Source organism: Lagenorhynchus albirostris, chromosome 3, assembly GCF_949774975.1.
Source record: "Lagenorhynchus albirostris chromosome 3, mLagAlb1.1, whole genome shotgun sequence".
NCBI lineage: Eukaryota > Metazoa > Chordata > Mammalia > Artiodactyla > Delphinidae > Lagenorhynchus > Lagenorhynchus albirostris.
In genome coordinates, this window is record NC_083097.1 from 164,226,593 (window position 1) to 164,499,110 (window position 272,518).

Consider the following 272,518-nt stretch of genomic DNA (forward strand, 5'->3'; position numbering starts at 1 on the left):
TGTGGCGCACGGGCTTAGTTGCTCCGTGGCATGTGGGATCTTCCCGGACCAGGACTCAAACCTGTGTCCCCTGCATTGGTAGGCGGCTTCTTAACCACTACACCACCAGGGAAGTCCAAGTATGAGAATTTCTGTATGCATTAAACACTTAAGTCTCCACTCATAAAATATCTGTAATTTTGTTCCTGGCTTATTTCACTTAATATAGTGTTTTCAAGTTTCATCCATGGTGTAGCATGTGCCAGAATTTCCTTCTTTTTTTTCTTTATGGCTGAATAATATTCCATTGTAGAATACACCACATTTTGTTTACCCACTCATCCATCGTTGGACACTTGGGTTGCTTCCCATCTCTTGGCTATTGTGAATAATGATGCTATGAACACAGATGTACAAATATCTCTCTGAGTCTGTGCTTTCTTTGTGTATACACTCAGAAATGCAATTGCTGGATCGTATGGTAATTCTTTTTTTTTTTTTTTTTTTTTTTTTTGGTGGTATGTGGGCCTCTCACTGTTGTGGCCTCTCCCGTTGCGGAGCACAGGCTCCGGACACGCAGGCTCAGTGGCCACGGCTCACCGGGCCCAGCTGCTCCGCGGCATGTGGGATCTTCCCGGACTGGGGCACGAACCCGCATCCCCTGCGTCAGCAGGTGGACTCTCAACCACTGCGCCACCAGGGAAGCCCCTGGTAATTCTTTTTGAGGAACCATTAAACCATAGCATGTTTTGAATTCAGTAATGAGATGGGTGTCAGGGGGCTGGAAGCAGAGTGGGGACTTGTCCTCAAAGCCATTTTGTGCCTTTTCGATTTGGAACTATGTGAATGAATTACTTATTTTTAAAAAAAATCCAAAAAACAATTAAAAAGAAAAAAAGGGTGGGAAAATTTTGTTTCCTGGAGACATTGAGACCACAAAATTGGATTTCACATAACTGTCCATTCACGGGGGAAGGGACAAATAAATTATAGCCTATTAATGTGTACAGTGCTGCATGACAGAGCAGTGAAATCAGGGAGAGAAACTCACATCAATATGGATGAAATTCATGAACAAAAATGCGGTGAACAACAGGAGAAGCCACCGCAATGAGAAGCCCATGCACTGCAATGAAGAGTAGCCCCCTGCTTGCCGCAACTAGAGAAAGCCCACGTGCAGCAACAGACACGACGCAGCCAAAAATAAATAAATAAATATTTTAAAATTAATTAATTGTTAAAAGAAATAATGAGGGACTTCCCTGGTGGTACAGTGGTTAAGAGTCCACCTGCCAATGCAGGGAACATGGGTTCAATCCCTGCTTGGGGAAGATCCCACATGCCACGGTGCAACTAAGTCCATGCTCCCCAACTACAGAGCCTGTGCTCTAGAGCCTGCGAGCCACAACTACTGAGCCCACCTGCTGCAACTACCGAAGCCTGCATGCCTAGAGTCCATGCTCTGCAACAAGAGAAGCCACCGCAATGAGAAGCCTGCACGCTGCAGCAAAGAGTAGCCCCTGCTCCCCACAACTAGAGAAAAGCCCGTGCACAGCAACGAAGACACAACACAGCCAAGAATAAATAAATAAAATTTAAAAAGAAATAATGAAATGAGAAGAAGAAGAAAAAAGAAATGCGGTGAAGCAAGTTACGGGGCCCAGCAGATAGATAGGAATTACATCAAGTTCAAGGACAGCCTTCTCCTCCAGACCTTTGCCTCAGCTGTTCCCCCTGCCTGGTACACCCTGCCCCTGACATCCTTGTGTCTCCACCTCAGCTCCTGCAGATCAGAAAGATGGTCCCAGGCCACCCGATCTCCAGTGACGTCATCTCCCTCCTTTGCTTTTTCTATATCGTATCACTATCTGTCACACTATATATTTTTACTTGTTTATCCTTGTTCTCGGCTGTCGTCCCATCTAGAATGTCACGCCACAAGTGCAGGGAATTTTATCTGTTCTCTTCCCTGCTGTGTTGCCAGGACCTAGAACAAGGCCGAGCGTAAAGTAGGTGCTCAAGAGATATGTATTGACTAAATGAAAAGTGGCCCTTACTCATTGCTTAGGGGGAGGAAGGGACAGCAACTACTTCCCTCCAGGGATGGAAGTGGAGAGTGGAACTCTGAGATCCTCCACGGTATTTATGCTGGTTTTGTTTTGTTTTGTTTTTTACCTCAGTGGAGGGCACACAGACAATTCTTTCAGATTTTTAGAAAATTGAGAGGGAATTCCCTGACAGTCCAGTGGTTAGGACTCTGTGCTTTCACTGATGAGGGCGCGGGTTCAATTCCTGGTCAGGGAAGATCCCGCAAGCCCTGCGGCGCAGCCCCCCCCCAAAAAAAGAGAATTGAGGTATAATTGACATATAATATTATGTTAGTTTCAGGAAAAACATAATGATTTGATGTTTGTATACACTGTGAAACCATCACCACTGTAAGTCCAATTCACATCCATCACCATACATAGTTACAAAAACTTTTTTCTTGTGATGAGAACTTTTAAGATCTACCATCTTAGCAGCTTTCAGTTATACAATACTGTATTATTAGTCACCATGCTCTACGTTACATCCCCAGGACTTATTTATTTTATAACTGGAAATTTGTACATTTTGACCACCTTTGTCCATTTCACTAACCTCACTTCCCCCTGATTTTTTAAACATTGTGGTTAAAATACACATAACATAAAATTTCACGTTTAAATCATTTTTAAGTTTCTAGTTCAGGGGCACTAAGTACATTCACATTGTTGCGCAACCCTCACCACCGTCCATCTCCAGAACTTTCTCATCTCCCCAGACTGAAACTCTGTTCCTGTTAAACACTGACTCTCCCTCCTGCTCCTGAAACCCCTGGCCCCCACCATTCTACTTTCTGTCTCCTCTAGGGACCGCCTATAAAGTGGAAACATACAATATTTGTCTTCTTGTATCTGGCTTCTTGCACTTAATATGTTTTCTTTTTTTTAAATATTTATTTATTTATTTGGCTGCGCCAGGTCTTAGCTGCGGCCCACAGGATCTTCATTAGAGGCATGCGGGATCTTCAGTTGCGCATGCGGGATCTAGTTCCCTGACCAGGGATCGAACTCGGGCCCTGGGCACTGGGAGTGCAGAGTCTTTTTTTTTTTTTTTTTTGGCGGTACGCGGGCCTCTCACTGTTGTGGCCTCTTCCGTTGTGGAGCACAGGCTCTGGACGCGCAGGCTCAGCGGCCATGGCTCACGGGCCCAGCCACTCCGCGGCATGTGGGATCTTCCCGGACCGGGCCACGAACCCGTGTCCCCTGCATCGGCAGGCGGACTCTCAACCACTGCGCCACCAGGGAAGCCCGAGACAGAGTCTTAACCACTGAACCACCAGGGAAGTCCCAGCACTTGACAGGTTTTCAAGTTTCATGCCCACTGTAGCATGTGTCAGAACTTCATTCCAGGACCCCCCCATGGATACCGAACTCTGCAGATGCTCAAGTCCCTTATATAAAATGGCATAGTATTTGCATATAACCTATGCACATCCTCCTGTACACTTTAAATCATCTCTAGATTACTTACAACACCTAATACAATGTAAATGCTATGTAAATAATTGTCAGTGTATGGCAAATTCAAGTCTTTGCTTTTTTGTGGAATTTCCTTTTTTTTTTGATTATTCTCCATCCATGGTTGGTTAAATCCGGGATTCAGAACCCGTGGATACAAAGGGTCAAATGTATTCCATTGTACGGTTATATTACATTTTGTTTGTTCATTCCTCTGTTGATGGACACTGGATTTGTTTCCGTCTGGTGCCTAGGTGATGTTTTTATTTATCTCGACACCTTTTTGGATGCCTGAAATATTTCATATTAAAACAATTCCGGGACAACATTGTAAAGCAACCATACTCCAATAAAAATTAATTAAAAACAAAACACAACAGTTCTGGGGAATTCCCTGGCGGTCCAGTGGTTAGGACTCCAAGCTTTCACTGCCGAAGGACGGGTTCAATCCTTGGTCAGGGAACTAAGATCCCACAAGCCGCGAGGCACAGCAAAAAAAAAAAAAAAAAAAAAATCCACCAAATAGATCTATACACAGTGGAAAAGAAAGATATCTAAGAAATATTGTGAAATAAAAAAGATAATACCAGTTGCTCTGTGCCTGGCTCTTTATGTATATTAATTCATTTGATGATCCTGACACACACCTCTGAGTTTGGGGCTCCAATTAGCCCCATTTTGTAGAAGAAAAAACTGAGGTATGGTGAGGTTGAGAGATGGCTTGGGATCACACTGGCCTTCTGGCTCCAGCCTTCATGTGTGTAACTCCTCTGTTTCCTCTGGAGTTCAGCACAGAATGTGCTTGTCTGTGGCTACTTATGAGAATGTTCTAGAGGCCATGTGTCCACACACATACAAAGGAAGGATTCCCAACCGACCTCATAACTGTTTTGGGGAGGGGGCTGACTGTTTCCTGAACCCTCCCATTCAAAAGGACACAAAGAGATTTTTGTTTTAATTTAGCAGCCCCTGACTTTTCTCTGGTTTGGCAGGAGCTCTAGGGAGGCCCCAGCAGGCCTCTCAGAGTCTGGGGAATTCCCCAATTCTAGCTTCCTCCTAAAAAAAAAAAAAAACCACTGGAGCAGGGTGACCAGTAGTCTCAGTGTGCCCAGGACTGTCCCAATTTTAACCTGGAAAGTCCCTTGCCTGGGAACCCCCCTCGGTCCTAGGCAAACCCCCATGGTTGGTGGGGTAACCCGGAGCCTCCCTGCTGGGGCTGGACCCCAGCTGAGACGTAGGAGTTCAGGAAAGAAGACTCAGGCCTGGGGGGCAGCACATGAGCCTTCCCGGTGGCCTCCATGTCCTATTTTTTCTCCAGCTGTCAAGTGGGGTACTCGTTCCACTTTAAAAGAACCTGAGAGGGCTCAGAGAATTCTCAACAGAGGAATGAGTTGAATTCTCAACTCAAGAGAATTCTCTCTCAAGAATGCCTGGGCCCAGACGGCATCCAGCCTAGAAAAATGTGAACTATTATTAGAGTTTATTATTATGACTGGGTTTATTACCCTTATTGTTATTATTAATCACTCTGACACTTCCTGTCGGTCCCTCCTCGGGTGGTAGACAGCAGGTCCCAGGCCCAGCCCGCCCTCTGTAGTCTGGCCTCCAGGCCCAGCGAGGCCAACCGACCTCATCCAGGCTGGCTGTGGAAGAATCTGGTACACTTGGTTTCCTGCTGCTGCGGTCCTAGTGGCAAAGAGGAAGCTGAGGCCGGAAGGCCATGGCCAGCCCTTCCGCAGCAGAGCAGGACAGTAGCCCCGGCCTAGACATCTCCGTAGATCATTCACTCCACCAGCTTCTTGGAACCTACTGGGTGCCAGACACAATTCCAGGCACTGAGGACACAGTGGAGAACCCTTGTGGAGCTGACATTCTAGAATGGAAGCCAGGCATTAAAACCAGTGCTCAAAGAGACTTCCAGTGGAACGTCAGACTGTCATAAAGGTTGCTAAGAAAAATATAGCAGGTGAAGGGGACAGGAAGATGGACTTGCTGATTCAGAATCAGGAGCTTCTGGGGAGTGGTGAGGGTTTATTTCTTGGCCTGGGTATTTGGTTTGTTCTGTTATTGTGGTTTCTTTAAAACTGGGCACGGGTGAAGCTCATGAAAGTTTTTTTTTTTCTTTTTATATTTTAAAATATTTATTTATTTATTTGGCTGCGCCGGGTCTTGGTTGCCACATTCGGGATCTTCGTTGAGGCATGCAGGATCTTTAGTTGCAGCATGTGAACTCTTAGTTGCAGCATGTGGGATCTAGTTCCCTGACCAGGGATTGAACCCGGGCCCCCTGCGTTGGGAGTGGGGAGTCTTAGCCACTGGACCACCAGGGAAGTCTCTTAAATTTTTATTTTATATTGGAGTCTAGTTGATTAACAGTGTTGTGTTAGTTTCAGGTGTCTAGCAAAGTGATTCAGTTATACATATAAGTGTATCTATTCTTTTCCAAATTCTCTTCCCATTTAGGTTATTACAGAATATTGAGCAGAGCTCCCTATGCTACACAGTAGGTCCTTGTTGGTTATCTACTTTAAATATAACAGTGTGTACACGTCATTCCCAAACTCCCAGTCTATCCCTCCCCACAACCCTCCCCCCCCATAACCATAAGTTCGTTCTCTAAGTCTGTGAGTCTGTTTCTGTTCTGTAAATAAGTTTATTTGTATCATTTTTTTTAGATTCCTCCTATAAGTGATATCATACGGTATTTGTCTTTTTCTATCTGGCTTACTTCACTTAGTTTGACAATCTCCAGGGCCATCCATGAGTCACCTCCTTAGCATAAACTCGGGTATGGCTGCTCAGGCTTAGACTGAAAAACAAAACATGTTTTTCTCATCTCTCACCTCTGTCACTCAGGAAATTCCAAGGGTTTTAGGAGCTCTGAGCCAGGAACCAGGAACTAAACCCAAATACTATAACAAAACATGATGCTATCAGCTCTTTCACTCAACAAGTTTCAAGAGTTTTCGAAGTTCTGTGCCAGGAATCAGGGATGAAGACCAAATATATATTTCTTGTTATATCACAATATCACACGTAGAAGGGCCAACTCCTTCAGACAAGTGTATTGATGGGGTCAAAGTTCTCAGGGTCATCTGTGTCTGCCCAATATTTCCATTCCAAACCTCTCCAGTCAGTGCCCTTACCTTAGCATAAGAGACCCTGAGCATTTAAATGGTTTCACAATTCTGTAACCCACACAATCAGGCTCTGGGCCCGATCACCCATATCTATAAAGGATAGGAGATTGTGCTCAGATGCTCACAGATGCCCTGTGGGTGATGCAGGGAGGATAGACAAGGAGGTGGGGGTGGGCAGGGGCAAGGGGAGGAGCCTCAGACCAGGATAGAAGCAACTGCATTGGTCCAGGCAGATGATGATGGGGGCTGGACCAGCAGGGGTGAGATTTTGCTGATGAACCAAAGGTTGGTGTGAGACAAATGTGAGATTTTTTTTTTCCTGAGATTCTCTGAAATTTTTTTCCTTGAGCTAATCAATATTTCTATATTTCTCTTGAGTCTTCCCATAGGCGGGCTGAGCAGGCACAGGGAAATATAACACATTCTCTTTATTCTATATATTTCATTCTGTTATGAAATATACAGACACTCTGAAGATGTCTCCATATCAGTACAGAGCTCCTCTTTTTTTTTTTTCCCCAGTTGCAAATTATTCCCTTGTCAGGATGCATCACTGTTGAGTCCCCAGTTCCCGAGTTCCTAGCACTCACTACCCTCCAGGTGCTAGGCTAAGTCTCTGTCTACAACTTCACATTGAATCTCCATAGCTGTCCTGTGAAGAAGAGTCTCTTTTTCCCCACATTTTCTCAGACTAAGATGAGTAGCCACATGCCCTTGGCCACAGCAGTTATGGCTCCACCTTCAGAAATAAACCTGGTTCTGCTCTTTTGTGCTGGGCAAATAACCAACCTCGGAAAGTTACTCAGCCTCTGTTAAAGAAAAAAATGACTCTGACACTTGTTAAGAACTGTCGACTGAAAAAAAACAAAAGCATGACCTAAAAGTTGAGAGTTATATTTTATTCAGCAGACAAAACTGAGAATTAAGTCTGGGACACAGCATCTCAGATAACTCTGAGAGATTGCTCTGAAGAGGCAAGTGGGGATCCAGGATATACAGGAGTTTTTGCATCAAAGACCAGGTAGTCGGAACATCAAAAGATTATTGTTAATTAAAGAAAACCAGCTATCTCAAGTTAAGGAATTTAGTACTTTTCTATGTATGGGAAGATGCAAGAGTCTGGGCTCACTGAAGTCATTCCTTTGATAGGCACCTCAGCTATCTAGGGCCAGTATCCTGGGCTTTCTCATCCGGAGTCTCCTCAGGGTGCATCATTGCGGGGGTTGGGGGGTGTGGTGTGCTGTGGCTGATGGCTTGATGCTGGGCATCCTCTTTCTATCCTGAGTTCCCTCCAGGGTCACCATCTGGGGGGCTGTAATGTGACGGCTTGATGGCTACAACATCCTTTGTTTATTGATATGGCAGGCAATATTTTTCATTCACAGAACGGTAAGGAAGACTTTATTCAGGACTATTGCGATAGGCGGATTGCAAAAGGGGAGAGCATTGGGCTCAACTCTGAATGCAGCAAAGACAGCTGGGGACTGACAGCCAGAGCAGAGTGGTGAGGTCCATGGAGACATTGAGGGTAGGGGGATTCTTGCTAAAGAGAGGCCAAGGATGTATACATCAATGGTGGGGAATGAGAAACTTGATCAGATATCAAGGGTTGGGGGATGACTTAGAAGGATTCTTTGCTTAGACTGTACTGTGCAGGCCAAAGACAGGACTGTTGCCAAGGTTGAGGAGTAGTTGAGAAGAAGGTTCAGAAGACTACAGTTTGGTCAAGGAGAGAGTCTGTCACCTCTCTGGACCTCAGTTTCTTTCTCTGAGAAATGGGGATAACAGTCCCCAGAGGAACTCCTGCTAGCATCAAATGAGATAACGCGTGGAAAAGGCTCAGCGCATAGCCTTTTCTGTAAAATGACAGCGACCTACTGTGTAGGCATCAGAACTCGGATCAGGTGGGACGTCCAAGCTGCTACCTTGAGAGCAAGGGGCCCTCGGAGGACAGGGCTACAGGTGATCAGAAAAGGGATGTGAGCTGGTGGGCCGGAAATGCCTCCCTTAGAGGAAGGGGGTCTCAGGCCGCCAAGCAGGGCTGGCCAGGCAGACAGGGACGAAAGGCAGGACAGATGTAGGGCCATATGGCAGGGGAGTTGGAGGACTGAAAGACTGCCGAGCTGAGGACCTGGGCTTGCACCAAGTTCAGGTACGGAAGCCTGACTTAGGCCCACCGCCCGCGTGGGTAATGGAAGCAGCCTTGCCCCGGCAAGACCTCACACTCCCGCCCGCTGCTGAGCAAAGCATGAAACCCGCACCAATGGGAGCGCCGCCGTAGCAGCGAGGGGGCGGAGCAGAGCGGCCGCCAATGAGTGTGCCCGTTTCAGGCAGCCAATGGGAGGCGGTGTCCCAGCGGCGATCAAGCGGCGGCTGACCCTGGCTGCTGGGCGGGGCGGGGTCCTAGGTTCGAGCCGGAGTTCCCCGGAAAGGGTGAGTCTGGAGGGGGGCCGGGAGGGGGCGCGCCCGGGAGGTCATCAAGAAGGATGCGGCCGGCGGGACTGCCCTTTGCAGGAGGTGGGTAGAAGCCCCCACACTGCCTTGGGACTGATTGATGCCCGGTGGGTACACGTCGCGGTTCCCGCCCCTGCCGGAAGGGTTTGGAGATTTCTGTTGGGGGGCGGGGGCTGCGGACCTCACCCAGACCTCATCTTCAAAGCTGGGTCTGGGCCCAATGGGGACGAGGAGGGAGGAGATGGGCACCTGCAAAACCCCATCCCCAAGATCTTATCTCGAATGTTAATAAGATAATAATAGCGAACATTTATCAAGCACTTATTGCACGCCAGGCCCGGTGCGGAGCCCTTTCCCTGTCTCACCTCACTGAATCCTCCCATCAACCCTTTGAGAGAGAGACTGTTTTATGCCCATTTTCTAAATGAGGAAACAGGTTCAGAGAGGAGTTGATTCTCGACGCCTCCGACATTGTGCTATTACACAACCTTCTCTTTTCCCCCATCACTGTCTTAAACCAGTAACATCGGTCGAATCGCTGACAGCCCCTCCCTGCAAATACTGGAGGCCTCAGGAGGCCCGAGCCCTGGGCCTGGCTCTCGAAAAGTTCCAGATTGTTGGGGAAAGAGCTGAACACAGCCCCTTCTCCGCTCAGGGAGCCAGCAGGGACTGGGGTCGCTGGTGGGGGTAGATGTGGTATGCAGGAATCTCAGCTTGAAAGAGAAAAAGGATTATGATGATAAAACCAATAATGACTTCATTCTTGTTTTTATCATATTTGTTATTTTTTCATGCCTGTATCAAGGTACTGAACATGTGACATGCAGAACTGTGTTGAAACATCACAACCTAATTGATCTACAACTCTAGTTTTTTTAAAAAAAAGGATGTAGAAAAAATAACCGTAATATAATAATCTGTTTTAGTTACACAATATAAAAAACATGTAAAGTGTAGCAGCAGTAATCAAAATATGAGGTGGAGGAGAATGAAAAGTATAATGTTTACCAGTCCTATTGAAGTGAAACTGTTATTAGCTTAAAATAGGGTGTTACAAGTGTGAGGTATGTTATGTAAGGCTCATAAAATGTCTTAAACTTGTAACATTAAACTTAGGGTAACCACAAAGGAAAAATCTTATAGTAATTACATCCAAACACAAAGAAAGACAGCAGGATAAGAAACAAGGAACAATGGATGTACAAAACAACGAGAAAACAACAAAATGGCAATAGTAAGTCCTTACCTATCTGTAATATGGTGACAGTGGTGCGTAATTCACTTACAACTCTAGTTTAAAAGTTAAAAAAAAAAAGAATGTAGAAACTTCACAACCATCTCTTCATGGCAACACTCTCAGCATCTCCATTTTCCAGATGGGGAAACCGAGGCCCAGCATGGCTAAGTGACTCATCTGAGTCGACACAGGATTCACCCCCAGGTCTGTCTGGCCACCCCTGTCTTCCTGGTTATTTTGGAAAGGTGGGTTCAGAGCAGATTTAAAAAAAAAAAAATTATTGGACAGAGCAGATTTTTATATTGGTGAATTTGTCCAATAAAGGGGTTTGGTGGTGTTATTGTTCATGACTGATCTGGTAGGTGGGGACACATACCCCAACTCCATCAAACGGTTGTGGAAACTGGGGCTCAGGAAGGGGAATTGGGTGTCTAAGTTTGCACAGCGAGCAGGGGTCCAGAATCTTCCCCCCAAGCCTCAGTCTGGATGGTTGGAAGGTTGAGGTGCTCAAAGGGGCCTCCAGGCTGAGGCCTGGGGCTGACAGGATGTTGTTCCTTCCCAGGCAAGCCAGCTGTCAAGAGCATGCCTCTGTGCCAATGGGGGGCCACCACCAGGGGCAGAAAGCCCGATGGGGATGGAGCTCAGCCCATGGCCACCAGAGGAGGCCTGAAGGTGCTTCTGCACTGGGCCGGCCCCAGTGGCGGGGAGCCCTGGGTCACCTTCAGCGAGGCCACACTGACTGCGGAGGAGGTCTGCCTCCACATTGCACACAAAGTCGGTGAGTCCCGGGCATCAGCCCCATGGCGGGGTGGAGGTGCTGGCAGCCGCCGGGCCTCATCCATCCAATCGTCTGCCCATTCATTCAGAGGACATTGAGTGAGCACCTAGTGTGTGCCAGGCCCCAGTTACTACATTTGTAGAGCTGATATTCTAACAGGGATCAACAAGAAACACAATAAATAAGAAAACTGTATAGGAGACCAGAGATCATGGTAAAAGATTTAAAACTTGGGGAGATAAGGGACTGAGCCACGGGTATATCTTGGGGAAGATGGCGTCAGGCAGTGGGAACAGCAAGTGCAAAGGCCCTGAGGTGGGAACTTGCCAGCAACAGTGAGGAGGCCGGTGTGGCTGTAGCCGAGTGAGTGAAGGGGAGACAGGAGTAGGTGAGGGCAAGCAGGTGATGGCACAGGTTGTACAGGGCCTCTTGGGCCTCAGGGAGGACTTTGGATTTTACTCCAAGTGAGGTGGGAGCCACAGAGGACTGTGAGTGAAGAAGGAATGTAATTGGACGCAAGTGTCACAGATGATCTCTGGCTGCTGTAGGGGGAGCAGACTGTGGCGGGCGAGGGCGGGAGTAAAGTAGGAGGTTGTGGGGCAGAAGTCAGCCAGGTTCAGATCTTACAGTGTTTTAAACCCCAGAGGGAGGAGTTTAGGGCTTAAAGCTTTCCCCAGGAACAGTAGTGAAGCATGGAATGGTTGAGAGAGCCTGCAGCACACGTGCTTGAAAGTTAGTTTCTCCTGCCAGAGGGGGAGAAGGTCTCTCCAAGGGGACTTTGCTTACATGCCCTTTCCTCCAGGACGTCCTCTCAAACCCCCTGTCCCACAACTGGATGGGGGCCTTCTGGTAGATTTCTATAACACCTTGTACTTTCCCATCAATGGCATATTCTTAAAGAAGTACTGGTTTTCTGGGTGGTGTGAAACATGCCTGGCCAAGGGCCCAGAGAACCTGATCTTTTTGAGGAAGCAAAAGATCTTAAGAATAACTGGAGCATAGTTTTCAAGAATTTGGAAGGGGAAGTAGGAATTGAAAGCAGAGCATAATTGTCTGGGTCCAGGTCATGGTTATTCAGTGCTGAGGAGGTTGGGCTTTCTCAGGGGGCAAAGGGGAGCGGTGGAAGTTTTAAGCCAGAGAGTGAAACAGATTGGTTCTTTAGGAAGTTGTCTCATAGGGAGGCATGCTCTTTTTTTGGGGGGCAGTACACTTGGATGCAATGATTCTTTTCTTTTTTTTTTTTTTTTTGGCCGTGCCATGTGGCTTGTGGAATCTTAGTTCCCTGACTAGGGATTGAATCCAGCCCTCGGCAGTGAAAGCACCAAGTACTAACCACTGGACCACCAGGGAATTCCTGGATGCAATGAGTTTGGAGAGCAATTTGGCATCGTCTAACATGGTTGAAATGTACATCCCCTGAGGGCACACAGTCCCACTCCTAGATGTGCACTCTACAGACACTCAGCTCATGTGTTCCAGGAGATGTACATGGGAAAGTTCAGAGTGGCTTCATTTATCTTAGTGAAAATAGGAGACCATCTCAAAGTCTGTGTATAGGAGAATGCACAAATCAGTTTCAGTATGGTTGAACACTGAAATACTATACAGCCAGGAAAAAGGAATTTAACCAAAGTTACATATATCACATGTGAAGCTTAAAACCTTTCGTAGCATGAGAAAGCAAATTGCAGGACGCCTATGGTATAATACCGCATTTGAATTTATAACATTCAAAGATGATAGAGAATATAAAAATGATAAACTCTAGTTCAGGAGTATAGTTACCTCTTTGTGGGAGGGGAGAGGAGGTGGATGTAGGTGGGGGCTTCAGTTGTACTTGCCAGGTTTTATTCTTTTTCTCATGGCTGGTACTTAGGTGATTATAAATTATTCTGACGGACTTCCCTGGTGGTCCAGTGAGTAAGACCCTGTGCTCCCAATGCAGGGGGCCTGGGTTTGATCCCTGGTCGGGGAACTAGATCCTGCATGCATGCTGCAACTAAGGAGTCTGCATGCCACAACTAAAGATCCCTCATGCTGCAACTAAGACCCGGTGCAGCCAAAACAAAGAAAAAAAAATTTTAATTAAAAATAAATAAATAATTCTGAACTATTTTAGATACAATTTTTAAGTGATGTGTATAAAAAATAGATGCTTGGGCAGCCAGTGTGGGGAATGACAGTAAGTTTGGAGGCTGAACTAGGGCTGAGTTTTGGATTTGAAGGAAGTGGGTAGATCCCAGAGAGATGGAGGATGCCGAAAGTACAGGACTTGTGACCAATCTGATGTGGAGGGGGTGGGACGAGTTGAGGACAAGGATGAAGTCCGGCAGAGAGGGGGCAGGTTTGGGGACCTCAGATGAGATCTATTTGGAACAAGGCACATCTCAGGGGGCCCGAGATGTCTAGAGGAAGACAGCCAAGGGGTAGTTGGATATTTCTCTGGGTCTGGAGTTCAGAGAGAGACCAGGCAAAGTGCCAGCAGTCTGTAGAGCTGTGTTAGTCAGTCTATGATAGGTTTTGCTGTAGTAACAAGCAGCGCCCCCAATTCTACTGGGTTAAGACAATGAAAATTTACATAAAATCTAATGCAGGTCAGATGGTTCCCCTCTATCTTATAGCTTCACCACTAGGCATAAGGGGTTTCCAACATCCCTGGGGCAGCGAAGATGGCAGGAAAGTTTATTTCTAGGCCTGGAAAAATGTACTCCCTTATGCCCACATCCCACTGGCCAAAAACCAGCCCAATGTCTCCATCCTAGCTGCAAGGGAGGCTGGGAAATGTAGTTTTCCTGTGAGGCCATAGGATGGTTTACATATTGCATTGTCCTCTGTTGGCAAGGCAGGAGGCCCAGGGAGGGATTGTGAAAGGAGACAGTGGGTCTGGGGGTCCACAGGGCTAACGGCAGCAGGCATTGACTCCTGACTCATTTCTCCCCTGTCCAGGCATCACTCCACCCTGCTTCAATCTTTTTGCCCTCTTCGATGTCCAGGCCCAGGTCTGGCTGCCTCCAAACCACGTCCTGGATATGTCCAGAGACTCGAGCCTGATGCTGTACTTCCGCATGAGGTGGGTGAAGTCCCCTTGGAAGGCTTTCGTTCTGTCCCCTCCCTCCCCTGTCCCCACCTTCCTGGACTTGGTCTGAATCTGTGCTAAACCCCAGCTGCGCCCCCTCCCTTCCCGCAGGTTTTATTTCCGGAACTGGCATGGCATGCATCCCCAGGAGCCGGCTGTGTACCGCTGCGGTCCCCCAGGGTCCGAGCCTTCCTCAGAACAGGCCGAGCAGGGGGTGCAACTCCTGGACCCCGCCTCCTTTGAGTACCTCTTTGAGCAGGTGTGAGCAGGGCTGGGGAGGTGAGACTGTTTGTGAGGGAGGTTGCAAATGAGGAGTCCTCACTTCCCTCCCAATTTGCTGTAGCTAGTAGGTTTCAACTCATGCCATCTGGGATCCTTTGGCTGCCTGAACCAAAGGGTTTTGAGACTCTTAGGGTTGTAGGGGTAAGTGCTGTGATTGATTAGTGATGTCTGCCACAGGCATAGGGTTGGGCAGAGGAGGCATACATGTGGGGTCCTTCCCTTCCCCAAAGTGACCAGAAGCTGGGGAGTGAACAGGTTCTCATGCCTCCCTTTCTGCCTGATTCCCCATCCCCAGGGCAAGCATGAGTTCATAAATGACGTGGCATCACTCTGGGAGCTGTCAAGCGAGGAGGAGATCCACCACTTTCAGAACGAGAGCCTGGGCATGGCCTTTTTGCACCTCTGCCACCTCGCTCTCTGCCGTGGTGTCCCCCTTGAGAAGGTGGCCAAGAAGATCAGGTATTGAGAATGAGGCGGGAACACTGCATAGGTGGGTGGACATGCCCAGGCATCTGGTGGCCAGGGTAGACCTTGCATACTGTCATGCCTTCATTCATTCAACAAACATTTATTGAGTGCCTACTGTATGCTTGTACTAGTTTTTTTTTCTTCCAGCCGTGCTGAGCGTCTTGTAGGATCTTAGTTCCCTGACCACGGATTGAACCCAGGGCCCTGGCAGTGAAAGCACTGAGTCCTAACTGCTGGACCGCCAGGGAAGTCCCTGGTACTAGTTTTGGGTGTTCTGGACACAACAGTCAATAGGACAGACAAAAATCCCTGCCCTCCTGGAGGTCCCATCTGATGAAGGAGACAGGCAATAAACACAAAATACAAAAATAAAATGTATAGCGTTTTAGACAATGATAAGTGCAATGGGGAAAAATTAAGCAGTAACAGAGGAAGAAGGGGTGTGTCAGGGAATGGGGGGCATACAATTTAAAACTGGGTCATCATAAGAACCTGCTGTATAAAAAATAAGTAAATTAAAAAAAAACCTGGGTCATCAGGGAATTCCTCACTGAGAAGGTGACATTCAAATTCAAAAATCTGAAGGAAATGAAGGAGGGAGCCAGGTGGGTATTTGGGAGAAGAGAATTCTCCACAGAGGGATCAGCCAGTGCAAAGGCCCTAAGATTGTACCATGCTTGATATGTGGTGGAGGAAGTGTGGCTGGAGCAGGGTGAGCTTGGAGGACTCCCTAGAATTCAAGGGAAAAAAGGAGGCAGGAGTCTGGAGAGCTGCTAGCCTCCACTGCAGTGAGGGCTGGGGCAATCAGGGCACACTGCCTGGCAGCAAGAGAAATGGGTCTTTCAGGACCTGCAGTTCTTTTTTGGCCGCGCCACACAGCTTATGGGATCTTAGTTCCCCAACCAGGGATTGAACCCACGCCGAGTCGTAACCACTGGACCTCCAGGAAATTTCCCAGGGCTTGCAGTTCTTAAAGCACATATTTTTCAATCCCTGTCGTGTTATCACTGGAGGACTAGGGCTGTGACAGTGAAGCTCAGGACGCTGGGAAGCCCAGAAGAGGGACCCTATCCAGCCTGGAGATCAGAGGATGCTCCTGGGGGGAGGTGATTTCTGCTAAGACCTGAAGGTTGCGTTGGCTTTATCCAGATGTGGATTGCTTTGGCCAAGCATTCGAGGGAGAGGGAACAGCATATACAAAGGCCCAGAGGCAGGAGGTGGTAAAGACCTAGTTTCCAGGGGAACTGAACTCGGAATGTGATTGCCCAAATGCAGGAGACGGCCAGGCACTAGTCAGGGAACCTTTTTCCCTGAGAGCTCTAGGGAGCCCTGGAAAGCTTGGAAGTGGGGGCAGAAGGCAGCTAGAACCTTGACCTTTAGGATCTTTGTATTCAAAGGTTGGAAGAGGTGACTTGGGACATGGAGGATGAGGCTTCAAATCTCATCTAAGTGGGCTATGCTGGTGCGCAAGTGCAGGGCAGGAGAAGGGGTGAAGGGTATGGCTTTGTGAAGAGCAGAGGGCCTTCCCAGAGCTGTGCCTTTTATTGATAATCATATTAATGATCAAAACAATAGCGACTTCTCCAATAATAATAATAGCCAACACTCACATAGTCCTTATTTTATGCCAATCAATAGTCCTGATTCTCTCATCAGCCCTAGAAGTGGGCACTGTTTGATCCCATTTTACAGATGAAAAGACAGAGCCCTTTAGAGCTTAAGGAAGTTGCCCAAGAGCTGGGATTTCCGACCTATAGTCTCCTCCAAAGTCCTGGGCCCTGGGTCCAGACACCACCTGGCCTCCCTGTGCTGGCCCTTTATAGCATTCTCTGTCCACCTTCATGACAGCCTGCCTGTTTTTTTTTATTGTTTTTGGGGTTTTTTCAGTTTTAATATTTTTTATTTTTATGTTTTAAATTTTTGGCCGCACTGGGTCTTCGTTGCTGCGTGCGGGCTTTCTCTAGTTGTGGCGAGCGGGGGCTACTCTTTGGTGAGGTGTGCGGGCTTCTCATTGTGGTGGCTTCTCTTGTTGCAGAGCACGGGCTCTAGGCGCATGCGCTTCAGTACTTGTGGCGCATGGGCTCAGTAGTTGTGGCTTGCGGGCTCTAGAGCACAGGCTCAGTAGTTGTGGCGCAAAGGCTTAGTTGCTCCGAGGCATGTGGGATCTTCCCGGACCAGGGCTCGAACCCGTGTCCCCTGCATTGGCAGGTGGATTCTTAACCACTGCGATACCAGGGAAGCCCCCCCTAATACTTTTTAAATTGAAATATAGCTGATTTACAATGTTGTGTTAATTTCTGCTATACAGCAAAGTGATTCAGTTATACATATATATACATTCTTGTTTTTTCATCCTCTTTTCCATTATGGTTTATCATAGGATATTGAATATAGTTCTCTGTGCTATACAGTAGCACCTTGTTGTTTATCCATTCTATGCATAAAAGCTTACATCTGCTAACCCCAGCTTCCCACTCCATCTGTCCCCCAACCTCCTCCCCCTTGGCAACTAGAGTCTATTTTCTATGTCTGTGATTCTGTTTCTGTTTTGTAGATAGGTTCATTGTATCATATTTTAGATTCCACATATAAGTGATATCATATGATATTTGTCTTTCTCCTCCTGACTTACTTCACTCAGTATGACAATCTCTAGTTGCATCCATGTTGCTGCAGATGGCATTGTTTCATTCTTTTTAATGGTTGAGTAGTATTCCATTGTATATAAGTACCACATCTTTATCCATTCATCTGTTGATGGCCATGTAGGTTGCAGCCTGTCTGTTTTCTAGACGAGGCAGCTGAGGTTCAGAGAGATGAAGCCACTTGCCCCACGTCACCCAGCTAGGCCTGCAATCCCGGCCCCTGACTGGCCCCTCCTGGTCGTCCCCACAGCTTCAAGGACTGCATCCCACGCTCCTTCCGGCGGCAGATCCGGCAGCACAATGCTCTGACGCGGCTGCGCCTGCGGAGCATCTTCCGCAAGTTCCTGCGGGCCTTCCAGCCGGGCTGCCTCTCCCAGCAGGTTGTCATGGTGAAGTACCTGGCCACACTCGAGCGGCTGGCGCCCCGCTTCGGCACAGAGCGCGTGCCCGTGTGCCACTTGGAGCTACTGACCCAGGCTGAGGGGGAGCCCTGCTACATCCGGGATGGCAGACAGGCCCCTCCCGACCCCGGGCCTGAGTCTGCCGCAGGACCCCCCACCCACGAGGTGCTGGTGTCGGGCACCGACGGCATCCAGTGGCGGCTGGTACAGGCAGAGGTGAGTGGGGCGCCTCTTCCATCTAGCAGTCCAGGGCAGCTGGGGGTGGCGCGCCCTTGCTCAGCCTTGGCCTTGGCCTCCGAAGGTGGTTTTCCCCCACGTGCCTCTGGGGTGTGTCAGTCTGTGCCTGGGAGTCTGTTCCTTTTGTTTTGTTTTGTTTTGGTTTTTTGTTTTGTTTTTTTTGGTCACGCGGCATGGCATGTGGGATCTTAGTTCCCCGAGCAGGGATCGAACCCGTGCCCCTTGCATTGGAAGAGTGGAGTCTTAACCACTGGACCGCCAGAGAAGTCCCTGGGGGTCTGTTTCTTGGGGAGTGTCCTCTGTCTGCCTGCCCCCCTGGGGACCTGCTTTCTGGGGTCTGGCATCTGGGGCCGAGAGGGTGAGGAACCTCCATTCTACTCTCCCCGAAGTTCCAGTTTCTGGCATGTGTATCTCTCTGGGTGGGTCTCCTGTCCAGCCTGTGACACTGGGGTTGATGGGGGGTTGCCTGGTCCCTCCAGCTCCCGCCTCTCCCCCGGGGAAAAGTGCAGTGGGACTAAACAGGCACTGCCCTGCTCCATTCACCTGCCCCACGTGTTGGTTTCCAGACTCCCAGTGATGGTGGTGGTGGTGGCGGCAGAAGGATGCCCCATGCTGGCCCATCTGGGAAGAAAGCCAAGGCCCAGGAGGTGGGCAACCAGCCAGTGCACAGACCTCAGGAGGCCCCATGGGCCTACTTCTGCGACTTCCAGGACATCACCCACGTGGTGCTGAAAGAACGCCGCGTCAGCATTCACTGTCAGGACAACAAGTGCCTGGTGGGGCCCGGGACGGGGGGCCGGGCTGGCCGTGGGGGGAGGGTTGGGGGACGGTGGGAGCCTCTGGCCCGTGACATCTGCCTGATGTTGTCCTCCCCACCACCGCCCCCTCGCCTGCAGGAGTTGAGCCTGCCTTCCCGGGCTGCGGCCCTGTCCTTGGTGTCACTGGTGGATGGCTACTTCCGCCTGACGGCCGACTCGAGCCACTACCTCTGCCATGAGGTGGCGCCTCCGCGGCTGGTGATGAGTATCCAGGACGGTATTCACGGACCCCTGCTGTGAGTGCCCGGGGGGGGGGGGGGGGGGGGGGGAGGGCGGGCGGGCTGCGTGGTGGTGACTGAACTGGGCATGAGCTCTAGGGACTGTGGGGTTTGAATGAGGTGTGTGCATGTCGGTGTCTTAGTGTGTGCATGTGTGTCTTAGGGTGTGAAGGCCTGTGTGTTCACCCATGTATATGAGTGAACATGTGTGTGCAAGCATCCATGTCTCAGTGTGTGTGTGCCTGTGTGTGCACGTGAGTGTGCATGCACGTGTGCGGGAGCATCCGTGTCTAGTGTGCACACGTGTGTCTGTGTGTGCGTGCGTGTACACGTGCAAGGATTTGCTCATACAGCATTGTGCATGCGTTCACGTCGGTGGGTGCTCACGTGGGTGCATGTGTGCACCCAGGGCTTATGGGGGAGAACAGGCACCTGTCACGGCATGGACGGTGTGTCACGCTGAGAGTGCCTGGGTTGGGGACTGTCACCACACATGTCTGAATGTTTAACAGCCCACTTGGCACGCAGCTGTGTCACTACTCTGGGGAGTGCGTCTTGTTTGGTTTTGTTGTTGGTTTGGCCGCGCCACGGGGCACGTGGGATCTTAGCTCCCCAGCCAGGGATGGAACCCATGCCCCCTGCAGTGGAATCGCGGAGTCTTAACCACTGGACCACCAGGGAAGTCCTCCAACTGCGTTTTAAATTGTCAGTGTGTGTTTTTGCACGTGACAGGACGGGTGAGTTTTGCTGGGCTATGCGTTGTCCAAACGCTGGTGGCTGTTCAGATATACGTGTGGGTGTTTACACCCCTGCAGGCATGTGTCTGTCCTGGTACTTGTGGATCACTGTCTGAGCACTCCTGCTTGGACGTGTGGGGCTGAGAATGTGAAGTGTCAGGGCTTACGTGGTCATCAGGTGTGTGTGGCCATCCTGTATGCTGCCGGGTTGGGGTTTGTGACCATCAGCTCATCTGCTCATTGGCCCTGTGCCTGGGTATCTCCTGTCCTATCTGTGACACTTGGACTGGCCCCTGGGTCAGTCTAAGAGGTCTCACCCTTCCAAGCCTAGTCTCTACACCAGAGGAGGGTGAAGTGGTCGGTTCACCTCTCAAGGGCTGTGGCTGTACGGGCCACATGGGCCATGTGGCCTATGGGCCATGTCAGCGTGTGTCTTAGTCCATTCGCGCTGCTCTAACAGAATGCCAATGACTGGGTGGCTTAGAAACCACAGACACTTATTTCTCACAGTTCTGCAGGCTAGAAGTCCAAATTCAAGGTGCTGGCAGATCCAGTGTCTGGTGAGAGCCCCACCTCCTGTTACATAACCAAAGTTCAGTCTTCTGGCTGTGTCCTCATATGGTGGAAGGGGTGAGCGAGATCTCTGGGGTCCATTTTATTTTTGTATTTATTTATTTAAATTAATATATTTACTTAATTTATTTTTTGGCTGTGTTGGGTCTTCATTGCGGTGCCCTGGCTTTTCACTGTGGTGGCTTCTCTTGTTGCGGAGCGTGGGCTCTAGGCACATGGGCTTCAGTAGTTGTGGCACTCAGGCTTTAGTAGTTGTGGCTCACAGGCTGTAGAGCGCAGGCTCAGTAGTTGTGCCACACGGGCTTCGTTGTTCCGCGGCATGTGGGATCTTCCTGGATCAGGGCTCGAACCCGTGTCCGCTGCATTGGCAGGCGGATTCTTTTTTTTTTTTTTTTGGCAGACGGATTCTTAACCACTGCGCCACCAGGGGAGTCCCTGGGGTCCATTTTATAAGTCACTAATCCTATTCGTGACGGCTCCACCCTCATGACTTAATCACCTCCCCAAGACCTACCTCCTAAGGCCATCGCCTTGGTCGGGGGTTAGGGCTTCAACATAGGAATTTTGGGGGGACACAGACATTCAGTCTATGGTACCACATATGTAACTGTCAGAGTCTGTGTGGCTGTGTCACCTTGTAGTACCTGTTTGTGCTTATGACAGTTGTCCCCTCTGGGTCTGGGATGCCAGTGCCCCTGTGCTGTTATGTTACACAGCTGCTGTGTCTGCGATCTTTCATACTTTTTTTTTCTTTTTTTTTTCGGCCGCACTGTGCGGCATGCGGGATCTTAGTTCCCCAACCAGGGATTGAACCTGCGCCCCCTGCAGTGGAAGCGTGGTCTTAACCACTGAACTGCCAGGGAAGTCCTTTGTCTGTGATCTTTTCCTTTCGGTGTGTGACAGACTGCATTGTGCGTCACCCTGGGAGTGGCAGTGTCTATGGCTGGGTGTGTGCCGTGTGTGTGTGTGTGTGTGTGTGTGTGTGTGATCCTGTCGGCCACGGTGTCCACAGTTGTTACGCACGAGCATGTGCCTGTTCCGGTACCTGTGTCTGTGTGTGAGTTTTCATGCATGGGACAGGGTTACCTGCGTGTGTGTGTTCAGACACAGTGTCACCACATAAGCTGTGTCTGACATTTATCCCAGCTGGAGTGTGCCCTGCTGGGCAGGTTTTGTGTGTCCTTGTTGCCAGGTGTGGGTCCAGCAGTGCTCCCAGGTGCCCTGATGGTGCCCCTTTGTGCCCCCACCCGCCCAGGGAGCCATTTGTGCTGGCCAGGCTGCAGCCCGAGGACGGCCTTTACCTCATCCACTGGAGCACCAGCCACCTCCACCGCCTTATCCTCACGGTGGCCCAGCGTGACCAGGTGGGCCTGGGGCGGGGGTCCTGGGCTGGGGCTGGGCGTGCTCCCTGCCTGGACCCCTGCTCACCGCCCTCACCCCTCCTGCCACCTGCTCCAGGCACCCGGCGTGAAGGGCTTGCACCTACGGAAGTTCCCCATCGAGTTGCAGGCTGGGACTGTCGCGCTGGAGGGCTGGGACCGGTCCTTCCCCAGCGTGCGCGAGCTGCGGGTTGCCCTGCAGGGCTGCTCCCTGCGGGCCGGCGACGACTGCTTTTCCCTGCGCCACTGCTGCCTGCCACGGCCAGGAGGTACCAAGATGGGGGTGCCACGGGGCTCGGGTTGGGGGGGGGCCTCTTCCCTCCGTGCCAACTTTCAGGGACTGCTTCCATCCCCAGAGATCTCCAACCTCATCGTCACGCGGGGACCTCGGGCCAGCAGCAGGCCACTCAACCTCAGCCATCTCAGCTTCCACCAGATCCGCCAGGAAGACATCACCCAGGTGCGTGGCGCGGGGGTGGCTCCTACGGGCGCGGGGCACCAGGGAGGCAGCCTGGAGCCGTTGTCATGGAGATCTTCCACACCATGTCCCCCCAGCTGTCCCACTTGGGCCAGGGCACGAGGACCAATGTGTATGAGGGCCTCTTGCGAGTGGGGGGCGGAGGCCCTGAAGAGGACAAGGTGGATGGCGGGGACCCCCCCGTGCCCGGGGCGGGCTGTGAACAGGAGCTGCGAGTGGTACTCAAGGTGCTGGATCCCAGTCACCATGACGTCGCCCTGGTGAGTGAGCGTGGCCAGGGGATGGGGGGCAGGGTGAAGAGGGTCAGGTCAGGGCCTGCAGCCCCCTAACCTGCCCCGTCCCCACAGGCCTTCTACGAGACAGCCAGCCTCATGAGCCAGGTCTCCCACGTGCACCTGGTCTTCGTGCACGGCATCTACGTGCACGGCTCCGAGAGTGAGTGGGCCCTGCCCCACCCCCGACATACACACACACCCCACCCCACTCTGCCCCATTTACAGCCCGACCCCACTTACACTCTTGACCTGCATCCTTATCCCTGACTGCACACTGACCTTTGACCTCCACCGCACCCCTGAACGTACCCCAGCCTGTGCCCATCGACTCTCATCTCCAGCCTAAACCCTGTCCGCACCATGACCCTTAGCAGCTCCCTGATCCCTGGCTACGCCCCAACCGTCTACCTGCACCCCGACTCCAGACTGCATCCCTAGCTCCATCTACCACCCAAACACCTCTACAATCCAGCCTCTGTGTATCCTCTGACCCCCTCGATACTGTGACAGCATGCAGACCCCAGCCTTGTTGGCCACCCCGATCCTCCCAGACCTCAGCCCCTGCTTCTCCCCCCGCTCTCCCGCTACTCTGTGCGCACCTCCTTGTACAGGGTGCCCATGGCCGCCCCCAGACCCGCCGACCTCAGCACCACGTGTCCGTCTCTCCTGCTTTCCCCGCAACGCTGGCCTACGTGCCGAGCCTGTGCACCTCTCACTGCATAGGCACCCCCAGCCCTGTGGGATCCCAACCTCCAGCTCCACTTCCTCCACTGCTCTGCACCCTCCCCCCGGTTCCCCAGTCCCGTCCTGACCTTTGTCACTCACTCGCAGCCTCCTCTCTACCCCAGCCCCACCCTGGACCCAAATGCCAGCATTCAGCTCGGCCTCACCCTGCACCCACCTCCGCTGGCCCTCAGTACTGCATTCCTCCTCTCCCCGGAGTCGCTCCCGAGCCTCCCCCCACACCCTTGCCCGACACCTTCCCCACCTACAATCCCAGCGCCGCCCCCCCCCACCGTCCTGCCCCCTGGCGCCCTGGAGGGTAAGCTGGTGGGCAGCACCTGCAGTGGCTGGGCCTTTGCAGATATCATGGTGACGGAGTACGTGGAGCACGGGCCCCTGGACGTGTGGCTGCGGCGGGAGAGGGGCCGCGTGCCCCTGGCCTGGAAGCTCACAGTGGCCCAGCAGCTGGCCAGTGCCCTCAGCTACCTGGTGCGTGGTCTGCGGGCGGGGCCTGCGCGGGTGGGGAGGGCCAGGGCAGCTCCCACGTTGCGTATGGAGGCCTGAACGCACCCATCCATGCACTGGATCTTCCCATGAACCTCCTCTGCTCACGCACCCCTGTGGCTCCCATCTCTCCCCACCTCCTCCACTTGGTGTCCAAGGCCCTGTGGCAGTCGCCTCTGTCCCTCTTGCCATTTGTTCCCCAGCCCTTCCCGGTCCAGTCACCCCAGTTTCCAGAACACCCCCTGTGTGCCGGGCTCTGTCCTAGGCCCTGGGGACCCAACAGAGAACAAAACAGACAGAAGTTTCTGTCCTTGGGGAGCTGGCATTTTAGTTGGGAGGGACAAGCGAGAAATAATAATTCGTACATTACATTACATAGTACGCCAGAAAGTAGCAAGAACTGTGGGCAGAAAAGCAGAGGTAGAGAGGAGGATTTGATACAGTTTGGGGAAGGGGTGATGTCTTAAACAGGTGGGTTGGAGAAGGCCTCACTAAGGTGACCTGGAGGTGACATGGGGTGAGGGGAGAGGTGGGTAGTTGTGAGTGTATCTGGGAGAAGTGCATTCCAGGCAGAGGGGACAGCCAGTGCAAAGGCCCTGGGGAAGGAGCATGCCTGCCATGGGTTTGAGGACCACAGTAGGGTCCTCTGGCCTTTTGTCCCTGGCTGAGAGGCTTGGCCACCAGCACTGGGAAAACAGGAAGGACCCACTGGAGACCCAGTGCTGCCTTGTCACTATGACAATGGACTGGCATCTCCATAATGACCATGATTGTCTTTTTCACTTGGGCTGTCCCTGGGGGGACCATGTGGGATGGGGTAGGGGTGGGGTCTACAGCCCCCAGTGGCCACGCCCCCTTTCCCCCCTACCCCAGGAAGACAAGAGCCTGGTTCACAGCAACGTGTGTGGCCGGAACATCCTCCTGGCACGGCTGGGGCTGGCGGAGGGCACCAGCCCCTTCATCAAGCTGAGTGACCCCGGTGTGGGCCTGAGCGTCCTCTCCAGGGAGGGTGAGGACGCAGGCAGGGCTGGGCACAGGGGCGGGCTTCCCCCACTCCTTTTACCTTGCTGACCTCTGACTCTGGCCCCCAGAACGGGTGGAGCGGATCCCCTGGACAGCCCCTGAGTGCCTGTCCGGTGGAGCCAACAGCCTAAGCACTGCAGCCGACAAGTGGGGCTTTGGTGCCACCCTCCTGGAGATCTGCTTCGATGGGGAGGCCCCCCTGCAGGGCCGCAGCCCCTCCGAGGTATGTCCAGGGGACCCCTGGGCCCTTCGCACAAAGAGGGCTGGCACCGCCAAGGGGTCCAGAGGGTACATTCAGGGTCCAGAGCTGCCTCCCCTCTGGCTGTGCAGCCTCATCTCTCTGGGGCTCCATCAGGTCATCTGTCAGTTGCAGTGAACTGCAGTCCCAACCTCATAAGGTCGTTATGGCACAAAGCAAATAGATCACATGCTTTAGGCAGAGTGACCAGGGCATCAAGGGGGAGGCACAGGCTGTCGGGAGGAAGGGGACCCAGAGGATGCCCCTGACCCAGCTGAGGGATGGGGCAGGGCTTCCCAGAGGAGGTTTTAATCTAAGTGCAGAAATATCAGTGTCCCAGGCTAGGAAGAGCAGCCTAGGTGGTGGACACAGCCTTTGCAAAGGCCGGGAGGCTTTGGGACATTCAGGGAGCTGCAGTATGCAAAAGCGTTCTGGGAGCAGAGGTGGGTGGAAGGCAGGGCAGGAAGGGCCAAGTGTGAGATGCTCCAGCACAGCACAGCCTGCTCTACTTGGGTTCCAATCCTGACTCTGCGGTGGTGGGCAAGTCTGCATCCCGTTGCCGAGGCTCAGGGGCCTCATCTGTAAAATGGGAATGACAAGAACAAGGACCTGGCTGGTCTAGCCCTGCTCTGGGGACTTGACTCTGCCTCTTGGGGAAGGGGACTGAGGGTGTACACTGACTCCTTCCGGTCCCCTCTCCAACAGAAAGAGCGCTTCTACCAGAAGCAGCAGAAGCTGCCTGAGCCCTCGTGCCCAGAGCTGGCCATACTCACCAGCCAGTGCCTGACCTATGAGCCAGCCCAGCGGCCATCCTTCCGCACCATCCTGCGTGACCTCACTCAGCTGCAGCCCCAAAGTGAGCATCACTCCAGGGCGGGGACCCTGGAGGGGGGGAGGGGCTGGGATCCCTGCTGACTCAGGCATGGTGCACCCAAGTCTCTGTACAGTGGCTTAGGGTGTGTGCCGGTTTCTAATTCACTTAAGTAAGGGGGAGGGGAAGCCCCAAGCTCTCCTTTCTGTTTTGCTTGGGGAGAGCCACGGCTTCTTTGGATGAATTAGACCCTGGCAAATTTTTTGGTTATTAATGAAAAGTTTGTGCCCTTTACCCAATCTCAGAACATCCCAGGCGTTGGTTATGGTGCAGCCAGCTCTGTGTTTTGGACAATAAGAGGAATTTTCCAGCCCTTGCAAAAAAAAAAAAAAAAACAGTTTGCTTATCTCTGGGATCGGATGCTGGGGATAGCAGTAGCTGGCTTTCTGTGTCCCCAAGTGTGGACCCTTTTGGAGAAAGGGCTGTGTTCCAGACTCACCCACTGTAGCTCTTCCAGATCTCGTTGATGTCTTGTCTGTGAACCCGGACTCACCGGCGTCAGATCCTACGGTTTTCCACAAGCGCTATTTGAAAAAGATCAGGGATCTGGGTGAGGTAAGGGCGAGGCCTGGAGGACCGGCGGCGGGGCATGGGCTGCTCCAAGGCCCTGGCCTTAGAGACTCTCAGCTTCAAGGGACGCCCCGGGGAATTGAAACGGAGGCCTCAGCCCCAAGGGGACCCATCCACATGGAGTAGGTGGGGCCTTGGATTTTCCAAACAAACCTGCCTGGAGGTGGGGCCTGGGGAGCTGGGGGTGGGGCTGACGCTCCTGCACGCTCCGGCCAGGGTCACTTCGGAAAGGTCAGCCTGTACTGCTACGATCCAACCAATGACGGCACTGGTGAGATGGTGGCCGTGAAGGCCCTCAAGGCAGGCTGCGGTCCCCAGCTCCGTACAGGCTGGAGGCGAGAGATCGAAATCTTGCGCACACTCTACCACCAGCACATTGTCAAGTACAAGGGCTGCTGCGAGGACCAAGGTGGGCGGGGCCTAGAGATGTAACAGGGTGGGGCTATGGCTTGGGTGTGGCTTGGTGGGCGGGGCCAGCAGGACCTGGCCAATTAGAGCCTCTCGGCCCCAGGCTGGAAGATGCAGTTTGCAGACACCAAGGTGGGCGAGGCCCGGCTGCCTCCTTTCCATCCTTAGGTGCTCTGCTGGGGCCAGGATGGGTGGGAGCCACCGTCAGCTCCCTTGCCTGTGGACGGGTTCAGGATGGGTCCGCCCCACCTGAGGACTGGTCCTAGTGTGGATGGATCTTGGTTTTCCCTCCCCACCTTGGGATAGGGGGTGCAGGGTGGGCAGCCTGTGGTCCAGGTCTCTACCACCCTTACGGGCCGCTCCTCTCCGGTGTCAGGCGAGAAGTCGGTACAGCTGGTCATGGAGTACGTGCCCCTGGGCAGCCTCCGAGACTACTTGCCTCGGCACAATGTCGGGCTGGCCCAGCTGCTGCTCTTCTCCCAGCAGATCTGCGAGGTGGGACTGCCTGCCCCTGCTCCCAGAACCTGCCCCCTTCTTTGGCTTGGCCTGAGCTCCCTATCTCCCCCGCCAACCCCGCTGGGCCTGCTCTCCTCCATCCTTGTCCATTCAGCAGATCACCTGGCCACACCCCCACTGGCCCAGGCCCCCACCCCCCTCCCAATTCTCCCGCCCCCTGCCCCGGGGGAGCCCCCCGTGTGGCTCCACCTCTGCTGTCTGGCTCTGCTCCTTTTCTCTCTGGTCCCAGCTGCCATCCTGCCCGTTCTCGCGCCTGGTCCCCGCCAACTTGACTGTCCCCTAGCCATCCTGGTCACTGCTTCTCAGGCCCGGTCCTGCCCCCGCGCTGATCCTGACTTGCCCCACCCCCAGGGTATGGCCTACCTGCACGCGCAGCACTACGTGCACCGAGACCTGGCCGCACGCAACGTGCTGCTGGACAACAACAGGCTGGTCAAGATTGGGGACTTCGGTCTCGCCAAGGCCGTGCCCGAAGGCCATGAGTACTACTGTGTGCGCGAGGATGGGGACAGTCCCGTGTTCTGGTAACCAGCGGGACCCAGCCGGAGGGAGGGGTGCCAGGGTCACCTGGAGCAGACAGGGTGGAGGAGATGGATTCCGGGGTCTCAGACGACAGGGCCTGGGTCAAGTGACACTGCCCCCCCTCTTAAGGGTGGGGCCCTAACTGGGACCACAGGGCTCCTAAGCCTCAGGTAAGGACTCCAGCTCGGTCTGGCCCAAGGCCTGAGTGCCCTCTCTCCCCAGGTATGCCCCGGAGTGCCTGAAGGAGTGTAAGTTCTACTATGCATCCGATGTCTGGTCCTTTGGGGTCACCATGTATGAGCTGCTGACCTACTGTGACTCCACCCAGAGCCCCCCCTCGGTGAGCGCCAGGCCCGCACCCCGACCCCATCCTAGAGGAGTTAGCGAGGCATGCATTCAGTTCCCAGCTCCGCCACCCTAGCAAGGACTTAACCTACCTGAGCCTCACAGTCGCATTCTGTAAAGTGGGCCAGTTACACTGCAGAGGGCTTGGATTGTGACCGAAACCCACTCAGATAGGAACGGCTTATTCTGCCATTTGCAAACCCCAAGGGGACAGTGGGAACATGGCTTGATCTAGACCTTCAAATGCCATCAGGAATCCCATTTTCTCCATCTCTCAGCTCTGCTGATTTCCATGGTAGCATTTTGGTTTTTTTGCCGTGCCACGCGGCATGTGGGATCTTAGTTCCCCCATCAGGGATCAAACCTGTGCCTCCTGCAGTGGAAGCACCGAGTCTTAACCACAGGTAGCATTTCTTAAGCAAGCCTTCCCTTTGTTGTGGCAACAGTGGACCCAGCTGAGGGGAGGAGGGTCTTTCTCTTTCCAGCATAATTCAGGACTCTCTGATTGGCCCAGCTTGACTCACGTGCCCTCCAGGGAGCCACTCACTGTGTAGTCCTTGGCTGAGGGGAGGAGCCTAGAGTATGTTAGGGGTTTATTCCCAAAGCCAATCAGAGTGTCTTTATAGGAAAATTTTTTTAAAAAATTAAAAAAGTTTTTAAAAAATTAAAAGATTTTTCTGAACAGGCAAAAACAACTTGCTGAGGCTTAATAATAATAGCAAGCACCTAATTCAGACTTACTCTATGAATATTAGTTTATCTAAGTTTCACAATAACCCCAGGTGGTAGATGTTATCACCCATTTTACAGATGAGAGAACTGAGGCCCAGAGAGGCGAAGTCATAAGACCAATGTTATGCAGCTGAGAAGTGGTAGAGATGGCATTAGAACTCCTGCCGTCCGGCTTCAGACTCTTGACCTCTATCTAGGCAGCCCCGCCTCTTAAAAAGAGCTTGTCCTGTTTCTTCTGTAGAAATTCATCGAGCTCATAGGCCTCACCCAGGGGCAGATGACAGTGCTGAGGCTCACTGAGCTACTGGAACGAGGGGAGAGGCTGCCACAGCCAGAGAAATGTCCCTGTGAGGTGAGACCCTCCCTTTTCCCCCTGCCCCCACCATCGGACCAGGGAGAGAGCAGAGATCACAGCCTCAGTTTTTCCTTCCCCAGATCTATTGCCTCATGAAGAACTGCTGGAAAGCAGAGGCCGCATTCCGCCCGACCTTCCAGAACCTCATACCCATCCTCAAAACGGTCCACGAGAAATACCAAGGCCAGGCAGCCTCAGTGTTCAGTGTCTGCTGAAGCCCGCCAGCAGCTCTGCTTGGGGGGATTGGAGCAGACGGTACCCACAGAGAGGGCCTCCTGCTTCCCACCCTAAGAGGAGCCCAAGAGCGGGTGGTCAGCCTCACTGACTCCCTGTGCCTTACTCCTGTCTGGATGCCCCACCCCTCTGAACTGACTTTCCTTGTCTTAGTCCGTTTGGGCTGCTATAACAAAACGCCACAGACTGGGTGGCTTATAAACAACAGAAATTTATTTGTCACAGTTCTGGAGGCTGGGAAGTCAAGATCAAGGCACCAGCATGGTTGAATTTTGGCAAAAGCCCTCTTACTGGTTCATAGCCTATGCCTTCTTACTATGTCCCCACAAGGTCCAAGGGGGCAAGGCATCTTTCTGGAGCCTCTTTTATAAGGGCACTAATCACATTCATGAGGGTTCCACCCTCATGACCTATGCACCTCCTAATACCATCACGTTGGCTGTTAGGATTTCAACATAGTGATTTTGAAGGGACAGAAACGTTCAAACCATAGAACCTTCCAAGATCATGAGCCTGACACAGGCTCCTGAGGGATCCAGGACAAGCAAGGAGCTAACCAGGCCCTTGAATCTGATCTTTTTATCTTCCCCCAGCTCCTGCCCTTGGAGCCCACTATCTCCCCTAACTGGTTAAAAACTCATATTTCCTCTGCTAGAGGCATGGTCCTTGGGCCCTTCTTCAGCACGTGTCCACTCTCCTGGGGACTGCAGCTAGAGCAAGACACTCATTGCAGAAGAAGTCAGATTCAACTGTTGAACCTTTGCTCACCTCTAAATCACCAGCCAGCAATTAGACCAATGCCTGGAACACAGAAGGCCCTCAAGATGTATATTAAATATATCAACAAAGGACCTGGAGGACCACATGCCATGTAAATAAGATTGCCAGTTTCACCTTTTTCTCGCTGTGTGACCTCAGGCAAGTGGCTTCCCCTCTCTGGGCCTTAGCTTTCAACTATGAACTTGGGATGGTCATGCTTGCTGCCTTGTAGGACTAGTGTCAAGAGCTAATGAGGGCTTCCCTGGTGGTGCAGTGGTTAAGAATCTGCGTGCCAATGCAGGGGACACGGGTTTGATCCCTGGCCCAGGAAGATCACACATGCTGCAGAGCAACTAAGCCCATGCATCACAACTACTGAGCCTGCGCTCTAGAGCCTGTGTGCCACAACTACTGAAGCCTGCGCACCTAGAGCCCGTGCTCTGCAACAAGAGAAGCCACGACAATGAGAAGGCCACGCATTGCAACAAAGAGTAGCCCCCGCTCGCTGCAACTAGAGAAAGCCCGCACACAGCAACGAAGACCCAACACAGCCAAAAATAAAAACAAATAAATAATTTTTTTAAAAAAAGAGCTAATGAGGTCGTATCTGTCAAATGCTTAGCAGAGAGATATGCAAACAACTGCTCAATAAACATTTGATATTATTGTTAATCTGGTGTTTGCCAATGTGTTTCTGCTTAACAGGTATACTTGAGATGGGTCTGCCACATTGTGAAAGGCAGTTAGATTTCTTTCCCATGGGACTTCCTAAGACCCTGTGCATTGCAGCCCTCCTGACTGGTCAGTTTCACACTATTTTAGTGATATTTGCTTTTTATAACAGTTTTTAAAATTAAATATTCATTATAATTGTAAATCTTCCTTTTTTTTTTTTTTTTTGATATTGCCATAGGCAGTGAAATGTTTCCCTCCTCTGTCCATCAGCCACCACTGTCACCTCCCCGGGAGACAACTAATGTTATCTGGTTTCCTCTTTTGGCTTCCAGAGACATTTTATCCAGATACAAGGAAATCTGTGCACATGTTACGTTTCCCCATCTTTTGCAAAAATAAGTGTGTGCTGCTATATAGAGCTCTAGCCTGTATCTTTTCTATTTTTTCCCCACATAATAGGCCTTGGAGGCAAACAGTGTTTTCTCTTTCTATTTTATGGTTGTGTTGTAGCTCATCATTCAAATGTCATCGGCATTTGTTCATGTAATCATTTCTAATCCTTTGCCATACCCCGGGCTGGTGCAGTGAGTAAGCATGTGTGCACATGGTTTCACCCACATTCAAGGGTATCTGTAGGACAAATTCCCAATGGGAATAGCTGCACGATCTAACCTGGTAATTTGGAAAGTCATTGCCACTAGAATATATTTTGATAGGTGATAGGGCAAGTCTCTCCTCATTCTTTTCTCAAAATTATCTTGGCTTGTTCTTAGGCAGATACTTTTTTTTTTTGCATTCTTTTTTATAAAAAATTATTTTCCGGGACTTCCCTGGTGGCACAGTGGTTAAGACTCCACGCTCCCAGTGCAGGGGGCCCAGGTTCGATCCCTGTTTGGGGAACTAGATCCCACCCGCATGCCACAACTGAGAGTTTGCATGACACAACTAAGGAGCCAGCGAGCCGCAACTAAGGAGCCCTCCTGCTGCAACTGAGACCCAGTGCAACTAAATAAATAAATATTTTAAAAAATTATTTTCCGTTATGGTTTATCACAGGATGTTGAATGTAGTTCCCTGTGCTATGCAGTAGGACCTTGTTCTCTCTGTTTTATTCGTTTTCTTTTTTCTTTTGTCATACCCAGTTACATGGAGATTTTTTTTGCCCGTTTGGAAGTCTGGTATCTTCTGCCAGAGTTCAGTAGATGTTCTGTGAGAATCCTTGCACATGTCAATTTTTTTTTTTTGGCCGTACGGCATGTGGGATCCTAGTTCCCCGACCAGGGATGGAACCCATGCCCCCTGCAGTGGAAGCGCGGAGTCTTAACCACTGGACCACATGGGAAGTCCCTGTAGATGTTTTTTTGTTTTTTCGTTTTTTGCGGTACTTGGGCCTCTCACTGTTGTGGCCGCTCCCGTTGCGGAGCACAGGCTCCGGACGCGCAGGCTCAGCGGCCACGGCTCACGGGCCCAGCCGCTCCGCGGCATGTGAGATCTTCCCAGACCAGGGCACGAACCCGTGTCCCCTGCATCGGCAGGCGGACTCTCAACCACTGCGCCACCAGGGAAGGCCCTTTGCCCATTTTTGAATTGGGTTTGTTGTTGAGTTGTAGGAATTCTTTATAATCTGGATATTAATACCTTATCAGATATATTATTTACAAATAACTTTTGATTTGGGTTTTAGTTGCTCTCTGGGCACCATGTGCGAAACGGATTTTTGGGAGGCGGGGCAGGCGAGGAGAGACCTCATTGGGGAGGGTACTCCAGGTGAGAGAGGAGGGGGTGTGGCCTTAGGGATGGGGAGAGTGGATGAATGCTGAGTGCCATCAAGATCTTCAACAAGGTCCCTCTCTGGAGCTCAGGTCAGAGGCACAGGAGGCAGGTCAGAGGCCTGAGAGACGGAACTGATGGAGGTGGGAGTCCCCACCTGACCCCTCTCCCCGCCCCGCCAAGTCCCTGCTGTTGGGGTAAAGAGACCAGCTACCTGGAGAAGAAGGGCAAGGGGGGAGGGGGACAGGGGTAAGAGCCGGTTACAAGTAGCACCCTTGGCAGACGGTGGCTCAGGATTTAGCTGTCCCCCAAGCACTCTACCTCAGCACTGCACACAGGGAACGGGGGACCCCACCCACAAGATCTTCAAAGATAAGGGGCCCTATAAAAGCCACCCAGGCAGCCAACACAGAGCCTAGCACAAGTCCCCAATAAATGTGGGCTCTGTTCATTTTCATGGCTTCACTTATCTTAGGGGTCCCTCGTTATCACCCCCCAAATCTCTTATTTGCCCCCCAGGAGTGTTGGGATCTCGCGCTAACTGCGCGAAGCCCTGCCTAGAAGTCCACCCATTGTTGTTGCCTCCTCAAAATGTTGCCTTGAAATCCCACCCTATCCCTTCAAGGAAAGTGTCTGATTATCCCCCATTAACTTCCTCTCTGGGAACAGAACACCCCCCCTTCACCTAAGTTCAACAGGAAGGAGGTGTCTCACCACCTCCACCCCCTCCCCCCTCCAGGCTTTCCTGTGCTAAAAACAAAGGAAGAAGACTGCATTAGCACTTCCTGTGGGTTCATGGGGGGGGGGGGCCCGGGGGTGGGGGGAGGGGCGGTGACTGAGGTCTACCCTACCTGAGACTCCCTGGAGACTGGCCAGCACCCTCCACCTCCCTGGGCCCCCCACTCTGGAGCCCTGGGGCTGCGCAATATTCCCCTGCCCCTCCCTAGGCCTGGGCAAGGTGTAGCCCCTGGACTTCTGCATTCTTAACTGCGGTGGCTGTACTTCCTTCCCCTGGGTGACCCGCCTGCTCTCCAGTGCCCAGCGCCTCATTAAGGCAACTTCCTCCTACAGGCTGGCCACCATGATGCCCTCAGGGCCGCTGCCCAGGGCCTGCTGGACTTCGTTCATCTCTCTGCTTCTAGTCTGCTGTCTGCTGCCCCCAGGTGAGGCCCAGCAAGCTGGGGAGGGCTGGAGTTGCGGGGTTGGTGGCGGAGGGGAAGGAGAACAGAGCGCCTCACACCCTGCTGCCCGGGCTGTGCCAATAACACTTCTTAAACTCAGATCGGCCAGGGGGCTCCCCAGTGTCCTCGGGAGAAAGTGGTGGCCTCTTAACACAGCCTTCAGGGCTCCCAGAGAGACACAGTCCCTGCATTTGACTTGTTCTTCTCCCTCTGCACGACACACCCACACACACACAAGCATGCATGCATGCATGCATTCCCTCCCTGGTCCATCTGGACCCTCAACCTCTGCGTATGCTCTTCAGTCTGCCAGGATCACTCTTCCCTTTCACTTGGCTAACGCCTCCTTGACACTTTAAAACTGACCATAGTGGTCCCCTCCTCCAGGAAGCCTTCCCTGACTCACTTCCTCCTAGAGGCTTGATCAGGGCTTCCCCTGGCCTCCCTCCCAGCTCTCCTTGGTTCCTGATCCATCATCTGTCTTCCTCACTAAACTGAAGCACCATGAAGGCAGAGACCATCATATCTCGGCAAGAGGAAGTTTTGAATGGTGGAGCCTGCAAATGGGTGGGTTGGGGGGCACTGGAACCCCCAGGAGAGCTTCCTTCTGTTCCCCCAGGTACCCAAGGGCAGGAGTTGCAGCTGCGAGTGGAGCCGCAGAACCCAGTGGTGCCTGCCGGAGAGTCCCTCTTGGTAAATTGCAGTACAGATTGCCCCAGCGCTGGACTCATCTTCCTGGAGACGTCCCTACTCAAGGAGTCGGTGGGCCGTGGCCTGGGCTGGGCAGCCTTCCAACTCAGCAATGTGACTGGTGACACCCAGCTCCTCTGCTCTGGCTTCTGCAATGGCTCCCAGATGATAGGCTTCTCTAACATCACAGTGTACCGTGAGTGGCTGTGCCTGGAGGTGGAGCTGGCTTCGGGCAGCAGTGGGGCTAGATAACCAATGGTGCAGGGGAGCGGGGCGGGCATGAGGGCCCTGAGTTTGCAGGAATGGACCTGGGCTCTGACCCAGAGCTTGGACCTGAATGTGTGTGTGTGGGGGTGTGTGACAGAGACAGAGACAGAGAGATGCATCTCGACCACATGCCAGGGCAGCAGTTGCGAATTAATTTATTTGGGTCCCGATAAGCATTTTAAATATATCTGAGGAATTCCCTGGCGGTCCAGTGGTTAAGATTCCATGCTTTCACTGCCAAGGGCCTGAATTCAATCCCTGGTCAGGGAACTAAGATCCCACAAGCCATGCAGTGTGGCCAAAAAAAAAAAACCAACAACAAAACAATAGACTAGAAAGTAGCAGAGTACATCAGTCATGGTGCTTACTGTTTTGTGAAGCCATAGAAAAGTGTAGTGTACATGTGTAACTGTGCGTATGCTCCTGTGTGCACCAGTGTCTGTATTCGTGTTTGTGTACCTATGTGTGTGTCTGTGAGCTTCTGTATCTGTCATTATCTCTGTGAGACCATGTGAGCGTACTTGTGTGTCTGTATATGTGTCTGTCTGTATGTTTGTGTGTGCCTGTGTGTATGTGTCTCTGGATTTGTGTATATCTCTATGTGTGAATGTCTATATATGTCTGTATGTCGGTATCTGTGTACCTCTGTGTGTGAGCAAGTGTGGATGTCTGTGTCAGTACGTGTCTGTATATGTCTTTGTGTGTATTTCTGTTGTAACATGTACATCTGCGTGTGTATATGTTTGCCTATGTGTGTATCTGGGTGTCCCCATCTGTGTGACCGTGAGATGCTTCTGTCCAGTGCTGTGCAAGAGCCTGTTGGTCCTGGCTCATGAGAGTCCATGGTGCTCGTTTCTTCCCAGCTCACTGAGTGGCTGATTTCAAGCTACTCAATGTGTCACACTGAGTAGCTTGAAATCAGCCAAAGTATTTACACCACAGAAATTGGCAAATGCTCCATGTTGGGGCTCCCCCACCTCACCCCAGAGAGCCCAGGCATAATCAGCATTGGCCAGCATACCACTGTCCCTCAACCAGAGGTTAAGATGGGGGCCTCCTTGTTAAATATTCTAAAATTACAGTTAGATGTTAAATATTTTCCATAGCGGCCAGTCCGTAGGCCTGTGTGTGACAGCTTGAGATCCAGGCTTGAGAGATGCTCCCCCAAAGGAGGCCCAGGGTTTGGTATGTGTGCCTGTGAGGGCCACTGCAGCTACAGCTGGGAGAGGACCCAGCCTGGGGCTGTTGAGTCCCCAAGGACTGTGCAGAGCACCCTCAGAGGCTGCCCTAGGCCTTGAGCAGCTGGGACTGATTGGGGAGGGCTAGACCAAGCTCTGGGAAAGGCCAAGACCAGAGTCCAGGCCAGAAGCTGGGAGGAGGGGTCAGGGGAGTTTCTAGACCTGATATCAAGGAGGCAGGTGGACACACAGGTCTGGAGTTTGGGAAAACCCCCGTCTAACCCTGGCTCTGCCCGTTCCTGGCTGTGCGTCCTTGGGCAGATCACCTCATCCTCACCTCTCTAGGCCTCAGTTTCTCTATTCATAAAAGGGAAGAATAATAGAAGAGATTTCACTTGGTTGCTGTGTGAATGAAGGTGGATGACATCTGGAAAGTCTAAGGAAAACTCAAAATAAACAGGAAATTTTATGATTACTATTAACATCATAAGTGGCCATAAACTTTAGTCCCCTTCCTTCCTCCCCCCCCCCCACTTAATGGTGAGGTCCTTGGGAACAGAAAATCTGACTTTTATTTCAGTGCCTGGCAAGGTGTCCGACAAAACAGGAAATAATAATCATGATGCTAATGATAATAGCAAACACTTATACTAGCACATTTCTAAGCCCTGGAGGTTTATTAACTCAAAGTTCACACTTCTGCACTGGGCCACCCTTGACTCCTCGCCACTCCCTAGTGTGGAGGCTGCCAGGCTGGCTGCTAAGTTCTACTCTCCCCTTCATACCCCCCACGCAGGGTTCCCGGAACGCGTGGAGCTGGCCCCCCTGCCCCACTGGCAGCCCGTGGGCGAGAACCTCATCCTGCGCTGCATGGTGTCCGGTGGGGCCCCCCGGGACCACCTCACCGTGGTGCTGCTTCGTGTGGAGGAGGAGCTGGGCCGTCAGCCAGCGGGAGACGGGGAGCCTGCCGAGGTCACGGTCACGGTGCTGGCGAGCAGAGAGGACCATGGCGCCAATTTCTCTTGCCGCACGGAGCTGGACCTGCGGTCCCAAGGGCTGGGACTGTTCCAGAACAGCTCGGCCCCCAGGAAGCTCCGAACCTTTGGTGAGGGAAGGGACTGCAGACGGTGGGTGATGAGCGGAGCCAGAGTAAGGGTGCACTGGCGGCGGGATTCCTGAAAAGGGAGTGGCCTGGACCTCAAGGGCTTTTGGGAAAACATGCCTTTAGCGACGGGTAGCCTCATGTGGGAGGCTTGCAGCCATAGGACCTTTGGAGAAGGCTGTGAGTGTGTGTCCTGGGAAGGGGGTGACCCAGGCCGCAAGGTATCCTGGGAAAGAAGGACCCTGGTTTGTGGGGATGAGTGTCATGGGAAAAGGGGCCTCCACGGCTGTGAGACCTCCTCCCGCTCACTCCCACCCTTCTTTCAAGCCATGCCCATGACGCCCCCGCGCCTCGTTGTCCCCCGGTTCTCGGAGGTGGAAACGTCGTGGCCCGTTGACTGCACCCTGGATGGGCTCTTCCCAGCATCGGAGGCCCAGGTGCAACTGGCGCTGGGGGACCAGATGCTGAATGCCACAGTCGTGAGCCACGGTGACACACTCACGGCCACAGCCACAGCGAAAGCAGAGCAGGAGAGCACTCAGGAGATTGTCTGCAACGTGACCTTGGGGGGCGAGAGCCGCGAGACCCGGGAGAACGTGAAGGCCTATAGTAAGAGGGGGCGGAGCCAAAATAGCTCAGGAGCCCAAGGGGGCGTGGCATCGGGCGGAGACTAAACCGGAGAGGAGCGGGACCTAAGTGACCCGAGAAGAAGAGCCTGAGCGCCCCAAACTGGGCGTGGGCTGCAGAGTAGATGAAGGCGTAGCCTGGATACTCCGAGGGGAAGGAGGCGGGTGGGGGCGGGGCTTGACCTAAGGGAGGTGTGTGGTCATGAAACTCCTGGGCAATGCTCCGCCTTTAGGCTTCCAGGGGCCCAACCTGACCCTGAGAGAACCTAACGCCACCGAGGGGACCACAGTAACTGTGACTTGCGCGGCCGGACCCCGAGTCCGGGTCACGCTGGACGGAGTTCCAGCCGCGGCACCGGGACAGCCTGCCCACCTTCAGCTAAACGCCACTGCGAAGGACGACAGGCGCACCTTCTTCTGCAATGCCACCCTCGAGGTGCATGGGGTGATCTTGCACCGTAACAGGAGCGTCCAGTTGCGTGTCCTGTGTGCGTAGGTCATTCTGACCTTTAATCCCTTGCTTCCTTGATTTGGGAAGACTTGTCTCTCCCTTGTCCCATTGTGCCTCGGGTGTGTCGGGTGTATCTAATCATTTGGTGGTCCCACAGACGGCCCCAAGATTGACCGAGCTAAATGTCCCCAGCGCTTGACGTGGAAAGACAGGACTATGCATATCCTGCAGTGCCAGGCCCGGGGCAACCCAAACCCCAAACTACAGTGTCTGCAGGAAGCCTCCAAGTTCAAGGTGCCCGTCGGCATCCCATTCCTCGTCAGGTTAAACTATAGTGGCACTTACAATTGCCAAGCGACAAGCTCACGGGGCACGGACGTTCTGACAGTGATGATGGACGTTCAGGGTGAGCCTAGGCGGGGCGTATTTATTCTAGACGGGCAAGCTTAGGAGGGGCCGAGACGCGTGTATTTATTCCTCGCTTTTCTGCACAGGTCGGAACCCCATCGCCATCACCATTGTCCTGGGGGTGTTAACGATCTTGGGCGTGGTGATCCTCGCTGCGGCCTCAGTGTACGTCTTTGGGGTGCAGAAGCGGCGTGACATCTACCATGTGAGGCAAAGCAGCACCCGGTTGCCCCTCGCGCCTCAACAGCCCGACGAGGCTGTGGCAGTGGAGTTATCCTGAGCATCAGAGTGCCATGATACTGGGCAAAGTGCCGTGATACTGGGCAAAGACGACGGAGGTTTGGCTGCATCCCCGAATTCCGCACTAATAAAGGCTTTAAAATCTGCACACTGTGGCTTGCCATCCCACTGCTCCGCGCGTCCTTTGAGTGACACCTTGATAGCGGAAAAGGGCGGAGCCTGTAGCGCCCAGACGCGGCTTGAACTCTGAGAGGCGGGCGGGGCCTTATCCAATGGGCTGAGGGGTCGGGAAGGAGGCGGGGATTCTCTCGGCCAATCGGCGGACGCGCCCTCGTTGCCGCTCTATGCCGCTCCGCCTCGGCTCGCTGGTCCCAGAAGGCGCCGGGTTTCCCAAGATGGCGGCCGACGTGTCCGTTACTCACCGGCCCCCGCTGAGCCCGGAGGCTGGGGCCGAGGTTGAAGCTGGTGATGTCGCGGAGCGCCGGGCGCCTGAAGAAGAACTGCCGCCGCTAGATCCAGAGGAGATCCGGAAACGCCTGGAACACACCGAGCGCCAGTTCCGTAACCGCCGCAAGATACTGATCCGCGGCCTCCCGGGGGACGTGACCAACCAGGTGTGGGGGGGTGCCCTGTGGGAGCGTGGCGGGAAATACCACCGTGCGCGTGCGCGGGGGGCACCGGGCGACACCAACGCTCTGGCGGGGGGCGTAGGCTGAGTCCAAGCGCGGGATCCACGCGGGGTCGGGAGAGACCAAGAGCGGGATGTGGGGGGTCGGAGATGGAGGATGAAACCAACTTGATTGAGGGGACGTTGTTAGGGGCGACCACAGGCTTGGACGAAACCAAGTGATTGAAGGGGGCGGGGAATGGAAGGGGGCGGGCAGCTTTGGCCACGTTGGGGGATTGTGAATGGGCAGCCAGATTGGGACTGTGGAAACCGGGACGCCAGTTTCTTCCTGCTCTACCATGGAGTGGTGGGACTTCATATCCATAAGTTTCATGGTTGACTAGACTATGCCTTTTCCTAGCAAGCGTTTATTAACTCCTTTTAGAGGTAGATCCGGAAGTTATAGCAGCTTCTGGGGTCTTTTTTCCCCAAAAGCCTCGGGATTAATTTGGAAAAATGGAGTCTCCTCCTGTCCCCATGCCACAGACCTGCAGAAAAGGGGGGGGGTGTTGTTCCACGTAGCCCCCCCTTGGCTGATCTGGCCAAGGCTGCTCTTCTGTTGGGGCCAAATGGGGCAGGACTTCCCAGTGCTCTTTGAACCCAGGAAGATTGCATCTGGTCTGCCCTGCCCATCAGCGATGGAATGGGTTCTTTGTTCCTGCTGTGGAGAATCTCTGGTCTCTGGCCCACCAACACACCTGCCATTGGCTCTCTCTGCCCATGGGTGGTCACATGGCTGGTGGGGCCCTAGGAGTGTTGGGAGGAGTGTGACTTGGGGACAGACCTGGGGCAGGCGCCCCTAAGCATAGTCTGGTTTGTTTCTAGAGTCAGCCATCCTCCTAGTGCCCACACCATCTCTCAGCTGGGAACACGCTGTCTCTCCTGCAGGTGCACAGTGTGTCTGGCACACGCAGACCCCAGAGCCTCGCCTCCATAGCTGGCTTTCAAGAAGGCAGCCCTGCCAGTAGGAGGGAATGGGGAGGCACGTGAAGCCACACAATGTGGACTTATTAAGTACACAGGGTCCCCAGTCAGGTACCCATGGGTGGCATACCCACTGCTGCCCTGACCAACTGCATGACCTGTGACAATTTTCTTCACCTTTCTGAGCCTCAGTTTCCACATGTACAAAATGGATTTGTTAATACTTGATTTGTAAGGTTGTTGGAAAGAGTCAGTCTTGAAAGCCGAGATTCAGATGGGTTAAACAACTTCCCTGTGGGTGTACGCAGAGCTGGGACTTGAACTCAGACACACCTGACTCTCTAATAAGAGTGTGTTTTGTTGGTTAAAAGCATGGGATCTGCAGCTAATCTCTGAATCCCAGCTCTGCCAGGTATGGCCTCAATGGCCTTGGGCAAGTAGATGCTCTGAGACTCAGTTTCCTCCTTTGTAAAATAGGGATGGTAATTGACCTGCCCTTATAGCTGGTCCACGTGAAGGTGGCACTGGGTTGCTCCCTTCAGCCTTCGGTGATTCCCTGTCCTTTGGCTTCTGTCTCCACAGGAGGTACACGACCTGCTCGGCGACTATGAGCTCAAGTATTGCTTTGTGGACAAATACAAAGGGACAGGTTTGTGGGACTGCGGAGTGGGCTAGGGGCAGGGGATGACAGCCCCTGAAGCTGGGAGAATCTTGGCCCAGTGTCTCATGAACTTCAGGCCCAACATTCAGCAGTGATGGAGGGGATGTGGACCAGAAGGAAGCCAAGAGAATGGAGGGGCACCAGTTGTTCTGGAGGACTTGCAGGAGATCAGACAGGCGTGGGTGACTGGCCGGCCGGGGGGATGGCTTGGGAATGGGTACCCAGTGCCCAGGTATCTGCTGGGTAGCCTGGAAGAGGAACATCAAGGATGCCCCACGATGGGCGCCCAAGATGAGGGACAGATTGGGGCAACAGTCTGTCCTGCGCTGGACCTAGGGTACATCTCTGCCGAAATGGCAGCCTCCCTCTGGCCTCTCTGCCTCCACGATTTTACTCCCCTGCTTGCCTTCCCCCAGACCGCCAGCTCTGATGTGACTGCAAATCTGATCATACCTGGTCCTAACCCTGATCATTCTTCTCTCTTCTCAAAACCTGTCTGAGGCTCCTCCTGATACTACCTTGCAAGGATGTGCCTCAGCCTCATCGTCTCCTCAGGTTCCTAAGGTTCCAGGCTGTTCCCTCTGCCACTGTTCTTAGCTGTCTCCTCTTCCATCCAGCTGGCGTCAGGCAGCTCCTCACAATGCCCTGAGCGCACCCCACCCCCACCCCATCATAGCACCGACCACCCTAGGCTGTCGCTGCCAGCCCACTCACCTGCCTCCTGCACGTGGTGGTCAGTTCTGTGAGAGCGGGGACAGGTCTTGTCAGCCTTGGCCCCCTACATGGGAGGCTCTCCGTGGGTGTCTGTGCCCACAAGGCTTTGGGCCAGATGTTAAACCAGCCAGAGCCTTTGCCTGTGAACTATAGTATGGTTGAGAAGGAACTGAGGACTGGTGAGCCCTCGAGACCTAGCTGGTGGGCCGGAGTAGTGCTTAAGATCTTGGGCCCTGGAGGCAAATGGACCCGGGTTCTAGTCCTGGTCTGTCCTCACTCTGTGGCCATAGGCAAGTGATTTACCCTCCTCAGCTTTGGTTTTCTCACCAGCAAATTGGACATGACCTGTTGGAGTTGGCCGTGAAGCCAAACGTATTAAAACACCTGAAAAACTGTGGGTGCCTGGGAGCCGGCCTGCCTGGGTTCAAGTCCAGGCACTTGGGCAGGGCACTGCTCTGGGCCCATTTCATTGCTGGAAAATTAGTGTTTGTGAGGAGTAAGTTATTCCCATTTGACAGATGAGGAAATAGACCTCAAAGCCACTCAGGGGCTAGAGTTGAAACCCAGGCTCCAGTAACCACATGCTTAACCACTACCCTGTGTGTCACCCGAGTTACACATGTAGTTCTTAGGATGGGGCCAGGCTCCCAGTAGGTGAGCGTCACCGTGGGTTGCAAGGAGGTGCTGACTGTTGTTGCTCAAGGCTGGTGACTGTTCCATTCAGGTGCTGCCTGCGATGTCCTGGCTGTTCAGTGTTCTGAGGTCACATGTGGTTTGGAGGGAGGTCGGTGCGGGCGACCATGGGGTGGAGAGGCAGGCCCTCGGGGGCCCCACTGACCCACACTCCCTCCTGCTGCAGCTTTCGTGACCCTGCTGAACGGGGAGCAGGCCGAGGCCGCCATCAGCGCCTTCCACCAGAGCCGCCTGCGGGAGCGCGAGCTGTCGGTGCAGCTGCAGCCCACGGACGCCCTGCTGTGCGTGGCTAACCTGCCCCCCAGCCTCACGCAGCAGCAGTTCGAGGAGCTGGTGCGGCCCTTTGGCAGCCTGGAGCGCTGCTTCCTGGTCTACAGCGAGCGCACCGGCCACTCCAAGGGCTATGGCTTCGCCGAGTACATGAAGAAGGACTCGGCCGCCCGCGCCAAGTCGGACCTGCTGGGCAAGCCGCTGGGCCCACGCACCCTCTACGTGCACTGGACAGACGCCGGGCAGCTGACGCCCTCCCTGCTCCACTCCCGCTGCCTCTGTGTCGACCGCCTGCCGCCTGGCTTCAGTGATGTGGATGCCCTGCGCCGGGCGCTCTCGGCCGTCCACACACCCACCTTCTGCCAGGTGAGCCCTGTGCCCAGTGCGGGGATCTCGGGGAGCAGATGCGAAGCCCAGAGCACCTCAGAGAGGCTCTTTGAGTCACCTGCTCTCTCCAGTCTCCTGGGTCCCATTTCAGTAAGGCAGCAGCGATGCCACTTTGAAGGGGCTTCTTGTTAGAAAGGCCACATGGTGCAGTGCGTGACGGCCCACCGAGGAGCCAGGTGGCTGGGCTTCAGATCCCCGCACACCCTCTGGCGACTTGCTTAACCTCCCCACTGTAAAATGTAGGCGAGGCTACCTTTGTTAAAAAAAAAAAAAAAATGGCTGTGAGGCCTGCTCACCCTGTGTTCACATCCACTTCTGCGCTCACGCCTCCTGGGTCCCAGGCCCCGGGCCCAGCATCAAGGAGGCTACTCTGGAGGAGCCCACAGTCCATTTAAGCCTTGAGGTCAGGAAGTTGGACGTGGCCAGATCCCAGCCCTGCTCTGTGGCAAGTCACTCACTCTCTGAGTCTTGGTTTCCCTTCTCCATAAGAAGGGGTTCAATACTCATGCATTGGTTTAGCAAAACAATCCCTGGTTCATTCTGGTCTCACTTTTTGGGCCCTTCTGTGAGGGTGTCTAGCCCCATGACAGGCGCGGTGGGGCGAGAATAGGCCAGACCCAGCTCTTGGAGAGCTTCCAGGTGGTCGTGCCCACAGACCCCCAGGGTGGACATTCCTTCAGCACTCACTGGGCTTACCTGCAACCCCTCCATCCTGTAACAGCCTGGAGAGGCAGGTGTCATCCGCTTCTTCAGGTGGGGACACTGAGGCATGGAGAGGTCAGTTGACATGCCCCAGGACATAGAGCCAGGGTGTGGCAGAGCCAGCATTGGAACCCCAGGCCACCCTGGAGGAGGCTGGTACTGGGCTCAGACCCCAGCTCTGTGGCCTTGGGTGTTGGTGCTGGGGAATTGACGTTGGTAGGAGCCCCTCTCTTTGCTCACTGCTGCCTCTGCCGTGCACCTACTGTGTGCCAGGCCCTGGATGGGACTCAGGACACAGATGACATATACATATAGCTTAGCAGCCACCTCTTCTCGTGTGGAGATTGTAGGGCTGTGGCCAACTACAGGTTCTCTCTCTGGGCCTTGCTTTCCCCATCTCAAAATGGGTCTGGCCGTGCTCTGTGACTAGGTTATTGCAAACGGCTACTCACGCATTCCTCCACTTAGGCATTCACCAGATGTCTGTTGAGCACCTGCTGAGTCCCAGGCCTTGAGGAGACCGCCTCCGAGGAGCCCAGTCATGCTGGGCATCCTGGTTGAACGGTCAGGATGCTCATCCTGATTGAACGGTCCCCTATTTAGGAACCTTATGGCCTTGATTGCTCTTTGACCCCTTTCTCTATTTGTCTGATGAGACGAGCGTGACTGTGAGAAGAAGCACGTCCAGGCCTTGGTGCCGGGCCTGGCCAGGGGTGAAGGTGAAGTGCTCTCTAGAGGTGGGCTGAAGGCCTGAGCCTGCTCTGCCTGGGCAGTCAGAGTGGGCACTGGGCCCACGCCCACAGCCTCCCCGCCCCTGCTGAGCACACTGTTGAATCCCCACTGCTACCCTGCCAGGTGGGTCTAGTGGCTGGGCCCATCTTACAGATGAGGAAACTGAGGGCCATGGACGGGCACGTGCAGTGGCTTCCGCAGGCTGGCCTGCCAGTAAGCGGTGGGCTGGGAGCCAAGATCAGGCAGCTGACCCTGGGGCCCCCGCTCTCAACTGGGTGCCCCCGCCTCCCACAACGGGAGTTTGCTGCCCATGTCGGGGGTGTTTTATTTTTGACATAATCAAGAGAAGATCGTGAAGGAAAGCCCACAGCAACTCAGTCCAGTTCACTTTGCCAGTTATCCACAGGCCAACTGACGTATCTTTTTATATATGTATATATAATTTTTATTTATGTATTTACTGCCGTGCAGCATGTGGGATCCTAGTTCCCTGACCAGGGATCGAATCCATGCCCCCTGGAGAGGAAGCACGGAGCCGCAACTGCTGGACCACAGGGAAGTCCCTGTGTATCTTAATTGCTTCATTTTATTGCAGAGTTGCTTAAAAATGTTTGAATGCTATGGATGTGTATAAAGCAGGTGTCCCAAGACCCTGGGGTGTTATAAAAAGCCTTTTCAACTTGATTCGTTTCTATGAATGGGCAGTCCAGGCCCATTTCGAAATTTAGCATGTCCACAAGGGCCCTGCAGTGAAGACTCCCTCCTGGCTCCGCAGGGTCTTTTCCTACAACCCCTTCTCAGAGCAGTTTGTGTGTGTCCTTCCAGTGAGATTTTATTATGCATTTCAAATGGATATGTATATATGCTCCTGCATTCCCCTTTTCTTGACTCAAATATTGCCATGCCTGCATTGGTTTGACTTTATCTTGGGCGTCTTTCCATGTTCAGAAATGAGAGCTTTCTCATTTCTCCTGTAGCTGCGCCATATTCCATTTTATGGACTCTGTGCTATGTCCTACTGGCGGGCAGTGCGTTGCCCCAAAGCACACTGCAGTCATCCGTGCGGCATTCTGGACCCAAGAGGAACAGCACTGGTTCTCAGGACAGCCATTGCCGCGCCAAGGTGCCCAGTCCTGTTGAGGGCTTCTGCCTGGCCTTGTCTGACCCCAGCTCCAGCTCTGTGGCCTGGGCAAGGGACTGCCCCTCTCTGAGCCTCAGTTACTTCACCTGCAAAGTGGGAGTGCTGAAACAGCGCCCGTGGCACCCTGGCCCAAGGGCGCGCAGGGCCCAGCTGAGTGCTCTCACAGTATCTGCTCGCCCTGGGACAGCCCCGGCCCACAATTCCAGCGCCTACAACACCCTGAAAACCAAGAGTTTTGTTCCGACTTGGGCAGGCTCACTGGGCAGCAAAGCCTGAGTTGAACTGACATGGGGTCGTCTGTGGCCTTTGTCTTTGCGTCTTGCTGCCGGGCTATTCACAAGCTTGATTTCCAGGGCGCCTCAGAACCCACTGCGGGTGACTGATACATAATCCAGGGTGTGTGCGGCACCCTCCTTTCTCATCTCCCAAACAGCCTCAATCCTGGAACATATCTGGCCCCAGGGTCTGGAGAGGGGGCTGTGGGCCGGAAGTATCAAATGACTGCATCAAGGGGGGTGAAGGGGCCTCTCTGGCCTGCTCGTGACCACATCCCTGTTCCCGCCACTCACTGGCTGTGTGACTCCACCCTCCGGCCCAGCACCACCAGCCTCAAACCCAAGCTTGGTGGCCACCTGCCTCACCACCAGGCTGTGTGCCCTTCCCAGCCCCACCTGCATCCTCGGCCTGAGGTCTGTGGCAGGGCTGCACTTCCGAGCCACCTGCTTCTTCTGCTGGCCCCTCCTCTTTGAGCCCTGCAGCATGTGCTCGGGAATCCCAGGCAAAGTCCCAAAGTGGCACTGGAGCAAGGCCTGGGGGAGTTGACCCATATGGAGTGGGTCGTGGCTCTGCCCTCCCACCAACAGTATGACCTTGGGCACGCTGAACTCTCTGAGCCTCAGTTGCCCACTCTGAAAAATGGGCAGAATGTAGCATCCTGGGGCCATTCAGAAGATTCGATGAGCTAACGCTGAAACCAGGCACAGGACAGTGCAGGGCCCCGAGTCCATCCTCTCTGGGGGTCACTGTCATCAGGATCCTCATCTGGTCGCCGTTGTCACTTCACATGATGGTGGTCACTGCCACCCAGGTGCTTATGACTGCCTCTGCCCCCACCCCCCAGCTGGCGTACGGCCAGGACGGGCAGCTGAAGGGCTTCGCCGTGCTGGAGTACGAGACGGCGGAGATGGCGGAAGAGGCACAGCAGCGGGCAGACGGCCTGGCCCTGGGGGGCAGCCACCTGCGCGTCTCCTTCTGCGCCCCTGGGCCCCCTGGCCGCAGCATGCTGGCTGCGCTCATTGCTGCCCAGGCCACGGTGAGCGTGTGCCAGAGGGAGGGTGCCCCAGAGGGTGGAGATGGGGGAGCCAGGGGACCAGGCGGGCACCCTCTGTGGCCAGGCAGGACCCTGAGCTGCTCCTCTGTTCCTTTCTGCAGGCCCTCAATCGGGGCAAAGGGCTCCTGCCCGAGCCCAGCATCCTGCAGCTGCTCAGCAACCTGGGGCCCTCCGCTTCCCTCCAGCTGCTGCTCAACCCCCTGCTCCACGGCGGCGCAGGTGGCAAGCAGGGTAAGGCAAGCAGGGGCCAAGCGCTCTCAGAACCGGGCACCTCCCGCAACCGTTCCCACCCGAGCTTCCAGTGACATGAGCCCATGCGCAGGGGCTGGGATGAGAGTGATGCTGCCCTGAGGGAGCTGGTGCCCTGAGCCCCTTGCAGGGGAGGCAGGGTGGTGGAGGGAGGGACCGTCCCCTCCTGGGGGGGACTCATCTCCCAGGCCCTTTTCTTTTGTTGTCAGTTGCCCTCTGGCAGCTTCAGTTTCCTGCTCTCCACAGGCCTGGGTCTGTGTTTAATTGATGGGGGGGTTCCACCCGGGGCCCACCTCCCATTTTCTGGGTCTCCCCATAGGCCTCCTGGGCGCACCCCCGGCCATGCCGCTGCTCAACGGGCCCGCCCTGTCCACAGCGCTGCTGCATCTCGCCCTGCAGACCCAGAGTCAGAAGGTAACGGCCGGCCGTGGGCCACGGGCTCCCTCCTCACTCACATCCCGCAGCCCCTCGTCATTCCGTTTCCAACACTGCTTGTACCCACCAACGGGTGGTTCACCATCAGTGGGGCTGTGGACCATCAGACTGTGGCCCTGGGGCCCATTATGGGCCCCGGCCTGTCGCAGGTGCTCAGGACTCAGGAAGTGACTCAGTCAAAGCTGAGGCTGCACAGGGGAGTAGAGGGGCCTCTCATCCCCACCCCCTCAACACACACACACACACACACACTCACTCACTCACTTTCTCTCTCACTGCCCTGTGTGGTTTGATTCACTGGGGCCAAGTCAGTGGTGCAGATGTGTCTGATGGTAACTGACAGAAGGTAAGGTTGTGTGTGGGCTTGGGCCGTGTGTGGCTAAGAGTGACTGAATCCACATGTGGCTGTCACACGCCATGTGCCTGAAGTCGACGTGGTGGTGTGCGTGTTAAGACGCTGTGCTTCCGTGATAATCAGCAAGCGGGCTGGGTGTGAGATGGTGGGTGCCAAAGAAGGACTGTCACAGTGTAGCTATTTCACAGTAATTGACAGCGTGGGTGACAGGCTCTGATCCGCTGCGCATGGTCCGTGTTCCCTGGGTCTCCCCAGCACCTTGGGCAAGCCCTGGCATGCAGGAGGCCTCGGTCACCATCGGCTGGGTGGGTGATGCCCAGGCTATCACAGACATTGGGAGATACTCGGTGTGTCTGCCTGTGATTGGCTGTGGGCTGGAGTCTCGGTGTGTTGGGCATTGTGACCCACTGCCCTCGTCTCCAGCTGATTGTGCTCTGTCCCTAGAAACCCGGGATCCTGGGAGACTCTCCCCTAGGCACCCTCCAGTCTGGGGCCCAGCCGGCCAGCCCCCTCCTCGGGGAGCTGTCTGCAGGTAATGCAGACCCTGCTCCTTCCCATCTCTGTGGGCCCCACCCCACTTCCCCTTCCTGGGCCCCTTTCCTCACTGGGCGTGGTAAATTCCCAGCTGTGCAGCTTTGGGCAAGTGACCTAACCCCTCTGGGTCTCAGTGTCCTCGCCTGTCAGTTGAGTGTGTGGGTGCGCACCTCCCTGGGGAGCCATGAACATCTGGGAGTTGATGCACTTTGAGGGCCCTGCTCAGTGTCCAGCACATAGTCGCCCCCCGGCTGCTAGCCCTGGTCCAAGCGGAGGCTGTAGGACCCTGGGAGGAGGTGGCCTGTGTGGTCGGGCTGCTGACACCCTCCTCCTTCTCTCTGTAGGAGGGGGCCTGCCCCCGGAGCTGCCGTCCCGGCGAGGGAAGCCACCACCCCTGCTGCCGCCACTGCTTGGCCCCTCTGGGGGTGACCGGGAACCCATGGGCCTGGGTCCCCCAGCACCCCAACTCACTCCACCCCCTGCTCCTGTGGGGCTTCGAGGCACTGGTCTCAGAGGCCTGCAGAAGGACAGTGGGCCTTTGCCAACGGCCACTGGGGTAAGGCCCTGCCTGCACCCAGCACCATTGCAGCCCCCTGCCTTGCGAGGGCCCCCCTGCCAGGGGCCCTCGTGAACCCGGCCCTCCTGCCACAGGTCTCGCTGCTGGGGGAGCCTCCCAAGGACTTCCGGATCCCCCTGAATCCCTACCTGAACCTACACAGCCTGCTCCCAGCCAGCAATCTGGCGGGTAAGGAGGCCCGGGGCTGGGGAGGCGCTGGGAGAAGCCGCCGCCCAGCTGAGGGCCCCCTGCCTAACCCCCCAGCCCCTGGAGGTGGTGGCAGCAGCAAAGCTTTCCAGCTCAAGTCCCGCCTGCTCAGCCCCCTCACCAGCGCCCGCCTGCCCCCCGATCCAGGGCTGCCCGACAGCTATGGCTTCGACTACCCCTCAGTAAGTACCTGGCCGCCCTGGGGGCAGCCCTCCCAAAGGCCGGCTGCTGTGGCCCTTTGTCCCTTGGGAGCAAGTCACTCTCCAAACCGACATTTCTCTAGTACTGATTGTGACAGGCCAAGCGTTAGGGAGACAGCGGGGAACGTGCTGGACACAGTCCCTGCCCTTAAGTCTCTTGTCTGTTTGTCTCGGCGCATCATCAAACCCTGCTTCCTGTCAGTCAGTTTTTCTCTCCCGAGAGGCCTGCAGCCACACTTCTGCTTCTCCTTAGAGACAGGGCTCAGCCTCCGCTCTGTCTCTCTGTCCTTCTCCCCCTCCTCCCCTCTGTGATTCATGTCTCTGTCCCTGGAGAGCTGCTCTTTCTATGATTCCGACTTCCTCTAGGCCAGACGTTGCAGGCTGGCCACCTGTGTTGTGTTTGGCCCACAGTGGGTTTTTTAAAAAATAACTGAAACAAATGCCAGTGCCAACATAAAAAAACCACAGGAGTTCACACAACCTGGATGCCCTGCTTGCCTTGAGAACTCCAAAGCCCTGGCTCCATTGGGGCCACACACTCTCACAGCCCTCTGGGGTCCAGGTACAGTCACCCCCCTGGGACTGGGTACCTATTCTGTCTCATTGCCCCACCCTGCTGGCTGAGTTTGCCCCCATACACTAGAGTTTGCCCTCTCCTGGAGGGGGCTGACTTCCCCGGTGACAGCTGTGCCGTGGAATTGAATCAAGGGTGAGGTTGGCTACAGACCCCAACCCAACGTGCTTCTCCCACTTTCATTCAGGATGTGGGACCTCGGCGGCTCTTCTCCCACCCACGGGAGCCAACCCTCGGGCCTCATGGACTCAGCCGACACAAAGTAAGAGCTGCCCTGTCCATCCTACCTCCTGGGTGTATCAGTTAGCTTTTGCTGCATAACAAGCAATTCCACCACTTTGTGACTTAGAACAGCAAATATTTTATTATTTTTTCACCATTTTGTGGGGTGGTGGGTGGGCAGTTCTTTGCAGTCACCTGGCAGTTCAGCTGGGGCTCAGCAGTCCATGGTGGCTTCTTTCATATAACTGGCAGTCAGTAGGCTGGGGAAGAGGCTCGGCTATAGTGATTTATCTGCTCCACATGGAGCTCATCCTCCAGCAGGCCCCCCTGTGCTCATGCATGTGGTTCCCTGGAGGAGGGTTCCCCAGAGGAGGAAGGGAGGGCAGGCCCCTCTGCTGGCATTGTCACACCACTGTCGTATTGTCCAAAGCCCAGAGTTGTTTGGGGGACAGAAGGGGTGATACTGCAATGATCCGTCTTACTCAGCCAGCCCCCTTTCTGCAGATGTCCCCCCCACCCAGTGGCTTTGGCGAGCGGGGTGGCGGAGGTGGCAGTGGGCCCCTCTCCCACTTCTATTCGGGCTCACCCACTTCCTACTTCACCAGCGGCCTGCAGGCTGGCCTCAAGCAGAGCCACCTTAACAAGGTGAGGAGCCTCCCTGACTGAGCACAGGTCCCCAGGGACAGCCAGGATGCACGGGGCCCTGTGACCTTCAGCGCCAAGGCCAGGGTGGTGGCAGGGGTCAGTTTTGCTCAGGGCCGAGCTGAAACAAGCCATTCTCCCTGAGCCTGTGTGTCTTGTACCCAGTATTGCCCAGGCTTCTTGGCCTCTCACTTCCTCCCCCGGCAGTCCAGGGTGTGGGTGGTATAGCCTCAATCCACAGATGAAGAAACTGAGGCCCAGAGAGATGAAGTAATCTGACCCCAGTCTCATAGCTAGTAAGTGGCAGCAGCAAGATTTGAACCTGAAACCCTTGCCTCTGCTCTGGAGGCTGCTTGCTTTCCCATCCCACATCTCTCCCATTTCTCCCAGGCGGTCGGCTCCTCCCCACTGGGCTCTGGAGAAGGGCTCCTGGGCCTCGGCCCTGGGCCCAATGGCCACAGCCACTTGCTGAAGGTACGGGCGAGGGGTGGGGACACTCAGCTGGGGAGTGGTGGCCCCTGGGTGGCCCCTGACCCGCCACCCCTTCCCCTCTGTCTCCAGACCCCACTGGGTGGCCAGAAACGCAGCTTCGCCCACCTGCTGCCCTCACCCGAGCCTAGCCCAGAAGGCAGCTATGTGGGCCAGCACTCCCAGGGCCTTGGAGGCCACTACGCAGATTCCTACCTGAAGCGCAAGAGGATTTTCTAAGGGGCCAGTGCTGGAGATGCTCAAGGGCCTGCACCAAATCGCTTTTGGGTTTTCTGGTGTTTTGTCTTGTGTTATTTTTCTTTTTTTTTTTTCTTTTCGATAATAGAAAAATTTCTGAAAGACTTTGCTGACCAACCAGCAGGAGCCCAAGGAATGTAGGGGCGTCTGGGAGCCACTCTGCACCTCTGGCCTGCTCCCAGTGTGGAAACCCTGCAGCCTTAAGAGGGAGAGGCCATGGCCTGCTCTCTCTCCCCACCCCTGTGTCCGCCTGTGTTCGTCTCTCTGGGAGTTCTCTCCTGCCTCGTCGCTCCTGTATCTTGGCCTTTCGAGTGCCTTGGAGGTTTCCCTGACCTCCCGTGAGGATCAGAGACTGTCCCCCTTTTTTAACTTTGACAGCTGACTTTGGTTTCCTTTTCTAATTTTTATTATTTTTTAAACAATCCAGGACGACCCCCAGCTCTGATTCCTTCAAGGCCCAGGGTGTCTGGGCCTCCATTCCACACTTTTCGGTTTGAGATGGCTCAGCCCTTTTTTCTGTTTCCCACAACTGCTGCAGGCATGGCTGTCTCCTGCCCCTGCCTGCCCTCTCTGAGCTGTACTCCAGGTCCGGGTCCCCCACCCCCTACCACAGCCCCCTCACCTTCTGATGCCTTAAAAGCCAGGCTCCAGGCCCCAGGCCCCGCTGGCCAGAGCCTCTCAGATGCTGAGCTCCGGAAGCTTGACTCAGGACCAAATGGCTCTGGCCTGGGGATTGGGCCCCTCTACCCGCAGTCCCCCATCGTGGGGACAGTAGAAGGCCAAAGCCTTGGTCTTGGCAAACCAGTCCCACCAGCCCTCCTGCTCAGGCTTAGGTGCAGGGATGGGCTTTCTCTGCCAGCTTAAATTGGTCCCCCTGCTGTCTGTCTGTCAGGCATTGTGCATCTCACTGAGCCTCTGCTGTCTCCTCCATGTTGAAGATGAGCTCTGCCTCTTCATCCCCAGGCCAGATCACCCGGAGCTGGCCTCCCTTTGGCCCAGTGTTAGAAAATTCAACAACATGCCAATAAGCTCTGCCCCTGCCCACCAGCAGGACATGTCAGCCTGAGGTGATCCTGGGCCCTGGTCCTGGCCGGCTGGGCCACCAGCTTCCCTCCCCTGACTCTGGGGGTCCACATCCACTCCGGGCCGGGGGGGTGTCCTCTCCCCAGTCTTCTGACACAGACCTTTGCTGAATTAAAGTTTGTAAGTAAATGGTTTTAAAGAAAGCAGACCTGGCTGGTTCTTGGGATAACAGTGGGCCTGGTGGGAGGTCTGGGAAAGCCCTGCAGGTCTTGGTGCAGCCGAGCCTGCCCGGCTCCTCACTCTGGCAAGCCTCCTCCTGGACTCACTTCTGTCGCACGCCCCCACGCAAAAATGTCGGCGCTTATGTTCGGGCAATTACGGGCCCATCTCTCTCGCGTGCGCCACGGCGCATACTTAGTCTCTGGGTCACATGATGCCTGTCATGGCCGCCTCCGTGGCCTGGGGAGGCGTGAATGCTGGGTTCCTGCTGCGGGCGGCCAGGGGTGCCTGGTGGTGCCGACCCGGGGGCTTTTGGGGGTCCGGGGAGGCGGCGGCGGCGCCTGCGACAGCCAAGAAGTTCCGGGCGACAGGTATCTGGGGCGCTCCGGACGGGCAGCGTTAACCTATTGGACGCCGGCCGGGCGCGGCATGGCTGCTCACCCAACCGTGTTTTCTAGGCTCGCGCCCGGCGGGGGAGGAAGAAGCCGGCGGCCCCGAGCGGCCCGGGGACGTGTGAGTGTGGGGGCCAGGTCCCCCATTACTAATTTCACGAGGTTTCTCCGGTCCTCACCTAGCCCTACAGCCTCATCCCTGGGTCCCCCTTCTGTATCACCCTAATCCCCTGTCCATCAAGCCCCAAACGCGACTCCCTAATCCTAGATTACACCTGGTCCCTGTGCCCATCATCCAGTTCGTCATCTGCACCCCGATCTGTCCTCAGGGTGAACGTGGTGTTCGTAGACCGGTCAGGCCAACGGATTCCGGTGAGCGGCAGAGTCGGGGACAATGTTCTCTACCTGGCCCAGCGCCATGGGGTGGATCTGGAAGGTGGGAGCCGGGCACAGGGAACTGGGGAGGCCCGTATTCATTCGTTAAAAAAACCCCATAAGTCAGATATGATTCTCCACTACTTAACCCTGCATGGCTTCCCACCAAACATGGGTAAACTTCAGACTCCTCACCACAGTCTCATTCCCTGCCTCTTAACCTTCATTCATTCAGCAGTTATTTATTGAGCATTTGCTAGAGGTTACTAAAACTCCTGCCCTCCAGGAGCTTGTATTCTCTTCCTTTTTCCTCCCTCTCTTCTAGCCACACTGGCTTTCTTGCTCTTCTTCAAACAGCCCAGTTCATGCCTGCCTCAAGGCCTTCGCATTTGCCGTTCCATCAGAAGTGCTTTCCCACCAGATCTTCTGGCTCCTTCTCATCCTTCAGGTCCCGATGTAAATGTCATCTTCCTGACAGTCTTGTCCCCCTCGGTCCAACTAAAGTCCCCATGCCCCGATAACTGTCATCTCAGTGTGTTTTATTCTCTGCGTAGCACTTCTCATTGTTTTGTTTCCTTCTTAGTCATCTCTCCCCAGAATCAGATCAGAAACCCTGTTTGCCTTGTTCACACTTATTTGTTGCCTGTCATGGTATTTAGATGTAACAGGTATTAAATCAGTATTTGTTAGAGGAAATACAATAATAGCAGACATTACTTTAAGCCTGTTAACACATATTAACTGATTGAATCTATTCCGTGAAAACTTTATGCAGGAGGGGAGAATATTATCCTATCTTATAGGTGAGGAAACTGAGCCTTAGGTTGAGCAGACCTGGTCCAAGTTCAAGTAAGTGGCAAAACTAGATTCAAGCAAACCCAGCCTATTTTAGCCACTAGTCTGTGCTGCTCTTCTATGAATATTGAACACTTACTGTGTGCCAGGTAGCAATGTAAAAAACAGATAAGGCCCGTGTCATTTCACACCAATTTCAACCTAATAGGGACAATAATCCCATGCATAAACATGTAATTATATCATGAGCAACTGGGAAGAGCAGTCTTTTAAAAAGTGTACAGGGGGCTTCCCTGGTGGCGCAGTGGTTGGGGGTCCGCCTGCCGATGCAGGGGACGGGGGTTCGTGCCCCGGTCTGGGAGGATCCCACATGCCGCGGAGCGGCTGGGCCCGTGAGCCATGGCTGCTGGGCCTGCGCGTCCAGAGCCTGTGCTCTGCAACGGGAGAGGCCACAGCAGTGAGAGGCCCGCGTACCGCAAAAGCAAAAGCAAAAACAAACAAATAAACAAAAAGTGTACAGGGTTAGCTGTTGGGTATATGTAATAGGGAGCTGATTTAATCATTAGACGGGGAGAGTTGTAGGAATGTGTGTGTGGGGCGTGGGGGTCATAGCAAACCTACCTAAAGTTCTGTTCTGGAATCCAGTGATTGGCAGTTCATGACAGAGATTAGAACATGAATTTTCAAGGCAAGTGGGCTGTGTTCAGATTTTGCTGTTGCCAACTGTGTGACCGTGAGCAAGGTCCTTAGCATCTCTCGGCCTCATCTATAAAATGGGATAATTCAGTTCCTATCTCACCAGATTGCTGTGAGGATTAAACAGATCTCATGTGTAGTGTGTAGTACCTGGCATATAGTTGGTGTGCAGTGAGTAGTTGGGACGATTACATTAGATAATGTGTCTCATGGGGTAAGGACGCTAACGAGTTGGGAAAGAGGGCTGAGGAAGAGATGCCTGGGAACTACTGGCAGTTTCGAGGCCCAGACAGTTTCTTCCCCAGAGACTGGAAGGGTGGGCAAATTAGTCACCGTAGCCCACAGGGATGGTCTGCTGGTTCAGGAGGCTGCCTTGCAGCACCACCCTTATTGTCCGACATGTCCGGAAGAGAAAAGAGAATTCTGTCCCGTTCACTTATAACAAGTATCTCTCGAGCATCTACAACCTGCCAGGCTCAGTGCTGAGTACAGAGAGAAGAGGGCAGGTTGACAGAGCACAGGTAAACCCAGAAATTATGATGGTAATTTCACACTGTGATAAATACTGTCCAGAAATTATTTAAGAGATAACAAGGGTCAGGGGAAGGACAAGAAATGGGGCACTTGGAGGACAGTTGAGTCCCCAAAGACAACAAGGACGTAGCCATGGAAGGAGTGGAGAGAAGAGCATTCCAGATCAAGAGTATGGAAGATGCAGAGGTCCGGTGGTGGGGATGAGCTTGGCATGGAGGAGTTGAGTGAGGGGGCCGGTGTGGCTGAAGTGGGTGAGTGCGGGGGTGGGAGCATCTCAAGGACTGAGTGGAGGGGTTTGGGTTTTATTCTGTCTATAAAAACCCTTTGGGGGGGGAAAGAAAAACCTTTGGAAGGCTTTAGGCCAGGAGGAACATTATTTCGGAGCACAGTTCCCAGTGATCAATCAGAAGGTTGGGAATGTGTCCAGGGGCAAGCAGGAAATCCCAGACTCTCCATCTTCCAACCCTTATTCCCTAACCCCTTCCCCTGCTGCAGCATTAGATGCTGAGTGAGCCGGTCCCTCCTTCAGCAGCAGCAGGGAAGCCCAGCACAGTGGTAGGGTCGCAGCAAGGGCCCACAGGCTACAGGAAACCTGCCTGGCCTGTCCCCTCTCAGCTACACTGAAGTCAGGTCCACGCTCATTAATGGTTCCAGGTATCCAGCCTGGTCCTCAGCCTGCTGGGGAGTTTGGGGGAAACCCCGGGCATCCTTTTGCAAAAACTATGTGCAGGTCAGGAACAGCCAGCTAAGTCAATGACAGGGTGGGTGGAGGGTGCCCACAGTGGGCGTGCAGGCCCGGGAGGGAGAAATGAGGGTCGAGTGGTGAAACGAAGGGATTCTTGGGAATTCCCTGGTGGTCCAGCGGTTAAGACTTGGCTCTCACTGCCGTGGACCTGGGTTTGATCCCTGGTCGGGGAAATAAGATCCCCAATCCATGTGGTGTGGCCAAAAATAATAATAATAATAATAAAGAAACAAAGGGATTCTCCTTTATGTCCTTCACTGAATGGCACCTGCCTGACCACTCCCCTTACCAATGCTCCCTCACTTGCTGTCCCCAGGAGCCTGTGAAGCCTCCCTGGCGTGCTCCACCTGCCACGTGTATGTGAGCGAGGACCACCTGGACCTTCTGCCTCCTCCTGACGAGAGGTGAGCAGGGGGGCCCCTCCCAGCTCTGAGCTGCAGGGCTTGGTTGCTGAGCCTTGGCGTTCCGGGTGTCCAGAGTTCCACCCCGTCAGCAGCAGAGGGCAGCCCCAGCTTTTCTCCTGCTCCTGCTGCTGGCAGGAGAGCTTCCTTTCTGGCCACTCCCCCAGACCCATTAATAATCGCTGCCCCCCTTGCTCCAGGGAGGACGACATGCTGGACATGGCCCCCCTCCTCCAAGAGAACTCCCGGCTGGGCTGCCAGATTGTGCTGACACCTGAGCTGGAAGGGGCTGAATTCACCCTGCCCAAGATCACCAGGAACTTCTACGTGGACGGCCACGTCCCCAAGCCCCACTGACTCAGGCAGCTGGATGGTCCCAGACACTCACGGCCCCAGGGCCAGGACTGGAGGAATAGCCAAGTTGCCAGCCCCGCCCAGAGCACGGGACAGTCCCGGGAGAGATGGCGGAAGCAACCGGAAGGCCAGAACGCGTGCTTCAGAGAGATCCCGCGTCCAGGCTCTGGTGGGGACAGGGCCCCTGTTGGGTCAGCCTCCCCCAAACCCCTGAAAATGGGGGTGTGGATAGGGGTGGAACCTAATCGGAGAGATAATAAAACCGGCTCACAGACTTCCGGCATCTTGAGTGTCCTTGCGGGGGGTGCGGGTGGGAGTACAGGCCCTGGGGTCTACAACTGCAACTTCCAGGCCTCCAGCTTTCCCCTCCCACGGTGGTGATGGGCCAGCGGGAAACTGAGAAAGAGGCCTCATAGTGAGGGCCCGCGAGCCTGAGGATCAGCGTGGCAAGGCCCCGCCCCTCAGCCGCGGAAGGATTTGGAGGGGTCCAGGCTGCTCTTGGCCGAAAGGGGTGATCAGGCCACCTAAGCAGGGTCGGAAGGGAGAGAGGACGGAGGCTGGCCTGAGGGTGGAGGCTTCGAAGCCCGTGCCCAATATCGCAGGTCAGAGGCGCCCGATCCCACTGGCCCCGCCCCCCTCAGGTGGAGCTCCTTGCACCCAGGGCCAGAAGCGCCCCCGCCCCAAGCAGGTGGGGCTCATCGGGTGGGCCCGGCGTGGGCGGGGCCGGGGGAGATTTGGGAAGTGGGTAAGGGCTGGGGCACAATGGAGGCCGAGCCAGCCCCGGACTTGTCGATGCTTCGAGAGCTGCTGGCGCCGCCCTGTCTGGACCCCGAACCGCCCCCGGAACTCGCCACCCAGCAGGCACCAAAGACCCCAGGATGCCTCAGACCCAGTGGCAGGTGCGTTAAGGAGCGGCCCTTCCCCCAACCTGGCCCAGTGGTCAAGGGATCATGACCTCTGGTTCCTGGGGTTACTCAGGGGTCAAAATGTTAGTTCCTGGTACTTACAAGGAAGAGGTCCCGGTCCCCAGGGATACTTGGAGTCATATGGGGGTCAGAGGCTATACAGTTCTTCTTGCCCCCTGTGCCTGAGACTCATGTAGGTACCGCCCAGGGAGTGGGGTGACCGCACTGCCCCTTGTCCCCAGGTCCTTCTGGCCTGCACACCAGGACTCGGTCACCGCCCTTCACTTCCTCCAAGAGACAGCAGAGGGGCTGGCCCAGCCCGCCACCTGGGACACTCAGGCCCTAGGGCCCTGCTGGGAGCCGAAGGCCCTGGAGACTCTGGGAGCCCTACCTCCGGCCAAGGATACCGAGAACATGCTGACCCCAGTCAGCCAGCAGAGCCGCAGCCTGGGGCCCCGAGTGGCTCCCCCGGCCTCTTCAGCCCAGCCACAGAGGAGACCCCGGAAGCAGTCGAACCCCCAGCGGGGCGCCGAGAAAGTGGACCCCCAGTTCGAGGGGGTGACCCTGAAGTTTCAGATAAAGCCAGATTCCAGCCTACAGATCATACCCACCTACAGGTAGGGGCTGGCCTGAGCAAGGGCACCCTTTATGCAAGTAACAGTGGTAACAGTGCAGAGGCCCGGGGGCAGGTGCTCCCAGGAATGCCGTCATGGACTCCCACCTCAGCCCTGCCTTACAAATGGCCCCATCTCTGAGCGAGACCTCAGGCTGGTGTCAGTCCCTGTCCCTGCTGCTATGAGCCAGTCACATCCAGGTCTGAGCCTGGGTCTCTTCTTAAAAGGCCTGACCATACCCGGAGCTGCTGCTTCTGTTAGTTTTTCCAGCAATGATAATAGCTACCGTTTGTCAGACATGACAACAGTCATAGAGGTAACAGGTAGCACTTGGTGTGTATGGGCTCGCTGAACCCCGTGAGGCCCACTTTACAGATGCAGAAACTAAGGCGCAGAGGATGAGATCTCTTGTCCTTGGTCACACGGCAAAGAGGTGGGAGAGCTGAGCTTTCAACCTGGCAGGCTGGGGAATTCCCTGGCAGTCCAGTGGTTAAGACGTGGACTTTCACTGCCGTGGGCCAGGGTTCCATCCACAGTCGGGGAACTAAATTCCCACAAGCCGCTGGTTGCAGAAAAAAAAAAAAATAGCAAAACAAAACAAAAACAAACCTGGCAGGCTGGCCCCAGGCTTACTGTCTTTTCAAATGGTTATGTCTGTGATATTAATGAGGTGCAAGGCCAGGACTTTCAGACATCAGATGCCTCCTTGGGGGTTGCCTGATCGTAAATCTTCAATTGGGGGCTATCTGGGACAGCATACAGACAGACCCTCGGTGCTAACACCTTGTCTACTCCCCAGCCTGGCCTGCAGCACCCGCTCTCAGGGTCCCCCACCAGGCCCTGCCAGAGTCCCAGAGGCCAATGCAAGAGGCAGCGAGGCTCTGGGTGAGTCCTGGAGACTTGAGAGCTATAAATACTTGGGGGGGGGTACAGTTTCATTTCTTCCTTGTCTTTCTCCCCATCCCGCTTCCCTATTTAGACCCATCCAGGAGTCTCAGCATCCCCCTCCACTCAGGCTGAGTCACCCACGCCCCCGGCTTCTTCCTCTGCTGAGCTTTGCCATCTGTCTCCCTTCTTGGCTTTCCCTCTGTCTTAGATCTGGCAACACCGGGGCTGGCCCGGAGCTGGGTGGGGCCTTCACAGAGACCCCACCCCCCCAAAATGCCCATCCCACACAGGCCTCCTGAGCTCGGACTCTTGGCCTCTGACCCTTGCCCTTTGGCCTCTTCCCTTTCAGGGCCCCGACGCTGTGCTTCCTGTAGGACCCAGAGGACCCCACTCTGGAGAGATGCCGAAGATGGGACCCCCCTCTGCAACGCCTGTGGTATCAGGTCCTCAGAATGGAGGAGGGATTTGGGGTGGGGTCTTCGCATCAGTCCATGCTTAGCCGGTGTGGGGTTTGCGGAAGAGGAAACACCCACCTCTTGGGGAACGGGGCTCACCCGTGGTGATTTCTGGGCCCCTGGTGAATGTTGGTTTCTTGCACTCCCATCCCAGGTACAAGAAATATGGTACCCGGTGCTCCAGCTGCTGGCTGGTGCCCAGGAAAAGTGTCCAGCCCAAGAGGCTGTGTGGCAGATGTGGGGTGTTGCTGGGTCCCCACCCAGTCCCAACTCAGGAAGGGTAAGCCTTTCCTCACCCAGCCGAGCCTGTCCTGCCTCAGTTTCTCCAGGGGAAGAATGGCCTGAAGGCCTCCTAGGGGAAAGAACTTGGGTCTTGAGGGGTGCAGCCTGCCTCCTCTCTGCCCCCTCCCCATTCAGAGACACCAGGTGGAAGACCCAGGCCTCAGGCCCCAGAGCTCCTGGCTCACGGGGTCACTGGCCCCCTCCTTGGCCCCTGCTTCAGCCAGGCTTGGCTGAGAACCTCACCCCCTCAGGAAATGCTCGTGGCTGTGAAACTCATATTGTTAATAGCAGTGACAATAAAGAGCAAAACTCCTCAGATAAAGGGCACCGTGACTTTGGGATCCCACCTTGCGCGCTCTCCCCCGCCTCTCCCCTGGCCCAGGAATGTGGGGAAGGGGTTTTCTCGGTGGGGTTCTGAGGGACACACACAGTCGTGTAGACAGGCACCACCTGGGAATTAGCCCCATTCATTACAGCACCCCATACAGGGCGACAGCCACCACATGCAGAGACAGACAACACGTTCAGAAAGATACACACAGTGGGACATCCCCGGGGGTCCAGTGGTTAAGACTCCCCGCTTCCACTGTAGGGGCACAGGTTCAATCCCTGGTCAGGGAACTAAGATCCCACATGCCTTGCGGCACGGCCAGAGACGCATCAGCAGACACATATGTGCTGACAATCACGAGACAGACCACACACAAGACAGCAAGACATTGACAGACGCACATCCACCAATAGACACACGTGTTGATGTACACACAGGACACATACACATGCACGATACAGACACACATGAAAGAAACATAGGTGGCACAAGTTGGCCCACGGTGATACACACACAAGTGGGCCCTGTATCTGGCAGCTCCACCCTTGCCTAGAGAATGTCTCCGTCCTGCATCCTTTCACACACCAGTCCCTACTGTGTCCCCTCCTCCCTTTCAAGATCTCTCTAACCCCACCAAAGTGTGTCCCCAACCTGAAGCCAAAAGCCACATGGGAGACGCTGAGCTCTACCCCTGTTGCCAGGACACACAGGCCACCACTACTCACTGGGAGGGAGGGAGGGAGGAGGGGGGCATCAAGGATGGATGAGATGCAGAGTGGGCAGGAGTGGTCCCTGCTGTGAGGGGTGAGTGAGGCCTGCAGGTCCACTGGCCCTGGGAAGGCGAGCCCCTCTGAGACCCCCTTTGACTCTCCTGAGTGAGCCTGTGGGGAAGGCTTGGGTCCAGATTCCTCAGCCCTCAGATCCCTGACTCATTCAGTACCCCCCTTGCTTGGCTCAAAACACCCTCCCCCAGGTCTCCCGTAGCTGCTGCCTTTCGCATCACTGGAGTGGGGGTGGGCTCTGCCCCAACACCACATCTTCAGAGACCCCTTCCTTGACCCCCCCCCAGCCTAAAATGGACACCCCCCCTCCCACCCCACGTCAGGCTCTAGTTCAGCTCTTTGGTCATCTTTCTCTTAGAACCTACCAGAAGTTTCACCTCGCTACTGGTCCAGGGTTATTTCATTCACATTCATCTCCCCTACTGGACCATGACTTCAGAGGTCCAAGGTCACCACCTCTCTGTTCTTGACCGTGATATGCCCCCCCACCACCACCACCAGTGCCCAGCATGGAGAAGCTCTTCGGGGAGAGACACAGCACACGAGGGTCTCAGACTGTGTGTCTACAAACCCCTGGCTGTTTTTATCGACGTAGTCAACATTTATTGACCAACTACTGTGTGCCAGGTCCCAAGGAGGCACTCAGTTATGAATGGAACAGAGATCCCTAGCAAAGCCAATATTCGAGAGTGACAGTAAACAGGTATTCAATAAGTATCTAATAGAATGTCAAGTAGTGATCATGCTACAGAGAAAATAAAGTATGTAAGGAGGTGAGGAGTTGGGTTGCTACCGCGTTCTCAGGGAAAGCCTCTCTGAGCAGGTGTGACCTTTGTGTAGAGACCTGACAGTAAGGAACTAGCTGGGAATTCCCTGGCGGTCCAGGGGTTAGGAATCTGCGCTTCCACTGCGGGGGGCACGGGTTCGATCCCTGGTCAGGGAACTAAGATCCCACATGCTGGCAGTGCGGCCAGAAGAAACAAAGGAACTATTTGAAATGAGGACACCTGGGGCAGAGGTAATGGCAAGAGCAAAGGCCCTGTGGCAGGCAGGAGTTTGGGATTCACGGAACCTCAAGGATGCGGGTGGGCAAGGAGAGAGGTGATGGGGGCCGGACAGCAGGGGCTGCACCACGTTTGGGCCTCGTGGCCTTTTGTACCTGGCACCCGGCACTGGCTTAGCCTCTAGTGCCCCAGTTTCCTGCTCTCACTTTTGCTCCCGAAATGTTTGTGAGGGGCAGCCGGTGGAGCTGGAGCAGTCCAGGCCCGCTTCCTTCTGGCAGCTCTGTGTTCCTGCTTTTGAGGGAGGAGGAAACGGGGGGTGGAGGAGGCCCAGCTGTTCTCTCCTTCTGCTGTGGGGGGTGAGGGGGTTGACTGGTGGTGAGCAGGGGGCGGGGATGTGGCTGATACCCTATGTGTCTCTTCCGAATCGTGATGGGCCAAGTCGAAAGGCAGCTTGTGGGTAAACTGAGGCACCGCGGATGGACACAGGAGGGAGGAGGCCTTGAGGGTGGGGCAGGGGTGCACCCTGTAATAGGAGGGACATCGCAGCGGCTGACACTCGGAGCTGCAGCTTCCTTTACCCATCCCTGCAAGGCCTCAGGGCTGGGGCGATGCCCAGACCCCTGGGAAAGGGCCTCCACCTATCCAGGGAAGGCAGCCTCAGCTCCTCCTGGAAGCAGGCCTGGGGGAAGCACCCAGCTCCCACCCCCAACATTAGCCGGATTAGAGGGCAGCGCTGGGCGGAAGAGATAAGCATAGAAAGGGAGGAAGGAGCCAGGTCCCCACCCCCGCCCAAGGGTCCAGGGAGAACACGAAACAGGGCACGGAGAGCGCAAACTCCCGGTCACATCGCGAAATGGCGGCTTGGACTGTGCCTGACACGTAGTAGGCCCTCAAAAGCAAAAATGGTTTTTTGAATAAACACCCACAGGGTTGGGATTCGAACCCTGCGTTGCTTCTGCATCGCGGACTGAAACAGATGGAGCCGAAGTCCTTTATAAAAACTTTATTGGGGAAGGGGGTAGAAAATGGGGGGTGACGCCCCTGGAATTGAATTAAATAAATAAATAAATAAATAAATAAATAGAACAATAAATAAGCCCCCGTGTGAGTCTGGGGGGCGTCCCCCGGCCCGCGGGGAGAGGGGAGCAGGCTCACGCTGACGTCAGCTGGATGGCAAAGACCTCGCCCCCCGCCGGCGCCTCTGCGGTGCCCGCAGCTTCAGTTGCACCTTCGGCGCCCCCGCCCCCGCCGGCGCCGGCACCCGCGCCGTTGAGACACACGGCCTCACCCGAGCTCTCGGCCTCCTGCACATTATATTCGCCCTTCTTGCAGGCGGTGGACTGCACGTAGAAGGCCAGGCCGGCCCCCGCGGCCAGCAGCGCCGCGCCTCCAGCCGCGCCGCTCACAGCGACCCATAGCCACGGACCTGCGGGGTGCGGACGCTCAAAGAAGGTGGTCGAGCTCCCCCCACCCATCCAACACACCAAGCCCGGGCCACTTCTGCCCCTCCCCACAGGCATGAGGTCAGTTCTCACGTGCCTGGCAGGGAGCCCCAGGGAACCCAGCCTTGGAGGAAAGGAGAGACCCCAGTAAGGCCACCCCCAGCTCGGGTGAGGCCCTATACCCATTTTATGGGCCACCCCATCACAGGGAGGATTTAAGCCCCTAGCCCCAGAGATACCCAGGAAGTCAAGCAACTCTCCTCACCCTCAAAAGGATGGTGGGGCGGGGGAGAACCCAGTCATTCCTCCACCCCAGAAAGACCCCAGCCCCAGAGATACGCGAAGCGGCAGCAGGATCCTGCTGGGTCCCCACCACTATCCTCTGCCTCTGTCCCTCTCCAGACCCCCTTCTCCACAGCCGCACGCTGGAAGGTGAATTGGATCAAGCCTTCACCACGCAGAACCCACCCAAAGTTAAGTCCCTCCTCACAGCAGTCACAGCCCCGAAGGTTCCCTTCCCTTGGGCTCGTCAGCTCCCTCTCCTTCCACTTGCCACCCCCACTGCGCCATCAAAACCCCACCCGCCAGGGCGCCCCTAATTTCCACCCCGGCTCACTTCTGTCTCATCTGTGGGGACTGAAAGGGAGGCAGGGACGGGGTCAAGAGTCCCAAGGCGCGGGTCACAGCCCCCTGTAGATCCCTCGCCCAGCCCCCCCCCCACCAGCTGCTACTTACCAGCCACGCGCACGGTGATGCGCCGGGTGTGGCGCCCATGCGCGTTGGTGGCTGCGCACTCATACTCGCCGCCGTGGCTGCCCATAGCGCCCGCCACGCTCAGCGTGCTGTTGTTGCTAGACAGGCCGATGTTGAGCGCCCCCGGGGGCGCACGCCAGCTGATCTGGGCTGGGGGCCAAGCCTCCGCTCGGCAGGTCAGCGTGAAGTTCCCTCCTGGCCGCACGCCTCCTGGAGGCGAGGCAGCCAGCTCGGCCACGACGGGGCGGTCTACAGGGGACAGGAGGTTGAAGGGGCCAGCCGCTGACCGAGAGCCCCCTTCTGAGACTGTCCCTCTTGAGATGAGCAGGCAAAGATCCTGCCTCACTTCAGAGCCCCATCCCCCTACAACTGGACTGCTGTCGGGGCTAAAATCCTGAGCCCTGCTTCACTGAATGGAAGGAGGTGGGGACCCACGCCAGGGCCCTTCAGACCCAGAACTTGAGGGGGCGGGGGCGGGCTCGGGCTCTTGTTCCCTAGAGTTTTCATTACCCTTAACATTTCATGTTAAGGCCAGGATTCCTTGTCCCCAGAAATGGGACTGGGGAGGTGCCCTTGAACTCCCCCGGGGAATCCCACCTCTTTTAGTCACTGTGCCCGAGACCGGATGCCCTCTATCTGGTGCTGCCCGCAACTCACACTCCACGCCCACGGTGACGATCCGGGCGTCAGTGCCGTGCGCGTTGGTGGCCAGGCAGCGGTAGATGCCTGCATCCTGTCGGGACACGCGCAGCCGCTGCGGCCGGGGCGCGCCCTCCCGGGAGCAAAGCACTTGTGGGGAGGGGCGACCCCGGGCGGAGCAGGCCAGCGCAGCAGCGTCGGCGCCTTCCAGCCACGTCTGGTGACTCGGGCAGGTAGATTCATCCATTTGCGGTGGCGCTGCAAAACAGCCATGGGGTGGGGGCGGGGGGGCTCGTTGTTCAGGGAGAAGCCGGGACCTGGAACACCCCCTACTCCCCGCCCGCCTGGGCCTCGCTCACACTCCGCGCTCACGGTGACCATCTTGACCACGGAACCGTGCTGATTGGTGGCGTTGCAGATGTAGGTTCCGGGTGCCAGTTCTCTAGGGATTTGAGGGGCTCTGGGACCAGGGTCTGGGGGTGCCAGCGGCAGCAGCGCCCCCTCGCTGGTGCCTCCGGAGCCAACGCACTCCACGCTCGGCTCTGGCTTCCCATCCACCTCACAGGAAAACAGTTGCCCAGATCCTTCCACCCACGTCCAATTGCTAGGGCAGCTCACCTCCTCAAAACTGGGGCCATCTGGGGGGCAGAGGGACTGGAAGTCAGGACAGGGTGATTCCGACGTACCCCGTCCTGCCCTGTGTTGCCCCCACTCACATTCCACCGTGACGGCTACATTTTTGGCTGCAGACCCTCGAGCATTAGTGGCTTCGCAGCGGTAGGTGCCCGCGTGCTCCCGGACCACACGCAGTGTGCCCTCGACGACCCTGGCTTCCCCAGAGCGCACACAGTTCACGTTGGGTGGCGGGACCCCATGGGCCACACAGCTCAGGGAGGCCTCTGTTCCTTCCAGCCAGGTAATGCGTTCAGGGCAGCCCACACTGTCCAGCGCTGGTGCGTCTAGAGAGGAGGGTGTTGTTGAGTTTTGGGGTTTAGGGACAGGTCTAATGTCCCTAGACCCTTTTTCCCATCCCAGGCGGGTAGGCTACGCTCTGCACAGGGACACCAAAGCAAAGAAGTTTCTCTCCAGTCAAGCCGTGCACTGTTTTGGGACTTCCTGAGCCCTGAAGTGTGCTTTTTTCCTGATTCCTACAAAGTGCCCACAGGACCCTCCCCAGTCTTTAGCTTAAAAATTGTTAGCCGGTTTGGAGCACCCACGTTTCCAAGACTCAGCTCAAACGCCAGGCCCCAGGCTCCTGTGGACACGTCCACCCCCTCCCCTCCATCCTTCTCTAAGATCTTCCCCTAATCCGGCTCACCAGCCTCTTGCCTTTCTCAAAATCCTGCTCAAAGGCACGCCTCAGACCCTGTTTCCACCTTCCTCTGTAGTCAGGCCACCCCTAGACACTGAGAACCAGACAGAGGTGCGCCCTATGCACCTCCACTCACACTCCACCGTCAGAGTCACGTCCTTGACCGCCTGGCCCTGGACGTTGGTCGCGGTGCAGTGGTAAGTTCCAGCGAGCGCGCGAGTGACCGGACCCAGCAGGCCCAGGGCCAGCACCGCCCCGCCGTCGGGCCGCGCACAGTGCACCGAGGGCTCTGGGTTTCCACGGGCCTCGCAGCGCAGCGTCTGCTCGGGCCCCTCCGGCCACGTCCAGCTCCTGGGACAGTCCGAATCGTCCAGCCGGGGGGCGTCTGCGGGCAGGGGCATGGGATACAAGAGGCTAGACGTGGACCGTGGGGAAATCCTCCACTTCCATGACACGGCCAGAGACCAGGCAGGCGGAGGTAGGCGAGAGGTTAAAGGCCAACTCACATAGGACGCGCAGCTCGGCGCTCTCGTTCTTTCTCAGGGTCTCCCCGTCAACTTCGAGGGTGGCGTCGCAGAAGAAGCCACGCCTGTCGTCGTTCTCGGTGGCGTTCAGCTGGAGCTGGGCGGGCTGTCCCGGGACCGCGGCTGGAATTCCGTCTAGTGTGACTAGGGCTCGGGCCCCGGCTGCGCAGGTTACTGTCACCATCTTCCCCTCGGGGGCGTTGGGCTCGCTCAGGGTCAGGAGGGGTTCCGGGAAGCCTGGGGACGGGGCATTGGCCGGGAGACCACTGACCATGCCCCTCCTGCGGTTCAAGGCTGCCCCTTATCAGCCCGAACCTTCCCCACTTCAGCCAAACCGTGGGTACCGTGCCCTGCCCCTCGGGCTGTTCAGGCTCCTCTCCCTTCTCGCCCCGCCCCTTTGAGGTGGTCAGGCCACATCTCTAGGGATCCTCGTCGGGTCTGCGACCTTCCCCTTTGGGCAGCTCAGACTCCGCTTCTCCAGCTACTATTGAGTCTTCCATCTGCCCCGCCCCTTCGGGACTCTCGGGCCACGCCCATTCCGATACCAGGGCCCCACCCACTATTTGCCCCGCCTTCGCCTTCCTCTGGCTCCACCCCCGAGCCGCCGAGGCCCCACTTCACTCCCTCTTACTGTAGACAGTCACGTTCTCTTGGGTCTCTCGACTCTCGCCCCCCAGGGTCACGTTGCAGACCAGCTGCCTGGCGCCCTCCTGCTCTGCGCTAGCTGTGGCTGTGGCAGTGGCCATGAGAGCGTCCCCCTCGAGGGTGACATCGGGACTCAGCCTCTGGTCCCCCAGCGCCAGGTAGACCTCAGCCTCCGAGGCTGGAAACAGCCCGTCCATGGCGCAGCTTACGGGTCCTTCTGAGCCCACTTCCAAGAGCCGGGGGGCAGCGAGGCGAGGGGGTTCCGGAGGCAGGGCTGGGAGTAGAAGAACAGAGCTTGAACTTACGTATTGAACGCTCAATATGTTCTAAGCGCTTTACAGGCACTCTATTATGGTATTATCCTCAAGGCACAGAGGGGAAAATAACTTTCAGCTGGTGAGTGTTAGGGTAAGAATTAGAATTCAGATTTCTCTGCCTCCAAGCTTCTTAAACATCGGCCCGACCCCCCTGGGTCCCCTCCTCACACCCACTCACCGAAGGTTCGGAGCTCTCTGGGGGCTGAGCTGTTTTCAAACAGCCCCAGGCCATGCGGCCGAAGGTCCAGCTCCGCACGGCACGAGAAATTGGCCCTATGGTCCTCCCTCCGAGCAAGTACCGTGGCTGTGAGCACCGCACCCCGCGCTCGGGGTGGCTCCCCGGAGAAGCTGCGGCGGATCAGCTCCCGGGCGCCCCGCAACAGGGTCAATGTGAGACTCCCACGAGGCCCAGCGCCGGGGACCCTACAGCTCAGGGTGAAGTTCTCGCCCACTGGCTGCCAGGCAGGCAGCGGCACCAGTTCTACACGATCCGGCCGTTCTGCAACGGGGGAACCACGGCTGTTGGAAATGCCAGGGCTCAGCACGACGTGGCTTGGAACCCAGGGGCCAAGAGGGGGAGGGCGTGCTGATCCAGAGGGTGGGGCCTGTAGGAGAGGACCCCGTTACCCAGGGGGCGGGGCCTGGAAGGGAGGGAAAGTAGCTTGGCCTCTGAGAACTCACGAAAAGTGCGAATGAGCCCGCGAGCCTGCAATGTGCGTCGCGCGCAGCGGAAGAAGCAGACGGGCTGGGTCTCCGGCTCTCGGATGTCCACCAACTGCCGCGCCAGCCAGCGCAAACCCCTCTGGGTCCCATTCCGGCGCAGCGAGGTCTCCAGGCCACCGCGCTCGGGCCGTGGGCAGTTGGTGCTGCAATTCAGCCACAGCGATCCCCCGCGCTCCACGAGCGCCACGCGGGGCTGTAGGTCCGCCCAGAAGGGCTCTTGCGCGACCACTGCCCGGAGAAACGCGAGCTCAGCCTGGGAGCCACCTCCCTGGGATCTAAGAGCCCCTATGCAGACTCAGGATTCCCAGGGAATGAGCAGAGGCCACAGCCAGGAGTCCCAAGTCCTGCCCAGGTCTCAGGTTTACAAGCGCGCTCCCACGGTCCAGACCTCGAGGGTGTCTCTGGTACATTGCAGCGGAGAGCCCTTCTCTCCAAGGTGCGGATGGAGTGACGGGGAAGAATGGGGGGGAGGGGAGAGATGAGAGGAAACATGGGGTTTTCAACGCACACAGCAATGCTGGGAAGAGGGGACCCCGGGTGGGGGAAGGGAAGCGGACTGGTTCTCACGGTTCTCGCCAGGAGAAGGGGAGACTGGTTGAAGCGAGGGCAAAAGAGAGATGAGGCTGAGTCAAGCGAGGTTAAGGGAGGAGTCCAAACCCGGGTGAAGAGTACGGAAAGAGGACGCGGGGCTGGGCTCATGAAAGGAACCGCGGGAACAGCCGATGGACTCTGTTGCCAGGGCTCCGGGTGGAGCGGGAACAGTGCCTAGGAGTCACGGCAGTTGGTGAGATTTGGGTCTTCGTGGATTTCGAGTGGTGAAGATGCCAGTCCGTGGACCATGGTGCATAGCAGAGCGTGAGGAGGTACCCCGGGAGGGGACAGGGGAGATAATGGGGTCTCCAGAGCTCGAGGCTGGGTGCAGAAGAGCACCCAGGATCTCGAAGAAGGTAGGGTAGAGACCTGAGTGAGCGAGGAGTCCGGAAGCTTGGTGTCCAGTGTGTGTTGGGGGGGAAGAGGGATAGAGAAGAAGGCCCTGGGCTCAAGGTGGGGGCAGAAGCGTGGGAGCGAGGCGAGGGAGGAGCGGGGAGGGGCTTGTGGCCGCTTCTCAGGTCCAGAAACTACGACCCCGCCCTGTCCACCCTGAGCCGGACCGGCTCTTACCTGAGAGACCGAAGAGCCCCAGGCCCAGGGCAGCCCAGAGGCCGAGCAGCGCCCGGTGCAGCCCTGGCGAGGGTCCTGGCATCGCCGCCGCGGGGGAAGCGCAGGAGGCGAGGGGAGCGCGAGCGCTGAGCTGGGCTAGAGGACTGCGCGGCGCGGCGGGTGGGGTGTGGAGGAGGCTGAGTTGCGCTTGGGGATTGGTTTAACGTTGGTAACTTGGTTTCCAAGGAGGGGGCGGCAGCAGAGGCGGCGCGGGGAGGGCGGGAAGGCGAGCGTGCACCAGGCTACCGGCTTTGATGAAGGCGTGCTGGCAGGAGCGATCGACCCCCAGGGTCTACATGGAGGCCGGCCCCATTGCCCGGAGACTTCTGGGGGCGGCTGCGCACTCCAGCGTCGTCCCCGGCGGCGACGCTGAGGTGGTGGGAATGCAGGGTTGCCCTTCTCAAACCCCCACCCCACCCCTTGCTTAGATGCTATGATAATGAGCTGGACTCCGAGCTCCGCCTCCACATTTAGCCCCTCCCACCAGCCCCCCCCCCTTGGAGCGGAGATGGGTTGGGGGCTAGGAGAGATTTGAGACGTGCAGGCTGGGGATGAGAAGGCTCTAGGGGAGGATGGGGGGATGCCTCCCTCACTGATCCTTCCCCTTTTAACCCCTGGGAGCTGAGGGTTACAGCTACGCCTCTAGTCTTTCTCTGGCTCCGCCCCCGCACGCGACAGAAGGGGCGGGGACGAAAGTGACAGCGAGTTGGGAACGTGTGTGCTTGCGCACAGCGTTCTCGGGCGTCTAAATTAGGGTCGGCTCGGCTCTGGGTCTGTATTTACCCAGCGTGCAGCGGGCACGTGTCTACGCGAATTGTGTGAGCAGGAGCCGCCAAAGAGCGCCTCTGAATCCGCTTTCTGCTCGGCGGGCGGGGCCCTGGACCACGCGGGCCTTGCCAGGCATCCACTGCAGGCCCCGATTCTGCGTCCACGCGAGACCAAGACACCAACTGTGATACTTTTGACTCCGCATCTGGGTTCCAGGTTTGGACACCCTCCACGTGCTCACCAGGCCCGGTGACTAACAGGACGTTTCCAGGATGCGAATCTGTGACATACACCACCGCCCCCCCCCCACCTCACCATCTGGTTGCTCCTTCCCCGCAGTCAACACATGGGTATCTTTTCTGCGTATCCACGTTCCTCACAAAGTACATTTGACCCAGCCCACCTGTGCTCTCACTCCCAGAACTAATGGTGAACTATGGGGATTAGTTCTCTCCCCACCCCTGCCCTCCAGGAAAGTGCAGGGTCTAAAGGGCGAGGGGGGGGTAGGAAACTTAACATCCAATCAGAGCTGCTGCGTGGCAGCGCTGGAGCCAATCAGGAGAAGCCATACCATGAACCAGCCTTCCCACAGCCTAAAGCCCCCCTGGGCCCATGCCTTGCCCCTCTGCACCGCACTGATAATGCCCGCGGGAGAGGTTTTTACTACATCGGCTGGGAATGCAGAGGGAATGGGGCTCCGGCATGGGAGACCAGAGTGAAAAACCTCAGGTGCCCTCAGGGAGACAGGAATTTGGAGAAAATGATAGAGGCAAGGCCAAAAAGAAGACCACTTCAGTCAGAGGAGGTGCACTAATGGGGGACCTTTATGCCCAGGGGCAGAAGCTGGCTGAGGAAGGCTTTATTGATCCAGGCAAGGTTCCCCCAAATGTTCCAGATTCCTTTTTCCTCCAGCTCAGCCAGCATGGACCACTGCCTCTATGCCCGAGACTTCATCGATAGGTACTTTCTCAGGCAGAGGGCCCCCACTACAAGAAGGATCCCCACAAGGGCTGCGATGGAGGTGGAGGCCAAGGCTTTGGACGCAGGGCTCCAAGCTGGAGACAAGAGGGGAGAATTAGGAACAGAGCACTTGGAGGTGTGACAACCCGCATGGACATGCTCTGGCTTGGCCCACATAACCCTTCCCCACTCTTCCCAGGGTTATAAGGGTGCCTCACCGAGGACTGGCAGCGTCATGGGTGCCGAGCTACTGAGGACCACCAGGCCATCGAGATTGAGGCGGGCGTAGCAGGTAACGGGCTGCCCGAAGTCACTGGGCCTGGCGCGTAACGCGTAAGTCAGCGTCACGTTGGCCAGATCCCGGCCGGTGAAGCGCTCCAGGCTCTCGGAGTAGATGACCCGGCCACCGCGCCTCAGAATCACCACCAGGAAGCCCACGGGGAACACGTGTGTCACATGGCAGCGCAGAGTGTACTCACTGCCCATTAAGACCGGAGGCTCCAGGATCACGCTGCGTGGCTGTTCTAAAGCAAGAGGGGGCCGCTGGGCAAGGTCCGAGGGCTCCCCCTAGCGCGACTGTCCGTTACCCCCGCTCCGTCCTCCTCCCCGCACCCCAGCCAGGCCTGAGCCCCTGTCCCTCACTGTAGGCGGTAATCCTGGCGGTGGCCCCCCGCGTTTCTCCCGCGCAGGTGACGAAGCAGTGCACATCGGAGCTCCAGGCCCTCACATCCAGCAGCTGGTAGGATACCCAACCGGGCCCACTGAGCGTGTCGCCTCGCCGCAGCTCGGTGCGGAGGCTGGAACCCTCCGGTAGGGGGCAGCTGCTGCTGCAGTTGAGCCACACTGAGCCCCCCGGCGGCACGGCCTTGAGCTCGGGGCTTATGCGCACCCAGAAGGGCGCTGAGGTCTCCGGGGTCGCGGGAGAGGGGCCTCCCGGGCCTTGCGTCCGCGCACTCCGGCGCCTCCGCGCGCTCCCGCCTCGCGGGTAGGAGGGCGACAGCAAAAGCAGCAACATGAGGAGGAGCAGAGACCCCATGGCAAAAAGCCCGGACTGAGGGGCCCCGCGCCAGGGAGCCAAGGCTGGCTCCGGAGATAAGGAGGCCCGCAGCACCGCCTCTTCAGCCCCACCCCAGGCAGAGAGAGACAGAGGCTCCGGGGGGCCCCGGAGCCCTGCGGTATACACCCCACTCCCGCAGCTTAAGAATGGGATTCTCCACCCCATTCTAAACCAAATGTCATCGTGTTTTTCTGGAGAGGGATCTTTAATTTTCACTAAAGTCTCAAAAGGCCCTAATAAACCCCAGATTTGGATTAGAGCCTGAGGGCTGGACCTTGAACTGGCAGCCTTCTCTTGGGGCAGGAAGTGGGAGGACAGGCCAGAAAAGGCTCCAGCTGGACATGACACCTCCCCTCAACTCACACAAGGCCAGAAGGATGAAATAGCTTTATTAGCACAAGGGAGAGGCTTCCGCAGTTGGGAGGGGGTTCTCCCAGGCCTCTCCTCCCCACGGCCTGCAGAACCCTCGTCGCTGCAGGAATTTGGACCTGCAGACTGTTCTGTTCTTGCATGGCCCCACTGAGATGGAAACAGGTAGGACAAGGCAGGGACACACAGGGGTTGGGCACAGTTTCCTGGGACTCCATGGTTTAGCTATCAAGGAGTGAACACCCACGTTTAGGCATGCCACCAAGTGTCATTGTGAGCACTAGCAGACATGGGTATAGGTGGAGAGGTGGGTTATCAGAGGTCAGTGCCAGTGCTGGGGTGTAAGGGCTCAGTGGGTCATCTCTGGGCATGTCACCAGCTATACCTTGTCACCGTTACTAATCCCTTTCTGGGAGAAAGCAGCTTGGCCAGTGGAGTGGGAAATTCTAGCCCCACTTAATCTTTTTGCCAGGTACTCTTGTGCAGTGCACAACCAGTACAACTGTAGCTGGCGATCCTGAATGAGATTAGACTGAGAGCTCCCTGAGGGCGGGAATCAATGTTCTTCTTGTTTACCATTCTAGTCCACATAAAAGGCACTCAATAAATAGCTAGTAAGAGAACAAATGAATAAATAGGTCATCATCAAGAGTTGGGAACAGTCTGTGGACAGCAATGCTGGTGCTGGCTTCTGTCAGAGGACGTGTGGGGATTTGTGTTGCAGTGCTGCATGTGTCTGTGCAGGGCCACTTCTCTCTTAGGACCGTAAGGCCTCAGCACACGCGGGAGGGGGTGAGTTTCAATGTTTCCCAGTTGGGTGTCCCCATGCTGGAGGTCAGGGTCTCCATCATACACCCTCCGGCCAGGTCAGACCTTGACATCCCTCACATTGATGCCCTGAGCCTTGGCCCCTTCTTTTGTCTCAGTCCTGTGGCTCCACATCAGGTGTGAGGCCTGGGGGTTATAAGTGTGCAGGGGCCATGACCCCAGATGCCGTCTGTATCCTGACTGAGGCCTCTCTCCTGTCCTCTGGCACCCTGGGAAGGTGGGTATAGCTGAATGGCATATGTCCACCACTGTTCGATGCAGCCCTGCTTGTCACAGTTTGGGGGCTGAGGAGGTCCTGTCCGGAGCGGGTAGGCTCAGGGCGGCGTGGCTGGTGTGGTCAGTTTCATGGCAGCCTCTTCCTGGGCCTTCCGGGCCTTCTGTAGCTCATATTTCTGGATCTTCCTCTGGCGGTTATAGATGTAAACGGCTGCGCCCACAGCGCCCGAGATGACCACAAATGCCACCGAAATGACGATGGCCATGTTATTCTGGTGGTCTGTGGGGAGGACACAGGGGGCGGTGAGGGTTGAGCTGCCCTCACTGCCCCTGCCCTGCCCAGCCCTGAACTCCAGCACTTACAGATCACATTGATGACAACTTCACGGGTAACCTCACCGCGAGTGCTGGTGGCCCGACACTGGTAGGTGCCTGCCACCTTCCGCTCGACGGGTTTCAGGTCGCCAATGGGTAGCAAAGCCCCATCCTCTTTCCGGCTACAGTTCAGCTTGGGGGTTGGGTTCCCCCAGGCCTGGCACCTCAGGGTCTGCTGGGAGCCTTCCTGCCATGTCCAGTTTCCCAGGCAATCCCTCTCGTTCAGTCGGGGGCCATCTGAAGAAACACAGCAAGATGAGGGACGGGGTCAGGGACCAGGACATCACTCACCATCTAGGTCTAGGTAAGAAGACTTAGGTAGGAATCTGGGGAAGGGGCTCACTAGGGTGGGGGTGGGAGTGGGTGGAGGCAGGAGTTCTCGGGGTCTTAGGGGTTGGGCCTTGGAGGTAAGGGATCATTGTCTAGCAGCCCCACTCACACAGGACACGGAGCTCCCGGGTCTGGTTCTTGTGTACCACCTGCTCAGCCACCGCCAGGGCAGCAGAGCAGAAGAAGCTGCGTCCGTTGTCCTCGGCGCTGGCATTCAGCTGCAACTGGGCCCTCGGGCCCGGAGGCCTGGCTGGGGCCCCGTTCAGCGTCACCACAGCTCCAGCCTGGGCCTCGCATTCCACGTTCACCGTAGTCCATTCTGAGACCTCGGGCTGGCTCAGGGTCAGGTTGGGAGCCGGGAAGCCTGGAGGTGGGGTGCACAGTGAGCCCCGCCCCTGGCATTAGCCCCACCCCTTCAGAAGCCCCACCTGGGTTTCTACTTACTGTAGATGGTCACGTTCTCCAGAGACCTCCGGCTCTGCCCTCCCAGATTCACCGCACACGTCAAGTGCTGGACGCCTTCTTCCTCCACCTTTCCCTCGACCAAGGCTTTGGCCAAGAGTGAGTATTCATTGTACGTGATCGTGGTTTGCAGCCTCCTGTCCCCCAGCGCCAGGTGGACCTCCGCCTCCGAGACTGGGAACAGTCCATACAGGGTGCAGCTCACCAGGCACTGTGTGCCCACTTCCAGTACCGGGTGCGTAGCAAGGTGCGGGTCGGTCGTTGGTAGGACTGGTGAGAGACAGTGGGTGTAAACAGAGAGGAGACAGACATCCTGAAGCCCTTTCCCGGGGCATTTTCATTCCCCCACCTGGAACACCCTCTTCCCGGGAGACTGTGGCCTGGGTCACCCTTGTCCCAGGACACGTGTACCACTTGCCCTGGGTCACAGCCTTCTCAGTGGATCCTGCAGTCCAGGCACCACATCCCAGAACACTCCACCCCAGTGGCCAAGAAGATGCTCTTCCCAGAAACCTTTGCAATCAAGGTTGCCACCTTCTCAATGCCCCCACGGCCAGGGGCCTCTCCTTCCCAGAGACCTCACACCCCAAGCAGGAAACCCCTGTCATCCCATCCTCTCTACTGGCTCCCCAGTGCCTCACCAAAGGTTCGGAGCTTCCTGGGGGCCGAGCTGTTCTGGAACAGTGCCAGCCCTTGGGACCGCAGGTCCAGCTCCGTGCGGCAAGAGAAATTGGCGCCGTGGTCATCTCTGCTCACCAGCACCGTGACTGTGACCTCGGCAGGCTCCCCGTCTCCCGCTGGCTGACGACCCAGCTCCTTCCCCTCACGAAGCAGCACCACGGTGAGGTGGTCCCGGGGGGCCCCACCGGACACCATGCAGCGCAGGGTGAGGTTCTCGCCCACGGGCTGCCAGCGGGGCAGGGGGGCCAGCTCCACGCGTTCCGGGAACCCTGGAGGGGAGGGGAGTGTTGTTTGAACTGGCTGGCCGCCCACCCACAGGAACGTCGGGGCCCTGGCTACACCTGCTCGGGAAGTCTCACCACGCTCTTCCGAGAACACACCCCAAACCACCTAAACTAGAGAGGAATGTTAAGAGCTTCAGGATAACCCAGTGAGAAGTTCCCAAGTGGTTGTGAAGGAAGCAGAATACATTTTTATTCACTGCAGCATCTGAGAGTGAAAAGTGGGAAAGAATTTCGAGGTTTGTTGCCAGGAGTCCCGGCAAATGAATACAGTTCATTTAAGCTGTCCAGTCTCTAGACGTTGTTGTAAAAAAACTCCTGTTTTTCCTTGTCCTTTTTTTGGCCTTAGCATTTTTCTCCATAGCATCCCTCACCTCTGAGGTAAGAGATCATCTACTCAGTTAATTTGCTTTTCCACTATTCCTGCCATGGAATGTCAACCCAGGAGGCCAGGGATCTTTGTCTGTTTTGTTCCCTGTTGTATCCTTGACACCCGATACGCACTCTATTTTTTTTTTTTTGGCCACGCCCCGCGGCTTGTGGGATCTTAGCTCCCCGACCAGGGATCGAACCCACGCCCTTGGTAGTGGAAGCGCAGAGTCTTAACCACTGGACCACCAGGGAAGTCCCTTAGGCACTCTATGTTTGTAGAAAGAATAAGGTTGAGACACCCACACCGATGCGAGGCCTTTCAGGAGCTTGCTTTCAAGGGTTCCCGAATGAACCGTGTGATCCCCTGAAATGTTAAAAATCTAAGAACCACCCACAGACCCTCAGAACGAAACCCTGAATGTCCCCTGAAAACACTACACGCGAGCTTGGTTGCCGGGGTCTCCATTCTGCATGAGGTAACAGAATTCCAAGCCTGGATCGCCAGTGGAAATTGCCCGCAGAGCCCTGGTGAGCTGAGACTCACTCCCCGACCCCAGGCTCCCTAGGGAGGGGTCTTGAAGCCTCCCACTTTCAGTCCCTTCTCAAGAGGCCCTGAAATGTCACTTAAACAGTAGTGATGTTGGGAGTTGATTTTTGGACATGAGTCCACCTTCTCCCCAGGTTGCCAACCTCCTGAATAAAGCAACCTTTCCTTTTCCAACCTAAGGGGGGGAAAAAAAAAGCAGTGATGTTAAAATGTCAGGAGCCTGGAGTTGATTCCTAGTTCTCCTCGTTCTTTGTTATGGCCTGTGGGGGAGTGACTTTGCACACTGGAACAGTCCCAGCCCTCGGGGCTACAGAAATGCCTCAGTTTTCTAAGCTGTAACCTGGGGCTAATGAAGGTAGGACTATTATTATCGTTATTATTATTATTAGGACTATTATTAATCCACTTCAGAAGTTGAGAGTGACTGTACATGGGCATGAGGTTACTTTTTTTTTGACTTTTGATTAAATGTTTATTCATTTTAATTTTGCCTTTTTAAAAATTTTGAAGCCAATATATTGTGTTTTCCACATCTGAATTTTTTTGTGTGTGGTTACTTTTTAAGGTGAGAGATATGTTCTTAAACTAGACTTCTACAACACTATAAATACTCCAAACTTCATTGCAGTGTATGCTAACAGCTGTTAAAAAAAAAAAAAAAGTTTGAGAAAACCCTCAGACGTCCAACTCTTACCTCTGACCATCTGTTGCAAACTCCAACTTGCAGAGCTGGCGGCCCCCTCAAACCACAGCCTCCAAATGGAACTCACATCTTGGAGCCCAGATCCTTGCCCTGAAGGCCAGACTGGGGGAGGAGGCCTGTTCTGCCTGTACCTCTCCTTGACTTCCCATCTTTAGTCCCTCACTAAGTCCTGGTCACTCCACTCTTCAAATATTTGTCTGCCCCTCCCTTCTCGTATGCGAAACTGCGGTCAACATGCACGACCTGGACTGGGTCCATGGGCAGCTGCTCTCTGGCTTCCTGTAAGGTCAGCCCTCTGCTCTGGATCCCTGGCCTGCTCACACACCCTCCATGGCTCCCTGTCACCCTAAGAAGAAAGTCTCAGCTCCTCGGCCTGGCATTCAAAGTCCTGCCAAACTCAGCTCCAGCCACACCGATCTGTTGATATTCAATCCCTCTTGCCTCCCCAACCCCAGGTCAGCATGTTTCCCCACTCCAAATCTTTGCCCAGGCTATTCCCTCTGTCTAGAATGCCCGTCTTTACCAACTCCTACGCATCCTTCAAGGCCCAGTTAGGGGTCACTTCCTGCAGGAATTACAACTCTTTCTAGACAAAGCTCAGCCACCCAGAGATGCTCCCTCATCTTTACACTGGCAGTGGGGCAGGACCAAGCTCGAGTCTCTCCTAGGTGACCCCTTGCTACTGTGTGCAGCTGTCTGTTCCATTTCACAGAGGTGAAAACTAAGGCAAAGTCTGGCACCCGAAGAGGGAGAAATATATCAGAGCCAGGACTCAAACCTGGAGGATTGGGCTTTCAACTCTCAGGGTGAGATGCAGGAGGTCCTGTGAAAAGGTTTTCTGGGGGTTTTCAGAGGCCACTGGGAATGTTTGGGGACTTCCCTCACTTGGCCAGCAGCTGCTCAGACATCCTCCAAATCAGAAACAAAGCTGATGTTTGCCCCAAAGCTTCTTTTACGCAGGCCCTGTGAAGGCGGAATGTCCTCCAGGCCTCACTGCATCATTAGACCCTTCCGAGGAGGTCTCATGTGAAAAGCAACCAGGAAGCCACGTATTCCCCCCTCCCCCGCTCCCCACATCAGAGTCACCCAGTTAGTGAGGCCCATGCTGGGACTAGAACCCAAGGCTGTCTGATCCCAAGGCCAGTTGGCCAGTTCTCTTTCTTACTTCCTTTTTTATTTTGTTTTGTTTTCATTTGAATTTCATTTACCTATGTATTGCTTACAGTCATGCTAACTCACTGTCACACTTCAAAATGCCCAAAGTAAAAAAAAGGCACATGGAGAAAACTCGCTCCCTGTGCTCTCCCAGAGCCCTGCACCTTCTCTCCTCACAGCCAGCTATATTGTCATTTGTTGTATTTCCTTTCTGGGCCCTTTAATGCAGAAACACAGCCTCCCTAACCCCGAGCCCATGGCTCCCTAACACTGTGGGTGGCATGCCACTCATTCTGGGCATACCTTACTTTTGAACTTGACAATACATCTTGGAGCACCTGTCTCATTCTTTTACACGGTTGCATACTATTCCACGGGATGACTGAACCAGTTTCTCTCCCCAGCCCTCTACATTTGAGTGCCTTGCAAACTTTTACCCTTTCAGATCAAGCCACAGTGAATAGCCCCACACTCCCTCAGTACCCTGGTGGGTGGGGACACCTATAGGCCCAATTCCCAGGAGTGGGTTTTCTGTGTCAAAGGACCCAGACATGTGACATTTTGAGGACTGAGTCCATACTTGGAAGTCACCCCCAAGGAAGTTCAAGGAAGGGTTCTAGATGACAATGAGACTTTCAGAAGATGGGCCCCCTTGCCCTTCAGTGAGACCCTACCCGCCCCCACCCCCAAGTAACAAAGGCTGTTCCAACCTGCTGGGGACTCCCTCGTCCACCTCCCCAACCCAGGCTGCCTAGTCCAGCCCCTGGGCCCAGCCACTCACAGTATACGGTGAGGTTCATCAAAGCTGATGACTGGTTACCGAGACAGCTCGAGTAGCATATTGGAAAGCTGTCTTTTTGCACGTCACTCAGTTCAAAAACCTTCCAGTTGTTCCCATGGTCTACTTCCCTCTTGGCCAGCTGAGTCTCTAGGCCCAACATTGTGTGTTGGTCACAGGAGGTACTGCAGTTCACCGTTATGGAGGCTCCTCGGGATGTGATGGCTTTTTGAGGATGCACTGACGTTTGGGCACCTCCAGGCCCTGGAACCAAAAGATGTGGAGGGGTCAGACATGACAAATCGGGCTCATTAACATTACTGCATCCAGCCTGTTCTGGGTGCTGCGGACACAGCCTTGAACAAGACAAAACTCTGCTTTCAGCGTGGGAGACAGAAAAATTCACGAGCACACAACATAATTAATAACTGATGCTGACAAGAGCTTTGGCAAAAACAAAATGGGATGATAGAACAGACAGTGCCTTGGTGACAGGGTAATGTGTGAGCAGAGATCTGGATGATGAGCGGGGGCTGGCCATCGAGAGAAAAGGGAAATGAGTTCCAGGAAAAGGAGCAGCAAGTGCAAAGGTCCTGAGGCAGGGTGGCTGGAGCAGAGTCACAGGGATGAGTTGGGGGGAAATGAGGTCAGGAAGATCATGCAAAGCAGTGTTAAGCCACGCCAAGGAAGTGTTCTTCATTGCTAGGACAATGGGCAGCCATGGAGGATTTTAGCAAAAGAGGGGCATGAAGTCAGTGTTCTTCCCCCCCCCCCCGCCCGCAAGAGGTCAGGTGGAGGGAGTCAGTCCTCCAGGGATAAAGGGGTTCCAGTCAGGCTGGTTCCTTACCCACTTGGACAACTGGTTTCCCCTCTCAGGACCTCATTTTCCCCATCTGTAAAGTGGGTGAATATAGTCACCCCAACCCCTGCTGATGCAAGTAACTCCTAGCACAGGGCAGGTAGCATGTGGCTGCAGGTAAGAAGGAGGGGGCTTGTTGGGATTAGCTCCCGCAGACTGTGGTACCTCCAAAGCTAAAAAACAAAGTCTGTCTGAGCCCACCCATCTGAAAGCTGCCCCCCACCCCGCCAAAGACCTCTGCCTTCAGCTTTGGGTCTACTCCATCTGGGATGGAGGTGGGCGGAAACAGCAGCTCCATGAATTCTCAAGGGTGATTCTGGGGTCGCTTCCATTTCACAGAGGGAAATGGTGAGACCTGAAGGGAGGTCACTCAGCTAGAAAGTGGTAGAGTCCCGATTAGAGTCCGGATTAGAACGTTTCATGGAGCTGGTAACCACGGTGTGGTCTGCTCATGAATTTTTCACTCTCCTGCTTCCCGACACTGACCACCATTTGAGACCAACTGTCCCCCTTCTCCCCTCCCTCCTTCTAGCTGGAGTTGATGAAGGGCTGCTGGGGCATCCCATTCCTTAGCCTCTGCTCCCTTGGCAAGTCAGCCCTGGAATTCCCCTGAGTAGAGTCCTGGACTTCCCCCAAGGGCACGGGATGAGGAACAGAATGTCTGTGCGTGTGTGTGTGTGTGGGGGGGGTCCCAGTCTACCTAAGCTTGGCACGGGGCCACATCTCTACTCGGTCTGACCACCTCCTGGGGCCAGGACACAACCGCTGCGATGTGAACACTATTAACTTCTCCATTTTACAGCTGAAAAAGTGAAGCTCCTCTGGGAGAGGCAGCCCATAGTCCGAAGGCACACAGCAAGCCATGATGTAGGGTCTGGATTTGAACCCATGGCTGTTGACTTTCAATCGATGGCTCTAGCCCCAACTTCCCATAAACAGCTACCTAAGTACCAGTGTCCCCAGCCGGTGGGGAGCCGGTCCTCCTACCGCTCCCAGGGCGCAGCCCAGATCCCAAGAGCTAGCCCGACGGCAGCCCCCCCACCCCTGATCACCTGGGAGCAGAGCCCCGAGCAGGGCCAGGAGCGCAAGCGGCGCGGGATGGGCAGCGCCAGGAACCATCGCAGGCGGAGGCAGGGCGGACGAGGTGGCGCAGAGGCGTGGGCGCGGACTGTGGAGCTGAAGACCTTGTGGGTCCTTTTATAGCGGCCAGCCAAGGGGGGCCGAGGGGGCGGTGCTGCCTTCCCGGAAACCTCGCGCTTTCCTCTCCGGAACGAGGGCTCTGGCATTTCCGGATTGAGAGGGTGCCGGGGCCGAGCAGGGTTGTACCCTCTCGCGGGCCGCTCTCGCACCGGAATTTCCGAATTGAAGTAGTGAGGGCTGCCTGGCGGCAGCGGCCACAAAACAACCCGGAGACTGCTCCCGGAGCTAGGGGTCCCGTCCCCGGGCTCGGCTACCCCTGATTCCGCGTTTACACAGTGCTTTATTGGATACTGCCAACCACCCTGGACGGTAGGGACTAAACTGAGGGGTAAACTGAGGCTCCAAGCTGCGAGGTCATTCGAACTCCAGTCTGACTCCCCATTGCACGCAGGCCTCTTTAACCGAGTGGACGGTCCCTCGTTTCGGTGGGGCCCCAGGAATCTTCCTGGGGCGCTCTCGATCAAGGGTGCCCCTCCCCAAAGGGGCATGTCCCCGCCCAGTGACACCGAGATTCTCTGAGAAGCGGCCGCAGAAAGCCCAGGCACTTTCTGTGAACCCTGGGGGAGAGGACGTAAGGCGCATCACGTCCGGGGCTCCGCGTCCCCCACCGAGGGGGGTTCCCACTCCCCCGCGGCCTCGCTTCCCCTTTCGGCCACCAGCGCGGGGGCGTCTTTACAGCTTCCAGAAAAAGGAAGGAAGGCGCGTGGTCCTGACGTGCCGAGCCCCTCCGTTGCAGTCCCCAGGCTCCGCGGGGAAACTGAGGCCGCAGACCTTGACGGGGGAGGAGAGAGGGGGCGCTCGAATGCTTGCCTTCTGCAGGGAAACTGAGGCAGCTCCCAGGCCCCGGAATGGGGCGGGGAGAGGGGGCGCTCAAACCCCTGTCCTCTGCTCGCAGCTCCCGTAACTCGAATCGCGGGCGCCAGCACTAAATCTGTACGGGTGTTTGCCCCGGCTTGTTCCATTAGGGTGTTTGGGGAACATTGTGAGGTCCCGCGCCGCGTCTATAGGCCGTCCCACGCCACCGCCTCCCCCCAAGCCACGCCTGCGCGTGTGACCGCCCAAGACTCGGCATCCACCACGTCAGGGCTGGGGATCCTGGAGTCTCCGAACGCAGAACCCAGCCGCCTAAGGCTTCCTGTTGTGGCGCGCGCGCCGCGTCGCCAGGGAGACCTCAGAAGGGCCAAGGAGGTCGCGCAGCAGACGGGGAAGGGAGGGGGCTTCAAGGACGCTCGACCCCTTCCTCCCGGGGAAGGGGCTGCGAATTACTCGCCAGCCGGAAAAGAGTCCCTCGCTCCGCCCCGATTGTTCCTAAGGAATTTCCACGGGGATCTTTCTTCTTGCAGTGTGGAAGGTGTTGAATTCCCGCCCCAAACGCACTGGGCAAAGGCCCAGAGCGGGGGCCGGGGACGTCCCTGGGAGGGTCTGGGAAAATCCTCCGCCGGGGGGTCATTTTCCGGAGGATTTTTACCAGTTTCGAATCACTGCTTACTTTGGCCTCTGTCCCAAGTGCGCGGGCGGCGAGCTCCCCCGCGCGGCTCTGGTCCCCCTTACAGCGGTAAAATCGTGCTTCTTCCTTCTGTCTCTCAACACTTGCTACGCAGTGTCGATTGAGAGCCTGCTGTGTGCCAGGCATCGTTCCAGGTGCTGGGGACGCAGCAATGAACAGAATAGACCAAAATCCCTACCGTCATGCAGAGATCGTCTTAGTCCGGACGACAGAAACAAAAATAAGGTATATGGAGACATAGCTTGTGATTAGTGCTAAGAGAAAGTAAAGCAGGGAAGGGAATAGGAAATGTGAAGGTTAATAAACCTTTAAATAGAGTATTCTGGGAAAGACTGAGAAGGTGACATTTGAGCAAAGAGCAGAGAGTCCTGACAATATCAGGGAAGGAATGTACCAAGCAGAGAGCACTGAATGTGCCAAGGCCCTGAGGTAGGAAGGAGCTGCCTTAAGGAACAGCCAGGAGGCTAGTGTTGCTGGAATGCAGTAAGGGAGGGAGAGGATTGGAGGAGAGGAGGGAAGGAGGGAATGGGGTAGAGCATGGCCTGGGGAGAACCTTGGCCTTTCCTCTCAGTGAGGTGGGAGCCATGGAGGGGTCTGAGCAGAGCAGGGACACGCCCTGACTCAGGCCTTTACAGGCACCCCCCTAAGACAGCAGGAGCTAGAGTCAGGTAGTGGGGAGGACAGGGTAGAAGGAAGCCAGGAGACGGGAGAGGAGGTGACTGCTCCAGTGCGGGGGAGCAATGATGGAGCCTGGAGTGGGCAATGGCACTGGGGCGATACGGTCCAATTTGGCATTTATTTTGGCAGCAGGTCCAACTGTGTTTGCTGGGATGTGGGGGGCAGGCAGAGTCAAGGTCAACTCCTTGGTCTTGCTCTGAGGTCCTAGGAGGGTGGAGGGCCATTTCCTGAGATGAGAATGGGGTGATAATAGGGGGCAGTTTGGCAGAAGAAGCACGCACCCCCTAGTCTATGTTCCCTTTGTGCTTTCTTGAAAGAAAGGGAAGCATATGTTCCCCATCCCTTTGCTGCAGCTACCAGGAAGGGCAGGGCTTCCTCCAGGGTGCCAGGCAGTCTCAAGAAGGTCAGGGAATGGCCCCACTGCAGACCAGAGGCTGTGGACCCAGGGCAGAAATACCCAAACCCCACTCCATGGCATCATGCCTGCTCGCCCCTCATTCTGAGGTCTGGCGTGACCACCTTGCAGTTCCCTTGACCTGGAATGCTCTTCTCGTCCCTGATATGGCCAGCCCTTTCTTAATGGCCTGAGCCTCTTCCTAAAAGCTTTCCCGGACGACGCTCCCTGACTCCCTGACTCCTTCCATCCTGGGCCACACCCTAAACGTTCCCTGTCACTTGCTCTAATGGTTTCATTACTGAAACTTCATTCACTTGCTGAAATTCTTTTGATTGACCTGTGTCACGTTCATTTGCGTGAGCTCCAGAAGGCCAGGGACCCTCTCAGCTCCAGCATCTGAATCAATGTCTGGTCATTATAGGCAGATGGTCAATACATATGTGTTGAATGAATGAACTTCTCTTATTCTCTGAACATTCTGCACATGCTGTTCCTCCAGCCCAGAATTCCCTTCCTACTGCTTTTACAAGAGGTTACCAGAGGATTTCATCTACCAGGTTGTAACAGGGCTAGGAGCACAAGGAATTGAACCTGGCCCCTGCAGTGAGAGTGCCAAGTCCACTGGACCGCCAGGGAATTCCCAGATGTCTTTTCAAGAGAACAACTTTGTTTCCTTCAGATAAATACCCAGAAGTGGAATTCCTGGATCCTATGGTAGTTTTATTTTTATTTTTTATTTTTTAAAAATTTTTATTGAAATATAGTTGATTTATAATGTTATAGGTAGTTCTATTTTTAATTTTCTGAGGAACCGCCATACTGTTCAGGCCATCGTCTGAGTAATATTCCATTGTAAGGCTATATCAGTTTGTTTATCCATTCATCAATGGATAGACATTTGGGTTGTTTCCACATTTTGGCTCTTATGAATAATGCTGCCATGAGCATTCAGGTACAAGTTGTTGTATGAACATGCTTTCATTTCTTTTGGGTATATACCTTGGAGTGGAATTGTTGAGTCCCATGGTAATTCCATGTTCAACTTTTTGAGGAATTGTCAGACTGTTTTCCATGGCAGCTGCACCATTTTATCAATACATTCCCACCAGCAATGTACAAGGGTTCCAGGTTTGCAATTTCTCCACATCCTTGCCAATATTTATTTTGTTTTATTATTATGGTGATTGCCATCCTAATGGGTGGGAAGTGGTATCTCACTGTGGTTCCCCAGTCCTTCTGATCTGTCCAGTGGATAAGCCAAGCACAGTCCTGCAGCAAAGGCAACTGGGGGTGTGCACGGACCAGCAAGTACCGAGGGGATGTGGCCAAAGTGCACCTGCCACCAGCTGTGACCTTGAGCAAGCCACTTCCCCTGGTGGTACCTAGATGGCCTCAGCTGTAGAAAGGGATGGTAATGCATCCCTCAAAGGGTGGGTCTAAGATTTTTCTTCTTTTTTTAACATTATTTACTTACTTTGGTTGCGCCAGTTCTTAGTTGCATCAGGTGGGCTCCTTAGTTGTGGCTCGCGGGCTCCTTAGTTATGGCATGTGAACTCTTAGTTGTGGCTTGCATGTGGGATCTAGTTCCCCGACCACAGGTCGAACCCGGGCCCCCTGCACTGGGAGGGCAGAGTCTTATCTGCTGCCTCACCAGGGAAGTCCCGAGATTTCAGTAAGACCATTCATGTGCAGTGAGAACAGATAACAGGAGTTACAAGTTGTCTGTTTCCATAGGACTCAGCTCTGAGAATCCCCCCTCAAACTTCCTAGGCAGAAATACAGACTTCCTCCTCTGTTCCCACAGGTTAGTTCATTCTAGCATCACGGTTCCTCATCAGAGCCCCAGGGTGTAAAGCAAAAATGCATGCCGTTTGGATGTTGATCAAAATATAACTTGGGGGCTTCCTTGGTGGTGCAGTGGTTGAGAGTCCGCCTGCCGATGCAGGGGACACGGGTTCGTGCCCCAGTCCGGGAAGATCCCACATGCCACGGAGTGGCTGGGCCCATGGGCCATGGCCGCTGAGCCTGCGCGTCCGGAGCCTGTGCTCTGCAACCGGAGAGGCCACAACAGTGAGAGGCCCGCGTACCGCAGAAAAAACAAAAACAAACAAACAAACAAAACATAACTTGGCTTCTCCTTCCGCTCTTTGAAAGTTTATTCTGTGGTGGACTCTGCCTTGCCCCTGGCTGAGAATCCTGCCCCGGACTCAGGTCCCGATCAGCATCACGTTCAAATCTCGGAACTTGGTGTTGGATGGGAGCCCCAGGTGAGGCTTCTCCAGGCTGGAAGCCTTGGTAGAGAAGAAGGGCCTAGTCCCCCTGCTGTTGACCCTCTTTCTGTCCCCCTCACCTCCTCTCACCAGCCTGTGGGTCCCTCCTGCCCAGCCAGGTGCAAGGAGGAGGGGACAGGGCGTTTCCTCCATGGCTGGTGGCTTTGCCCTTTTGGGTACCCCAGCAGCGTGTTAAAGTGTTCTGGGGGGGCTCTTTGAGGCCTCCTCTTCCTGGAGACCCCTTCGCTGGCATGGAGGCATCTTTGATATGGGTTGTGGCTCTTCCCTCAGCCCTTGGGGTCTGATCCTACCCTCTGATTTCTCCTGGTGGGCCTCCATGCTGACCACCAAGAAGCAGACACCCTGACTCCACCATGAGAACCGCCTGCCTCTCGCCCCTGGATCTCCTGGGAGTCAGATCCCAGCCCTGTTGACTCACTCGAACTTTCTTAAGCCAGGGTCAGCCTGAGTCTTTGGTGTCCTGCCTTCAGGGATATTTTCCAGAGGCTGTGAAGTCACCTTCCTCTCTAGGCTCTGGGTTAACGCATGTCCCAAGAGGGTGTGATAGGGCTTTTTGTTTTGTTTTGGCCGTTCCGCGCAGCATGTGGGATCTTATTTCCCCGACCAGGGATGGATGTGCAGGTAGCACGTCTGAAGCTCCTCTGAAGAAATGTCTTCACCCATCTCTCTCTTTCTAAAAAAAAAAAAAATTATACAGAATTTCAAAATAGACATCAGCAAAGAGGACATGTGATGAAGCCACATGTGCCAACTTCCACAGTCCTCATGGCCAATCCTGTTCCTTCCTTCCCCTTACACCCTGTCATGGGTTCAACTACGTCTCTTCCCCAGTGCTAACCCCCAGATTGTGATCTTATTTAGAAATAGGGTCTTTGCAGATGATCAAGTTCACGTGAAGTCATCAGGGTGGGCCCTAACCCAACATGACTGTTGCGCTTATAAAAAGGGGAAATTTGAACACAGACACACACAGAGGGACAATGCCATTTGAGGATGATGACAGAGATCAGGGTGATGTATCAGGCCAAGAAATACCAAGGATGCCAGCAAACCACCAGAATCTAGGGGAGGGGGATGGGACAGAGCCTGCCTCACAGCCTCTGAAGGAATGACGTCTTGATCTTGGTCTTCTGGTTCCAAGAACCATGAGACGGTATTTTTCTGTAGTTGAAGCCCTAGTCTGTGGTACTTTGTCAAGGTAGCCTAGGAAACTAATACACATACTATGCCCTGATTATTAGCACATTCTAGACCCCGGATCGTTTTTTTCTGGTGTCTTTTTCCATCCTCGATCTGGCAGAGGGATCCCAGTGTCAGCAACAGGTTCTGACCCCTTCCTTCACCCTGTTTCCTGATGGCTGTGATGTGGACGACTGAGCCTGACTACGCATAGCTACGACTAGGCTGGGCACTGTCAGGACAACAGATGGGTCTTACTTGGGGCCTCGGTGTCCCTGCGGAGCTGGTGAGAGGCACAGGGAGAGGTAGGTAATGGTTTGGGTTTAGCCCAGCATTTCCCAACCAGCCTCTGCACCCCTCCTTCTTTTTTTAAAAAAGATAAATTTTATTTATTTATTTAGGCTGCATTGGGTCTTCGTTGCTGCATGTGGGCTTTCTCTAGTTGTGGCGAGCGGAGGCTACTCTTCGTTGCAGTGCACGGACTTCTCATTACGGTGGCTTCTCTTGTTGCAGAGCACGGGCTCTAGGCGCACGGGCTTCAGCAGTTGTAGCTCATGGGCTCTAGAGCGCAGGCTCCGTAGTTGTGGCGCACGGGCTTAGTTGCTCCGTGGCATATGGGATCTTCCCGGACCAGGACTCGAACCCATGTCCTCTGCATTGGCAGGTGGGTTCTTAACCACTGTGCCACCAGGGAAGTCCCTGCACCCCCTTCTTACTACTGGCTCCAAATAGCTTTTTCTTCTTTTAATTAATTAATTAGGCTGTGCCGGGTCTTAGTTGCCGCACGCAGGATCTTCACCACGGCATGCGGGACCTAGTTCCCCCACCAGGGATTGAACCCGGGCCCCCTGCATTGGGAGTGCAGAGTCTTACCCACTGGACCACCAGGGAAGTCCTAGCTTTTTCTTTTTTACTCAGTCAAATCTGATGCTTTAAGGATCACAATTTATGTTCATTGAGGACTTTCAAAGAACGCGTTGTAAGCTCTGAAGGCACTCCCAAGAAGCATTCCAGAGATGTTTTCAGCGAGGAGCAGCCCAGTCGATGGGTCACTGCGGCCGCCTGGTTGGGCCAGCACACCAGATGGCAGTTCTGGCTTTTTTTTTGCATTCATACTGTTTTATTTTTTAAGATTTTTAAAATAAATTTTATTTTTGGCTACGTTTGGTCTTTGTTGCTGCATGCGGGCTTTCTCTAGTTGCTGCAAGCGGGGGCTATTCTCCGTTGCGGTGCGCGGGCTTCTCGTTGCGGTGGCTTCTCTTGTTGCGGAGCATGGGCTCTAGGTGCATGGGCTTCAGTAGTTGTGGCACGTGGGCTCAGTAGTTGTGGCTCGCGGGCTCTACAGCGCAGGCTCAGTAGCTTGGTGCGTGGGCTTTGTTGCTCCGTGGCGTGTGGGATCTTCCCGGACCAGGGCTCAAACCTGTGTCCCCTGCATTGGCTGCCAGATTCCTAACCGCTGCACCACCAAGGAAGCCCCGGGCTGAGTTTAAAGAAACTGACCTCGTTACTTTATAGTCTGTATTGTGACAATTAGCAACAACAACAACTTGTGGGGGGCAAATAACACCAGCAGACTCAAGGATCAGGATACCGGTTTGGTGTTTTTAAAAAATGTTTATTCACTCATTTATTGACCACGTTGATACTGACTCTGTGCTTAGGGAAAATCACTGTGATGAAAGCTCAGGTCTCCACACTGCACCCACTTGGGGAATCAGGTCCACACTTGGACTGAAGGACCATAATAAATGGGACCACAAGCCCCGTCAGGAATGCAAGCGCTCGGTGAGAGTGCTTGGGATTGGGAGGCACCATGAGTAGGTTCCTAGCGATGGCTGGTTCTCTGCGTGCTCCGAGGCTGACTCACCCCAGAAAAGTTGATGGTGGGTCATTTCTATAAACAGTGCCTTGAGGCAGCCGGGTACCCAGCGGTGCGCACCGGGGAAAGAGCCTAACTCGCCAAATGGAATTATTCACAAAACGGCAATGAGCTGTTGTTCTGTTTCTCCTCTTTGATTAAAAAGTAAAATTTATCTTACACAAAAGAGACTCGGGGCAGGAGCTGCCCCAAGCTCCTGTCAGCGGCCCCTTCCCGGTAGTGATGCCTGCCTGGCTGCTCTGTGAGTGGCCTCGGCTTCCCACCGGGATGAGGGGTTCTGGCCGCCCTTGCAGGGTGAGCGGGAGGCTCCCAAGCCCACCGGGGGCTCGGCCGGGCTCGGAGCAGGCGCACCGCGTGGACAGCGAGCAGGAAGGAGGGTGGCCGATGGGCCCTGGGGGTGCCGCGTGGGGCTCAGGGGAAATCGCGGTAGGGCAGGCGGAAGGGGTAGAGGGGCGTGTGGCGCGAGTCGTGCCAGAGCAGCTTCTCCTCCAGCAAGGCGACGGTCGGCAGGGTCAGGACCAGCGTCTGGTGCTTGAGCATGCTGTGCACGTTCAGGCCTGGGGGGGCGGGGTGGAGGCACAGTCAGGGCGGGTCCCCCCGGCCTCCAACAGAAACACCAGGGTCTGGTGTAGGGTCCCGAGCCCCGTAGCCTGGGTTCAAACCCTGGCTCAGTCGCTCACCCCCAGCGAGACCCTGGGCAAGAGACTGCCCTTAGCTCGTCAACTTCCAACCGAGAGCATCCTAAGTACCCAACTCTGCCCTGCGCTTGGGCACGGTTCCCACCTCACACCCCAGTGCGGGAGGCTGACGGTAAACAGAGCAGATAAACAAACACAATGTACTGAGGGAGGCCCATGGGGCTGCAGCGAGTGATGAGGGGAAGGAAGGGGAGGGCAGGGCAGGGCATGCAGGGTCTGTGGTCCTCCGGGGAAGACTTGGGCTTCTACCCTGAGTGACGAGGGAGCCCTGGAGGGTGGTGGGCAGAGGAGGGACAGGACCTGACTCAGGTGCTCAGGCGCCCTCTGGTGGCCGTAGTGGGAGCGGGGGGGGGGGGGGACGGGAGTGCAGGACAGACTGTGGGGAGGAGGCGGTCAGCAGGAGCCTGGGACCAGGGCACAGGCCACTGGGCCCTAACTGTGTCAGTCCAGGCAGACGGTGGGAGCTGGCCCAGGGCGGTGAGAGGCGGTGGGATTCTGGATATGTTTGGAGACAGCGCTGACAGGGTGAGCTAACAGACTGGAGTGGAGGGGGACAGTGTGGAGCTGCTGGGAGGAAGGTCTCGCGTGCCAGGATGACTAGCAGAGCCCACGTGCCGCTGTCCAGGAGGCAGCCGGGCACACAGTCAGGAGACCAGGAGAGAGCCCTGGGGATTAGTCACCGCAGCCACTGGTGTGACGTACTCAGGACAGCCCTGATCCTGCGTCTCCGAGTGAGGAGCCGGGTGGGGCCAGCCAGTGGGCCCTCAAACTCACTCCATGCCTGGCACCGTGGCCCAAGCTTGGACAGATGTGACCTCAGAGTGTTTTCTGTGTTTTGGCTGCACCGTGCAGCTGGTGGGATCTTAGTTCCCGGACCAGGGATTGAACCCAGGCCATGGCAGCGAAAGCATGGAGTCCTAACTACTGGACCACCAGGGAATTCCCCTCAGAAGTTTTCTTTAAGAAACACATCATTCTCCCAATGTTCCGTCTGGGCAAACTGAGGGTTGGGTGGGGGAGGGTGGTCACTGCCCAAGGCCACTCTGTGACCAAGCTGCAGATACCGGATTTGAACTGGCCCATGCTGTACTCTCTGGGGGTCTGGGAGACAGAGCGGGGCCCTTTGCTCACCAATAGCAGGGACCAGGCTGAAGGTCTTCAACCCAGAGGCAGCTGCCACAACGTTCTGGGGCATGTCCTCGTGTTCCCTGAAACAGAGGCCAAGAGGTGAGCCGCTGCCGAGGATGGACCGCCCCCCCGTCCCCCTACCCCGGCCACCCCTGCTCTGCCCGGCACCCTCACAAGTCCACGAGGAGAACGGAGTCGCCCCAGCGGCGGTAGCGGGCCAGCTCCATCAGGTACTGGGGGTCTGCGGTCGGCAGCTCCAGGGAGTCCACGATGTGCAGGTCGTCCTGGTGGGAGGAAAGGACAGTCTGAGCCCACCCTGCACCCACAGCCCACACCCCAGGACCCCCGTGGCTCCCGGCAGGACTGCTGCTGTACCTGGGCCAGCTTGACCGTCAGCGCCACCTTGAGGCCCTGCACCCGCACTTTCATGGGCAACATGTAGTAGTAGCTCGTGGGGCCCCGGGGGCCATGGGCAATGCCTCCTGTGTGGGCAGAGGTGCGTGAATAGGGGAAGGCCCCAGCCGGGCTTGGAGGTCAGAAATCTGCCCCAGTGCCTGGCACAGGGGAGGCAGGAGGGAGGCTGCCCTCGGCCAGGAAGAACCCCGACAGAGAGGGCAGGGCCTCAGGTAGGGATGGAGAGGGGAGGTTGCATCAGGCATCACCTGGGACAGGTAACTTCACCTCACTGGGGCTTGGTGTCTTCAGCCGTCAAACCTGGGGTGAGGATGGTCTACCCGTGTGTCCTCCCTCTGCTAGGCGCTGGGAGTGCAGCAGGGAACATGCGGGACAGGATCCCTGCCCCCACGCCATTCATATTCAGCCAGAGACTTGATCCCAGAGGGAACCAGGCAGCACAGGGGGTTGCAGGGGGTGGGGAGACCCAAAGAGGGTCAGGGAGGGCTTCCTGGAGGAGGCATGGCCCAAACACATCGGAAGGATGAGAGGGATTGGCCAGACAAATGGGAGATGCCTCTGAGTCAGCTCTGTTTGGTCTTGGAGGGTGTGCAAGGGACAAGGGGGTGCGGTCTGCAGCCACCAGGGCCTGGAAGGCCAAGATGAGGGGCTCAGACTTCACGCAAAGGCCGCAGGAGCTGGGAGGTTTAGGAAGAGCCCTCTGGGTGCTGTGTGAAGTGTGGGCCAGGAGAGGTGAGATGGGAAGTGGGGCAAAAGGGGCTGTGGCCATGGCCTGATGAGAGGCCAAGGCCAGAGCTGCAGGGAAATGGGGCGAAGTGGATGGACTCTCCAACCTCTGACCGCACGTGGGCAGACCTGCTTACCTCCTCGCCAGATTGGGGAGCGGATGCTGCCATGCCTGGCACGCCCACTGCCTTTCTGTGGCCAGGGCTTCCGGCCACCGCCCCGCACCTCGGCCCTGGTTTTGGTCTTGGCATAGCTCTGTGGGCGCAGAGTGAGGAAAGAGTCAGGTTCACAAGGGAGGTGCCATTGCAGACGAAAGGTGCCAGGCCCAGGGACACAGCAGTGAGCTGGGCGGACTGGCCTGCCGCTGGGGAGCCGGACAGGAGACACAGAGACTGGGGCTCCATCGGGACAAGCACGGAGTGCTTTGGGAGGGAGAGAGGAAGGGAGAGATAAATCAAGAGTTCCCTCCTGCACTCCAGAACATCAGCCTCAGAGAGGCAGGGGCTCTGCTGCCTGACACACAGTATGTACTTAGTATTTTTTGAATGATTTCCATGCAGCTGTAACTAAAAGGAAGCTGGGGGAATTCCCTGGCTGTCCAGTGGTTAGGACTCTGAGCTTCCACTGCACGGCACAGGGGTTCGATCCCTCGATCCCTGGTCAGCGAACTAAGATCCTGCAAGACACGTGGCCATAAATAAATAAGTAAAATTAAATAAAAAAATAAAAGGAGGGCTTCCCTGGTGGCACAGTGGTTGAGAGTCCGCCTGCCGATGCAGGGGACACGGGTTCGTGCCCCGGTCCGGGAGGATCCCACGTGCCGCGGAGCGGCTGGGCCCGTGAGCCATGGCCGCTGAGCCTGCACGTCCGGAGCCTGTGCTCCGCAACAGGAGAGGCCACAACAGTGAGAGGCCCGCGTACCGCAAAAAAAAAATAATAATAAAAATAAATCAATAAATAAAAGGAAGGTGGGGCGTGGAGAAAGACGCGGGGGTTAGGGAGAATCAGGGAGCGATGCGGGTTAGAGGATCATGCAAGGCTTCCAATGCCAGGCTGACGACTTCACTTCCAGGGCCACGGCGAGCCAGGGAGGACTCGCCAGACTTGAGGTGGGCGGATGCAAGGCAGGGACTCTGATTGATAACAGCATCATCAGCGCTCTTGGCGTAAGATCCAAACACCTCACGTTGCCCCTGTTGACCTCCATGGCCACACTGGGCCCCTTCTGATCCCTGCCACAGAGGCTTTGCCTGTGTTGCTCTGACGCCCTCCACCCCAGCCCCACTGCCCGCTTCACCTGGTTAGCGCCTGTCACACACCTGAGGTTAAACGCCCCTTTCTCTGAGACAACTTCCCTAATTATACATTTACAGGCATGACTACTTGATTCATGTTCTCCTCACCAGCTAGACTGGGAGCTTCAAAAGGACAGGGACCTTGCCTGTCTTGTCCCCCAGCACAATGCCCAGGGTACAGTGGCAGTTCACAAAATGCCTGGCAAATGGCCCATCGGTGAATGGGTCAGGAGAGAGAAGATGGGGCCTGAGCCCCACAGTCCAGAGAAGACACAGCAGGGGCATCCTCTGCCCCCCCACCCCCGCCCCACTCAGGGCACTCACAATTCTCTTGAAGTTCTTCTGCCAGATGGTAACCTGGTGCAGGATATCCAGCCTGTGGAGGACGGAGACATGACAGGCCCACTTCCACTTAAAACCCTCTCCGCCCGACTAGATGAAAACTCCGGGGCTTCCCTGGTGGCACAGTGGTTGGGAGTCCGCCTGCTGATGCAGGGGACATGGGTTTGTGCCCTGGTCCGGGGAGATCCCACATGCCGCGGAGCGGCTGGGCCTGTGAGCCATGGCCGCTGAGCCTGCGCGTCCGGAGCCTGTGCTCCGCAACGGGAGAGGCCACAACAGTGAGAGGCCCGAGTACCACAAAACAAACAAACAAACAACAAGAAAAAAACCTCCGGCTCATCCCCATCCACTTCCAGGGCCCTGTGTGACCTGCCCCGGTCCCTCTCTGAGCCCATCTTGCACCACCTCCAGCTCCACTCTGTGTCCGTTCTATGGAGTCCAGCCTCCAAGCCTCTGCACTTGCCGTTCCCTCTGCCTGAAATGCTCTTCCCCTGGCTGGTTCCTTTTCTGCCTACCAGTCTTAGCCCAAATGGTATCTCCAGGAGGAGTCCCCTTGCTAAAGAGGACTTTACCTTACTCCTTTCCTACCATTACGACTTCCTTACTGCCACTTCTTTACAGACTGGTTTGCCTCTCTACCCCTGTGCTGCTCCATACAGTAGACACTGGCCACATGTGTCTGGCCACCCCTGAAAGGTGGCCAGTGCCGCATGGTGAAACAACAAGATTTTAGATTTATCAGGCTAAACGAAATATATTATTGAAATCAATCTCATTTGTTTCTCACTATTTGAAAGAAAACTTGGCTACTGGAAAAATTTCAGTTACATGCATGGCTCGCATTGGACAGTGCTGCCAGGCTGGTTCGCCAGGGGTTGGCAAACTATGGCTAGTAAGGCCAAATTTGGCCTGCTGCCTGTTCTTGTAAATATGTTTTACTGGAACACAGCCACGCTCATTCACTCACACACTGTCTATGGATGCTTTTGTACTACATCAACAAAGATGAGGAGTTGCCATGGAGACGTTACAGCCTGCAAAGCCAAAAACATTTACTCTCTGGCTCTTTACAGAAAAAGTTTGCTGATCCCGGCTTAGACTGGGAGCAACATCAGCAACCTCGGTGCTCATTCACTGCTGTATCCCTGACACCTAGGATGGAATCCGGCACATAGTAAGTGCTTCATAAGTATTTACAGAATAAACAAAATATGTCGTTTTTATCACCCTCTAGCAGACTGGGACTCTGTAAAGACAGAGAGCAAACCACACAAATAAGTAACAGTAATCCATTAATAGCACTTATGTGCCAGACACATACACGTAAGAGACATCACACACCTTGGCAAGCGAAAACTTGGTCCTGGGAGTTGGCCCATATAGGGTTGAGATCTGGCTCTAAAGTTTATAAGCTGTGTGACCTTGGGCAAATTTCTTAACTTGTCTGTGCTCAGTTTCCTTACCTACGAAATAAGAATAATAGAATCCATTCCTAGGGTTGCTATGAGGATCTAGTTAACTAAACTGCAAGTAGGGTGACTTCCCTGGTGGTCCAGTGGCTAAGACTCTCCGATCCCAATGCAGGGGGCCCAGGTTTGATCCCTGGTCAGGGAACTAGATCTCACATGCCACAACTAAAAAGGTTCCGCATGCCGCAGCTAAGGATCCTGCATGCTGCAACGAAAATCCCCCACGCGGCAACCAAGATCCTGCGTGCGGCAACTAAGACCTGACGCAGCTAAATAAATATGTATTTTTTAAATGCAAATACGCTCCCCCCCCCACAAAAAAAGGGAATTCCCTGGCAGTCCAGTGGTTAGGACTCTGTGCTTTCACTGCTGAGGGCTGAGGTTCAATCCCTGGTTGGGGAACTAAGATCCTGCAAGCCACGTGGCCAAAAATAAAATAAAATAAAATGCAAATAGACTGTCACAGGCACACAGTAAGGACTTAACCACTGTTAGTGCTCATTTTTGCAAAAACCAATAACAGCAACAATAACCAACATTTCTACAGACCATATTATGGGCTAGAATGATCTCATTTAATCGTTTGAGGTTTGACAGAATAGAGACACTGAAGCACAAGGGGGAAGGCAGGATTTGAATCCAGTCACTCGGGTTCCAGAGCTCTGCGTCCCTAACCCTCAGAGGATGTTACCTCTCAGCCCTCACCTTCACACAACTCTGCAGCAAGAAAAACCATCATTCTCTCTCTCTTTTTTTTTTTCATCACTCTCTTCTAACAGGTGGAGAAACTGAGGCTCGAGTCCAGGTCATCCTGATTCCTAAATCCCCGCTCCTCGTCCCTCTGCCACTCAGTTTACCATTTCGGCTCCCACTTACCTGGGCGTCGCGGAGAAAACGTCTGGGTGCAGCTCGGTCAGACCCAAGCGCTCCTGCTCGTAGCCCCGCAGGGACTCGACCCAGGCCTGCACAGGACGCCGGTGCGCGAGTACCGGGAGCTCGCACCTGCGCAGCACGGGCACCCGATGACCTGGAGCGATTGGGAGGTCAAGGGTCAGGAGCAAGGGTCAGAGTTTCCGGTTGCCTCCCCTCCTAGGGCAACCCCAGCAACCTCACCCGCGCTCGCCACCGGTTCTGGTTTCTCCGCCGGCTGCACTGCCTCTTCTGCCAGCGCCTTTAGGCCCTGTAAACGGTAAGCAAGACTGAGAGACGATCCCCGGACCCTCCAACCTTTGTCCTCCGACCCCGCCCTCAGTCCCCGGCCTCACCCGGCAGCCCTTGGGCCGAAGCCAGGCCCGCGCCCCTGCCCGGACTAGCTGCAGCATTGTAGCGCAGCTCCCCACGCTTAGAGAGGTCAAGGCTTCCTCTGCTGGACTCTCTCGACGCCTCGCGATGACGTCACGCCCGCGACGCCGCCGGTCGGGTTTGTATTCGGTGTTAGAAAGGTGGGCGAGCAAGAGCAAAGACGGCAGGGTCCGCTAACGCCTGTCCCAACCTCCGCCCCAAGACTAACCCCAGACGCTAATTTTCACTGCTGGCCTAAAGAACCCTCTGCAACACCTGGGAGCGCGACCCGACAGCAAGAAATCCCGCCCCCCTCTTCGGTCCCGCCCCCAAAGAGCCGGTGCGGTAATCCGGCCAATAAAACCTCCCTGCTCAAAGGGCACGCTCCTCGTTCAGCCAATGAGCTCGTTCAGTCTGGAAAAGTGGCTGGGCGGTGCTAGGGCGGGCACCTAAGGGAATATGGCCAGTAACTGTTAGGCTTTTTTTTTTTTTTTTTTTTTTTTTTTTTTTTTTTTTTGTCGGCCACGTCCCCAGGGCCCGCCCGCTTTGGGCCTCCAAGACCGTAGCGGTTGGTTTCTCCAGAAACGTGGTTTTGTTTGCTTGTTTAAATGCAGGGCGTTATCTCTCACAGAAAGTCCTCAGGGTAGGGCCTGGCGGATCGTGCTTCTCCTCTTAGATTCCCCCAGGGCACGTCCCCCTCAAATGCGTCAGGGTAGGAGATGTGTCTCCCCCCATCTCCTAGGCTAAGGTCCTGTCGCATCTCAGACTGCCAGGACTCTCCGAGAGCAAACTGGGGAGTCCACAGATCCTGCGTTGCCTCCCCCGTCCACTCTCACCAACAGAAATCCAAACGCTCATTTTGTAGGTTCTTTGCCACGTTCCCCGTCAGGCCTCCAGGCGGCGCCACGAGCCCATAGCAGCCTGCCCTGGCGGGCCAGACCTGAGCACTTGATTACCAGTGAGAAATGGACCGAGTTTAGCCGCCAAGAACGGTGGTCTGGGAGCCAACCTCAGTGTCCTCATCTGGAAAATGGGGAGGTGTGAGATTCGATGAAATGATGGAGGCAAAGCATGCGTAGCTTTATTATTATTATTATTACTATTATTTTGAAGGTGAGTTTTATCATCAAAGCAAGACAAGAGCCAAGGTAGGGGACTTCCCTGGTGGTCCAGTGGTTAGGAATCCGCCTTCCAATGCAGGGGACGGGAGTTCGATCCCTGGTGGGGGGAACTAAGATCCCACATGCTGCGGTGCAAGTAAGCCCGGGCGCTGCAACTGGAAAGAAGACTGCATGCTGCAACAAAGAGCCTGCGTGCCACAACTAAGACCCAATGCAGCCAAATAAAAATAAATAATAAAAGGTCAAAAAGGAAAAAAAAAAAGCCAAGGTAGGGATGGGGGTGGACCGTGGAAGACTTGAAGGCTTTTGTTTTGTGTTTTTGCATCTGATATGTAACATGGATATTTTTGTGAAGTATTAATGAAAACTTATAATGTGTTTCATTGTGCCTTCTATCCTTGCAAGAACTGTGGATATGTGTTTCAAACTCCACACCCTTTGCAATTTTAAAAGGTCTTTTAATTTTGTACAATTTTGTTTATTCATTTTATGTTTGCATAAGTAATTCACACACCTCGTAAAGAAAAGTCCAAAAACTACAAAAAGAAAGCTAGAGTGAAAAGTCTGTCTCCACCCTCTGTTCCCTGCCCTGCCCCCACCCACCTCTTTCCCTTCCCAGAAGCCACCACCACAACCAGCTGTGTGTCTTCTCCCAGAACCAGTTTATTATTTTACAGACAGATTTACATGTCTGTCCTGTGCAAGAGAATTTAGATTTTATGTGGTGAAGGACGGAACAGCACTTAGCTGCTTAATGATTTATTGGGCACCTACTCTGTACTGCTGGGGTAAATCCAGCTGACACCCTTGAGATACTCACAGCCCAGTGCAGAAGGTTGAAAGATCAGAATGGGGGAGGGGAGGTCTACGGGGTCTGTGGGAGCACAGGGGAAGAACTGCTAATCTGTGGTGGCGGGGGTCTCAGAGGCAACTTTTCTGAAGCTGCAACCGGAGAGCTAAGGCTTGAGGGTCCATCAGGAGTTTGTCCAAAGGAAAAAATGTGATCCAGGCTGAGGAAACAGCAGTTGCAAAAGCCAGAAGTGGGGACTGGGGGAAGCGGTGGCTGGACTTTCCTGATGGCCACAAGCTTAGTTCATTGACTCAGTCATTTATGTTGAACCCACCTCAGGGCCTTTAGTACTGTTGTTCCTTCTGCCTGGATCATACTTTTCCCAGAGCTACACATGGCTCGATCCCTCACCTCCAATTCTTTGCTCAAATGTCACCTCCTCCGAGAAGCCTGTCCTGACCACCCTATTTCAAATTGCAATCCCCACCCTTGGCCCTTCTGACTGCCTTATCCCGCCCTATTTTTTTCCCATCAGAACTCATCTTCTAACATCCTATATAATTTCCTGGGTTTTTTTTTAAAGATCTTTATCTTTTTAAAAATATTTGTTTATTTATTTATTTGGATGCATCGGGTCTTGGTTGTGGCGTGTGGGCTTCTCTAGTTGCGGCACTCGGGCTTCTCTCTAGTTGCGGCGCGTGGGCTCTAGAGCGTGGGGTCTCAGTAGTTGCGGCATGCGGGCTTAGTTGCCCCGCGGCATTTGGGCTCTTAGTTCCCCGACCAGGGATCCAAGGCAGGCGTTGGAAGGCAGATTCTTAACCACTGGACCACCAGGGAAGTCCCTCCTCGGTTTTTTTTAATGCTTTTTGTCTGTCTCCCCTACTAGAGGAGAAATTTTGTCTCCCCCTCTTGGCAGAAATTTTGCTCTGTCTTGTTCCCTGCAGCCAGCATAGTGCCTGTAACACAGTGGGCGCTCAATACATGTTTCTTGAGTGAATTCCTTTGTTCATCATCCTAATGCAGGGGTATTACCAGAAACAGAGCCCCCCTCTCTGTCTCTTGGGTCTCAAGATCTGTAACCCCCTGAGGTCACAGGTACATAAGGTACCCAATGAATGATTATTTACCCAATGGCACTGGAGTCACATAGACAGGTTCATATCCAGGGGCTGCTGCTAATTGGTTGGGTGTCCCTGGGCCAGTGGTTAGCACTTTCAGAGTTTGGCCCTAATTGGTAGGTGGGACACACACAAACTCTCCCCTACTGAGCTGTGTGGAGGATGAGTTCTCTTTCCTTCCATCCTCAGTTCCCACGGTGTTTTCCCCCACCCCCACAAAGGGAGCCTGTAAATACTTGAGTCAGATCCGTCCCTTCTCTGCTCAGAACCCTCCATGCCTCCTACAGCAAAAGCCAAAGTCCTTAGAAAAAAAGCCGAAGTCCTCGCTGCAGCCCACAGTGCACTGCAGGACCTGTCCTCACTTCCTCTCACTGTCCCCCTCTATTTCCCTGTGGTTTCCGCCATACTGGTCTTCTCACCAGAACCTGTCAATCTCACACCAGCCTCAGGGTCTTTGCACTGGCTGTCCCTTGTACGTGGACCACTCTCCCCTAAATATCTGCATGGTTCACTCCCTCATCTCCTTCAGGTCTTTACTCAAATGTCACCTTCTCAGGTGACACTGGGTCTAAAAATCACAGTCCCTTCCTACCCCACATATCTAATCTGCCTTCCCAGTATCATTGTTTCCAGAACTCACACCACATTCTAACAGATGACATCATGTTCTTATTTATCCTGCTTCTTGTCTGTCTCCTCCACTAGAACATCAGCTCCTGGAGGATAGAGGTCTTTGTTTCTTTCACTGCTGGGCCCCCATGCTAAGAAGGAGAAGGGTGCCAGGCACCCAGAAGGTTCTCAATACATAGTAATTGAACAAATGGAATGTAGAGAAAGCAGTTTGCACACGGTTCCCCCACTGGCATTATTGATTGTGAGCCTTAATGAAAGGGAGGTAATGACCTGGAGACCTTCACACTGCGAGGCTCAAAGTTTGACCGTTTTGGCCCAAGCCTGGGTGGAGTCAAAGGTCGAGGTGTCCAGCCCATTCCTGTGGATCAAAGGCTCAGTTGTAGGTGACCTCTGTCCCCAATGGGCCAGCATCAGCCTTGCAGCCCGGAGAGGGTCTTTGCTGGCCACGGGCATGATAGCAATTTAGGGAGCATATATTGGAAGCTGGAAGGCCCCCCAACACCTGGCCATTCCTAGCCCCCCATCACTGTGCCAGGGTTTTCACAAAGGCCAGAGTCAAGGCTGGAATGTTGGGGGGCAACCTTCAGATAGAAGATGCAGGGTATGAGTGCAGGATTGATAGGGGGCGGTCTGACCTCTTTGGGGGAGCTGTTTAAAGTACATCGCCATCCACTGCCAAAACATATGCTGTGTGTTTGTTTGCAGCTCAGTTTGTGGGTGACTGCCAAGCGTGTGAGGAGGAGGAGGGATCCCCATTGAGGCGTTCTCCGCCAACCCCTAGGGACGGGCCTGATTTGCGTAGATGTTTCCATTCCCTTCAGTTCAGCGTCAAAGCGGGTGCGTGGAGCAGAAAAAAAGGCGCAGAGACAGCCCCCTGGGTTTTGGCAGAGACTCAGACCCCCTCAGGGCTTGAACCCCTGGGTAGGGCACATGGGCTATCTGGGCCTCAGTTTCCCCCTCTGTAAAATGGGGGTATAATCACCCCTTCCTCATGTTTTGTGTCAGCCTTGCACCTGTGTACACTCAGGTCACCCATTCCCTGCTCTGTCCCTGCCCCATGGCTAAGGGCTGACCCCTGCACAGGATAGCCCCCTTGTCCCCTGCCATCTGTGCCCAGATTTAGCCAAAGGCAGGCACTGAGGGTAGATTGGAGGGCGAGAAGATGGGAGAAGCCAGGGTAGTTCCCCTCATCTGCTTCTGACAGCATCTCCCACTGGACACGGCCTCCCTATTTGTTAATATGCAAGTTATCTCACCCCCACCATGCTTTGGTTTCTCATCTAGGTCACCAACCCCTGTATTAAAGCCCCTCTGTTTGAGATATGTCTATTTTCCTAAGTGGACTTTTACTGATGTAAGGCAGTTGTGAGGGGTTTCTGTTTAAGATACAATTAAAAACAAATAAAGTCTCCCCTTTTCAGTGTACAGTTCCACAAGTTTCCGCACACATATACAGTCATATAAATGCCACCACAATCAAGATATAGAGTTGTTCCATTACCAAAAAATTCCCCCACGCCTTTTTGTAGTCAACCCCTCCCTCCACCCTCAGGCCCTACGAGTCACTGGTTGCTCACTGTCCCTATAGTTTGCCTTTTCTAGAATGGCATAGAAATGGAATCATATAGTATATAGTCTTCTGCGTCTGCCTTCTTTCCCTCATCGTGATGCATGTGAGATTCATCCATGTTGTTCTATATCGCTTGTGCCTTTCAGAACTCGAGGTTTCAAATATTATATGCCTGAGTGGTCTTCCACGTGAAGATGAACTGCAGTGTGTCTGTTCATCCCTCAGTTAAAGGAGCTGTTGTGAGCTTTTGATGCGCTGATGTTTGCAAACATCTTAGGACAGTAACTGGACAGTAACCCAGTTATTATGCTGGAGGGGGGCTGAAGTGGGCCTTTGGGGTTCCCCTCTCCCCTAACTATGTACGTCTCCCTCATCTGGAAGAGACAGCCCACCCTTCCCAGGCTCAATGGGCTAAAACTGCATCTGGTGCAGACGTGGCAGGGACTGGCCTCCACCGGTAGCCTCCCCACCCCATTCCTGAAGCTGAAAGTGGACCTCAAGCCCATGGATGGACGAAACAAGGCCGCTGCAGCTCCGCTGCCTGCCAAGATCAGCATCTGGAAAGCTTCTCTGCAGCTGGGCCCCTCCCCCAGCCCTGGGGTGATGTTGAGAAAGTTGGGACCTGTCTCAGACACTTCTCCTTGTGCAGTTCCTTCTGCCAAAACCTGAGAGCTGGGGGTGGGGGGAGAGTGGAGGCCCAGAGCGGATGGAGGACAGTCCCAGACCTCATCAACTGGGGGGAGTTCACCAAGTTTGGGCTGGGGTGGGATCAGAGGTCAGAGGGTTTCCTTCACCTCTGGACTACAGAGAAGAACATTCTACATGTCACCAGTGACCGACGTGGTCCTCAGTGATAACCACCGCCCTTCTATTCCAAATCAATGGGGGAGGAATGGGGACGGGCGTCACTACGGCAGGACTGGGTCTGGGACTTGGGATGAAAAAGAGGACAGAGAGCTCTAGTTCAAATCCTACCATGGCTGTGTGCCTCACTTTCCTCATCTTTAAAATGGGGTGAGGAAAAGGCAAAACTATGGGGACAGAAAAAGATCAATGACTGCCAATGATTAAGGACGGGTCGGGGGGGTAATGGATAGGCAGAGCACAGAGGCTTTCTGGGCCAGCGAAACTATTCTGTATGATACTATTGATATAATGGTAGATATGTGTCATTATACATTTGTCCAAACCCACAGACTGTACAACACCAAGAGTGAACCCTCATGTAAACCATGGACTTGGGATGATAACAATGTGTCCGTGTAGGTTCATCAGTAGTAACAAATGTGGGCTTCCCTGGTGGCACAGTGGTTAAGAATCTGCCTGCCAATGAAGGGGACACGGGTTCGAGCCCTGGTCCGGGAAGATCCCACATGCCGCGGAGCAGCTAAGCCCGTGAGCCACAACCACTGAAGCCTGCGCGCCTAGAGCCCGTGCTCCGCAACAAGAGAAGCCACGACAATGAGAAGCCCGCGCACTGCAAAGAAGAGTGGCCCCTGCTCACTGCAACTAGAGAAAGCCCACGCGCAGCAACGAAGACCCAATGCAGCCAATAAATAAATAAATATATTTTAAAAAAAAGAAAGTAACAAATGTACCACTCTGGTAGGGGCTGTTGATGGTGGGGAGGCTATGTGTGTGTGGGGTGAGGGATATATGCGACATCTCTGTACTTTCTGCTCAATTTTGTTTTTGGGGTTTTTTTTTTGTTTGTTTGCTTTTCTTTTCTTTTTCGTTTTCTTTTTTTGGCCGTGCCACGTGGCATGCAGGATCTTAGTTCCCCCACCAGGGATTGAACCTGTGCCCCCTGCAGTGGAAGCATGGGATCCTAACCACTGGACCAGCAGGGAATTAGCTCTGCTCGGTTTTGCTGTGATCCTGAAACTGTTCTAAGAAATAAAGTCTATTTAAAAAAAATGGGATGATGATGATAATCATAATACCCACCTCCTAGGGTTGGAGGATTCACAGAGCCGCACCCAGCACAGTGTGTCCGTGTGAGTGTAAGCCACTATTGTCAGTGGCCCTGTAATTACTGGAGGCTGCTCCAAGCCTCTTCCTTTTCTTCTTTTTCCCCTGCTTGGGAGCTCCCCAAGGCAAGGGCCCCGTTTCCTTCCTCTTCTGCTGTTCTCTCACTCAGGGATCCCCCCTAGGGAGGGTTCACCTTTCCCCTTTGACACCCTGGACCATCAGGGTGTCTATGCCGGTGTTTCCCAATTCTCTAGCCCGTTCCCTCAGCTGACCCAGTGGAGACCTCATGTTAACCCAGAAGTGGGAGGTGATGGGGGGGAGGCAGAAGTGGCTTGCTGGTGTATCTGTGTATCCCTGGGGACATCACCTTTGTCTAGGGGCCATGGTCCCCCTAACAGACGACCGGATATGTCTGCAGCCTTGATAGTACCCCCCCACCCACAGGTCCCTGAGGGGATAGCAAACTGCTGAGCCAGCCAAGGCAAGCTGGGGGGGGGACTTCCTCCCCAGCTCTCAGATCCTCACAGAGGGCTTAGATTTCCGCTCTGATAGCTCTCTGGCGAGGAGAGGACCCAGTTTTTTTAGTACTTTGTCCTTTGTGGGTTGAACACCTGGTTTCTAGAGGTTGTACAGCTGCACTTCATTTGGGCAGAGGATTCGGTAAGGTTGTGCTGAGGTCTGAGTGGACCCCAAGATCTGGCCCGGAGCTAAGTGGACACTGAAATCTGGCTCAGGAAAAGGAGTGAATTCACTCTCTGGCTTTTCTTATCTTCCCATCAAAGCCCTGCTACCCTGTGTTAGAACGGTCTGGTTTCTTCGGTCTCTTCCAACGCACTGTCAGTTTTGGTTGGCAGAAACCAACGAGGTATCACCAGAGCTGGCGCAGAGCGTTCTATAAATATATATGCTGTATACCTGTATGTAACATTAATATATTGATTCTTAATATTCATTTCCTTATTCATAACTTAAATATGTTTATTCTTTTTTTTTTTTTTTTTTTTTTTTGCACCCACGGTACATGGGCCTCTCACTGTTGCGGCCTCTCCCGTTGCGGAGCACAGGCTCCGGACGCGCAGGCTCAGCGGCCGTGGCTCACGGGCACAGCCGCTCCGCGGCATGTGGGATCTGCCCGAACCGGGGCACGAACCCGTGTCCCCTGCATCGACAGGCGGACTCTCAACCACTGCACCACCAGGGAAGCCCCCAATATGTTTACTCTTAATATAAATTTATTTCATAGCGACACGTTGAATAATAGCGTAGATGTTTATTAGCAATGTTATTGTTTATTTATCTTATTGATACTATTTGTTATTATTATTATTACAGGAACAATTTTACATTAGAAGTCTGGTGATTTATTACCTTCGATTTGATTTTTCATGTCTTTGTAAATTTTTTGAATTGGTAATATGAGTTAAAAATTTCAAACAGTCCCCCCCCCACCCCCAGTACACCATGAAAAGTCTGGTCCCCTCTCACCTGTTCCCCTGCCACCCTCCCCGTCCCCCTCCCTGGGGGTAACCGCTGTGACGGTGTCTTGTGCCCTTCTCCTGGAGATGGCCTGTAGGTCCACAGGCAAATGTGTGTGTATTTATACAGCCCTTATAAATATACCCAGAAAGGCAGGCAGGCAAGCAAGCAACTGGTTTACATGGCGCTTTTTTCATCTTAACATGTTGAACACAGTTTCATATCAAGACTACTCCATTTTACTTTTTAATAGGCATAAACGGATCAACTTTAATTCCCTTTTTCAAAGTTTTGCTGTTCAACACTGCTTATGGAGTGCAGTATGCATACAGAAGAGTGTGCTGAACTCCCTTTTTTTTAAATGGGTTGCATTGTCTGGGATTTAAGCATCCACAATTTTTTGGTAAATTTTCAGCTTTTCTGAGGTATCCCTGACATGTAACATTGTAAGATATTTAAAGTGTACATCCAGGTGATTGGATATATGTATACATTGTGAAAGGAGTCCCCCCCATCTAGTTAATGAACACATCCTTCACCTCACATATTTCTCTTTTTATTGTGGATGTGAGAGCATTTAAGTTCTACTCTCTCGGAAGTTCCAATTGTTTGATACAGTATTACCAACTGTAGTCACCATGCTGTAAATTAGATCCCCAGACCTTATTATAACTGAAAGTTTGCACCCTTTTACTAATCTCTCCCTATTTCCCCATCCACCACAGCCCCAGCAACCACTTTTCCTACTCTCTGTTTCTGTAAGTTTGACTTTTTCTTTTTTAATTCCACATAAAAGTGATACCATGTGGTATTTGTTTTTCTCTGTCTGGCTCTTTTCACTTAGCATAAGGCCCTCAAGTTTCATCCATGTTGTTGAAAATGACAGGACTTCCTTTCTCATGGCTGAATAATATTTCATTGTGTGTGTATATGTGTATATATATATATATATATATATATCTCACATCTTCATCCATTTATCTGTTGACAGACACTTAGGTTCCATACCTTGGCTATTGTGAATAATGCTGCAATGAACATGGCAGTTACACTTTTTTGTCATTTTGCTTTTCAACACTCTTCACTGAAGTATCATATACATATAGGGAATTCCCTGGTGGTCCAGTGGTTAGGACTCCATGCTTTCACTGCTGAGGGCCCAGGTTCAATCCCTAGTTGGGGAACTAAGATCCCACAAGCCACGTGGTGCCGCAAAAAAAAAAAAAAAGAGAAGATAGATAATACCCTCTCCCTCCTTTTTCTTGCACTGTCTGGGTATCAAGCAGTCTACCTTTCAATTTAATTTATTGTTGGAATAGGGCACATGTTACAAAAGTCAAAAGGTACAAAAGCATTCACAGAGTGAAAGCTACCTCCCTCCTGTCCCGTCCCCTATCTTTCAGTTCCTCGCCCAGGAAATTCATCAGTTTCTTCTTGCAATATTCTGGATATTCTGAGCACATACAATAGAACATCAACTCCATCGGAACAGGGAGTTTTATCTGTTTTGTTTCCTGATCTATCTCCAGCCTTTTAGTATGGTATCTGGCACGTAGCAGGTGCTTACTGTATGTGGTAAGTAAACATATAAGTAAGTAAACATATAAGCAGATTATGTATTCATCTTCACAAATAGTACCCTCCTGAACATAAGTTCCACGAAGGCAAGGGCTTTTTTTCCTGTTCTGTTCACCGCTGTGCCCAGCAGGTACACCAAAAACATTTGTTGAAGGAGTGAGGGGCGTGTTGTCTAGTCACTGATTTCACACATACGCGTCAGTAAATGAAGGTGTGCTTCATCTCTGCAGTCAGGCACCCAGATATGCCCAGGAAAAGCTGAATGAGGAAAAGAGGGAAACTAAAGAACTGGATAGGACTTCCCTGGTGGTCCAGTGGTTAAGACTCCACGCTTCCATTGCAGGGGGCACGGTTTCCATCCCAGTCGGGGAACTAAGATCCCTCGTAACACGGCAAAAAAAAAAAAAAAAAAAAAAAAGAAGTGGATAGAAGATTGGGCCTCAAAACTTGAAAGGCAGGACTCAGCCTGGGCCTGCTGGTCAACCACAGCGAGAGCAATCGACTGACAGAGGCAGTGGAAGCTTCTGGGTGCTCCCAGTCTTCTAGGGCAGAGGGGCCAGCGCCTGAATTCTGGGGCCTTATCAAGGCAAAAACCAATCCATTCTTTGAGGCAGGGCCTGGCACATAGTAGGAACTTGCTTATTTGTTGGATGAATACACAGTGGGCACTTAATGCCTATTTGTTGTGTTGACACTTAGTAGGTGCTTCGTGGCTCCTCGCTGAGTAAATAAAGGGGATTCCACGTGCTCCTCCAATTCCAGGCTCCCAGGGATGGGCCAAGAGTACATCTGCAATCCAAGACAGTCGTTTCAGGTTGAGGTCACCTGGCCAGGAGCGACTGGACAGCACGGGGCTGCGTGACGTCATGCGCCGACCGCTTCTCACGGGTGGGGGCTGGGAGGGGCAGGGCTGGAGGTGGGGGTGCGGACAAAGGGACCCCGCGCGCCTCCTCCCCGCCCGCCTCCTCCCCGCCCGCCCTCGCGCGCGCCCCGCTGGGCAGGCCACATCTGGAATTCATTGCTGCTGCCGCCGGAAAGGAGGCGGAGATAGGGCGGGGCAAGTGGGGGCCGAGGCGGCGCCTCTCCCGGTCCCCCTACGTCCCCGGTCCCCAGCCCCGGGACGCAGAGGAGCCCGGCGGGCAGTCCCAGCCCTAGCCGCGGCCGTCCCGGGGACGCAGACGCCAAAGCCCCTCCGGCCAGGGCAAGGACCCGGGTCGGCCTAGCCAGGTGAGCGTGCGTGGCGAGGGGGAAGCAGAAAGGGCGGGCCCTGGTCCCCGGAGGTCGCGGGATCGGAGCTAGGGGCGCCGGCCAGGGGTCGGGGGCGTCGCGGGCGCGCACGCGCCGCCCGTGCTCCTGCTGCACCGAGAGAGTGGTCATCGTGCACCCTCTCCACGACCCCAAGAGGCCCCACTGCCTCAGCCGCGAACCCCCAGACTGAGCTCCCGCCTTCTCCAGCGGCAGGAAGTTGGCCCCGAGGAGAAGGCGGAATCCGAGCGCTTTCGGCCGGAGACTGGGAGGCTGGATGGCGTGCCCCCGGACCGGGGGTTTGGGGAGTGTGTATGGGGGAGGGGAGGACTCCCCTCTTTGCTGACTCCAGCTGGGCGAAGGCGAAAGGTGCCGCGCGCCGCAGTACCTCCAAGCCAAGGGGCGGGGCCCCAGAGGAAGGCAGTTGCCCACCTCCTCCACATCTGGTCCGTTGCCTCAGTTTCCCCGAGTTGTTCGGCTCTTCCAGTCCCCCCGCGGGGTCGTGGCTTTGTTCTGGAAGGAAACTGAACCTGACTGCGTGGCTCCGGCTTCTCTTCTTTCCCCTGGGACCCGGGGATGGGGCGTGGGTGAAGGCACCCGTGGCGCAGACCCCGCGTGGTTCCGGGCCCAGCCAAGCGTGGGAACCTCGCCCACTCCTGTGGCACGAGTTGACTCACCCGGGGATTTCCATCCCCTCTCCCGACTGTGCCCTAATCGGACGCTCCGGGCGCCACGCGCTGAGCCCACGGTCCCCCGCGTGGTGCGACACGCGTGCGGCATTCGCGGTGCAGCTGCTGCTGGGATCTGTCCCCACCTCTCCCCGGTCCTCTGGGAATATCGAGGCTGGGCCCCTGGCTGGACGCAGAGAAGCCCCCCACCCCCACTTGGAGATGTGTGGGTCACCCGCGTGTGGCTGTCGCGGGAGAGAGGAGGCGCGGCCCCAGAGGCAGCGAGTGTGGATACCGTGCATTCCACCGCCAGATAAGGAGGCCGAGACTGCAGCCCGAGGGCGGGGTCGGGTCGTGGCGCCGTCTCCACGGAGACGCCCAGCTGGGCTTCGCCTGGTGGGGGTGGCCTCCCAGCGGACCAGGGGCGTCTCCAGCCTCCCTTGCTGTTGTTTGGGCCTGGGCTGAGTTTAGGAGCCTCCGCCCTCGGGGGCCCACTGGGGCCTCGTTCGTTTGGTCATCCATCCACCCACCCACCCATCCATCCATCCATCCATCCATCCTACATGTTTTCTGAGCGCTTTCTGTATGCCAGGCATCATTCCAGGGAGTGAAAACAGACTTAGTTGCTGTCCTCTGACACACATTCTACCCTGGAAACAGACAGAAAACAAGAAATACAATCATTATTGCTGAAATTGGCAAGTGCTGTGAATATAATAAAAAGATGCTGAGGTAGAAAGGGCCTAGGGAAGGCAGCTAGGATAGCCTGGTGGTTAGAGGAGACCGCCAAACAGAAACCTGAAAGATGGGCTTTGTGGGAAGGCCATGTCAGGTGGAGAAACAGCAGAGGCAAAAGCTCTGAGGTAAGAACGGGGCTGACAGGTCAGAGGCCAGTGTGGTTGCAGTGGACTGACCCTGGGGGAGAGTGGGAGGAGGCGAGGTGGGCAGGGGCCAGGCCATTTTAGGTAGTGGGGAGCCATGGAAGAATCTGGAGCTGAGGAGTGACATATTGGAGCTATAAATTTAAAAGCTCCCCCTGCATGGAGACTGGCAGTGTAGAGGGCAACTGAGGGGAAACCAAGCCTAGGGGGCTGCCCTAGGGCATGGGGCATGGGACCAGTGAGTGCCCAGGGGAAGAGTAACCACAGGGTCTGCCTCCATGGAACTTGGGGGAGGGTCTCCTGGAAGCCACTGAGGCTTCCTCTTGCCTTCTACTCTCCTAATCTCCCCCTGAACAGTCTTGGTCTGTCTCGCTTCCCTTCCCTCCAAACCCTGTCACTTGTCCCCCTTGCTCCATTTCAGGCCCGGCCATTCCCCAGTGCTGAGCCCAGGGACGTCTTCTGGGAGGGAGTCAGGCCCTGTGTTAGCCAGGCCTGGGAGCCTGACACAGGGAGGGGAAGCAGGAAAGGCCTGGGGGTGACTGTGCCAGCCCCAACCTCCAGACCCTGCTTCCTCTTTCTGGGAAGCATGAACCTGCCTTAAGCAAGGTCCTAGTGGAGAAGACGGAGGCATCGTGGGCCTCAGATTCCCCTTCTCTAATGAACCACCACCCCTCCTGAGGCTGCCCAAAGTGAGGATCTTCCCCTCAGGGAAGAAGACAGACATTTTGGTCAGTCCCTGGGGTACGAGGGCTGAAACCATTTCTTTCTTTCTTTTTTTTTAATTAAGTTTATTTATTTATTTAATTTTTGGCTGCGTTGGGTCTTTGTTGCTGCGCGCGGGCTTTCTCTAGTTGCGGCGAGCGGGGCTACTCTTCGTTGCGGTGCGCAGGCTTCTCATTGCGGTGGCTTCTCTTGTTGGGGAGCACGGGCTCTAGGCACACGGGCTTCAGTAGTTGTGGCACACGGGCTCAGTAGTTGTGGCTCACGGGTTCTAGAGCGCAGGCTCAGTAGTTGTGGCGCACGGGCTTAGTCGCTCCACGGCATGTGGGATCTTCCTGGACCAGGGCTCAAACCTGTGTCCCCTGCTTGGCAGGCGGATTCTTAACCACTGCGCCACCAGGGAAGTCCTGAAACCATTTCTTATTTCCCTAGGAAGCGGCCATAAATCTTTCTCTTGGCTGCCAGACAAGAGAGGGGTCTGAGGGGCGGCGGAGGGGGCGGCCTTGGGACACACCCTGGGCTTCTAGCCCACCAGCAAGTGTGCTTCCCAGACCTGCGATGGGTCCTTGATTCTCAATTATGATCCCCAGGAGGGGCAGTAGGCCAGGGCCGCCTGGGGGCGTCTGGTCGGGGTGACCCAGCGGTCAGGCCGTGGTTCAAACTCTCCCCGGGGACATCCACACAGTCTTAATAATGTCCTGGAAAGAAGTGAGCTCCAACTGCCTGTAAAGGACCAGATCAGTAGTGCTAGCCATAGAGCGCCCCCAACTGGGCCAATCGAATGTCGAGGATGGAAAGCTCAGGCCAATAGGCGAATTGCTCAATGCCCTGGAATTGAAAATGAGCCAATCAGGGCGCGGGCTGTTTCTGGCCCGACGGCCGGTCTGGTAAGGCCCAGACCTGGGCCAAGCCGGCTGCAATGGGCAGAGGGCATCGGGGCGACCGGGGCTTGTCCGGCAGGGGAACAAGGAGCCTCTGTGTGGCGATCTGGGCGGGGCGACAGTCCCTGGGGATGTGCACAAGCCCTTCTCTGTTCCCAAACTAGGACGGATGTCCCTTCGCCCAGGGGGAGCAGCTGTCTCTATCGGGCCAGGAGCCAGGTCACCCCCTCTGAGGGGGTGTCCGGGACTGAGATGGCTGGACGACCCCGGAAGCCCCTCATCACTCCCAGGCTCACTGGGAACCGGCCTAACCAGCCTTTTCTGGAACGGTGCTCCTGGCACTCCTGGCGTGCACGTGGTCCTTGCTAGGCGTGTTTCCAGGGACCTGGGGAGGTCTCTTCCCACGGCCCCCCCGCATTGAACTAAAGGCTGGTCTGGAGCTTCCTCCTGGCTCCCCTGTGCCCCTCGTGAAAGGCAGTCACTGCACCAGCTCCTCTGAGACCCCGCCCCCCAACTACCAAGCTGGGAGGAGGCCATGAAGTCGGCCTCTCACCCTCTCTGCCCACGAGCATCTTCCCGCCCCTTCCCCCCACGGCTCAGTTTTCCTTGAGAGAGGGGTGACTCAGGCTTTCATGAAAGCGAATACCGTTCCCCCCTCCCCGCAGGGCTTCACGCCCCCTCACCACTCACGTGGCTTCGCACAGCTGCCCCATCCTCCCAGCCAGGACCTCCCAGACGGGTCTCCTGTGGCTCCCCCATCCCATCACCCCCTCCCAGCCTCCCTGCACCGGATGTGACTGAGGAGCCGGGACTCAACCCTGTTTGTTCCAAGGGCCTCACATCTGGATTTCATCTTGGCTGGGGAGGGGGGTGCCAGCGCCCTGCCCACCACGCTAGGACCCTCTGTCCCAGCGCAGGGCTAGATGGTGCTGATGAGATCAGGCTGTTGGGAATCTTGCCTGGTTGGCTCACTCAACATCCCTTACCAAAAGATTGGGAGGAGAGCACCTAGTCCCTAGCTGTGGGTGTGGCAGGAAGAGGGAAGCTAATAATATTAGCTAATAGTTATTGAGTGCCTGCTGTATGCTAAGGGTGCCTCGTGTATCGTTCAACGGGATTTTCCCATCATCCCTCTGAAGTGGGCTTTCTTCTCCCCACTGCACAGATGAGGCCATTGAGACTTAGAGGTCAAGTGTTGAGTGACTTGGCACAATATCCCACAGCGTGTCAGAGGTGGAGCGGGGTTGAACCTTGGATTGCCTGCAGGGTCTGAGTCCTTGAAAATGACGTGACCCCTGTGATGCTCAAACCTCAGGTGTCTCCCCAAGGCCTTATCTTGGGAACACGTATGGCCTCTAGGCTTAGACCCAGCCTGAAATCCAGGGCAGTGGGTGGATGGTGCTATCAGCGAGAGCATCTCACTGACCCAGGTTGGCAGGCGGCATGAGGCCTGAGGCTCCAGTGTTTTCAAGAAATGAGACAATCCCTCCAGGTCCTGGCTAAGACTCCCTCTCCGGGTAGGTGGGTAAGGCTTCCGGAAGTCCATTTTGTGTCTTTCATGCCCTTTGGGGGAGCTTCTGTTCCTTTGAAGGACACTGTAGCCTGGAGGTCATAGAGGCTTTGGAGTGGATCTCTGAGGCTCTGGCCACTGACTAGCTTTGAGGCTTTGGGAAAGTGAATTGAGCTCTCCGGTTTCCCATTTGTAAAGCAGAGATGATGATAATTCTGACTTCACGTGACAGAGTTGGGACTTGAACCACAGCCGTCCAGAGTCAGCCCAGGCAGCAGCCACGGCACTGACCCGTCTGTCTATCTTTTCTCTCTGCAGCTCTGACAGCCCCATGGCCCCAGCCGGCTACTAAGCCCCACCATGGGCAACGTGTACTCAGAGTACCTAAGCCCCAGCAAGGTCAAGGAACACTATAATTACACCAAGGAGAATCTGGACACGACGGAGACGCCCTCCCGCCAGGTGGCCTCAGCCCTCATCGTCATCCTCTGTTGCGCCATCGTGGTGGAAAACCTGCTGGTGCTTATCGCGGTCGCCCGCAACAGCAAGTTCCACTCGGCCATGTACCTGTTCCTGGGCAACCTGGCTGCCTCAGACCTGCTGGCGGGCGTGGCCTTCATAGCCAATACTTTGCTCTCGGGCTCTGTCACACTGGGGCTGACACCCGTGCAGTGGTTCGCCCGTGAGGGCTCCGCTTTCATCACGCTCTCCGCCTCTGTCTTCAGCCTCCTGGCCATCGCCATCGAGCGGCACGTGGCCATCGCCAAGGTCAAGCTCTACGGCAGCGACAAGAGCTGCCGCATGCTGCTGCTCATCGCGGCCTCGTGGCTCATCTCGCTGGTTCTCGGCGGCCTGCCCATCCTTGGCTGGAACTGCCTGGGCCACCTGGAGGCCTGCTCCACCGTCCTGCCGCTCTACGCCAAGCCCTACGTCCTCTGCGTGGTGACCATCTTCTCGGTCATCTTGTCAGCCATCGTAGCCCTGTACATCCGCATCTACTGTGTGGTCCGCTCCAGCCAGGCCGATGTGGCTGGCCCACAGACACTGGCCCTGCTCAAGACGGTCACCATCGTGCTGGGCGTCTTCATCTTCTGCTGGCTGCCCGCCTTTAGCATCCTCCTCCTGGACTATGCCTGTCCTGTCCGGGCCTGCCCTGTCCTCTACCAGGCCCATTACTTCTTTGCCTTTGCCACCCTCAACTCACTGCTCAACCCTGTCATCTACACATGGCGCAGCCGGGACCTGAGGCGGGAGGTATTACGGCCGCTGCAGTGCTGGCGGCGGGCAGCAGGGGTGCAAGGGGGGCGGGACGGGACCCCGGGCCACCGCCTCCTGCCTCTCCGCAGCTCCAGCTCCCTGGAGAGGGGCACACACATGCCCACATCACCCACGTATCTGGAGGGCAACACGATGGTCTGAGGGGCAAGTGGGCTGACAACCAGGCCACCACAGCAGAGGGCTCCATGGAGAGGCACCGGGTGCCCTGGGACAGAGACATGGGGCTGCCAAGCAAGATGCCCCCATTCCACAGACCTGGGTGATGCTGACGATATTTCACACCTGGGCTGGCTGACTGAGGCACTGACCAGTTGGATGGCACAACGGCAGCCGGGTCCTGGAGGCCAGCGAGGTGGCTGGAGTGACCTCTTCAGAACTGGATCGTGGGGAGGGCCGGGCGGGGGGCAGACCTGGAAAGAGCCCAGGTGACAGCAGGCAGGTGCTCGAGAGGAGCACAGCGCAGGGGCAGTCTGAGCCTCCGCCCTGTGCCTGACTTCCCTCTCTGAGTTTAGCCCCCTTGCCACCTTCTCTTGTGGTTCCACTTCCCTAGAACCACTGTCCTGAGGGGCTGGAGACCTCCTCCCTGACCGTTCTGGGCGGCCCTGGCTAACAGTTCCCGGGCTCAAATCCACAGCTTCCCCAAATTTCACCAGCTGCCGCTTTGGCAACTTCTTCCCTTTCTTCTGACTCTCGTGAGTGAGATGCCAGGAAAGCACGTGGCGGTGGGGAACTAACCCCCATTCTCAGACCTCATTGGCCAATTGCACTATTCGGGGCACAGAGGAATCACCCAGGGCTGGAAAAACCGGTCTGGGGGCCTGAAGAGGGCTCTGGGCCTCCCAGTGGGGCAGGGTGGAATTGGAGAAAGTTCTAGGGGAGCTGTTGGTACAGGGCCCCAGACCCCCAAAAAACAACCACCCCCGAACTCTCTCACCTCCAGGCCCAGCCGAGGTACCAGATCTCATAAGGCAGGGCAGCCTTGAGCCCGCTGTGCCTCCTTTCAGGTTGCATTGAACGGAGCATGGGGGTAGGGGTGCCGAGGACAATTGTGGGATGCCCTCCTGTTGCCCACTTCAGAAGGACTTTGTTAAATTCTGTGGACAGATGGAAGGGACATTGCGGTACAAATGTATATTTATGTGTGTCTGTCAGTGTCTGTGTGTGTGTGTGTGTGTGTGTGTGTGTGTGTGAGATGTCTGTGATCCCTTCTGCTCACCCTGTTTCCCCAGAATCGATGCTATTTTGTCTCCCCACGTCTGTGTTGAAGCTACCAAAGAGGGATCTGGTCCCCGCACAGACTCCTTTGTAATTCCTTGCTTATGTCCCCACTTGAGAGCTGGGGTGCAGCTCACCTGGGGGAAGGAAACTTCACACCTCAAAGTGATTTCTCATGACTGCAAAGGCTGGAGAGGGGAATCTCTGGGGGGGCAAGGAGCCAGTCGGGGGCTTGTCTCCCCTCTTACAGCTCCCCGGATGCCCCTCGTGCCTGAGACCCAGGCCCAGGCCAATAAACGGTTCAATGTCTCTTCCTGGTGGTGGTTGTCTTTTTAGGCTTAAGGTGGCAGTTCCCCCATTAGCATCCTGTGGCTGGGGGTGGATGGGACAGGGGAAGGTGGCTACTGCTCAGACAGTTCATCCTTTGCCAGCCTTTCCTCGGTGCCCCCAGTCCTGGCCCAGCCAGAGACAGGATTGCAGTGGCTTCTGAGAAAACAGGGTCAACACTGACTTTCTCCCTAGGGTAGTTATCTGGCCCCTCCCAGTGATTAATTAGGCCCAGGACCTCCATGCTATCCTTCAAAGAGAGAGCCTGGCGGGCGGTGGGGGCCCCCTCTTCTTCATCCCCAGTACACATCCCTCCTGGGGAGCTAGAGAGATGGTCTTGGGAGACAAAGGCCCAGATACCGCTCTAAAGCACAGTGTTCCTGAAAGGAATGGCCCACCCTCCTCAAGCACTTTCCAGGCAGGAAGACAGAATCCTCAGGAGGCTGGAGTTACTATAAACTGCTTTTATGGAGATGTGGGTTCAGAGAAGTTAAGTGAGCTGCTCAGGGTCACACAGCCGGTTGGGCCAGTGCCTGTCTGGATTTGAACTCAGGAGGGCTGACTCTAGATCCTGCCAGCTCCACCACTGGGTCAGAGAAAAGATCCTCAAACCCCTCTTTGCCATGGAAGGAGTGAGGAGTGTGGACTGCCAGCCTCCACCAGCAACAGCAGGATCCAGGATATGCCCAGCTGGGATGCAGCTGAAAGGTGGGTCCCTAGCTCGGCCCCAGAGTGACCCTCCCTCCTTTGCCCACAGGCACAGGGCCCAGCGGCTCGTTTGAAGATAGATCTGGAGCTTTGATGGGGAACCCAGGCCCTGAAGCTCCGCCCAGCAACACCAGCGCAAAGCTGGGGCAGCCAGCTGAAGCGAGGAGTGGGGCAGACGGTGGCCAGAAGCTGAGACCCACACCCCCCATCGGAATTCCCCTTCCTCCAGCAATTCAAAGACAACCTCTGGAAACCTGAGCCCTCGCTGGGATTGGGAGGAGGAAGAAGCACAGGCCAGGCCAGAGTCAATACATTTCCCGCAAACACCCACATGCTTCCTTCACCTGCTCCTTCAGGCATCCGCTCAAATGCCATCTCCTCAGAGAAGCCTGCCCTGACCACCTTCTTCCCTCTATCTAGCCCCTCACCTTCTTACCACCTGGCGGTGTAATACACATCGGTCTACTTCTCCCTAATTAAAATATTTACTTTTTTTTTTTGGCTGCACCACACAACATGTGGGATCTTAGTTCCCCGACCAGGGATCGAACCTGCGTCCCCTGCATTGGAAGCACAGAGTCTTAACCACTGGACTGCCAGGGAAGTCCCTTTTTTATTTAATTATTTTCCTAATTAAAATATGAACACCTTGCAGATAGGACTGCATCCTATTCACCACCATCTCTAGCATCTTTCTTAGTACTTGGCACGTTCCCACCAAAGGACCTTAGCACCTGCTGTTCCTTCTGTTGGGAATGATCTTCCTGCAGACATCTTTGTGACTCTTCTCTCCTCCTTCAAGTCTGTATTCAAATATCACACGCTGGGTGAGGCCTCTGGCCATGAACACAATTTTTTTTTTATCCTATATACCTCCCTTGCTACTCGCTCATACGCAACACATTTCGCTTCTTTATCTTGTTCATTTTATTATTATTATATTTTTGGCCATGCTGCGCGGCATGTGGGACCTTAGTTCCCCAACCAGGGATCAAACCCATGCCCCCCGCATTGGAAGCGCAGCGTCTTAACCACTGGACCGCCAGGGAAGTACCTGTCTTGTTTATTTTCTATTTCCCCTTTAGAATGCCAGTCCCATTCTAAATGCCAGACAGCAGGAGTTTTTGTCTGTCTTGCTCTCTGAATGGCCTCAGTGCTCAGCCAGCTCACAGTAGGTGCTCAATAAATGTTGAATGAATGAAAGCCAAAGCAAATGGGTGAATGTTAAGTGCTGTGAAGAAAATAAAATAGGAGAAGCAACAGTTTTAGGGTACTGTATTCTGAAGGGAAGGCATTATTATAGGCACTCTGACAGAGAAAGAAACTGAGGCACAGAGAGGTCAAGTAATGTGCCCAAGGTCACGGAGCATGTGAGTGGAGGGGTCTGGATTTGAACCCAGGCAGTCCTTTTATTGGGCTGCACCACTCAGCTTGTGGATCTTAGTTCCCCAACCAGGGATAGAACCTGGGCCCCCTGCAGTGGTAGCATGGAGTCCTAGCCACTGGACCGCCAGGGAATTCCCTTTTTTTTTTTTTCCTTTTTCTTTTTTTCAGGCAGTCCTTGATTGAAGACCAAATCACATCTCATTCTCCTCAGTATGGCCGTCTGAAGAACTGATTTGCTAATATCTCTCAAATCTCAGAGCCTAGAATGAAATGGACCAACCTGTAGGGATGCAAGATGACTTTCACCTCCTTTTTCCCTACAGAGGCTGTTGGCTATTAGGGAGCATCAGAATCGCCTGGAAGAACCTGTTAACATGCAGATTCTTACGCTCCCCAGTCAGAGATTCTGATTAAATAGGTCTGGAGTGACCCTAGCGATGCATGTTTTTCATCAAGCCCTGCCAGTGATTAGAAAAAGCATCATCTTGGGACTTCCCTGGTGGTCCAGTGGGTAAGACTCCGAGCTCCCAATGCAGGGAGCCCAAGTTCGATCCCTGCTTGGGGAACTGGATCCCACATGCATGCCGCAACCAAAAGATCCTGCGTGCCACAGTGAAGATCCCATGTGCTGCAACTAAGACCCGGCACAGCAAAAATGAATAATAAATAAATATTTTTTTTAAAAAAAGAAAAAGCATCATCTTGGGACCATATTCTGAGAACCATTCTAGACTCCTTAATCTAGAGCAGTGCTGTCTAGTAGAACTTTCTGTGGCCATTTAGCACGTGAAATGTGGCCAGTGTGAAGCTGAATTTTAACTTTAATTAATTTCAGTGTAACTGGCCACATGTGACCATTGGCTACAGTGCTGACTGCACAATTCTAGATTCCATATCTGTAGTTTCTGCAGCATCTGAGCAGCTGAACTCACTTGGCGTGATGTTGCCATTTCAACAAAAATTCCCGTCTTCCACTATTATCATTGTGAATGACATTGTAGCTTCCGTACATCACTTTATGATTTTTGGACTATTTCTTTTAATAATGATATCAATGATATTCTGCTGTTAATGACAGAAAACGCGAAATATTCGTACCTTAAATAAGAGAAATTAATTTCTCTCTCATATATAAGCGTTTCAGAGAAAATTGATCCTGGGTAAGAAGGACGATGCCCACTTACCCGCAGTCCAGGCTCCTGCCTTTCTGTCTGTTTATGTATCTATCTATTCACACATACATCTACCTAAATACTTCACTGTGTTTCCTAAGGACAAGACATTCTCTTATATAACCTCAGTAAAATTATCATAATCAGCAAATCTACAAACCTTAATCAGATTTCACCAATTGTCCCATTACCGACCTTTATAGCAGAAGAAACTCCCAGCTCACTTTTTGCATTCAGTTGTCTTTTTAGTTTCCTTCAATCAGAGCAGTTTCTGAACCTTTCTTTGTCTTTCATGACCTTGACATTTTGGAAAAATATAGGTCAGTAATTTGGTAGAATGTCCTTCAACATGGGTTTGTCTGATGTTTCCTCATGATTAAATTCAGGTTATGCAATTTTGGCAGAAATACCAAGGAAGTGATGCGTCTTTCTCAATTAGTTCCATCACTAGCAATGCTAACTGATCCCTTGGAAGTACCTGCCAAGTTTCTCCACTTTATTTTTTTTAATTAATTAATTAATTAATTTTTGGCTGCATTGGGTCTTCGTTGCTGTGCGCAGGCTTTACTCTAGTTGTGGTGAGCGGGGGCTCCTCTTCGTTGCGGTGCGCGGGCTTCTCATTGCGGTGGCTTCTCTTGTTGCAGAGCACAGGCTCTAGGCACACGGGCTTCAGTAATTGCGGCACACGGGCTTCAGTAGTTGTGGCTCGCGGGCTCTAGACCACAGGCTCAGTAGTTGTGGCTCATGGGCTTAGCTGCTCCTCAGCAGGTGGGATCTTCCCGGACCAGGGCTCGAACCTGTGTCCCCTGCATTGGCAGGTGGATTCTTAACCCCTGCGCCACCAGGGCAGCCCACATTTGTTACTGCTGATGAACCTGCACGGACACACTGCGGTTTCCCATAATTTGGTACTGGCTGATGGCATCCCCTTATGTCATTTAACAGGTTCCTTTGTCCCCAAATTCAAGAATTGAAAGATATTCAATTCTTTCTAGGTGGTGCTGGAAACTCACCAGGAAGATATGATGTCTGGCTGTCTCTCTCTTTTACTGAGGACTAAGACTGATCAAGGGGTTCACGTGCCATCAGCCTGATCCTGTGTTTGTAAATTCCCCATCCGACTGTCCCCTAATGGTTTGATCACCCGTGGACTGTCGCTTGGACCTATCATTTCATTAGTCATCTTCAAAGGGATTCTAATCCATCTCCCCATCCTCACATTCTGGCCATCTTTCTCATTTGTCTACAAAACAAATGTACTTCCCCAAAGTCAGACATCCGACATCCACCACCTTTCCCTAAATGTCTTGTCTGAGAATAGTTAAATCTGTCACGAAAGGGAAGTGAATTTGGGTAGGTGTGACTCATTGTCGGCGGCATTTGTGGGGTTAGTTTCAAGAGTGCATACTCTAAAGTTAAAACAAAAACCGAAAGGGCTTCCCTGGTGGCACAGTGGTTAAGAATCTGCCTGCCAATGCAGGGGACATGGGTTCAAGCTGTGGTCTGGGAAGATCCCAGATGTCGCGGAGCAACTAAGCCCACGAGCCACAACTACTGAAGCCCGCACACCTAGAGCTCATGCTCCGCAACAAGAGAAGCCATTGCAATGAGAAGCCTGCACACCGCAACGAAGAGTAGCCCCCGCTTGCTGCAGCTAGAGAAAGCCTGCGTGCAGCAACGAAGACCCAATGCAGCCGAAAATTAAAAAAAATAAGTAAATAAATTTATATTAAAAAAAAAACCCAAAACAAAAACCAGATTTGAATCTCAAATCCAACACTTGACAACCCAAGTAGACTTTTGGCAAATCATCTGACAAGTCTAATCTGGTTTCATCATCTGTAAAATGGTATGTTCATAATCCCAACCTCAAATGCAAAATGGTACTGCCACTTTGGAAAACAGTTTGGTAGTCTCTTAGAAAGCCAAACATAAACTTACCATGAAACTCAAAATAATTACGCTAAGTGAAAGAAGTCAGACACAAAATATCATAAATTGTATGGTCCATTATATGAAATATCCATAAGAAGCAAGTCTATAGAGACAGAAAGTAGATTGGTGGTTGCCTGGGGTTGAAGGTAGGAATGGGGATTAACTGGAAACAGGCATGAGGATTCTTATTGGAGTGACAGAAATATTCTATAACTGGATTGTGATGATAATTGCACAACTTGGCAAATTTACTAAGAAAACATTGATTTCTACTTTTTTTTTTCTTTTGCAGTACGCGGGCCTCTCACTGTTGTGGCCTCTCCCGTTGCGGAGCACAGGCTCCGGACGCGCAGGCTCAGCGGCCATGGCTCACGGGCCCAGCCGCTCCGTGGCATGTGGGATCTTCCCGGCCCGGGGCACGAACCTGTGTCCCCTGCATCGGTAGGCGGACTCTCAACCACTGCGCCACCAGGGAAGCCCTCTACATTTTAAAATGGGTCAAAATTTTGTGGTATATACATTTTACTTCAATAAGCTTATTAAAAAGTAATTCCAACCTCTCAAAATACTTATTGAACACTCTATTTTATTCCTACCCTCAGAGATCTTACATTCTAGTGGGGGAGACAGGCCATAAAAGTAAATATATAATACAATGTTAGGAAGTTTCCATTATGGAAAACAGTATGGAGGTTCCTCAAAGGAGTAAAAATAAAACTATCATATGATCCATCAATCCCACTTCTGGGTGTATATCCAAAGGAAATGAAATCAGTATCCTAAAGAATATCTGCACTCCCATGTTTATTGCATCATTACTCACAGTAGGCAAGATATGGAAACAACCTAAGTGTTTGTCAATGGATGAATGAATAAAGAAAACATCATACGCACATAAACATACACACACAGGGAATATTATTCGGCCATAAAAAAGGAAATCCTGCCACTTGCAACAATATGGATGAGCCTGGAGGACATCATGCTAATTGAAGTAAGCCAGAAACAGAAAGACAAATACTGTATGATTTCATTTACATGTAAAATCTAAAAAAATCAAACTCACAGAAGCACAGAGTAGGATGGTGGTTCCCTGGGGCTGGGGGATGAGGGAAAGGAGGATATGTTGCTCAAAAGATTCAAGCTTTCAATTATAAGATGTATAAGTTTTGAGAATCTAAAGTACAGCATAGTGATTATAGTTAATAAAATTGTATTGTATTTTTGAAATTTGCTAAGACAGTAATGTTCTCACTACACACAAGAAATGGTAACTAACTGAGGTGATAGATGTGTTAATTAGCTTGATTGTAGCAATCATTTCACAATGTATACATAAGTCAAATCATTGCATTGTACACCTTAAACATATGCAATTTTTATTTGTCAATTATACCTTACTAAAGCTGGGGGGAAATGCTTCTTAAACTTCCTAAGTGGGGAGGGTGTGAAAAAAAATACAGCTACCTGGGCCCTACCAGGGCCTGGAGAATCTGACTCCAGGGCCCAGGACTCTGCATTTTATACTGTACCCCTCCTGATGTGAACCATCCTTGACTTACAGTTTTCAAAATGCTGATTTGGGGCTGGTTTTAGGCTGTAAGATATTGCCCAGAGGAAATATGGCTGGAATGAGGCCACTGCTTTGTCACTTCCATGGGTCTAAATCAGTCCTTCTCATCCAGGGTGATTCCACGCACCCACAGGATCTTTGGCGATGTCTGGAGACATTTTTGATTGTCCCGCCTGGGGGTAGGGGCGCTACTGGCGTCTAGTGGGTAGAGGTCAGGGATGTCACTAATCACCCTGCAATGCACAAGACAGTCTCCCATGACAAAGGCTCATTGGCTCCAAGTATCCTAAAGTGGTGTCCAGGCAGTGGTGCCTGCCCTTCCGGGTCCTTCCGGCTGGTCAGCTGGTTCACCTGGGAGAGTGGAGATGCCCTGACTGGAGTCTCTCTTTGTCGGGTAGTTGTAATAACTTGGTGATTGCTTTGGAGAGGCCGTTTTGGCTAACTAGCGGTCATTTCTGGGAAGGAGGGGTTTCACGTGAAGTTCTTCGATTCAGTGGCTAGAGCGGGCCCCATTCTCACCCCTGCTCCGCGTGGTGAGGACGATTTTCTTTGCAGCTCAGGAGTGGACACGGCGTGTTTTGACTTCGTGTGCCAGGAGGTGAGTGATGCCTGGAGGGCTGACCACTGTTTTTCTCTAGGGACTGGTGGCTGCAAATGGGCGGTGGCCATGGGACCCAGGCCAGTTGAAGATGGCTGGGGTGGGCTGAGGGAGGCAAGGTGGGACCTATGTGTCTTAGAAGGAAGAAAGGAATGAGGCCCAAGCTTGAAGTGGGTGACAGAACTGAGGAGAAGTACCCTGGACCAAAGCACTCATTCCAGGGGTGGAATTACTGGGTCAGAGGGCAGGAGTACATTTAGCCTTAGTAGATATTGCCAAATCATTTTCCAAAATGGCTGTACCATTTGGGGCTCTTCCAGCAACACAGGAAAGTTCTGGTCTTACTAAAACTTGTGAGCATTTGTTTTTTCATTTTAGTCATCCTGGCATGGATGGGTGTATGTGGGAGCTGTTAATCACATTGAGGTTTCATTTTGCGTTTCCCTGATGACTGATGAAACTGAGTAGCTTCCCATTTGAGTCTTGGCCATTTAGATATCCTCTTTTATGAAGTGCCTGTTCAACTCTTTTGTCTACTTAATGTAAAAGAGATTGCCTGTTTTTTTCTTATTGAACTCTCTGTGTATTGTAGATACAAGTCCTTGGTTGGCAGACATATGTCTGTGGCTTGTCTTTTAGTGGTATCTTTTGATGAACAAATTCATTTTAATACAGCCTGGCATATTTTCCTTTATGATTAAAGTGCTTTGTGTCCTGTTGAAGAAACACTCACCTACTCCAAAGTCACGAAGAAGCTCTATGTCTTATTTGAAAAGCTTTCTTGACTTTGCTTTCGCGTTTAGATCTGCAAGATCTGGAATTGAGTTTTGTATGTGGTGTGAGGTAGGGATCAGAGTTCACTTCCTTCCATAGGGCCATCCAGTGGGGCCAGCACCATTTACCAAAAAGACCATCCATTCACCAATGCTTTGCCAGTTGTTGTTGTTTTTTTTTTTTTTTGGGGTACACAGGCCTCTCACTGTTATGGCCTCTCCCGTTGCGGAGCACAGGCTCCGGACGCGCAGGCTCAGCGGCCATGGCTCACGGGCCCAGCCGCTCCGCGGCATGTGGGATCTTCCCGGACCGGGGCACGAACCCGTGTCCCCTGCATCGGAAGGCGGACTCTCAACCACTGCGCCACCGGTGAAGCCCTTGCCGCTTGTTTTTGTTTCACATAAATAATATAGCCACATGGTCCAGCATTCCAAAAGGGCAAAAAGATTCAGAAAAATTCCTTTGCCAATAGATTTAACCCTGCTAATTAACATTCCTTATCTCCAGGAATTTATCCATTTCTTGTCTCTTTCCCAAGATTTTATGTGTAAATAAGTAAGTATACATAATTCCTTCCATCCCCCCCTTTTTTACATAAACAGTAGCACACTGTGCATTCCGTCCTATGTCTTTTTTTACACCCACTTACAGATAGGAAACAACCTCTAGGATATTATATAGAAAAATATTCTTTTATTTTTTGTTGTTGTGGAGTCTGTCACCGTATGAATGGTAAACAATTCCTTTATCTAATCCCCACCGATGGGGAACTAGGTTCTTCCCAGTATTTTGCTACAGACAAGGCTCAATGAATGGCTGTGTCCACTTCTCTCTCTCTCTCTTTTTTTTTTTTTTGGCCACACGGCCCGGCTTGTGGGATCTTAGTCCCCCGACCAGGGATTAAACCCCAGGCCCTGGCAGTGAAAGGGCTGAGTCCTAACCACTGGGCCACCATGTGCAGTCCTAACCACTGCACGTGTTTGTGAGTACATCTTAGGAGCAATTCCCAGAAGTAGAATAGCTGAATAAAAGGGTGTGCATTTGTTGTTTTGATGGATGTTTGCAGACTGAGCAGTTAACGTGGGGGAAGAGGCATCACACGCTCACTCATGCAGGGCTACCTGAGCCTTTGCTGTGTGCCAACTACATCGTAGGTACTTTGCTAGGTGCTGGCATAAAGTTATCACCCCAAAATGTGCGATCACCAGCTGAGGCAAAGGCTCTAAAAGAAAGATCTGTGGTTTTAAGAGCCTATCGAGACACCCTGATAGTGTTGGGGGAGGTCAGAAAAGGCTCCTTGAAGGAGGTGATGGGTGAGCTAAAATAGGAAGAACGACTAGCGATTCTCCAAGTAGGAGAAGTAGGCATATGGAGCAACAGGGCTTTCCAGTTTAAAGGAACAGCAAGTGCTAAAACCTTGCAATAATTATTTATGGCCGAATAACAAAAAGCCCCACAGTCTAGTGGCTTAGAACACTACCACCCACGTATTCTGCAAGATGCTATGGAAAAAGCCAAACGAACTTTTTGGCCAACCCCACATTATCATTCAGTGGGAAATGGGGAGCAGCAAAGTGAGCAGTTCCAGCTGGAGGGGTCTCATGAGATTACAGTCAGATATAGGCTGGGGCTACAGTCATCTGAAGGCTTGACTGGAGCTGGAGGAACCACTTCCAAAGCAGCTCACTCACATGGCTGACAAAATGGTTCCTCTTCCCATGGGCATCCCCGTGGGGCTCCTTGAGCATCCTCACAACATGGTGGCTGGCTTCCCTCATGAGAACAAGGTGGTGCTGTGATGGCTTTTATGGCCTAGCCTCAGAAGTCCTGCACCTTCACTTCCAGGGAGTGGCCCTGATTCACTGTTGGAGAGGACTCCACAAAGGCATGAATACTGAGGCAAGGAATGTTGGAGGCCCTCTAGTAGGCTGGCTTCCACAGCCCTGAGGCAGGAAGGGGTAGGGAGTGTCCAGGATGTAGCTCAGCTGGGGTGAGTCAAGGGATGAGTGGCAAAAGCTGATGTGGGCAGAGCTAGGGGTTGGCTGTAGGGGTAGGGGTTGGCTTTACCCTAAGAGCACTGAGAAGCCATTCAGGTACCTTCAGTGGGGCAGGGAGGAGGTGATACGATCAGATCTAGATTCTAAGAAGATCCTTCCCTGTTCCTTGCAGAGAATAGGTGGTGAGAGGGCTGAGTGGCAGCCCAGGAAGGAGGCCAGGCAGGCATCCGGGACAGAGGGGAGGATGACCTGAGCTGGGGTGGTAGCCCTGGAGGGGCAGATCAGCTAATGGACTCAAGGGCTGTTTGAAGGAAAACCCCCCCAGGCTTGGCAGTAAGCCTCCTTTGGTCCCAAACAGAAAGCCCTTCGCCCGCTCAAGGTCCCTGCAAAGGAGCAGGCGGGTTTGCCCAGCATACCCCAGAGTTGGTTTCCCCAGATCCGATTTCCGGTCACTCGAGCCTGGAGAGAGAGCGTGCGAGGCCTGCCCTTGCGGTCTTCCTGCCTGGCCGCCTGCCTGGAGTGAGAGTGGCGAAGTGTTCCTGTTGAACCCTCGAGTGCCGCTGTCACCGCCCGGGGCCTCTGCTAGGCTGGCACCAAGTGAGAGCTCAGACTAATTCCCCAGCATGTGGCGTGACTCAGCTTCGGCCTTCTGCCTGACTGTGGCTCAGGACACGTGACCATCCCTCCACCAGCCCTGTGCTCTGGGCTGCCTGGACCTTGGTTGTGCTGACCCCTGGTCTCTCCTGGCCTCTTGAGTATGGCCCTCTAGCTAGAGGCAGGAACGTGGCCTGGGAAGCAGGGAGCTGGGGCAGATCTTCTGAGGGGTTTGTGAACGCTACCGAGAGGTGGGGTCAGAGTGAATGCCCACAGGAGCTGAATCTAACTTTCTGGAAGTTCCGGTTGCTTGTCTCAAGGGATGAGCCCATTTCTAGGTGGGGAAGGAGTCTCTGGTGGTCCAGCCAGTCACTCTGGAGCCTCCTGGAAGCCATCAATATCCCTTCCCCATGACCTTGACTGATATATTACTGGTCAGGTGAGTCGAGTGAGGCACGTGATTCAGGGATTAAAGACAGAAACTGGGGCTTCCCTGGTGGCGCAGTGGTTGAGAGTCCTGCAGGCGACATGGGTTCGTGCCCCGGTCTGGGAAGATCCCACATGCCGCGGAGCAGCTGGGCCCGTGAGCCATGGCCGCTGAGCCTGCGCATCTGGAGCCTGTGCTCCGCAATGGGAGAGGCCACAGCAGTGAGAGGCCTGCGTACCGCAAAAAAAAAAAAAAAAAAGACAGAAACTGGGTTTGCAACTGATCTGATTTTGGCCTCAGTCTCCCTGTTTGTGAACTGGAAATCACTGTGTTGTGGGGCAGAAAACAGCTCTATACCTACCAACATTTGTATCAGGCACCTCCCAGGTGCGATCTCCCATGTCCTATATATTTATTTAACCGATGTTTGGATTCCTACTGAGTGAGCCCTTGGAGGTCAGCTGTGAACGAGGCAGATCACCAAGTCCTTGCCCTCTGGAGCTCAGTCTTTGCAGGGGTCGGCACGCTAAGGCCCATGGTCTAAATCTAGCCAGCCAAGTTTGTTTTTTTTTTTGTCTGTGCCACACTGTTTACAGGATCTTAGTTCCCCCACCAGGGATTGAACCTGGGCCCACGGTAGTGAAAGCACCGAGCCCTAATCACTGGACAACCAGGGAATACCTTGGCCTGTCAAGTTTTTATAAATAAAGTCTTATTGGAATACAGCCATACCTATTCATTTGTGTATTGTCCATGGCTGTTTTTATGCTACAAGGGCAGCACTGAGTAGTTAAAACCGAACATGTGGCCCACAAAACCTAAAATATTTACTATCTGATCCTTTATAGAAAAACTGCTGACCTCTGCTCTGCTCTAGTGGAACAGAAAGGCTACAACAGACAGAAATGAGTCTGTGACAGTGGTAAATGCTATGAAGCAACAGGATAATAGGAGAGAGAGACTGGGGATGAGGGGTTGCTTCCAGGTGGGCAGGGGGAAGCCTCTGGGCAGTAGCAATCTTTGAGCTGTGAATCTCCCAGAAAAATGGCCTGGGCAGAATTGACAGCAAAGGCAAAGCCCTGCGGCACTTAAGAGCTTGAAAGACTGAAAGTGGGTCAACGAAGCTGGAGCTCAATGAGGGGGAAATGAGCTGCACCCAGGCAGGACCCTGTAAATGGAGTTAAATGCTTACATTTTATTTCAAGGGCAATGAGAAGTTCTGGAAAGTTCTAGTGGGAAAGAAAAGGGCATTAACATTCTTTAAAATTAATTAATTTATTCTTGGCTGCATTGGGTTTTCGTTGCTGCGCGCGGGCTTTCTCTAGTTGCAGCGAGAGGGGGCTACTCTTCGTTGCAGTGCACAGGCTTTTCATTGCGGTGGCTTCTCTTGTTGCAGAGCACGGGCTCTAGGCACGCGGGTTTCAGTAGTTGTGGTGCACGGGCTTGGTTGCTCCACGGCACGTGGGATCTTCCTGGACCAGGACTTGAACCAATGTCCCCTGCATTGGCAGGCAGATTCTTAACCACTATGCCACCAGGGAAGTCCCACATTTTTTTTTTTAATGCCCTCTGGATGCAGTGGTCTGGGAGACTGCGGAAGAAAGAGGCTGTTACAATAGTCGCGGTGAGAGATGATGGCAGTCTGGGTTGGAGCGGCAGCCCAGTCAAAAAGCAGAAAGACCTGGGTGTATTTCATCAGAGGAAGAACAAACAAAGATTGCTCACCTCCTGCATGTGAGGGAAGAAGAGGAATTAGAGGTGGTGCCTGGCTTTTTGTCTCTGAGCAACTTGAGAGCAGAGCAGCTGGGCTGGAAGCCCAGCTTTGGCACCAACTTGCTGGGGGCCCTTAGGCAAATCTTTGTCCCTGAGCCCTTGCCCCATCTGTAAAATGGGTCAAATCATCCCTTGGCAAAGGGATTAAAAAGAGAACCTACCTGAGAGGGAGGCTCCAATAAGTGCAGCTGCTCTCCTGTGAGCTGAGACCCCTGAAGAGAGCAGGTCAGCTCATCTATCTCCTCTTCCTTCCCTGTCCTGTGAGCGCCCCCCTTTCCTAAGGTGGGTTAGGAACCCACATGCTGGCTTCTGACAGGTCTACAGGGCTTGACAGCTGGGTCACTGTTTTACATTCAGGCTTTGGAACTAAAGACACCTGGATTCATTGTCCCTGCTGCTTACTGAGCCTGTGATCTTGGGTATAAGCAGCTTCCTTTGTGACAAATATCCTAGGCCATGGGAAATAGGGGTCCTGATATCTCCCTTTATGGCGGCTAAGGATTAAATTAAATAACTCCTAAAGATTCTGGTACAGTAAGAACAGAAGTGCTGATTAAATATGAAATTAATAGCTATTAGTTCTATTCCTAATATTTCAGTCCTCCTGGATCCTGCCCTGTGTGGGTAATGCATGGCAACCAGAGGGTCTGAGGTCCACTTCTAGAAGCTGTCCACCAGCTGTCGGAGAAACCTAGTTTGTGTGTGTTTACAAACATGTTCATTTGTAAATCTTAATACAAAAATGTAAATATATGCCATAACTTCTAACTCCATTCTGATGCTTTTTTTGTTGTTGTGGCAGATAAGTACTTTTTTTTTTCAACTCAACCCTATCCTATTAATGGTTTATTTCTTCTTTATTGTGGTAAAAAACACATAGCATTTACATCTTAACCTTTAAGTGTATAGTACAGTAGTGTTAACTACATGCACATTATTTTGCAGCAGATCTCTGAAACTTTCATCTTGTAAAACTGAAACTCCATTCCCATTGAACAAATCCCCTCCCCCCCCACCCCCCCAGCCCCTGGTAACTACCATTGTTCTTTCCCTTTCTACAAGGCGACTAAATTAGATACTTCAAATAAGTGGAATCATGCAGTGTGTCTTTTGGTGACTGGCTTATTGCACTTAGCATAATGACCTCGAGGTTAATCCAGGTTGTTGCAAAAGGGCAGGATTTGCTGAATAATCCACTATATGTGTATGCCACATTTTCTTTATCCATTCATCTATCCAAAGACATTTGGGTTGCTTCCACCTCTTGGCTATTGTGAATAGTGCTGCTATGAAGGTGGGTGTGCAAGTATCTCTTTGAGATCCTGTTTTCTATTCTTTTGAATATATATCCAGAAGTGGGATTGCTGTATCATATGATAATTCTATTTTTAATTTTTTGAGGAACCTCCACACTTTTTTCTTTCTTTTTTTTAACTTTTGGCCGTGCTGAGTGGCATGCGGGGTCTTAGCTCCCTGACCAGGGATCACACTCGTGCCACCTGAAGTGGAAGCACGGAGTCTTAGCCACTGGACCGCCAGGGAAGTCCCCACACTTTTCTATAGCAGCTGCACTATTGTAAATCCCTACCAACAGTGTACATGGGTCCTAATCTCCGTGTTCTCCCCAATACTTTTTGTTCTGATGGTGGCCATCCTCATGCCTGTGAAGTGATCTCATTGTGTGTGTTTTTTATTTAATTAATTAATTGGCTACGTTGGGTCTTTGTTGCTGCAAGCGGGCTCTCTCTAGTTGCAGCGAGCAGGGGCTACTCTACGTTGTGGTGCACGGGCTTCTCGTTGCGGTAGTTTTTCTTGTTGTGGAGCACAAGCTCTAGAGTGCAGCCTCAGTAGTTGTGGCGCACGGGCTTATTGCTCCACGGCATGTGGGATCTTCCCAGACCAGGGATCGAACCCGTATCCCCTGCATTGGCAGGCGGATTCTCAACCACTGTGCTACCAGGGAAGTCCCCTCATTGTGGTTTTGATTTGCATTTCCCCGATTGGTCATGTTGAACTTCTTTTCATATGCTTGTTGTCCATCTGTACCTACTTTATGGAACTGTCTATTCAAATCCCCTGCCTGTTTTTTAATTGAGTTGTCTTTGGATTGTAGGAATTCCTTATACATTCTGGATATTAAGTCTTTATCAGATATACGATTTGCAAACATTTTTCTCCCATTCTATTGGTTGCCTTTTCACTTTGATTCCTTTGCTGTGCATGAGTTGGGGTTAGGATTATTTTAATGTAGTCCCATTTGTCTATTCTAGCTTCTGTGACCTGTGCTTTTGGTGTCATATTCAAGAAATCATTGCCAAGTCCAATGTCGCGAAGCTTCCCCCCCGCCCCCCCCCACATTTTCTTCTAGGAGTGCCATAGTTTTAGGTTTAGGTTTAGGTCTTTAATCCATTTTGAGTTAACTTGTATATACGGTGTAAGGTAAGGGTCCAGTTTCATTCTTTTGCATGTAGATAGCCGGTTTTCTCAGCACCATGTGTTGAAGAGATTTTCCTTGCTCAAGTTCTGGTGTTTTTTAAAGCACACAGACTGTGGAAGTGGCCCAGGTCTCCCTACCAGTGAGATCTTTGGTGCTACCCGCGTATCTTGTGCATCCTCAACATTTTCTGGAGTAAGTGCTATTAGACCCTTTTCACAGATGAGGAAACTAAAGCTGGGTCCAAATGACCTGCCCAAGATCGTCATAGTAAGCAAATAGGTGTAGGTGGGATTGGAACTGAGGACTTGAACTCTAGTGCCCACATCCTGGAACACCCTGAGGATGTTCCTCATTTTTCCCCTAGCAGGCGGGGAAAGAACGAATGAATGAATGTCTCAGGCAAAGCTCCCAGCAAACGGTGGAGCTTGGACAAGCCCACTGCTCCACGCGGGGGTGCGCTCCCGTCCCGCGCATGCGCGGCCCCTACGCACGGCCAGCCTCACTGCGTCTACCCACACATGGTACGGCCTCCCTCCGTGTGGTACGGCCCGCTTTCCCCCACGCCCAGGCCGGGATGGTACGCGCTGCCTCCGCTCGCCGCCCCTCCCCATCGGTTTCCGCGCGAAAAGCCAGGGCTGCCTGTGCTGCCGCCGCCTCTGCTGCACCTTCCAAGATGCCTGCCCGTACCGCCCCAGCCCGGGTGCCCGCGCTGGCCTCCCGGGCCTTCTCACTGCCCGACGATGTCCGCAGGCGGTAGGTGCTGCGGGGGACTGCGACCCTGGGATGGGTTGCACGGCGTTGGGGGTGGGGGTGGGGGTCGTTTCCCCTCCGGGTAGCCCGTGGCCGCCGCTGACAGGCGGGCGCGCATGCGTGGGATGGCGCGGCGCGCGGCGGCAGTTGGCGCGGGCAGGGTGGCACTTCCGGTCGCGCGCGCCGCTGGTCGTTTGGCGCCAAAATGGGCCGAGGCCCTCTCACAGCTCCCTGGTGACTGGAAACTTGGGGGTCTCTTCTGACCTCAAAGTAGAGCAAGCCTTGGGTTCGCCTTGGGGATCCCCTTCCTGGAGCAGCCTCAGGCCCAGCCCCTGCCGCCAGCCTGGTCGCGCAGGAAGTGGGCAGCCCGCGGCCTCAGAATACCCCTCGGCCCGGGCACTAAGGCCTCCACTTCCGGTGCCCGGTCCTCTCGAGGGGGTCGGGCCGGCCTGGTCCCCGGGGGTATTTTGGGGGTCCCCTCGGTGCCCCCACGCCACGCATCCCGATGGCAGCCTCCAGAGACAGATGTCGCCGGTCGGGGGACGGGCGCGGCCGGCTCAGGTTTGCGAGCCCCGTCTTCCTCTGGGGGCTCCCTCCATCACCTCATACGGCTAGGGTAGGCGCATTCTGCAAGGAACTCTTCACATACCGTGAGGGCTAGGGCTCGGACGCCGTGAAAGCTGAGTGGTTTCTTCTAGTAAATCGGTGCCTGTGAGCCGTGGGCATCAAGGAAGCCTTGCTAGGGAGAACTGGCTGCAGTTTCCTCCGTGTGTGTGTGTGTGTGTGTGTGTGTGTGTGTGTGTAGGGGGAGTGAGGGGCCAGCACCTAACATCGGGGACTTAGCCAGTCTTAGCTAATCTGTGCACAGGGGTCAGCGGCAAGACCGTTGGGCCCAGGTTTCTTGTTCCTGAAGGGCATCAGTTTCACTCCTGGAAGCTTGCACACCTCACTTGGAGCACTAGTCACGGGAGCCTCGACCAGCCCTGAACACTTCCAGCCAGATTTGTGAACCTGATCTTGCCATTTCTCTATTTCCCTGTGCTCGTTTCCTAAAGTTGTGCCAGTCCAGTCCTGATTTGGGCTTTTGGGCGTGGAGAGTAGGTGTTGCAGGCATTTGGGTCTCCCTCCCAGGCGTCAGACCACTTCTTAACCACAGTTAGAGGGTGCTCTGCCTTGCTGAAGAATCCCTATAACTTAAAAATGGAAACATAACTTAAAAATGGAAATGGCGTTAAGGAAGTATCTGGCTTCACTTTAGACCCAGGACAGAGATGTTTGGGCCCAGCCTTCCTTAACTTGATGGTGGGAATGCCACCTCCACTGGCTCATCTAACCTTGGGCAAGTTTCATAAACAAGTTACATCTGTGGACTAGGACAGTTAACATGGGCTTTAAACTGCTATTGGATTAAATGAGAATATGCCTGGCACATAAAGGCCCCCCCCACCCTGTGTTAGCATTATTGACTAATCTAGCTTGCTTTTTTTCCATTCTGCTAATTGTATAAAACACTTTACATTGTCTCATTTAATCCTCAAGTGTTCTCAAGAGTGGTTGCCACAGGAGTTAACAGCAAGGAAGCAAAGATTCCTGCGGAAGTCTGCTTCTTGCCAAAACCTTTCCCTTCAGCTAGGGCTTTTATTGGGCCAGAGCAAGTGTTTTGTTTGGTTGAATTTGAATGTTCTTAGGTGAGTGTTACAATCCGCCATTCACCCTAGGTTCCATATTACTTTGAATGAGAATTGCTTACTGTGGCTATAGAGTCTTGGGTTTCTGCCTCAGACCATTGACATTGTCAGCTTATGTGACCCTCTCAACAGCTTTTCTTAAATTTTGAATTTCAGCCTATAAAATACACACATAAGCATGGCATTCAATACTCCTTTTACAATACTCCCTTATACCTCCTTGTAAACGGAGGTAGAACTTTTTGATTCATGGAAATTAGGGACCTCATATTATGGATTATACTGCTAAGTTCAGTAGAATGCTCTAGGAACAAAATGTAGGCCTAGACCTCACTCAGGCATTTCTGTCACTTGTGCTAACTTGTGTTTATATGGCAGCTTTTAAAACTCATACAGTTACACTAACTATGTAACGATACTAGAAAGTATTCTTAACATTTGGGTTTTTAAGTTTAACTTTTTTTTGAAGTATTTTATGTCCTAAGTCTTCTAAAAATAACACCTTTCAGGACAAGCCACATTTTTCCACTTGAATTTTCTTACTCTGTCCAAGCCACCATCTTTTGTATAGAAAAAGCAATAGTCTTCCTAGTCGTCTTTCTGTTGCCACTCAGGTCTGCTTTCTATAAGTGGAAACTGTGATCCTCTTTTGATACAAGTTGGAGACAGAGGTTTTCCTGCCCCTTACACTGCCTAATGCACTTGGCTTCAAGTCCGGGATCCCCGTCCACTTGCCTGACTCATCTTGTGTTCTTTTCCTCACAAACCACACAGGTTACCTTTTAGGTTCTCAGGACCTGGGACCGTGCAGAGCAACCAGTGTGAGGCTGGGTTCCACCTACCCCTTCACCATGCTGGTATTGTCTGTTCATCCGTAAGACTGCTCAGAAAGACACTCCCCTTTCCCTGCGATGAGGTGTTGAATTTTGTCAGCGCATCCCGCATGCTGCCTTTGCAGCTTGGGAGTTGATGATGACTTGTTGTCTGAGCATGTTTGCCCCATTCATTGTACTTGCAGCTCGGCGTCCACTAGACTCGAATGCTTACATGCCAGACGTTCCCCTTCACCGAGGCCTGGATTTACGTATTGATTCTAACAACCTCATTGCACAACTCATTTAGCCTTTGTAATTATGACAGCTTTCTTATCTGCTAGCCACTCTGATTAGATTAGAGTGAAGTTCTTAACTAGTTCCATGGCTCCTGAGTAGGTATAGAGGGCAAAACTGAGTTACCTTTTCTAGTTCTCCCCTGCACTAGGATTCTAGAGGTGCAGACTACTGGAGTTCAGATCCCACCCCACCCCTTGCCAGCTGTATGATCGAGTCGTCTAACCTCCTGGTGCTTTATCTGTAAAATGGGATGGAGGTGCCTGCTCCACTGGGGCATTGTGAAGGCTGAGCTGATAGGTGTAAACGTGGTAGAACAGCACCTGCACAGAAACCTCCTTCACTGCTTATCACGTGGCAGCTGTATGTTTCACTCCTGTTATTGGGGTGGGGGGCGGTGCATAACTTAAAGTACCAACACGCAGACCTGATACTAAGGCAGATACTAACATAGCAGTGTATGTCTGCTTATCATTCCAACCTTCCTGTTTGCCTGGTTTCTTGTATTATCGTCTCAACTTGCTCTTTTTAATTTTATTTATTTTTGGCTGCGTTGGGTCTTCGTTGCTGCATTAGGGTTTTTTCTAGTTGCGGTGAGCGGGGGCTACTCTTTGTGGCAGTGTGCAGACTTCTCATTGCGGTGGTATGGAGCACAGGCTCTAGGTGCGTGGGCTTCAGTAGTTGTGGCACGCGGGCTTCAGTAGTTGTGGCACGCAGACTTCAGTAGTTGTGGCACGCGGGCTTCAGTAGTTGTGGCACGCGGGCTTCAGTAGTTGTGGCTCACAGGCTCTAGAGCACAGGCTCAGTAGTTGTGGCGCATGGGCTTAGTTGCTCCGCTGCTTGTGGGATCTTCCCGGACCAGGGCTCAAACCCTGTCCCCTGCATTGGCAGGCGGATTCTTAACCACTGCGCCACCAGGGACGTCCCTGGTCTTGCTCTTTCTGCTGCCACCTTAGCTTAGCTTTTGTGCCGGGTGTCCAGTCTATTCTTCAGTTAAGGTGGTTTTCTATCCTTAATTCTTTGTATCCTTGGCTTTTGTGATGCTGTTTGCCACCAGGGGACCTCTTCCCTGATTTCTGCCATATTCCTTTTCAATTCCTGGACCCTTATTTTCTTCCAGTCTTAGATTTCTGCTTTCAGCAGTTGGGGGTACGGCTGGAGAAGCCTCTTTGGAGAGCCCGTTCTAATTTCTGGCTGCCGAATAGCCATCTAGATAGCTATTCACTGAAATGTCACTCCTAAAATTCATGGTCTGCTTACTTTCTCCCACCGAAAAGTTCAGAATTTCTGGTACTGTATTAATTTTTAATTGCTGCCGTAACAAACTACTTCAGTCTTAGTAGCTTAAATAAAATAAATTTGCTATCTTCTGATTCTGTAGGTCAGAAATGTGGTGTGGGTCTCACTGGATTAAAATTAAAGTGTCAGCAGGCTACATTCCTTTCTGGAGGCTCTAGGGGAGGACCTGTTTCTTACTCTTTCAGGTTGTTGGCAGAATTCGGTCCCTTGTGGTTATAAGACTGAGGTCCCTCTTCTCTTGCTGGCTGTAAGGTGAGAGCCATTCCCAGCTACTAGAGGTGATGACATCTGTTGGCTTGTGGCCCCCTTCCTCCGTCTTTAAAGCCAGCAAAGCCAGTTCTCACGTCACATCTTTTTGACCCTTCTGTAGTCACATCGCTTGAAATGTAGCTGGGAAGTTTCTCTGCTCCTAGGATTTAAGTGACTCGATTGGGCCCACCTGGATAAGCCAAGAAAACCTCCCCATCTCAAGGGCTGTAACCTTAATCACATCCGCAAAGCCCCTTTTGCCCTGTAAGGTAACATATTCACAGGTTCTGGGGAATTAGGGCATGGATATCTTTGCGGGGGGTGGTCCGTTTTCCTTCGTACCACAAATATTATCTCTGGTAGCCCTATACCAACCGCCATGCAGCCCATTACAAAAGGCAGAGTAGACGGAGCTTTGTAACTTCTCTAGCATGTTCTCAGCTCCTGCTGCTAAACCATATTACAGACCAGCATTTCTAGTTTAGGATGTTAGCGTGATTTAACATCTTATCTCTTCCTGTCTGATATATTGTTTATTTCTGCCAGATTGACTTTATTTTTTCCTACTAAAAGATGACTGATACCTTGGGTTCTACCACCCCCATGACTCTTCCGATGGTTTGTTAACTATGGAGCAAAGTCAATGATTTTGAGCCTGACATTGCTGACCTCCCTCAGACTGGCACCCACCTCCTCTCTCTGGACTTGCCTTTCTTCCCCTGTGTCAGCCCGACTTGTGTGGGTTCCTTGGGTGAACTCTGAGCCATCGCCCCTGCTGTGCTGCTCCTGTTTCAGACAGCTCCCTCTGCCCGGTTCCCGCTGAGCTCTCAATGTCTCTGGATCCCTCCTTCCTGATGCTGTTTATACCCTTTTGCTTCAGAAGCCTCATATTTGAACTCTGTTTGTCCACACAGTGGTTTATGTATATCTTTTTCTCCTTTAAAGAACTGCTCTGAGGGAAGCAACTAGGAATGAATTGTGGGATCTTAGACTGGAAGGGAGCTACGGTTTTCTTTTATAAGGTGGTTGCTGTTCTCTGTGACTCCTCTACCTGGTCCTTCATGTCTGCTTCTAATCCTCCTGGCTATGAACGTAAAGCAGATGTGAGGTAGTGTCACCAGTTTTACTGGGAAGGGGATGGACGCTCCAGTGAAAGCCTGGGTGTCAGGAGCGGCGCACTGGCCAGCCTTCTTCCTGCCACACCTCTGGCTCCTCGGTGCCTGCCCTGGGCTCCAACCTTCCACTCTGGGGCCAAGCAGGTCAAATCCAATCTTCACAGGGCAAGACACTTCAGATATTCTGAAGATTTGTTTCTCCCTGCCAGGCTAAATATCCCACTTCACAGGAAAGCTTCAAAGAATTCAGACCCACAGATCTGTCTTCTGGCCAGATGTAGGAGTTGTCAGCATTGTGGAAAGGGCCCTTTGATGGGCTTCAGTCTAAGTGTTATCCTTGACACCTGAGGTAACCTGGTCGAGGTAGGAGCTGTGTCCTGCCAGGGTTTTGTGAGGAGAATGACTGAAGACAGGTAGGTGTGATGTTCCTGCAGCAGCATGTGAGTACTGAGTTATGCAGTTGTCCTCATCCAAGGCTCTCCCAGGACCTGAGTTGCTTTGAGGGTAAAATGACTTTTGCCTGGAAGGGGCTTCACATGCTTCTGGAAAGCTTGACTCGGAATCTTGAGTCCAAGTTACACAACATATGTGAAATATAGTATATTACCACTGTATCTGGAGGCTGCTAAGTCTTTCTTTTTTTTTTTTTTTTTTTTTTTTTTGGCCGTACCTTGTGGCATATGGGATCTTCGTTCCCCGACCAGGGATCGAACCGGCGCCCCCTGCCTTGGAAGCACGGAGTCTTAACCACTGGACTGCCAGGGAAGTCCCTGCTAAGTCTTTTCTATAGAAAGGCCTTTCCTGACCATCCAGCAAGTCATGAGGTCCCTGCCTGGTAGTGCCTACATCCCATCACTCAGCTTGTTGCCTGGAACAGGGCCTGGCGTAGAGTAGGCACCCACAGATGGCAGTGGTGGTTGAAGCTAGAAGCAGGATCCACGTGCACTCGGAGTAGCCACTGTATGTCATTAGTCCAGCAAAGCCTGTCGCTCAATTCCTGGCTGTGCTGCTTACACTTGCCCTCTGGGAAGGCCAGCCTGGCAGACCTCTGTTCCTGTCCTCTGGGCTGCTGGTAACTGAGTACCTAGCCTGGGTGCTGGAGGGGAGGAGCCATAGATGGTGGAGGCCCAGTTCCCGCCCAGGGTGCTGCCCCTCTGCTGACGGATGCTTGCCCAGCTGGTTAGACCTGTTCTCACCCAACTGCCCACAGTCAGCACCCAGGCTAGGAACAGCAGCCTCCCCATTTCCTCGGTGTCTTCTAGTTTTGTTCCTTTATTCTTTTTGCTCCCTTCCTCCCCAAAGAGGCAAGATACTAATCTTCAATAATCAAATCAGATCATGATTTTCCAGCTAAACTCATGACGGTTCTGCACTTGTGAATGACTAGGTACAAACATTTACAAGAATGAGCTCTTGGGTGAGGCGCCAGCCAACTTTTCTAGCTTCATCTGTCTTCCTTGTGTGTGGGCACCCCCTGCTGCCTCAGATGCCTTGACTCCTCCATTTTCCTATATTCCTCATCAGGAATATGCTGCCACCACCCCATCCTGGCCTTTGGGAATGTTAGCTGGCTGTTCCCCACAGCATCCTGTCACCCTGGTCCACTCTTTCTAACCTCTGTATGCCCTCCTATGAAATCTTGTCAGGTCCAACTGGAGGAAGACCACCTATAGATCAGTTAACTTGGGAAGGACCCCAACTGTGTGACCTGCTTCCCCTTTCCCAGTGTCTTTAAAATAACGTTAAAAAAAAAAAGAAATAATGTTGTTCTAGAGCTCCTATATCATCTCTTACCACCATCAGAAAACCACCCCCCAAAAGGGGGACCTCATTCATATTGAAAATAACTTTTTTAAAAATTAATTAATTAATTTTATTTTTGGCTGTGTTGGGTCTTCGTTTCTGTGCAAGGGCTTTCTCTAGTTGCAGCGAGCGGGGACCACTCTTCATCGCGGTGCGCGGGCCTCTCACTGTCACGGCCTCTCTTGTTGCGGAGCACAGGCTCCAGACAAGCAGACTCAGTAGTTGTGGCTCACAGGCCCAGTTGCTCCGTGGCATGTGGGATCTTCCCAGACCAGGGCTCGAACCCGTGTCCCCTGCATTGGCAGGCAGATTCTCAACCACTGTGCCACCAGGGAAGCCCGAAAATAACTTCTTAACGTGTAGGCATTACAGTAGGGCATTCTAGACACTGGGGGAGGGAAAAACCATTGTATTTTTTTCTAACATTCATGTTAAACTTATTTCCAAAGTTCTTTAAACTGTGGTATTCTTACAGGTAGACAATGTTGCTTAACAAGTGTTTGTTTCTTCCCTTTTTCTTCCCCCAGGCTCAAAGATTTGGAAAGAGATAGTTTAACAGAAAAGGTAAGGTAATCTCTACCTTAACAAAATTTATGATCAAATGTGACCAATTGACAGATACTGTGTAGTTCATAAAAACAAATTTAAGTGGAATTGGCTCTCTTTTCCCTAAAGTTGAGGATACGTTGGATGTTTTTGTCTAATGTGCTGTACTAATAGGATATTATTGGTTAGCTTTTGGTAGCTCATCGAGTTGCCCCGTCTGGGTTCTGTAGCCTCAAGTCTGGATTATAACGTGTCCCGGTCACACTGTTTTTCAAAATCAGTTTTGTTCTAGTACACTATTATGTATCTGTTTCACCTCTAATCTTTCCATTTTTCACCACTCTGGAGATGGTGTGATATGATCTTAGTGGAAACATCACGAACATGTCTTGTGAATATTTAGTTTTCTTTTTAGCTGACTCAGCATTGCCTGCCATTCAGTCATTGTTAGGTGACCAGGCAGTGTAACTATTTGTGTATTAGTCCATTAGTTCATAGCTTGGGAGTGCGGAGACTTCTAAACCTATATCCTTCCCTTAGGAATGCGTGAAGGAGAAATTGAATCTCTTGCATGAATTTCTGCAGACAGAAATAAAGAATCAATTATGTGACTTGGAAACCAAATTACATAAAGAAGAATTATCAGAGGTAAGTCCTCAGCATCCCAGTGGCTAGAAAATGTTTCCTCCCATGTAACTTGTCTGTGACCAGGGAGGCAGAATAATCACACCCCTCCCTGTTACCTGATAGTTACAAAGGAAGCGCATGTGTTTCCTTATTCTCTCATTGCCACTTGTTTACATTCACTGCTACTTAAATTATCCTTTCCTGCTGTAGGAGGGCTACCTGGCTAAAGTCAAATCCCTTTTAAATAAAGATTTGTCCTTGGAGAACGGAGCTCATGCTTTCAGTCGGGAAGTGAATGGATGTCTAGAAAACGGGAGCCAGACAAGTGGTGAGGAGCACAGAGTGGAAATAGCAGAGAAAAAGAAGTCCCCCAAACCTGTTTCCAAACTTTGCATGCCCAGGAGAAGCAAGTCCGATGCAGAAACAAAATGTAAGAGTGCTTGACTCGTTTGACCTCGTTGGAGTCTGGTACCACCTAAGGGGAGGACAGACTTGGCGCCATAGGGTCTGTCTGTTCCCCCCCCACACAACCCCTCCACCGGCAGTACTTGTTTTTTGTGTATCTTTTTGGGTTTTTTTGTTTTTGGGGGGCGGGGGTGGGGGGTGGCTGTGTTGCTCGGCTTGTACGATCTTAGTTCTCCAACCGGGGATCGAACTCGGGCCCTCAGCAGTGAGAGTGCCGAGTCTTAACCACTGGACCACCATGGAATTCCCTCTTGTGTATACTTCTAACTAGCTTAGATATATACCTGCAATTTTTGTCTTCAACCAAGTTATAGAGCATTAGATCCCCAAATGTGGTTGAATTTATGAGGTATAAGATAACAGGAGCTACTGATGTTTATTACGTCTAAGTTACATGCCTGTTTAAGCTGAACATTTATTCTTAGACTCCTTCCCCGCTTGTAGTCAGAGTAACTCTTCTGGAATTTTTAAAAATAAGAGCATGGGACTTGAGCTCAGGTCAGGTGCTTGGCCACTTCATCTTTTGACGAAATAAGCGGAGGTTCTGTTTCCTTTTCCGTCTCAGGGTTGGGCCCCTCATACAAGAGCTTGTGTTGAAATGGCCCAGCAAACTGGCAGGTGCTAATTTGATGACTTTATCAAGATGGTGGTTGCTTAGAATAAGAGGAGAAGGATACTTAATCCTCAGAACCTGGTCTCTGCACCAGCTTGGTAATGCTGAAGAACTGTACCTTCGCTGTGAACTCTTTATTCATAGTGGCTTTTTTGTTTCTTTTTCTTTAAGCAGCTGAAGTCTCATCTAGCCCCAGGATTACAAGGCAAACTACCAGGCAGACCACCATCACATCTCATTTCACAAGGGGGTCAGTATATAATGAATGGACAGCCCCCATTTTAGGGGCCAACTGTTTTTGGTAAAACACGTATAGAATTAGTAGGATGTAACTTAGTAATTCTGACTTCCACATTGCTTAGGTTTTCCTTTTGCTATTCTGTAATTAGACATCCATGAACAGCATTTCTGAAGACCTCATCCATTTTTACTCTTAACATAGGAAACTTCAAATGTACATACACAAAATTACCAAGGATAGTAAAATGAACCCCTGTGTACCTATCACCCAGTGTCAACAACAGTTAACAGCTCCTGCCTGTTGTTTCATCTATACCCCCATATGCTCCAAGTGAATTATTCCAAATGGATTACAACTCCATACACACCCATGTCCCCCCAGTTGGATTACTTTGAAACAAATCGGACATGTCATCTTATCCACAAATATGATATTTCTAGATGACAAGGTCTCTTTCTCTGACAAGTTTTTTATTCATATTTTGCTATAATTGCTAACATCTAGCAAACTGTCTTTTGAAGAAGACAAAACATGCCTTATAAAGTGTAACAGTTCCTTACTAACAAATACATAGCAGTGTTCATTCTTCCCCTTGTGTAACAGAGTTTGGTTGATTTGCTCCTTAAGCCTTTCAAGTGATAGATTCCTTAGTTTCTTGCCATTTATTTAAAGAAAATAGGTCTTTTGTCTACTAGCTTCTAGGTCTGGCTGACTGCATCGTTTTGGTGGTTAATGTGTTCCCTTGTCTCCAGTTCTCTGTACACTGGTAGTTAGGTCTAGAGTCTTGATCAGATTCCAGCCTTATTTTGTGAGACTTCATTGACGGCATGGGGCTGTCCATCAGAGGCATGTAATGTCTGTTCGGTGATTCTAGCAGCCGTTGATCAAAGTCTAGATCCATTATTTCTTAAGGTTTGCAAAATGGTGGTATTCTAAACCTGTCATCCAAAGAAACATTAAGCTCAAAGCTTCTTTTAACGTCCTGGCAGAAAGGGCTTCTCCTTGGAGGGAAGAGGGTGTCCATGCCCTGAATCTTTCCAAACAGAGGGTACTCTTGGTAGGGAGGAATATAAGTTGTTTCGTGCCCACTGGAGGACTAGGGTCTGGCTGAGCTAACAGTTGGCTTTACTGTGTGTGACAGCCCTGCCAAACGGAAACCTGAGGAAGACGCTGAAAAAGCAAAATCAGATGATTCTGTCGATGAAGAAGAAAAAGACCAGGTAGGGCTCGTGTTTAAGTTTCTTAACTCTGCCTTATTTTGGTACACTTGCTGGTAGTTGTGAATGTATACTTGGTCTGTCTATGGCCCGGAAGTGACTGAGAGGATGTTAGAACATATCCCTGGACCCAGGGCAGTACGAAGTGTGTTAGGGTTAGACCTGAGGACTCAGAAGGCCCGTGACTTTGGTCTGTTCCCTCCTGTCTACTTTCCTACCTCTCCAGTTGTCAAGATTTGACAGTCAAACCAGCAGATGCGATGTGTTTAAAGCATTTCCTTGTGATGTCAGATAAGCCCCTTTTCCACATCTAATTTCTCTAGAAAAGCAGAATTGTCATGTTATGTGTATTGTAATAATGCTGCTTAGACTTTTTAGGTTAGAAAACTGGCGGCTTGCCAAAGGCCTCCAATATCGAAAATGTCAGTCTCTAGCGCTGTCCCATGTGACTTGAGGGGCAAACCTAGATAATACCAGATGGTCACACACTATCTATTTCAGTCCTGCCACAGGATTAGCTGTGTAAGTCGGGAAGTCTATAGGTTTACAGGTGGGTAGTAAATGCCCCGTTACCTGCTAAAGATGAGTATCCGTGGTTTGCTCTAAGGCAGGATTTCTCAACGAAGGCATTGACTTTTGGGGCCAGATAAACCTTTTCTGTGGGGGTGAGTCCTGTGCATCATAGAATGTTTAGCAAGGTCCCGACCTCTACTCCTTAGATGCCCGTAACAGTCCCTCTCGCTCCTCCCAGTTGTGACAACCAAAATCACCTTCAGACTTTCCCACATGTCCCCTGGGGGGCACAGTTGCACTGAGCGAGAAGCACTGGACTCAGGCTACCAGTATCACTGAGGTGGACTTGACGTCCTGTTGTAAAAGACATACTCATTCTCCTGTTTAGTCAGACTGTCCACTCACAGGTGGGACACTGAGACAGAGGGAAACAGCTTGTCCAAGTCACGTGGCCACATCCCTTGCCTCCTAAGAAAACGTGTCACAGGTGAAAGCAAGCTGGCTCTTGTAATATTGGCAAGTCTTTTTTTTTTTAACAAGTGTGCCAGTTTTAGAGCTGTTCTTTGCCCTCTAACCTTTTGGAGGGCTTACACAGCCTCCTAGCTTCTAAAGAAACGAACTGGGCCACTCTTTCCCAAGCAGGAAGCAGTTTCACTGGCAGTGTGTGTGAGACCTTGGGGACTTGGAGGATGAACACTTGTCGAAACAGGGTTTATCCCGATATGCTAGAGTAAGGCTCAGTGCACCACACCAGTGTTATCAGGTGGTGGTGGTCAAATAAGTAGTATTACAGAGAGAATCTTACTTTAGTCAATTGAAGTTTTGAGATCTCACTATGTTTTTTAAAACAGGTATTAAATACATGCATTTGGTAAAACAGTACAAAAGGCTGTTTGGTACATAGGGGTGGTACTCCCCCCTCTCCATCCTGTCCTTCCTTTGAGAGGCGAGCATTCATCAGTTTCTTCTGTATTGTTTCAGATGATATGTATGTATGTATAACTGTAGTATATAAGTATAAAATCTATCTTAGGGTTCTCCAGAGAAACAGACCCAGTGATGTCTGTATATATGAGATTAATTTAAGCAACTGAGTCACGATTTCAGGCTGGCAAGTCTGAAATGTGCAGGACAGGCCAACAGGCTGCAGACCCAGGGAAGAGTTGATGTTGTAGCTCAAGTCTAAAGGCAGTCTGGAGGCAGAATTTTATATATACACATACAGATTAATTCCGTACAATATAGTACAGGGGTTCTGTGTAGTTTATCCAACTTTCTCCAATGGTAACATCTCACATAACTGTAATAGCAAAACCAGAACATGGACATCGGCGTAATCTACAGACTTTATTCACTGTGCATGTATGGTCACGTGTACGCATGCATGCATTCTTGTAACCTCCACCTCAAACAAGACATAGATCGGTTTCATCACCACAATATTTTTTTTTTCACCACAATATTTTTATCCCTCTTAAATACATAAATACACATATCCTGGAGATGGCAAGCGTTGTGAACTTAGGGAAGTAGTGTACTAAGGTATTCATCAGAGAAGGGCTGGTGTCCAGTTTAGGTTGTCATCATCACTTCCTGATGTGAATCCCAAATTACTACTTTGGTTTTTTTCTAGTATTAACAAATTCCTGACATGAGGCGGATCTTTGACTTTACGTAGCGTCACTAGATGACCTCTAGTGCCCAGATGTGGGCCGGGCCAGCTCCTGGGCCTCTCTTTGTTTTGAGGGTGGTGGGACATCAACACCAGGCTGAAGGTTGCCCAGATCTCCCCCAAACCCAGATTACCCCTCAACCCCTGTTTTTAACCACATCAAATGTATTTATTTAATACTTTGACTCATACTTTTGGTTTTGATCTTCTTTTAAAATATTGTTTTTCTCTTTTTCCCTTCTCTCCATATAGGAGGAAAAGAGACGTAGAGTTACATCCAGAGAACGGTAAGAATAATAATCTTTTCTGTGCAATATATAATCTTGATGACTGAAATTACTTTTCTGAAATCTTCTAAAAAGAAGAACTTTATGGTGAGTTGCCGGGGTGACCATAGATAGCTTAAGGATGCCGAGTTTGCAGTCAGATTATTAACCTTGTTGTTCAGGTAGAATTGTCTTGCAAAGGGTGAATTGGGGGCAACTGGCCGTTATCAGAACTAGATCTAAAGCTTGTATTAAATATTAAATGTTGAGGTAATATGTGCCTTTCAGGGCTCCTGAGATGAAGATTGATTTTTTTGGGGCGGTGGGTAGGAAGGAAGACCTTTTGAAAATTGCTTCCACGGGAGGAGTCTGTGAAAGTCAACATTAGGGTGTGTGATTTTGCTTGACAGAGTTGCTGGACTGCTCCCTGCAGAAGAACCGGGAAGAGTAAGACCAGGAACACACGTGGAAGAAGAAGAAAGAGATGATAAAGTAAAGCCCGGTCACCTCCAGGTTTGTCACTTCCACCTTAATCTCAGAAACCATTTGGTTCTAGGAAGGGGGGTGAGGGTGTGGGGAGCGTGTAGGAACAGAGTGACTTTCACTAACGATCAAAGTGACCTTGAATTTAGCTAAAATGCTCTTCAAACTCATTTTTCTGCTGGTTCTCTATGTGGAAGGTGTGTTACCTGGCTGTGGTGATAGTAAATCAGCGGTAGGCCTGGAAGTCAGCTGAACCTCTGCTACTTGATCAGTCAGTCACAGAGCTTCAGTCTGTCCCCTCTCCTGCCTGCCTCTCCTGCCCATGAGGTCCTTGTGAAGGTCTCATTTTCAAACACATGAGGTGCTAAAGTGCTATAGTATCGTCCAGGTATAGAGTTGCATTCTTAACTGAGATCAGATGAGTTCTTTCACCAGACCTCCAGCTCCTTTGTAAAATCAGAGTTAAGGTTCTGTGAAATACAGATGTACCCACTGAACCCCCATGGGAGGGGGTAGGAGAAGGAATAGGGGGTCTGATACTGGAAGCTTTACCATTAGACAGCACTGCCCCATATGACAAAGGGCTGACATTGGTCAGTCACAGGTGGTAGAACAATATCAGGTCCCTTTTGGGTTTTTTGTTGTTGTTGTTGTTTTTTGTGGTACGCGGGCCTCTCACTGTTGTGGCCTCTCCCGTTGCGGAGCACAGGCTCCGGACGCGCAGGCCCAGCGGCCATGGCTCACGGGCCCAGCTGCTCCGCGGCATGTGGGATCTTCCCGGACCGGGGCACGAACCCGTGTCCCCTGCATCGGCAGGCGGCCTCTCAACCACTGCGCCACCAGGGAAGCCCTAGGTCCCTTTTGGTTTTATTAAGACATTGATTAGAAGTTTCTTAGAAACTCAAATGGGTGGGTGGTGTGTGCCCTTATTGAGAGCCTGTTAAAGGATGGGTGTCTGTTATTTTGTCCTAATGGGGAGTCAACTAAAGATGTATAATTCTTGAATTATTTGGTACTTGAAACTAGTCTTTAACTGATCACTTCCCTACCCTGATCCTAGTTAAAGTTAGCAGCAGTTACAGTTGGGACACATGTTGAATTGTTTGAGAAGAAGCGGTTCTAGTGGACTAGCGTGACCACCACCCTCCAAAGAAGGATTTTAGGGCAAGATTGAAATCCCTTGTCTGTGACCAGACTCCCAGGATCTCTTCTTCCAGGAGGAAGGTCTGCAATGTGTTTCTTCTGTTAACATCACCAACCTTTGTGATCTCCTTACAAAGTGTGTGGGGTTCCTGAGGCTGAATTCTGCTCTCTGGAGAGGCATGTTTAGCTCTCTAAATTCAGGCTCAAAACAGTTTGTTGTCCATGTTTGAGATGGAGCTCTTTTCCAGATTGGGTCATTCTACTTCATTTCTTTATTAGATTCCTAGTTTTGATAAAGTTTTCTATGAGACTGTCAACACTTAATAAGGACAAGTAGATAGTATTTTGCCCCCAAATCCCTCTTAAACATCAGGATCTGTCTAAGAGTTCTTTAACTTCCTGCCTACCTACCCCACCAAAAAAAGTGCCTTTTTTTTTTAAAATTTATTTCGGCATTCGGGATCTTTAGTTGTGGCATGCGAACTCTTAGTTGTGGCATGTGGATCCAGTTCCCCGACCAGGGATCGAACCTGGGCCCCCAGCATTAGGAACACAGAGTCTTAGCCACTGGACCACCAGGAAAGTCCCAAAAATGTGCTGTCTTGAAAGAAGAGAACCTTTATTCCAACTAGACTGCAGGATCAGTTTAAGTATTTTATTTCCGTAAAACTCTTCAGTAGAAAGATTCAAATCAAATGCAAAAATTAACTAGTCTTTTTTTTTTTTTTTGTCTCCCCCTCCCCTCCACTTAGGAAGAAAAGAGACTCAGAAGTCAAACCAAAGAACTGTAAGTATAGTTAACATGCCTTTGTACTTTGTGAAGCTTACTTGCTAAAATAAGCGTTCTGGTAAAAATAATGGATTGGACAGAGTGTTAAGTGCACTGATCATACATATAATGTGTGGATGACTTCTGCTCGTGTAAGGTCAGACCACCACAGTGAAGGCTGAGGTCAGGTGAGATTTAGCTGACCTTGACCCCAGGCCTCTTCTTAGTGGTGCTCATACAGCAAGCAGCTAGTCAGGTGGTGGTTAAAGGGCGTTGAGCAGCTCTGTCTCTTCCCCACAGCTGTGAAGACGCCGTATGACAAACTGCCCCAAAGCTCAGTGGCTTACGAGAGTAAGCATGTTTTGAGCTTACATGTTTGCAGCTCAGTGGCCATTGGCTGATCTTGGTCAGGTGGACCCGCTTCAGCCCCAAGACTTGGGCAGCCTGGGTGTGCTCTCATGGCAGTGGCAGCACCTGAGGGCAGAAGTGGAAAGCAGCCTCTGACAGACAGTGGGCTGAAGCAAATGTTGAGACTGGGCCTGAGTCTGGGGTGGGCAGAACACCTGAACTGAGTGGCCGGGCCCTGGCGGACGGAGAGGTGAGGACTTTCTGGACGGCACCTCAGGCCAGCTAGCAAACCTGCACAGGAATCCACCACAGGCAGGATTCCCATCAGGTTACCAGAGATCAGTGGAGCCCTGTTGTCTCTTTTGTTTTTAAACTACTGCGTGTCTCAGCAACAGTGAAGTGTAGATGGTGCTTCCGAGATCATACTTTCTGAAGTAATAAATGCCTTCTGGGTTTCTTGCTCTGAAAACTTGCCCTTCAGATAAGAAATACAATCCATGCTCTAACTTAGGGGAGGAGACCGTGTAAACCCCTCACTGGGGCTGCTTGAAAGGGCAGCGGGCGCCCTGAGCTGACTGTGTGTTTCGTTCTGCGGCAGAACACCTAAACAGAAATCTAAGGAGGAGCCAGACAGAGATGCAAGGCCCGGAGGAGCTCAGGCTGAAATGAATGAAGGAGAAGACAAAGTAAAGACTGACTCTGTCACTTATCTCTACCTGATCCTTACGTTCCCAGTTGGTGGGGAGAAACGGCGTGGGGTAGGGCTCTGTGTTCAGCTCCAGCCCTACCTGCCCGTGGGGTGGCGCTGGGCAGGTCAGCTGCTACCCTTCGTGGGGGTGGGTGGCTGTCACTTCATGTCAGCGCCTGATACATAGTGAGTGTTCAGTTGTCTGTGCATCGTAACGGTGGGGAGGGCCTCTGTGTGCTGGACTAAGGCGTGTGTGGAGCCAGCTTCTCTTCAGAGCCTCTGCCCTGAGAAGGCTTGACGTGTCACCCCAGCTACATGGTGTCATCACACTTGTGCTGCTTTACCAACCAGTCAGTCTCCTGAGTTCTGAGCCTAGCTCCTCCCTTCCCTGCCAGCTTCCCCAGTTCAGCTAAGCGAGCACATTTAAACCCTAAAACACTACATTGATCCAGGGGTGGGCCTGTGTAAACGTCCTGGGCAGCAAGGTTATCCACAGGGCTGTGAACTCCAGGGGAGGGGGACACAGCTGCTGGGGGCCGCAGCACAGGACTCTTAAGCTCCTTAGCAGTTTGGTCCCTGTCTAAGAGAAGCCAAACGAGGGTGGTCCCAGGATTGTCTCTGGTTTTCTGTCTGAGATCTAGAGAGCAGAGCCAGAGGTCAGACTTGCTGGGTCGTGAGCATTCTCGCTTCCAGCGGGCACCCCTTCTTGTTCTATGGCAGATGATCCTTTCGGTGTTTCCTCCAGCTTGTTCTATCTAACATCTTATTGTCTCTCATCTTTTCTGTCTGGATATTCATTACCTTACTGTCAGCACTCGCCTGGCATCCCTTCAGATCTAGAGAGATCTTAGCGGTGCTGTCAAACCACCCATTTTCCTCAGACGGCAACTGGCAGGAGCTTTAGACCACACAGCCAGCACTTTTGCCTCACGGCAGAAAAGGACAAAAGGATCAAACATTTGACTTTGTCTAATGAGTTGGTGACCAAGTCGGGAATTCCTACTTCTACTTCTGTCCCATACTAGATTCCGAAGTTTAGTGTTGTCACCCCCTACCCCACTCCTACTGTCCCAATGCCTGTCTGTATGACATCTTCACCCCTGACCAAACGACAGATGGAGCTATGGGCATTTTGGCCGACATAAGCAAAATGGCTATAATATTCCCTTTTACTTTGAGCTATCCTAGGACAGGGGTTGGTAAACTATGATCCACAGGTCAAATCTGGCCCTCTGCCTGTTTTCATAAAGTTTTATTGGAACACAGTCATACCATTTCACTTATGTATTGTTTCTGGCTGCTTTTGTGCTACAGTGGCAGAGTTGAGTAGCTGTGACACAGGTCTGTGGCTTGTACATCTGAAAATGTGTATTTTTTTGCCCTTTACAGGAAGTTTGCCAGCTACCGGTCAACTCTTGTTTGTAGGTGTTAGGAAACTGAGTTAACATTTTTGAAGCCTCATCTCTACCCTGTAGACCTGCCCAGATTTTCCTGTTCTCTCATTCCACAGTGCTGCAATCCTTAACTGATACTTTGGGGTTTTGTCTTGCTCTTACTCAGAAATTAATTTTCCCCCCTTTATTTCTCCACCCACACTTTCCCCTCTCAGGATGAAAAGAGGCACAGAAGTCAACCCAAAGATCTGTAAGTGGTTAAAATGCTTGTGCTTTTGTGCTGTGCTTTGTGTAATTTAAATTAGCGAAATAACTGTTGGAGATCTGTGATGTAGAGGTTTACAGGGAATTGCTGGTGCTATTGGAAGATTGGATCAGTTTGGGCGGGGCTGGATAAGAAATCAAACTCTGGGCCCCATCTTACCTGATACCCTCTGCCACGTGGGTAGTGCTCCTGTCACTGCACTGTCACGTGTCTCTTAGTTTCCGGCACCTCTCATCAGGCCCCACGTCTGAGGGTCACATGGGGCTTCTGAAGGCTTCCTTTCAGGATCACGAGTTAGTGACACACCTTTGGAGCTACTGTGACAAGGGGACTTTCTTTTTTGGATGGGAAGAAAGTATCTGTTCACCAGATCTATTGGGAATAGTTTGCTTTTCTGTAGGAAGGCATTAGTTTGTCATTTTTATGTGAATTGGCAATATAGTTTTTTTTTTTTTTAAGCTAACATCTGACTTATTTGTTTATCCAATAGAGCTAGCAAACGGAGACCAGAAGAAAAAGAACCTGAAGGAGTAAAACCACAAGTTTCTGATGAGAAAGATGAGGATGAAAAGGTAAGGCCTAGTTTTTTCAATTCTACTGTGTTTCATAATATCCCATTGGCTGGAATATATTAAAGTGTTTTCTAAACAATTTTTCTTATGGAAACATTCAAACATACCCCAAGGTAGGCAGAAAAGGATAGCAAACCCTCACATTGTCATCAACCTTCAACAGTTATCAACCCATGATTAGGCATGTTTTACCCAAGCCTTACTCGTTCTCCTTACCCTCCCTCGCTCTGAAGATAAACAGATCCCAGATGTATTGCTGAAATATCTACAGAAGTGCTTCTAAAAGGAGAGGAGTCTCTTCTTAAACATTACCACTGGGCTTCCCTGGTGGCACAGTGGTTAAGAATCCCCCTGCCAATGCAGGGGACACGGGTTCGAGCCCTGGTCCGAGAAGAACCCACAGGCCGCGGAGCAGCTAAGCCCGTGTGCCACAACTACTGAGCCTGCGCTCTAGAGCCCGTGAGCCACAACTACTGAGCCCGCGTGCCACAACTAATGAAGCCTGCATGCGTAGAGCCCGTGCTCTGCAACAAGAGAAGCCACTGCAATGAGAAGCCTGTGCACCACAACGAAGAGCAGCCCCGACTCTGTGCAGCTAGAGAAAAGCCCGTGCGCAGTAACAAAGACCCAACTTAGCCAAAAATTTAAAAAATAAATAAATTTATTTAAAGAAAATCACCGCTATACCATTATCATAGCACAATAATATAAAAACCTAATCTCCGTTCAGATTTCCCTGATGGTCTCCCTTGTGTGTTTTACAGTTGGATTCAGGACCCCAACACAGCCTATATAATACACTTGGTTCCTGTTTGTCCTCAGTGTGTCATCTGCAGTTTCACCCTGTCCTTTTTCTTGCACTTGGTGGAACTAGCCAGCTTACCTGTAGCGTCTGTGGGTTCTCAGGCTTGACATATCCCTCCAGCCCTGTCCGCCTGCAGACCGGTAGTTAGGTCCAGAGGCTTGACCAGAGGCAGGTCTCTTGTTTCCCAGAGTACTTCTGAGGTGATGCTGTGTACTTCCTGTTACATCATACCATAAGGCATGGTTATCTTTTGAAGGTGTTAGGATTGATCACTGAGCTCAGGTGCCATCTGCCTGATCCATCCATTATAAAGTTCCCCTCAGCTTTTCACCTAATGTTTTTAACAGTCATTGCTTAAATCCATTATTTCACTGGGAGTTACAGATTGTGATAGTTGTGTTCTACCATTCCTTCATTTACCCAAAATAATTCTAGAAATAAATTTTCTCTTATATTAGTCAGCAGGGGCCGTCATAACAAAATATGACAGTCTGGGTGACTTAACCAATAGACATTTATTTTCTTACAGTTCTGGAGACTGGAACTAAAAGTTCAAAGGGCCAGCAGGGTTAATTTCTGGAGAAGTCTTTCTTCCTGGCTTGTGGACGGCTGTCTTCTTGCTGGTTCCTTACATGGCCTTTCCCTGTGCAAGCACGTAGGGAGAAAGAGAGCTCTGGTGTCCCTTCCTCTTTATGAGGTCCCCAGTCCTATTGGATTAGGTCCACACCCTTGTGACCTCATTTAACCATAGTCACTTCCTTAAAAGCCTCATCTCCAAATACAGTCACATTTGGTGTTAGGGCTTCAACGTAGGAATTGGGTGGGGGGCCAGGGATACAACTCAGTCCATAGTACCCCTCTTCAACTCTGAGGTACCACTTATACAGTAAAGCTGGGTTTTTTTGTTCGTTTTTTTAAAGTGATCTTATGAGTCTTTTAAGGAAGTCTGGTTATAAGAATTTTGTTTAGGGGCTTCCCTGGTAGCGCAGTGGTTAAGAATCTGCCTGTAAATGCAGGGGACACAGGTTCGAGCCCTGGTCCGGGAAGATCCCACATGCCATGGAGCAATTAAGCCTATGCGCCACAACTACTGACCCTGCGCTCTAGAGCCCACAAGCCACAACTACTGAGCCCACATGCCACAACTACTGCGTGCCTAGAGCCCGTGCTCCGCAACGAGAGAAGCCACCGCAACGAGAAGCCCGCGCACCGCAACGAAGAGTGGCCCCCGCTCGCTGCAACTAGAGAAAAACCCGCATGCAGCAACAAAGACCCAACACAGCCAAAAATAAATAAAAGAAAATCAATAAATTTATTTTTTTAAAAAAAGGAATTTTGTGTATAAGACTAGACACTGGAGATGGCTTGGGTCTCAGTGGTTCTCTGACTGCCTTCCTGCCTCTGACTTTTGTGATAACCATGTACGTTTTGTGATAACCTTGTACATTAAATTCTTAACTGAAGCATTATCCAGATGGAAAATACTTTTTTACCCTCCACTCTTTTGTTTTCTCCGTTTAGGAGGAGAAGAGACGCAGAACTACATGCAAAGAACCGTAAGAACGTATTTTTGTCTTTATACAAAGCAGATCATAATATTAAAATGGTTGTCCTAGAAAGCAAGTAAAGGGGCTTTTAGTGAATTCTGGAGTAGCCTTAGCTTTGTACGTGATGGAGTGTGAGCACAGGACTGAGACGTTCCAATCCTGCCGTGTGAGGCAGCTCCCCTCCGCGTGGTAAAGATGCTTACGGCCTCGCACCTTGCCCCTTATGCGGCGTCTGGTGCTCATCTGTGTCTGGTGGATCAGGTGTAACTTTGATGGCAGATTCTGATATGTTGTGAAATGACTAAAAAAACCTTCTGCTTGGTACACAGAACTGAGAAGAAAATGGCTCGAACCAAAATGGCAGTAGTGTCCTCCAAGGTAAACGTATATCTGGGAGTAAAACCAGTTGTGCACCACTAATGCGATTGCTTGGGGCTGGCTCTCTGAGCGCTGTTTGTGTTCGTGCCTCCACAGACCGATCCTCTGAAGTGCATTGAGTGCGGACAGTACCTGGATGACCCCGAGCTAAGATATGAACAGCATCTCCCTGATGCAGTAAGTTCCAGCTGTGTTTTCAGCCTTATATTGATAGTTTCCTGTCTCTTGTGTCTAGTTAATGGTCAATGTCTCTCAGGTGGAAGAGATACAGTTGTTGACAAATGAGAGACTGTCCATCTTTGATGCCAATGAATCTGGCTTTGAGAGTTACGAGGATTTTCCCCAACACAAACTGACCTGCTTCAGGTAACTGATACGCCTCTGCTTTATCGTAACGGGGCATTTTCCTAAAGACACCTAAGTTCTTAATATCCTAGTGAAGTTTTTAATACCTAACCTGCAACATTTCTTAAGCTGCTGACACGAGATAAGGGCCAGCAAGCTGGTAGACGTCTGGTGGACGTTTGCTGGTGGTGGTGGGGTGGGTGGGCGGGTGGTTACAGCTCTACCTGTTAGGTCTTGAGCAGGTGAGCATCCTGGAGCTCATTCAGGTGAGGGCCAGCTATGTGCTAGGTCCTGCACGAGGTCTTACAGATGCAGCACCTCAGCTCCCTGGTCTCGTGGAGGCAGAACAAAAGTTAGGCCTGTCAGGTAGTGACACTGTGACAGATGTGAAAAGCATGGGGAGCAGAGAGTGGGTGGGGGAAAGTTGTTTAGAATGGAGAGGAAGGGACTGGAGCAAAGACTCGGTGGCTTAAGAACAAGCCGAGGGGATAGTGAGGGAAAGACATCCAGGAGAAGGGAACAGCACATGGAGGCTGGGAGGTGGGCACATCGGCTGGGGAAGACTAGGTGAGAGGCTGTGTGGGTGGAGTAGAGGGACTGCGGGTGAGTGGTAGGGGAACAGGGGCCCGGGAGGGGCCTGGATCCTGCAGGGCTTTGCAGGCCGTGTCAGTGATGCCGGGCTCTTCGGCGTAGAGGTCCGTGACGTCTGGACTGTACCTTTGGAAGGGCTCAAACAAGCCTGTGAGTGAGCAGAGTCCCCGTGCTCTCCAGCCCCCTTGGTTCCGTTCTGTCCCCCTCAACTGGAGGTGCTTCACTTTGCTTCTTGTGGGAAATGGCTTGGCTCCAGGACCAGCCCATGTCTCCTTTCAGGCCTTGGCACGTGCTTTTCCGCTCCCTGGACCAGAGAATAGTAGGGGTGGGCGGGCCGCCTGTTGTAGCCTCAGGTGGAATCATTTCTGGGCAGCCTTTCCGACACTCCTGCCCCACAGTGGGTTGGGGGGCTCTGGGCCCAGGGAAACCCCAGTATGTTTCTCCTGCAGTACTCCGTACACTCGCTGTGGTTGGTGGTGTCTCCCACGCTCCACGATCAGGATCCTGATCTGTAGTGGGATGCTGCCCATCTACCAGCGATCCCCTGGCTCAACCTCTGCCTGACAGCACAGCTGAAACGTGCTGTTGGCATTGCTGACGTTCATGGCCTCCTGCTTCCCTGTGGCATTCCTGGGGCAGAGGTTCAGGAGAACCAGGGGCCGGGGCCGCTGTAGTCGGGAGTGTCAGGGCTTGGGGTCTCCTGGCCACTCCTCAAGAATAGCAGGTTGGGAAGGGGGCAGTAAAAACACACTTCGTAGGAATGACATGCCTTTGTAGCATCAGGCCATTGGAGCCAGACCACCTGGGTAATTAGGAACTCTGTTTACCTCTGGTACTTGGGCTGAAAGTGGCAGGTGGAAACAAGCCCTTCCTGTGAACCAGTGGGTCCTGCCCCTGCCTGGGACTTGGCACTTCTCCCTGATGTCCCCTCTACTGAGGGAGCATGTGGACAGCCCGTCAGGCTGGGCGCTGGATCCTCCTCTTCTGTGCGTCCGCGGTGTCCTGCCCTCCCTTGGTCCATCTTTCCCACATCTTCAGGTCCTGATGGCAAGGCTGTGACCCGTGTCTACCTACCGTGCTTGGTAGGGGAACTCCACTCAAAGTGGTCATGTTTTAATTTTTTTTAATTGTGTGAGAGTCCAAGATGCGGAATTTTGGCTTCCAAGGGCCTAGGTGGTGGGAGCGTGGTGGTGCTCTCAGACCTGCACGGATTCCACGTGACCCGCTTGGATTCTGAGGGGTAGCACGGCACCTCTGGCCTCGAGGCCAGCGTGAGCAGGTTCATAAGCAGAACCCACCCCAACCCCATGATTTTCTCAAGTTTGGCATCCTGCTTAATGATGCACATCCTCTCAAATGTCAAGGAGCATCTCTAGGCAGTGGATGCCCTTAAACTGGAGGCTGAACCCCCAGAGGGAGGTGGGAGTCCCTCCTTCCGATGTCCTTGATGTACCTCACCTTTTATGCTGTTGTATAATGTGCCTCATTTTAATTTTTTTTAATGAGGCGAAAGTCACATAGCACAAAATTAACCATATATGAAATGCTATGAAGCAGTAAATCCACAGGAACAAAGCAGATTAGTAGTTGCCAGGGGTGGGGAGGGGATAGGGAGTGACAGCTCAGTGGGTGTGAGGTTTCATTTTCAGCAACAAGAACATTTTGGAGCTAGAGGGGATGGTTGTACAGCTCTGGGTAGGATGTGTTTGAGAAGCCATTGTTTCTCCACTAGCAACTCACCGAGGGAGGGTGTAGCAGGTGGTGCCCTTGTGAGATTTCCCGCCATCCCACTATCAGTCTCGCTGACCTCTCCACGTTGCCTCTTCAGACACTTATATTCTTGATACCCAGGTGGGCGAATCGGGTAGAAGCTGTCTGGGTGAAAGAACACTGTACTGAGCCAGTGTTCTGGCAGCCAAGGAGACAGCTGAGCCTAGGGACTGCACGTAGTCCACCTCGTGTCTGAGCTTGACTCTGTACTTCAGCCTGCCTTTGGTTAGCTGGTAAATCCACTCTGTCGCCTGTCTAGCGTGTACTGTAAACGAGGTCACCTGTGCCCGATCGACACCGGCCTCATTGAGAAGGATGTCGAGCTCCTCTTTTCTGGTTCAGCAAAGCCAATATATGAGGATGACCCGTCTCCCGAAGGTACGTGGCACGTTCCAGGTTGTTTGGGACAGTTTACAAACAAAACTTTGAGATGAGAGCAATATTCAACTGGAACTATTGCCTCTTAAAGTTAGGGCTTGAGACTGGGCTGTGAGCAGCTACGAGCAGACCCTCTCTGATGGCTCCAGTAAGGACTGCCCGGCTTGGCTGATAAGAGGTGTCGGCTCAGGTGGGCACTCAGTGCCACTTAACCCTCCTCAGCTTTTGAGAGGCATATTCTTAGTCTACTTTGCTTTCAGGAAACTTTTTCCCCCCTTTTAGGTGGTGTTAATGGCAAAAATCTTGGTCCAATAAATGAATGGTGGATTGCTGGCTTTGATGGAGGTGAAAAGGCTCTCCTTGGCTTTAGCACCTGTAAGTATGTGACCAATCGTGGACCTTTCTGGGAGCTGAAAGGGGCCTTCGCTCCTGTCTTTCATAGGGTTTGGTTGGGCTCTGGGAAGTGTCAGGCTCTGGGAAGTGTCAGGCTCATGTGACCATGTGGAAAGCATGTCAGGTTTGAACGGAATGGGCTCTTTTTTTTTTTTTTTTTAAGATTTATCATTTACTTATTTTATTTATTTTTGGCTGCATCGGGTCTTTGCTGAGGCATGCGGGCTCTTCGTTGTGATGCGCGGGTTTCTATCTAGCTGTGGTGTGCGGGTTTTTTCTTCTTCAGTTGTGGCATGCGGGCTCCAGGGCACGTGGGCACTGTAGTTGTGGCGTGGGTTCCAGAGCGCGTGGACTCTGTAGTTTGCGGCATGTGGGCTCTAGTTGAGGCGCGTGAGCTCAGTAGTTGTGGCATGTGGGCTTAGTTGCTCTGTGCCGTGTGGGATCTTCGTTCCCTGACCAGGGATGGAACCCGCATCCCCTCCATTGTAAGGCGGATTCTTAACCACTGCACCACCAGGGAAGTCCCTGGAATGGCCTCTTATATTAGCTACAACTGGCCCTGGAACTGACCCTCTGGTGTAAAAGCAGGTCATGTTCTTGCAGCTGAAACCCAAACTGAATTCCAAAAACCAGAATCGAGCCAAAGGAAAGCCACTTGGCCAGTCTCCGTCCTCTGGCTGGCTCAGACAGGCCCCTTCCGAATGAGCTAACTCTGGACTGTACTTCATGTTTTTTGACATTTGGGTACAGAATGACTCTTAGCCTGTTCTGTAAGCCTCATAGCCTCATCCCTGCCCTTTGGCCACTGTAGCTGCCATCAGGTTCAAACTGCTCTCTTAAACATCCGTTCACTGCAGCATTTGCCGAATACATTTTGATGGATCCCAGCCCAGAGTATGCACCTCTGTTCAGTGTGATGCAGGAGAAGATCTACATAAGCAAGATAGTAGTTGAGTTCCTGCAGAACAACCCTGACTCAACATACGAAGACCTGATCAATAAGATCGAGGTAAGAGGTTTAGGTTATTCACAATATGGGATTCACACCTATTTATATGAGATGTGCTAGAAAACATGTTCAGAGTCAGCAGAAATTGTTTGTTTGATTTAGATTAGTTTTGCTTAAGCCTAAGGGAAACCTCTGATTTTTTTTTTTTTTTTTCCCTAAAAGACCACTGTTCCTCCTTCTATGCTCAACCTGAATCGATTCACAGAGGATTCTCTCCTTCGACACGCCCAGTTTGTGGTGGAACAAGTAGAGAGTTATGATCGGGCTGGGGACAGTGACGAGCAGCCCATCTTCCTGACCCCCTGCATGAGAGACCTGATCAAGTTGGCCGGGGTCACCTTGGGAAAAAGGTAAGGATGCAGCAGGAATGAGACTGAAGACGTGAGACAGAAGGCAGAGCATCCTGTGCGCTCTTCCCAGCCCGCTAACACCATGGAAACTCTCTCCCAGGCGAGCTGAAAGGCGGCAGACCATCCGGCATCCTGCCAAGGAGAAGGACAGAGGCCCCACCAAAGCCACCACTACGAAGCTGGTCTACCAGATCTTTGACACTTTCTTTGCGGAGCAAATTGAAAAGGATGACAAAGAAGACAAGGAGAACGCCTTTAAACGCCGGCGGTGTGGCGTCTGTGAGGTAACCTTGCCTGCTCCCCTTGTAATCTCTGAGGAACTCACTTCTTTCTCTTTCTGGCTTGAGATGCTCACTCCTCAAATGTGACCCCTAAAACAGAAGCTAGAAGAAAGAGTTAGTGATCTGGGGGGACTTGCATGTCTTCTGGGACAGCTGTCAAAAGAGGCATGCTCGGGCACTTTGCTGTCAGCGCCACTGTTGTTGCAGAGGAGCCTGGCCTTCTGGGTGCCTTTGCTCTGGCTGTGTCCCATTGTGTCCTCAGGCCCTGGTGTAAGGGCAGAGGGAGTGACTACCCCACAGAGGCGCTGCTGCCTCCAAGTAGGGACATCCACCCAGGAGCCTGCCTTGTCTCATGGCATCAGTTCCCTGGGAAAGTGGGGACTTTGTCCAGCTTAGCTTTGAGGCCTGAAAAGACCTCTCTTACTGAATTTTTTAATATATATTTACTTCACTCTAGAGGAATTAATCCCCCTAATTCTCTGACCCAGGGATCGGGTCTGTTGGGTAGGCCATAAAGTTCATTTGGGTTTTTCCATCCAATGTTTCGGAAAAACCCGAACGAACTTTTTGGCCAACCCAGTATTTTGGTATCTGTTTGACTTAATTTGGATGAAAACTTAAACACAAAAATACAGCAGCTGCCTTCAGAACTGCCCTGCATTCACACTGGCCACTGACTTCAGAGTGTCTCCTTTGTCTTCAGGGGCTGCCCTTAAATAGGGATTTGCATGTCCTCGCTGTTCTTGTTGTGGTTTTACTTTATTTCATCTAGTGCATATGTATCCAAGCTTTAAAAAAAATTTTAAGGAAAGTATACGTAAACTGGAATCTTTCACAGCTGTTACGTGTGTTTGTTTCTTTTTCAAATTGTATTCATGCATATTTTTAATTGAATTCTCACAGTACCCCGGTAGGTGAGTCAGATATCTCCCAGAGACAGCGTTAACATTACATATTCAAAGACGTCCAGAAGCCAGGAGTAGAAGTGAGCTGGAACACTCCTTGCCGTGGTGCCCCCAATTCCGTGACTAATCTGTGTCTGACACGTGACCTTCAGTATGTCCGCGGGAGCTGTTTGGAGGTCACACTAGTTAACACTTTAACTTTTCCATAATATTTCATTGTGACTCTTCCAGCTTATCCCTCAGGGATGGACAACTTGATATTCTAACAAGGCTTCCTGTGACTCTTCTCTACTTAGAAGCAGAATTGCTGGGGTGTAGGTCATGTACTTAACTTTGATCTAGAACAGTGTTCTCCAGAGTGGGGTTACCAAATTATCCTTTGAGCAGTGCGCGTTCTCGTTTCCCCACACCTGTCCCAGCACCATGTGTCAGGCTTAACCTATGCAAACCTCGTATCTTGTTCCTAACTCTTACTTCCCTTCTAAAGAGGTTAAATTTACAGTTTTTAAATTCACCAAAAACTGGTTACCAGCTATTAATAATGACTGTTTGATTACTTTTTCAATGTGTTTTAGATTTGTCAACAGCCTGAGTGTGGAAAGTGTAAAGCCTGTAAGGATATGGTTAAATTTGGTGGCAGCGGAAGGAGCAAACAGGCTTGCCAAAAGAGGAGGTAGGTTTGGCCAACGCTTGTTCTTGAAATGGAGGAAAATGCCAGCTGATGGCAAATAGGCTTTGTGTGGGACAGCTGGGTTGACAGGTACAGAGCAGGCAGGGTCCCTTTGTCTAGCACTGTCACCAGGCCTGTCCCCGATTTCTAAGTAAAACACCTTCAGTTGGTTTTACTTTTTTTTTTTTTTTTTTATTGCCTGCACCGAGAGGCTTGTGGGATCTTAGTTCCCCGACCAGGGATTGAACCCGGGCCCCAGCAGTGAGAGCACAGAGTCCTAACCAGTGGTTTTACTTTTAAAGAGGACCTTGCTTATAATAACTGACTTTGTAGGTGTCCCAACATGGCCATGAAGGAGGCAGATGATGATGAAGAAGTGGATGACAATATTCCAGAGATGCCATCACCCAAAAAGATGCATCAGGGGAAGAAAAAGAAGCAGAACAAGGATCGGATCTTTTGGGTTGGAGAAGCTGTCAAGGTAATCCAGGAGCAGGCTCTCAGTCATTTTAGCGCTGCCCTTCTGAGAAGCCGGTTGTCTCGTATCTCGCTGCCAGACGTCTTAAGCAGCCTGAGCCCTGCAGCTGAGAAACCTGCCCGTTTGTCCCTGCCCATTTGTCCTGTTAGCGGAGCAGAGCTGACTGAGAGGCCGAGGCCTGTGGTCAAGCACCTGAAATGCATTTTTTTGCTTGTACGCCCAAGGACTCAGTTTTCCTCACACTCCAAAATGGGCTTTTTAAAACTATATATATTTATTTATTTAATTTATTTATTTTTGGCTGCGTTGGGTCTTCATTTCTGTGCGTGGGCTTTGTCTAGTTGCGGCGAGGGGGGGCTACTCTTCGTTGTGGTACACAGGCTTCTCATTGTGGTGGCTTCTCTTTGTTGTGGAGCACGGGCTATAGGCGCATGGGCTCCAGTAGTTGTGGCACGCAGGCTCAGTAGTCGTGGCTCTCGGGCTCTAGAGCACAGACTCAGTAGTCGTGGTGCACGGGCTTAGTTGCTCCACGGCATGTGGGATCTTCCTGGACCAGGGCTCGAACCCATGTCCCTTGCGTTGGCAGGAGGATTCTTAACCACCACGCCACCAGGGAAGTCCCCAAAATGGGCATTTGATACAGTTCTTGGGGTGTCAGGCTGGTTCCCCTTCCAAGCTTGTTTTGAAGAGAGCCTTCACAGTCCTCTCTGGCCTAGGAGTAGGTGTTTGGGGGCACTAGCAGACCGTCTCCCGGGGGTTCTGTGGTTACCTGCCTGTCTAAGGGTCAAATCCTTTACCAAAGCTGGAGAGTGAATGTCATCTCAGTGTTGTTCTCTCGATGTCCATAAGGCAAAGATGGTCAGTTTCCTCAACAAGCGTGAGGCCTACCCTGCTGGATGCTGCTCTAGGCCTAGGCATAACTAAGCCCCTGCCTGTGACACATGTACTGTCAGGAGGGCAGGGGGCAGGAAGGGTGCTGGGGCCACGGAGGCTTCTTGGTGGGGCAACATCTGAGCTGAAACCAAAAGGTTGGAGAGTAGCCAGCACATGAAGGTCTGGGGAGGAACCAGAGCACAGGCCCTGAGGTGGGACCAGCTTTCCTTGTGGGAGAGAAAGAAGGAGGTCCGTGTGGCTAAGGGAGGTGTGAGGAGTGGGGTACGGTGCTATTACAATTGAATGCTAGAATCCCATTTGCTGCTGACACAAGAGGGCAGAGGTGGTGATAGAGGGATGTGAGCGGCCTTTGCTGCAGGCTTCCAGCCAAAGAAGTTGGGTGTTCTCTATAGTAGCCAGGCTGGTAGAGCTCACGGCTTCTTGGAGAAATTGTTATGAGTGATACTTTCCTATAAAGTAACAGGAACTCGCAGGTCAAGCCTAGCACGGACCTTCAAACCCATCCTCACCTGAAATTAAGCTCTTGTTTTCAGACCGATGGGAAGAAGAGTTACTATAAGAAGGTATGCATCGACTCGGAAACCCTGGAAGTGGGGGACTGTGTTTCTGTTATTCCAGATGATTCTTCAAAACCACTGTATTTAGCAAGGTTTGTGTCCTTCCCTCTGCTTGACTTCAGCCCACACTTTCTGTTGAGTAAGTAGGAGGTTCCTATTTTGTAAGAATAGCAGCAGCTCTTTGCCCTATACTAAAACCAAAAAATACATGTCCCCCAAGGAGACTCGGTCCAGATCTGCCGGTCAAGTTAGAACTTCCTTCCCGCCCCCTCTTCCGGCTCCAGGGTCACGGCGCTGTGGGAGGACAGCAGCAACGGGCAGATGTTTCATGCCCACTGGTTCTGTGCTGGGACGGACACAGTCCTCGGGGCCACGTCGGACCCCCTGGAGCTGTTCCTGGTAGACGAATGTGAGGACATGCAGCTTTCATACATTCACAGCAAAGTGCAGGTCGTCTATAAAGCCCCGTCGGAAAACTGGGCCTTGGAGGTGAGTGCCTGGCGCCCCTCGTGTGCCCCTCCTCAATGCGTGGGGTCATCATGGCTGACGGCAGTCTTGTCCCTAGGGAGGCGTGGACCCTGAGGCCCTGATGTCGGAGGGTGACGGAAAGACCTATTTCTACCAGCTTTGGTATGACCAAGACTACGCAAGATTTGAGTCCCCTCCAAAAACTCAGCCAGTGGAGGACAACAAGTACAAGTGAGTGCCGCGACTGCGCTCCTGGGCCGCTCTGGTGGTGCTCGTGGACGCCATGCGTCTGCATGAAGCCCTCGAGCTTTTCCCGTGCTTCTCTCTGCTGGGTTTGCTTTCCCCACGTCTTCTGATCGTCTTCCTCACCAACCAGAGAGCAGCCTGACTGGGTTGCAGTGGCTGTAAGTGTGTGGACAGCCTGGTGGGGAGAAGCTGTCCCATCCAGGGACAGGATGTGTCTTTCTGGGTTCCTCAGTGTCTGTACCACAGATCTTGTGTCTTTTCTCGTAAGTGAGATCTTTGATTCCATTTTATTGGAACTGGTGGGGGAATGCTTTTAGGGAAGCTTTTGCTTCTTATAAAGTGTTCAGTGCCCCACGTCTTCCTTTGTAACCTTGGTACCTCACTTGTTTTAACTAAAAGTGGCAGCCGGCACCTCCAGAGCGAGTGGTGTGTGACAGTAAGGCTGACAGGGCTGAGGCTAGGAGGGCTCGCTGCGATGCCTCTGGTGTTTCTCCAGTCAACCTGGAGCTGCCTTTTGGCTTGATCTGTTTTTAAGGCAATCCCTAATTCTCCTTTTAAGGGTTTATTAATCAGAAATAATGTTGCATTTTACCAAATACCTCTTCAGCCTTTAGAGGTAATAGCGTGAACCTCCTCTGACGTTTTGAGTTCCTGTCTTTACCACTGTCTGCATTATCGCTCGTGGTGGATTCTTGACCATATTCTAGACTGTTTGTTAATGTCTTAGGATCGACTACTCAAAAGTGGGGTTGGCTTGTCATTTTCCTATTGTGTGTATCTCTGGGCTTTGGTCCCAAATAAGTGCTTTCAAAGTGTGAACATAAAAGTGCAGGAAAGCCAGTTCCTCCTAACATCTGTAAATCCTTCCTCTTGGTCACCAGAGTCTGGATTAAGCCAGTGGCAGCTGCTTGTAGTCACTACCAGTCACTTAAGGGCCTTTGGTTTCTGTCCTTCACTCCTTCAGGTTCTGTGCAAGCTGTGCACGTCTGGCTGAAATGAGGCAGAAGGAAATTCCCAGGGTCATGGAGCAGCTCGAGGACCTGGATGGCCGGGTCCTCTACAGCTTAGCCACCAAGAACGGCATCCAGTATCGAGTGGGCGATGGCGTGTACCTCCCCCCCGAGGCCTTCACCTTCAAGTGAGTGCCCCTGGCTGCAGTCAGGGCCAGGAGCTCTGGGTCAGTACAGAGCTGGCTCCACAATGTCCCCCACCCCGCAGCCCAGTACCTGCTGCTGCCGAGCTGTCACAGTGTCATCTGCGGTGAGCAGACGTTATCCAGCCTTCCAGTGCAGAGCGACTATAATTCTGTGGCAGTGAAGCTGTCTGTGAAAGAAGTCAGACAGAGAGCCCGCTGGCTAAGGGAGAGCTTTAGGGTCAGTGGTGGGTTCCTGCCCAGCTGGTCATGGCAGAGAGCCCCTCCCAGTTCCCATCTATCAAGTGGGGAGAGGAGTGCCTTGCCTGCCAGGCCCCTAAGGAATAAGTGAGTTAAAAGAAAGTTGCTTATTAGCACAGCGCCTGGCCTAAAGTAAAGGCTGACTGTGAGTTACTTGTTGGTAAATGGGAATTGCACCAAAAGACTTGCGGGACTTCCCTGGTGGTGCACTGATTGAGAATCCACCTGCCAATATAGGGGACACGGGTTTGATCCCTGGTCTGGGAAGATCCCACATGCCGCGGAGCAACCAAGCCCGCACGCCACAACTACTGAGCCTGTGCTCCGCAACAAGAGAAGCCACCACAATGAGAAGCCCGCGCACCGCAGCGAAGAGTAGCCCCCGCTCGCCACAACTAGAGAAAGCCCACACAGCAACGAAGACCCAACACAGCCAAAAATAAATAAAATTTAAAAAAAAGACTTCCACATCAGAGGATTGACGCTCTTCAGGGAAAAATCAAAGCCACAGATACTGTCCACACTTGATCCATTCCTTGTTCGTTCTAAGAACTAGTGCGTGGTTGGATTTACAACCACCATTTTCTGAGCTTAGTCAGCTCAGTTTCCTGACTTGCAATTCCATTTTCCTCGAGTCCTAATTGGAGCCCAGTCCCCAACCTCCATTCAGTCACCGTACATTACAAAACATCGGTCCTTCCAGGCCCGCACAGTGAGTGTGCATCACGCCCTTTAGCTCCAGTTTTTGGCCTCGAAGGGGAGGACTCCCTGTAGTGCTGTCTACCAGATGCTCCTGGCACAGCTGAAGTGAGAGCAGAGGTGTTCAGAGACACCTCTGGAGCCCGTCAGACTTCAGGGGGTCTGATGGGAAAGCACAGCAGCTGCCTCCCTGAGCTGCAGTCTTCAGAGTTTGCAGCGCTGCGGTCTTGGCAGCCTGGCATCTCATTTGCTGGCCTGAGTTAGCCAGTACGCGGTCAGGCCAAATTCGGCTTGCCCAGACCACGAGTCTTCTCCCCATGCCTCTCCCGCATTGCCTCTGGGTCGATGCCTCAGTCAGAGTGTAGGCTATGCCGTGGTAACAACTCTAAAATCACAGAAGTTTACTTCTTGCCTGTACTGTGTGGCCATTGTGGTTCAGGGGACTCGGACTATTGTGTCACTCAGGGCCCTGGGCTGACGGAGCCCTGCCTTCTCAGGAGTTGGCAGTCAGAGGCGAGGGGAAGCACGCTGGAGGCTCTCCTGGCGCTCAGAGCTGCCGCTCCAAGTGCTTGTGCGTCCCTGCTGCGCACACCTGTAGAGCTGAACGAGCCACACGCCTGCCCTGAGGCTGGGAGCGGGGAGAACCTGAACAGCCTTAGCAACTATCCCCAGAGCACAGATGGAGAGTACCCATTTAAAAGTGTGGGTGAGATTTAGTCTCTAAATCTGGTCTAAGGGTACGTAGCTGCATTAGTTTAAAGTGTTTGAATTTAAGTGGTTATCGTCACTGATCAGTCATGCTGAGACTGCTTTTTAAGGCTTCATGTTCAGTCACTCATAACAGTTGCTTCTCTGCAGCATTAAGCTGTCCAGTCCTGTGAAACGCCCACGGAAGGAGCCTGTGGATGAAGCTCTGTATCCAGAACACTACCGGAAATACTCTGACTACATCAAAGGCAGCAACCTAGATGCCCCTGAGCCGTACCGTATTGGCCGCATCAAAGAGATCTTCTGCAGCAAGAAGAGCAACGGCAGGCCCAACGAGACGGATATCAAGATCAGAGTCAACAAGTTTTACAGGTCGGTGAAGCCTTTGCCCTTCGGGGGGCTCTGCCTGAGGCGGGGTGGTAACCGCACACACACAGTGGTGGTCTAAGAGTTGGGTGGAGGTATCTGTTCTTCCAAGTGTTTCTGATTACCTGGAGGGTACCGAGGATGACTGCAGCTACATATCACAGCCCTCGCTTTCTCTCTTAAAGCTGCACAGCTTTGTCCAAAAGAAATCTGTGAGCAGAAGTCCAGAGTGTGACAAAGATAGGCGTGGAATGTCCTGGGCTTTGCCTGAGGCGCCCTCAGAACCCTGAGTTCTGTCCGCGTGTCCTGTCTCTGAACACTGTCCGTGTTCCGCCCCCCTCCCCATTCCCCATCCCCCTGTTCTTCTCAGGCCCTCTTCCCTGCTCTGGGGTTTCTCTCTGTCCAATGTCTTGGCTTCACTCAGTCTTTTTCTGGGATCCTAATAATGGTTAGGAGATAACCTGAAACTAATCCATACAGATAGGTCTAAAGTTGCTCCATGTCTTGGCTAATGTACGTGGAAGAGTTTTTGAGGTCTTTGCAATAATCAGTTGAGTAATGAGAAAGAACAAGGAATCTGGCTGTTATAGGCGAATGAAGGCAGCTCTAGACATGCTTTCTAACAGGAGACCAGCAGCTGGTCTTAACACGGGACAAGTTTTTTTGGGCTACACTGGGGGCATAAAGAGCAAGCAAACCATTAGTTGAGTTCATGGCAAGGAACCCCACTTAGTCTGTGGTTAGTGCCAACTAAGGGGGTCAGTAATCAAGGTGACTTGCTGGGGGTGGGGAATGGTCTTTACCCACCGATCATCTGAGCATTGTCAGGAATGTGCCGTTTAATTGCCTGTCAGCTCGAGGCAAAAGAACTAACAAAGACCCTCGCACTCGCAGGCCGGAGAACACGCACAAGTCCACCCCGGCGAGTTACCACGCAGACATCAACCTGCTTTATTGGAGCGACGAGGAGGCTGTGGTGGACTTCAAGGCCGTGCAGGGCCGCTGCACCGTGGAGTACGGGGAGGACCTGCCTGAGTGCCTCCAGGACTTCTCCGCTGGTGGCCCCGACCGCTTCTACTTCCTTGAGGTGGGGCCCTGGGCTTACTGGATTGAGGGCCTTGGGGTCAGACACAGCCCCCGAGAAAGCAGTTTATCCAGAGTACGAATCTGTGACATTCAAGTTGTTCTGGAATTTGACACTTTGGGCTTAAAACAAAACAGAATGTCACATTTGAGTGTCCTAAGGCAATAGCAATTTTTGAAGACTGTTAAGTGGCCTCTGCTGGCCTGGCCAGTGCCTGTGAGTTAGGGGAAAGTTCCTCTAGCCCTGGGAGATGCAGCCCTGCCCCCAGTGCCTTCAGCCAGGGTTCCGTGTCCAGGCCGGGGCCATACAGCCGAGCCTGTGCCTGGTTATTGAGAGTAGAGCCAGCAGTTTGTTGATTAAGCTAATCACTCTTAAATTGTTTGAGCATGGCTTTTCTGTGATAGGCGTGTATCGTTCTAAGATAACCCATGTTTCCCCCAGGTTCCAGTGTGTACAGTCTAACTGTAACACTTGCCTGTTTTTAGAATGAGTAGTCCAGGTACTTGAAATAGCAAGAATTTCGGCCATATAAAATGTGTGTGTTAGTAGAATTTTCCCCTCATCTCTAATGTAATAAAACTCAAAGCACTTTTTGCTTATGGCCATGTTTAGGGAGAAATTAAGTAGATCTTACCAATTAACTTAAATCGTATTTGTTAGAGAGGGGACTGGTGTTTCTCTTCCAGACTGTTGTGGTTCTTTCCTTCTCAGGCCTATAATGCCAAGAGCAAAAGCTTTGAAGATCCTCCAAACCATGCCCGTAGCCCTGGAAATAAAGGGAAAGGGAAGGGAAAAGGTATGTCGTTACTCCACGGGCTTCTTTTCAAGTCCGTCTCCCATAACTCGATTCTCGTGAATCAGTCAGTATAAAAGAGCAGCCTCTGACGTTACCTCGCTCTGCTGCCGTCAACTCAAAACGAGGCCGTCTCTGAATCACCAGGGTGTTTGAAGAGAGCACGCTAGGGCCCTGATCTGACTTGGGGCCTGTCTCCCGCAGGGAAAAGCAGGACAAAGTCGCAAAGCTCTGAGCCGAGCGAGCTGGAGACGGAAATCAAGCTGCCGAAGCTGCGGACCCTGGATGTGTTTTCTGGCTGTGGGGGTTTGTCGGAAGGGTTCCACCAAGCAGGTAGGCTCTGGGTTTCTCTCCGCACAGCTGCAAAAACCGGACCGGGCGTGTTCTGCCTGGAAGACCTTCCTGGCTCTGGTCACAGTTCTGACTAAAGAGTCTCATATGCTACAGGGTTCGCAGCTCATCTTTGTCCTTGTGTCCCCCAGGCATCTCGGAAACGCTGTGGGCCATCGAGATGTGGGACCCCGCGGCCCAGGCGTTCCGGCTGAACAATTCCGGGTCCACGGTGTTCACAGAGGACTGCAACGTCCTGCTGAAGCTGGTCATGGCTGGGGAGGTGACCAACTCCCGCGGCCAGAAGCTGCCGCAGAAGGGAGACGTGGAGATGCTGTGTGGCGGGCCTCCTTGCCAAGGCTTTAGCGGCATGAACCGCTTCAACTCTCGAACGTACTCTAAGTTCAAGAACTCCCTGGTGGTCTCCTTCCTCAGGTAAACAGGCTAGAATTCCCTCTGCGTTCGGTGCTGCCCCAGGGTGACTAGACGGCTGGTCCCGGGGCTGCGCCGCAGGCGTGCCAGGGCCGAGCAGTAACTGCTTTAGCCTTCGCACCTGCTGAAGGCGGAGTGCTGAGTGAGACGCCGGTCTTTGCCTTCAGGAAGTTCACGGCTGCCCCTCCGCTAGGGAGAGACCTTGAGAGTTGGCAGGTGCGTCTTGACAAACGTCAAGCATTTGGGAGTGGCTTCTGGCAGAGTAGGTCTCCTCCTCTCTCGTCTCTCCCGCCTCCACAGCTACTGCGACTACTACCGGCCCAGGTACTTCCTCCTGGAGAATGTCAGGAACTTCGTCTCCTTCAAGCGCTCCATGGTCCTGAAGCTCACGCTCCGCTGCCTGGTCCGCATGGGCTACCAGTGCACCTTCGGCGTGTTGCAGGTGGGCCCCCCGGGCAGGGGCAGAGCGGGCAGACGTGTGTGGCCGGAGAAAGGGCTGAGCAGTCCCTGGACAGCGGCAGGCTGTCTCAAAGGGAAAGTAGATCTGAGAGGGGCCACAGTGTGGTGACGTGCAGCGCGGGCGAGGGCTGGGGAGGCGGCTGCCGGGCCCCTCCCATCCAGCTTCCGTAGTGTCTCGGCCTCACTGACCAACCTTGTTGGCAGCCGTGTTCTTTCCCTTGTGACCGTGGGCTGCCAGGCAGGTGGCATGGCTCCTGGTATCTCCTCTGGCCGCTCTTCTCCCCAAGTGCTCCTTCATGTGCTGTTTAAAGAGCTGGCTGGGATCGCCAGCAGGGTTCACTCCCATCTTCTCCAGGGGCTACCGACCACCTCCTGGGATCTTTCGTCCTCTTCTCCGGTCCCACCTCCTGTTAGGCATGAGCCCGTGGGTTAACTAGGGGCTCTCTGGGTGAGCTCCACACCAGCCAGACGCCCCAGAAAGTCAGGTGCTGCGGACCCCAGCCCTTCGCCCAGCTGCTCGGAGGTGCCCACTGACCATGTGTGTGTCTGGCCCTCTCCCGCGCAGGCTGGTCAGTACGGCGTGGCCCAGACGCGGAGGCGGGCCATCATCCTGGCCGCGGCCCCCGGAGAGCAGCTCCCTCTGTTCCCGGAGCCGCTGCACGTGTTCGCGCCCCGGGCCTGCCAGCTGAGTGTCGTAGTCGACGACAAGAAGTTTGTCAGCAACATCACCAGGTAGGAGCACCCCCGGCCAGCCCGCTGTCCTGGCGCTTGTGAGCCTTCCCCGGCGAGGCCTGGTGCGGGTGGACCTCTGTGAAGAGGCCCAAGCCGAGGAGACAGTGTTAGCGAGGGCAGACAGCGCCGCGTCCGGCCTGCCCTGCGAGCGCTCTGCCACCTCTGCTCTCGTTCTGACCCCGAGTGCCCTGTGTCCGGGGCAGTGGCCAGAAGCCTGGCCGCAGTCACGGACAGAGCCCACGCTATAGCCTGTCCCCTTTTCCGATGGGGTCTGAGAAGAATGCTGCCCCTGTGACCTCGGGCGGCCCTTTGACCCCGAGCGGTCCTTTGACCCCGAGCCGGGTTGCCTTCTCTGGAGAAGACGGTGCCAGCAGTCGGGGGATGGCAATTGTGACTCACACACATGATAGCTGCGTGTGTCCCCAGAGGTGCCACAGTCTGTGCTCTGTTGCAGGTTGAGCTCGGGTCCGTTCCGAACCATCACCGTGCGGGACACGATGTCCGACCTTCCCGAGATTCGGAACGGAGCTTCGGCGCAGGAGATCTCGTACAACGGGGAGCCTCAGTCCTGGTTCCAGAGGCAGCTCCGGGGCTCGCAGTACCAGCCCATCCTCAGGGACCACATCTGTAAGGTAACGTCACCTCCATAGAGCAGGGCCTCCTCCCAGCGGCCTCCCAGGAACAGCTCTGTGGTTGGAGCCCAGCCAGGGCTTGTGGGGGAAGCGGGGTCTGGTCTCGGCCCCCTTCCAGCTCCTTCTGCTCTTGGCCCCTAACCCAAAATCCGCTACCTCAGCCGGCCCCCAGCCTCACATCTCACTGCCTCCTGCTTCTCCTTGCACCCCACCCCCGCCCCAGTACATGGTCCTGGAAAGTGTCAATCAGAGCTTATACTCTGCCTAGAATCGGGCTAGAATGGTGTGTCTGGCCATCGTCTCCTATGACTGGCCTTGTCTCTCAGCACCGCTGTTCTCTGGGTATCTCCCAAACGCACCAAACCCCAGCTCTCCCCGCCGCCGGCTCCTCCTGTCCTGCAGGGCTCAGCTCCGACGTCACCTCCTCAGTAGCCCCGCGCTTGCCCGAAGCCGTCCCTTCACCCGTTCCCCCGTCGTTCACATCCCTGCTCTGGTGTCTTCATGGCACGTGTGTAACCCCCAGGTTGTCGATTGGGGTCTCACTGCTTGTCTCCCACAGTGGGATACAAGCCCCTTGGGGTCCTGGTCACCGTGGTATGCCCAGTGCCCAGTACTGTGGCGCCCAGCCCACTGCATGTGGTCAGGTGCTCCCTGAGCTCAGCGACAGCTGGGCCTGCTCTGCTCTTCCAGGACATGAGCGCGTTGGTGGCTGCTCGCATGCGGCACATCCCTCTAGCCCCGGGCTCAGACTGGCGTGACCTGCCAAACATCGAGGTGCGGCTCTCTGATGGCACCTTGGCCAGGAAGCTGCGGTACAACTACCACGACAAGAAGAACGGCTGCAGCAGCGCCGGGGCTCTCCGCGGGGTCTGCTCCTGCGTGGAAGGTTTGTGCCCTGGCCTCCAGGTGTGGCTTCCTCAAGTTTGGTGTGAAGCCCCAGCCCCCTTAGGCTCTGCAGCGGGGCGGTGGGCTCAGGGTTTCTCAGCAGGAGATGCCGGGGCTGCCGCGCAGGAACCCAGCAGCCCTGGGTGGGGTGCAGACTCGCCAAGCCTGGGTGTCCCTGCTGCGCACGGCTGCTGAGGACAGGGTCCGTGATGAAGCTCTGCCTGGCAAACGGGGACTGTCGGCTGCTGTATCATTCCGTTCCGTCAGCACAGCCCCATCGCAGCCCTCTCTTCCAACAGGCAAAGCCTGTGACCCTGCGGCCAGACAGTTCAACACCCTCATTCCCTGGTGCCTGCCCCACACCGGGAACAGGCACAACCACTGGGCCGGCCTCTACGGACGGCTCGAGTGGGACGGCTTCTTCAGCACGACCGTCACCAACCCCGAGCCCATGGGCAAGCAGGTAGGTCTGAGGGCCACTTGGGCCTGGGCGGGGACGGAGGCACGGGCTTCGCGGCTGGGCCGGCCCTCCGCGCCGCCTCCTGCCTCTGCGCCCCGGCCCGGGGTGGGCTTCCCGTGGCCCCGTCTCCTTCCCACCCACATCGCATCTCTTGCCCCCAGGGCCGCGTGCTCCACCCAGAGCAGCACCGCGTCGTGAGTGTGCGGGAGTGCGCCCGCTCTCAGGGCTTCCCCGACACCTACCGGCTGTTCGGCAACATCCTGGACAAGCACCGGCAGGTCAGTGGAGCGGAGTCGGCCCGGGTCTCCTCCCCGCTGAGGAGGGGCGAGCGGCACCGCGCACGAAGCAGCCCTGGCCGGAGGGAGACCAGGGGGTCGGGGGTCGGTGGGGAGCTTGACTCGCAGTCACTTTCTAGGGGACGCTGAGCCCCCAGAGCTGGGGGCTGACTGGCCTCAGCACTCCCATGAGGGGGTGGTCAGGAAGGAGGGACCCTGTCCCCGGGACCCAGGGCGCTCCCAGGTCAGGCGGAGTCGCCGAGTGTGTCGGGTGCCGTGGACAGCTGAGGCACATTTCGCCCAAAGGAAAGTTCCAGCGCATTGCAGAGAGCAGACGAAATACCCGGTGGTGAAAACTCCCTGTTGCTAAGGGTTGAAACGAACCAATAATTCCTCCTGTTTCTCAGAGTGTTCGGTTTGGCTGTTAATGAAATGTATTTCCAAGGAGCGCAGGCATGTGGCTGAAAAGGCCAGCAGTGCCTGGGGGTTACAGCGAGACCCTCCCATTTCACCCCTCTCACCCCTCTCACCCCTCTCGGCCATCCTGTGCTCTGGGAGCAGAGCTCTCAGCTAGTAGTGAAACATAGTAGCTTCCATGTCCAGATTCTAAGATTTTCTAAAGCCCTTTAAAGGCCCCCTTCTCCGAGTGGTGCTTGACCTGCTGGTGTTTGGGGCGGGAGGGTGGGCTGGGTGGAGGGTCTGAGTGCCATCCTGAGGGAAGGGCTTTGGAGGCCTGTGTGAGCCTGAGACCGGGGGCCCTGTGCCCGTGTCCGAGTGGAGGCTAGCGCTGACTCCAGCCATGCCGAACCACATGTCGCCCTCCTTCCCTCCTGCAGGTGGGTAACGCTGTGCCACCGCCACTGGCCAAAGCCATCGGCTTGGAGATCAAGCGCTGTATGATGGTCAGAGCGCGAGAGAGCACCTCAGGTATGGTAGGGAGCGGTGGGGACAGCAGGGGTTTGGCTTTAGGCTCTGAGACTGGGGCGAGTCACCCACCCTCCCTGGTGGCCTTGCGTCTCTCAGGGTTGCTCTGAGATGAGTGAGCGTGTGGGTAAGCACGGAGCACTGGGGCCCGGCACGCAGTGGACGAGTGGTCAGATTTCGGGGTGCTTGGCTCTGTCCTGCTAAGTGAGTCTGGGTCGGCTGCGCCCGCCTCAGACACTAGCCCATAACCCAGGTGGTCTGGAAACCTTTAGGGAGCACCTGAGCAGTGTTCAGTCTCTGAATGCTGGTGCAGAGCTGCTGCAGGTTCTTATGAGGTGGTCCTTTTAGTGTCAACGCCTGGGCATTAACGTAGTTCCTGGTCCACGTACCTGATGTGCTTGCCTATTGCTTCGTGTAACATTACATTACATACTCTCCCTTTTATATCTCTTCAGTTAAAATCAAGGAGGAGACTGCTAAGGACTAGTTCTGCCCTCCAATCGCCTTTGTTTCTGGCACCGGAGATCCCCAACGTGCACTGATATTGTTGTATTTTTAACATGTCAATCTGTCAGTTCAGATGTGTTGTACACGGTGTTTGTGGCCTTGGCTGACATGAAGCTCTTTTGTGAGATTTGCTTATCGACTAATTTGACTTAGTGATGAAACTGTGCAGTACTTTGTCCGTTCTGGATTTTAAAAGTTTTTTATTATGCATTATATCAAAGTTACCACTGTATGAGTGGAAATTAAGACTTTATGTAGTTTTTATATGTTGTAATATTTCTTCAAATAAATCTCTCCTATAAATCACCCTGGGTGATGACTCCTGATTTGCCAGGGACTTCTGGCCGCCTCTCAGCTGAGGCTGGATGAGAGTGGGCTCCTCAGTGTCGCAGGTGACCCCGCGGAGGCCTCATCTGAAGTTAGACGTCCCATGCCTGTTTGGGGTGGGGGTGGTGGCTCAGTTCTGGCCAATACGATGCAAGTGGAACTTGCTGGTGCGGTTTCCCAGAACGCCCTTTAAAGGAAGAATCTTGGACTCCCCGTGGCCTTGTAGCCCTGGGCTGTGATGCCTGGCAAGGCAGCAACTGTCCTGTGACCGTGAGGCCAGAAGCCCCATGCAATGGATGGTGGAGCAAAAAGAGTCACTCGTAGCCCTGGCCTGCCACCCCCAGGCAGAGCCCTTATTTGTTTAAGCATCTGGGAGGTGGGCTTTCCATACTTTCACCCTGACTCAGTCCTACTGAATTCTGAGATGAATGACCCTTTTCTTTGATTTGTCTTTGGGAAAAGACCTGCTATAAAATGACGACAAAGCAGAAGCAGACAAAGACATGTGAGTCACCAGCACACACAACCCAAAGGGCCGCTGTTGGAATGTCAAGTAACACCTGCCCCACCACCTCTACGTGTGCTTTTAGGAAAGCACTTGGTGGCATCTCAACTATAACTGTCCATGTAAGTCACGGGTGCCTTAATCATAAGACTAAGGGACTAGGACTTCCCTGGTGGCGCAGTGGTTAAGAATCCACCTGCCAGTGCAGGGGACACGGGTTTGATCCTTTGTCCGGGAAGATCCCACATAACGCAGAGCAACTAAGCCCGTGCGCCACAACTACTGAGGCTGCGCTGTAGAGCCCGAAAGCCACAACTACTGAGCCCTCGTGCCACAACTACTGAAGCCCGTGCACCTAGAGCCTATGCTCCGCGACAACAGAAGCCACCGCAATGAGAAGCCTGCGCTCGCCGCAACTAGAGAAAGCCACGTGCAGCAACAAAGACCCAACGCAGCCAAATCAATCAATCTATCAATCTGAAAAAAAAAGACCAAGGGACTAGAGATAATTCAAATGTAAAATTTAAGCTCCTTCATGGTAATTAAGATGTTCCCTCTTCTCTTGTAAACGACACTGCACTGAACATCCTTGTATGGACTCTTCCATTGTATCCTTTAAGGAAATATGTAGAGAGCTTCCTGGATCACTGAGTATAAATGTTTTCATATTTCCCTTTCAGGTCATGTGGCTGACCTACCCCCCTGGAGAGGTTTTAATGCTTCTCCCACCAACAGTGCCACCTGGACTTTACCCTACCCTGGCTTTTGCCTCTTCGATCCTTGTCAATGGAATAGTGAGTCTTGTTAGCAATTTTTTCTTTTTTTTTTGGCCACATGCATGGCTTGCAGAATTAGTTCCCCAGTCAGGGACTGAACCCTGGCCCTCGGCAGTGAAAGCACTTGAACCCTGGCCCTCGGCAGTGAAAGCGCGTGGGGTCCTAACCACTGGAACACCAGGGAATTCCCTTGTTAGCATTTTTTAGGAGTGATTCAACACTCCCAAGTGTCTGGTGGCCACTGGAATTTGTTCCTTATCTCCGTGGTGACACATGCTGTAACCTTCGTCCTTGCTAGGGGCTGTCCCCTGCTTGTGTTACTTTCATCTTGAGTCATCCTATCTTTGCTGTAAAGAGACTTTATTTTTAGGGATTAGATTTATATTTGTCTGCTCTTCTATTTTTTTAGAGCCTACTCAGAAAGGCCTTCCCTACCCCTAAATCAAACTAGTGTTTTCTTGCATTATTTCTATGACGTCTTAACATATGAATCATTTTTATGTGGCGGGAAATTGACATCTCAACTTATTTTTTCAACAGGTAACGAACGCACATGGTAAACACAACAGCTCGACATGGTAAAGTTCCCCTGTCAGATTTTATTTTTTAGCTATATGTTCTGTTTTGATTTTTTTTTAAGCTAAAAACACATGAAAAAGTATATCGTGAGTACAGTGAAAAGTATGCTAAGTCTTCATTCCCAGGCCCCCTGACCAAGACACCAAATCCTTGTCTTTCCAAAGTCCTTCTGTGCCCGAGTGCAGGTGTGTGTGTCTGTCTTTGCTACAAATAAATGGTGGCATCGATTATAAGCGCTTTGCACTTTGAAGGTTGTTCTACCTAGGAGTGTCTCACTGGATTCCCATTGTAAACTGAGGTCTAATATGAAATGCACAAGTCCTGGGTGTGCAGCAGTTTATTCCGGTAAATGAATCAGTCTGAGGACCGACATCCTTATCAGACTATAGAATGTTTCCATCACCCCAGAAGTCCCCTGTGTCCCTTCCCAGTTCAGTATCCCCCTTTGCCACCGCCACCAGGCAACTTCTGGTCCACGTCCATCTTCATGGATGACTTTCTCCTGTTGGTGCAGTGTGGGCTTCTCTGGCTGCTTTCACTCAGCCTAATGGTTTTGAGGTTCACCCATGTTGCTAATGTATAATTGGTAGTTGGTCCCTCCTTCTCACTATGCAGAAGGAATGCCCTTATTTTAAACCTCATCAGTCTGTGTTTTAAAGTCTTCATACAGATATTACAAGTTTCTTAACTCAATTCCTAGGTATTTAATCCTTTTATTACTAATGTATGCAGGATGTTATTTTCCAAACAGTGGTCCTTTGCCTACAGAAAGATTATTGACTTTGTATTTTCTATTTATATATATATATATATATATATATATATATATATATATTTTGTGTGTGTGTGTGTTACACGGGCGTCTCACTGTTGTGGCCTCTCCCGTTGCGGAGCACAGGCTCCGGATGCGCAGGCTCAGCGGCCATGGCTCACGGGCCCAGCCGCTCCGCGGCACGTGGGATCCTCCCGGACCGGGGCACGAACCCGCATCCCCTGCATCGGCAGGTGGACTCTCAACCACTGCACCACCAGGGAAGCCCTATATATATATTTTTTAACTTAGCCAACTTACTGAATTCCATCATTTTTGTGATACTTTTCCAGTTGAGGTCATCGTTTCAGGTATTCAGTATGCTACCAGGAAAAATCTGAGGAGCACGTTAGCATAAAGAGTGGAAACAGTGTTCTGTGGCTCAGCCCTTGGGTCTCAGCTGGGTGGTGGGCTGTCCCTCAGGGGTGCAGTTCCAGGGGTGGCCCAGGGTATACCTGCCTGTGAGGTATACCCACCTCCATGCACCCCGAGCTCGCTGGCCTGAGCCAGGCTTGTGGACCTGCTGTGCTTGGGTGGGCCAGAGTGAGGGGACACTGCTGCCAGCAGGTAGCTCCTGCCACCCTGGCCGACTGGCAGGGAAATTGTTCCTTCCATCAGGGTGGAAGTTGAGCCTTTTCTGGGGAGAATAGTGATGGTAGTAGATTGGCGTACATGTACTCTATTTTTGTAAATTGAAGTATAGCTGATTTACAATGTTGTGTTAATTACTGCTGTACAGCAAAGTGACTCAGTTATACATTTATATACGTTCTTTTTTTATATATATTCTTTTCCCTTATGGCTTATCAAAGGATATTGAATATAGTTCTCTGTGCTATACAGTAGGACCTTGTTTTTCATCCAATCTATATATAAAAGCTTCCATCTGCTAACCCCAGCTACCCACTCCATCCCTCCCCCAACCCCCTCCTCTTGTAGGCCACAAGTCTGTTCTCTATGTCATGTCTGTGAGTCTGTTTCTGTTTCGTTGATAGGTTCATTTGTGTCATATTTTAGCTTCCACATATAAGTGATATCATATGGTATTTGTCTTTCTCTTTCTGATTTATTTCACTTGCATGATAATCTCTAGTTGCATCCATGTTGCTGCAAATGGCATTATTTTGTTCTTACTTATAGCTGAGTAGTAGTCCATTGTATATATGTACCACATCTTCTTTATCCATTCATCTGTTGATGGACATTTAGGTGAATAGTGACATTTATTGTGAATAGTGCTGCAGTGAACATAGGGGTGGATGTATCTTTTTGAATTAGAGTTTTGTCCAGATATATGCCCAGAATTGCTGGATCATATAATTTTTTTTAAAGATTTTTTTGATGTGGACCATTTTTAAAGTCTTTACTGAATTTGTTACAACATTGTTTTTGTTTTATGTTTTATTTTTTTGGCCACAAGGCATGTGGGATCTTAGTTCCCTGACCAGGGAACGAACCCACACCCCCTGCATTGGAAGGTGAAGTCTTAACTACTGGACCTCCAGGGAAGTCCCAAATTGTAAGTAACCCCCTAGGTAATTCTATGTTTAGTTTTCTGAGGAACCTCCGTACTGTTTTTCACAGTGGCTGCAGATTGGCATACATTTAATCAATGGAAATCCACTGGTGCTCAAAACCTCATTACCGGACTTCCCTGGTGGTGCAGTGGTTAAGAATCCACCTGCCAGTGCAGGGCACACGTGTTCGACCCTGGTCTGGGAAGATCCCACATGCCATGGGGCAACTAAGCCCGTGCACCACAACTACTGAGCCTGCGCTCTAGAGCCCGCAAGCCACAACTAGTGAGCCCACGTTCCACAACTACTGAAGCCCGCGCACCTAGAACCTGTGCTCCACAACAAGAGAAGCCACGCAATGAGAAGCATGTGCACCGCAACGAAGAGTAGCCCCCGCTCACCTCAACTAGAGAAAGCCCGTGCGCAGCAATGAAGACCCAGCACAGCCAAAAATAAATAAATAAAATTAACAAACAAACACACACAAAAAAACCTCATTACCATTTGAGGTGACTATTCACAAATGCCCCCTTTTTTTTTTCGGCCACACAGCACGGCTTGTGGGATCTTAGTTCCCTGACCAGGGATCGAACCCGGCCCCAGCAGTGAAAGCACTGAGTCCTAATCACTGGACTGCCAGGGAATTCTCAGAAGTTCCTTCCTTTTTTTTTTTTTTAAATAGTTTTTAAAATTATTTTTTAAATAAATTTATTTGTTTATTTTTGGCTGCGTTGGGTCTTCATTGCTGTGCGTGGGCTTTCTCTAGTTGCGGTGAGTGGGGGCTGCTCTTCATTGAGGTGAATAGGCTTCTCACTGCAGTGGCTTCTCTTGCTGCGGAGCACAGGCTCTAGGCGCGCGGGATTCAGTAGTTGTGGCTTGTGGGCTCTAGAGTGCAGGCTCAGCAGTTGTGGTGCATGGGCTTAGTTGCTCTGTGGCATGTGGGATCTTCCAGGACCAGAGCTCAAACCTGTGTCTCCTGAACTGGCAGCTGGATTCTTAACCACTGCATCACCAGGGAAGTCCCTCGTTTATAAAACTGAATAGTATTCCATTGGATGGATGGACCACATTTTGTTCATTCATCCATTGATGGACTCTGTGGTTGCTTCCACCTTTTGGCTAGTGTGAATCATGCTGCTATGAATGTGGATGTACAAATATCTGTTTGAGACCCCCCCCTTTTTTTTTTAATCTTTTGGCCATGCCGCATGGCATGTGGGATCTTAGTTCCCCGACCAGGGATCGAACCCGTGCCACCTGCAATGGAAGCGTGGAGTCTTAACCACTGGACTGCCAGGGAAGTTCTGAGACCACACTTGCAATTCCCAGTAGAATTGCTGGGTCGTATTTCTATTCTACAGTAATTCTATTTCTAATTTTTTGTGGACCTGTCATACTGTTTTCCACAACAGAAGGGGGTTTTTTTGGTCTTTTTTTAAATGAAATAAATATTCAAGGCACAGCGGAAGCCCATTTGTGTGCCTCTCGGATCCCCGTCTGCTACTTCCCCAGACACAACCACTATGAAAGTGTTGGTCTGTCTCCTTCCTGTTTATGTTTTCCCACAGTTATCTCATGTCCCTAAACTCAGTTATTCTCTGTGTGTTCAGAAACGTTAGGTTAATCTATTCTACCACACATATCTATCTGCAACCTGCTTTTCTCCCTCAAGCATGTTGGCAGTTTTTAAAAAGCAAGCTATAGAAAAAGAGACACTGAATCCCACGACTGCCAAAACGAATGGTCAGCACTTGTTTCCTCTTTTTGTGTCATGAGGAAGCCTTTCTAACACCCCATCATCACCACAGTGACCATGATCACACACATGTGTAATGTGCCTGTCAGCTTTGTCCACACTGACATGCAATCGTTTGCAACTACTAATCAAAAACTTACACAGACATCGTCACACAGCCACTGATCTACCGCTGACTATTCCAGTCCTGGTTCCGGGGCTGGGCATGCACGTAGCAATAAGACAGACCAATGCCGCCCCTGCCTGTCTCAAGAACAAGACAGGCAGGCAAACTCCACAACGAAAAAGGGGATTTGAAAGAGTGAGAACTGCTACAATCAAAATAAATCAGAGAATTGGGATGGAGTGACTCTGATCTTTGCTTTGTTCCTCTCCAGATTTTATTATTAAAATGCACAGATCTTACATGTGCACCTGGATCTTTTTAAAGGATCTGACCCTTTTATTTTTAAGGGTAGCTGGAGTTTTTATGTGTGTATTTGTCTGTGTCATCAACCGCCCAGATCAAGATGGAGAAAAGTCCCATCACCTGCCTGGAACCCCTCGCAAGTGGGTCCCATCCCCATTAAGAGATGGTCACAGTTCTGATTTCTGTTATTATGCATTAGTTTCGCCTGTCTGAGAATTTCACACCAATGGAATCATATGGTATCTATTCTTTTGTGTCTGTGACATGCATCCGTGTCACCGTGCATCAATGTCATTTGCCCCTCTTTATTGCTACGTGGTACTCCATTGTAGAGATGGAACACAGTTTTTTGTCCATCCATTCGTTGATGGACATTTGAGTTGTGTTATGACCTGAACTGTGTCCCCCCAAAATTCATACATTGAAGCCCTAACCCCTAGTACCTCCGAATGTGAGTGTATTTGGAGATAGAGTCTTTAAAGAAGTGATTGAATTAAAATGAGGTCATTAGGATTTGCAGCAGCATGGATGGACCTAGAGATTATCATACTAAGTGAAGAAAGAGAAGTACCATAAGGTATCACTTACATGTGGGATCCAAACTGTGATACAAATGAACTTACGAAACAAAAACAGATTCACGGATATAGAACACAAATTTATGGTTACCAAAGGGGAAAGGGGGTAGGGGAGGGATAAATTAGGAGTTTGGGATTAGCAGATACAAAGTACTATATATAAAATAGATACAACAGGGAATTATATTCAATATCCTATAATAAACCATATTATAGGATATAATAAAACCTCCCTGCCTCCCTGTCTCTCCCTCTCCGGGAGGGAGGGAGGGAGAGGGAGAGACAGAGGGAGGCAGGAGAGGGAGAGAGGGAGAGGGAGGGACAGAGAGGGAGGGAGGAGAGGAAGCAGGGAGAAATCAGAGAAAGAACACACCATCTACATTTCTGTCAAATGACACCGGGGATCCTTACACAACCAGGAGAAAATAACACAGCGAGGCTCTTTCTCAGCTGGAACTGGAACTGCAGACGGGGCCAGACACCACCAGGCTGGCCACACATGTCCAGCCGCCGCCCCAGCCCCGTGAGACCGGTCACTGGGGCTCTGAATGTCTGTTCCAGGGAGCTGAGGTTCACCCTCTCGCCTGGGAGGCCGGGTGAAGACAGCAGGGCCCCGGACTGGACACACAGGGGGAAAAGCAGCCCCACAGCACAGCTTGTGCGAGCAGATTCAGCCGCCAGATTCCAGAGGCCTGGGATCCCCCTGTGGCCCGTGAAACCCAGGAGCCATGTGGGTCTTGCTGCCCGGGACAGCGGCTTGGGGAACAGAAGTTAGGGCAGCAGAAGTTGGTGTGATGGACCTGAAGCATCTGCCTGGGTCCGCGTGCATCCGTGGCTGTCCCCGAAATCTAGCCGCCCAGAGGCAAACGAGGTGTCACATCTTATGCAGCAGCCTGTTACACAGAAGCGGTGAGGATGCTCAAGCCCCGTCTGAACCCCGGGCAGAGCTCACAGGCCGATGCCCACCTGGCCTGGAGTTTGCAAAACTGTCCACGGGGGCGAGATGGAAGCAAGTTTGTAAAAGGCTGAGGAACCGATCAACTGGGAAGGAGCCTGTAGAGACAGGAACTAAACGCAGTGCCTGAGGCCTGGCTCGAGCCAGATGGGGCCAGGAACATAAAGACTGCCATGGCGGGGGTGGGGTGGGGGGACTTCCCTGGTGGCGCAGTGGTTAAGAATCTGCCTGCCAGGCCATTTCATGGACGACGGGTGTGAGAGAGCATCTGCGGGTGCCAGGCGGGAGGGGACCGGGAAGACCCCGCCAGGGGTGTGTGGATTTGAGCCTCTGCATTTCTAACCCGAGATCTCAAAATGCACCGTGATTCCTGTCCATTGGAGTGTAAAGTTTATGTAGGGAATCTTGGAAACGATGGTAACAAGACTGAATTAGAACGAACTGTAGGCTATTAGGGACCACTCCGAAGTGTGTGGGTAGCTAGATACCCTACCGACTTCACTTTAGTTGAATTTGAAGATCCCCCAGATGCAGCCGATGCTGTCCGAGAACAAGATGGGAGAACATTACGTGGCTGCCTATTAAGAGTGGACCTGTCGAATGGGGAAAAGAGAAGTCGAAATCGTGGCCGCCTCCTTCTTGGGGTTGTCGCCCTCGATATGATTATCAGAGGATTCCTCCGTCTCGCCACAGATCTCCAAGACGGAGAAGCTTCTCCCGCAGCCGGAGCACGTCCCCTTCTAGAGATAGGAGAAGAGAGAGATCACTGTCCTGGGAGAGAAATCACAAGCTGTCCCGATCTTTCTCTAGGTCTCCTAGCCGATCCAGGTCAAATGAAAGGAAATAGAAGACCACTTTGCAAGAGGAGTGGTGCACAGGAAATAACTTCATTTGACAGGAGTATGTACAGAAAATTCAAGTTTTGTTTGAGACTTCCGAAGCTTGGTGCATTTTTAAAATGTTTTAGCTGTTCACATTTGTTTGTCTCTTGGAATAGTGACACATAAAGGTGTCATTCTCTATGGTTTGAAATGGATCATATGAGGCATGTAATATGAAGAATAGTTACTTTACAATGTTCCCTTTAGCAAAATTGAATTTGCTTTGAAGTTTTGGTCTTGCCTAGACTGATAATAAAACTCTAACTCCTGCCCACCTAAAGTGTGATGTTTATTATTATGGAAACAACACTGGCAAATATTGAAAAGACTTTCTGTAGCTGGGATATGGTATGCAGCTGTAGTTAAGCAAGCAGTCTTTAAAAGCTGCTGTGAACACAAGCCAGCAGGTAAAAATTAAAGCTGCACCTTTACCCTAGATTAGAGGTTTAAAAATTCCACCAGTCTTCACACCGGACAAGAGGTTGTCCAGTGGGTTTAGAATCTAAGAAGTTTCAAGAAAGTTAGTTTACCTTTGCTTTAGGTCATAAGTTCCTTCTGTGATTGCTGTATATGAATACATAACTCTTTGTAATATTATTTGGAAATTTGAGACTATTCAAGATACCAATGTCCTGCCCATTTAAGGGTCCATTGTAGAGCTGAACTTTTGAGTTACTGTGCAAGATTTTTTTTTTCATGCTGTCATTTGTAACATGTTTTGTGAGAATCCTTGGGGATTAATGTTTTGGTTACAAAAAACAAACAAACAAAAGAATCCTCCTGCCAATGCAGGGGACAGGGGCTCGAGCCCTGGTCCGGGAAAATCCCACGTGCTGCAGAGCAACTAAGCCCGTGCACCACAGCTACTGAGACTGTGCTCTAGATCCTGGAATTCACAACTACTGAGCCCACGTGCCAAAACTACTGAAGCCCGGACACCTAGAGCCCGTGCTCCGAAACAAAAGAAGCCACCGCAATGAGAAGCACGTGCCCACAACGAAGAGCAGCCCCCGCTCGCTGCAACTAGAGAAAGCCCGCGTGCAGCAACAAAGACCCAACACAGACAAAAATACATAAATTAATTTTTTAAAAAGACCGCCATCGGGACGGCTGGGGGACAGCTTCCCGCTTCCCGAGGGGGGCCTGCACCCGGGGACTCAGGAGGCGCCCTTGCTCCTGGTGATGTGTCCGGAGGCCCCGGCGCAGGAACAGCACACATGGCATCCACGTAGGGAGGCCGGGCCCGAGGAGCACACGGGGTCTCCCTGGTACTATTCTTGCCACTTTCCTACAGGTGTGCAGTTTTCAAAATAAAGCATTCGGGGAAGAGGGCAGAAGCTGAAAAAGCCACCCAGGCCCCAGCCTTTCAAGACCCCACGCCGGGTCAGGTGGGGGAGGACCCTGTGAGATTAAAGAAACATCACAGAGAGCGGGGGGGGGGGGGGGGGGGGCGGGCGGAGTCTCGAGGGACAACTCCCTTTCGGGGCAGAATCTCGGTAGACAGACCGCCACATTCCCCTAGGAAGGATCCAGAACCTTGGGACCCAAACAGTCTGAGCACCTCAGGGGAAGAAGGCCCTCCCGGGGGTCAGGGGCACACGGACGCCTCTCCACCCCCGCGCGGGGCCCGCACGCACCCAGCTCCTCGCGAGTGAAGGGCAGGAAGGTGGTGTCCTCGTTCAGGTTCTTGTTGAAGTCGATGCACAGGAGACTCAGCTGCTTCTTGATGCTCTTGATTTTCTGAAGGAAGAAGACGGCCGTGAGATCGGGGGTGGGGGGGGTGGGGGGGTGCGGGGGCACGGAGGGGGGTTAAGGGAGAAGAGGCGGATGAGAGGAGGGAGATGGGAGAGAAGGGGCCTCGGGTCCTAACTGTTAGGACCCTCCTCAGGTGGGTCACCTCCAAGGTGACAGCCTAAGCTTCAGCCATTTCAACGGAGCTAAGTTTCTGCCCCTTCAGGGTCTATCTGGTTTGCAGAAACAGGTAGAAATGGACCTGCCTGGGGAAGGGAGCGACGTGGAGTGCAGGGGAAGGTGCCGGTTCCCCGGGGCCCCTGCCGGGCCAGCAGCAGGCGGGGCGCCTCGAGGACCTGCCCAGGCTGAACGCCCTGCCCAGCCCAGGACTCAGCGCGCCCGCCCCGCTCCTGGGCTGAGCAGACGTGCCTGTCGGAGGACAGGAGGGGCGCTGGGGGACCGTGCCCGCTGGCTCTGCCAGGAGGAGGGGCTCGTCAGGCACGCTTGGCTCAGAAGCAGCCCGAGGGACACCGGGCCTCTGTGGGCAGCAGGCGCCGTGCCGGGTACTGGCCTCCCTGCAGCCTCACGGCCCCACCGGCCACTGCTGGGCAGGAGCACAGGGCGCCCTGGGAGGGCGGGGCGGCACTCAGGACCCCGCCCCGCGCCAGCAGGCCGCCTCTCCTGGGCGCCCCCCTCCACGGGCGTCCCCGTGGTCCCTCCGGCCAGTGGTTCTCAGGTGCCAAGGCAGTCTGCGCAGCCCCACGGTCCACACCCCCGCCTCCCCCAGCCTCGAAGCTCCATGCGCCTGCCGCTCCGGAGGACTTCGGGGCCCCCGTGCCCAGAACCCACCCTGGATGCCAGAGTTCCACAGTCCTCTGAGTCCCGTTTCCTCCACCACAAGGCACAGCACCGGCCAAAGCAGGACAGCATTTGTGTTGAGTAACAAGAACTGTGGCTGAACCCTGGGTTGAGCCTGGTACCCGCGTTAAGCGTTAACCGTGTCTTTCACTTTTGACGCAAACCAGCCAGCGCAGGGCTGCACCCCAGCCCCTTCTGTACGGGGCTCCCACACTCGGGGCCACCGTCCCCCTGCGCTCATCATGCCCGGTAGGCCCGGAGCCCCGGGTCATTCTAGCCGATCCTGAGCTGCTCTTACCGGGGACCCACACCTCAGGCTCCAGTCCCCAGCCACCCCTCCCCTCCTTGCTGCTGAACCCTCGTGCTCCCGGGAGGCCCTAGGGGACGAGGCGGGCCCCTGCCCAGGACCGCGAGTGACAAGCTCTTTCCTCATCTGCTGGCCTTACTGTTCTCTGTCCTCCACACAAACCGACTCGGTCAGCGCTCACGACCACCTGTGAGGGGGTCCTCGGGTCACGCACGTTGCAGAGGGTGAACAGGGACAACGGGGTCCAGTGACCGGCCTCCGGGGACCCAGCCGGTTGGTGGCAGAGCTGGGTCTGATCCCGGCCATCAAGACGCGTGCAGCCACGGCGCCACACGTCCCCCACCGAGGTGACGCGCTCGACCGTGGGTGGCTCACCATGCCCGCCCCCCTCCTCACCCTATGGGGCTGCCACCCGGGAGGGGCCGGGCTGCCCATCACCCGCCTGTCCATGGCGCTGCAGGGACCCTGTCCGGCTGGACCAAGGGTGGGAAGAGCTGAGGGCTCTGGGGTCCACGCTGGGGGCAGAGGGGTATCAGGCAGCTGGGAGGACCTGAAGGGACGGGCCCTGGGGGACTGGGCCCACTGGGACCCCACGGGGCCGCAGGGCTCAGCCCAGAGAGGAGGGAGGGGGTGAAGGCAGACGCCACGCTCGTCAGCCTCCCATCGCCATGCAGGAGGAAGGAGACGCCATGCACCTCCATGCAGGAGGAAGGAGACGGGGCCAGGGGCTGGCTCTGCATCCAAGCCACGCTTTCCAGCCGGGCGGTCCGGGAGCCCCCTTCCCTTCCCTCGGCCTGGCCGCACCTGGGTTGGCCTGCTGGACTTGGTGAGCTTGTCCAGAAGCTCCTGGGGGACGGCGCTGCCCGTGCGGTGGTGCTGGGACATCCTGAGCAGCGGCTCCACCTCCCACACCCCGTTCTCCAGCGTCTGCGAAGGTGCCTCCACGAAGTCCCGCTCCCTGTGGCGAACTCGGCCTGCAAAGCGGCCTGTGGAGCTGCAGGAGGGCCCTACCCTGGACCACAGACCTGCCCGGGACACAGTGAGGCAGAGAGCCAGCCGTCCTGCGGGTCACCGTGCCCCCTCCCCACCCACGGAGCCAACAGTCTCCAGCCAAAGCCCCGCGCCCAGGAGGCAAAGGCGCAGACACAGAGGATCCGGATGGCGGCCTTTGGCAGGTGCTCGTTGTTCCTCTTGCGTCTGAAATTCTTCCTGAAGACACGGCACCTGATGCAGTGCGGCTGGAACCCAGGCCCGGCAGGTGTGGGTCCACACGAGCCCAGTGACCCCGGCATGTCCTTCCCAGGCCCCAGGGAGCAGGGCAGAGGCTGCCTCCTCACTCCTGGGTCACTCGACCCCCAACTTCTGGTTCCAGCCCCAACTGCAAACAAGCGTCCTTCTCTCGGTCTGCTGAATGCCCCGATGTGTGCATTTTTGTGTTTTCGGGGTGATTTCTCTGCTCAACACGGCTCCGAGCATAGAGCTGAAGTGTTGGCCGGTGTCCCAAGTGCAGGAGGGCGGTGACGTGCTCACGGGGACAGTGCGTGTGTTAGATGAACTTCCTTTAGGCGAGGGTTACAGCCCCGCCGTGAGTGAATCAACAACTGCTATCAGACCAGGTGTCTCTAAACAGAAACGCATATCACATGTGACCGCGTGGGGATCGGTGGCGACAACGTGGTGACAGAGGGTGACTCCCAGCCTCACACCACAGAAAACACTCCACCACAGTGGACAACAACAAAATGAAAAGCTTGACTACAAAACTTCTAGGCAGAAAATTTAGAAGAAACTCTTAGTGCCTCGGGTTAGAGAAGGATTTCTTCCATAGGATACAAAAGGTGCAAGAAAACAGTTTAATAGACTGAACTTCAAAGTCAAAACCTTCTGCTCATAAACATACTAGTAATAAGATGTCCCTCCACACACGGGGACGTCCCTCAGCCACGCAGAGGGGTGAAGCCCTGACACTCGCTGCCACGTGGATGGACCTTGAGAACACGATGCTCAGCGAGAGAAGCCAGACACAGAAGGACACACAGGGTGTGACACCACTGAGGAGAAACGTCCAGAACAGGCAGATCCACAGAGTCAGCGAGTGGGTTCCTGGCTGTCAGGGGCTGGTGAGGGGAAGGAGTGATAGCTAAGGGCGTGAGGGACATATTTGGGGTGATGGAAATGGTCCAAAACATGGCAGTAGTGACGGCTGCACAGCTCAGTGAACTGTCCCCGCGTGCTCCGGTGCAGCCTGTGACAGCATCGCTCTCGGGACGGAGGGCTGACCGCAGGAAGACTGAGCGAGCAGTGGGTCCTGGGCCCAGCCGCTCAGCTGGGGGCCCCAGGTGGGGAAGTCACTGGGACTTGCTGAGCCTCCACCGAGACTGGCAGCAGCCCCAGGGCCTCACTGGGCGCGGCGTTCCCGGCCCCAGAGCCTTCCCTCTGGTTCTCATCACCGGCTGTCACCAGACTTGCAGGCAACAGTTCCTTTCTTTTGTCTTTTTTAAAGGCAACTCTTGAGTACATGTATTTAACATGTAGGGAACTAGCCCTGACACCTTGATCTGGGTCTTCCTGCCTCCAGAACCTCGAGGACATCCATTTCCATTGTTTACGCACCGAGTACGTGGGGTTTGATGATGGAAGCTGACCCACGTGCGGGGTGACATCAGCGGAAGAATCCCGTGGCGAGGGCCTGCCTGAGGACCACGGGCGCCCGGGCCCTCCCCGCCCCCTGCCTGCAGCTCTGCGCCCGCACCGACCTGGGAGCAGAGCAGGTGCATCGCCTGCCGGAACTCGTGGAAGTAGGTCTCCAGCTCATCGTGCTGCAGTAGGGAGGGCGGGTCGGGCGTGGGCCTGGTGAAGTTGGCCACCGTGGCCGCGATGGCGATCTGGCGGCTCCCATCCTGCTGCAGGCAGCCCGGCTGCAGGCTGAAGCAGGCCGTCTGCTGAGACACAAGAGGAGTTTGTGGATGATTTTCAAGTTGGGGAGCGAGTTTGGGTGAATGGGAATAAGCCTGGATTTATCGAGTTCCTGGGAGAAACCCAGTTTGCACCAGGCCAATGGGCCGGGATCGTTTTAGATGAACCCACAGGCAAGAGCGATGGTTCAGTGGCAGGAATTCGGTATTTCCAGTGTGAGCCTTTAAGGGGCATATTCATGGGACCTTCAAAGTTGACGAGGAAGGTACAGGCAGAAGACGAAGCGGACGGCCTGCAGACAACTCATGCTTCCAGAGCGACTTCGCCTCTGTCCACTTTGACAGCCAGCATGGTGTCCTCTTCCCCAGCCACCCCCTCAAATATTCCCCATAAATCGCCCCAGCCAACCGCAAAGGAACCTTCAGCTACGCCTCAGACCAGCAACCTTACAAAAACCACCAGTGAATCTATTTCCAATCTTTCGGAGGCCGGCTCAATCAAGAAAGGAGAAACAGAGCTCAAAACTGGAGACTGAGTAGTGGAGACGCGGGTTTGATCCCTGATCTGGGAACTGAGATCCCACGTGCCGAGGGGCAACCAAGTCCGGGCGCTCTGGAGCCCGTGTGCCACAACTAGAGAGAAGACTGTGCGCCGCAACTAAGACCCGATGCAGCCAAATAAATAAATATTAAAAAAAAAATACAAACAATACAAACTTGGACTTCCCTTCCCTGGGGAGGGACGCGGGGTGAGGCCCAGCTTCTGCAGAGGAGCCCCAGCCCATGGCCGGCAGGTTCCCCCACGCACGCACCGACGTAGAGGTCCAGGTAGAACTTGTCGATGGAGGACCTTGCCCGAGGCCGCATCCCGGACCATGTAGAGCCTCACGCCTTCGTGCCACACGTTGGCGCCCTCCTCCAGGTCGAAGGTCAGCCCCAGCAGCTCCTGGGAGATGCCCAGCAGCCCACGCGTGACCACCTGCATGGGAAAGTACTCCTTGAGCAGGTTTGGTCCACGCGGTAGCGCGTCTCCTCCCCCTGGCTCATGTAGTAGCGCAGGTCCCAGGCGTTGATGGGGCCGTCAAAGTGCAGGCCCCGCCTCTGGCACTCGGCCTTCTTTAGCTCCAGGATCACGGCCGCTCTTGCTCCCCACGGGGCTTCAGCTTCTGGGCCAGCTCATCTGCGGGCGGAGGGGAGAGGCTCAGCTACGTCCCCGGGGCGGTCCCCCAGCCGCCTCCCACCCCGCACCCCTCGAGGCAGAATGAAGGGTCTGGGAAGGTGACCCCCAGGCTGACACAGTGGGTCTCAGGCAGCACCACGTCCGGTCAAGGTCTGCCTGACCCCGTCCCCACTGGGACTCAGGGAGAGGCGGGTTTACCTAGGACAGTGGCCACCACCTGGCTGGTCTTGGCCACGTTCACCTCCAGCACGTAATCGGCATGCGTGCGGAACCCCAGCAGGTGGGACTTCAGGGCCTGCAGCCTCACCAGCTCCCCGAGGATCGCGCAGTTCTCCTGGAGTCGGACCAGGTCTCTGCGGGTGGGCAGGGCTCTCAGGCCGCTGGCGGGCACAGCCAATCCCCCTCCCTCCTCCTCCTGGCCCGGATTTCTAGACACTTTGGTGCTGTCCTAACACGTGGTCTTTATAAACACAGGTCCTTTTGGAACCAGAAAGGGCATGAACCGTGATGGGTTCTAAGGCCAAGGGCAGGAAGAAATGCGGCCAGGCTCTCCAGGAGTCACCAAGGGGCCTCCCCGGGCTCAACAAGACAAACTCGGCTGCCATGCAGACAGCAGCTCATCCCCACGGTGCCCGAACACCCAGCGCCTGGACAGTGAGACACCTGTTGCTGCAGGTGGCCCGTGGCTCGCTGGTGAGGCCCGGCCCCAGACGTACGTCCCCTTCTCCGGGGCCACCTCTTCGGTTCTGTGGTGGGGTTCTCCTGGGAGCCCCCAGTCACCACAGGACCAACGTAGCCTGTGTGCAGCCCAAGAAGGCGGGGACACAGGACTGTCCCCGGTGCCCCCCGCATCCCCCGCAAGGCCGAGCGAGCACCAGTGGTGTCTGCGGGGAGGATGAAGGGCTCACGCACAGCCCCCGTCTACTGAAGATGCGAAACGGGAGAAGCACAGACTGCAGCCACACGCGGTATGGACCAAACACAAGTGTCCATGCAGGACCTGATGTCTGAATGTCAAGGCTGTGCCCGGGCCACAGTGAGAAGGCCCAGCCGCCACGCAAGGCACAGAGAGGGGATGGGGAGGCCACCTGTGCATCTGAGCTCATCGGGCATCACCCCAGAGGGAGAGGGAGAGGGAGAGAGGGAGAGACGTCTCTCCCTTCCCTGGAGGTTCTCTAGTGCAGCCAAGGCTGAAAACCACTGCATTTCGGGAGATGGGTCCTCGTGGAAAAGTTAAATAGTAGCTCATGGCATTATCGACACATATTAAAAAGGCTCAAATTCTTGGGGAGTCAGGGAGGGTAGCTGGCAGCTGCCTCGTAAGCAAGGAGAGATTGGGCATCAGAGGAGGTGCCTGTGCAGCCCGCCGCCCAGGGCCCCGCAGACCTCAACTCCCAGCGGTGGTCCCGGGCTGGAGGTCTGCGGGGAGGTCAGGCCGTCCAAGCATCAACGTTGACTTCAGGGCTGATCTAAAAGGCGCCTGGTGGTTGTTGAAGCAGAAAGAAGAGAAAGCAGTGGGGAGAGGATGGGAGGGGGAGGGAGTCCCCCTCCTCTGCCCCTCTCCCTCTCTCCCTCCCTCTCTCCCTCTCTCTTTGCTGTACACCTGAAATTAACACAATACTGTAAATCAACTATACTTAACTATATTTAAAAAAATAGATAAGTAGGGCTTCCCTGGTGGCGCAGTGGTTGAGAGTCCACCTGCCGATGCAGGGGACACGGCAGTGACAGGCCCGCAAAAAAAAAAAAAAAAAGATAAGTAAAATGAGGTCATTAGGGCGGGCCCAAACCAATATGACTGGTGTCCTTATAAGGAGGATGTGAAGGCACAGGGAGAAAACAGCCATCCACAAGCCAGGGAGAGAGGCCACAGAACGACATGTTGATCCCAGATCCCCAGCCTCCAGAACTGTGAGAAAATAAAATGCTGTTGTTTATAAGCATTCAATCTGTGGTATTTTGTTATGGCAGAAACGCATTCAAATTGTTCCCAGTTTTGGCCATTGTGACTAAATCTGCTATGTACACACTCTAATGCGTGGTCTTTTGTGGACGTGTATTTGTGGCTCTTCTGAAGAATACTGAGAAGTGGAATTCCACGTGGACATCCAGTGAATCCCCGAAGCTGCTGCTGAATTTCCAAGGGATGGCACACCCCACATGTCCACGCTCTCCTCCTCATGCCTTTTGCAGGGGTTGCTTCTGCCCTTGTCTTGGCTGCTGTCCTGTGGAGATTCTGGATGTGGAAAGAATGTTTGTGCCATGAAAAGGACCAAAAGAAGGGCTTGGGGACGTTTTTCCTTTCAGTCTTGGACTCAGGCTTCTCCCCACTGCCCTATGCTTCCTTGGGCATATTATTCCTTGGAAAATTCCTGATTTTTAGAAAAAAATAATACACACTTGATGTTTAAGAAAAAGTGTTCCAGGGACTTCCCTGGTGGTCCAGTGGTTAAGACTCCACGCTTCCACTGCAGGGGGCACGGGTTCGATCCTCGGTCGGGGAACTAAGATCCCGCATGCCGCACAGTGCAGCCAAAAAAAAAAAAAAAGAAAAAAAAGAAAGAAAGAAAGAGAAAAGAAAAAGTATTCCATACAGAAAGAATACTGAAAAGGAAGTACATGCATACCTCAGAGATATTGCAGATTTGGTCGTGAACCACTGCAGTAAAGCAAATATCAAAATCAATCAATGGGGGCTTCCCTGGTGGAGCAGTGGTTGAGAGTACGCCTGCCGATGCAGGGGACACGGGTTCGTGCCCCGGTCCGGGAAGATCCCACATGCCGCGGAGCAGCTGGGCCCGTGAGCCATGGCCGCTGAGCCTGCGCATCCGGAGCCTGTGCTCCGCAACGGGAGAGGCCACAACAGTGAGAGGCCCGCGTACCGCAAAAAAAAAAAAAAAAAATCAATCAATGGATCAATCAATAAAGAGAATATCATGAGTCACCGTTTTTTCTTTGGTTTTCCAGTACATATAAAAGTCACATTTACACTGTACTGTAGTCTATTAAGTGCACGATAGCATTATGTCTAAAAAAAAAATAAATCTTAGGGACTTCCTTGGTGGTCTAGTGGTTAGAAATCTGCCTTCCAATACAAGGCATGCAAGTTCGATCCCTGGTTGGGGAACTAATATCCTACGTGCTATGGGACAATTAAGCCCTGGCGCCACAACTACTGAGCCCATGTGCTCTAGAGCCCTTGTGCCACAACTAGAGAGAAGCCCGCGCACCGCAGCGAGGAAGATCCCGTGTGCCGCAACTAAGACCTGATGCAGCCAAATAAATAAATATTTTTAAAAACCCTTAATTTAAAAATATTGCTAAAAATGCTAACCATTATCTGACAACACACGGTTCCCACAAACGTTCAACTGGTAAAAAAAAATCTGCAAAGCGCAATGAAACGAAGTATGCCTGTAAAGATGAGGCCAAACTGAAACACCCAGAAGCATCAGTGTTTAGTGGTTAACGTCCTTCTGGGCAGCCAGAAATGGGCACAGTTTTCCCTCAAGGGGTGGTGCTCATATGAGTGGGGCGACATTTAGCTAATCCCTTAATCATGATGGTTGTGCAGCTTTCAATTTTCCAATCCTTTAAGCCACACTGTGCTGGACACTTTCTTACAGATAATTTAGTGCACTTGGATGTGTATTTCCTTGGGCCAGTCCTGGAAGAAGAAGTGCAAGTTCCTGGATATGAAAAACATATTAAAATACATTTATATGTTACATCTCGCATGTAATACATGAATGTGTGCTATATATTAATATACAAAGTATAATTTTATAGTTATGTATGTGTTTGTATTTAAAACAAAAAACATCACATGATAAAAATTTTAAATACAACAGAAAAATCCGAAAATAAGCTTTTCCTTCCTGATGGCTTCCTCTCAAAGCATCCCTTAGCAACAGTTTGATATTTCTTTTCCAAAAATAGTTTGCATATATTTACATATATATGTGCTATTAAAGATTTACAAAATTGTTTCCTATAGCATTTGCCATTTTATATCTTGCTTTCTCTCCTTATCATATATATATATATATATATATATATATATATATATATATTTTTTTTTTTTTTTTGGCCGCACCGTGCTGGAATGTGGGATCTTAATTCCCTGACCAGGGATCGAACGTGTGTGCCCCGCATTGGAAGCGTGGAGTCTTAACCGTCTGACCACGAGGGAAGTCCCTCAGATATATTTTTTAACATGACCACAAAGGGATCTACTTCCTTAAAGACTGCATAGCATTTAATAGATTACAGCATAGCATGTCTTAATCTATTTAAACAGCCCCATGAACGGACAGATAGGCGTTGCTAGTTTTTGTTATCATAAACAATACTGCCCGGATAGCTTATTCTCACATCTTTGCATACATTTACAAGTTTTTCTCACAGGTTGAGTTATTAGCTAGTTCAAAGGAAAATACATATGTGCATTTAAGTTTTAGCAGATGTTGTCAATATTCCATCCAAAGAATTTGCATAATTTCACGGAATAACAAAGTGTCGGAGTGTCTTTTTCTCTACATCTTTGCTACCATTGGGTAAGATACATCTTTTACAGTTTTGCCCATCTGCTACATTGTTTGGATTTTGCATTCCTTGGAGTAAACTTGAGTGAGTTTGCACAAATGTTTATAGGTTCTCTGTACAAACTTTATAATAGTTTCTTCTGTGTGGACACTCTCTTTCTGTCTGTCTTTTTTTTTTTTTTTTTTTGTGGTGCTGCATGGCTTGCAGGATCTTAGTTCTCTAACTAGGGATCGAACCTGTGACCTCTGCAATGGAAGCTTGAAGTCCTAACTACTGCATGCCAGGGAATTCCCAACCATCCTCTTTATTTACTTACTTTCCCAGCCTCCTTCCTGGACTCCTGCTAATTTATTCCTTTCCACTCTATCCTCTACAGGCTTCCAGAATAACCTTTCTCACAAGAAAATCTGGTCACATTGGGTCACCACTCAAAACATGTCAGAGACCTCACCCACACCCCGCAGCCTGCAGGATAAAGAGCCTATGCTCTTTAGTCTAGTTTAAAAAGTCCTTTATAATATGGTTCCTCCCCCATCCCAAATGCCCATTAATTGAGCACTAAGTTCAGATACCCTGTGGGTGCTGGGGACCCAGAGATGAATGAAACAGGCAGATGTCTGCTTTCTGCAGCAGTCTACAGCAGTTTTTACTATTTTTTTCATTATTGCCTCTCTATAGGAGAAAAATAGAATTATCTTTAATTTAAATCAGTTTTAATCTAATTACATTTAATTTCTCCCTAACAACAGAAATTAAATGTTTAGGAATAAGATTTTGTCAGGGAGGGTTGGCTTTGGAGGGCCACAAGCCATTGTCATGTCTAAGGTTTTTTTGTTCTGTTTTGTTTTGTTTTCGCCACCCAAGAATTAGTTTTGGTCCTCTTGGGAGCCATATCACTCCCATTGAGAATGCATGCTCTAGAGGGAGAGCTGGACAGTAAACAAGTAAATGGAAAAGATCATTCCAGGGAGCCAAGAATGTTACTGTGAATTCCCTGGTGGTCCAGTGGTTAGGACTCTGCGCTTCCACTTCAGGGGACCCGGGTTTGATCCCTGATTGGGGAACTAAGATCCTGTAAGCCCCGTGGCGCAGCTGAAAAAAAAAAAAGTTACTAAAGGAGGAAGAATGGTTGAGGGAGCCACGACATCTTGATCATTTGAATCAGGAAATCTCTTTCCAGACAAGGAAGACGAGCCTTGGTTTCTTCAGCTGCAAAATGGAAATAATAATTTCTCCCCACAGTTCCTGCAAACAGTGAAAGCTCAATAACTGAGCTTTGTTGTTATTATTAATTTTTAATTTTTTAAAAAACGTAAATGAGATACGCTTCTATTTAGCTACCTAGCAGGGTACCAGCTCCCAACCTCTCACACAGCCGGCGCCTCTACCTCCGTCCGTACGGTGGCGCTGTGGGGCACAGCGGTTGGGCTGCTCTAGGCAGCGGAATCGGAAGTCTCGTGCTCCTCCCACTTCCGGTCTTTGGCCCAGGCTTGGGCTGCGTGGAGAAGGTGTCCCAATGCCGACCGGAGACTTTGAGTGAGTCTGGGGTCATGGAGGGAGGCTTGGGAGGCGGACTGGGCGTTCTAGGGGGTATTATAGAATCTGGATGCGCCGAGGCCGCGGGAGCCGGGCCGCGCCTCATCCAGCCCTCCTCCTGGCCAACTTGTCCCCGCAGTTCGAAGCCCAGTTGGGCCGATCAGGTGGAAGAGGAGGGAGAGGACGGTGAGTCTGCCCTGTCGCCCCCGATCACCACAGCCAGCCCTCCAGGCCGTCACTGCTGCCTGTTCCAATCCCCCACCCTGGCACCGCCGTCTGACCCTGCATCTCCCCTCACGGCCAGCCCCTGCCCCGCGCCATCCTTATCCGGGCCAGCCTATCTCCAATTCCGGACGTTCACCTCTTCCTCCCATGCCACCGCCCAAATCCTTGATCCCAGCACAGCTGCTCCCCTTCTCCGGGGAGGAAGTTGTAACAGCCTCCCTCCTGCCTTTGTACTAGCGCCCGGGTGCCAGGGATCCCCTATGCTTGCCATTGCTGGAAGTTGCTACAGCCAGCTTCGTGTCCCCAGACGGCTATCCCAGGACAGTTCCTGGCCAGTCGTCTGCCCTCGGTCCCGCCTTTCTCAACTCTTGGTGCGGACATCATCCCAAAGTTCCCTCCATTTCGGTTTGGGAGCTCTTGCCTCTCTATCTAATCCCTGTTCCCTACACTCCCTTTCACAGACAAATGTGTCACCAGCGAGCTCCTCAAGGGGATCCCTCTGGCCACCGGGGATACCAGCCCAGAGCCTGAACTATTGCCGGGAGGTGAGTGACAGACTCCTCTCCGTCCCTGGGCTGCCTCTTCTCCCCAGCCGCCTTCCTGCCTGGTCCCCGTTCCCCAGGGCTCAGTTCCTCTTGTGTCTTCCCCTCTCCCAGCTCCACTGCCGTCTCCCAAGGAGGTCATCAATGGAAACATCAAGACACTGACTGAGTACAAGATAGATGAGGATGGCAAGAAGTTCAAGGTGAGACTGGGGAAGAGGTGGGTGCCCTTTGCTTGGGGGCACTTGGACAAGGAGAGAATGATGTGTGTTGGGTGCATTGATGAGGAAGATCCCCTGGCCCCAGGAACCTTGAGGAGCTGGAAGCCCACACGTCTCCCCTTCTGTCTACAGATTGTTCGCACCTTCAGAATTGAGACCCGGAAGGCTTCAAAGGCTGTGGCAAGAAGGAAGGTAAGGACTTCCCTGGCAGTCCAGTGGTTAGGGCTCTGCGCGTCCACTGCAGGACACATGGCTTCAATCCCCGGTCGGGGAACTAAGAGCCCACATGCCGCGTAGTGTGGCCAAAAATAGAAAAGAATAAAAAAAAAAAAAGAAGGGGGAGGAAGGTAAGACCCTTCTTCCCCTGTCTTGGGGGCGCCTCCAGGGCTGACTCAGAGAAAAATAGGAATTCTTTTCCCCGGTACCTTTATTTTTAGAAGTGGGGTTTAACTGTTTGTACTTGTTTTACTGGAGCAGAACTGAGGCCTGTTTTCAGTCTGTGGGGGGCCCTGAAAAGTCCAGCAGGTGCAGCAGTGGGTGGGCTTGATTCTTACTCCTCTTGGGCTGTCTACCAGGAGGAACAGAGCCAAGCCTTCCCCTCAGGTGGCTGTCACAGCAGAAGAAGTGATAGCAATAAATACATTTGGCACAATTCCCGGCGTACTTTCTCTGTGTTAGACCCAGGTGCTTTGCAGGAAGTATTTTCTCATTCAGTCCCCGTAGCATTCCTGGGAGGTGTGGGGAGCATTGTGGTCCCTTTTTTATAGGGGAGGAAATTGAGGTTCAGGTTGTTTAATTAGCTCAAGGCCCCTGGAAGTCTGGGTGACCCTGCACACCCCTGCGCATCACTCCATGGTGGGGGCTGGTCCGCTACCTGCACGGCCCCCACCAGGAGCTGTTGGCTGTGGAGCTGTTTCCCCCCTGAGCCTCAGTTCTCTCATCTGGAACATGGGGCTGAGAGCTGCCCTTGCCTCCTGGAGCTGGTGTGAAGCTAGGGCCTGGCAGGCACTCAGGGAACAGGAACTGTCATCACCACTGCTTTGAGGAGCATTTGGGGAGGGTGGTGAGTGGGGTTCAAGGCCCAGACACCCTGGAGGTGGCGCTTGTAAGTCTAGGGTGCCAGTGGAGGGGGTCGCATTTGTCCTTGCCCTAACCTGTCCCCTATCCTGCCCTGAGCTCAGAACTGGAAGAAGTTTGGGAACTCAGAGTTTGACCCACCAGGGCCCAATGTGGCCACCACCACTGTCAGCGATGATGTATCCATGACATTCATAACCAGCAAAGAGGTAAGTGGGCCAAGAGGCTGGTGGCCAGGGTGGTGGTGGTGTCAGGGTTGCGCCAGCCCAGTCTGAGCTGCTCTGACCTGCCCCACCAGGATCTGAACTGCCAGGAAGAGGAGGACCCGATGAACAAGCTCAAGGGCCAGAAGATTGTGTCCTGCCGCATCTGCAAGGGCGACCACTGGACCACCCGCTGCCCCTACAAGGACACACTGGGGCCCATGCAGAAGGAGCTGGCCGAGCAGCTGGGCCTGTCCACTGGCGAGAAGGAGAAGCTGCCCGGAGGTGCCAGGGCCCGGGGATGCGGCTGGCAGGCTGTGGGGTGGAGGACGGGGATTGTGTGCGCCTCTGGGAGAGTCGTGGGTCGTCACCTGGCATCTGAACGGGACCGCCACTGCTGGGGCTGTCGTCTCCCACACAACAGCGTCCGCACTGCAAGGCTGTGACCACAGGCCACGTTCGTTTGTGTGAGAGAGACTGGCAGGTGGGTGTTCTGACTGCTGGTGATGTCACCTGACTCTCCTCACTGGGGGCCGTGAGAGCCGCTCGGGGGCATGGCTGCGTGTGTGACTACATACACCGTGAGTGGTGGGGAGACTGTTGTTCCCCGGATGTGTCTGTGAGTTTCCTGACTTGAATGTGCTGTGTTTGCACACCCACACTAAGGAGCAGACTCACCCAGGTGAGCAGCCACTTGTCACCTGCCCGGGGGCAGGTACCTGGGGGCTGTCCCTAACCCTGTCTTCCCATGTGTTGTGAGGCTGGACATTGCTGTCAACCCCTGTGGGTTCTCTCGCTCTTCCTGTGCCGCCGGCAGGGTGTTGAGGTGGTGTCAGCTTCCTGCATATGACCTTTAAGTCGTGACCACGAGGCTTTGAAGGAATCAACCGATCACCTGTGGTTTGACAGATGGTGCTTGGGCGGGGCCGTGGCTGGAGCCGCCAGCATCCTTGGGCAGGTCTGTGCCGGGGAGGCCTGACTGGGCCTTGCTTTTGGTCTCCAGAGCTGGAGCCTGTGCCGGCCACTCAGAACAAGACGGGGAAGTATGTGCCTCCGAGCCTGCGGGATGGAGCCAGCCGCCGCGGGGAATCCATGCAGCCCAACCGCAGAGGTGAGGTGGCGAGCACCCTGGCACTGGGCCGGCGGGCGGGCACCTCCCTGCACCCTGTGATTATCCCGCGGGTGGGGCCGGCCCCTTACAGCTGCCTCTCCTTGCCCGCCCAGCCGACGACAATGCCACCATCCGCGTCACCAACCTGTCCGAGGACACTCGTGAGACCGACCTGCAGGAGCTCTTCCGGCCCTTCGGCTCCATCTCCCGCATCTACCTGGCAAAGGACAAGACCACCGGCCAGTCCAAGGTGGGCTGGCGGCCAGGGGGCGGGGAGGGGTCCTCCATAGGTCCCAGTTGTGCCTTGAGCGTCCCTGACCCCACCCCCTCCCCCAGGGCTTTGCCTTCATCAGCTTCCACCGCCGCGAGGACGCCGCTCGCGCCATTGCCGGGGTGTCCGGCTTCGGCTACGACCACCTCATCCTCAACGTCGAGTGGGCCAAGTGAGACCCCTGCCTTCCCCCGCCCCCCCCACGGTGTCGCGGCCCACAGACGCTCAGGCTGACTGCAGGCCCCAGGCCAGGTTAACAGCCACAAAGGCTGTCCTGGGGCGCAGGTCATTTACTGTCCTTCTCCTCTCACGGAGGGGCGCACGGCCCATGCGCGGCGGGGCCTTCCCGCCGGTCTGGCTCGTCGTGTGCTCTGCGCTGCCACCCGGTCTCGTCCTGCCCTGTCCCCCTCATCCCCGTTGAGTTCCCTGTGGTGTGGGTGTAGGGTGTGCTCCTGGGATTCCCTTAGGGGTCGGAAGCCCCCATACTTCCCATCCTCAGCCACCTCGTGTTTCTCTCTCTAGGCCGTCAACCAACTAAGCCGGGTGCTGCTGCTCGGCCCCCAGCCCCCAGGACCCTTCAGTGGCAGAGGGCAGCCTCCGGAAGCAGGGGGCTCCGAGGGCAATAAAAGATCTCCACCACCCTGTGCTGTTCCATTTATTCGCAGATGTCACTCACACTGTGGTGGGCGGGGCCAGGCCTCCTCCCCGCCTTCCCCCCCTGTTGTGGGTTTGCTCCCTGGCCCTGCCCGGGGTTACTGCTGCGGGTGGCAATTCCTGCTGCTCTGGCTTGGGCGCTCCCTGGTCCCACTGCAGGCCTTTCCTTGGGGAGGAAGTTTTGGCTCAGGGCCTCTTGGGGGATCAGAGCCAGGGGCCTGCTGTGCTCTCAGCCTCCATTCTGCTGCTGGGTCCTGGTGTCTCGTGATGAGGAGGGGGCTGAAGATGGGCCAGGTCACGGGCTCAACTCAGGGGACTGGGGCCCCGAGGTTTTGGGGGTGGCTGTGACATTGAGAGGCAGGGCTTGGCCGGAGCACTCCATGTTCTCTGGGGCCTGCCCCTGCCCGCAGCCAGGGCAGCGTCGGTGGCAGCAGTCCAGGCTGGGCACCACAGCCATGTAGAGCAGCGGGTGTACGCAGATGGCCAGGGGAACGAGGCCCCGTGTTACCTGATGGGCCACGTACGTCCTCCAGCTCAGCGCCGCCTTAGCCTGGGCCGCACTTGCAAAGCCTGGGCAGAGGGCTCTCCAGCGCTGCCGGGCATACACGTTGAGCACCCCTGTGACGTAGTAGGGCACATAGGAACTAGCGTAGAGGGCAATGCCACTGGCCACCAGCAGCATCACGTGCAGCTTGTTGGCCGCTGTCATGCCGTGGCTCTGCAGCACAGCCTGCCCGAGGGCGCCGTAGGCCACCAGGCTGAGCAGCAGCGGCAGGCCGCAGCCCAGAGCCGCGAGCACCAGGCTGTAGACCCTGTAGGCCTCAAGCTGCTTGTCATCCGCTGTCCCCAGGCACTTGATGCAGGCAAGGGGCCTGTCCACAGTGCACTTGCCTTCCTGCTGTGGCCCACTTAGGTGGGAGAAGCTGAGCATGGGTGCGGCCAGCAGGGCCGCCAGTGCCCAGCCAGCAGCGCTGATAGCCCAGGCGTGCTTGGGCCGCAGTTGGCTGTGGGTGAAGAAGGGGTGGACAATGCCCAGGTAGCGGTTGAGGCTGATGCAGGTGATGAAGATGACGCTGCCCAGCAGGTTGCAGGTGAAGAGGAAGCGCTCCAGGCGGCAGGCAGTCTCCCCGTAGCTCCAGTGTTTGGGTGGGTAGAAGTAGGCGGCCAGTGGGGGCAGCGTCAGGGCATAAAGCAGGTCGCTGACTGCCAGCTGGGCTGAGAAGATCACGGCTGGGTGCCAAGGGCGATGGTCCTGGGTGCAGAAGCGGTACAGGGCCAGGCTGTTGCCAGCCAAGGCCACCAGAAACACAGCCAGCAGCATGGGCCACAGAAAGTCTTCCTGGAAACCGCTGAGGATGTGGTCAGCAGCCGCTGAGAAGTTGGCTGGGCAGTGTGTGGGACCTGGGGCAGAGAGCGTTCCTGCATCAGCCTGTCTCGGACCATGGCTCCCGCCGCCTTCAGAGTCGGAAACATTGTGACACCCATACCGGCTGTGCACCAGGAGCCCTTTGCGGGGCATACTCTGCTGAGTACTTTTCCACACCCAGGAGCGGGGGGCCAACCACAGCTCCTTCATACAGAGGGAATCTGTACGAAGAGGCCCAGAGGCCCAGAGCGGTTAGAAGCACAGAGTCCTTCATTCAGCCTCTCTCTCTGTCCCGCACCATCAAGAACCAGTTGGAGCAAGAAGCAGGGACGCGGGCTTCCCTGGTGGTGCAGTGGTTAAGAATCCACCTGCCAATGCAGGGGATACAGGTTCGAGCCCTGGTCCGGGGAGATCCCACATGCCACTGAGCAACTAAGCCTGTGCACCACAACTACTGAGCCTGCGCTCTAGAGCCCGCAAGCCACAGCTACTGAAGCCTGTGCACCTAGAGCTGGTGCTCTGCAACAAGAGAAGCCACCGCAATGAGAAGCCCACCCACCACAACGAAGAGTGGCCCCCACTCGCCGCAACTAGAGAAAGCCCGCGCGCAGCAATGAAGACCCAATGCAGCCAAATAAATAAATAATAATAAAACTAAAGGAAAAGAACCAGGGACGCATGTAACCCGGCAGTGACCACCCAGAGCCATCGGGGCCTGGGGTGGAGGAGAGGGAGCCCAGGTGAGTATCCCACCCCACTACACAACTCCCAGTCCGATCTGACAGTCGTCACCCCCTTAGTGTCACCCAAGTCCAGCCCCCACCATCTACCTGTTGGCTGCACTCGGGTCTCCCTGCTCTGGCCCTCACCCATCTGTTCTCTCACATCCTCCAAAGGGCACCTGAGACAGGTCACATCCCTATCCTCCCAGCCCTCCCCGGCTTCCTCCTCACATGGAAGAAAAGCCAGCGCTCACCTTTTCGCACAAGGCCCTGCAGGAGCTATCCCTCCCACCCCACCAGGGCTCTCATTTCCCACTCCCAGCTCCCTGGGACCGCAGTGTCCTGGCTGTTCCTTAAGTCACAGCCTGCCTCAGGGCCTTTGCACCGGCTGAGTCACAGGCAACAGGCATCCTTAAGGCTGTCCCACTCACCTCCTCCTGGTCTGGTCCTGAGAGAGGACCTGAGATCACTCTAACGTTGTGACTGCACCCTTGGTCCCCTACCCTGCTTATATTTTTGCCACAGCTTGTCACTCCATCTGATCACTGTAAGAAAAATCCCCAGAATGTTCCCTCCTGAGGGTGAGGCAGTGCCCTGCTACTGGCTTCCCAGTGCCCAGAACAGCACCTGGGACTGAGCAGTGCGGGGGGAAGCTGAGCTCTGCAGTTGACCCTTTACACGCCCCACTCAGCCTCAACTTTCCAACCTGAGAATTGGCCTGTTCCCAGTTGGTCCAGCAGGCTGGCCAGGAGCTCTGTGCGAGGTGCATGTACCCCTTCCCTGACCCGGTCGGCTACCCCACTCTCACTTCTGCCTTCCTATCCCATCCCTCTGCCCTGGGAGGAAGTCGGTCCAGACGTGATTCTAAACCCCTTCTCCCCTCTGCCCTCCAGGAGCCGGCCGCCTCCACCCCCATGGCCCTGGATGTGTGCCTGGCTCACAGCAGTGCTGGCTCCTCACCTGAGGTGGTGGTGGCCATGGCCCGCATGGCCTGCCTCTGGGTCTGCAGCCCAGTGTGCTGTGCTGCACACGGTCCTTTGCTGAGCTACTAGCAGCGCTGCTGGCCCTTCCCCTTCCCAGCAGCACCTTCTTCAGCCTGCAGAGCTGGTCTGGGCACACGCCTCACTTCCACCCCCGGTTTCCTTCCTCATGACACCCAATCCTCCAGAGCTGGCCCATCTGCTTGTGGGGGCCTTTGCTAGGCTGGGGGAGGGGCCCAGGATGCCAAGGCACCAAAGCAAGGTCAAATCTGCCCGTCACCCTTGCCTGTGAAACAAGGCCCTGCACCTCCACTGCCCAGGGTCGGGGAAATGGGCCCAGGCTTTGGGCAGAAACCAGGCCCCCCATTTCAAGCACGGACTAAGACTCATGAGAAATCAGTTTATTAGAGGGGGAGGTTAGGAAAACAGTTCTCCTTTATGAAAGGAAACCGAGGGCTGCACCTGGAGGCCCAGGAGATGGGGAGCCCAGGGCAGCATGTCTCAGGCCCCAATCTGGGGCATTCCACCTGCCACCCAGGCTTGGCCTCAGGCTACTCTCTTAGGTGGCCACGGTCGGCCTCGCCTGTGGTCCCGGGCAGCCCCTCTGGGTCCCACCTTGGCCTGGGCCCCCGGGTGTCTGCCCTTGGCCTTTGGAGGCCTCCGGTCACTGCCTCGGTCAGGCTTCCGTTCCTTTACCCGTCGCTTCTTGCCTGGGGGCCCGGCAGGCCGCCTCCACTTGGCTGCCTTTGGGAACATGTCTGTGGGAAGAGACTGTGTCAGGGCCACCAGGGCACAGGGACAGACAAGCCCATGGTGCCCAGCTACACTGACCCCTGCCTGCCACACACCCTCATCAGGCTCCTCGCCCACAGCCTGGCGGAAATACTCGGCCTCATCCTCCTCTTCCTCTTGCTGGCTGACCCCCTCTGCCTCTGCAGGGGCCCCGGGGTCCTCTGCATCGCTGTCCCCATCAGCCTCTGCCTGTGCCCGCTTCATGCCCACCAGGCTCTTCTTCCTGGAGGAGGAACACTGGTCAACGTGGCAGCCTGCGCCCAGGACCCCGCCTCATCCGCCTGGCGACCACACACCTGTGGGCCTCTCGCTGCTCTCGCTTGCGCTGAACGTTCTGGGCCTGCTGGTCCTGCCTCTGGGCCTTGAGCCGCAGCTTCTCCTCCTTGGCTGCCAGGGTGGCCTGCAGTTCCTCCTCTGTTTTGTGCACTAAATGGGAAGAGACAGCCACTGAGGCCTTCACCAAGATCCAGGTGAGCCCCCCAGTACCTTGAGACCCACCTTCGATCAGGCCTCAGACCCCGGTGCCCCTCCAGCCCCGTCCTCACCAAAACTGTGGAACAGCACGTTCCCTTCTCCTACACCCTCCTGGATCTTGATGAGCTGCAGTGTCATCCGAGGCCCGATCTGGAGGAACGGGGGAGGGGGTTGGGGGAGTGTGTGTCAGTCCCTCCTTGAGACTGGGGGAAGCCACCGGGCCTGCCTGGGCGGGGCCTCACCTCGGTGAGCCGCACTGCGCTCTGCTGGGCTGGCATGTTGCCGCGCCCTGCCACGGCCTGGGGCAGCACCGTGATGTTGTGCTCGCCGTCCGGCTCCGCTTCACTCTCGGACAGCCCTGCGCCCCTGTGTGGGGCACACACGGGGCTCAGCAGGGGATCCCGGGCTCCTGGGACAGCTCTGGGGCCCGCTGGCGTGCGGTGGCCCCCTGCCCCCACCCTGAGCCCTCCTCACGTGGCCAGCAGCTCACTGACGTCCTGCAAGCGACTCATGTTGGGGAACTTCTCCTGAAGCAGTTTCTTCATCCCACGACTTGCACCCACAGGGACAACTCTGATGCTACTGCAGGGGTCAGAGCGAGGGAGAACGGGGGTCAGGAGCCATGGGGTCGCGGGGCAGCTCCACCCCCCACACACCCTTTCCATGGTCCATCGGAGCGTATACTTTGAAACTACGCAATCACAGAGGCTCAGCAGCCGTGCTGTCATCAGCTGCAGAGCGGGGCCACACCCGCCACCCCACCCCACCCCAGACTCACTAATGGCGGAAATCCAGCTCCTGGGAGTCAGGGTTGTAGTTGATGAGAAGGCAGCGCTTGATGGTGTTCAGGTTCACCTGGAGGGGAGAGAAGAGAAGGCATGGCGCCACGTGAGCTGCACCCAGGCCCCACTGTGTGCTGGAGCCCGTGCCAAGCCCCGGCTATGGCTGCACTCCTGAAACCTCACAGTAAAAGAGCACAGAGTACTGAGAGCACTGCAGGGATGGATGGGGCTGCAGTTGGTGTCCATGGGCTACCTGGACGTTGGCTAGAAATCCTGGGTCCGAGGCCCACTGAGGCCGTCGACACCGGACTTCCTGGTGACTGGCATCTAACAAGGCTAATTTGAGATCCACTGGTGCCACGGATTAGAAGCAGGGGCTCTGCTGCCAAACAAATTTAAACATCTGGTTCTGCCTTCTTCTCCCTCGTATCTGACCTGAGACTAGTGACTTCACCTCTGTCAGCCTCAGTTTCCCCCTCTGTAAAATGGAGCCACAATACACGCTACTCTACTTAGACCAGCACTCAACGTGCATTTAGGAAATAAAGCACTATGGGCATAGTTTTCCACCTGCCAGATGGGACGGCAGCTCATGGAGGAAGCCTCTTGTGCAGTGTCACAAAACGCTATGAGTGGGATTCGACCTCAGAACCCGGAGTTCTCACCCTCAATGCTAGGAGGTGAAGACTGAGCAATCAACCCAAGGGCCCATGCGTGGTAACTGTTCCCTGGCCCAGCCCACCTTGTGCACGTTGATGGAGGGGAACAGGTTCTGGAACATGGTGGCCATGAGCTTCACGTGCATGCCGTGGGGGCCAAAGCTGTTGAGCACCAGGAGAGGAGGGTGGGCAAACTGCTGCTCGTGCATGCGGTGACGTCGCAGCGAAGAAACCACATCACGCACCAAGGTGTACTGCAGGACAGGGTGACGAGTGGATAACTGCCAAGCACACGTGGCTGGGGCAATCCCCAAACCCAGCTCCTACCCCTCGGAGGCCTCATACCACCTCTAGTCCTTACCTTGTTGATCCGGAAGGTTAAGGTAGGGCCTCCCGGGAGGCGTATCAGCTTCTACAGAAAAAAAGGATCAGTGAGGGTCAAGGTGTCCAACTAGGGAGCAGAGGGAATGCGAACCTCTGCCCATCTCTTCAGAGCGTTTACTTTGAAGCCAGAATCACGGCAGCTCAGAGGCACAAGGGGTCATCATGAGAGCTGGGGGAGGAGGAGGGGGTGGGGGAGTGAAGGGTGAGAGCATCCACTCACAAAGTAGACACTGGTCTCCGTTTTGCTCAAGATCAGGAAGTGTGTGACCCCAAGGGGCCCAGCCACTGCCACACAATCTTTCAGAGAGTTTTTCTTTCGAATCTGGAAACGATAAAAAGAAAAAGGGATGATCACTGATATCCCCTTATTGAACAAAGCCTATACGCTTAAGCTGTTATGCCCTTTCTTGCATTTAACCCTCGGAAGAAGGGGGGAGGAGAGAAGAGTGCAATGCTCTTGGCCTCTAGAGCCAGTCAGACTTGAATCTGAGCACCGCCTCTGTCCCTCGACAGCCAGCTGAGGCCCAGACAGGTTAAGTAACTTGACCGAGGCTTTTGAGAGAAGCCAGCCTTGCTGATTCCTGAGTCCCCTCTTAACCACCAGTCCTAGGCACCCAGCCAAGCTGCGCGCGGTTCATCTGCTCGCCCTCGCTGCTGCCACTCAAAGCCCTGAGAGGCAGCCACGATGGTCCCCATTAAGGGCTCCTTTCTCCAGCTAGGGAGACTGAGGCCTCGCGCGGTTTCGAGGATGGAGCCATCCCCACAGAGGACGGGGCCCACAGCGGGTGGAGATGGGCTGGGCGATGCAGACCTGCAGGCGGGTGGCGGTGAGCGGCTCCATGACCCGCCGCAAGTCCAGGCTGAGCTGTCGGACGCTGCGACCCGCACGGCCCCGAGAGAACACGAAAGAGTGCGGCTGTGCGGCATAGGCCTCGAGGTTGCGGAGGTGCGCCTGGGCGCGCGCCCGCTTCTGGTGCCGGGACTGCGGGGGCGAGAGGCAAGAGGTGAGCACTGCAGCCACCGCCGGGACCCCACCCGCGCTGCCCGCTTTCCCGGCCGCCGCGCCTCACCCGCCCCGACTGCCCCATGCCACCGTCTCTTCCTCGAGGCCTCTTCTGCGGGCTGTTTCCGGCGCCGCACGGCTCACTTCCGGCGCCGGCGAGGCGACTACGTGAGGCGCCGCTGCGTGATGACGTCACCACATGGGCTTGCGCACCAGGTCGCGGGAAACCTCGGAGGGGTTGCTATGGAGACACCTGGTGCCTGTTTCTGTGGAAACCGGGGGGGGGGGGGGCGGCACGGTTCGAAATGAGCCATAGGTTCGAATCCCGCCTCGGCCATTTCCACCAGCTGTGCGATTTTGAGGCACACGTTCTCCACTCCAAGGCTCCTAAAGTATCCCAAAGTGAGGATGATCATCATTTCCTCTCTGACCCGCGAATTAAGAGAGATGATGTATGCACAGTACTTGGCACACTGGCGCCAGGCACTTGAGGACCCGAAAAGGGGATAGCACCTTGGCAGTTACTCATTTAGGCCCCAGATCCTGAGGACCAGCTGTCCCCCGCGGGGGCCCTGTCTGCGGACGGGCTGAGGGATGGAAATTCCACATCACCTTCTGGAAATTCAGAGCAAGGCGGTAGCTTCGTGAATAATTCACCCCCTCCCAGTTTCCGCTCAAAGCCCCAGCCTTGGCCTCAGGCCTCTGGCTTCTTCCCCAGAACCTTCGGGTGGGGGGAAGAGATCCCCCAACATCTCTCTCCCTGTTCCATCTGTCTCTGTCTCCCTCTCCCCAGCTTTGAACTTGCCAAAAATTGCCTCCTTCATCATCTGTAAGTTTCCATCTTTCTCCTCTCTCTGTCTGTCCCTATCCCCATTTCTCTCTTCTCATCTCTATCCCCATCTCCCATCTCTCTCCCGATCTCCCAGACGTTTCTCCTTCTCTGTCTCTCTGACTCTCTCTCCCTCCTGTCATCCCCTCTCCTTGACTTAGGAGGTTTCTTCTCTCTCTGCTGCCAGTGGGGGAAGCTGGAGGGGGCCCAGCGTGGTGGTGGGGGGGGCGCCAGCCCAGGCTGGGAGCCCAGCCTGGCAGCCTCTCTCAGATCTGGGACGACCATTTCCTCCTTCAGCCCGGGAGGCCACTCGGGTTACTAGTTCAGGACTGTAGGAAATGGGAGGAGACTTCTAGTCGGGGAGGCCTTCTTACAAGTCGGAGACCCTAGCCTGGTGGGGGCTCTACGTGAGTCACTTTGTTCTGTCTGTTTTCGGCCCTGCAGGACCTGACCTGTGTGAGGATGTGAGAGTGTGAGTGGGAGATAAATGGAAACTTGCGCTGGGCTGTGGGCGGGTATCAGGGGCTCGCCGTGTGCCTGGTTTGTGTCTCTGCGCTTGCCAGTGTGTGACCATGTGTACCTGGGTGTGTACATGCCTGATGCAGATTTACAGACACGCTCAGCCCACGGGGTATTTTCCTTTAAGTCGTGGTGTGTGCGTGTGTGACCGCATTTTGTTTTTAGTTTTTGTTGTTTTTTTAATTAATTTATTTATTTTTGGCTGCGTTGGCTCTTCGTTGCTGCGTGTGGGCTTTCTCTAGTTGCGGTGAGCGGGGGCTACTCTTTGTTGCGTTTCGCGGGCTTCTCATGGTGGTGGCTTCTCTTTGTTGCGGAGCACGGGCTCTAGGTGCATGGGCTCTAGTAGCTGTGGCACGTGGGCTCAGTAGCTGTGGCTTGCGGGCTCTAGAGCGCAGGCTCAGTAGTTGTGGCGCACGGGCTTAGTTGCTCTACGGCGTGTGGGATCTTCCTGGACCAGGGATCGAACCCGTGTCCCATGCATTGGCAGATAGATTATTATTATTAATATTAATTAATTAATTAATTTTTGGCTGCGTTGGGTCTTCGTTGCTGCACGCAGGCTTTCTCTAGTTGCAGCGAGTGGGAGCTACTCTTTGTTGCAGTGAACGGGCTTCTCATTGTGATGGCTTCTCTTGTTGTGGAGCACGGGCTCTAGGCGCGCGGGCTTCAGTAGTTGTGGCACGTGGGATCAGTAGCTGTGGCTCGAGGGCTCTAGAGCACAGGCTCACTTGTTGTGGCACACGGGCTTAGTTGCTCCGTGGCATGTGGGATCTTCCTGGACCAGGGCTCGAACCTATGTCCCCCGCATGGGCAGGCGGATTCTTAACCACTGCACCACCAGGGAAGTCCTGTGACCACATTTTGAACACATAGTTGCTTCCTAAATCTGTGCTATTTCCAGTTGTGTCTTTATTTATTTATTTATTTTTGACTGTCCCACGCGGCTTGTGGGATCTTAGTTCCCAGACTAGGGATCGAACCTGGGCCCCAGCAGTGAAAGCGCTGAGTCCTAACCACTGGACCCCCAGGGAATTCCCTCCAGTTATGTTGTTGTAATTGTCTGTGCCGGGAAAATCCACGGACACACACACACACACACATACACACACACAGATTCCATCTGTCTATCTTTGCTGCTTTGTGCAGTGGTTTGCATGTCTCATTGGGTATCCGTGTGTGTCTTTGTGCTCTACTGTTATGTGCACACACAGAGGTGTGTGTGTGACTGTTGTGGTATATGTGTGTGAGTTCTGGAGCCGTGTTACCTGGGCCGAATACCGAATACCGATCCTTTCTTTGGCTGTGTGACCACAGGCAAGTTGCTCACCCTCTCTGAGGCTCCGTTCTCTGCTGTAAAATGTGGCTACATACAGAAACCAGCTCTGGTTGCTAGGATTAAATGAGATACAAAATGTAGAGTTTAGAGTCATGCCTGACAGGCTGCAGGTGCCGCTGATACTCGCTACTGTTGTTCTCTGTGGTGTGTGTGTGTGTGTGTGTGTGTGTGTGTGTGTGTGTGTGTGTGTGTATGTGTGTGTCTGCCTGTCTATGTCTGAGGCTGGGATCCACGCAGCCTCCCTGGGCCTGCAGCCTCCCACGCTCTGTGCTGTGCTGTGGGGGGAACGTCCAGGGCACTGAACTGTGTTATCAGGCTCTGGTGGCCTGGGCAGGAGGGTCTGGCAATTCTGCCTCAGTTCTCACATGGGAAATGCTAAATATTTACAGTTTGGAGCTCCTGGGCTCAGCATCACCACTCTAGTCCCAGGCTCTGGGTGGTTACCAAGCCTCCTCCCTCCTGCTCTCCCACCAGCCTCTCCCCTTCTCCAGTTCAGAGGCCCTGCTGGACCCTCAGCTCCTCCTCGGACTTCTTGTGTCTGCTGCGGGCCTTGCTGAACTCAGGGTCTTGGTTGTGAGAGGTGAGAGCGCAGGAGGGTGGGAGGGCAGGTGGAGGCTGAATCTGTCTGTTGGGAAACCTGGGCCTTGGCTTGGCTGGGGGACTCCCCAGACCTCCTCTTTACTCCAGGCTGAGATCCTGGAAGGCAGCGGATGTTACACACACACTAGTTCAAACGGGTTTGGTCCATCCCTGTTGTGGAGGGCCTGATGTCTTCGGGCGGGGGGCGGCAATGAGAGGTCCCTGCTCTGCCCTTGGTAGCTAGTGCTTGGGGTGTGAGTACAGTAGTGAATATGCCTTTCTCCAGCACAGAACCCTCCATGATTCCCGCATGACTCAGAGTAAAACCCCAAATCCTCCTCAAGGTTCACAAGGCCCTGCACACTTTGCCCCCATCACTTCCTCCTGCTCTCTGCCTCACTCATTCTGTTGCAGCCTTACAGGCTTCCCTGCTATTTCTTGGGAATATCAAGTAAGGTTCAACCTCAGGGCCTTTGCACTCGCTGTTCCCTCTGCCTGAATGCTCTTCCCTTTCTCTCTCTTCCTTCAGGTCTTCACTCAAGTGTCATCTTCTCAGTAATGTCTGACTCCTCTATTTAAAATGCACCCCCAGCCCAGGTCTCCCACCCCCTTCCCTGTTTTTCTACGAAACACTTACCTCTGGCCTACCCACCATCTGTTTTCCCAACCTGCTCCACAAGGGCAGGGGTTTTGTCTGTGTTGGTCACAGCTGTGTCCCCATCTCCTGGAACCGCTCCTGACACACAACAGGTGCTCAAGGAATGCTTGTAGAGTGTGTGAACCAGGCAATGTGTGTGACAATGAAGCCTGTGTGGCCACCAGGATGTGTGGGTTTGGAATATGGTGGATCGTGGCACGGACATGGCCAGCATGTGGACATGTGGAACATTTTCTTAATGTTGGCATGTGCACGGGGGAGGGATGTGTTTCCCCATCAGACAGCCTGCAAGTGTGCGAACCCCAGGAATGAAGACAATGGAGGCCCGCGTGTGGATCCTGCAGGGGCCGCGGGTTGGTTGTCACAAGTATACAGCTCACCTGTGGGAGCCAGGGAACACCTGGCGGGGGCGGGGCATGTGGGCAGACCCGGGGCATGTGGGTGTTGTGGGGTGTGTGTGATGCCTGGCACTGTTTTAGGCGCTGCGGACAGAGCAGTGAACAAAACCCAGGCTCAGTCTCTGGGAGCTTATGTTTTGGTGGAGGAATTCAGATCATAAACAATGGCAAACAAACAAGGCAATTGCAGAGTGATAAATGCTAAAATGAAATGGACGGACTGTGCTAGGGCGTGCCCAAGCAGGGGAGACTCTAAATGGGGTAGTCAAAGAGGGCTTCTTTTTTTTGAAATTTATTTTTGGCTGTGTTGGGTCGTCTTTGCTGCATGTGGGCTTTACCTAGTTGCGGTGAGCGGGGACTACTCTTCGTTGCGGTGCGCGGGCTTCTCATTGCGGTGGCTTCTTTTGTTGCAGAGCACGGGCTCCAGGCGCATGGGCTTCAGTAGTTGTGGCACACGGGCTCGGTAGTTGTGGCTCACGGGCTCTAGAGCACAGGCTCAGTAGCTGTGGCACACGGGCTTCGTTGCTCTGAGGCATGTGGGATCTTCCCGGACCAGAGATTGAACCCGTGTCCGCTGCATTGGCAGGCGGATTCTTAACCACTGTGCCACCAGGGAAGTCCCTCAAAGAGGGCTTCTGAGGAGGAGACAGCTGAGCTGAGACCTGAATAAGGAGAGACAGGGAGCTGTGATAAATTCAGGGAAGAATATTCCAGGCTGCGGAAACAGCAAGTGCAAAGGCTCTGAGGCTCGAGGGTCCCTTGTGTGTTTGAGGAACAGCCAGGCCAGGGTGCCTGAAGCAGAGTGAGCACGGTGGGTGGGAGGATGAATGGGAGGAGGGGAGGGCAGGGAGGGGCCTGGGCAGAGCATGCAGGGCCTTGTGGGCTGCAGGGAGGACTTGGGCTTTTCCTCGGAGTGAGGAGGAAGCCACAGAGGTCCTGAGCAGAGGAGGAGGGACGTGATCCGTCTTGGGTGTTCACGGGTATCCTCTGGCCACTGTGGGAGAAACAGAGCAGAAATTGAGGATGGAAGCCTGGAGACTTGGCAGGCAGCTGCTCTAAGGAAATCCAGATGGTGTCTTGAGCTGGGATCATGGGAGGGAGTGAGAATGGGGGGGAATGTGGAGGAATTCAGGGTCTAAACACAAGAGCTGATAGGCCTGGCTGATGGGTTCCATCTGCCATGAAGAGACATGAATGACTCTGGAGTTTTGGTCTGAGGACAGGGGAAATAGGGTGTCCGCTACTAGACTGAGTTAGTGAGACTTTCTCTTCATCTCCCCTCACCCGCCCACCCCCCCCCCCCCGGCCACCTGTTTCCCCATGGCTTCTGCTCCAGTCTCCTCCAGGTTCCTTTAATACATCAGGCATGGTCCAATCTCAGGGCCTTTGCACTTTCTATTCCCCCTGCCAGGGACCTCTTTTCTCCCAGATACCCCCATGGTTTCCTCCCTCACCTCTTTCAGGTCTTTGTTCAAAACTGTCACCTCTTCCAGGTCTTCCCTCCTCTCAAATTGCCCCTGCACATATCCCCATATCTCTTTTACTGTTTTTTTTTTTCTTTTTTTTTGTAGTTGTTTGTTTCTTTGGCCGCGCCGTGCAGGTTGCGGGATCTTAGTTCCCAGACTAGGGATCGAACCCCGGCCCCTTGCAATGGAAGCCGGGAGTCTTAACCACTGGACACCTAGGGAATTCCCCTCTGTCTTTTACTAAAAGTGCCTTTTATCTTTAGTACCTTAGGGCTGTCTAATACACTCAATTAATTCTAAGTTTATTTGGTCCTTGCTCACCAGGGCAGGGATTTTTGTGTTTTGTTCCCAACTGTATTCCCAGCGCGTAGAACTGAGGCCAGCACACAGTTAGCACTCAGAGAAGGCTTGCTGAATGAATGGACGAGACACACTGACCCGCAGGGCGCCTGGAACTCAGTGGGGAGGCCAGAGCTGGATTCTATTGGCGTATCTCCAGCCTCGGGACAGGGAAAGGGATGGAGGCGGGCGTGTGTAGACCCTGATCTACGCAGGTGTACACCTGTGCATTCTCGCGTGGGACCACATAGGTATGGCCCAGCTTGAGAGTCGGGGGTCGAGCCTGCGTTCCGGGGCCCCCTCCTTCCCGTTCATCCTCTGCCTGCAGGTCCGCCATGTCGGCACCCCGGCTGCTCACGATGCAGCTGCTGCTCTTGCTGGACGCTTGGTGGGCGCGCGCAGCCGCCCCGCGCTGCACCTACACCTTCGTGCTGCCCCCGCAGAAGTTCACAGGCGCCGTGTGCTGGAGCGGGCCGGCGGCTCCGCGCCCAACTCCGGAGGCCGTGAACGCCAGCGACGTGGCGGCACTGCGCGTGCGAGTGGGCCGCCACGAGGAGCTGCTGCGCGAACTTCAGCGGCTGGCGACGGCCGACGGCGCTGTAGCCGGCGAGGTGCGTGCGCTGCGCAAGGAGAGCCGTGGCCTGAGCGCGCGCCTGGGCCAGCTGCGCGCGCAGCTGCAGCACGAGGCGGGACCGGGGGCGGGGCTAGGCCTGGGGGCGGAGCCTGCCGCCGCGCTGGCGCTGCTTGGGGAGCGTGTGCTGAACGCCTCGGCCGAGGCGCAGCGCGCCGCCGCCCGCTTCCACCAGCTGGACGTCAAGTTCCGCGAGCTGGCACAGCTGGTCAGCCAGCAGAGTGGCCTCATCTCCCGCCTGGAACGCCTGTGCCCGGGGAGTGCGGGCGGGCAGCAGCAGGTAACTCTGAAACTATCTCCCTCCCCAAATAGCAGCCACTTCTTGTGAGCATCTTCAGTAGATGGGCCCCCTGAAACCCCATGCCCTTTTTTTTTTTTTTGGCCGCGCTGCGGGGCATGCGGGATCTTCGTTCCCCGACCAGGGATCGAACCCGTGCCCCCTGCAGTGGAAGCACCGAATCTTAACCACTGGACCGCCAGGGAAGTCCCAGCCCCATGATTCTCAGTTCCGAAATACAAAAAGCTCCAAAAACGGACCCCTACCTCTTCCCCAGTAACTCATTTGGGTCAAAACGCAACTGGTAGCTACTTGAAGTCTTTACTTATCTACCTAATATGAATACTCATAGGATCCTATAATCAAGCATATTATTAATATGTGATAAAGACCAAAGACCTCGTTGGGGGTGTTAGGTAATATAGAGGTAGACCCTGCATTACTGTTTCTAACTCCTGCTATATTATTCTAAATTCTGGATTATGTCTCACCTTAGGTTTTGAATAAGCAATTGTTGCTTTGTGACAGTACCTAACTTACAGGGTTGTTGGGAGGATTCAGTAAGTTAATAGTATTGGATGTACTCATATTATCCCTACTTCACAGAAAAGTTTGGAGGCACAGATCGGTTAAGCTATTAACACCAGAGCAGGAGTTTAAGCCCAGCTCTGTCTCTTCTTGACTACTAGAGTTAGGCTTGGGAAGATCAATACACGCCCCTGCTTGATCTTCCCATCTGGGTGCTAGGAGATTTACGAGCCCAGAGCGTCCTGGGCTAAGGGTTAGTGCAATCACATCTAACTCTCTTGGTTACCCCAGGTCCTGCCACCGCCCCTGGTGCCTGTGGTTCCAGTCAGTCTGGTAGGTGGCACCAATGACACCAGCAGGAGGATGAACTCAGCCCCAGAATCCCAGAGAGACCAGACCCTGAGACAGCAGGGGCCCTTGGCCTCTCCTGTGCCCTCAGGGCACCCTGCTGTCCCTACCAAGCCAGCAGGTAAGACAAGGGCAGGGCTGTTGAGGGTGTGAGGAGCCAGGAGATTCCCAGTGCAGCATGAATAGAGGGAAATATGAGTCAGGACTTTAATGCCAGATTCCTCTCATGCTGGGGGGCCTGGAGGAAATGATGCTTTTATCCTGATAATGGAACAGGGAGATATGGCTCTTACTTTGATAAACACCAAAATTCTTACTATGGTGTGAAAATAAGAGAGGTACTCTTACTTTGACAAGAGGGCAGGGGATTCAGGACTGCTACTTTGGTGAGAATTTGAGGGAATTCAGAGGGCCATGTTCAAGACCTCTATTCTGATGAGGAGACCATAGAAGGAGAATTTAAGAATCCCAGGCTCCACATTTGCTTTAGTGAGAGAAGAATGACTTAGAGTCTTATTTAGGTAAGAAAAGGGGTATTGGGGCTCTTATTCTGGAGAGGGAATAGGAGAGGCAGTTCGACTGTTCTGGTAAGGGGACCAGTGAGAATCAGGACTCTTACTCCAGTAAAGGGTTGACTGGTCCAGGTTGTGCCTGTCCCATATCCCTGTGCCCGCAGGCCCATGGCGGGATTGTGCAGAGGCCCGCCAGGCAGGCCATGGACAGAGCGGAGTGTATGAGCTACGAGTGGGCCGGCATGTGTTGTCAGCATGGTGTGAGCAACAGCTGGAAGGTGGAGGCTGGACTGTGATCCAGAGGCGGCAAGATGGCTCCGTCAACTTCTTCACTACCTGGCAGCACTACAAGGTGGGCACAGGTGGGTGGGGCAAGGCTGGGCAGGGGAAGGAGACCTGCTGCTGACTCCCTGACTTTCCTGCCCTGCCAGGTGGGCTTTGGGCAGCCTGATGGGGAATACTGGCTGGGCCTTGAACCTGTGCATCAGCTGACCAGCCATGGGGACCATGAGCTACTGGTGCTCCTCGAGGACTGGGGAGGCCGCGGGGCACGTGCCCACTATGATGGTTTTTCCCTGGAGCCTGAGAGTGACCACTACCGCCTACGGCTTGGCCATTACCACGGAGATGCTGGAGACTCTCTATCCTGGCACAATGACAAGCCTTTCAGCACCGTGGATAGGGACCGAGACTCCTATTCTGGTAAAGAGCTCTCATTCTGGTGGTGGTGGTGGGGAGGGAGTAGGAGACTGTTAGTGAGGAAATGAAAGGGGGTGGGGTAAGACTTTCCTCTGGTAAGGATCAGGATAAACAGGAGAGTGGAGGACAGGACTCTTATTCTGGTGAGGGGGTGCGGAGTCCAGATTCATTCTCTGATTAGGCAGTAAGAGTCAGGATTCCTGCCTTTGTGAAAGGTGGTGGAGGGGTGGGGGGAATAGGGGGAGGTATGAGAGCTAGGACTCTTATTCTAGAAAGGAAGTAGAGAAGATTGTTTTCCCTGATAAAGGAATGAGAGGTAAAGCTCCTAGTTTGCAGAAAGGGTGGAGAAAATGTGACTTGTACTTTGGTAAGGGGATAAGGAAGGAATTAAGGCTATTACTCTGAAGAAGGTATGGGGACAGAGGATGCCTGGCAAAAGCCTTGTACTAATAAGGTGCTGGTAGAGGCTTTTATTCTGGTGAGAAGACATGGATTCTCTCTTCCCTCAGGTAACTGCGCCCTGTACCAGCGGGGAGGCTGGTGGTACCATGCCTGTGCCCACTCCAACCTCAATGGTGTGTGGCATCGTGGTGGCCACTACCGTAGCCGTTACCAGGACGGCGTTTACTGGGCCGAGTTTCGTGGTGGGGCTTACTCTCTCAAGAAGGTTGCCATGCTGATCAGGCCCCTGAGGCTGTGACCATCTGTTCATCTGTCCCCCAGGTCACAGGGGATGTGTGTCCGCAGGAGCCCAAGTTGTCCTGGCCACACCTCCTTTGTGACTCAGTGTGGGCCGCGTCCCACAGACCTCTTCTCGTTGTGGATCTGCTCCCCAGGACCCTGAAAACCGCACCCAGGAATCCCCCTGCCAGCATCTTGGACCCAGACGGCTCCCCAAGGGCATTTAGATCTCCATTTGAGCTCGTATTTTATAACAACACAAAATATGCACAGACCGTGTCTGGTTTGCATCTGCACCTGGCAGGGGTCACTCCCCGTGCCCGCCCTCGTCCTCCTCCTTCAGGTCCTCCAGAATGAGGTTGTCCAGGTCTTCCAGGAGGCCCCCCTGGCTCAGGCAGGTGGCCACAGTGGAGCCACTGCTGATGTGGAGGTTGCTGGGGTGCAGGACTTTGGGCAGGTGGTTCTGCTTCCGACTCTTGGGGTGTGCGCAGGACGTCCCAGGCACGTGGGGCTCTGGGGAGGGAGAGGTTCTGAGGTCGTGGGGCTTGAGGCCACGGGGAGCTCTGGGAAGGGGAGGGGCTGAGGCTACAGGCTCTGGGGCCAGAGCTACAGGAAATTCAGAGGTGAAAGTCACAGGTGTTGAAGCCACAGGAGACCCAGGGACATGGGCGTCACCTGAGACTACAGAGGACACAACAGGAGCCAAGAACACAGAGACCACAGGGACAGAGTCCACAGGACACTGGGGTGTGGGCCACCAGAGTGAAACCACAGAACTTTATGTGAGGAGACATGGAAGGTGGATGACGCCATGGGAGGTGGGTGTTAGGAGGGGCAGGGGTCCTGAGTGACCTGGAGGTAAGGAGGCTGGAGGCCCGTGGAAGATGTGGAAGGAGGGGCCATTGCAGTGGGAGATGAAAAGGCCTCCAGGACGGAGGCCTTAGGAGGTATGCGGAAGAAGCAGGTAGAGACCTTGGTTCTTAAAGGCTCAGAGGTGTATGCCCGGAATGGGGGGGTAGGCCATGGGGACGCGCCAGGCCCTCACCTCGCCGATTGTAGCAGTCCTCAGCCGAGCAGGAGTGGGTGTGGGTGCTGCGGCGATCTGTGTCCCGGTCCCAGCGTGGAGGGAGGATCCGTGTCAGATCCACGGGGAAGCCGCACCCGTAGCAGGGGGACCGGGACCCCATCTGTGCCCAGCCCCTGGGGGCGGGCAGGGCCGTGAGGGTCCAAGGGCCAGCTGGGCCAGGGTGGGGCCAGGGCAGGGAGGGGCAGGGCTGGGGTGGGGCAGGGCCGAGGATGGGAGGTGGGGGTGGGGTCAGCGCCCTCACCGGAAGTTGTGCCCTCACCGGAAGTTGTGCCGACATCTCGGGCAGTGGAACTCAGCCACACCCCACATCTTATCACTGGGCACCGGCTCGTAGCGCTTCCGGCATTTCCTGCATCTGGACACCTGGGGGTGCGGAGAGAGGGGCAGGCTTGCTGTCTGAGGTGAGCAGTGATAGCCTGATGTTAGCCAGATCGAGATTTACACTATGGAAATTGGCAAACACTGTAAATCTGGGGGTGCCTCCGCCCCACGAGAGCCGGTTATTAGGCATTTACCAGAAGCATACCACTGGTCAGGGGGTTCAGAAGCCAGATTTGGGGTTGTGGTTTGGGGGTCAGGTTTGATTTCTGTGGTAGCTGTCAAACTGTGTAGTCAGAGGTCAGGCTCTGGGATAAGAGTTGAGCTTCTCAAGTTGAATGTCAAGTTGAAAAGTCCAGCTCAGTGGGTTGGGGTTAGGGTCTGAGATTGGGGTTGATCTCTGAGATTGCAGGTCCGGGGTTGGGCTCTCAGAGGCTGATGTTCTTGGGTCAGAGGTTTGGACACTGAGAGTGGGGCTTTGGAGTGGAGCCGGGACAGAACCAAGGTCAGAGGTTGGGTTATCACCTCCTTCCGCTGGGGCACGCGGCGCCACCAGACATGGTCACAGGAGGAGCAGGCGAACTGCCGGTCCACGGCAGGGATGAGATCTTCCTGGGCACGTTGGAACATGCGTAGGTTGGCTTCTGTTAGTGGCAGGAGCGAGGTCGCCACCGCCTGCAGAATGGAGACGGTGGTCAGCCCTCTTCTCCCCTTCCTGCCCCTACAATGTCCCTCCTCCTCACCTATGAACACCCCCATGGATGTCCTCCCTGCTTACCTCCCTGTCCCACATCCTGGACTCACCTGGATGTCCCGGTCCTGCTTCATGTCCTCTGGGGGGTCCTGGGTGGAAACACCAGGGGCAGAAACTGGAGATGTGGTTCACGCCTCTTTTCTGGGGGCGGGGCTTCTGCACGGGGAGGCAGGGTTCTGGCCCCATATAAGAGTAGAGTGTCCCTAACTCAGGAGGAGTTGATTGAGCAGCATACACTTCCTGAGGGCAGGATGTGTGACCTCAGTTGTCCTTATAGCAACCCTGGGAGGTGGGCACACCTGTCATCCCCATTGCTCAGACGGGGATACTGAGGCCCAGAGCCGGGAGAGGGCTTGCCTGAGATTACCCTGAGTGAGCATGGCGGAACAGGCTGGACCCCATGCTCCCTTCCTGCCAATGAATGCCACACACTTGCTGGCATTGTGACAGGTCACCTCTTTGAGGCCATGCTGCTTTAGGTTAAGTGCTTGAGCTCTGGATTCAGATAGATGCAGGTTGAAACCCTGGCTTCATCACTTCCAGCTGTGGGGGTGTGGCCAAGCCACTCCTCCTAATGAGGGACATCTAAGAGCCCAGGTTCTGACTCTTGGTGGCCTGGGTTCAAATCCCAGCTGCCACCTGCATTCAGCATGAACATGGTGAGTGACGTCATCACCCTGTGTCTCAATTTTCTCATCTGTAAAATGAACGTGATAAGTAATAGGACCTGTCTCACAGGACCTGTGGCAATGAAATAAGTCAACAGGTAATATTCCTGGAGTCCTGCCGCAGGGGAAGTGCTCAATCAATGATACTCTTGGCTATGTTTATCATACTCATTATATGTATAACTGTAAATATATAAATGTTAAGGGTATAATACGTACTTTATTACACTCTTTAACAACTCTGTGCTGGGTCTTTCAGGCAGGCCAACCGGTACGCCAGCCACCAAAGCCATCTAAGGGGCAAAGTGGCCATGCAAAGCCTTTCATTCATTCATTCATTCATTCACATGGGTTCCCCTGCCCCTCTCTCCTCTCTGATCTCCTGCTCATCCCAGCCTGTCTGTATGTTCCTTTTGTCATGCCACCCCTCTTCCAGGAAGACCCTCTCCAACCCCTCCCCTTCCCAGAGGTCACTCCTCCTTAGTCTTGAAGAACTTGGTACCACCTCCTCCAGGAAGCTTTCCCTGATCTCTTTGGCTCCTCTATAATGACAATCGTGATTCGTTTCACTGCTTAGTTTCTTGTCTCTGTCTTCCATTTAATACAGTCAGCATGTAATGAGCATCTACTGTTTGCAGGCTCCCTGGCCAGATACACGACTGAGAGGTGCATAAGTGAATGAGGCTAGACCATGAGTTGTGGACTGACAAGGCACAGAGGAGGCTCACCATGGATGAGCCTGACCCTTCTGTTCTCCCTCCCCTTACCACATCCTTTGAGGGGAGGGCGCAGTTTACCTGGGCATCCAGGTCATTACTCAGTTCCTGTCCATCTTTCTGCTTTACCCCTGGTGGGGAGAGTAAGTGTAAGTGAAAGGCCTTTGAAAGATCTTGTGGGAGTTTCTGGGCCCCGAACCCGATACAGACCACCCCCCAAAGAGATGATCTCATCGCCTCTTCCTACCCTCAGCAGAGACCACACCCCCTCCCCGCTCCCCAGCGGAACCCCCTGCAGGCAGGACCCCCGCCTGCTCACCGTACACGATGGAGCGCCCCACTCCGGTATGGTCGCTGCCAAACTTCCTCATCAGAGTCCCCGCCTTCTTGGAGGATACCTTCCCATGAAACTTCTCCCGGAGGCGCCGGACGCTCTTCTCCAGCTGGGGTGGGGAGACAGGGGCTCAGATGGAGGAAGGAGAGGCGCGATTGCCCCTCCCCCACCCCTAGGCATCCTTTTTTCACGGCCTGAACTTGACCCTTGGTTTTAGCCTCCGCACCCCACCCCCCCAATCCCTCTACTGCATTTCCTGGAAAAAGCCAAAGTCCCCACAGGGCACTGGGGGAGGGAGCGGACTAAGGCGAACGTCCCACGCTAAGGGAGGAGGCCGGCCAGGTAACCCCTGGCCTCTGACCCTTGACCCAGCAGCCCCCGCTTTTCCTCGAGGAGGCCGCATTTCGCTCTGGGGCATGTGGCGGTCACTCTCCTTTCTGAGGGAGACGAGTGCCAGCCTGGGGGAAGGTCTAGGTTTCGGATGGAGTCCCCAGGAACTGCGAAGCCCCCTCCGCGTCCCCCGGCTCCTCCCCAGCATCTCTCGCGGGCCCCCGGCCCAGTTGTAGCCTTCTCCTACCTCCACACCTTCCTGAGACATGGTGGCGGCGCAGGTCCCCGCGAGGGTCCGCACTGGGCGCTCAGCGTCCCCCTACCTGGGTGCGCCCGTCTGTCCAGCTGCCTCTCAGGGCAGGGGGCGAGGCCTCCAGGCCGGCTCCGCCCTTCCTTTCCAGCCCTCCGTTTCGCTTTCGATTGGAAAGAGGGGGGACGGGGCGCGCTGGCTCCGCCCTGGCTCCACCTCTGCTCTTGCGCCCCAAACCCAGGCGGGCGCCCCCGATCTGCACCCTGCGGCGGAGCGCGCAGACCTCGGGCGGGGGAGGCGGCGCGGCCTCTGCAGTCGGTCACATGTCCCCACGCTGCGCGGGGTCCGCGTCTTCACGTCCCTCGTGGGGGCGGGGCCGCATCTGAAGGCCGCGGTGTGTCTCCCGGTCCCCGCTAGCTCGTGCTCCCCCAGTCCATCGCTCTGTCCCCTCCCCTCCCGTCCCCTCCTCTCCCCCAGGAATCAGGCGCTAATTAGGACCTGGACCCCTTTCTCACTTTGAGCCTCTTACCTCGCCACGTCCCCTCTCTGAACCTCAGTTTACTCCTCTGTAAGATGGGGATGATGATAGTGGCTACATCCTGGAGTGTGTGTGTGTGTGTGTGTGTGTGCCCGCGCGCGTGCGTGTGCCAGGATTCGAGTCCCCGGGTAGAGCACTTAGTAGCTCCTGGCATGCTGTAGACATTCAACTAGTCCCTGGGCCACCTACTATGTGCAAAATATGAAGGGGCAGGCAGTTGGCGGGAAGGAGGAGGTGCTTGCTAAAAATACTGATTCCTGGTCCCTAGCCGTTCTGCAGAATCGGGCTGTCTAGGGGTTCCAGGGGATCTGCACTGTAAAACGTAAGGTTGAGAACCCCGGGGGGCCAGGACAATTTTAACCCAGCAAGCGGGGGAGGGGCTCTGTCCCAGCCTTGCCGCATCAGAAATGTCTTCTTGGAGGAGTCCTGGAAGTGTGACGGCTCAGCAGGTGAAGAATGGAGTGGGGGAAGGAAGCAGCTAGCCGTGCAAAACCCCCAGAATCAAGAGAGTCTAGCGCTTTAGGCCAGGGCTTCTCCACCTCAGCAATATCGACATATGGGGCTGGATGGTTCTCTGTGGTGGGGGCCTGCCGTGTGCATCGTAGGATGTTTAGCAGCATCCCTGGCCTCAACCCACTAGATGCCAGCGGCACCCCTGCCCCAGTCATGACAGCTGAAAATGTCTCCAGACGTTGCCAAATGTCCTCTAGGGGTGGCAAAATTGCATTAGGATAAATGACTCCTAAAACTTTTTCAACATGCACCTCTATCAGTAAAAATGTTGAAGCTCAACCCCCAGAGGGATATTTGTTTATAAATTATATACAAATACAGTTATACTGAGAGATTCTGTAGATCACTTTATAATAATGTATTTATTACATGATGATATTCCTTAGCAAACTTAACAAAAAAGATTAAAAAAATGTTCTAATGTTTTCTACTTGAACCCCAAAGTTTTGTTTGTGGGGTCTATGCAGCCCTCCCTGGGGTGCATGTAAACAGTTCATGGTTCTTTGTGCTGAGTGGTGGGATTTCGGGCAGGGAAGGGGTGGTATAGGCAGCACAGAGGACCTGGGATTTTATCCTGAGGGAAGTGGGGAGACATGGAGGGGCTCTCCCAGTATAGTTGCCAATTACTACTTACCCAGTGGAGGGGGAGGTCACAGCTATGTCCCACCCCTTGGTCAGGGTGGGCACAGAGCAGGCAGGAAACAGGTGGGAGTCTGATCCAGCCCCCACACAACTCAGGTCTGCTAGATTCTCATCCTAATGGCCACCACAGTGAGAGCTTACTCTGTGCCAGGCACTGTTCCACTGTGGACGCAGCGTCAAAGAAAACAAAGATCCCTGTCCACATAAAGCTAGCATTCTAGTGGGGGAGACAGACAAGAAACAAATATGTAATAGGACAGGAGAGAATACATGCCAGGATGAAAAATGAACTGGGGCAGGGGGATGGGTAAAGGGAGTTTAGGGGAGCCTGCAGGAAGTAACATCTGAGTGGAGACCTGAAGGATGTGGGAGAAGAGAGTTCCAGGTAGAGGTGGGAGCCTGGGACTCTTGTTACCAGGTGTTGTAGTTCTCTGTTGCTGCATAACAAATAATCCCCAAATGTTATGGCTTAAAACAATAAACACGTATCAGTTCCTACGGTTTTTGTGGGTCAGGAATCCAGCAATGGCTTTACTGAGCTTTCTGGCTCAGGGTTTCCATAAGGTCGTAGTCAAGATGTTGACTGGGGCTGCAGCCATCTGAAAGTTTGACTGGGGCTGGAGGATCTTGCTTCCGTGGTGGCTCACGCACATGACTGGCAGATGGGTGCTGATTGTTGGAGGGATGCCTCAATTCCTCCCTACTTGGGCTGTTTGTGCTTGATACTCCCAACCTGGCAGCTGGCCTCCACAGAGCAAGCAACCCAAGAGAAGGAAAGCCAGGTGGAAATTGTATATTTCCAAGACCTCACCTTGAAAGTCACGTAGCATCACTTCTGCCGCCACATCCGGTGCGTTAAAATTGAGTCACTAGATCCAGACCATGTTTAGGGAGAGGGGAATAAAGACCCTGCCCTCTCTCCCCTCCTCCCCTCCCATCTCCTGCTGGAGCCTCTCACTGGCTGCACCAGCAGGCAAGGAAGGTAAGGGAGCCAGTCATGCAGTTAGCCTGTCAGGGCACAGGGCAGGGGGAGAAGGGTGAGAGTCAATTCAGAAGGACAAATAAAGATACAACCTGAGTATTCAATTTTGGCATTTGTAGACGATCAGAAAAACAGATTCCCAGGGAACACATGGGGGCGCTACCTACCCACCAACAGTTCTGTTTGAGCTTTGTGGCCATCTTGGTCTGTCGGGCCAGATGTAGCTTGGTTGTAGTGAGTGGTGTGAACATTTCTGCATTTTATCCTTTGTCTTTATAAAAAGGTGTGGAAAGGGAGAAAATGGATGTGCTGATAACAGTGATAAGAAATGTAGCCTCTGACACTTTAGTATAATTGAGTCAAAGATGGAGCCCATTTGATCCATCCATTCATTAATTTGACAGACATGCATCAGGTGCCTCCCATCTGGCAGGCATGGTGTCTGGCACCATTTCTGCCCTTCTGGAGTCATGGTCTTAATGGGAAAGAGAAACATGAAGCACATGATATCACAAGTAGTTATTTAATTATATTTATGATATGTACCAAAAAAGAGAAATTGAGAGATCCATGAGAAAGGACAACACATGGGACCCTGAACTGGGTAGGGTGGTCAGGGAGGGCTTCATGGAGGAGGTGCCTCTTGAACTGAATTTTTTTTTTTGACCGCTCCACGTGGCTTGCAGGATCTTAGTTCCCTGACCAGGGATTGAACTGTGGGTCACGGCAGGAAAGCTCTGAGTCCTAACCACTGGACCTCCAGAGAAGTCCCAATGAACTGAAATCTTAACACTTTCTGAAACACTGTGTCAAGTGTTTTGAACTATGTATCTCATTTGATCCTCATAGCAATCCTATAAGGGGGATAATATTATTACAAAAGGGAAGACAGGTTCAAGAACCTGCTCAAGGGGGGCCCTCCAAAGGATGAGTAGGAACTAACTAGGTGAAGAGGTGCAGGGCAGAAAGAGCAGCAAGTGCAAAGGCCCTGAGGTGGGATGGGGCAGGGTCTATTGCAGAAATCTATAGGCCACCATGGCTCTGGCTTAGTGAGCAGGGGGGAGAGTGGAGGGAGGGGAAGCTCATGCCCAAAGCAGCAAATCTTGATCTTTAGTTGAACCTTTTGAGGCATATGCTGGGTGACCATAGGTTTAATTGTGGAGGAAGTGGACCTGATTGGAGCATGTGTGTACTTTTTGCAACCTAGTAAATTTCCCCCTCAGTTTAATTAATTAATTAGACCATGCTGCGTGGCATGCAGGGTCTTAGTTCCCTGACTAGGGATAGAACCCATGCCACCTACAGTGGAAGCGAAGAGTCTTAACCACTGGACCGCCAGGGAAGTCCCCCCTCAGTTTAGCCAAATGAAGAAATTTGGGGATGCCCAGAATTGGAGATGTTGGGAAATGGGAAATCTCCAAACCGTTGGTTGGAAAGGGCATCCCTTGGTAGAACCTTTGGAGAGGGCAACTCGGCAACACTTACTAAAGCATTGTGTGCTATTTTTTTAATAACAAAATATTTTTATTAATTAGCTATCAGACATGCCTCTCCAAACTTTTCCCCCACATTTTATGGATATGTACTCTTCTTTTTTATACATTTATTTATTTATATTTTTTATTTTTGGCTGCGTTGGGTCTTTGTTGCTGCGCGTGGGATTTCTTTAGTTGCGGTGAGTGGGGGCTACTCTTCGTTGCGGTGCGCAGGCTTCTCATTGCGGTGGCTTCTCTTGTTGAGGAGCACGGGCTCTAGGTGCGTGGGCTTCAGTAGTTGTGGCACGTGGGCTCTAGAGCGCAGGCTCAGTAGTAGTGGCACACGGACTTAGTTGCTTCGCGGCATGTGGGATCTTCCCAGACCAGGGCTTGAACCCATGTCCCCTGCATTGGCAGGCAGATTCTTAACCACTGCGCCGCCAGGGAAGTCCTATGGCTATGTACTCTTTAATTGACTCTTCATATGACAATGATTTGTAATGTTTTCTATAGAGAGAATACAAAGATAATTTATCTTTTCTCTAGCATGGTTGATCAGTATTTGTTTTTTATTATTAATAACAGAAAAATTTTTTTCATCCTCGTAGTTCATTATTCCTGTGTGTGTGCACGCGCCCATGAAATTTCAGAAGATTGTGTGCTATTTTAATTGTCTCTTTCAACTTTCGTATTCTGATGCTTTGACAGCTGGGGCCTCGCTGATGACCCTCCCTGGGCACACACACAAATCATTTGTGTGCATTTCTGCATGTGGATCTCCACAACACCTTTACTTTCCACATGGCATATTTCTCTAACAATCAGATTTTTGGGTTCTTTTTTTTTTTTTTTTTGCAACAAGCATCCATAACTTTTGTAATGAGAACCAAGAAAATACACAATAAGACAAATCCAATTACGTTTTAAAATAACATGTACGAAACCCTGGATATCTATCTTTGACAATGACACCTAAGAGGTGAGAAGTAATTTGGGATTTCATAATCTGTGCAGTCCTTAGTAAATGGAATGTCCTTTACAGCACAGAAATCTATTGTTCAAGTTTTGCGAAGTCACATTCAAACATGTTTCCAAGAATGCATTATGTGCAAAAGTTGGGTAGCTTGTTTGGGACTCTGCTCAAATGAATTTGGTGAGTGGAGAAATCGCAGCGGCTAAAAGAGCCTGAGTGTACCCAGGGGCCAGCTGGGCGCCAGGCTCTCTGTGGGGTGTCCTCCAGGCTTTAGGCTATCAAGTCATCCCTCAGCCTTCTGGCTAGGTGCCAGTGTCCCTTTTTCAGATGAAGAAACTGCATTTCAGAGCAATTAAGCAAATCATGCAGGCACCTGGCTTATAGGTGGCACAGTCAGGACTTGAACCCAGGCCAGCTAACCGCAATGCTCCTTCCAGCTGGAATTGATGATGAGAAGTATAGAGGTCAAGAGGGCACACCTTGGAACCAGACAGTCTGGGTTGGAGTCCATTCCTAGCTCTTTGAGCAATTTCTTTGCCTTTCTGGGCCTCAGTTTCCCCATCTCTGAAATGGGAATAGAGTTATTGTGAAGGTTCCATAAGTTAATATAGATAAACCATTTAGAACTGGGCTGTCTGAAAGGGTAGCCACTGGTCACATGTGGCATTTGAGCTCTTGAAACGTGGCAGGTCCTAATCAGATGTGCCGTCAGCATCAAATGCACGCTGGATTTTGAAGATTTATGTGAAATAACACATCATTGACTTTTTGCACTGATTTCATGTTGAAATGGCATTTTGGATATATTGGGCTAAATAAAATTATTATAATTAATTTCACTGGTTTTGTTTTGCCTTTTTAATGTGACGAGTAGAAGATTTAAAATTACACATGTGGCTTGCATTATATTCTTATGGGATTTAGAGGATGCAAAACATAGTAACCCTCCACGGAGCATGTAACTATTTTTATGACCACACCACCTTGGTTATGTTGCTTTTCCTAAGGCATTAACTGTGGGAAAACAGTTCTCTGCTCCAGCCCTGGGCCTGGTGGCCCCGTGTCTACTCCTGGCAGCAGAAATACCCACAGTTAATTATTATTATTATTATTTTTCCACAGTTAATTATTGATCCCACGTTCTGGAAAGTTCACAGGGAAAGTAGCGGGAAAGTTCATGAGGTACCCTTAGCTCTGGGAGCTGGGGTGGCCAGGTGACTTCATTTCTTTGTATTTCACATTTTGAAATTTCAAATTTGTGGATAGCCCCCTCTAAAAACACAGGACACTCTGCCTTTTTTTTTTGTTCTGATTGCAAAAATTAAGTGTGCTTGTTCTTAAAAAAAAAGTTAAACATTAAGAAATATTTGTTTTAGAAAGAGGAAGTCTTTATATACATAGGAAAATAAAACCTTAAGTTATAGTTTTGCCTGTGGCCATAGAGGTGACCATAAACTGCAGGAAAGAGGACACAGGGTGTGCAAGCAAACCATGGACAGTTCTGGTTCCTTGCGGGGGAGGGGGGATTTGGATGGGGCATCACATTTTCTATCCCATATGCCTGCCTTTTGGGGAATCTGTTTGCTAGATCTTCATGTATGATTAAAAACAACAACAACAACAAGAAAAATAATAAAGGAAGGGATGGTAACTCCTCATTGCCTTGCTCCTAGGATAAGTCTCATTAAATTTGATGTATTGGATTGGCCAAAAAGTTTCTTCAGGTTTTTCCATAACATCTTACGGGAAAACCCGAATGAACTTTTTGGCTAACCCAATATATTCTTCCAGATCTTTTTCCTTTGAGCTACTTATTTTTCTATCTGACTTCACGATGGTGATATTTGAAGAAAAACAGTAACTTAAAAACATCCAGATTTCCAAACAGAGTTCAGAATCAAAAGAGAAACTTTGTTGCCAGGTACTCAAGGAAGATATGCACCCTTTGGGTGCCTTCCTTTTGTCATTTAGGAAAAGGGAAGAAAACAGTCCTCATCTCCTAGAGTTGCTGGGAGAAGAAAGGCATTCATGTGTGTGAAGTGCTTAGATCAGAGCCTTCACGTAATAGGTGCTCAATAAATGTTTGTTTCGACTCTTGTTACAAGATGCAGGTTCAGACTGATACCGACCAGTGGTCTTGGCCTTCCCCAATCAATAGAAATGGACTAGAGGCCAGACAAAAAATTCAGGCAAGGCTTTATTGGGGCCCCTGCTGCAGCAGCCGGGGCAGCAAGAACAAGCAACAGGTCCCCTTGCTTGCTCGCTCCCTGAAGGGGGGAAGCTTGTTCTTATATGCAGTGAGGGTGAGGGTGTGTCCAGGGGTCGAGCTGGAGGGGTGGCTTAGGTGTTTTGCCCACCCCTCTGGCGGTGTTGTGTGCAGGGGGCATGCTCAGTCCCCTGCTTTTGCTCCCAATGTCCTGTTTTTGGTCCAGGCTCTTCAGAAGTGGCAGTTGAGTCTTTTTAGTCTTTTCTATCTTTTTGTCCATAACTTTCCCCAACTGCTCATGCACGCAGTTATTTTTCGTCCCATATAGTTTCTTTGTATTTTGTTGCTCGAGGTTTGTCCAGATTTAAGCACTGCAGCAAAGGGTCCCAGGTCCCAGCCCATCTCAAGACCAGAGTCCCAAGATACCTCTCTGCCCATGGCTGACCCCACTTAAGCCCTTTGTTGGCTCATCTGTAAAATGGGATCATAGCACTCATGCCTATTGTAGGATTAAGTGAGAGAATGAGACACAGAATATACCTGCTCTGCCTTCAAGGATGCCTCAGGGGCACCAGTAAAAAATAAGCAATCGTAACGCTCCCTATAGATGTCCAGGTTGGGGGAGGACGGAGCATGTGGGCAGTATTCCAGAAGGAGGTGGTACGTGTGGCATGAGAATCTATTGGCCCCGAGGTTGGATGGGGAAGCGGGGAAGAACTGAACTAGGAGTTCTCAAACTCTCCAGAGTGTCAGGGCCTCACTGGGGACTTATTAAAAGGCAACTTTCCAGTGTCCACCCCAGACCTATTAGAGGTGCCCAGGCAGTGAGAAGACACTGGTTCTTGTCTATTCAATAAATGCTGAGCGCCTGGCATTGCTCTGGGAGCAAGGAAAACAGACACAAATTCCTTTCCTGCAAGGAGCTGACATTGTAATGGCAGAGAGAGTCATGTGAAAGTTTATTGTTAGTGGCTGCAAGACAATGGAGACAGTGGCGGGTGTGTGGAGAGCAAGAAGGAAACTATGATTATCATTCTTTTTTCGGCCGTGCCACATGGCTTGTGGGATTCTAGTTCCCCGACCAGGGATTGAACCCAGGCCCTCTCAGTGAAAGTGTGGAGTCCCAACCACTGGACCACTGGTTATTATTCTTAAGACATGTCTCATTTTTGTCTCCTACCATATCTAGAGAAGCAAGATGCATGACCAAGCACTCAAGATCTGGAGTGAGACAGTCCTGGGATCAAATCCTCCCTTCTTCACCTACTCATTATGGGCCATTGGGTGACCGATGTAACTTGGCCATGCTTGAGCAAGACAGTGAAATCAGGTCTCTGAGGAGAGTAAGGAGGGAGATAGGTTCATCGAGAAGTCTTAAACAGCCCAGAGATGTTGGACAGGACCCAGGTGGTGGCACACTCTTTTCCAAATGTAGCCACTGTATTAGCTATCTAGTGCTGTGTAACAAGTTGTCCCCATATTTAATGGCTGAAACAGCAAGCCTCTGTTATCTTGTGGTTTCCTTGGGTCAGGAATCTGGGCATCACTTAACAAAGTGCCTTTGCGTCAAGGTTTCTCACAAGGTGGCAATCATGATGTTTGCTGGGACTGTCATCATCTCAAAGTTTGATTTGGTTGAATTTAGGTCTACCATTTTATCATTATTATTATTATTATTTTGGCTGTGCTGAGCAGCATATAGGATCCTAGTGCCCCAACCAGACATCGAACCCAGGCCCTGGCATTGAAGGTACTGAGTCCTAGCCACTGGACCGCCAGGGAATTCCCTACCATTTTATTGTTTATTTCTGTTGGTCTCCTTTGTTTCTTTATTCTTCTCTATTTTTTTTTCTCTCCTGCCTTCTTTTGGATTACAGGCATACCTCGGAGATATTACAGATTTGGTTCAGGATCACTGCAATAAAGCAAATATCACCATAAATTGAGTCACATGAATTTTTTCGTTTCCCAGTGCATATAAAAGCTATGCTTAGGACTTCCCTGGTGGTGCAGTGGTTAAGAATCCGCCTGCCAATGCAGGGGACACAGATTTGAGCCCTGGCCTGGGAAGATCCCACATGCCATGGAGCAACTTAAGCCCGTGCGCCACAACTACTGAGTCTGTGCTCTAGAGCCCACAAGCCACAACTACTGAGCCCATGCACCACAACTACTGAATCCCGTGCTCTGCAACAAGAGAAGCCACCACAATGAAAAGCCCACACACCACAACGAAGAGTAGCCCCTGCCCACCGCACCTAGAGAAAACCCACGCACAGCAACGAAGACCCAACACAGCCAAAAATAAATAAAGAAAAAACTTCTAAAAAAAATACAGGGACTTCCCTGATGGCACAGTGGTTGGGAGTCCACCTGCCAATGCAGGGGGCGTGGGTTCAATCCCTGGTCCGGGAAGATCCCACATGCTGCGGAGCAGCTGGGCCTGTGCGCCACAGCTACTGAGCCTGTGCTCTGGAGCCTGCGTGCCATGGCTGCTGAGGCCTGCGTGCCACAGCTACTGAGGCCCGGGTGTCTAGAGCCCGTGCTCCGCAACAAGGGAGTCCACCGCAGTGAGAGGCCCGCGCACCGCGACAACGAGTGGTCCCTGCTCACCGCAACTAGAGAGAGCCTGCACACAGCAACGAAGACCCAACACAGCCAAAAATAAATAAATAAAAAATAAACTAAATTTATTTAAAAAATACTAAACAAACAGAAAACAATTACAGTAGTAATGTCAAAGATCACTGATCACAGATCACCATGATAAATATAATAACGAAAAACTTTTTGTAAAAATTTTATTGATTGATTGATTGATTGATTGATGGCTGTGTTGGGTCTTCATTTCTGTGCGAGGGCTTTCTCTAGTTGCGGCGAGCGGGGGCCACTCTTCATCACGGTGCGTGGGCCTCTCACTGTCGCGGCCTCTCGTTGCGGAGCACAGGCTCCAGACGCGCAGGCTCAGTAGTTGTGGCGCACAGGCCTAGTTGCTCTGCGGCACGTGGGATCTTCCCAGACCAGGGCTCGAACCCGTGTCCCCTGCATTGGCAGGCAGATTCTCAACCACTGCGCCACCAGGGAAGCCCGAATAATGAAAAACTTTGAAATATTATGAGAATTACCAAAATGTGACACAGAGACATGAAGTGAGCAAATGCTGTTGAAAAAATGGTGGCAATAGAATTGTTCGACACAGGGTTGCCCCAAAACTTCAATTGGTAAAAAACACAACATCTGCAAAATGCGATAAAATGAAGTACCATAAACAAGGTATGCCTGTATTTGAATATTTTTTAGTATTCCATTTAAATTTAGCTCTTGAGTTTTTCACAATCTCTCTCTCCTTTTTAGAGATGGCTCTATGGATTACAGTATACATACTTACCTTTTCACAGTCTACTTAGAATTAATACTTTAGCACTTCAAGTGGAGTGCAGAACCACTGTTTAGTTTCCTTTTTCCTCCCCTCTCTGTGTTGGAATTGTCACATGTGTTACATCTACATACACTGGAAAACGTCATCAATGTTTTAATTTTTGCTTTCAACCATCAAACATTTTAAAGAGAAGGAAAATAGTGTATTACCAGAGATTTATCATTTCTGTTGGTCTTTGTTCCTGAAGTTCCAACCTTCCTTCTGGTATTATTTCCCTTCTATTTGAAGAACTTCCATTAACCATTTTTTCTTTTAAAAGAGAGGATTTGCTAGCAACAAATTTTCTTAGTTATCCTTCATTTGAGAATGTCTTTACTTCACCTTCATTTCTTCATTTTCATGGGGAATAGAATTTGGGGTTGACAATTCTTTCAGCACTTGAAAAATATTATTTCCCTGCCTTCCATCCTGTATGTTTTTTGATGAGAAATCCATCGTCATTCAAATCATTGTTTCTCTGTACACAATGGATTGTCCCTCTCTGGCTGCTTTCAAGAGTTTTTCTTTGTTTTTAGTTTTCAGCAGTTTGATTATGATGTGTCCAGGCATGGATTTCTTTGAGTTTGTTGTGCTTGGGATTTGCTGAGCTTCTTGAATCTGTGGGCTTGTGTCTTTTGCCATTTGGGGGAGTTTTCAGCTATTATTTCTTCAAATATTTTTTTCTGCATTTTACTTCTTTCTCCTCTCTTTCTGGGACTCTCCTGACAGGAATGTTAGACCTTTTAATATTGTCCCACAGCTCTGTCGTTGAGACTGGATAATTTGTATTGCTCTATTTTCAAGTTCATTGATTCTTTTCTCTACCATCTCCATTCTGCTATTTAGCCCATCCAGTGAATTATTAATTTTGGTTATTGTATTTCTCAGTTCCGAAATTTCCATGTGGTTCTTTAAAAAAATATTTATTTCTCTACTGAGACTTTGTTTCCATTAGTTCAAGAGTGTTTGCTCTTACTTCCTGGGCATAGTTATAATTGCTGCTTTAAAGTATTTGTCTGATACTTCCAACATCTGCATGATTTTAGGGTTGGCATAGGATGATTTTCTTTTCCTTTGTGAGTAGTTGGAAATTTCCTACTGTTTCACATGTTGAATAATTTTGGATTGTATCCTGGACATTTTGGACATTATATACAACATATTGTACTATTATATCATGATACTCTAGGTCTTGTTTAAAACCCTACAGAGAATGTTGATATTTATGTTTTGTCAGGCAGTCAACTCAGTTAGGTTCAGGTTGTAGGTTGCAACCCACTTTCTCCAGGCAGTGGTTCCAATATCATTTTAGTTTTCAAAGCTATTGCAGTGCTATTTGGATCTGTTCTGTGTATGTACCACCACTCTCTCCGACCCACAGGTCCTCCTTCCTTCCCTGCTCATCAGACCAGTAAGAAAGGGTTTTTGAAAGAGCCCTTTCTGTCTACATCCAGCGTGCAGTTCTGGGTTTTGGGCTGCCTTTAAGTCTAGGCTGGAAAATACCAGAGGAAAAATAATAAGGAGGGGCAGGACACCAGGCAGCTTCAGAGAAAGGAATTATTACATTTATATATGCACTCAGATGTATAAGTGTAACCTTTTAGTGCCCTGCTTCTTATCTCCTTGGCCTACCTGGATTTCAGCTGCATTTGTTGTGGACAACTCCAAAAGGCGTAGAACTCCTACCTCAAGAATGCATGTGTTTTTCTATTTTCTCCTTCAGGGTCTTTGTGGCCCCCAGCATGTGCAGCTGTTAATGCCCTCTGGAGCAACCGTCAACCCTCAGCCAGACGTGATCTGGTGGGTAAATAATACCAACAAACTGAATCCAACAGTACATTAAATAGATTGTACACCATGACCAAGTGCGATTTATCCCAGGATATGTTCAGGCATTGGAAAACTCAAATGGGTATTTGTATGCCAGTGTTCACAGCAGTATTATTTACAATAACCAAAAGGTCAAAACAACCCAAGCGTCTATCAACAGATGAATGGATAAACGATGTGGGGGACTTCCCTGGTGGCGCAGTGGTTAAGAATCCGCCTGCCAATGCAGGGGCCACGGGTTCGAGCCCTGGGCCGGGAAGATCCCACGTGCCGCGGAGCAACTAAGCCCGTGCGCCACAACTACTGAGCCTGTGCTCTAGAGCCCGTGAGCCACAACTACTGAAGCCCGCGCGCCTAGAGCCCGTGCTCCTCAACAAGAGAAGCCACCGCAATGAGAAGCCCGCACACCGCAACGAAGAGTAGCCCCTGCTCGCCGCAACTAGAGAAAGCCCATGCGCAGCAACAAAGACCCAACGCAGCCAAAAAAAAAAAAAGAAAAGAATTAAAAATAATCCACCTCCAAAATGTGGTATCTCCCACACACAGTGGGATATTATTCAGCCATAAAAGAAACAAAGAACTGTCACATGCTATTAACTTTGAGGAATCTTGAAAACATTATGCTAACTGAAAGAAGCCAGACATCAAAAGTCCCATATTGCATGAATCCTTTTTTATGATGTATCCAGAACGGGCAAGTCCATGGAGACAGAGAGCAGGTTCGTGGTTACCAGGGGATGGTAGGTAGGAGAAAGTTGGGGATGATTACATAATGGGTACAGGGTGTTTTTCTGGGGTGAAGAAAAAATTTCGAAAGAGGTGGAGACTCCACATCTTGTAAAGATACCAAGTGCCACTGAATTGTCTACTTTGAAATGGTGTGTTCTGTGAATTTCATCTCCACAAAAAATAAAAACTTCAATCTAGGGTGGAGTGCAAATCTAAACTGCCCAAACTCTTAGGATCTAATTTAGTAATGCCCATGAAAGTTTAAATGTATTTTCTAGCAGCCAACTGCAAGAGCTCCCAGTGGTCAAACTGGAGAGATTTGCTCATGAAAATCAAGTAGTATTGGATTATAACCCGAAGTATAAAATAAGTATTCATGAATCCATACGGATATAAATAAAGGATTGAATAAATTAATAAGTGGGGGGAGAAGAGACAAATTTCTCACGGTGAATTCCAAATAATCAGTGTAGGTGCTCTGCTCTGGAGGAAGGGGAGTATAACTCCCCGCCCCTTTTGTATGGACCCTGCACAGAGACTTCCTTTCAAAGAGTACATTATGGAAAAGGGAGCAGGGATAATAATTTTGCAGTTAAGAAACCTGATAAACTGTACTTCAGCAGGTCGATCAAGGCAACATCAATAGTCATAAACCACGTTGATCATATATACCCTTGATATGATATGATTAAAACAGCATTTTAGGGGAATTCCTTGGCGGACCAGTGGTTAGGACTCTGCGCTTCTACTGCAGGGGGCCCGGGGTTTGATCCCTGGTCGGGGAACAAAGATCCCGCAAGCCACGCGGCACAGCCAAAAAATAAAATAAAATAAATGGCATTTTACTTCTGTGATATACCTCCCTCAGCCCGTAACCCGGTAAGCCTAATCCTGAGAAAACATCAGGTAGGTCCCAATAAAGTGTCATCCTACAGTATTCATGACCAGTCCTCAGGACTGTCAAGGACATCAAAAACAAGGAGGAGTCTGAGAAATTGCCTCAGTTAAGTCAAGCCTAAGGAGACACGACATCTAAATATAATATGACGTCCTCGATGAGATCTTGGAACAGGAAAAGGATATTAGGTGAAAACCAAGGAAATCTAAACTGTGGACTTCATGTAATAATAATGTATCCATATTGGTTTACTAATTATAACAAATATACTGATGATAATGTTTATAGGAGGGGAAACTGTGCAGGGGTATATGAGAAGTTTCTCATACATGTACTATAGTCTCAATTTTTCTGTAAATCTAAAACCGACCTAAACAATGAAGTCTATTTCAAAAATTTACCCACCTTTTGCCTTGAAGGACATCTGTATATGGCGGTGAGGGCACAGACTCTGGATCCAGATTGTCTGGGTTCAAATCCCAAGCTCTGCCACTTACTAGTTGTGGTCGGCAGCCTGCAAGATGGCCTACAGTGATCCCTGCCTGTTGCTTGTCATGCCATGTGTAGCCCTCACCCACACGGACTAGGGCATCCTCATGTGACTGATAGGAGGTTGCAGAGGTGATGGTGAGTGATTTCTGAGGCTAGATCACAAAAGGCACTGTGGCTTCCCCTGTGCTTTTTCTCTTGGGTCACTCACTCTGGGGAAAGCCAGCTGCCATATTGTGGGGAGACTTGAGGAAGGTTCCACATGGTGAGAAACTGAGACCTCCCACTAACAACCATCGCCAACTTGCCAGTCGTATGAGTAAGCTACTTTGGAGATGACTCCTCCAGCCCGTCAAACCTTCAGATGATGGCAGCCCCAGCTGACATCTTTTTTTTTTTTTAATTGGAGTATAGTTGATTTACAATGTTGTGGTTTTTAAAAATTTTTTATTGGAGTATAGTTGATTTACAGTGTTGTGTCCAGGGACTTCCCTGGTGGTACAGCGGTTAAGACTCTGTGCTTCCACTGCAGGGGGCATGGGTTCGACCCCTGGTTGGGTAACTAAGATCACACAAGCCCTGTGGTGTAGCCCCCCCGCCAAAAAAATGCAATAGTCAACAATGTTGTGTCCAGCTGACATCTTGATTATAACCTCATGAGAGACTGCTGCACCAAAATTATGCAGCTAAGTTGCTCCCTAACAGAAATTGTGAAATAATAAATATTTAGTGGTTTAAGCTCCTAAGTTTGGGGGTAATTTGTTTCATAGCAATAGATAACCAATACACTAATTCAGGGGTAGGCACACTTTTTTTTCCCATAAAGGACCAGATAATAAATATTTCAGTCATTGCAGGTCATGTACAGTATCTGTCAAACATCCTTCTTTGCTTTTTAAAAATCCTTCTAGGGCTTCCCTGGTGGCGCAGTGGTTGAGAGTCCGCCTGCCGATGCAGGGGACACGGATTCGTGCCCCGGTCCAGGAAGATCCCACATGTCGCGGAGTGGCTGGGCCCGTGAGCCATGGCCGCTGAGCCTGCACGTCCAGAGCCTGTGCTCCGCAACGGGAGAGGCCACAACAGTGAGAGGCCCGCATACCGCAAAAAAAAAAAAAAAATCCTTCTAAAATGTAAAAAAACATTCTTAGATCAAGGTCTGTACAAAAACAAGCCAGAGGGCTTCCCTGGTGGCACAGTGGTTAAGAATCCACCTGCCAATGAAGGGGACACGGGTTCGAGCCCTGGTCCGGGAAGATCCCACATGCTGCGGAGCAACTAAGCCCATGAGCCACAACTACTGTGACTGTGCTCTAGAGCCCACGAGCCACAACTACTGAGCCTGCGTGCCACAACTACTGAAGCCCGTGCACCTTGAGCCCGTGCTCCGCAACAAGAGAAGCCACCACAATGAGAAGACCACGCACTGCAACGAAGAGTAGCTCCTGCTTGCCATAACTAGAGAAAGCCCGGGTGCAACAACGAAGACCCAAAGCAACCAAAATAAATAAATAAATTTATATATATAAAAAAAGACAAGCCAGAGCCTCCCTGACATCTTTCCTTTCATCCTTTCTACTTTCCTTCCTTCCTCCTTCCCTCCCTCCATCACTCTCTTCTTTTTTTTTTTTTTTTCGCGGTACGCGGACCTCTTACTGTTGTGGCCTCTCCCGTTGGGGAGCACAGGCTCCAGACTCGCAGGCTCAGCGGCCATGGCTCACGGGCCCAGCCGCTCCGCGGCATGTGGGATCTTCCCGGACCGGAACACAAACCCGTGTCCCCTGCATTGGCAGGCGGACTCTCAACCACTGTGCCACCAGGGAAGCTCCCTTTTAAAAAAATATTTATTTATTTATTTATAATTTATTTTTGGCTACGTTGGGTCTTCGTTGCTGCGCGCGGGCTTTCTCTAGTTGTGGCGAGCAGGGACTACTCTTCGTTGAAGTGCACGGGATTTTCATTGCGGTGGCTTCTCTTGTTGAGGAGCACAGGCTCTAGGCATGCGGGCTTCAGTAGTTGTGGTGTGCAGGCTCAGTAGTTGTGGCACACGGGCTTAGTTGCTCCGCGGCATGTGGGATCTTCATGGACCAGGGCTTGAACCTGTGTCCCCTGCGTTGGCAGGCGGATTCTTAACCACTGCACCACCAGAGTAGTCCCTCTTCCTTTCTTTTTATCTCTCTCTCTCTCCCTTTCTTTTTTTTTTTTTTTGTGCGGTACGCGGGCCTCTCACTGTTGTGGCCTCTCCCGTTGCGGAGCACAGGCTCCAGACTGCTCAGGCTCAGCGGCCATGGCTCACGGGCCCAGCCGCTCCGCGGCATGTGGGATCATCCCGGACCGGGGCACGAACCTGTGTCCCCTGCATCGGCAGGCAGACTCTCAACCACTGTGCCACCAGGGAAGCCCTCTCTCTCTCCCTTTATCCCTCCCTCTTTTCCTTCTCTCTCACTGTCTTTCATTCTTTTATTTATTCAGTCCTTCATTCAGCAAAATGAACAGCTACTATGTGCCAGGCCCTCACTGAACTGCTGCAATTATATCTGTGACCAAGACAGCCTCCCTGCTCTCCTGGGGCTCCCAGTCCAGTAGGGGAGACAGACAGCAAAGATGTAAGGAAAGAATCTAATTTATCATTATGCACTGTGACGTTTCGTCGGAAGGAAAAAATCAGGTTGCAGACATAACTTCAGGGAGGGATGCAATTTCATCTAGTGAGGGTGCTTGGAGAAGGCCTCTCTGATGGGAGACTTGAAGGGTGAGGAGAAAGCAGTCATGGGAAAAGTGTTTTGGGCAGAAGGAACAGCTTATACAAAGACCCAGAGGCAAGAAACAGCTTGGAGTTTCTGGGAACCATGAAAGACGGCCTGTGTCCTGGAGTGGAGTGAGTGGGAAGCTGGGGGACTTGGGGTCAGGGAGGTTGATGGGGCCACATTGCAGGGCCTTGAGTGCTGCAGTGTCAGAGCAGTGGGAACCTGGGAGGGTTTTGAGCAGGGGTTGCTGTGGTCTGACTTTCTTCTCTGATTGTCGTGTGGATTCCAGCAGCTTTACTCCCTCCCCAAGGCCTCTTGTCTGGCTCATTGATAATTAGGCCAGTGAAGGTTTATTGAATAATTACTATGTGCTGGGTACTCACAAGAACTCTCTGAGGGAAGTAATGTTAGAGGTGAGGAAACCGAAGCACAGGAGGTGAGTAAATGGGCTAATGTCACACAGCCAGTAAGAGGTGGAGGCAGAGTTAGAATTCAGGTAGCTGCTGCCATGCCATCCTGTGGCCCCAAACCCCACCTCCTCTTCAGGTCTCTTGCCATCAACTCAGTTTCTGCCCGTCAGTCAACTGGGCCTTTCCACTTCAGAGCTGGTCAATTCCTCTCCTGCTCAAACACCTTCCATGGCTCCCTACTGCCCTTGATAATGACTAAGCCCTCTAGCCTGGTGTTCAAAACCCCATCTTTCTTTTTCTCCCTCTCACCTTCAGCCCGTCCTTGACCTCCCAAGTTCAAGACATCCTGGATGCCTTGCAGTCCCTCCAGCACTCCCTCAACCCCCACGGGCTGCTGCATTGGAGCGGCAGTCCCCTGCTCCCACTCCAAGCCACATTGATGAAACTCATTCACCCTCCCCTGCCCCTCTTCTCCTTTCTCCAGTTGCCTGGGGTTCCCGGTCAAAGCTTACATCAGGACCAACTGCAGAGTGGGTGCTACATTCATTCATTCATTCACTCATTCATTCAACAATCATTCCTTGAACACCTACTATATACCAGCCCCTGCTATAGGAACTGGGAGTACCACAGTGAACAAGACAGACATGGCCTCTGGTCTTAAAGAGCTGATATTGTGGGGCAGGAGAAATACCCAATTAACTAACAATCAAACCAATAAATATCACATACAATATATTTTTAAGTGTTACTGAGAGTGGTGGGAGGAGGTCTATTTTTAGGTATGTTATAAAGCAAGTATCTTTTTTTTTAAAATATTTATTTATTTATTTGGTTGTGCCAGGTCTTAGTTGCTGCAGGTGGGCTCCTTAGTTGGGGCATGTGAACTCTTAGTTGCAGCATGCATGTGGGATCTAGTTCCCTGGCCAGGGATCAAACTCCGGCCCCCTGCATTGGGAGCTCGGGATCTTAGTCACTGCGCCACCAGGGAAGTCCCTAAAGCAAGTATCTTAAAAAAAAATTTTTTTTTAAATTTTATTTTTGGCTGCATCAGGTCTTTGTTGCGGCATGCAGGATCTTCGTTGTGGCATGCACGCTCTTTGTTGAGGCATGCGGGTTTCTCTCTAGTTGTGGCGTGTGGGTTTTTCTCTCTCTAGTTGTGGCTCGTGGGCTCTGTACTTTGTGGCTCACGGGCTCTCTAGTTGAGGCGCGTGGGCTTAGTTGCCCCGCGGCATGTGGGATCTTAGTTCCCCGACCAGGGATTGGACCCACATCCCCTGCATTGGAAGGCGGATTCTTTACCACTGGACCACCAGGGAAGTCCCCAAAGCAAGTATCTTTGAGGAAGTGACATTAAAACAGAGTCCAAATAAGGGAAGTGTTCAATCCATAAAGACATCTGGAGGAAGGTGTACCTGGTGGAGGGGACAGTGTGTGCAAAGGCCCTGAGGTGGGAATCAACTCAGGTGTTGGAAGGACACAAAGAAGGCCAGTGTGATTGGAATGGAGTAGGAGTGAGACGGAGGATGTAGGTCCAAGCAATGTCAGGGCAGGTTCTGCAGGGCCCCTGCTGAATGCTGAGGCAGGAACACATGTCTGGAGTTTGAGTATGATATTCCTTGCTCTTTATTTGCGGTGAAGCCCAGGGACCTGGGCATGCTTGGAGACAACCCCCTGAGAGCAGCAGAGGCCTCAGGGTCTCAGGACTCGCAGCCATGGGTGCGCATATATTCTGAAAACCCCTCCAGCTGGTCCAGCAATTCCTTCTTGCCCACTGCCCCATCCACTGGCCAGTGCATGAGGAACGTCTCCTTGCCCAGGACATGGGTGTATCTGTGGGCAAGAGGTGGCCAGGATGGTGAGGAGAGCCAGGTGCCTTGAAGGTGTGGAGACCTTTCTGACTTGCCCCTCTGCCCTGCCTGACAGACTCTCAGAGCCACAGCTTATAACGTCCACTCCACCAGGCCATCTCAGGTCCCCCCACCTCTAGCCCATACTGCTGGGGATTAGAAAATGCTCCCCTTCCTCTGACTCGTTCTTGCTCTCTGTTGGAAATTTACAACTACATTTACAACATCTCCTTATGAATGGTGTTCCCTGGAGTTGTGCAGTGCACAGCCTGCACCTCCATTCAGGGCAGCCCTGAAACCCAAGACTCGTGTTGACAGGTGCAGTAGAAACTTTGACACCAAGGACTGGACTGGGGTAGGGAAGGGGGCCCAGGCCTGAGTCCCCAGGGCAGCAGGAGCCCCCCACGCACTCAGATTTGACTCTCCACAGGTCTGATGTCTGGCCCATGATGAGGTATGTCTCGTGTTCTTGCAGCCCCAGGGAGTCATGGCAGGTGGCATGAGTGACGAATTTCTTCATGGTGAGGGGCTTGGCAGAGTCCGTGCCTGGAGGAGAGGAGAACCAGTGTGTGAGCTGGCATAGGCCTGGCCCTCCTCCGCGTTGGGACCCCGGGGGTAGGCCCCCACGCCCCCTCCTCTGCCACCTTGGACATACCACTCTTGATGATGGCTTGGAGCTGCATGTTGTAGTAGATGTAGGGGCTGGAGGCGGAGGTCTCCACAGACTCCAGCCTGGCCTTGTACACTGGGGGAGGGGTCCAGGAGGGTGTCGTGTTGGTGTCCAGCCTGCAGGTGGGCCGCCCCCTGCCCCTCCCCACACTCACCAAAGTCCACGCCAACCTCACAGGCTGCTGCCTGGAGCTGCTCCTGCTGCAGGTGGTCGCTGTCCTTTGGGGATGGGCACTGTTCTGGAAGGTTGGGGGAGGGGGGGCGGCTGTTCTAGCTGCACTGGCGCAGGGGCCTTCCTCCCATCTGACCGCCATCCGGCCCCAGGCGGCAGCCGCTGGGTCTCTGGGTCTGGCCTTTCCGATCTGTAGGGTGTTCTCTCCTCCTCTGTCTCTCCGTTTGGTCTCTTTCTTTTCTGCTTCTCTCATCTGAGTGTCGCTCCGTGTCTGTGTCTCTGATTCGCCTGATCTTTGGCTGTGCCTGAGTGTATGTGTCATTCTCTGTCTCCTTTTCTCTGTCTCTCTTTGTCTCTGTCTTGCTATCTCTCTGTCTCTCTCTCTCTCTGTCTAAACTCATCCCAGAAGGCGCCCAGGAAGTGATGAAAAGCTCTTGAACCCCTAGCCTGGCAGTCCCAGCCCTCCGTAGCCCCATGACCTCACCCTCGGCACATCTGCACACGTCTCTGTGGCAGATCTTCCTCAAGGAAGCGTGCTCTGTGGGCAGGTTGTAGAAGGAGCTGCACCTCTGGGCTGTGAGAAGAGGCGAGTGACCGGGGTTGGCTTGGGCCAGCGCTCCTGGGGGCTGGGTGCATGTCTGGCTCCGCCCCCAGCAGGCCCCGCCCCACCTGACCTGCCCAGCCACCCCCTTAACAGGTTCCCTCCTCTTTAAAGAGCCTGCCCACTTCTTGCCCACCCTTACCCAGCGGGCCACGCCAAGTCCCTTCTCAGCTCTGCCACACCCGCTTCCAGGCCCCCCCGCCCCTCCCCGGGGCCACTTTAACCACTAAGGAAGGCCACGCCCCTCATCACCACGCTCCTTGGGTCCCTTCCGGCGCCCTCTTGGCCACCCCTCCCACGGAGCCAAGGACCCCCTCTGCCACGCCCCATTCCCCCTTTTGGCCCCGCCCCTCACCCCTCCCTTTTTTTCTGGCCCAGTCCTTCTCAGGCCCTGTACCCTCCCGGGATAGCCCTCCACCCCAAGGCCCCTGCTCACAAGGCTCGTAGTAGTCGTAGACCATGACCTGGGCAGCCTGCAGGAACTCCGCCTGCAGCATCCTGTGGACGCGGAAGCCCAGCACCGTGTCTACCTCGTGGGAGAGCTGGAGAAGGGAAGTCAGCTGTCTGAGCTGATCAGGGCCACGGAGCATGGGGTACTGACCACAGGGCCTTGGCCATAACCACTGACCGCGTGGCCCTGAATACTGAGGAGCTGACTTCAGAGGGCATGGCTCTCGGACAACACTGACCAGGGTGCTGATTGTGGTTTCTCCGCCCATCCGGCTGCCCACGGACCTCTGGCAGAGGACACCTGGCCTTCCTCACCTTCTCCAGGTAGAGGACAACAGTGCTGTCGCTGGAGGTCGTCTTGGTCTCATACTGGAAGGCGTACCTCTCCACGTCGCTCGTGAGCTGGGGCAGAGGGTGAGGAATGCGCGTCGGCAGAGATCCTCCAAGGCACCCAGCCCTGGGAGCTCCAGTTAGTGTGAAGCAACTCTCAGAGCTCCCGGCCCTTGTCCAATCAGCCCCACTGTTGGGGAAACTGAGGCACAATCAGGGCAAGAATTTAGCTAAGGTCATACAGGGAGTCCCCCAGAAGTGACCGTGGCCGCTGACCTTGGGGCAGGGACTCTCTGAGGCATTAACCTGGGGGTCTTGACCCAGGTAGATGCTGTTCTGCGCCCACTCGGGGAATGTGGGATGTTGCCAGGGCAGTCCCCGCCCTGCTCATTACCTGTTTGAGGTCATCCTGGTTGGGGTAGAAGCCGGTGAGCAGGGAGACCTCCATGATGGTCATTGTGGCCTCTCGATGACCCTGGTACCTGGGGATTTCACAGCACCAGTCTCTTCCCACTGTCCCCTTGCCCCTCTCCCACGCTCCCACTGTCATCACCTCTCGCCTGGACAAGGGCAGTAGCCTTCTCCTGTGTCTGCCTGTCGCTCCTCTGCCCCCAAGAGGATACAGCTTTAGCAAACAGAAATCTGGTATGTTGCCTCCTTGCTTAACTTCCTTGCTTTACCAAAACACCTGGCCTCATCCTTTCACTTCACCTCCTTCCCCTCTGGCCTCTGATTGATTGCTCTGAAGTGTCAGTCTCTTGCCTGCCACTGGACCTTGGCACATGCTCTTCTCTCAGCCTGGAATTCTTCCTCCCTCTTTGCCCTGAAAAATCCTGTCACCTTTGCAATTTCAGCTGATGCATCACCCCCTCTGGGAAGCCTTCCCCAGCCGGCACACCAGATCATTCTCTAATTTGCCCTCCTGTGGCTCCGTGGACCTCTCCTTTGCCACATTTAATCACGGTTGTCATTTTGCCTTGACTCTGGGTGATTATTCGGTTATTGTTTGTCTCCCCTGATAGTCTGTGAGCTCCACCAGGCAGGGAGGAGCTGCCTTTGCTCACAGCTGTGCCCCCAGCTCCTAGAACAGAGCCTGGCACCAATTAGGTGCTCAATACATTAAAAAAAAAAATCTGGGACAGACCTGGGTGAGGGTATTTGAGAGACAGAGCCAGACTGGGGTGGGGGCTGGAATGTCTGGAGAAGATGAAGAGAGGGGAGAGTCGTGGGGTTCAGAGCTAGCCCTGGGCATCTGGGTCATGGTGCATGTTCACCGTGCAGGAGCCCGCCTTTCTGGGACAGGGAAAGCTGGGGGGCAGGGTTGGGGTAGCAGGATGGTAGATAAGCATGGAAGGGTGGGGTAGGGGGCAGAAAGAGGGACAGGCAGGGGAGGGCAGGAGGAGAGGTAGGGATGAGGGGGCAGGCATGGAGAGGCAAGTGTGGCTGGTTCCCTCCCTCCACTCAGTCCATAGGGAGAGCTGCTAAGGAGTCTGGATTCCAGGAAGTGGGTCCTTCCTCCTGCCCAGTCCACGATCCTGGTGACCTGACCTTGTTTCCATCCGGAGCTGAAAGGTCGCTTCCCCCTTTTTATTATCTGCAGAGAGAAGGCAGGAATTTAGAGGCTGGGTGACACAGCCTCTGGAGCCAGCTTCCTGGGTTCAAATCCTGGCTCTGCTATGACTTTGAGCGAGTTGTTTAACCTCTCTGTGCTTTGGTTCCCTAAACTGTAAATGGGGATCATAATATTCCCAACCCAGCTGGTTAATTTTAAGTGAGTTAATACAAGTAAAGCATTTAACATAATGCCTGATTAGTGCTTGAGAGCTGTCAGTTATTATTACTATAGTATTACTACCTTTATCATATTACTACTACTACTGCTACTACAACAATTAAGAAATGGGGTCCAAACCAAAGTCTTGGTCACTTTTAGTCCCTAAAAGTCTTGGGACTGGTGAGACTTGTTTCCCCCTACCCTGACAGTGAGCTCCCAGTGGCAAAGTCCTGTCTCTTCCTTCTTGGTACCCCAGACTGGAAACTCTGGAATCCATTTCTGATCATCTCCACAGCCCCTTCCCTGGTCCGGCCCCATCATTTCCTGCAGGACCAGGGCAGTCACCTCTTCCTTGGTCTCCCAGCTCCCACCTGTGCCCTCTATAGTCTGTTTCTCCCACAGCGGCCAGAGGGAGCCTGTGCGAACCTGTGCTAGGTCATGTCCCTCTTCTACTCAGAACCCTCCCTGGCTCCTATCTCACTCCAAGCAAACGCTAGAGTCCTCACCGTGGCTTGTAAGTCCCTGCCCCATCTGCCCCATCACCTCTCCAACTCTTCCAACGAAAAATCTACCCCTTACTCCTCTGTAGACACACTGGCCTCCCTGCTGTTGCTCAAACCAGGTGAGTTCATTCTTGCCTCAGGCCCTTTGCACCTGCTGTTCCGTCTGCCTGGAATGCTCTTCCCTCAGATCCTTCCTGGCTCACTCTCTCACTTCTTTCATGTTTCATCTCAAATGCCACCTCCTCAGAGAGCTTCCCCTGGACTTCCTCCAAGTCTGTAGCACCTTTTCCTGCTTTATTTTATATGGTACTTATCATCACCTGCTATTATGCTTCATATTTATATTTTACAATGCAGATTCACTTATGTTATAAATAAATAACAATAAAAGTATAATATACTGTTATTGTATTGTTTGCGTCCTTCTACTAGAATGTGGGCTCCCGGAGAAGACGGGATAGTTTTCTTGTTCATGCCTACGTTCCCAGGGCCAAGAAACAGGGTGCAGCACCTAGTAAATGCTCAAAGAATATTTGTTGGGGAAGGGTAAGCTGGGACGAAGTGAGAGAGCGGCATGGACATATATACACTACCAAATGTAAAATAGGTAGCTAGTGGGAAGCAGCCGCATAGCACAGGGAGATCAGCTCGGTGCTTTGTGTCCACCTAGAGGGCTGAGATAAGGAGGGTGGGAGGGAGACGCAAGAAGGAGGAGATATGGGGATATATGTATAGCTGATTCACTTTGTTATACAGCAGAAACTAACACACCATTGTAAAGCAATTATACTCCAATAAAGATGTTAGAAAAATATTTGTTGAATGGCTGAATAAAGCAATAGAGATACTTACTGAATGATAGCTAAAATAAAGTAATAAAAAAGAAGAGCTGGGTATCCCTGAGTCCAGGCTCACCTTTCGGGGCTGTGTGAAGAGTCACATTCAGGTGGTACAGGTTGCAGGTGTCCTCCCAGGACTCTGGAGACCTGTGGTACATGGTCAGGATCTATCGGAGGGGGAGGTGTCAGAGCCCATCCACACTAACTCCTTCCTCCTTGCTTCAGTTCCTGCCTAACCAGCTCTCTGCCCCATGGGGAATTCACAGCAAGGTCTTTCCCGTTCAATCCATGTGTTCAGTGGCCAGAACACCCTATACAGTCTAGGCAGGCCAGCCCTGTAATAGAACTTCCCGCAGTGTTGGCAATAGTCTCTAACTGTGCTGTCCGTGTGGCAACCACTAGACACGTGGCTTTTTTTTTTTTTTTGGTTGTGCCGTGCAGCATGCGGGATCTTAATTCCCCGACCAGGGATTGAACCCATGCCCCCTGCGATGGAAGCAGGGAGTCTTAACCACTGGACCGCCAGGGAAGTCCACACATGTGGCTATCGAGCACTTGAAATGTGACTAGTTCGACCGAGGAACTGAATTTCTTATTTTATGTAATTTAAAATTAGCTGAAGTTTAAGGTGGAGTGTGACTTGCCTGAGGTCACGCAACAAAGGCAGGGATTCAACTGTGGCTCGATTGCCTGAAACATGATAGCAGCTACCTTGAATTTGGTGACAAAGAAGGCTGTCCTCCTGGGTCATAGGGCATAGGGCCAGACGATGTAATGTGTGTAACAGTGTCTGACACACAGTAAGTGCTCAAAATAGCCTTCAGATATTGGGGGAAGGGTGCGGTTGTTCTCTGGGTTTTGAGAGGCACCCTGGTGGGAGAGTCTTTCTTTTAGGGGGCAAGTAAAGAGACCCCTTCAGGGATTCCACATAGGAGGGGCAGAGGGGTCCAAAGATCTCTGGCCTCTGTCTTCCCTGACTCTTGACTTACTGAAAGTGAAAACCTCTATTTCCCCACCCGTCAAATGGAGCCCATATTTTTACCAGCTTCTCAGGGGGCTTTTGAGGTGTCCTTAGATTGATGCCTAACAAAGGGTTGTGTCCTAAATGGTAGCTAAGGTTATTGCTTATTTCAATCTTGTTTTGGAGTCTATATTTGCCTCTATTTCCACCAACTGGGGAAGCCCTGGGCTCTAGCTAAGGAACACAAGACCTACCGAGATGGTGCCTCTTCCACTGCCGCTGGCTTTGATCTCTAGGTCATCCTGGGCAGAGAACTGAAAAGAGAGGGGAGAAGGATTTGAGGGGAGAAGAAGCAGCAAAACATGGCTTACACGCAGTGGGGATGGAGAGGAAAGAAGGCACGGGCTCTGGGGCCTCAGTTATTTCCCTAACTTGGCGTCTGGTGACTCTCCCACCTCTCTTCATGAAGATGGTTTTACTTTTCCTTCTTTTTTAAAAAAACTATTTATTTAGGCTGCACCAGGTCTTAGTCGCGGCACGCGGGATCTTCGTTGTGGCACGCATGAGGGATCTAGTTCCCTGACCAGGGATCAAACCCGGGCCGCCTACATTGGGAGCGCGGAGTCTTACCCACTGGACCACCAGGGAAGTCCCTGGATCTGCTCTTGTTTCCCTCATTCATTCTTCCCTCATCGGCCAGAGCAAACTTTTACAAATTCACATGCAATCACATCACCCCTGCTTAAATCCCATTGATGTTCTTAGAACACTCTTGCCTCAGTGCCTTTGCACTTGCTGTTTGTTCTGCCTAGGTATCCACAAGGATCACATCTGCCTTTCTTTGCTCAAATATTATCTTCTTGGTGAGACCTTCCCTACCCAGCCTAATTACAACTCCTTGATGTTCCCACCCCCTCCCTGCTTAATTCTTTCCCATAGCACTTGCTGTCATTTAACACATTACATATTCTACTTATTCACATCGTTTCTTTGTCTATCCCCACTTAAATATAAAATTCTACAGGGACGGGATTTTTTTTTCCTGTCTTGTTCATGGCCATATTCCCAGAACCTAGAAGAGTGTCTGACACACAGTAAGTGCTCAAAAAAGATGATTGAATAATTGAAGGTGACTATCACCTCCTTCATGGAGTAAGGTCATGGAGATTACCTTACTCCCCGTACCCAGGTTATTATGTCCTTTACACACTTATTTCATTCCCCTGTGTTCTGAAAGCTTAAAGTGAGATGTAGAATTATATTTATCGTCTTAATTTCTCTCTAGACTGTAAGTGCTTTGAGAATAGGGACCACAGATGTTTCATAATGTAACCCAGGAGAATGCTTGGCACACAGTAGATGCTCAGGAAATGTTTGTGGAATGAATGAACCAATACATTGATAGTATAGCCAATGGTGGTTGGATAATATTGGTGAGGGGAGATTTCCAGGGACATGACTCTTGGTCTCATCTCCAGTGCAACTTCCGTGTGGACTTCCCAGCTGCCCCTTAGCTCCATACCTTTGCTGACCGCAGCTGGTAGGCATTGTTCTCATCGATGAGCCATTCCATATTCAAGGCTCTCTTGGGGGCTCTGATCTGGACGCGGAGATCCTGGACACCGTCGAAGGGGACAGCTTCACGGAAGCGTGTGAGGGCCTCTATGGCCACGACCGTGGTCTGGGTGTTGGGATGCGGGCCTCGGATCAGCACCACTGACAGCGCACCGGAGCCCCGTGGGGCACGAGCACCACGGACAGCTCCTTCCGGCGGGCCAGTAATGTCAGCACCTCTGCTAGCGACCCCCCTCCCCCCTCCCCCTTCCCCCTCCCCCCAGTTTCCGAGGCTCCAGTCACCTGGGTGGACTGGAAGCCTCCTCCCAGCTCCCGTTTCTCCAGTAGCCACTTGGCGATGGCGTGCGTCTCATTGTGCCGACCCAGCTCCAGCTTCTGCATCAGCGCATAGGCCGTGGCCTCAATGGTGTAGAGGGAGTCCATGTCCAGGTCGTCCACTGGCCAATGGGTTTTGTCTAGAAGATGGATGCCCACCTTGTCACGCAGATCTGGGCCCACCTACCTAAACCTGCCCTCTCCTCGTGTCATATTGCCCAGTTTTTCTCATCTGCTATTTTATTGAGCACCTACTTTATGTGAAAATCTTTGCTGAGGAGACGTATGGACATTGCATTTTTCAGAACCACTCTAGGAGACAGGGACACTATTTAGAGTTGGGGAAATTGAGGTTCAAAGAAGCCCCTCCACATTCCTCTCGGTCCCACTGCAAGTGAGTTTTTCTACCTCCACTCCTCTTGACTTGGGGAATGGAGAGGATGGGATCAGGACCCTCAGGGATGGGATAGCGCAGGCCATGGGAAGCAAACCCCTCTCAGTTACCTATGTTTTATGACCTTCTTTCCATTCTCGAACATACCAAGCACTTTCCCACTTCAGAGCATTTGCACGTGCCATTCCTTCTGCTTGGAATATCCTTGGCCTTTCACGTAGGTGAGCGTTCTCATCTTTCATTCCAGCTGAGGGGTCCCCTTTTCACAGAGGCCTTCCCAGTTCTCCAGTCTATACTCCCCCCCCCTCATCATCGCTCCCACCCACCTTGTATGTTATTATCTCAGCGCCTGTCTCAATTAGTAATTCTCTTTTGATCTGTTTGTCTTCCACCTGCCTCCCCCAGGAACGCTGGGGACTTTTTTTTTTTTTTTTTTCTGGGATGGAGATTAGTTTCTTCACTTTATGATTCATCAGTGGAAGAGAAAAGGTTTTGCATCTATACATGTCTATCAGCGGTCTGGCTGTTTTCAATCACTCAATCAACAAAACACTCAACCGTAAGTAGGAGTCCCTCCTCCCTGTGCCCTGCCTCCCTCCCATACTCCCCCCTGCCCCTCTGCCCTCCCCGCACCCCCCATGCCTGGGCTCTCAGTGGATTCTGGTTGGCTGCTGGGCTCATTTCCTGTGAGCCGGCCTGCGCTGGGGACTTTTGAGGGCGGGGACCACATCAGTCTTGTTCACCTTGGTTTCTCAGGGTCTGAGCTCAAGGGTGGGCACACCATAGGTGCTCATAAATGAAGAATCACATTTTGCTGGATTTGACATCATACAATCCCCCTCTCTCTGCCCCCGTGACTGTGGTTAACACATAGTTGGTTGAAAAGTGACCCCCACCCACCCTGGCTGGCAACACTGTCCAGGCGGTCGTTGGCTCGGGGGCTCCTGGTGAGGGCCAGAGCATAGGAGACTATGGCTACGGCAAAGGTTGTCTGAATGTGGGGGAGTTTTTTCTCCAGGAAGTCACTGGCTTGCTTCATGCTGGCAGCCAAGTTCTAGAAAGTCAAGAGAAGAGGCTAGAGGGAGGTGATCAGAGGAAAGGGGTCTGGGAGTTAGAAGGGAGGAAAGCAGTAAGAAGGACATGAGGGCAGGGGAGCCCGCTGCGTGCAGGGGGCGTGGCACCCTGCAGACCCTGCCCTCGTCTTTGGGTCCTACCGGTATCTTCTGGTTGCACAACTCCTTCCCCTCATTCAGAGCGATCAGGACGAGAGCTGTGAGGGATACATTTGCCTCCGAGCCTCGGTAGCCACCCTGTGGGGATGCAGAACGACAGCCATAATCTCTTTACCATCTTGGAGACACCTTCCCCAATCTCTCCTGACTGACCTTGAAAAGCTCCCCGGTGCTCAGCTCTGGGCTGGATGATGCTGAAAGCAGGATGAGGAAAGGGGTAGAGGAAGAGGACCTATCTTGAGATTTGCCTGTGTGGGGTCTGCTTTACTATAAGAAAATTTGACAGCCGCGGAGGGTGCTGTGCTAAGCTCTCTATGCTAGCTCAAAACATTCTTGTAGCAGCTCCATTCTCCTGATGAGCAAACTGAGGGTCAGAGGGTGAAGTGTCCCCATTGCTAGTAAATGACCGACAAGGTTCAAACTCCTCTTGAGTCTCCCAAGTTCCACCCTCAATCCCTGTACTGGACTGAATAATTTTCCCCCAAATTCTCGTCCACCCAGAACCTCAGAGTGTGATCTTATTAGGAAATAGGGTCTTTGTAGATGTAATGAGCTAAGTTAAGAATAGGTTATACTGGATTAGGGGGACCCTGTATCCAATGACTCGTGTCCATATAAGAAGGCACACACAGAAGGAAGAAAGCCATGTGAAGATGGAGGCAGAGATTGGAGTGATGTGGGTCTAAGCCAAGGGATGCCGAGGACTGCCAGGAACCGCCAAGCTAGAAGAGGCAAGGCAGGATTCCCAGCCCATGCCCCAACGAGCCTTCAGAAGGAGCATGGCCCTGCCGAGACCTTCAGCTTGGACTTTTAGTCTCTAGAACTGGGACCAAATAAATAGATTTCTGTTGTTTTAAGCCACCCAGTTTGTGATACTTTGTTACAGCAGCCCTAGGAAACTAATACATACCCCAAAGTCTCTTCTTCTCACAGTGGCCAGTGAAGCCTGTGAACTCTTGAATCAGTTTACATCTGTCCTCTGCTCAGAACCTTCTGTGGCTCCCATCTCACTCAGAGGAAAAGCTCAAGTCCTCCCTTTGGCCCACAAGGCCCTGCACACTCTGTCCCATCACCTCCCTGCGCTCCCCTCCTCCCCCTCTCCCCTCGCTCACTCTGTTCCAGCCACACTGGGCTCCTCACTGTTCCTCCAAAATATTGGGCACATTCCAGTCTCAGGAACTTTGCACATGCTCCTCCCTTTGCTTAGGACACTCTCTCCTTAGTTATCCACAGGACTTGCTCCCTCACCTCTCCAGTTCTGTATAAATATCATCTCCTCAGAAAACCTTCCAAAATGTCACCCTTCCCACCTTGATCCCCCTTTCCCTGCATTTTTCCCGTCTCACTTATAACATGCCACATCACTTATGTCTCTGTTGTGCTAATTGCCTGTCTGTCCTCCACTAGAATGTCTGCCCCATGAGGACAGGGATTTTCGTCTGTTTTGTTTGCCCTGAGCCCCCAGTGCTTAAAGCAGTGCCTGGCACATTATAGGTGCCTGATACATGTTCGTTGGTGGAAAGAAACTCAGATCTGTGAGCCTGTCTTACTGTGACTGTGTTTGTAACTCCTCTAGGTACCGCCTTCCTGTACCACGTAGGGCTTTCACTCACTCAGCCCTCCCCTCTTTTGGGGGTGCATTCTGTCTTTGCTGGTTCATTCATCCATCCAGAGTTTCATTCAGCATCACTTGCTGACTATGATGAACCAGACCTGCTTTTCTCCCCGGAGGACTCACAGTGTAGGAAAAGCAAACCCTAACCAGACTATTGCAAAGCCCCACAGGCTTCAGGACCTGGCGTCTTTCCGCCTTCCCAGGCCTCGGGATGGATCACCTCTTTGCCATCTTTGGGCTCTGATGACACTGGTCTCTTTTCCCCGTCCTCAAACATGCCAGAGCCTCAGGGCCTTTGCACATGCTGTTCCCTTTGCCTGGAGCTCTGTTTTCCATTCTTTCCTCCGCTGTCTCCTTTCCTTCTTCAAGTTGCTGCTTTACCGTCACTTCTGCCTGTAGGCTACCCCTGACACCCCCAGCGCTGGGCATGGCTCCTATTAAATCCTATCTCCTGCTTTTCTCTCCCATGGAACTCGGCGCAATTGTGACTTAAACAATCACTAGTTATAATTATTTGGTGAACTTCTGTCTGCCCCCCACTGCCCAGCTTGTCAGTTCTACAAGCAGGGGCTGTCACTGTCTTGTTTACCTCTGTGTCTCCCCTCTCCCCAGCACAAGGCCTGGCACACAGCAGTTGCTGGATGAATGTTTGTTGAATGAGTGAATAGATCACATCCCTAACGTGATAGGTGCACAGGACAGGGCTGGTATTCGGGGGAGACTTAGGGGAGGTGGTGTCTGATCTAAATCTAAAGAGAAAACATACTTTGGCTAGGTGCAGGGGAAAAAAGGGATGAGGTGTGACTATACCATGCAGAGAGAGCAGCCTAAGCAAAGATACGGAGGTGAGTTGGAAGGACCTGTGAGCAGGGAGTATTGAGGGGTGAGACTTGGGAGGAGATACAGAAGAGAAGGACATAGTAGAGAGATACCGTTGTAGGTGACTGTGTTTGTAGGCGACTGCCACAGAAGGTGTCTGAGCAGGGGAGAGACCTCCCAGGCTGTTTGAAAGCTGTTTCTGGAGGCTGGTGTGGAGGAACAATTGGTAGGGATGGGTGTGTTGGCTGGCGGAACACGGAGGACTCAGACCCAGAGAGAGGTGGGCCAGGACTGGCAACTCCTTGAAGTAGGGGTGGGGGGATAGGTCCCAGATGTGCCCAGCCTCCCCACATTGTAACAGATGTGCCCAGCCTCCCCGCATTGTAACAGAGTGCAGCACGGTCCAGAGCAGGGAGATGTGATGCTTGGTGCCGGACCTCAGCTCTTTCCTGTTCTCATTCTACCTGGGAACACGTCAGGGGGCTGAAATTCCCCTCCCAGTGTGCAGAGCCCTTGGGTTTTGTTTGAATGGCTCAGGCGGTGGGGGGTGGGTGGGCACCTTCATGGACCCCATGACCACAGGGCTTTCCTCCAAGAAGCTCCCGTCCTTCGCCTGCCTCTGGGTGATGATCCAGTTGGCAATGGTGCAGAGAGACTCAGGGTTGAACGCCCCCATTGTCATGGTAGGGTAGGCCAGGGCGAAGACCCGGAATACGTAACTCGTGAGCCTGTTGGAAGGGAGACGGGGTGGGTGATGGCTGGCGATAGTCACCAAGGGGGTTCTAGGACAGGGGCGTCTACACTATGGAGAAGTCTACCCCAGAGACCACGGCAACTTGGGATGCTGCTGGCTTACAGGCTGCCTGCCCCAAGACCCCTCAGTGGGGATACTTCTGGGGTCATCAAGCCCCAGGCTGGTCCCTCAGGCTTCCTCCTACCAGGGTCCTCATCCTTACCAGGTGCTTCCTGGGTTTCCCTTGCTGGTGTGGTAGGTGCTGTCTGCGCTCCGGTGGGTCAGCATCCGGCTGTACCCTGGGAAAACAGGTGGATGGGAATTTACCGGGAGAGTTGGTGCTTGGGTGTGGCTGTGAAGGGGGGGGGTAGTTACCAGGCATAATCTGGGGGGCAGGGTGTGGGTGGGACTTAGGGGTGCATCATATCTAGATGTAACCTGGAGGAGGGGACTGGTCCAGGTGCCTTAAGGAGGGAGCTGCAGGGCCCAGGTGTACATGAAGGTCACGGCCACATGTGACAGTGGGAGCCAGGGTACAGCTGTATCTGGGGGTAAACTGGGAAACTGTGCCATTGGGGTGTGACTGGGAATTACTGCTGAGGAGGAGTGTGACTGGGGAGGGGTGTGACTGGGAATTACTGCTAGGAGGGATCATGGACGGTGAAACCCAGGAAAGGGCGTATCCTGAGGGGCCACTACCTGGGTGTTTTCTTGGGGGTTGTCTCTTGGCTGTAAACTAGAGATGTCAGTGTGTCTGTGTAGTCAAAGGATGTTACTCCTGGGTGTATTTTGGAGGAGGTGCCTCTTGGGTGGATTCTGAGCATTGCTGCTTGGGTATTACCTGGAGGTTTACTGTTTGGGTTTAACACTGGGGATGATAGTGTCTGGGTGTTACTTGGATGGAGAGCTGGTGTCTGTGTGTAACCAGGGAGACGGGGTCAGCGTCCAAACTAACTGGAGGGTCTCTGTCAGGGTGTAACCGGGGTGTGTATCTATGGTTGTTACCTGGGGGGTTTGGATGTAACCTGGGAAGGTATTAGCATTCAGGTGTAACCGGAGGGCCACCACCTGGGATTATGCTGGAGTTTTCCCACCTGGATGTTCCCTGGGGGTGTAGCCCAGGGCGTGGAACTGATTGGCTATAACCTGGGACAATGTCTGAATATAACATAACCTGGGAGGTTGCTGCTTTGGGGTTAACCAGGGTGTCTGTTATGAGACTTGTAGCCTGGGAGAGGGGTCAGGGTGAAGGAATAATGTGGGGGTCACAATTGGGGTCACCTGGGGGACCTGGTGTCAGGTTGTCATCTGGGAGAAGTCAGAGTTTGGGTGCTATTGTCTGGGAAGGTCCAGTGGGGTACCCCAGGGATACCTCAGCCACCCTCCCCAAGAGTCCCAGACACCCTCATCGAGGTCCCAGGAGGGGATCCACTCTCACCGCTGACAATGTTCTTCATCACCTGCTCCCTGAGCTCTGCCCCAACCTTGTTCCACTGGCCTGTGCTATCCAAATAGCGTGCCAGGATGATCACGGGTGCCAGGGAGCTCAGCGTCTGTTCGGGGCAGCCAGTGGGGACCCTCAGCAGCCGCCTTGTTTCTTTGGGTGTCAGGCTGCCCAGGATGGTCTCTCCAAGGATGTCACCTGTCAGGTGTGCATGGTCTAAGTTACCATGGCTCCCCGAGGGGCACCATAGGTCCCCCCGGCCCCTCCTGCCCCTGTGCCCAGGCAGGCTCTGGAGGAACCGGCCCCTCCTCAGCCCCCGCAGGAGCCAGCTCTGTCTAGGCACCTTGAATGCTGACAAACACTTCTGCCTCTGTGTTGGGCATCTTGTTCAAAAAGTCCTGTTTTGGCACCAGCTCCACCTGGGTGTGACCTGAGCAGGTACAACCTTGTGTGACAAGCGGGTTCTGGGACTGGGGAGGTCAGGGTTCGACTGCAGACTCTGGGAGAATCTCAGACTGCCCCCCTGACCAGATCCCCTCATTTCAGCCCCTCCCTCCACTGGCGCATGGTTCCAGGATCCCACGTGCTCCCTGAAGACCCCACAAACCTTGGGGGTTCAGGAGGATGCTATGGGATATTTGCTGTATCTGACCCCCTGCCTGTAGGATGCAATGAAGAAGAAAGTTAAAAACAATAGTCATAATGACAGTAAGAGGAAGTATTGCTTAGCTATAAAGAGCACAGACTCTGGGACCCAGATATCTGGGTTCAAATCCCAGCTCTTTTGCTTCCTAGCTGCATGACCTCGGGCAAATTACTTCACCCCCTCTGTGTCTCAGTTTTCTCATCCATAAAAGGGAGAGTACAGTAGTTCCGACCTCATAGAGTTGTTCTGAGGGTGCAGTGAGTTAATATTCTTAAAGTGCTATATCCTAAGTGCTCAAAAATGTGTTTGTTAAGTAAATAAAGTATTACTGATGGGTCATGCACTGGTCTTGTGTAATTTTCACAGCTCTCTGATTACTCGTGGGTATGAGGATTATTCCCATCCTGCAAATGAGGAAACAGAGGCTCAGAGAAGTTAAGTAACTTGCCCAAGGTCACACAGAAGAGACAAGGTTTGAACCCGAGCCTGATTCCAAAGGCCCGAAGCGGGGACTCTGTGACTGAGTTTTCAGATCATTGTCTCGCACCTCACTCCTGTCCTGGAGGCCTGTTCATTGATCTTGGGCCCACCTGCCCCTCCCGTGATCACACAGCCTGGATCTCAGGAGAAGCCCCACTCGCTGCACTGGCAGCAAGGGCTGGGGGTGCCTATTACCTGGACCAGGAGTGTCTTCCTCACGTGGTCCTGGACCCCAAAGCCCATGACCTTGACCTCCACATCCACTTTGCCTGTTTCAAGTGGGAGAAGCACGAAGGGCACCATCTTGGAGGAGGTGGGGGGCACGACAACCACCTGGCGGGAAGGGGCTCCTGGCTTTGCCGCACTGCACAGTGACTCCTTGTGGGGGAACTCCACTCGGACCTGGGGCAGGGTGGGCAGTGAGAGGGTCCTGATGCATGAGGAGGCCCAGGACCCAAGAGTCACAGTCTCCTCCCTGCCCCCACCCTGAGAATCCTGAGTAGGTGACAGTGTAGCATAATGATTGAGAGTTAAGACCCTGCCCGGGTTCAAACCCCTTCTGTCACTTAGGTGCTATGTGATCTCAGGAAAGCCATGCAAGTTTCCTTATCTCCAAACCAAGAACAGTCATAGCAACCATCTCCTGGGGTTCTTGTGAGGCTTAACTGGGAAAATGTCTTAGAAACTTTTTCAAAAAGGCTGCCACTTCACTGGCTCCTTCGAATAATGGACACACTCCATCCCCCTTATAAAACACACTGACAGACATTTTTGGGGGGAGAGGGGAAGGCTGGGGGCTTCACCTTGACCGGGTGGACCCTGAAATTGTACAGCACAGCTTGGATCTGGACCTGCTCATTCCTGATCACGGAGAAGGGCAACTTAAGGTCCACAAAGAATGATTTCATAACTGTCAGCTCAAAGGGGTCAGAGACGCAAAGACCTAGAACCAGGAGGGCGCTTGACGTTAAGCAGAGGCCAACTGCCCTGGGGCTGGCCAGGGCCACTGTGCTCCTATTCCTTCAGCGCTGGGCTTGTGGGGTCACCTTGTCCAGCCTTGACACTGACGGCCACAAACTTCCATGTGGTGATGGAATCCGGCACGGTCACACGGGTGCTGTAGTGCGAGATGCTGCAGACAGTGCAGGGTAGGGGGAAGGGAACATAAGTGAGTCTGTGCTGCCTGGACAGAGCCTCTGATCGAGGGTTACTGTCTTGGGCTTACCATCACTATGAAGGGGTCAGTGGGTCACCCAATTAGAGAAATTATCACGAGAGGGACATCATTTGGGGGGACCCACTGGGATCTTTATCCCCATCCAGGAAGTTTCCTGTCATGGGACAATGCTGAGAGCTCCATGTCACTCCTGGGGGCATTGGCCATGATGGATGGCCCCTGATGCATAGACGGGCCAGGGACCAGAGGCTGGCATGGGGGCCATAGTCCTACCCCGATTCACTTTTGGGCAGAGTAATCTTCTTCCAGAACCAACTTTCAGGGAACAAGCTCCGGACAGGCTGGTCCTCCTGGAAGATGTCATCAAAGTCCTCGTCTTCATCCACTGTAGGGAGGAGATGTGGGGCAGGGTTTCTTTTGCATGTCTCCCATGACCCACCAGACTCTTCAGTGGGGTCCTCCCACCTCATCCTTCCACGGCACATGTCACCCCTTGACCTGTCCATGACATTCCATGTCCCTCAGTGGAGCCCCCCGACCCTGTGCCTCCTGCCGTGGCCCCCTCACTTGTCCCCAGAAGCAGCTGCTCCTCTCGGGCCTCCCGACTCAGGGCCTCAGACACATGGCAGCAGCTCAGGAAAGCGGCGATGCAGACTGGTCCATAGCGGACATGATGCGTCCTCTCCACACACGATAGCCCCACTGGGCTCTCCCGGAGCCCAGCCTCACAGCACTTTCGCTCCAGCTCTGTCTCGAACTTGTTCACTGCAGGCCAGAGTTAGTGGGACAGAGGAGGGGCTGGGTAGGACCTGAGGAAGCAGGGACCCATCCACCTCAACGCCATGTACACCTGACCTCTGTTTAGCCATATCTCTGGCAATGCTGTCCCTAGAACTTTGCCTGTATCTTTCCCCTGAAGCTTCACATTGAACTCATATGATGAGTTCTGATGAGGAAGCTGAGGTACAGAGAGGTCAATTCACTGGCCCAGGGTCACACAGCTCACAAGTGGCAGAGCTGGGACTGGAATTGATGCTGCTGCTTCTGCTACTTCTTCTCCTTCTCCTTCGTTTGGGACCGGGATTGGCAATGCCATGTTTATTTATTGAAGCTGGGATTTTGACTCCTGGTTTTCGTTGTGTGTTTTAAAAAAATGAAAACACAAAACTTGCTGTAGAGCATGATGTCAAGTTCAATGCTTCTAAATTAGCGAACCGAAGGAATGCACTTAAATATAAAAAATATTATAGCAATTTAATAATCTTATTGTCTACCATATAACATGATTAGAACATCTATAGTTAAGGGATTGTTACCATAAATAAAATAACAGTTTATATTATGTACTGTTCTCAGAAGGTTAGCATGATTTTCGATATTGAAATTAGAGTTAGGGTTTTATCTCAATTTTTATTAGATTTCACTTATTTTCCCTTTATTTAGATCCACAAAGTCATTAGTGCTGCTTAAAAAGACTGACAAATCTAATATTCATAGAATCCATGCTTCTAACAATACCCAGTACTGCCTCTCATCTTCCTTGAACTCTAGGCTTCTTGGTCCCGTCCACACCCTGGTCTTGGTCTACATACTATCCATCTCCCCTTTCATCTACCTTCCTTCCGGTATCACAGAAGCTAGACATCTAAAAACTACATTTCCCAGACTCCCTTGCTGCTAGGGTCCTGGATGGGATGAGAGTCTGCCACCCAGACGCTCTTGTATAGAATTTGGAAAGTGGAAGAGAGGCGGAGACCATTTTCTCTGCAACGGTGGTAGCTGATGGGTGGCTCCAGTCTATGTGTTTTTGTAACAGGCAAAATTCTATGTTTCACTATCTACCTGCCAGCTTCATGAGAGATATTGGCAGAGTTTCCTGAGATTTCATGCATTGAAACCTAGATTTCATGCATTGTAAGAACTACAATGGAGTGATCTTGAGTCTCAGCAAGCAGCCTTCCAACTTCCACTCCTAAAGTTCAGCTAATGATTTTGAAAGCACCAGACTCACATCATGAAATCACCTCCCCTCCCCGTCCCCCGACTGGAGTACCTAGAGTGGTTTCAGTTTTCTGTTCTAAGCCCTGATGAATACAGGTTAGGGAGCCAGGAGGGCACATCCAGCTTTAGCTCTGACCTGCATTCCTCTTGGTCTCCAGGCTCTTCAGGGAGCGGCGGTGACGGCTGGGAGATGGGCTCTGGGGGCAGTGCCAGTCTGGGGATCAGAGGGAAGAATGAGAGAACAAGTGTCAAGATCATTATCAACATCCTTTATGCATCACCTCACTTTATCCCACAGCCTCTTCGTAGTCAAGATTTGCCACTTAAAAGTTGTGCAGGGCTTCCCTCGTGGTGCAATGTTCAAGAACCCGCTTGCCAGTGCAGGGGACACGGGTTCAAGCTCTGGTCCGGGAAGATCCCACATGCCGCAGAGCAACTAAGCCCGTGCGCCACAACTACTGAGCCTGTGCTCTAGAGCCCGCGAGCCACAACTACTGAGCCCATGTGCCACAACTACTGAAGCCCATGCACCTAGAGCCCATGCTCTGCAACAAGCCGCCGCAATGAGAAGCCCGCGCACCGCAACAAAGAGTAGCCCCCGCTCGCCACAACTAGAGAAAGCCCGCGCGCAGCAACGAAGACCCAATGCAGCCAAAAATAAACAAATGAAATAAATTTATTTAAAAAAAAAGTTGTGCAATCTTCAGCAAGTCACTTAACCTCTCTGGGTTTTAATTTCTCCAGCTATGTAAAATGGAATAATCGTAGTTCTATCTATGAGATCATGCATATAAAAGCACTTAGCACAGGGTCCAGCTTGTAGTAAATAGAAATTGTTATTTTAAAAAAAATATTTATTTATTTGGCTGCACCAGGTCTTAGTTGCAGCACTCAGGATCTTCATTGCAGCATGTGGGGTCTTTTAGTTGTGGCATGTGGGATCTTTTATTTGTGGCATGAGGGATCTTTAGTTGCAGCATGCGAACTTTTAGTTGCGGCATGTAGGATCTAGTTCCCTTACCAGGGATTGAGCCCAGGCCCCCTGCATTGGGAGTGTGGAGTCTTAGCCACTGGACCAGCAGGGAAGCCCCAGAAATTGTTATTAATAACACTATTTATAGCTGAAAGAAGACCCTCCTAGTTGTCCCCAAAATATCCATTCTCCCCTATCGTTTGGGGCAACTAAACTTCCATCTTTTATGTATCACTCAGAATGAAGACTACATTTCCCAGTCTCCTTTGTGCCTAGATAGGGCCATGTGACTGAGTTCTGGCCAATGAGATGAGAGAGAAGTGTACTAGTCTTTCCACTTCATCCTGGTGCCTGGGAGGAGGTCCTGGTGAGACTTCATCTTGGAATATGGCAGAGCAACAAGCTAGAAGGAGCCTGAGTCCCAGAATGACCTCTGGACTGTTACTGAGCAAGAAATAAACTTCTACCTGTTTAAGCTACTGTTAATTTGTATCCCTGATACACATGGCCAAAACTACATCTTAATTAGCACACAGTAAGTTACTTCTATTATTACGTACATTTTATGGAGAGATAAACTGAGAATCAGAGAGGAAATATGACCGGCCTATGGTAAGTGGCAGGGTCCTAGATTTTAGCTCATCTGTTTCACACCAAAGTCCATGTTCCTAACCACTAGATAGCACTTCCCCCACCCCTGCCGTCTTCCTGCCCCCCTCATGTACCTGAGCTTGCCAAAGTGTCCATGCCTGTGCTCATCTTCATGTCCAATCCAGCATCCTTGAACACAGCAAGTCTGTCTTTCCCACTGCCTGCTGTGCAGCCAATGTCATGTTCCTCCACCGTATCCCAGACCTGAGGGTCAAGAGAGGAACCTGGGGCTTCCCTGGTGGTGCAGTGGTTGAGAGTCCGCCTGCCGATGCAGGGCACACGGGTTCGTGCCCCGGTCCGGGAAGATCCCACATGCCGCGGAGCGGCTGGGCCCGTGAGCCATGGCCGCTGAGCCTGTGCGGCCGGAGCCTGTGCTCCGCGACGGGAGAGGCCACAACAGCGAGAGGCCCGCGTACCGCAAAAAAAAAAAAAAAAAATTCACATAATCACCCATTTACTGAGCCCTTACTACCTGCCAATCTCTATGCTGTGCACAGGCTCCTTGAATCCTTGCAACCACTGATGTTGTTCATTTAATAGGTGAAGAAACTGAGGCTCCAGCTAGAATCTCCAGGCAATCTTTGGGTCCAAAACCCACATGTTCTTACCTTCTTCTGTGTGAGCTTGTGTTTGCTGTTCAAGATATAGACAGCCTTGTCCACGGCCACCAGCCCCACTGTGGCCTCTGCATCACCTGTCACCTTCAATTCCACCTGGCTGCTGGGCTGTACAGGCTGGAGGTATCCTTCATTCTTCATGCCAACCTTCAGCTAAGCAAGGAAAAAGAGATGTCAGTATAAGAGGCTCATAGGTCACCAAGGGGCTTCCCCAAGTCCATTTTCAAGTTCATGCTCCCTCGGCTCTGATGGAGCATCTGGGAACTCCACCAGGCCAATCTCAACTCTACACATTTACTTGCATCTTCTCGACCTCTTAAGTTGAGGTTTTAAGGCCACATCATTTCTCCTCCCTCTCCTCTGCCTCTAGACTGAGAGCCCTTGAATTTGTACAGACCATCTCCCAAGCATTATGGTGGTGGTGTACAACTTCAAGGAGTTTGACTCACCTTCTCTTTGCATTTGTCATTCACAGCAATCCAAATGGAATCAGCCACCAGTTCAGGGTCCTGCCCTGTTCCCCTTGGCAGTAAATAAAAGGCCAGGATGCGGAAGGAAGGAAGCATCTCTGAAGTCACGTCAATAATGGCTGACGTGTAGACACTCCCATGACTTTTTAACTGATGTTTGGCATACACGATCTGGCCCTTACTCAGGACCTTGGAGACAAGGGAGACTGTGGATGAGAAGGGATGAGAACCAGCCCTTCCCCTAGGCTATCCCAACCCTCAAGGGAGCCCCCTAGTCCCTTTGCTTCAGCCCCTATAGGTCTGAGTCCATCCCAGATGGCTCCCACCGGCTCAAGTCCTGGCCTGACCCCTCACCAGGATGGTGAAGTGAGTGATCCAGTCCTTGGCTGCAGGATTTTGATGCTTTGTGTTGAGACTCAGCTGGATGTTGCTGCCAACCTCTGTGCCCAATGTCTTCACCTCAATGTGCAGGAAGTTCCCTGACCCATCCTGGGTTGAGTAAGGCCAAGCCGTCATCCTGGCTGAAGCCTGCTCCTCTGGCTGGAGAGGTGCATCAGTTTCCACCTGGGGAGCATGATGGGCAAGTAAATCCCTAATAACTCTTCCAGCTCACACAGTCCCAGCCCCACTATCCCTGCCCCATAAGGTTGGTACCAGGATAGGGAGCTCCTTCAGATCTCCGTTGGTGTTGATGGTCAGAGTGGCCACCCCACTGGACGAGGTATGTACTTTGTGGTTTTGGTAGCGGACGAGGACTTTGGAGGCTGGGGACCCATCAGGATTTGAGACGAAGACCTGCGGTGGAATCTGGCATGAGATCATGGACAGGCCTGGGGGTGGCCTGGTGTAAGAGGTGGGAACTGGGAATGCAATCTGGATAGGACTGCCTTGTACAGCTGTACAGGTTGTGCACTGAGCAACACCAGGGGCACCTCTCATTTAGAGCCTATGAGTGGAGCCCCTAGAGTTTTGCAGAGTACAACCGTATGTGGCAGCCCTGGGTGTTGGTGTACCGGGGGGTAAGGGTGGGGGGAACTGAGGGTGAAAAGGGTAGGAGAAGATGTGGAGGGCTTGGGGAAAACTTGGAGTAGGATTGGCACCAAAGGATGTCTCCAGCTTTTCTAATGCTTATCAGACATTTCAAAGTCACCCCGAATGAATGTATGTAAAAAGAGCATGCTTTCTGGGCAAACGTAGCCTTAAGATAAACTTCTAAGCATCACTTTCCAGCCTGACTGTGATCCCTGACACCCCCAAAGAGAAATTCTGGAGCCATCACTGTGCTTTGGGGGGACCTGGTTAAGACTTGAGGGAACCTTGGGATTGGTCTGGAGGCATGATGGACTCAGCTCTCAGACAAATGAGCTCTGGGAGGCAGGTGAAACCTGTGTGGGTTTTTGTCTCCTGGGAAGGTCTGTTTCAGGGAGGGGCCCAGGGTCCCTGCATGGAGTGAACCCAGACTCTGACCCTAAAGTGGAATGGCATCCCTGGCTTGAAATACTGGGGTGTCCTGGTGAACTTGATGTTGTATGGGCTCTGGACAATCTTCACCCCGGAGGTCTCGGCCTGGACCATCTCACCCCCTGGAGAGACAGGAGGATCGTTAAGTTCTGCGGCAGAGGTTCAGTTTCCTGGGGAAAGAGCAGGCTGGTATGGGAGGCCCATCTTGGTGAAGGTAGGAAAAGATAGTAACACGATTTCAGTTCCTCCCAGCCCTTCCAGCATTTCCCCATTTCTCTGATGAGGAAACTGAGGCAGGAGGTGGCCCAAGGTCACATGGGTGGAGTGTCTGGGTTGGGAAAGGACACAGTGTCCTGACCTCAGCCAGGGCCCTGGGTGAGGGTGGCACCTGTGGAGAAGACAGTGACGTTGACAAAGATTGAGGCCCCAATGAAGTCCTCTTCCGGGCCTTGGAATGTGGCCATCAGTGTGCCCTTCTGGAGGGAGACGTGGCCGAGGCCTTCAAAGATCTGCTCTCAGTGCAAGAGAGAGGAGGGGAGATGGTTTCTTGGGAAATGGGCGATAGCAGAGGAAGGGGAGGTGGGGAAGGGGGAAAGAAGGGGGAGGAGGTGGGGAAGGAGAGACAGGGGAGGGGTGGGTCTCAGTCACCTCCACCTTCTGCAGGGAGCTTTGGATGGGGATCCGATGGGAATCCTGCTTCACCCCAAAGATGGCCAGAGCGTGTCCATCCACTGGCTTGTTGAATATATATCTGGGGGATGGACAGCCATCTCACTGGCTCTGAAGCACCCACACAACCTCATGTATCTGCAGAGACAGCCTGTGTAATCTCATGGGGCTGCAGAAATGGCTGTAACACTTTGGGAGGGGCGGAAGTGGCCCTTGGTAACTTAGATGTTTCCATTACTGACCAACACAAGCCTGGGAGGTGACACATATGTCCCTTAAGGCCTTGTTGGGTTGCAGATGAAGCCTGTGCAACCTCACAAGATGGTAGAGGTAGGCTGTACAGCCATATGGAGCCACAGAGAAATCTGAACAAGGACTTCACTGGTGGCGCAGTGGTTAAGAATCCCCCAGCCAACGCAGGGGACACAGGTTTGATTCCACATGCCGTGGAGCAACTAAGCCCGTGCGCCACAACTACTGAAGTCTGCATGCCTAGAGCCTGTGCTCTGCAACAAAAGAAGCCACCGCGATGAGAAGCCCACGCACCACAACGAAGAGTAACCCTTGCTCGATGCAACTAGAGAAAGCCCGCATGCAGCAATGAAGACCCAACGCAGACAAAAAAAAAAAAAAAAAAGAAAAGAAAGAAAGAAATCTGAACAGCCCTTGGGATGGCAAGGGTGACCTATGAAGCCTCGTGAGGCAGTCTAGGTGACCTGTCTAGCATGATAGAGCTGCAGAAATGGTCTGTATAATGGCAAGAAGTGGCAGATATGGCCCTTACAACCCTAGGTGGACAATAGGGCCCGTACAGCCTTGTAAAGTTGTGGGGATGGTCTGTAAATTCCATAAGGCAACATACGTGACATTTGCAATTTCATAGAACTTCAGAGATGGTCCGGACAACCTCACAAGATGGCAAAGGTGCCTATGCAACCTCGTGGACCTTTAGAGAAGGTCGAAACCATGAGAGGTCGTATAACTCCATTAGGTAGATAAGGTGGCCTGTACAACCCCAGAGACCTGAAGGGATGGTCTGCATAACCTCACGGGACAAGACTGTGTCATGGGTGGCAGAGAGTGCCTCTCCTATACCCTAAGAGCTACAGAAGTGGTTCATTTCTCTCTGACCATTCAGTTTCCTGGCATTTCTGGTCCTCTGGCCAGGCTGGGGGTAAAGGAACTCACCGGGCCTGGATATTCACACCCAGAGCCTCATCGTTGAGGTAGAAGAAAGTCTTGTTTGGTGTCAGCTGGACCTCAAAAGATGGGAGCACTGGGTGCAGTAGAGAGAGTCACCCTCAGCGTTTCACTGTCACCCCCCCACATCCCCTCCCTGCCCCACTCGCTCCTTCCTCGGTGATTCTGGCAGCCCCCAAGGGCTGGAACACATAGTCGTCAGGCCCCGGCACACAGCAGGTGCACCGTGAGACCTCCTTTGCATTTCCAGCCCCGGTCCTGGCGAGACCCACCTTGCCCACCCTGGTACACCCTTCTCACCAAACTCCTTCACTTCGAAGGTTGCCTTGAACTTCTGCTTGGGTGCACTTTGGTATCTGGCTTCGATGCTCCAGGTCCCAAGACTGAGGCACAGAGAGTTAGGAGAGATGGAGCCTGAGAAGGAGAACCTCCCTCCCTCCACCCCTAGGGTTCCCAACAGGGCACCTGATGAGCTCTGGGAGGTGGAAGGAGTTTGCGAAGACACTGTCCTTGGCCAGGAAATCCTGGCTGATGACAGTGATCCCCTCTGGGTTCTGCGGGGACACAGGGGGTGGTTGGTTCATGCCCCAGGCCGTCAGCATGTGATATAACCCCAGTGTCTGGGATCCACCCTCCCCTCGGGAGAGATCACCTTGATGTCCAGAGTGAATGTCCTGGGCACAGGATCCATCCTGTGGTTCACAGTGTACACCCGGTATTGAACTGGAGGAGGAGGGAAGGCTCTGAGCACGGGATAGAGTTTGGAGGGGGTGGGGGGTGGGTGTAGTCATTAAGATCTTGGGCAGTGGGGGGACCTTGGACAGAAGGACACCCTGATAGGTGGAACATGTGGGCATGGGGGAAACTGGGGATGAGAGTCAGCGCCTGCCCCAGGCCAAGTGCCTGGGGGCTGTACCCAATTGCTCAGGAGTGTAGATGGTCTTGTCTGTCTGGATGAAGATGTAGCCAGCGTGGGGAGCCACCAGCACCAGCTTCTCCATTAATGCGGAGGCCGAGGTGGGTGCCCAGGTTGCCTGGATGATGACATACTGCGTTCCTGGTTGTGGCGGGTAGACCAGGCTCTCGGGAATCTGGGGAGAGATGCCCACACTCCTCAGGGCCTGCTGGGGTCTCCATCCCTGGGGGCAAAGCCCTGGACCAGATCTTGGAGAAGCAATTGAATGGGAGCTCTCTGGTTCTGCCCTTGGGAGCAAGGCCCCCACGTGTGCCGCCCAGGTTGCTGCTGAACAAGGGTATCCAGCCTAGCGCGGGGTGGGGGGGTGGGGGGGTTGGGGTTGGAGGGGGGGATGCGATCCCGTTTAGGCTCAGTTTCCCAGACTACCAGCAGAGGGCGCCTTTTATTAATTCGCACAGAGACGTTATACGGACTAATCAAGGCCTTTCTCAGAGCCCAGACCTACGGAACTTTGAGTTTCTAAATGGATAGGACATGCAAATTGGTATATATAGAATGCATAAACAACAAGGTCCTACTGTATACCACAGGGAACTGTATTCAGTATCCTGTGATACACCATACGGGTAAAGAATAAGAAAAAGAACAGATGAATGGATAAAGAAGATGTGGCACATATATATAATGGAATATTACTCAGCCATAAAATGGAACGAAACTGAGTTATCTGTAGTGAGGTGGACGCACCTAGAGTCTGTCATACAGAGTGAAGTAAGTCAGAAAGAGAAAAATAAATACCGTATGCTAACCACATATATGTGGAATCTAAAAAAAAAAAAAGTTCTGAAGAACCTAGGGGCGGGATAGGAATAAAGACACAGACGTAGAGAATGGACTTGAGGACACGGGGAGGGTGAAGGGTAAGCTGGGACGAAGTGAGAGAGTGGCATGGACATATATACACTACCAAACGTGAAATAGATAGCTAGTGGGAAGCAGCCGCATAGCACAGGGAGATCAGCTCGGTGCTTTGTGTCCACCTAGAGGGGTGGGATAGGGAGGGTGGGAGGGAGATGCAAGAGAGAGGGGATATGGGGATATATGTATATGTATAGCTGATTCACTTTGTTATAAAGCAGAAACTAACACACTATTGTAAAGCAATTATACTCCAATAAAGATGTTAAAAAAAAGAATAAGAATGTATATGTATGTATAACTGACTCACTTTGCTGTACAGCAGAAATTAACACAACACTGTAAATCAACTATAGTTGAATTTAAAAAGATGGATAGGACATAAGAGAAGCAGTAACTATATCCAGGCCTTGCATCTCTCTTTTTTTTCAAAAAGATTTTTTTTTGATGTGGATCATTTTCAAAGACCTTACTGAACCTACTACAATACTACTTCTGTTTTGTGTTTTGTTTTTTTGGATGTGAGACATGTGGGATCCTAGTTCCCTGACCAGGGATCGAACCTGCACCCCATCCAGTGGAAGGTGAAGTCCCAACCACTGGACTGCCAGGGAAGTCCCACAGGCCCTGCATCTCTTCTCCAGTGTGCCGCTTGGGAACTCCCTCTAGAGTCTGCCCCTCTCTATCCTTGCTGCTGACCCGGAGATTCCCTTTATGGCCACCCAACCCGGCCTGTCACCCACCGTCACTGGTGCCTGGTCCATAAAGTGGTTTTCTGGTGAGAGAACGAGCTGAACCCTAGCCACTGGCATCTTCTTCATGGGGAAATCCCACACGGTGAGGTTCACCTTGAGGGTCCTGGTGAGGGGCTCTCTGGAGTCCGAGTGAGCCTGCACGTGGATGTTCTCCGGGCTGCCGACCCGCAGGACCCGGGGGGTCACCAGGATGTACCTGTCAGCAGACAAACATGGGGGCACAGGGGGACTCAAGAGGTGGAAGTGATGGACGGGGGTCACATGCAGGGAATCATAGAGATGGCAGATGTCCCCTCACTTCTCCAGACTCACAGCGGATCAGCATGGGCAACGGGGCTCCCCAGGAGGAGTAGAATCAATCCTAGGAGCCAGGGCACATCCATGGCGGTGGGAGGACAATGTAGGGCCACAGGCCACAGATGCCTGTCCTCTTGTCCACCCCAGGTCTGGTCTGTTTGCCTTGGCTTACCCTGGCCGAGTTAATGTCTAAATGAACATGGGGAGGAAATTCCCATAAATCCAATGGGTGACGAGGGGGCTGCTCCGCCCTCCTCAGCCAGTCCTCCGCAGGGTGGGGGGCTGGGGACAGTTGCATTGAGAAGTTTTCCAGGCCCCACCCACGCCTTGGGGCCCAGGGTGTTAGGAGGGCTGCCTTTCCCATCAGCCATGGGATCTCATCCTGAAGGCCTCTCCTCCCCCAGCAGGGAGCCTGGGCCATGTGGCCCTGGGCATGCACTCAAGGCTTGATTGGGATTGGCTGGTAGGGGCAGAAGGAAAGAGGACTGTCCCCTCCTCTGCCCTTGTGAAGCTGGCGAGAGTTTCTGGGGTAGTTGTTCCAACTGGGGCAATGCAGGCATTACGTTTTCATTTCCCAATCACAGGCATGATCAGCCATATGGCGTTTAGCCATCTGACCGCGGGGACCCAGTGTAGTGGAAGCTTCTGGGAAATGCATGGGTCAAAAGCTCTTACCGAGTTTCAGATCTTTGTGAGCCCAGCATGCACTGCATGGCTTTTCTCCTTCCTGGCAGGAACCGATTACCCTTGGTAAATGGTCCACTGTCTATTGTTCCTAAATCATGCCAATCTCTCTGGGCTCCTTTTCCAACAGGCAAATTATACATATTAAACCAGGGAGGAAAACACATCTTGCTTGAAGCATTCCTGGAAGAAGGCTTTCTCTGGCCTGAAATAATTCTCACTGGCTGTTTAATGTGCCCTATTAAAGACGTTGAACCCAATCTGTGGTGTCTGCCCCTTCGAAGCAGGTGGGGCTGCAGACAAGTTTGTCTGGTTCTTTCTTCTTCAGTGAAGTCAGTACTGCCAGCTTGGAGAGTCTTGCCTATTGGAGGGACCCAGACCTCCCCAAACAATGACAATATACATTCATCCCACAAAAATTCATTAAATATTTACTACAAGCTTGGCCCTACTTAGCATGCTGAGGACACAGCAGTGACCACAATAGACAAAGTTGCTGATTGTGTGGAATAGACTTTTTTTTTAATGAATTTATTTATTTTATTTATTTTTATTTTGGGCTGCGTTGGGTCTTCGTTGCCGTGAGGGGGCTTTCTCTAGTTGTGGTGAGTGGGGTTTACTCGTCGTTGCGGTGCGCGGGCTTCTCATTGTGGTGGCTTGTCCTGTTGCAGAGCATGGGCTCTAGGGGTGCGGGCTTCAGTAGTTGTGTCACATGGACTCAGTAGTTGTGGTGCACGGGCTTAGGTGCTCCACTGCATGTGGGATCTTCCCGGACCAGGGCTCCAACCCATGTCTCCTGCATTGGCAGGTGGATTCTTAACCACTGTGCCACCAGGGAAGTCCCTGGAGTGGACATTTTTTGAGAACTTACTTTCTCCTTAAACCTCATAGCCTCCCGTGACTTGGGTTCGCTGTGTGCCCACTTTCCAGACTCTATCTTTGTAGAGATTTGGGAAACCGAGTGTGTCAGACACAAAGTGGGTAGTCATTTATTCCTCAGGCATTTATCGTGCACCTACTGTGGGCAAGACACTGTTCTACATGCTCTATGTACACTCACAGAAGTCTCACAGCTGAAGTAAGGATTACCACCCATTGTACAAATGAGGAAACCGAAGCCCCGAGCGGATGAGCAACTTACCCCGGCTCAGGCAGATGAACCACGAGGATGAGTAATGCTCTTAAGTCTATGGTAAACAATCTCTTATGAAGCAAAAAATCAACAGAATTGAATTAAAGCCTGGATCAGGGATGCAGGTGAGACTTAATTTAGAAAGTTCTAGAACACTGGTGTCCATTTGGTGTGGCATATTCCACCGTTCTCCCAGGCTCTCAGGGAACCTCCAGTGGTTCTGTTCAGCTCTCTCTTGGCTGGAGGTGAGCTCCCCCGCTTCACATCTTCATTCTTATACCAGGTGTCCACATCCCTGCCCCCAACCCAGGGGCTCCCAGGTGTCCAGGACGGGGGATATCCAAAGGTGAGGGGCTCGAGTTTTCTTGAGTTTCTTTTCTTTCCTTTTTAATTTTTTTTAATAGCAATAAGCAGAATTTATTTATTTATTTTGTGGTACGCGGGGCTCTCACTGTTGTGACCTCTCCCGTTGCGGAGCACAGGCTCCGGACGCGCAGGCTCAGCGGCCATGGCTCACGGGCCCAGCCGCTCCGCGGCATGTGGGATCCTCCCGGACCGGGGCACGAACCCGCGTCCCCTGCATCGGCAGGCGGACTCTCAACCACTGCGCCACCAGGGAAGCCCCTATTTATTTATTTATTTATTTAGACCACACTGCAAGGCTTGTGGGATCTTAGTTTCCGACTAGGGATCGAACCTGTTCCCCCTGCAGTGGAAGTTGTTAGCGTCCTAACAACTGAACCATCAGGGAATTCCCTTGAGTTTCTATTTTGACTTGGAGGTGGGTCCAGGAAGGGAAAACTGCCCTTGGGTACCAATAAGCAGCAGAGGAGGCAGGAGAACAACTAGTGTGGGGTCCTTTGGGATATAGCCTTGCCACCCAGTGAACTAATGGATGGAGTCAAGAATGGATGCTGAGT

The 272,518-nt window shown here is 52.8% G+C and overlaps 18 protein-coding genes, 1 long non-coding RNA gene, 2 other non-coding genes and 1 pseudogene across 47 annotated transcripts; 12 read left to right on the plus strand and 10 right to left on the minus strand.

Moving 5' to 3' along the window:
* Window positions 1-9,027: 9,027 nt before the first annotated feature.
* On the plus strand, window positions 9,028-31,192 carry TYK2 (tyrosine kinase 2). 12 transcript variants are annotated; one of them, XM_060145206.1, is made up of 26 exons: window positions 9,154-9,225; window positions 10,235-10,352; window positions 10,495-10,559; window positions 10,918-11,133; window positions 14,080-14,203; window positions 14,321-14,468; window positions 14,787-14,950; window positions 17,855-18,221; window positions 18,809-19,018; window positions 19,139-19,296; window positions 21,844-21,952; window positions 22,047-22,236; window positions 22,324-22,427; window positions 22,523-22,705; window positions 22,793-22,880; window positions 23,805-23,932; window positions 24,821-24,956; window positions 25,039-25,193; window positions 25,914-26,064; window positions 26,528-26,634; window positions 26,866-27,058; window positions 27,434-27,552; window positions 27,925-28,097; window positions 28,318-28,435; window positions 29,414-29,524; window positions 29,608-31,192. In XM_060145206.1, exons 4-26 carry the CDS (start codon window positions 10,938-10,940, stop codon window positions 29,740-29,742), a joined length of 3,567 nt encoding a protein of 1,188 aa, XP_060001189.1. In that variant the 5' UTR covers window positions 9,154-9,225; window positions 10,235-10,352; window positions 10,495-10,559; window positions 10,918-10,937; the 3' UTR covers window positions 29,743-31,192. The 12 variants fall into 12 exon arrangements, with proteins under 12 accessions (XP_060001187.1, XP_060001196.1, XP_060001197.1 ...); XM_060145204.1 differs by lacking the exons at window positions 9,154-9,225; window positions 10,235-10,352 and adding an exon at window positions 9,028-9,097; XM_060145213.1 differs by lacking the exons at window positions 9,154-9,225; window positions 10,235-10,352 and adding an exon at window positions 9,028-9,097 and having other exon boundaries at window positions 26,537-26,634.
* A 2,648-nt stretch (window positions 31,193-33,840) lies between these two features.
* On the plus strand, window positions 33,841-39,254 carry ICAM3 (intercellular adhesion molecule 3). Of its 4 annotated transcripts, XM_060146684.1 has the most exons (7): window positions 33,841-34,128; window positions 34,766-35,032; window positions 37,078-37,386; window positions 37,711-37,992; window positions 38,243-38,497; window positions 38,618-38,866; window positions 38,955-39,254. In XM_060146684.1, exons 1-7 carry the CDS (start codon window positions 34,047-34,049, stop codon window positions 39,146-39,148), a joined length of 1,638 nt encoding a protein of 545 aa, XP_060002667.1. In that variant the 5' UTR covers window positions 33,841-34,046; the 3' UTR covers window positions 39,149-39,254. The 4 variants fall into 4 exon arrangements, with proteins under 4 accessions (XP_060002667.1, XP_060002669.1, XP_060002668.1 ...); XM_060146686.1 differs by lacking the exon at window positions 33,841-34,128 and having other exon boundaries at window positions 34,257-35,032; window positions 38,618-38,754; window positions 38,955-39,147; XM_060146683.1 differs by lacking the exon at window positions 33,841-34,128 and having other exon boundaries at window positions 34,305-35,032.
* Window positions 39,255-39,469: 215 nt separating this feature from the next.
* On the plus strand, window positions 39,470-53,255 carry RAVER1 (ribonucleoprotein, PTB binding 1). Of its 2 annotated transcripts, XM_060145218.1 has the most exons (14): window positions 39,470-39,722; window positions 41,282-41,348; window positions 42,934-43,403; window positions 47,120-47,311; window positions 47,431-47,560; window positions 47,898-47,992; window positions 48,813-48,900; window positions 49,247-49,458; window positions 49,554-49,647; window positions 49,723-49,847; window positions 50,627-50,701; window positions 51,166-51,306; window positions 51,694-51,777; window positions 51,865-53,255. In XM_060145218.1, exons 1-14 carry the CDS (start codon window positions 39,504-39,506, stop codon window positions 52,009-52,011), a joined length of 2,139 nt encoding a protein of 712 aa, XP_060001201.1. In that variant the 5' UTR covers window positions 39,470-39,503; the 3' UTR covers window positions 52,012-53,255. The 2 variants fall into 2 exon arrangements, with proteins under 2 accessions (XP_060001201.1, XP_060001200.1); XM_060145217.1 differs by having other exon boundaries at window positions 49,554-49,847.
* A 90-nt stretch (window positions 53,256-53,345) lies between these two features.
* On the plus strand, window positions 53,346-57,838 carry FDX2 (ferredoxin 2). 6 transcript variants are annotated; one of them, XM_060145224.1, is made up of 6 exons: window positions 53,392-53,642; window positions 53,730-53,784; window positions 53,993-54,035; window positions 54,364-54,494; window positions 57,125-57,212; window positions 57,410-57,549. In XM_060145224.1, exons 1-5 carry the CDS (start codon window positions 53,404-53,406, stop codon window positions 57,170-57,172), a joined length of 516 nt encoding a protein of 171 aa, XP_060001207.1. In that variant the 5' UTR covers window positions 53,392-53,403; the 3' UTR covers window positions 57,173-57,212; window positions 57,410-57,549. The 6 variants fall into 6 exon arrangements, with proteins under 6 accessions (XP_060001205.1, XP_060001207.1, XP_060001204.1 ...); XM_060145222.1 differs by lacking the exon at window positions 54,364-54,494 and having other exon boundaries at window positions 53,346-53,642; window positions 53,993-54,099; window positions 57,410-57,838; XM_060145221.1 differs by lacking the exon at window positions 54,364-54,494 and having other exon boundaries at window positions 57,410-57,838.
* Window positions 57,839-58,325: 487 nt separating this feature from the next.
* On the plus strand, window positions 58,326-60,788 carry ZGLP1 (zinc finger GATA like protein 1). The gene is made up of 5 exons (XM_060146687.1): window positions 58,326-58,462; window positions 58,711-59,085; window positions 59,882-59,967; window positions 60,320-60,413; window positions 60,580-60,788. Exons 1-5 carry the CDS (start codon window positions 58,326-58,328, stop codon window positions 60,707-60,709), a joined length of 822 nt encoding a protein of 273 aa, XP_060002670.1. The 3' UTR covers window positions 60,710-60,788.
* A 3,056-nt stretch (window positions 60,789-63,844) lies between these two features.
* ICAM5 (intercellular adhesion molecule 5) lies at window positions 63,845-70,422 on the minus strand. Its single transcript, XM_060146689.1, has 11 exons — window positions 70,341-70,422; window positions 69,138-69,407; window positions 68,635-68,955; window positions 68,126-68,413; window positions 67,477-67,731; window positions 67,107-67,355; window positions 66,375-66,617; window positions 66,018-66,296; window positions 65,677-65,916; window positions 65,002-65,268; window positions 63,845-64,250 (listed from the first exon to the last, which is right to left on the minus strand). The coding sequence occupies exons 1-11, from the start codon at window positions 70,420-70,422 to the stop codon at window positions 63,976-63,978; spliced, it is 2,769 nt and encodes a 922-aa protein (XP_060002672.1). The 3' UTR covers window positions 63,845-63,975.
* A 1,661-nt stretch (window positions 70,423-72,083) lies between these two features.
* Window positions 72,084-73,143, minus strand: ICAM4 (intercellular adhesion molecule 4 (Landsteiner-Wiener blood group)). The gene is made up of 3 exons (XM_060146688.1): window positions 72,750-73,143; window positions 72,326-72,631; window positions 72,084-72,202 (listed from the first exon to the last, which is right to left on the minus strand). Exons 1-3 carry the CDS (start codon window positions 73,141-73,143, stop codon window positions 72,084-72,086), a joined length of 819 nt encoding a protein of 272 aa, XP_060002671.1.
* Window positions 73,144-73,536: 393 nt separating this feature from the next.
* On the minus strand, window positions 73,537-82,303 carry ICAM1 (intercellular adhesion molecule 1). The gene is made up of 7 exons (XM_060145226.1): window positions 82,173-82,303; window positions 80,265-80,525; window positions 76,386-76,694; window positions 75,727-76,014; window positions 75,392-75,646; window positions 74,941-75,189; window positions 73,537-74,857 (listed from the first exon to the last, which is right to left on the minus strand). Exons 1-7 carry the CDS (start codon window positions 82,237-82,239, stop codon window positions 74,676-74,678), a joined length of 1,611 nt encoding a protein of 536 aa, XP_060001209.1. The 5' UTR covers window positions 82,240-82,303; the 3' UTR covers window positions 73,537-74,675.
* Window positions 82,304-82,426: 123 nt separating this feature from the next.
* Window positions 82,427-99,561, plus strand: LOC132517641 (uncharacterized). The gene is made up of 3 exons (XR_009539788.1): window positions 82,427-82,551; window positions 95,934-96,028; window positions 97,103-99,561. It is a non-coding gene; the product is annotated as an uncharacterized LOC132517641 (long non-coding RNA).
* MRPL4 (mitochondrial ribosomal protein L4) lies at window positions 90,621-97,906 on the minus strand. 2 transcript variants are annotated; one of them, XM_060145228.1, is made up of 9 exons: window positions 97,589-97,906; window positions 97,437-97,494; window positions 97,200-97,350; window positions 94,837-94,888; window positions 93,355-93,472; window positions 92,453-92,559; window positions 92,252-92,361; window positions 92,081-92,157; window positions 90,621-90,808 (listed from the first exon to the last, which is right to left on the minus strand). In XM_060145228.1, exons 1-9 carry the CDS (start codon window positions 97,643-97,645, stop codon window positions 90,663-90,665), a joined length of 876 nt encoding a protein of 291 aa, XP_060001211.1. In that variant the 5' UTR covers window positions 97,646-97,906; the 3' UTR covers window positions 90,621-90,662. The 2 variants fall into 2 exon arrangements, with proteins under 2 accessions (XP_060001211.1, XP_060001210.1); XM_060145227.1 differs by having other exon boundaries at window positions 97,437-97,503.
* A 9,347-nt stretch (window positions 99,562-108,908) lies between the features above and the next one.
* On the plus strand, window positions 108,909-116,568 carry S1PR2 (sphingosine-1-phosphate receptor 2). The gene is made up of 2 exons (XM_060145230.1): window positions 108,909-109,088; window positions 114,085-116,568. Exon 2 carries the CDS (start codon window positions 114,127-114,129, stop codon window positions 115,183-115,185), a length of 1,059 nt encoding a protein of 352 aa, XP_060001213.1. The 5' UTR covers window positions 108,909-109,088; window positions 114,085-114,126; the 3' UTR covers window positions 115,186-116,568.
* Window positions 116,569-132,543: 15,975 nt separating this feature from the next.
* DNMT1 (DNA methyltransferase 1) lies at window positions 132,544-174,845 on the plus strand. Of its 4 annotated transcripts, none has more exons than XM_060145234.1 (40): window positions 132,544-132,713; window positions 140,501-140,537; window positions 141,060-141,167; window positions 141,357-141,576; window positions 142,396-142,474; window positions 143,607-143,685; window positions 146,120-146,154; window positions 146,544-146,646; window positions 148,512-148,546; window positions 149,475-149,562; window positions 151,174-151,208; window positions 151,714-151,795; window positions 154,122-154,156; window positions 154,477-154,525; window positions 154,622-154,702; window positions 154,782-154,891; window positions 157,491-157,609; window positions 157,892-157,984; window positions 158,860-159,011; window positions 159,174-159,361; window positions 159,462-159,645; window positions 161,123-161,220; window positions 161,551-161,698; window positions 163,123-163,238; window positions 163,431-163,635; window positions 163,712-163,845; window positions 164,825-164,998; window positions 166,811-167,032; window positions 167,921-168,113; window positions 168,822-168,906; window positions 169,108-169,236; window positions 169,386-169,668; window positions 169,966-170,107; window positions 170,690-170,856; window positions 171,311-171,488; window positions 172,179-172,374; window positions 172,673-172,836; window positions 172,995-173,111; window positions 173,945-174,040; window positions 174,488-174,845. In XM_060145234.1, exons 1-40 carry the CDS (start codon window positions 132,634-132,636, stop codon window positions 174,572-174,574), a joined length of 4,926 nt encoding a protein of 1,641 aa, XP_060001217.1. In that variant the 5' UTR covers window positions 132,544-132,633; the 3' UTR covers window positions 174,575-174,845. The 4 variants fall into 4 exon arrangements, with proteins under 4 accessions (XP_060001217.1, XP_060001214.1, XP_060001215.1 ...); XM_060145231.1 differs by having other exon boundaries at window positions 132,546-132,713; window positions 173,945-174,035; XM_060145232.1 differs by having other exon boundaries at window positions 132,546-132,713; window positions 142,399-142,474; window positions 173,945-174,035.
* Window positions 174,846-183,042: 8,197 nt separating this feature from the next.
* On the plus strand, window positions 183,043-184,160 carry LOC132518697 (serine/arginine-rich splicing factor 3-like; annotated as a pseudogene).
* A 4,556-nt stretch (window positions 184,161-188,716) lies between these two features.
* LOC132518482 (CAP-Gly domain-containing linker protein 1-like) lies at window positions 188,717-189,980 on the plus strand. Its single transcript, XM_060146422.1, has 3 exons — window positions 188,717-188,830; window positions 189,268-189,353; window positions 189,464-189,980. Exons 1-3 carry the CDS (start codon window positions 188,717-188,719, stop codon window positions 189,978-189,980), a joined length of 717 nt encoding a protein of 238 aa, XP_060002405.1.
* Window positions 189,981-196,609: 6,629 nt separating this feature from the next.
* Window positions 196,610-200,994, plus strand: EIF3G (eukaryotic translation initiation factor 3 subunit G). Its single transcript, XM_060145240.1, has 11 exons — window positions 196,610-196,705; window positions 196,845-196,891; window positions 197,392-197,475; window positions 197,587-197,675; window positions 197,826-197,885; window positions 198,875-198,979; window positions 199,069-199,258; window positions 199,977-200,084; window positions 200,198-200,334; window positions 200,421-200,527; window positions 200,878-200,994. Exons 1-11 carry the CDS (start codon window positions 196,686-196,688, stop codon window positions 200,891-200,893), a joined length of 963 nt encoding a protein of 320 aa, XP_060001223.1. The 5' UTR covers window positions 196,610-196,685; the 3' UTR covers window positions 200,894-200,994.
* A 6-nt stretch (window positions 200,995-201,000) lies between these two features.
* On the minus strand, window positions 201,001-204,085 carry P2RY11 (purinergic receptor P2Y11). The gene is made up of 2 exons (XM_060145239.1): window positions 204,058-204,085; window positions 201,001-202,410 (listed from the first exon to the last, which is right to left on the minus strand). The coding sequence occupies exons 1-2, from the start codon at window positions 204,083-204,085 to the stop codon at window positions 201,305-201,307; spliced, it is 1,134 nt and encodes a 377-aa protein (XP_060001222.1). The 3' UTR covers window positions 201,001-201,304.
* A 378-nt stretch (window positions 204,086-204,463) lies between these two features.
* On the minus strand, window positions 204,464-208,331 carry PPAN (peter pan homolog). Of its 3 annotated transcripts, none has more exons than XM_060145236.1 (12): window positions 208,239-208,331; window positions 207,980-208,150; window positions 207,389-207,490; window positions 207,146-207,196; window positions 206,868-207,038; window positions 206,122-206,198; window positions 205,818-205,925; window positions 205,586-205,709; window positions 205,415-205,493; window positions 205,166-205,295; window positions 204,926-205,092; window positions 204,464-204,835 (listed from the first exon to the last, which is right to left on the minus strand). In XM_060145236.1, the coding sequence occupies exons 1-12, from the start codon at window positions 208,254-208,256 to the stop codon at window positions 204,624-204,626; spliced, it is 1,410 nt and encodes a 469-aa protein (XP_060001219.1). In that variant the 5' UTR covers window positions 208,257-208,331; the 3' UTR covers window positions 204,464-204,623. The 3 variants fall into 3 exon arrangements, with proteins under 3 accessions (XP_060001219.1, XP_060001218.1, XP_060001220.1); XM_060145235.1 differs by having other exon boundaries at window positions 206,868-207,065; XM_060145237.1 differs by having other exon boundaries at window positions 204,909-205,092; window positions 206,868-207,065.
* Window positions 206,005-206,084, minus strand: LOC132518953 (small nucleolar RNA U105B). Its single transcript, XR_009540066.1, has one exon. It is a non-coding gene; the product is annotated as a small nucleolar RNA U105B (small nucleolar RNA).
* Window positions 207,259-207,344, minus strand: LOC132518948 (small nucleolar RNA SNORD105). The gene has a single exon (XR_009540061.1). It is a non-coding gene; the product is annotated as a small nucleolar RNA SNORD105 (small nucleolar RNA).
* A 6,299-nt stretch (window positions 208,332-214,630) lies between the features above and the next one.
* ANGPTL6 (angiopoietin like 6) lies at window positions 214,631-218,430 on the plus strand. Its single transcript, XM_060145242.1, has 5 exons — window positions 214,631-215,206; window positions 216,023-216,200; window positions 216,756-216,943; window positions 217,023-217,293; window positions 217,800-218,430. The coding sequence occupies exons 1-5, from the start codon at window positions 214,631-214,633 to the stop codon at window positions 217,988-217,990; spliced, it is 1,404 nt and encodes a 467-aa protein (XP_060001225.1). The 3' UTR covers window positions 217,991-218,430.
* Window positions 217,746-222,727, minus strand: SHFL (shiftless antiviral inhibitor of ribosomal frameshifting). Its single transcript, XM_060145243.1, has 8 exons — window positions 222,426-222,727; window positions 221,834-221,957; window positions 221,596-221,645; window positions 220,181-220,219; window positions 219,902-220,051; window positions 219,318-219,421; window positions 219,017-219,171; window positions 217,746-218,484 (listed from the first exon to the last, which is right to left on the minus strand). Exons 1-8 carry the CDS (start codon window positions 222,444-222,446, stop codon window positions 218,279-218,281), a joined length of 849 nt encoding a protein of 282 aa, XP_060001226.1. The 5' UTR covers window positions 222,447-222,727; the 3' UTR covers window positions 217,746-218,278.
* A 19,159-nt stretch (window positions 222,728-241,886) lies between these two features.
* On the minus strand, window positions 241,887-263,662 carry LOC132517647 (complement C3-like). Its single transcript, XM_060145241.1, has 29 exons — window positions 263,546-263,662; window positions 263,088-263,249; window positions 262,554-262,683; window positions 260,992-261,069; window positions 259,422-259,619; window positions 259,128-259,239; window positions 258,724-258,809; window positions 258,481-258,620; window positions 257,873-258,079; window positions 257,159-257,210; window positions 256,895-256,981; window positions 256,546-256,749; window positions 255,331-255,406; window positions 254,934-255,102; window positions 251,923-252,018; window positions 251,609-251,762; window positions 250,282-250,454; window positions 249,947-250,105; window positions 248,679-248,738; window positions 247,540-247,630; window positions 245,896-245,941; window positions 244,742-244,829; window positions 244,333-244,419; window positions 244,004-244,109; window positions 243,451-243,540; window positions 242,950-243,033; window positions 242,781-242,870; window positions 242,536-242,671; window positions 241,887-242,108 (listed from the first exon to the last, which is right to left on the minus strand). The coding sequence occupies exons 1-29, from the start codon at window positions 263,660-263,662 to the stop codon at window positions 241,976-241,978; spliced, it is 3,411 nt and encodes a 1,136-aa protein (XP_060001224.1). The 3' UTR covers window positions 241,887-241,975.
* Window positions 263,663-272,518: the final 8,856 nt, after the last annotated feature.

Excerpts from the sequence above, each read along its gene's own strand:
- EIF3G (XM_060145240.1), top strand. The coding sequence starts at position 196,686 with ATGCCGACCGGAGACTTTGA. Across the intron at positions 196,706-196,844 it reads ATGCCGACCGGAGACTTTGA|TTCGAAGCCCAGTTGGGCCG; the intron begins GTGAGTCTGGGG and ends TTGTCCCCGCAG. Across the intron at positions 199,259-199,976 it reads GAAGGAGAAGCTGCCCGGAG|AGCTGGAGCCTGTGCCGGCC; the intron begins GTGCCAGGGCCC and ends TTTGGTCTCCAG.
- SHFL (XM_060145243.1), bottom strand. The coding sequence starts at position 222,446 with ATGTCTCAGGAAGGTGTGGAG. Across the intron at positions 221,958-222,425 it reads TGTCTCAGGAAGGTGTGGAG|CTGGAGAAGAGCGTCCGGCG; the intron begins GTAGGAGAAGGC and ends TCCCCACCCCAG. Across the intron at positions 221,646-221,833 it reads GGGGCGCTCCATCGTGTACG|GGGTAAAGCAGAAAGATGGA; the intron begins GTGAGCAGGCGG and ends TCTCCCCACCAG.
- PPAN (XM_060145235.1), bottom strand. Across the intron at positions 205,926-206,121 it reads GAGCTGGATTTCCGCCATTA|TAGCATCAGAGTTGTCCCTG; the intron begins GTGAGTCTGGGG and ends TGACCCCTGCAG. Across the intron at positions 205,296-205,414 it reads CGTGCTGTTCCACAGTTTTG|TGCACAAAACAGAGGAGGAA; the intron begins GTGAGGACGGGG and ends CTTCCCATTTAG.
- ICAM5 (XM_060146689.1), bottom strand. The coding sequence starts at position 70,422 with ATGCCAGGACCCTCGCCAGGGCTGCACCGGGCGCTGCTCGGCCTCTGG. Across the intron at positions 69,408-70,340 it reads GGGGCTCTTCGGTCTCTCAG|TGGTCGCGCAAGAGCCCTTC; the intron begins GTAAGAGCCGGT and ends TTCTCCGGGCAG. Across the intron at positions 67,356-67,476 it reads CGCCGAGCTGCGCGTCCTAT|ACGCCCCCCGGCTGGACGAT; the intron begins GTGAGTTGGCCT and ends CCCTGCCCGCAG.
- DNMT1 (XM_060145234.1), top strand. The coding sequence starts at position 132,634 with ATGCCTGCCCGTACCGCCCCAGCCCGGGTGCCCGCGCTGGCCTCCCGG. Across the intron at positions 151,796-154,121 it reads AGAAAGATGAGGATGAAAAG|GAGGAGAAGAGACGCAGAAC; the intron begins GTAAGGCCTAGT and ends TTCTCCGTTTAG. Across the intron at positions 169,669-169,965 it reads CTGGTGGTCTCCTTCCTCAG|CTACTGCGACTACTACCGGC; the intron begins GTAAACAGGCTA and ends CCGCCTCCACAG.
- LOC132517647 (XM_060145241.1), bottom strand. The coding sequence starts at position 263,662 with ATGCTTCCTTCCTTCCGCATCCTGGCCTTTTATTTACTGCCAAGGGGA. Across the intron at positions 258,621-258,723 it reads CAGTGTCAAGGCTGGACAAG|GTCTTTGCGTCTCTGACCCC; the intron begins GTGACCCCACAA and ends TCCTGGTTCTAG. Across the intron at positions 248,739-249,946 it reads ACCAGCTGCGGTCAGCAAAG|TTCTCTGCCCAGGATGACCT; the intron begins GTATGGAGCTAA and ends CTCTCTTTTCAG.
- RAVER1 (XM_060145217.1), top strand. The coding sequence starts at position 39,504 with ATGGCGGCCGACGTGTCCGTTACTCACCGGCCCCCGCTGAGCCCGGAG. Across the intron at positions 50,702-51,165 it reads ATGGACTCAGCCGACACAAA|ATGTCCCCCCCACCCAGTGG; the intron begins GTAAGAGCTGCC and ends CCCTTTCTGCAG. Across the intron at positions 51,778-51,864 it reads GCCACAGCCACTTGCTGAAG|ACCCCACTGGGTGGCCAGAA; the intron begins GTACGGGCGAGG and ends CTCTGTCTCCAG.
- TYK2 (XM_060145204.1), top strand. The coding sequence starts at position 10,938 with ATGCCTCTGTGCCAATGGGGGGCCACCACCAGGGGCAGAAAGCCCGAT. Across the intron at positions 22,237-22,323 it reads CTGCCTGCCACGGCCAGGAG|AGATCTCCAACCTCATCGTC; the intron begins GTACCAAGATGG and ends TTCCATCCCCAG. Across the intron at positions 22,706-22,792 it reads GTCACCATGACGTCGCCCTG|GCCTTCTACGAGACAGCCAG; the intron begins GTGAGTGAGCGT and ends CCGTCCCCACAG.
- FDX2 (XM_060145219.1), top strand. The coding sequence starts at position 53,404 with ATGTCGGCGCTTATGTTCGGGCAATTACGGGCCCATCTCTCTCGCGTG. Across the intron at positions 54,100-54,395 it reads CCATGGGGTGGATCTGGAAG|CCCAGTTCATGCCTGCCTCA; the intron begins GTGGGAGCCGGG and ends TTCTTCAAACAG. Across the intron at positions 54,495-54,635 it reads CTCATCCTTCAGGTCCCGAT|AATCAGATCAGAAACCCTGT; the intron begins GTAAATGTCATC and ends ATCTCTCCCCAG.
- ZGLP1 (XM_060146687.1), top strand. The coding sequence starts at position 58,326 with ATGGAGGCCGAGCCAGCCCCGGACTTGTCGATGCTTCGAGAGCTGCTG. Across the intron at positions 59,968-60,319 it reads AAGAGGCAGCGAGGCTCTGG|GGCCCCGACGCTGTGCTTCC; the intron begins GTGAGTCCTGGA and ends CTTCCCTTTCAG. Across the intron at positions 60,414-60,579 it reads TGCAACGCCTGTGGTATCAG|GTACAAGAAATATGGTACCC; the intron begins GTCCTCAGAATG and ends CTCCCATCCCAG.
- LOC132518482 (XM_060146422.1), top strand. The coding sequence starts at position 188,717 with ATGGCAGTAGTGACGGCTGCACAGCTCAGTGAACTGTCCCCGCGTGCT. Across the intron at positions 188,831-189,267 it reads GCAGGAAGACTGAGCGAGCA|CTCTGCGCCCGCACCGACCT; the intron begins GTGGGTCCTGGG and ends CCCTGCCTGCAG. Across the intron at positions 189,354-189,463 it reads CTCCAGCTCATCGTGCTGCA|GCCGTCTGCTGAGACACAAG; the intron begins GTAGGGAGGGCG and ends AGGCTGAAGCAG.
- ICAM3 (XM_060146683.1), top strand. The coding sequence starts at position 34,651 with ATGAAGGCAGAGACCATCATATCTCGGCAAGAGGAAGTTTTGAATGGT. Across the intron at positions 35,033-37,077 it reads CTCTAACATCACAGTGTACC|GGTTCCCGGAACGCGTGGAG; the intron begins GTGAGTGGCTGT and ends CCCCCCACGCAG. Across the intron at positions 37,993-38,242 it reads GGAGAACGTGAAGGCCTATA|GCTTCCAGGGGCCCAACCTG; the intron begins GTAAGAGGGGGC and ends CTCCGCCTTTAG.
- S1PR2 (XM_060145230.1), top strand. The coding sequence starts at position 114,127 with ATGGGCAACGTGTACTCAGAGTACCTAAGCCCCAGCAAGGTCAAGGAA.
- MRPL4 (XM_060145227.1), bottom strand. The coding sequence starts at position 97,645 with ATGCTGCAGCTAGTCCGGGCAGGGGCGCGGGCCTGGCTTCGGCCCAAG. Across the intron at positions 92,362-92,452 it reads TGACGGTCAAGCTGGCCCAG|GACGACCTGCACATCGTGGA; the intron begins GTACAGCAGCAG and ends TCCTCCCACCAG. Across the intron at positions 92,158-92,251 it reads TCCGTTCTCCTCGTGGACTT|GGAACACGAGGACATGCCCC; the intron begins GTGAGGGTGCCG and ends CCTCTGTTTCAG.
- ANGPTL6 (XM_060145242.1), top strand. The coding sequence starts at position 214,631 with ATGTCGGCACCCCGGCTGCTCACGATGCAGCTGCTGCTCTTGCTGGAC. Across the intron at positions 216,201-216,755 it reads TGTCCCTACCAAGCCAGCAG|GCCCATGGCGGGATTGTGCA; the intron begins GTAAGACAAGGG and ends CTGTGCCCGCAG. Across the intron at positions 217,294-217,799 it reads GGACCGAGACTCCTATTCTG|GTAACTGCGCCCTGTACCAG; the intron begins GTAAAGAGCTCT and ends CTCTTCCCTCAG.
- P2RY11 (XM_060145239.1), bottom strand. The coding sequence starts at position 204,085 with ATGCGGGCCATGGCCACCACCACCTCAG. Across the intron at positions 202,411-204,057 it reads CATGGCCACCACCACCTCAG|GTCCCACACACTGCCCAGCC; the intron begins GTGAGGAGCCAG and ends TCTCTGCCCCAG.
- ICAM4 (XM_060146688.1), bottom strand. The coding sequence starts at position 73,143 with ATGGGGTCTCTGCTCCTCCTCATGTTGCTGCTTTTGCTGTCGCCCTCC. Across the intron at positions 72,632-72,749 it reads CGCCAGGATTACCGCCTACA|AACAGCCACGCAGCGTGATC; the intron begins GTGAGGGACAGG and ends CTCTTGCTTTAG. Across the intron at positions 72,203-72,325 it reads CATGACGCTGCCAGTCCTCG|CTTGGAGCCCTGCGTCCAAA; the intron begins GTGAGGCACCCT and ends TCTTGTCTCCAG.
- ICAM1 (XM_060145226.1), bottom strand. The coding sequence starts at position 82,239 with ATGGTTCCTGGCGCTGCCCATCCCGCGCCGCTTGCGCTCCTGGCCCTG. Across the intron at positions 80,526-82,172 it reads GCTCGGGGCTCTGCTCCCAG|GGCCTGGAGGTGCCCAAACG; the intron begins GTGATCAGGGGT and ends TTTTGGTTCCAG. Across the intron at positions 74,858-74,940 it reads AGTTGTCATCAATGTGATCT|ACCACCAGAATAACATGGCC; the intron begins GTAAGTGCTGGA and ends TCCTCCCCACAG.